The following is a 228,322-nucleotide window of genomic DNA, read 5'->3' as shown; positions in this document are numbered from 1 at the left end:
TATGTGTATGTTCATCTGTGTTCAATTGTTATGCATGACTCCTCCAAGTGGTTCGGTGTGACTTTTGGAGAAGAAGGGAGCTCTATCAGTGTTGAGTTTCGCACTCCGTCGCCTTTCTCTCTCTCTCTCTCTCTCTCTCGATAGATGTTGTAGCCTTATTGTGAACATGTTTTCAATTCAGCTACGTGTTAGCTGTGCAGACCTGGGTCGATTATCTCTGGAAATTCATTCATTTACGTTAAGTGTTTGATTAAGTCGGGCAAGGATTGCAACTGTTGTTAGCAGCTTTGGGATCAGGCCGATTGTGCCCCACACTGAATAAATCAATCCTAAATAGTAACTGAATGCTTTTCAAAGAGTAAAAAGATTCATGTCTGTAGCTGTGACTGGTGATTTCTTGTTTCACCTCTGTGTAGATCTTTCAACAGTATTGTAATTTGTTGATTATTCTCATGAAAAGACATTGAGACAGTAGTGCAATAACACCTCGACATGACTGTTGAGCGCTGTCACCCTATTATAGATATAAATATGACCGTACATACAGGACCTGTGTATCTGTTAAATACCTAACTCTTACATTCCCTTTAAGATTTCTTTCAGTCGCAACTTTCCAGGTTGCTTTCTGCTGCAGTCAGACGCTGGGCTCCAGATTAATATGCCATTTTAAACTGTTGGTTTCTGTGATTGATCCTGTTTGTGTTGTGGGACTGAATTTAAGGCAACCTGGAATGAACCCAGTACCTTGGCTGGTGATTTTCAGTTGAGCTGCTGCATTTCAAGTTCATACGTGTAAGAAAAAGAAATAAAAATCTCAACACCGCATCAAGCTGTCTGCTTATACATTTCCAGTACTATGTTGCAAGTAAACTATAACATATTGTATTTTGTATTTATGTAATTGTCATCTCAGGAGTTTATTTTTTGTAATATATTGATTGATTTTTTTTTTTTGTTGTTGACGCTCCATATTTATGGTAGCCTACAGTATATATTGTTTGTTTTGCATTGTGTTTTTATTTGTAGCTCAATACTGCTTTGCATGATCTGGTGACTGATGATGGTTTTTTTCTGTCCAGATAAATAATAAAGATGTGGTTCCATCATTCCACTTATTCACGAAGTAAGATTCATGCTGATGCCTGCACCTTTTGTTTCAGGGACAAAGAGCCACATAGATTTCACACATTAACATCAGTTGATCCGTCATGTTACAAACTGGGAGCATGGAAAGATACTACTACTTACCAACCAGGGAGGGTATAAGGAAAAGATCCTATTAAGTTGCATTGTGGGAAATGTAGGATTCAGTGTTTCTGGAGCTTGATCCATTCCAGAAACAAAAAGTCAGGATATGTCGGACTCTACTGCTTCAGTTTTGATTATTTTTTACTGAATCTTTCCTTCACAAGTCCCTTTAACTTAAACTTAATGGACTAAATCACTTGAGTACCCAATGAATTTATATAGCAAATACGTGGAGCTGCTTTTAATGCTAAAAACTGTATGTTGAGACTGTAATGAGACATTTAGCGATAAGAGACCTCTTACAAGTCTAAAAAAGTAAGTCACAGAAAAAGCATAATTCAACTATGTGTCTGCTAAGCTGTTGGTTAGAGGTGAGGACTACAGCTGCCTCTCCATGTCAGTCTTATATACATCTTTAGGTGTCATGATTGGATAAGTAGGATACAGTACATAAAGTATCTCAGAAGTAAGAATTTCGGTGAGGCTTAAAGACCGTTTGTATTATAAACTGAGGGTTTTTGCTCAGACGTTTAGAGTGTCTTTTTTCATTTTCAGACATTCTGTGATGAATATCAGTGTGTTGACAGAATCAATATAAATATGCCATTATTGACCCAACTGCAGTATGGCTTTTAAAGTACAGGCCATACAGTATATTTAAGATCTAAGGTCACTGATTTACTGAGGTTGTACTGACACCAGGTAGGTCTATACGCGTAATGTCTGTGTGCATGTGTGAGGCTGTTTCTGCTTGTTGTAGCTGCTTGTCAAGCTCTCTGTGACAAACTCGTGATTTCGGGCCATACAAAATTGATTTCCTCCCAATGACGTCATCAGATCTCTTATTTGACAGCAACACTGGTGTATTGTAATGCTTTATTGAGCCAAATGGCGAGTTCACAGTGTAAGGTTAGTGACAGCTCTGTTTGCTCTGTGTTCTTGCTCAAGGACACATCAGCAGGGCAGGTGGAGGATGCCTTGAACCGGTTTCCTCCCGCTTAGAAATATTCTGTGCAACTACAAAGGCAACAATGACTTTGTAGTCACAGAACAAACTTGAAGTTTAGTACAAAAATCAGTGATTGTTGCTACTTTCTCGCCATTTAGCTGCAATGTCACAGTTTTGACTAACTCACCAGGTACTTCATTGATATTATAGAGGGGGGAAAGGGAACATCGTACTTTAAGTCTTACAAAGTCTAACACCACCATAAAATCTTTCAAAAGTAACCTTTTATTACAGATATTGTTTGACTGATCTGTTGCTGTTGTGGCAATTCACCTCGGAGCTGACTTCATATATTTAAATGATGGGATGTTGGCTCATCAAGATCCGAGCAGAATATAGCAGCATATTGTGAAAGGCCTGTGGTGTCAACAAGCCATTTTCAAGGAGTTGTGAATATTTGTTCAACTTTCAGAACCTACAGTCTCATGCTCCTTAATAGAGTGAGTGATGGGGTGAACTACCTGCACTTAGCCAGCAGATGGCACTATATACATGTGGAAATGTTCTTTATTGGCACGTCAAGCCATGCCGTGTTTGCTCTCCCTCAGGTTCGTGTAATTGGGGCCCTCCACTCGGGCTGACTGTGAGCACCTAGGCCCAATGCTCCCAGTCACCATAAAAGCTGCCATCTTAGACCTCTCAGGGAGACTGCCATCCACATCTAATTAGCTCTTTTTTCGCAATTTAATTGGTATATTCTTTGGGAATAAATCAGTTAATTTAAGTGCATTATTGTTGTCTCTGCCTTTAATTAACATGGCCCTTTGTCATGAGAATAATGCAGCTCTATGCACATTAAATCAGTTTTCTCCGGATACTTGTGTGTTTTATTTGCTTACCTTTTTATTAAGTTCTTCTTTTCAAATGATTTCATGTCCAACCTTTGATGTCACACTTTTATAATAAAGCTAAAGGAACGGAGCACTTTCAATATGTGCCACTAACAACATTACATCTGTAACACAAACCACACGACATATACACGTGAAACACGACTATGTTGCTACAACAGGCGAAAAGCATAAACTGATGATGAGAAACATATTCCCTGATCCTCTCACACAAACTCTTTATACGCATCGACGTTCAACAAAGACAGAGGAAACACGCTTTGCTCTCAGTTCTTGGTCCTTGGGACGACCAGTCAGCAGAGATCTGTGGGAACATCTCACTGCTCGGAGGGACATGGACGTGGGCGGCTAACGCACCGAAGCAAGCCTATACGGGCCAGACCCTGTTTGTCTTGGTGCTCATCCCAACCAACTGGGGCCACTGAGAGCAAGAGAGTATGAACGTTGGGAGGAAGGACCAATCAGTGCACTTAATTTAACACTATGAGATCCAGATTCAGTTCTTATATTATCCAATATATATATATATATATATATATATGAGGATGGGATGGAAATCCTGGTGTTACGCACCAGTGCTGAAGGGTTTGATTTTTGTCACCACAGCTTGTTCCCCTCCTCGGCCTGAAAACAAGTCAATTCAACGTTAACGTAACTCCAGTGTCATGACAGTTGTAGGAGAGTCTTGTAAAGATACACAAGCACTTAGATGATGAACATGTTCAGATACCAGGGCTCCAGTCCCCTGGGACTCAACCGTATAAACAACCAGAAGTTATTACTTATTATTGCTCGCTGGTTGTTTTTTTTGTGACAGTAAAAATCTCAGGGGTGTCATTTTTTTCTAGTTCAGCACAAATAAATTCTGTGTGGGCAGGACTGTTATGTGAGAAAGAGCAAGAGTATGTGTGTGTGTGTGTGTGTGTGTGTGTGTGTGTGTGTGTGTGTGTGTGTGTGTGTAGGTCTGTAAGGAAAGTGTGCCAGCTGTCTGACTTCACAGTACAGAGTTATGACAGATCAAAGGCAGCTGAAGTCAAGCTGACTGTTAAGCAGAGTGAAAGTAGCATAAATGAACTACACGTCGATTTTGCTGCTTTTGAAAAAAGTGATCACACAAGAGCGGGGTTTCATATCTTTAGTGTTTTAATGCTTTAGGTTGAAAAGACAAAACTTAAACTTCACCTCGATTTTTGACAAGCATCACTTGTCATGCATCTGTTCACACACTTTATTTTTATTTGTTTTACACTGAATTCTGCTACACAATCAGAGTCATTTGTTTTCATTTGTGTGCCTGGATTGTCAGTGTGAATTTTTCAAAGATTCAGACTGAATTAAAATGATCATTGACATGCCGAGCCACCATGCAGTCACTGGAGCAGACAGATGGTCAGAGGCTGGTCAAGTGACACTGACAAAAACAGGAACATTGAGTTTCTTCACTGGCTGAACTTTTTGGTTGTGGAAACTGTTTTTCACCAGGCTGCTCTGCATTCTACCGTAAGTTTCAAACCAAATCTGACCAGAATCTGTCAGCCTATCAGGTGAATATTTAGCCAGCAGGACTCATGTGATGCCACATCCTTTGCAGTTTCATGTTTAAATGAGCCTCGAGTGACACCAGCAGGTTTAATGCCAAACATTTTAATTTGTGATCTAACCTCATGTGAATGATATTATTACATTAAAACATACAATACACTGAGATAACAAGATGTGACTTCAAGATAAGTGGGTTTAAAAATGTGAAAAACTGTGTCTGCAAAAAAGTAGCCTGTAGATGTCACTGCATGGTTTCAGTGTTAAAAATAGAGTGAGGTTTAGGTTGGGGTTAGTCTAAGGTCCTCAAACCAACAGAGTCTGTAGAGATGCAGCATGATTAGAAGAACGAACAGTCTGTCCTGCACTAAGCAAACTGTTAGTCAATGACCACTCAAAGGGTTTCCTGCACCGCTGACTTTGGGCTGATTTAAATGCAGAATTCGTCACATTGTCTCTCTCCACTATTGCTGTTTTTCAGATGCTAGACATGCGACTGTAATGTCATCATTAGTCCACTAAACCTTATACAGTCAGTCAGTCATTCATACACAGGTAACGACGTTCTGTTTTGGGGAATAAGCTATATATTTCTAGACGAGAATTAGCCAAGTGAGATGGTTCTATGTGAATATGAAGCTAGCTTAGCACAAAGCCTGAAAACTGGGGTCATGTAAAAATCTAGCTAAGTTAGTTAACTTTAAGACTTTAAGAGGTGGGGGGTCTCTGTTGGTTAATGGCTAATACCCTTTAAACTGACGTTTTTCGACTTTTGTATATTTCATTCCGGTTAAAACAAACAAGATACAACGTGTTGATTTGTCATCTTTTGTGTGAGAGACAGACTTTGTGGTTTCACCCTCTTTCCAGTGATTTGTGCTAAGCTAAGTTAGCCGGCTGCTGATTCCAGCTGTTTTTATTTCATCCTAATCTTGGTTTGGAGTTTGAAATGTCGAAATAAATAAGTAGTCATTTCATTAATTGGGCTTGAAATCAAAATGCAGTTTTAAAACATAAGAGTTCCACAGTAGTATACATCATAGTTATGAGCTAAACGGTAATCTGATGCCTCTGCGTGCGTCCTCAGGATACCGGGCGAGTCGTGTTTGAGAGGCGGGAGATGAGAGCGAGAGAGAGAGAGAGAGGGAGAGAGAGAGAGAGAGAGACAGAGAGACAGAGAGAGAGAGCGACACACACCAGCAGCATGACCAGAAACCTCCACAGCACACGGACCTGACCGCTTCGACACTGCGCTCCCGTGGAAGCGACGAGACGACGCCACGGTCCGCAAAGGCTGACACGAGGACCGAGGAAGACGATCCAACTCCGGACACTTCAGGTGGGCTCGTGTCTGCTCTGCGCTTCAAAAAAGACGGATCAGGTCAGTCAGTCACCTTCCGCTGTGTGAGTGTTTGCGAGGCTGCTGGTTGGACGTTAACACACTGCACACCACCTTTAAAACAAGTCATTTTAAACCGTCAACGTTGAGGTCTAAAGTCTGCTTTAAAATAAATACGAGGCATTATTCAGCTTGTTTTCTGAAAGAAAGAAAAAAAAATCATTATTTGAGCTAAAAGATGCTGAAACAAAGACATTCAAACATGAAAACTCTTGATTTATCCATCCCATTCAAATTGTCTTATGTTGTTATGGTGGACCCTTCTGTTTTTTTGCAGTGGCATACAGATGGGTGGTGGTGGGTGTGTGTTTGGAGGGGCGGGGGGTCACAGGACTGACAACTGGCACACAGTCAGGTGTTCGTCCACAGTGTCTGCGGGGCCACAGTGTGAGTTTGAGTTTGACATGCAAACACCAGGCAGAGAGTTTTACCAGAGTGGTCACAGCTTCTCAGGTGAGTGGGTAACAGTCAGTGTCTCACTGCCTCTCGGGTCGTTTGTAAGAGTTTATCATGCTGAGCAATTTTCATTGGTAACTTTTTAAATATTCTGTATATTCTTCTCTCGTGTCTCTATTCTCCGCGTCATGTGAGGGATTTGTAGATATTGCACAACACTCGTTCTGTGTTTTTGAATTGGTCGTGACTCAGCAGCAATGTGGACACAAGCTCAGGGGCCAACACTGATTTCTCTCTGAGGTTTGCCGTGCGGCTCCGTGGTAGCCGATGTGAACCGGCCTAATGTTGTTTTATTGTGATATGATAATGGGACGTGGAACGAGAGCTCATCAGCGTGTCGTACGGGACTCAGACTGTCAGTGCCAGCAGTGACAGTTGTTCACTGCCGAGGAAGTCTTTCTTCATCACTTTGTATGATCTTTGTGTCAATAATCTGACAACAGTGAGCAAGCAGAGAAAGTGTACAGATACTTCTTTAGTTTATACATATTAAATCAATTTAAGCATGTTTTGGCTCTTGGTGTGCTCAGGCCTAATGGGATAACTCAGACAATTGTAATCATGCAGTTTTTAGCTTGTGTTTGGTCAACTTATTCAACATTACTGCAGACCATAGCCGACATTCCAGGCAGCCATTCGTTTTCAATAGTTTTATTATATTATTCAAAACATATTTTGCAGGGATGATGAATTTGCTTGAGATATATATCCCTCACCATCACGTCTGCTTTTATTTTTAGTATATTTGGTACTACAATATCACACTATAATGAATCCATATGTAAAGTTCACTGTGATCTGCAAAGTCTCTGCAAGTTCATTGTAATGTGTTGGCAGCACTTAAAACCAATGGCTGCCTGGGAGATAAAAAAAATCAATCTATAGCAGCTTTGTAAAAACAGTATAAAGAAGAGGTCCATAAATAACATGCTGTTGGTAAATAAATGAGCTAAAACACGGCAAAGATTCTGTGTGCTCTTTGAGAGTCCTGCTGTTATGTAGAAAATGTGAATTATCTAATATATATTAAAAAAGAAAACAAAAAAACATTGACAAAACATCAGATAAACAATGGACAAGTAGGTGTCCAGATATAAGATGCTCTCTCGCTTAAAGGACAGAAAAAGAGAGAAAGTCATACTTCCTGAAAAAAAGAGTCACAGGGTTTTACAGACAGTCCCGTAATGATTAAGTAACAAGGACACTATACCCATCAAACTGACGCTATAAACTCTTAGATGTGTATCAGAATGATAAAATGGGTTTTAAGTTTATTAAATGTCACCAGTGATGTAACTTGGCTATTTTAGAGTAGAGGAACATTATGTTCAATTTGTGGTTGAGAAGCAACTTCTATTTTGGAGAAGTTATAAAAGGTCATTTCTCTGATTAACAATGCTCACCCGGATTCGTGTCATCATTTATCGTGTAATTTGCTTAACTTTCATGTTGATGAGGAAACCGATGTGGCATTGGACATAACAGCTTGGTCTGCGCTATCTCCGTGTCTCAAGCGTGAGGTTCGGATCCTTCATGTGCCGACCGTAGAAGGTTCAGTCTAACCTGTGCGTGAGTTGGTTGAACTCTGAGTGTTGATGCCAGTAAAATCATTGCTTCTGGAGTTATATAATTCCTAAAGAGAGGTGTGTGTAGCATGTGAATGGCTCCACAGATATGGACTTTGCTCTGTTGTCGTAAATGAAAGGAGTGTCACGAGATACCACGCTATGTTTATATTGACCCTCACACGGCATGCACGCCTCTGCAGACAACATGCTTCCACTCTGTTTGAGTTAGTGCAAAGACCAAATTCAGGATTTTAAGATTCATCTTAGTTTCTTTGTAATTTTAATTTTTTAATTTGTGTTAATTTAAAATACCGGAAGCAACAGTTTGTCAATCTTCTAAGCAGTTGTCTGCAGTGGCTTTAAATGTTTCACATAAAACCTCCGTGAGAGCTAAACATAATCACTGCATGAAAGGAAGGAAGATGTTCAACTGCACGTTTGTGTCTGTATAAATAAGCTGATAAAGAGAGAGTTACACGCTCCGCTTTCTGCCCACAGATAGTTAACCACTTTTGCCTGGAGCCACACCGCCTACATCCTGGTCTGTGAACTATAATTCAAGCTTTTATTATTGTTTTCGTGAATGTTTTTTCGAAAAGCTCACCTTTGATTCAATTTGATCACATTACATTGAGATCGTGTTGACTTAGTTTAGCCCTTAAGTTCATCGATTTGTATTTAATTAGGTGTAATTCTTAACTTCAAGTCTAATTATTTCCCTATTTACTGTCTACTTACATTCGCTGTCTACTTAGCATCATGTTTTTGCTGCTGAATTGGATTTATTTTGACACCAACACAGTTTGCTGATGAAACATTCAGCTCTATTAGTGAATCTTGCATGTCTCCGTCGTATTCTGTCTAACCACAATGTCCTCTCTTCTTTATAGTACAATCTCTGTCTTTCTATTTCTATCTACTGATTTTACTGTAATTAATGAGGATCAGGATTTATCTTAGCAGCAGGATCTTTTACATGTAAGTATTTGTTGCAGTATTGTAGTAAGATCTCACATGAGTTGAGCAAACTGACCGAATTCTGTCTTCACTACTTAGCAAAACTGTTCTGGGCAAACATGTTTCAATTAGTTTGATTCAGAAGTTGAGTATGTTGCATGAGTTTAGATTTTTTTTTTTCCCTTATTTATTTTAATTAACTGCTAACAGAGTCTACATAACATTCTCTCTCAACACCTGCTGTCTAAAAGGTGGCTCGTGCTGTTTACACCTTGTAGTTAGTAAATGCAGTCAAAGTTTGCATGAGAGAGGAACGCATGACAATGTATAAGGTGTGGCTGTTTGGCCAAATCAACAAAAATTGTCTCCATCCACACTGTTGTTTTTTTAGGTGCCAATTTTCAGTTGCTCTCTTTATTAGTAAAAAAAAGTCACAGCAACAAATGTAAGATGTCGTTTCCGTTCTGTTGGCCCTTTCCTCAGCAAATAAAACATGTACGACGTGTTTAGTAAAACCCTACCTCCCTGAATCCTCTTCTACTAGTAGCATGCTTTGGATTGTGAACATTATACATTTTGTCGGATCTCAGTCTGTTAGGACGGCAACTAGCAATTAGTTTAATTATTGAGTCAGAAGTCAACCGTAGGTTTTCTGCAACTGCGTCATAGTCAAGGATACAGAATGTCAGTTGGGCCTGATTAGACAAGAAGCTATAGTTATACTGGAGGTAAAACAGCAGAAGGATAGCTAAGGTTTATTACAAATGAGATAAGGGTTTTGTATATCATATTGTAATATTTTACTCACCAAGATCACTCCTGTAATCTGGAAACATCACTAAAAATGAAGTCAGGTGAGATAAGAAACTATAGCAATCAGACACTTATCTGGTAATGAGGTGATTGTAAAAACTGTCCAGAGTAAAAACATCCAAGTTACACACTAATTGTCATGTTGGAAAAACAAATCTAATTGATAGTGAGAGTAGAGAGAGACAGGAAATGTGCGCTTGCTTTTCAGCTCATATGCATCAATGTGGTATTCTAATCTCTCGGCTATCAGGCCACCCTTTAGGTTTAATATAAAGTGGTGAAGGCAAACTGGCTAAACGTTTTTACAACCTGTGTGATGGTCTGATCGGTCGTGTTTGTTGTCAGACTTTGTTGTAACAATGTCACCTTATTTCCAGATCTTAGCAATTACTTAAGCAAGTACAATTATATCTCACCAATAAGAAATAAAGGCGAAAACCGCATCACCACACAAATATACACTCATACACGAATAAGAAGAGTTCTCCTTGCCATGCACTTTAACATAGATATTAGTCAACGGACAGTAGGGACATCTAGCAACCTCTGTCCTAATTTCGCTTTTAGAAAGATGTGGGGGGCAAACAGCAGCTTCTCTGGTCTCTATTGGGAACTTAAGACTGACTCAGACCCTATGTGCCCAGCGTTCTACGTGGGTTCACTGGAAGTTGCCCTGTTTGAGACATCAGTTCAGGTTTTGCTCGGGAGGATGTACGTAATCCGCCCCCTCAATTTAATATTGGCTAATAATGTTTAAATGCCATCTTGGAAATGAAACAGGAAGAAAGACCGTTAATAGCTTTCCTTCTTATTAAATTCATTCATTTCAATCTTATCATTTACTATATTCGGATCATTTAGAACATATTTCAACGATTTTCAGTATTGTGTAGTACTTTGCGTAGTTGCGGTTGATTGGACAGTCAATGGGAGGGGGTTAAGCGTCACTTTTGCTTATTTTGAACCTTTATTGAGCCTTCCTTTTTCACAGACAATTCTAAATCCGTTTCTTTTGTGCTCACGTGTTGACAGTACACTCTGTGAATGAGACTCACGTCATGGGTTGTTTTGTTATTGTCCGTCTGAACAGCAGCGGTAGGCAGCACACTCCCGTCTTTTCCTCTCCACTTCGGGGAACAGGGTATGACCCTTCCCACATTGCACCTCTCCCTCTTCCTACCACGCTGCCCTCCTCTCACTCCTCTTGTCAAAACACATCTTCACCGCTGCGATTTCACACACTACTCCCACAGCCGAGATCACGCTCACATAAAGTGATCGCTAACCTTATGTGACGTCATCATAAATGACAACTGTATGGGTCGAATCAGTTGTTTATCTCCATGTCCGTCTTTCTGTCATCCTACTTGTCTTCCTGACACTCGTGCCCGTTTTCTATGCAGCTCCCCTCAGGCTCAGAGGTGTGTGTGTGTGTGTGTGTGTGTGTGTGTGTGTGTGTATGTGTGTGTGTGTGTGTGTGTGTGTGTGTGCGTGTGAGACAGATAGATAGCTTTTGACTTTGTTCACTTGTCATAAATGGAAGGAGTGCCCCGAACTATGCTTTGTTTATGCTGTGCACATTTGTCCTCATACACATTTGTCTGTCAGTGTGACAGCATGGCACATACATTGTATTTGTGTGTGTATGTGTGTGTGTATGAGGCCTTGACAGCATGCAGCACTCCTTCTCCTTATCCACTGAGGAAGCTCTTGAGGCTCAAGAGACTCATCAACCATTAACTCGTAACTATTTAAAGGAATTGGGGGAAAGTTCATGTCCTCAGATTATTGTTATTATTGCAGATTCCCAGAGAGCAACATATGGAACACACACACACACACACACACACACACACAGACAGATGTATACTACTGTAATGGGTGCTCTCTCTCTCTCTCTCTCTCTCTCTCTCTCTCTCTCTCTTTCCATGCGTGTACCTGCTCATGTGTGTTGCACATATCCGAGTTTAAACAATAAGTGTTTAAATCTCAGCATGCTCACATATGCCCTTGTATCTGCAGATACACGCAGCACATGTGTGTTTGTCCTTACATGTTTTTTGCATGAAAGGGTTTGATATGTTTCCCCAGAGTGCTGCTCATTGGAGTTCAGTCACCCTATTGTCTGATAACACAAGGCCCAGCGCATAGCCCACTCACATTAGGATTCTGACAGCAATGTAGAACATATCCTGAACATCATTGTGTGTGTGTGTGTGTGTGTGCGTGTGTGTGTGTGTGTGTGTGTGTGTGTGTGTGTGTGTGTGTGTGTGTGTGTGTGTGTAAATCTGACAAGCCCAGCCTTCCCATCCCAATGAATGATCCAATTATGTGACAATGATCAAAAGCTGACTTAGGGAAGAGACATGCGTTACGGTTGTTGGGCTGATTATAGTAATTTAGGTGTGACGACTGTTTAGAACAAGTCCAACCGAGTCTGCTCAAACCCGGGTCAGTTGGTGTTCACAGTCCGGAGATAAAATCCAACAGTCCGTGGTGTTTAATGAATAGAATTATTTGTCTGCTGATTCATAACCCACGTCATCAGCGTTTAGTAGAGAGCTCAGTTTAACAACATTTCGGGTGAAATGCTTATTTGTTTTCTTGGCAAGAGTCCGATGAGAAGAACTCATGTCTGTGCACTCTTGAGCTGGAGCCCTAATTCCCTATAGAACCACACCATACATTATGTTCTGTACATATATTTAAAGTTTCTGTTTGTATTTAATATAAACAAATGAGATACAGCATTGTAATGGATGTGCTTAAGAGCTGCTGGCAGGTGTTCTTTATATATTTTGAATTTGGGAGATGGCCAGGCTGACTGTTTCCCCTTGTTTCTATTTCTTTTGCTAAGCTAAGCTAATTGCCTCCTAGCGATAGTGCCATAGTGCACAGACACCATAGTCGTTTAGATCCTCTCATCTCACTCTCAGCATAAACAAAAGTGAAAAAGCATGTTTCCTGAAATGTTGAACTACTCCTTTAAGCCTACATATCGCTAAAAGTGTTATCTCTATATTAGGTTGTAAGTAGTGCGTTTATTTCTGTCAAGACTAGAAAAGCGCACATTGGTGAAAACAGTCGTCATGTGTGTTTGATGCCGACTTCAGTGCTTTAGTTCCACATTTCCACTAGCTCACCAAAAGACATGATGCAGCCCCTCGGGACAAGCACGGTGCCTGCAGTGCTCACATCACATTCCTTTTGTTGTTGTGTTTTAATCTTTCAAAGAACGGATGACTTTCCATCTTGGAAAATGTGCAGTTCAACATTCTTTCTCCTCGTCTCTGCATTGAGGAATGGATTGTTGTCCCAGTTCACACTTGCGGTACGAGAGTAGTGGAAGCTACTGTCGAGCTAATGTGAAACCACGTATCCCTACCTGTCCAGCCTTGACCCTTTCGGTTTACATAACACAGTTGTGAGTGAATGATTGATGGTTGCAGTCCAGCTGAGAGTTTCTGCCTCTGAGTTGTTCAGTCAGTCCGTCTCGTTTCCTTTTAAAAGTGTTCACGTTTTTTGGTTTGGTCATTTTCTGTGCATCCCTGTTTAGTCACGTAATTTATGGACAAATTTAAATGAAGGAAGAAATGTCCCAGTGTCCTAACCATTAAGAAGAAACCACTTCTCTCTTGTTTGGTCTGGGAACGTGTGCGAGCCTTTTATTTCATTTGAACACATTTACAGTAAGAGACAAATTATTCTACCGAATGCCGTGTGTGTAAGTTTATTTCTTTCTTGATATATTGAAAGGACAATGAATTGATTGACATCACTGTAAACATGCACGTGTTGTCTCATGTTCTGGCTAGAACATAATATCTGGACTTAATTAAATCAGAGAACTTGCAGGCTCCGTTGTGTCGGTATTGCACGAGGAGGCAGAAGTGAGTGCGTCACCGCTGTCGCATCGACACTGAGTGACTGAGCAGAGGGAGAGAAGTGCAACCAGGGAGGCATGATGAGGTCGCCTGTCAGAGTGAAGCAACAGGAAATCATCTGCATCTGATGTCTACCACTTTACACACACACACACACACACACACACGCAAAAATCACTTACACAGGAGAGCACACACATACAAGAAAACACTTTTATGCACATGGGCACACATACACAAGTATATTCTGTATGATTACGCTGAGACGTGCACACATAAATAAAAAAAATAAAAAAAGAGGAATGGAAGACACACACACACGCTTAGGCCACATGATGCTGAGCCAAGACTCTGACAGAGAGAAAAAAATGTGTGTGTGTAGTTCCCTTTCTACCGGTCATCACTTCCTGAGGAAAAGCATGACCATACACACACACACACACCAGTTTCTTCTGTCACTGTCACTTGGTTGCTGGTCAATGAGCTGCCGCTGAACACTCTCTGAACTGAAACAGGGGAGAAACTGGGTGAGTGGACTGTCCTGTGCTCTGTGCGTGTGTGTCACTGTCGTTCAGTTCATGATGCATGAGCTGTGGATACCTACAATGAATGCAACAAAAAAACGGTGTACTGCTACATCTGATAAAGGCTTTGGGCTGTCAGATAGCTGCACTGAATACATTGGAGCCTCTATAGCGTGGTGTGTGTGGTGAGTCGATTTCCACTTTTACTCTCTTGGGAGCATCGGTGCTTATCAGTGAGATACTGTAGGTCAACCGGTTGTCTTTTGATACGGAGTATGTTTTCTCTCGGAGAGTTATTTGCCTCGTAAGCTTGCTTGGGTTTGTGTGCAAGAGTTTCGTGACATTTGGTGGCCCCGCTGAGCTCTAAAACCTGCATTTCATTGATATTCTTTCGCTTTTCCCAAATGAGCAAAATATCTGCGTTTTTGGTCATATGAGGCGGCTCCATATTCTCCATATTCTTCAGATAGTCTTCTGTCTTTTACCTTGTGTTCTTGTGTATGTTTTTGTGTAAATGCAGGAACCAGGTGCTCTTTTGAAACACAGAGGTTTCCATAAGAATTAGACATGAAGTACTGGTTATAATTTAGGATTAAAGAATCTCCTCAGCTGCATAATAATTCAAACCTGTGTGGGCATAAAATATGCAGCTATGCTTTTTAAAAGGCAGAAAAGCACAGTTTCTTCAGTTTGTGCCCATTTTGTAAGAAGTGTTGCCTCCCCCTCAAACTGACCTCGGGTTGACCTGATTCGTATCAGTGCTACACTTTCCTAGCTTTGGAAGTTGAAACACAAAAAAATTTGACAAAAAAAGTCAATTAGCAGTCAGAGTGTGGGCGCTGTTTCACTCAGATCTGTGCCAAGCAGACAGAGATTATGCTTTCTCACCTGTAACTGTGCCAAGCTTTGAAGTCTCATGCAGTGAATTCAGTACCGACCGTGCAAGTGGGTTTTTTCAGACGCGAGGAGACTCTCGCTTTGGTCGAGAGGGTAGTCCAGACCTCTGGTTGACACTTTGTGTGCACTTGCTTTTCCAGTACTCTCCTGTTTGATCATGTAGATGCAGAAGGGGAAGGCCCTTGCACGTAACTCTGCCCATAGTGACTTCACAGCACCAGAGCAAAAAAAAAGAAGAAAAAAAAAGTCAATTTCCTGAAGAGTGCAGGCAGGCAGCTTTTTATACCCAGTATGCACACCAAGCTGCTGCTGTATTTGGTGAAATCAGTTACTGACAAATAAAGCACAGCATTATCACAACACGTGGTCATTGCACTGTATCCCCACAGTTTGCTTATGCAGGACAAATTAGGCAAATATCAAGCCCACTTTGTCCTTTTCAGAGAAACTGCGAGGCAGACGTGCAGGCAGGCGTAGCTTCGTTTTAGTCACTGACACTGAACCACATGCTGTTTTACATGAAGAGGTCAGGAAGTCACAGAGCTCTGTGCACTAGCTCCCTGTCTCTGTGTGTCACACACACACACACACACACACACACACACAGGACAAATGTTATGACACGAATGGCTTCATGTGCAGGGAAAGAAATCAAAAAGGGGAAATACTCGTGCAACATGTCCTTTTGGATGCACATAGTTAACACCATCATAAACATGTATTCATTTGTATATATTGTATCCAACTTTAGAGTTCTCACGTATAGCGACCCAAGTAACTTCTAACTAAGTACGTTTCCCAACAGTGGTCTGCTGTGACATCAGTGGTGTAGTTCTCACCCAAAGAGAGGGAGCTCAGTTTTTATTCAAACACAGAAGATAAGCTGTTAATGCCTCTGAATGCAGCTGGGCAGGTTTTTTGCCTTTTGTTTTATGACCAGACCGGCTTGTGTGCTGACTTCTCCTGTGTCCTAAACTCCTCACCTTGTACATTTTCTTTGTTTGACTGTTGAGTGACTTACTGTGTAGGAGGAGGATATTATGATGATGCTGGATATTTTCTGTCTGCAGGGCTTTTGTTTTTTTATTTCTTTAGTCTTTTTGTTAAGTTTTTGTTAAACTCTAGTTTTCCTTCTTTGGGCTTTTTTGTATTTTATCAATAATTTAAAAAAAATCGAATTCATTAAATTCCATAACAGTCCATTATCAAAGGTACAAAAAGGACTTTCGACACCGTCTGTGCACTAATCTGATCCCCAGATTGTGCTCCAGTCTGTTTTGGACCGACCCGTTGCTGTTGTGAAGAAATTTGAAAGTTAAAAAACATTTCATTCATTTTGCAACTTTGTCCCTGAAGGAGAGATTTCACATCTCTCCGTTTGACCTCCTGGTTTCATCTCTTTCTTTCTTTTTCCTGAACTGCAGCTTTCAGACTGAGAGAACTGCATCATTCCCTCTCCTGAAGTTGACATTACGGCGTTATAATGTTGTTTAAGGATCCAGCTGTTGTGGGTCAGTCCTTTGCTTTTGTTCATTCACTCCGCCTTAATCAATGTCGTTACATATCCTTAGAAAGTTGACGATGTACGTGTTGGCTCACACATAAAGTTCCAATCCAGTACAGTAGCTTGCCAGTTTGCCGTTGGCCTTTTGTTATTATGTCATGTCTGAGGCAATAGCTGATAATAAGCACTCCTACACGCTGTACTCGTACCTGGAGGACAGGTTCTGACATGTGGAAATCAGAGAACTGGCAGGAAACACCGCCATGATTGTCACGCACGTGCTCACACACACACACACACACACACAGCTTTGCAAACAGAATATACACCCCCTAAATCATACTAATCATCTGTCACCCTTTATAATGTCTGACATGGTGTTTGTTTGCCCACACAGCGCTCACAGATACCAACATGTTGAATGCAGTGGATTTTCTCGTGCAGTGTTTCCACAAACACTGGAGTACAAACTTGTTTTTACCTTCAGTAACGACATGATTTATGCCCCTTAACTGCTTGGCTGCAGTCGCCTTCCTTTTTTACTTTCTCGGTTGTGTTCGTCATGTTGAGTACAGAGCATGCATTTCCTAACAGAAGGGGCTTTTCTTGAAGCCTCTCGGGTGCCGTTTGACTTCTTCAAGTGGTCTGAGGACTCGCTCTCTGTCCCCCCCCTTTCACTTTATCTCTCTCACTCTCATCTCTCTCACTCTTTCTCCAACTATTCCTGTATCCATATGCTAACTTGATGCCAACCAGGACACAAGTCACTCCAATGCTCCATCTATTTTAGGTTTGGATTGGCTGGCAACTGGCCAACAATTATCTGGCCAAATATCCAGGTTTCTCTGGTTATTAATAGTCAGCATTTTCCCCCGCAGCAGCTTCCAAAGACAGTGGAGCTACAGCCTGCGGACACACACACACACACACACACTTTCTTTCCTTCTCTCGCTCTGAAACAATGTCACAGTCCATGTGAATTTTAAGTGGATCACCTGCTGATTTTTGCTGCCACAGTCCAAACAAGTAAAAAGGAAACAATAAGTGATTGAGAGAAGAGGATGTTTGCTGCACGGGGATGTTTTGCCAAGTAATTCAAGCCATTTCTATACCTGGTGCTGCTGTGCCATCCGAGTATTGCTATTTTAGTGTTGCACTGTTGCATAATACATCGCATTCTTTGTTACCTTCTTTTTTCCTAAATCAGAGGCTCAAGGTTGATTAGAGGAGGTTTATTTTAAAACTTACAAAAGGTTGTTTGGCAGGCCAGGTGGTTTAGTGCACAGACCCTTTACTCTACTGATTATTTATATACTGTTGCTAGTTTGTCTTTTCCTTTTCAGAGTTTCTTTAGTTTACATCAAGGTCAGAATTCAAGCATGGCTTCCTCCTTCTCAAAGAAAAGAAGAAAGGAAAGCACGGGAACATGTAATAGTTTACAGTATTGATATTCAGATTTAGTGATCCAATCAAATGCAATGGATTTAATTTAAACCCCTCTTGTAACTGCTCAGATCTCAAATATTTCGTTTCACTCTGGAATAGTGCTACCACTAAAAATAGTATATTTTGTGTCTGGCCTGCGTATCTTATAAATATATTTTACGTTTTTTCTTGTCATAGAAGACCAATTCAAACAATTACTTATAGCTGTGATGCCTGTAGTTTAGAACAGCCACTTTAATGATTACATACATCACATAAACAAGATATTCTACAAAGGTACGCTTCATCAAACAAGCCTCTACAAACGTGACTATAAAGCCGTGTATGTGGTCTGCTTACGTGTGGACTGTAGTAACCTCTGTGGTCTGGACTTTGACCATCATGGCTCTGACCCTCTGAGGTAGATACTGTATTAGAATGACTGAAGAGCCGTCGTTAATTTGTATCAACAAACATTTGTGTTTGTATTTGAGTGTCGATTAAGCGTTTGTTTTTATACATTGTACAGGTCAATTTATTCATATTTCATAAGTAGCAGAGTTTATTTAAGTATACTGCTGGTATACATAATATACTCTATTCTTCTTATTGTCAAAAATAATCCTTGAATCCCGTACACTGGCTACATGATGTTAGCTGACACGTTGGGCACTTTATTTATTGAGAGTCACTCACACATACACCAACCTGCTGCTGTTCATATCTGCTAATGCACCAAATCCACAGCTTAAAACAATCAACATTATTATATATATAAATTAGTGCTGGGCAACGATTAAAATATTTAATTGCGATTAATCGCATTGTTATGGCAAAGTTCAATAATGAATTCAAAAGTAAAAAGTAGTGTATTGTGCACTTTTATTTTAAAAGTACTGCTATGAGCAAACGGTCAATAATATTTGGTTCACGAGATGCAGGTAGCATGTTTTATACTTAATGTGAATATAATTCATACTTTGTTGGCATCTTATTCTGAAAACCGGATGTTGTCTCACGTTAATCTTTCCGCTAACTTTCAAAGTCCTTCGCTCGCTCCCGATCTGTGCCGTTTAAATGCGTTTACCGTGAATTTCAGCATATAGGTGCACTAACATGTAAGTGTCTGCTGAGTTGACCAAGGAGATCTGAGTGTCTGCTGACTTTACCGCAGCGATGTCCAGTAGTCTCCAGGGAGAGCAACAGCTGGTGCAGCTTCTCTCTTTATTTCTGCCCCCCTCGACCAGAAGCGGAAGTCGCCTTTTCTCTACGGCAACCCTGAAGGGACATCATATCTCCAATACAAAACGATAACCATGAGACAGTCTGTTACAATAATAATAAATTAAAAATACTTACCTGTTTTTTTTGTTTTTTTGTTGTTGTTTTTTAATTATTATTATTATTTTTTTTTTTTTTCCCATCTCAAAAGGCTCAAGGACATACACACACACACACACACACACACACACACACACACACACACACACACACACATACAAAACTGACTATAGGATGTTTGCTGGCTTTTATCCCACTGTTCTTGTCATCCTCTTGTTGTTATGTATATGTATTGTATCTTGTCTTTCAATAAAAAAAAAATATTTAAACAAATTATAATAAATTTAAAAAATGCGTTAAGACGCGATAAAATAATTGTCGCGTTAATTAATGAATGCGTTAACGCGATAATAACGCGTTAACTTGCCCAGCACTAATATATATATATATATATATATTATAATAATTTTTGCCTTTTTCAAGACAAACTATAAATTTGTGATCTCTTTTTAACGATTTACAAACAAGATAAAAAAGTCCTGGAAGTTGAAACAAGCTCTGATGTTGGAGCATTATCCTTGCCACCACAGTTCTTACTTACTCCACACTCAGAAGGTGCAGTCCGTGCCACATCCTTGGTCCCAGACAGACGGAGGCTCAAACAGTCCTTCTCTCCGTGTCCTTTGGTTGGGCAATCACACAGCGAGCCACCCAAACAGCAACAGAGGAAGACAGTGTTTTGAGCCGAAGAGACGCTCCTCAGTGCCAGAGTTCGTCTTGTTCTCACTGTGACACAATCTGCCTCCCTGTTTACCAGATAACAGACAGACTGCAGGGACGAGCTGGAGGGCCGGGGGTACTCATGGAGTGTGTGTGTGTGTGTCTATGCGTTGTTATGTTTGGGCTTTTCTGAAAGGACGTATTTAATCATTAACACTATGCGCAACACAGCATGTATATTTTCATTGTCATCTTTCTTTCCACTGTTTTCTGTTTATGTTTTATCTCATCCTCTCTCTCTCTCTCTCCGACTTTTCCTCTTCCTCTCCTCTCTCCGGTTCTTCTGGTGTTTTCTTTCAACAAGGCCACGTAAAGTCAACAAAGGATGTTGCGTCAGCTGTTGTGTCACTGCTTCATCTCTCTCCCCAGTAGACATGGTGGACACCCAGCAGCTCCTAGCCTGGCCTGTCGGGTTCAGTCTGAACGCCGTGGAGCTGTCGGAGCTGGACGACAGCTCCCACTCCCTCGACATGAAGCATTTGTCCACGTTGGACTACGCCTCCATCTCCTCCTCCTCCATCCCGTCCTCCCTATCTCCCCCGCTTGTATCCTCCATGTCCTCTGCCGGTATGGCCTATGACCCCAGTCCGCCGCAGAACGAAGAACAACTGACCAACATGGACTACACAAACATGCACAGCTACAGAACGGAGCCAGACATGCACAGTAAGTCCGGTCTATGTAATGGGAAAACTGGCCCTAAAGCCTGTTTAGTTTTTTAATGCTGATTTCAGCTTGGCAGCAAAATTCAACCACAGGAAGTAGAAATTAATTTCAATCATTTGCTCAAGCCCTGGTTTAAGAAAGCTTTAGTGTGAAAATACATCAAAGGTGCCACATTTAGAAGAGAGTCGGTCAAGATATTGATTTGCACTTGTGCTTCAAACATGAGAATAGTGATTATAGCCTGTTAGAGTTACAGGATGAACATAGGACAAAACCCAGATAAAAAAAACAACTGAGTATTAAACCTGTGGATAAAAGAGGTGAAGTAGGAAAGCTTTAGTTTTCTATCTGTCTGCCTACTTGGTGTCCTACTGTTCCTGCCTGATGATGTTTTTGCTGTCAGATTTGATCAAGCTGGAGCCGGAGTCGCCTCCACAGTACTCTGACAATCCCGTGTTCTCCAAGCTCCAGGACGATGCGTCGCCAGCAGCGCTAAACATCGAGTGCCGTGTGTGCGGAGACAAAGCTTCAGGGTTTCACTATGGCGTCCATGCCTGTGAGGGCTGTAAGGTAGGACTGAAAGATCATCACGAGTAAAGCTGAAAATAAGATGGATAGACAAACTAGGGAAGTATAACCAGTGTTTAAAATTTTAGATTATATCATTAAATAATCTGCAGATTAATGAAACCAACATTTCAAAACACAAAGATGTGCAATTTGTCATCCCAAAAGATGAAAAAGCAGCAAATCCTCTCAATAATAATAATGGAACTAACTTATGTCTGCAATTTTCACTTGAAAAAAAATACTTTAATTATGATTCAGTCAGTTATCAAAATAGTTGCAGATTAATTAGATGTTGATTTCATCTCTACGTTGCACAACATCTGCTTTGTGGGGCTTCAGACATCTCAAGCTTGAAAGTTTATGATATTTTAGGGGTAACTCTGTCTTGGTTGGCAAGAGGCTCTGCTGTCATATTGTTGTTTTCAAGAGGAATTTTTAGAAATTCTGGCCACCAATTACTTTGAGAGATGCATATTATTAAATTGCAGCGCACAGCAGCGGAGTATAAAATGATTGCTGCTCTCAAAAAGTCGAGAAAAAAACCCGACAGTCATACCACCCGAGAGTCATGTCAGGAAATGGTAACGCTAACTTCTACTGCGAATTGTCGAGTTTTGTTTCTCTGCCAGTCTCTCTTTTTCTGTCACCATGTGTCACTTGCAGGTGAAACATGTTTGTGGAATAAATATTTCTACAATGCATTTTTTTCATCTTTTTGATGTCTGTCACTTTAACCACAAGCCCCATACCTTTTCCACTCAGCCAGGGCTCAACAAAGACTTGTGATTCAACAGTCTCGCACCCAGCCCCTTAAAGTCTGTCTGTTTTTCAGTCAGTATAGAGTATAAATAACTAATAGAGTGAGGGGGAGTTTCACACATATTTTTTCGTTTTCTTTGAAACACTGAGACATTATAAGAAGAGGAGCTTTAAATTGTGACATTGTCCTTCAAAGGCAGGATTTTCAGTAACAGCCGCAGTACTTTTTTTGATTTTTTTTCTGTTTGGTTCCAAGAAGATTTGACAGGTCTGAAATGATTCCAGAGAAATTGGTATAAAAAAATACTTAAAATGTGTTGTGTGTCTATCGTCCTTTCTGAAGTGTAAGAAAAGCTCACCCTAACCCGAAGACTTTTAATAGAATATGATATATTTTGTCCTATTAGATGACTTTATATTAGAGAGTAATCAACCTTTTGAAAACACAGATAAAACATAGGCTTATGTCTTCAATGTAGTCGACATTACAGGAATAGAAACCTTCGCTGTGATACTGCCAAAGAAAAAAGAAACCTTGACATCAACTGAATGACCATGAAAATAGAAACCACCTGTATGATGTAACTCAATGCAATACAATAGACTACATTTGTTAAAGGTGATATTCTCTTTATTTTTCCTCATCGTCAACAAATACCATGAAAAGACCAAAATCAACAACGTATTGATCTTACTAACAAGTACTGCCTATGTAGCTAGCTTGGTATTTCTTATTCCTCCAAAAAATGTTAAAAACACATCAGTGAGCCACACGGTTACACCTCGGGCATGTTTCTTTATTACCATGAACATGGGCACTGTGGTTTATTTGAACTCTTATCTCACAAGCACCAACCAACCAGCTGACATAAATACAATACTTGCCAGCCAAAGAAACCCACAGTTTCGGGTTGATTATTGTGTATATATATATATCAACAATATATATATGTATATATAAGGGTGATAGATACACAGCACATTTTAAGTAGTTTTTCATACCAATTTATCTGGAATAATTATAGACCTGTGAAATCTTCTACATATATATATATATATATATATATATATACGTATATCACACTGTACCTTCAGAGGCTGAGTGATGGTAAGGCAGAGCAGTCATTGTTCTGCTCAAGTCTCAGGGGAGACTCACCAGAAGAGGGGGTCAGCCAAGCAGGCAAACACCTAATTGTTTCCAAGCAGAAAACATTCTTTATTGAGGTGGAGCCTTGACCCCCTTTAACTTCCTCCTTCTTTAAATAACCTACGATTAAAAAAAAGGAACATCTGTGGGTGAAAGAATGCAGATGCCAAACACACCAGCCTTCACGTAGTACAAGTCCACATGTGGATTTGTATGCTTACAAAACCAGTCAATACAATTCTCCTCGTAACACTTGCAGCCTTCAGGTTTTTCTTTTTGCGTCTTTTCAATTCATCTTTCCGTTAGCTTTCTTCGTCAGCTTAGACAAACACCACAAGCCATCAACAAACCTGTGGCTGCATGTAGGAGTGTGTGTTGGCAGTTTGACCGCCGCTCCGTACTTACTAGCTGAGATAAGCAAACGTCTTGTTGCTCCTTTGGTCCTAAGGTTGAAAATATCAAAGCATAAATCCACCCTGAAATGCAATCTGCTTTTAATCAGTCGTGGGCAGTATAATTGACTTCCTCCGATTAGAAAGAACCAGGTATCTAATCTGCATCAGTGAATAGATGCTCTGTGGACCTACTCCACCAACAACAAACTTTAATCAGACGATGAATTATGAAGTAAAGTGGATCTCTTCAAATCACAATTAATTGTTCGACTTTCTCCTTTCACGTCTCAACTAGAATACTGATTTAAGTTTTTTTCTGTTTTATACGGCACATACAATACTAGGAACATATTTGTTTCTTTACTAAATGGCCTTTCATACTTATATTGTCTTATTTGGCAACACGATTAGTCTCTCAGTCCTTTTCCTTTTCTCAAAGAAAATAGTTACATTTAAATAAGTAAATGAGTAACTGTCTTAATTATTCAAAAAAGGAGCAGATTTAGTAATGTACAAAATGTAAAAAAGGGGGATATTTTAGCCTCATCTGACCTTACTGTCTCTGTTTCTCTCTCCTAGGGTTTCTTCAGACGCACAATCCGGTTAAAGTTGGTGTATGATCACTGTGATCTTCACTGTCGCATTCACAAGAAGTCCCGCAACAAATGTCAGTACTGTCGCTTCCAGAAGTGCCTCAATGTCGGCATGTCACACAATGGTAAGATTGGCGATACTGTCTCACACACCTTTTAGAACGATGAGTGTAGAATCGCAGGATGTATGACGTGCTTGAACATTTTTATTTAGAAGATAAAACTTGCATATAATGCTTTATAAGCACACAGTAAAGAAATAATACAGAACATCATTATGATACATTGTCAGCTTACAATATACAAGCAATTGCTATTATAGTTATTTTGGTGATTACACAACACCCATTGTGCACACACACACACACACACACACACACACACACACACTGTTAATATAACATTAGATTACAACACAATCACATTAAATCAAATGAAATCAGCAAATCCACATGTACACGCCTTGCTCAGCCGCGGTACGCCCACATATGTTTTTACCTACACACGCAAGATCAGGGTAGAGATGCACCAAATCCTGCAAGGTCGCAAGAAGCGGCTGACACCTCCCACGCTCAGCGGCCCGTGGGCCGATCAATTAGGCTGTCAATGCAAATCCAGTTTACTGCTGCTGCTTCTGCTGCTGCTTGTAGCCGGTTAGATTCACAAGCTGCGTCTCGTTTGAGGTTTTTGTTAGTTTACATTTATAGACAAGAAACTTACTTGATATTTACGATACATTTTTTGGTAAAAGCTACCAGACGGCCGCACGTCATAAGCTCACGAGTGCGATATCTGGAGAACTCGTGTACTTAATAAGACAATCTTCCTTGCCCTCACCCGTGACTGTTTAGCTGTAGAAAAGTTTGTTTTGTTAGCCTTCGTTGGTCACGACTGGCACAGCTGTAGTCCGTTTTTTATATAAATGCTGACTCCGCCCTCCCAGGTGAGTTTCAGCATGGACCTGCACCACTGTGTGGGCGAGCACAGGTTGTGCTTGATTGACATCTTCCTGATTCTCCTGTTAGTTTTGTTGCACCTCTTAGGGTGGGACAACTTACAGCATTCACTCTTTGATAAATGAACTTTAGCGATCCGTGGATATTCTCAGCATAGTTTCACACAACGTCATTGTCTTTTGTCAAAATTGTCATTTTCACATCTATAAAAAAGCATTCCATATCTCTCTCTCTCTCTCTCTCTCTCTCTCTCTCTCTCTCTCTCTCTCTCTCTCACACTAATAAATAAAACTGACCTGATCCTGCAGGAAGTCGTGTACATGCCATGGACACTACTTTTTTGTGTTCCATTGTGGGAATTTTTGAGGGCACGGCAAAAATGGGGCTTCATCCGCGCAATGTCTGTCCAGTTATAGACGTCCATTCAGGTTAGAATGCATGTTGGTTGATTATAGATACTATAACTTCTGGCCTTAACCAAGACGCTTGCCTGGCATTGCAATTTAAATCGGTTGAGGGACTTTAAGTCTTTCACCTGAAAGTGAGCGTACATTTTATTTTCTTTGACGCCTTTTCTAGTTTTTAAATAAAGATATGTTTCTAGTTTGTAAATATATATATATACACTATAAAAAATATACTTTTTTTTTTTTTCTTTTTTTTTTAATGGAGTCAGTCAAGTATTGAAGCTCAGTAACAAAGCGGCTTTGTATTTACAGAGTGAAACTAGCATCTACTATAATTAGTTTATACAAAGCCATATTAGTTTGTTTCACCTCTCTTTATCTCCCTGTCCTCCTCCTTCCCTTATTTCATGAGCTACAGTTGGTTCTTATTGAAAAATTGCTCTGTCTGTGTTTTTAATTCATCAATGATTGACATCTCAGAGTACATAAACCACAACTGATTTCTCCAAACTGCTGTGTCACTGCTGCAGGCTCGTTGCCAGTCGGTGGGAGGGCAGCTTTAGATGGTATTGATTTGCTTAAGGTGTGCTTTCATCACACAGTCAGCATTACACAACCACATACACTGCTATACACTCAGCACTCAATGCTCAGTAAATGCTGTGCAGAGCCCTGAATGGATGACAGTTATTGGCTTTCACCAACATAAAAAAAGAGGGTTTAACCAATTTAGCTGTTAGATTATTATAAGGATTATTTTCACCACATTCACCATAAAATCTAGAGTACCTTTGTTAAGTGTAATGTAACTTATTCTATAGTGATATAATGATTTATAACTTGAGTAATGGAAAATCTGTTATAGTAGTTATTGTTTTTCATCAAAAGACATATAACCATTTTGGATTTGTATTTGTACAATCCATACGGAAGCTAAATAGAAAAAGTAAAACATAAAAAAACATAAAACATAAAAAAAAGTGACATTTCTGTAACACAATGTGAAGTTATGAATACAGTTAAATTCAAAACAGCGTCAGGAAATCTGGCAAACCATCACCTGAGATTCTTCTGAAATGTTAAAAAATGTGTAAATGTATCAAGCATATGAGAAATATGACATTAAAAGCATAAAATAGATTCTAAATGACATTAACCCCATCCTTTTAAAAAGGGAAACTAGGCCCGTCTTCTTTGTTGGGTATTTGTAATTGCACAATGTAAAATAAACTGCAGCAACAAGTGGAGAAGTGAGGAGAAAAGAGACTTGTGTCAATGCATGAGACCGTTTTTCAGGTTTGGCAATGAGCTGTGAAAACACCATTACCAACTAAAAAAACATAAAGGTATTATTAAAGAGAAGTACCTTTTGTAAGTGCTTGATGAGACACGCCTCGTAAAATTACAGGAGAGAAATTTGCTGTGTGTTGATTTTCCTGTTCCTTCAGCTCTGACTCGCTTGTAGAAGTTGTCTGAGCAGTGATTTGCATGTCTCCTAAAATCTTTCATTTCTTTTGTTTTGCTTCTGTATTTAGTAATAAAGTGTTTGCTGTAGATAGCAGCTCATTTTGTGGACATTAGCTGGTCGATCTGCTTCATTGATAACTGTCCAAATGTTAGAGATATGATAGAAATTAAACAACCATGGCAGAAGTCAACCGAAGCTCACTCCCCAACGTCAGATTAGTAATAAACTATATAAAGTAAAGTAATATAATTTCAACCAGGAGAAACTTTATTAGAATTTAACAATAATTTATTACACATGCATAAAAATGGAATAGTGCGAAGTCTTTGGCGATTGGACTCCATCCTGAAGTAGGATAATGGAGGAGTAGTGATGTCCAGACACTGGTGGTGGTGAAGGGAGTCGCTCCAATCCGATGATGAACGGTTCCAGGTGCGGAACCTGGTTGGTTGAATTTAAAGTGAACGCCCACAATCAGCTGATAAGAGTAATCACAGGGAGAGAGAGAGACTATGAATGTAAAGAGAGTCTTCCTGACTCAACTTCATTTGTAATATCTGCAATATAATTATTTGGCAGCAAGAGGTCACAATACAAACAAATAAACAATACTAGGGTTTTATTTCTTATCGTGAAAATCATTTATGTATATATGCATTAATTTCTACATATCGTTAGCATAAACAATTTTGTGTTGCAGGAGTTTCATTCTGGTCGTATAAAATGGCTTTGAGATGGTACATTTTGTCAGCGGTTTGATAAAATGGGACTTTTTTTGAATGTAAAATGTACAGTGATGTCAGTCGTCACTTTGTTTTGGATAACTTGACAGGAGGAAGTTACACTGAGGGTTTGTTGTTTACCTCGAATTGTAAACACGACGTGTTCATGCCATGTACACGTATAAATGTGTGTTTATCTCTATGATTATTCCTGCGTACCGTTTCTCTCACATACTCTATCTGCCCGTGTGCCAACCTGTGTCTTATTTGTGCGCCAATGTGAGTTTGTGTCTGTCTTGTTTTCTTTCCCAGCCATTCGATTTGGCCGAATGCCCCAGGCGGAGAAGGAGAAACTGCTGGCTGAGTTCTCATCGGACGTGGTGCACATGCACCCGGAGGCAGCAGATCTGAGGGCTCTGGCCCGGCATCTGTACGAGGCCTATCTGAAATACTTCCCCCTCACCAAGGTCAAGGCCAGGGCCATCCTCTCTGGGAAGACCGGAGACAACGTGGTAAGCAGCACTGCATAGTTCTACTTTACCTCTATGTAGTTGTATTTATAATGGTGGGGGAGTGCTCTATATTACTTGCATGTGCAAAAGACCTATTATTAAATTGTCTCCTGGATATCACAGTACAGTGAAAGACGTTTTCAGTCAGTATATTATACACCTATTGTTAAAAATAGGTCAGTAGTTTGTAGTTTGAGTTACACATGCATCATAATCACATAATTACCACTATTTCTCCCATGTGCAGCCTTGAGTTTTAAATGAAACAATCAGTTTATCTGGAAAATAATGGTAAACAATACAAGCTTGAAGTGACAGAGTTTAGTTTAGCAGCTTTAAACTTAATGTAGTGCAAACTTTCCAACTCACTGCATGTGTTTTTTGCCACGCTCGGCATAGTTCAGATGAGGTCTTTTCAGGCTATTATTTCTGCTCGAACAGGAAAAGTGGATTTTCTGTTTTTTACGTGTCTTGGCTGTTAGAAAAGACCTCAGATTACACAGCTCAAGCTATGAAACAGGATATATCAAGTAAAGGCTTCAACATTCCTACTCAACAAGTCAAACTAATGTATTAAGACATTTGGTCATTTATAGCCTACAAGTGGACTGTCGGGAAATATGTTGGCCAAAAGCATGAAAATGTGAGATATCATCTATTTTTGTGTTTTTGTATGTAAGTTTTGAGATATTGAATCTCAGTATTCAAAAGAGACCTAATCAGGAAATCCACATCCACTGAATTACAAGTTGGCAGACAAAAGAAAACGGTGGTAAATATTGAATAACGATAAACAGTGTGTTTGTGGTGTTTACGTCAGTCTCATGTTTGATCTCCAAATAACTGGTATGATACTTTTATAAAAGGTCGATAAGGCCAACAAATACAAAATCAAAGTATCATCTTCCTTTGCAATTATCAATATGTTTTCATAACTCTTTGTTAAAGCAACTGTGATCAAGTAATCATCAGTTAAACCTTATCAAAGGTGTGGTGGGAATAAATCTTTTTTAATATTACTGAATAACAGCTTAATCTGAGCGACTAAACCAATTAATTAAACAAGTAAATTGTCATTAATTGAATTAAATGGCCAGTAGCTTTTGATCGATTTTGACAGTTACACCCAAACACGTGGATCAAGCACTTCAAATATATTTAAATTTAATTGGTGTGAATAGTGTACAGTGAATTATAAGAATTAAGTTGCAAATGTTCCAAAATGCACCAGTTAAAGCTAAGTACTACTTATAATGAGTACTACTGTGGTTGTTGTTATTATTGGCTCTACAACTGTGGACCAACTGTACGAGCCTTTTACTTCCCTTTTCTGTTGCCTCTCTCTCTGCAAAGTCAGATAACTTCAAGGCTGCTCTGCCCTCCTTTCTTCTGATTGTTATGACTGTTCATCACAGCGATAGCAGCCAAATGGCACTGCATTATCTGATGGTTGGAGGAAGTCTTGGGTTATTTAATAAACCACAGCGAACCTCCTGAAACAAATTGGGAGTCAATGAATTTATCTTTTGTAGAATATTTACGTTGTTTAACACGTGGCGGCCTTGATATGAGTTGATGTAATCAAAAGTTTTACTCCACCAGCACTCCAAACGCACCATCAGAGGTGAAGGAAGATACATTTTTTACTAAATTAGTTTGACGGAGAACACTTAGTTCTTTGCTAAAGTTAGCTTTAGCTAATGGTTTGCTAACATTAGACAACTGTTATACGTATATAAGAGTATATACATCTATTTCATTCACTCACATAAGAGATGATTATTCATTTCATAGCGTTTTGTGAGTATTGTTGGCTGTACTTCTTTGTAGGTTGTCTTATTATTCATTCCACTGCTATGGAAAAGGAAGATTTAAGTATATGAATGGCACCATTCATCATTCAGGCCGGTGCATGTCGTTGCCAGTGTTTTACCAGTAAGTGCGACTTTAACTTAGTTATGCTTCATTTACCTGTTAATGTTGTTTTTATCTGCCGCAGCCAGCAGCGAAGATTTATTTACTTTGTCCATCAGACATATGAGATGTGCAGTGTTTGCATTTGCAGGTCTGATGAATGAGTCATGACCAAAGTGCATACGCAGGATAAATGATTACATCTGTAGCTCCTCAGAAGACCTACGAAGAGCTAACTCTTTCTTTTTCTTTCTCTTCCCCTTTTCTTCTTTTCTTCCTACAAATCTCTCTTCTTCCATTTCTTTCTTCTCAACCTGCAGCCTTTTGTCATCCATGACATGAAGTCTCTAATGGAAGGAGAGCAGTTTATTAATTGTAAGCAGATACCCATCCAGGAGCAACAGCAGCACTCATCCGCCCTAACAGCAGGGTTTGGAGGTTAGAGATACAAAATTATCTTTGTCATGATGTGGAGATGTTTGTTATTGTATCTTCTTCCTTCCTATCTTTGTGTATTTATCAATCAATATGACCCGATAATGAAATTGTCATCACCTTCCTTGTTGAATTGGCTTTAAAACTCTGGCTGCTCTTTGCACTGAAGACGTAAAACACTGGTCTAGTTTTTCTTGTAATCCTGCAACTGAACCGCCTCATCAGGGACTTCCATTCTTTCTGTGCACATCTCATCCGATTTCAGGAATCATAGGAGCTCACCAGGGGTCCGAGTATGGCTTTTTGGAAATGGGAATGAGCATCAGCGGACAGGCTCCATCGGACGCTTTGGAGCTGCGTTTCTTCCACAGCTGTCAATCACGTTCGGCCGAAGCAGTGAGAGAAGTGACAGAGTTCGCCAAGAGTATCCCAGGATTCGTCGATCTGGACCTCAATGATCAGGTGAGAGGCGGAGGCAGTGAGTATGCATCACTGTAGTAAAAGCATCACGTATTAGCTGTCCTTCCTGAAGATCTAATCGGCATCGGCTCTACATGTCGATTCTTTTACCAGGTGACTTTGCTGAAGTACGGTGTGATCGAGGTCCTAATCATCATGATGGCGCCTCTGATGAACAAAGACGGGACCCTGATCTCCTACGGACAGATCTTCATGACGCGGGAGTTCCTCAAGAGCCTCAGGAAACCTTTCAGTCAAATGATGGAACCAAAGTTTGAGTTCTCAGTCAAATTCAACACGCTGGAGCTGGACGACATCGACATGGCACTGTTTCTGGCTGTCATTATCCTCAGCGGGGGTGAGTGTTTTTTATTTATTTATTTTTTCCACAGGATATGTAGATCATAGCAGCCATAGTCTAGCCATAGGTTAATATGAAGCTGCAGCCAGGAGAGAGCTAGTTTAGGTTACATATTAGCTTTAGAGTCTTTGAACAGACACATGTGGTATCAACCTTCTCCTGATGAGAGCAAACAGTATTTCACAAAATGACTGACATTTCTTTTCAAAGTCCCTACCAGCCGGCGTCTTTCTACAACTGTTCCCATTGAGGAGATAACCTATGAGACTGCCTAAAGAAAAAACTCAGCCTTACAGTGCAGAGTATGTATAATTATTTGAAACAAGTAACTGTAAGCAATAATGTAAATTTACAACCACAAATCATTTCTGGCAGACAATGTGGCATCAGGACAATTTAGTTCTCTCTGAATGTGAAGTGTCTGCTGTTTCCAATCTGAGTTAAGAACCCACTGCATTATACTCACTATCTATGGCCAGCCTTGAACCATTTATCGGTTTGCAGGGAGGCTTCACGTGGGAGCAAGAAACAGCACGGTTTTTACTCTGCTTGTTCACGTTTTTAGTCATAGTCATTTTTTAGGAACCAATCGTTTAAACTCGTAACTCTTCATGCCTGTGTAACAGCAAACCAAACCAACCTCACTCAGAAACCCAGATTATGTGGTCTAATATTGCTGGTTAGCGTGTGACCACTTGATAAAATTCTGGCCTTGAACCTTTATGAAGATGAAACATCAGGCATTTAAGTCAATTATTAACCCAAACAACTAAGATTATAGCTTGAAATAAAGATAAGAAGGCTTTTGTCAATAATGATACAGCTTTGTCGGGTAATCACGGACAGCTAAATTAAGAGCTTTTCAGCCAACAGATATGATGACCTAACAGATACTTAATGTGTCCCCAGAAATGTCACTGATTTATCCTCCCTGTCTCTGTCCCCCGTCCAGACCGCCCAGGCCTGCTGAACGTGAAGCCCATCGAGCAGCTTCAGGAGACGGTGCTCCATTCGCTTGAGCTGCAGCTTAAGCTAAACCACCCAGACTGTCTGCAGCTGTTCGCCAAGCTGCTCCAGAAAATGACCGACCTGCGTCAGATCGTTACCGACCACGTCCACCTCATCCAGCTGCTGAAGAAGACGGAGGTGGACATGTGCTTACACCCACTGCTGCAGGAGATCATGAAGGACTTGTATTAGAATTCAGTAGGATAAAGGACAAGTAGAGAACGTGGAATGAAAGAGAGAATAAAGAGATTGTATTATTAAAACCATGACTTGTGAAATCTTAATGATAAAGTACTTTGCGCTGCTGGTGTGTTGAAATAAAGGGAGGTAGCTAGACAGGCTGACTGAAATTGAGAAAGAGATGAGGAAGAACAGGAAAAGAGAAATCGAGGACAGAAAGGCAGAATCTGAGTGTTCGATCTTGTCTAGACAGCAGCATGTGAATTACTTGCAGCACAGTCATTTAGCCACTGCTGATCCTGGACACTTTGTGAATAAGTGGGCTGCCAACTTCAATACGAAACTACCACCAATCAGGACGAGCGTCTGTGACTAACTGAAAGAGTCTGGACTTTCTTTTTTTAAATGGCGAGTGCTCAACACAGCCTGCTTCAAGTGCCTTCAGGAGAAACCACTGTGAATATTTTTACACCATGTGTTACACAGTAGCGTATGCGTTGTTCATGTGCAGCTTATCTAAATGTTGCGTTACAACCGTCATAGGCAGCAGCAGTGTGTACGTGCGTCAATACCTCTGTGAACGCAAAACAAATGCATGAATGCTCACCCGCGCCCACACAAAACCATGTGCATGTCATGTTCTGTTTTGGCATCAGGGTGAAGGTGCTATCTCTTTTCAATCAGCTTTATCCAAAGACAGAAATCTGATTATTGCCTGTAACGTAATGGCCACATGCAGAAACTGTGAGAAAGTGTGAAGCCAACATAAAGCACATTACCATGACGGTGAAACCGTATACGCCATATTGTGCCTGTTTGACTTATGACTTATTGGATTGCTGTTTGACTCATTTTTTTCTGTGGAATAAATGCCATCTAAAAAAAGATACATTACACATGTATAATGTATAATATATATTCATATGTCATATTTTTGTATGGATGAAACTCTCTGCCAAACACACTTTTCAGCCTTGTTTTATTTTAAATTTAAAAAAAATGGTTGAGTTGTAATTTTTGCTATAAAATTATTTTGCATCCATGCAAAGTGTCTACTATGTCTGATCAGTCAGATTTAGTTATTTGTTGGGGGGGGGGGGGGGGGGGGGGGGGGGGGTGTCTACAGACAAAGAGGTTGGGTTAATACCAGAGGGGGTTGTTGTAAATAAAATATTTTCTAACTTTTTATTTGAAATCTGTGTCTTGCTTCAAGTCATTCGAGCGGACTTGCTATGTACCATCAAAAATAATTTCCTAATAATGTCTTTCTTGAAAGCATTCCAGCCACCCAGACTCTATAAATCTGTTTTGCAGTCATTACATCAGCTGTCCTTAGTGTCTCTTACCAAACACACACACACACACACACCCTGATGGAGCGATTGCAACATCTGACCTCCGCTGAACCGTGCCAGAAAACCAAAGTTTACGGATAGACGTTTGATTAGCAAGCGGGGAGGTGGTTTTGTTTTTTAAGACTTTAATGTTTGTTTGTTTTCCAATTAGGACCAGTTTTTTTATTCCTTTTTTTTTTTTAAACAGATCAATTTACAGTTAACCCTGAAAAGAAATAGGATATAGAGGAGAAAGCAAACAAGTCAGAGTCAAATACAGGACATCACAATGTAGCTCACTGAGACATCAGGTCACCAAAACACAGGTTCATTGACACAAAGCCTTCCTGATATCTGGCTGTTTGTCAAGTTACAAGTCTTTTGAGTACACAAACTCACAGTAGATGCTTGCCTTAATATAAGAAATATACGCTCTATAAAGTCCACCATTACAATCAAGCTCTAAAAATGTTATTATCAATGTAAATTAGATCATAAGTAGAACTTTCAAGACACATTGAAAACACCTTGATAATATGTGCTTAAATATGTGCATAAACTGTATATGATTCACTAAACCTGATTAAAAAGGGGTTAGTAAGATTGTGATGTTCTGAATATGTGTCAATCAAAGAAATATCAGATCTGTAGAACTGTTGCAACGTATGGTCCCTTGTTTGTTTGTTTCTTTATGTTCAAATATATCTTATGGACCTTCATTTTGTGGTTTCTCGTTCTATGTTAAGCTTCAAGAAAGCTTCTGCTTTTAGTCCTGAAACAGAAATGAGCCTCACATTTTCTGCCCTCTGCCTTTGTCTAAGAAATGCAAACCTTAGTTTAAGAAAGGACCAAGCTTGTTGGTTTATTAATGTTGGCTCTAAACAACACATACAGAACTTATATATATGACTATACTGTATATTAAATATGTCTTTAAACTTGCCATAGCTGATTATGCAATAAAAGCGGCTGCCTGTTGTTGATGAAAACGACACAATAAGAGCAGTGACAGTGAACCAACCCAGTTGAAGTTGGGGCCACAAAACAACAAGCTGATAGACACTAAAGCGCTCCACATAGGAGAACTGAAGAGTCAGCTGGAGCTTTTCACAGTACATGTCGTCATTTGTCACATTGTTAAAACAAGCAATATTGATTATAGCCACTTTAAATCATCAGTGTTCCTTCTATATTAAATCATACGTACATCAGGTCGTCCATTTGTGGCCAAAGGACTATATTTAGTATGATGAGGAAAAATGTGTCAACATTTGTTCTGAATTGGTCTAAAGTCTTAAAATCCAGTGCGGACATACTTTGAGCGAGCATTGAACCACACAAATTTTAAAATCGCATGAAGAAAATCACACTTTTGTCAATAACAATCCCCAATGAAAATTCCTACATTTCTATTTCTTATTTTAGGCCATTTTCTACTATTAAAAAAGCAGTAGTCCCATGTACCCAAAGACAGACAAGATACATTATGATAAAATAAAACTTCAGCCTGTTCAACGCTTGGACCGATTTTGAACATTTCTTCAGATTTGTGCGACTTACAGGGGACTTACTTTTGATCCTCATTCGATTAATGTGAAACATGTGATCTGATATCTGTCTTGAAATGGGAGCGTGTAAGAGTCGTCTCAAGGCAGCAAGGAGGTGTAATGGGACTCCTTGTCTTTCTCTCTTTTCATGTATCTGATGGGGTCTATTTCTCAGGTTGTAAGGACAAACAAAAAGAATGGTAACTATAAGATCTGATGAGGAATAACAGGAATATGTGTGAGCTGTAAGAAAAGAGAAATGGTGAGACACGGAGGGAGCCAGGCCGTGAGACTGAAGCAGATTAAGGAGAAGATGGCCCCTAAAAATAAGTCTTTGAGTTGGCAGATGATGGGGGGGGGGATTTCTGGCTCTGACCCGGATGGTCCCCTTGGATGGTTGATGATGATGGTAATTAAATGTGTTCTTTATGTCGAGTCAGCATATCCTCACTTTGTTACGGCCGGTCTCTGCAGACCAAGCCCTGCCAAGATTCCTGAGCTAATCTGCCAAGTAATTTTCATAAAGTATATTTCTGCAGTTGTCCGTCCGCACAGAGCCAAGTCCAAAGATAGCGACTGTGATTTACACAAGGAAGTTATGTTTTTGTTTGAGCTCCTTAAGAAACAGCAGCTTCGATTTTTTAGGCTCTTTTGTTTTAGTATCAGAAAGGAATCTTACTCCCACCAGGGTGTGATACCTGATACGTGTGTGTGTGTGTGGGTCCTTGAACAAGCCTTGTTTCTGAAGTGATACACCTGCCGCTGTAAGACGAATATAGCTCTCAGGAAATAGTTGTGTTTAATCGGGTGTTTATATAGAAAACACCTCAAGAATTTACACCATGGCACTTTATGTTCTTGTGAAGTCTAGAAGGAAACATTTTAGACTCATTCTGGGATTCTTGTTAAGTTTGTAAAACTATAAAGCAGAAATTCCAAGGAGTGAGTGTGGCTTGATGCACCAGATTTTCAGCATTTCAATGAGGTGAAAGAGTCTTCTTTCTTTCTCTAACCCTACAATAATAATAATGCCTTTGGTATAAAGTACATTTTCATAAATACGTAGGATACAGGAAGTGTGAATTTTACAATTTCAACACGTAAGTAGAGCTCTATGCAAAGCTTGCATCAATTCACCACATTTTACACACCTCCTCTTTAAGTATTCAATCAAAACTACATTTTAAATATTTGTACTTTTAATCAAGATTATATAACAATGCCAATTCACTGGAATGGATTCATGGGTGATTCAATCGAACGCAACATATCTGAGTTGGCGTAAAAATGACAAACATTTTCCTCTGTACACTGTAGGAATAATATTGTTACGTCTTGTGACATCACCGCGTTTTTTCCGCCCACCAACATTTTTCAGACATTGTGTGTATTTGGCAGGAGCTCACGATGGGTCACGTTATCTTTGTCAGGTGGATTTTTTCCAAGTGATTCACTCGTTCAGTTGCATCATTAATTGACACTTGAATGGAAAAGTTTGTGACACGTGTTGCAGTGCGACCGTGTGAGTTCAAGCTCTTCTGTTGTATGACTCAAATGAGGCCATTGCTGGTGAACGTGCTGCACATCATTCCTGATTTGCTCTGTCAAGTGAAAGCCTTTTTTAATTTTTAGTCTCTCAGTAACTCTTCATGTGAACAGACGCGCCTGCTGAGACTACAACATTTGAACACATTTTAAATCATTATGTCTGTAACAATCAGGTGATAGTAAAGGAGGGTTAAAAGAGATGACATGTAATGCCATTGTGTATGACACAAGTGCAGTAAAATCTGGTTTCACTGTGGCTCCTGCAGGGAGGGTGTCATGTAGCTTGTTTTATGGGTGAGAATTACAGTTCTGCAAATATTGAAAAGATCATTAAAAGACCCCGAACAAACGGTTTCTAATTGAAAACGTGCAACTGTATATCAGTCATTTCATAAGGTAACAAAACCCACCTACAACCTTTGGTTTTTGTTAACATATCAAACAGATGAAACATGTTACTTAGTGAGCTTTAACAGATGCAGATTTTCGCTTTGGGACACAACAAAGTTAGCTGTTTCTCCCTGTTTCCAGTCTTTATGCTAAGCTAACCGTCTACTGTCTCCAGACTCATATTATAAGACAAATGTGAGAGTTGCATCAATCTTCAGATCTAACTCTTGAAAAGAAAATGAAAAATGCTGCCTGCACAAGATTATATCTATCTCTGTTCATCAAAGTGTCATGCATTTTTTCCGACAAACTCAGCTCTAACTGGTATAGCCTATTTTTGTGCTCGGATTAATTCCTGTCTGTCACTCTCTGGAGGAGTCTTACACCCTTTCTGTTCTTATGTACTTTCCAAAACATGCAGAAATTGAATGGACTCAAAGTTTAAATCTGGGAAGAATGGCTAAAATGTGTTTCTTCAGGAAGAGTGTGGCAGTAGCTGACAAGACGGGTAAACGTTGACTAAAGATTCACTAGTTCACTCTCAAGATCTAGAGTAAAGAGGGACAGAGCATAATCTATTTTGTTTATTTTTCTTTTAGTTTGTCTAGTTATCGTCAGTAGCAATCACTGCTCTAAATGGCTATAATGAAACTGAAGCCTTCCAGTGGTTCAGAGTGAACCGGGTCTCTTTAGCCTGGTTTCACCAAAGCAGCACATCGAAAGGGAGGATCACAACGTGCCAGATACAAGGCTGAAAACACACTGCAACTGGAGTCTTGATCTGACTCCAAAAGCATCAGTTATGAAGTCTGTTTCCAAATGCTCATTCTGCAAACAGACACACTTGACTGCACACTGTTTATCAGGTCAGATTACAATTCACTTTATTTGGGATAGAGTAAAAGAATCGATCCCTTATTCTGGACTCAGTAATACTTTGTTTGATAGACAGCCCTGGTGGTTTGTAAAGTGGTATAACATCTCCCTCTACAGGAGGGACACAACTACAGAACCTCACAGCAGGGACATTTTCCTCTGCCTGAGCCAAACCAAACCACACTGTGTTACGCTGTGGTGACCTTGTCTCACATCCTCTGTCAGAGATGAACTGATATGAAACACAGTCCTGAGGTGTGATGACGGTTGAGGAGTTGATTGTTTAAAGGCAGAGGTTCAGGTTGAGGATGGATCACAATCAGCTTGCAGGAGTGAATATTTACACATCAATATTTACAGATTGTCCACAAACATACATTGGCTTGGAGGAGTTGCAGCACCTTGGTGGCTGTTGTATTGTTTCAGCTGGTTGAGTCGAAGAGAGAGAGGAACAACAGAGGCCAATAACAATAATGTAGCTGTCAGGACTGTGAGGGAGGCAAGGTCGGTGAAGTGATACAGTACACAGGCCAGCCCAATTCCTTCCTTTGTTCCTGAGCGGAACGAAAAATAAGTTAAACCTGGACTCTGGGTTCCTCAAAGTGAGTAATTGTGTTAGGAAATGTTGATTCGCTTTTGGCCTTTCAGAGAGATTTGGATAAACGCCGGATCAAATCAGAATTATCCATGAAAAAACTAAAAAATGTAAAGGTGCTAAATTTGAAGCCTCCACACGGCTCTCAACATGGTGGCGGTATCCCAGCTGCAGCTGCATTATGAGTGCAGGAGCAGCAGCGGTGAGCTAATCCGCGGGGCACATTTAAGTGCACTAACATGCATTAAAAGGCACTTGCCGGTCCAGCTATGTTAACAAAGCACAGACAAGCTCTGATAAAAAAACACTGAGGGAGAGAGACTTCATTCTCTGCCTAGGTAGGTATTACTCCACTATATCTTTACATAGATAATAGTTGTTTGCTGCTATATTGATGCTCTGAATATCATATTGAGAACCCTTAGGCAGATACCAAAACAACCACAAAACCAAACAAAAAGTTTTTTATTTTTATTTTTTGAACAGAAAATATTTACAACACCGTGCCTTTATAGTTCCTTTAAAACAAAGTAGTATCAAGGAAACGTAACAATATTCACTTATTCACGTTGTTTTTTCTTTGTTTTCTGCATGTGAATACTTTGTGCAACAAAATTTGGAGACAAAATGGAGTTATTGCTTTCCAGTCTTTGAGAATCAGTGTTTTGGTTAACCATGCCCATCAATCAGTGTTGCTTGTGTATGAGAAAGCTTCAGAACATCCAAAAACAACACAGAATATGTGTGCGTGTCACTTTTTTGTTGATTAGGACATCAGGTCTAATTTTCTCTGACCGCATGGTTTTCATAGTGAGGTGCTGAAATCAGCGCAGCAGTCATCCATCATGTCTTCCACACACAGCTGCCTCAGGGGGACAATCAACTGAACAGGAATAATATCTCCCATTGGACTGTCAGTGTTTATGTGTTTGATTCTGGAGACATCATTTTTCTCTCCTGAAGGAAGCTCCCAGCTCAGTTGGGTTGTTGGCAGTCCACTGATCTCTGAACATAACATCACTCTGACTTTGTGTGGTCCTGACCCTGTACAGCAACTCAACTTTTAGCTTACATTATAGTGAAGTTACACATTGTGTTCTGAATAGGAAAACAAATTCTAATATTTTCAGACCAGTTTTAAGCCACATTTTAGCAATTAATTTGACAAATACTTTTCCAAAAGAGGAAGGCCATCCAATATTATCACACATAACACACATCTATTTAAAAGTCCAAGACTTTGATATATGGAAAGTTCTGCAGCCCAGAGGAGGTATAGCAATTTAGAGGAAAAGCCAGTTTCAGCATTTCAGATCAATCATTCAAAGCTATACGCCGTTCTCACAGAAGATATTTTGATATGTTACAGAAGAAAAAGCACAAGTGAAAAAAATAAAATCAATGTTAGCTGAATTCATGGTATTGTGCATGCTGGCTCATTGTGAAGGCTTACTGGGGCAATAAAATAGAACATGGCCACCATTAATGTTAATATAGTATTAGTCCTATACTATGACAAGTCAAAATGTCAGCAGTGAAAAGGGCCCTTTTGCACCATATTAGAGCCTAAACTTTGATTTAAAATGATTACTTTATATATATTTTTTAAACTCTGGTTCCTCTCCTCCCTTTCGGGAGGGTATGTGCACGTTTTCTGTTCAGGAATTCTGAAAACTAACCCTTTCACCCTAACTTTCTATTCAGTTAGTGCTCTAGAGCTATTGCAGGGTCCCTGTGAAGTGCTGTATCCATATCTTTACCAGACAGACTTAAACAAATAGGGTAAAAATGGCTTCACAGAAATATCAAATATGTCTAAGTTTGAAAAGCAACGGGATAATAAAGGAAACTGTGCCTCTGCATCTAGTAATGTAGTAATTGTTGAGGAATGCATTGTATGTTTTTAATAGAATTGGTAGATTGTGGATACAAACAGTGGGGGCGTTAATGCGACACTAACTGCGTGCACTCCACCGGCGAAGAAGAAAACCCGGAAGTAGACTGTGTATATTTGTCGCGGCGGGAACTCGCGGGCGAGACCACTGAGAACGTAAACAAACCAACGCGATTATTTGTACATCCTTGAACTCTACATGGTGAGTTTAAAGTTAAATATCTACTGTAAGCAGTGGTTAAGTTGTATGCAACGTTAATCACATAATGGCATAATTAGGCTGCAACTCTCTCCAAACTTAAACGGGCTACGTTAATGCTAATCTTGCTAACCGGACTTAGCCACAGTAATCAACGGAAGCCTTTCCTCAATAGGAGAGTTGTCCAGGAAAACGTAGCGTTAGCTGGAGACGACAGTTGGCTATTTTCAACGTCTAATTATGTCATTTTAAATCGGGTTATTATATATGTGTGGCTCTCGATCGTGTTGACAATGTTCACCAATACGTTTTCGGTTTATTAGTGATCGTTAGCACAATTGTGTATCATGTAATGACATTCAAAAGCACAAACTTCATCCTCTAAAATGGCCAGTTTAAAACTGACCTTCATAGCCTTCATGGGTGCAGTGCTGTTGCATTAGACTGCATTACGTTTAGCTGTAAATTTAGCCATATAGCCTACAGAATAAAACAGCTCTTGTCAGAACTAGAACTACAGCATGGGATGTTATATTTTATGCCACATGCAAGGTTCCTTTTGCTTGATTTACAGGTTCTGATGGTACTTAAATGTTTGTGCTCATAACGTTAGTTACATTATAACATAACAGCACCTTTAATATTTGATGAGGTCTTCTCTATAATTCCCTCTCTTCCACCAGGTGAGACACGTTGAAACATGACGTCCAAACAGCAGGATGTGGTCAAACCTGACATCTCCCCGGTTCTGTTCATGACCGTGGACGGTGAACCCATGTCTTTCTTCCTGCGACCGGGTCCTGTCAAAAGCAAGCTCCAGCCGCTCATCACAGCTGGGGCGGGGGTGTTGTGCAATGTGCAGAAGCCGGGGGCAATCCTGCTGATGGAACCAGAGGAAAGAGGCTGTATTCCTGAAACTAGTGCTCACTGGTAATTACTGGACCGGGGAAATGCTGTCTAGCCTATTCAAATGAAACCATGCAAAACTTCCGTGTTGCTTTCGTGGTTCTATTCAGCCAATGTATCCGTCATATTTTGACATTTAGTCTGCTCAACACATTCACATAAACAACTCAATTATTACATATAATGGCGGTAAATAAGTCACACCGTAGCGTTGCACAGTCTGTCTCATACAGTAGCTGCTGCCTGTCCTCTATGGCTCATTAGAATAACGCCTACCTGTATTAGACAGTTAAACAGCATTTTGCTCTGTTAGGGGGAGCTTTAATTACATGTCATGTATATTAACATGTTTTACTATATTACGTTTTCCCCTCCGGTTTAATGATGAAGCATTTTTAAGTTGTTGGCATAGTGAGCTGAAACATTGCCGTGTAGATTGTATGTGATCAGCTAGATAATTCAATTGAGCAAAATGAAGAATATTCAGAGCACGGTAATGAATCGGCTGTTTTCTCAGGTTTGTGTCCACCCAGTACATTCTTGACTCTATTGAGAAGGATGAACAGCTGAATTTAGAGGACTACAGGTTAAATCCTGAAGTGGTACCGAAACTCAAGAATAACACAGAGATCTCAACTGGACTCTTAGGAGGTATGATGCAAAGACCTACCTTTAATTAATCATAAATTAGCTGTACAATGTATTATTAAATTGGGAATCAATGTCCCTCTGTTTAAATCTACTGATGTCTATACTTTCTTTCATTGTGATTAGGCAGGGTTGCCTACACCGCTGAAGATGATGCTGCCATTTTGACTTATGTCAGCGAGCACAAGAAACGGGTTGGGGGAAACCGTCTTTGGCAAGAGATGGAGAAGCAGCGTGTGACCAGTCACAGCTGGCAGTCGATGAAATACCGCTACAGAGTGCAACTGGCAGAGAGACAGTCGGAGGTTGTGGAGGTGGCAACAACAGAGGAAGACACCGAGGCATCAGAGGGTGAGACCAAGGTAACTTACTTTGTCATATATTTCTCTGTTGAAAGGCACAGGTTATAGTGAGACTGTACAACAATCTCCTTCAACTAATTGACCAGGTCATCATTGAAAATGAGAATTGGTTCTCAATTGATTTTACCTGGTTAAATAAAGGTTAAATAAATAAAATTCCAAACTACAATCCTGCAATAATCCAACATTTGTGAAGTTTATGATAGTCAGGTTTTTGTTGGCAGGAGAGGTGTTTATTTATTTATTTATTTAACATATTTATTTTATTATATTATGTCCCCGTGATGTTTGTAAATGCCTGTTTACAAAATATGAGACACCTTTTTTAGTGCAAGTTCTCACAGGTAACCAACGATCAGTATGTCCAAGTAATACAAGGGAAACAATGGCGTTATTAGCAGTGACTTTATGTAACTTAGCGTTCACTAGGCACGCCACCTTATGCAGGTTATCCAGGTTGTGTTTCAGATGTTTGCTGTCGCGATATTAAAAAATCTATACAGTAAAAAGTAAATCAAGATAATATTAGTATTGCAATATCATGTCAATCGAGTTTATGTTTTGATACTGCCACTGGGTGGCACCAAACAAAATAAATTAATTTGTTGTTTTCATTTTCCTACATAAGATGATAATCATGTTAACACATACAGTATAATCCAACAGACTTCATTCACATACCTTCTATTGAAATACAAATTCATCTTTAGAATACTTCCAGACTACTCATCGTTGCATCTTCTAAAGACATGAAGCCTGAAGCTTCTCCTCTGTCTGCTCCTAGGTAGAAGGAAACCAAGAGCCAGATGTTCAAACAACCTCCAGTGCAGAAGATTCTGCTTCTCCTCAGACACACTCGACGGAAACAGACCTCACACAGGTAGCAACCAGAACTCACTGCCTGCAACAATCACCACTGTGAAAGTAACTGTAAGTTTGCATGTGATTTAATAATCTATTCAAAGGAGCAGAACTGAACACGACAGAGTTGGTGTCTCCACAGATAGGTGTCCAGTCCATACCACCCGAAAGCACAGAAACAGAAATTGTAGACGCTCAAACACCCATCCCTCCCCAAGAGGAAGTGCAACACGTGGACCCACAGACAGATAAACAACCAGCTGAAAGCACACAGGTCGAGACTGTAGAAGCTGAAACATCTTACTCCCCCCAACCCGAGGGACCTTGTTTGGACCCACAGACAGATGCCCAACCCGTTTCAGCTGAGAGTGCAGAACCAGAAACGGAAGAACCACAAACAATCATTTTAAGTGTGCCAGAGGATTCTCCTCCTCCAGCTGAGCCTGAGTCCCTGCCTGACACCTCATCTCAGAAAAAGGCCAAAGAGAAGCAGAAAGACTCCCCCAAGCTGGAACAACCACAGCGTCGAGTAACGCGGAGGCAGCTTGTGGTCGAGATGTCTTCATTGCCTGAACCGTATGGCAAAAAACTCAGATCATCAACAACTTCTCCACCATCATCATCTCCTCAGCCCGCAAAGAAAACTACATCAGACGCTAAGTCCGCTCTTCAAAGGGACACAACAGTAGACCAGCCGCCTGCTAAGAGAACCAGAGGAGAGAGTGTGGCAGAAAGTCAACAGCAGGAGACGGAACAAGCTGCCGTCCCTGAAACAGCACAAGCAGGTTTGCTCTACCGACATCAGAGCGGGGCACAAAACACATTAATATGTTTAAGAGCTTTAATGCATCAGACTTGAGTTAAATGTTAAACCATCTCTCTTCTCCTCTTTCTACCTCCATCACTGTTTTGCAGGTCCTGAGTCTAATTCAGAGCCACAGAAAGGAGAGAAGAAGAAAGAAAAGAGAAAGTTGGGGATTCTAGAGATGGCTTCAAAGGAGTTTGAAGATGGAAGTGAGGTGAGACAACAGAGAATATGTTAAATGAATATATAATAGCTTGTCAAAAGGTTTCAGATGCATCAACAAATGATTTCAGCTCTAGTAGCTATTATCTTTTGCTTCATCACTTAAAAAAAAAAGTTATTTTAATTATTTCAACTTTTACGTTCCCATCTCTAAGTCTGATGAAGATGGAGGTCCAGATCTCCCAACGGCCACGATACAACCCACATCAACAGAGCCTCCACTCCCAACTTCAGACACAGCTGCAGATGTTGTTTCCACGCCGTCCAACCCTGAACATGGACCCAGCCTCCAGGAGGACACGCAAGAGGCCGAGGCCTCCACCAGCAGCCGCCCACCAAAGACAGGCTGCCCTGAACCTGCGGCCTCCACGGTCCACCTGTTCATATTTGACCATGAATCTCAGGAGGACTCTGAGTCCATCATTGGTGATAATCCAGCAGCTCCGTCCAAACCACAGCCAACAGTGAACAACGGCGCCGCACTGTCACTGACCCAGGTCCAGTTGGAAGAGGACAAGCAGCGAATCAAAGAGCTGATGAACCAGACTAACCAGGTGAGGACTGTGGTGCAGCAGATGCACCCGAGAGATGCTCTTTATTCTTGGTTGTATTCTGTTTGGTGTGTCTAATCTCCCCCGAACTATCTTTGTTTCAGGACTTAGTCAGTGTGACCAAAGCCCTGCTGAAGACCAGCGGAGACTTCTCTGCTGCTCTCCATCGTCTGTTGAATCCCTCGTCCATTTCAGAACCAGTTTGGAATCGCTGCGACGATGGTCTTCTGCTGTCAGCTGACCCCGTGGTCCGACAGCAGCTGCAGGAGAAATACAGAGAGGAGGACGTGGCCAAAAGAATCGTGTTCCTCGAGGTAGAGGGATGAAAATGAAAGAGAGGAAGGAGGACATTAGGGGCAAACATCAATTGTACTGCCTAACTCGTGTGAGGTGTGAGCTGGTTAGCTCATATTGGATTCTTTCAGCATGAAATAATATTGTGTCCCTTTCCTTTATTGCTGCTCCTCCTGACTCACTTTGAAGAGATGAAATCAGAAACATTAAACCAGAGGGTTTAACTCTTAATCGTTTGTGCCATTCTCTATACATCTCTGTTTGGGAACAGAATCTTTTAATGTGTTCAGAATGAAAATATGTGGTTTTTAATTAGTTTTGTTTACTTTCTTTAAATTGCATAAAATGTTTGTGTCTCATTTAAAAACTTGCTTTACATTATGAAATAAATATCCTGTTTTTTTTTTATGTATTGTGTTTCATTGCATATTTGAACAAATTGCTTTTGAATGGTTAAAAGAAAAATGACACTTGAGCCTTGTATGAAATCTGTGAGAGGAGGATCTCTAGATGTCGCAGATGAATTAAAACCTGCGTCAAAATATACTAAATAAGCCTTTTTCTCAGCAGACATATGTACTTGTCATAGTAAGAAAAACACCGGTGTAAATAATAAAATAGATGATGGCTCGATTCCATTCAGCTTCTTTGATTTCAGTGTTCTTGTACTTGTTGGCTCACTGTCGCTCACTGGGACACTTGAATAGATCAGAGCCTTCGATCCTGTTTGTAACACGTGCATCTTCTCCAGTTAAAATGTCGGCTGGGAGAAAAGCAAAGTTTTTGCTCTAAGAGTAACAAAACGTGCATCTACTCTAAATATCATAAATATTACTGCAACCAAGTTGTTGCATTTTTCACAATCTATCAAAATCTTCTTGATTTCCAAGTGAAAGTAAAAAGGTCAGATTTAGGTGTGAAAGCAGGTGATTTTTTTTGAGTTTTTATTGAGTGGAAAAAAAGAAACAAATTAGTGTTGGTTTCTATCTAATCCACCATTTTATTGAAGTTCCCCCCCAATATCATTCGAGTACATTCATAATTTTGAAACAATCTTCCCCAGACCCACGTAAATACATTGTATCAATAGTTCAAAAATAATAACATCTAAGAGAAAAGTAATTCAATAAAAGCAGACACTTAAAATGAACCCAACAGGACGCTTCCTGTGATGCAAAGGAAACTCAAACACCAGAATCCAATACAGTGGATTTCACCGAAATATGGCCACAAGTATTGCTGCACCGTTTATCCCCGTCATGTTCAAGAAATAATGACAACAGCAAAGAGGTATGTCTATGAACACCTAAAACTGTATGTTGACACAACAGTTAAGACAACCGTTTAATCCCGTTGCCACACTGATAAAAAACAATCCTATAAAACCCCTTTTTAGTATGAAACATTCACATCCACCTGGACCTAATTTACATACATCTAGGTCACACATACTGTAAGTTGGTCACGTAAGAACCCGTTTATTAAAGCAAAAATATACCAAGGTCTCCAATAACAGCACACCATATATCCCTGGATTTAAACAGCTACATTTCTTTGCTCATCTTTTATCTGTAAGCTCTTTGGAGGATGCCTCCAATCGAACTACATTCATTAGAGACGGCTGCTACAGTTTAACCAACTTTGAATTTCACCCGCTCCAACATACACTTCATGTAATGTCTCGTAGTTTGCAAGAATTTTGAAAAATCCGGTAAATGTCTGCAAACTAAACGCGTATTGGTGGTGGTGGTGGGCATGCACTAACACTACCAGAGTTAGTAGAATTCATAGCTTGATGTCCATCTTTGTCGTGTTACTGTACACTTTGCTTTGGTTGGCTGGTTAGTGTGACGGTGGTGTGGTGTGTAGGCTACAGGGAGCACACTGTGTTTTTAGGCTTGTGGACGTTACAACCGTTCAATTAATAAATAAAGCGTTGGATGTCGATACAAAGCACAGTACCAATAAAAGAATGTCTCTTTGTTACTTATCAGGCTGGTTTTACATCAACTCAAACATAAAATGATATGGAGGATGTCTGTAAGTAAAAAGGCTCCTCATCCTTATTTTTATTATACGTGATCTGATATGGTCTGCAAGTGACCATAACGTCTGGAACAAGTTTAATAGTCCTGCAAAAAATTAATAAAAGCAGAATATGGCGACATAGAATGATTACAAAACAGTGGAAAATACATTTTATGCCACAAACACAATTAATTAATGATTAGGAGCGACTCAGTCTGCATTGCAGCTATTTAGTTAAAAAAAATAATGTCATAAAAGAAAGAAGGATAGCTACTTTCTCCACACAAACATGCTGAAATAACAAAAGGCCTGATTTTAACATTCTGCTTCTATAAAACGTCCAAGATAGAAGTAGCACTTAATTCATCGTTGATCCAGCAAACCGTACATACATTATAATACAAAGAGGTGATAAAAAGATCACCTCTGCCCCCATGCGTCGGTCACTTTCCACGCTAATCCAGTGAGAGCACGGAAAAGCGAAATTGTGAGACATCTCAATCAGTTGCAAAGAGACTTAACGTGAACTAAAAGGCCTCTGGGGTATACGATCACATGCCTACAGCCCTCTGTGTACAGTCTGACACTTCAAGCCCCCATTCAGAAGAGACAAAGCAGGATGTGCAACCGTGTGCGACCCATCTGGAACAGAGTCCCTTGCAGGACAGCAGGTGACAGCTCATAATAACCACACATTAAAATAAAAAGATGTCGTCCATGAAGATGTGAAAGGAAAACTTTTCAAAATGCGTCCTTTGGTTTTTCTTAAGACGTTGGAGGGCATTGTTTGGCTTTGATAACTTTACTTTGATTTCTTTCAGAAAAATACTGGATTTTAGCTTCTTTTTTTTTTTTTAAATCACATGTCATAGATGTGCACACAATAATCTGCACAAGACGAGAACGATGTTTCCTCAGTAAAGTACATCAGACTCAGAACAACGCACTGCCTGTTTCAGTAGCAAGTAGCATCAGGCAGACGCTGACTACTAAAGTAATAAATGAAGATATACGTCCCTTGTTGAGGGGGCACTGTTCCAGTTTCTACTGTTGATGTCCATGAAAGAAAAAACCGTCCCATACTAAGATTATTTCACGCTCAAACACACACACAAGAGTTCTCAAAATGATACATAGAAAACACCTGCTTTGCTGAAAAGGCTAATCGTATTGATTTGAAGAAACAAGGAAGGGTGAAAGCCAGTCCAAAAATAAGGCCAGCTAAATTGCATAGAACTTCAGTCGTGCACTGATGCATCAAAAGGCTGTGCTCCGTTCCTCTGTCGACTTTGGCAACTCTGCAGAGTTCCCTCAGAAACCACTAGAACTCCAACACCATTTGTCTTCACTCCTTGTTTTGTCTCCTTGGCAGAAGACACTTAAACCCCCAACTGTTTAATTTGGACTGCAAACGAAAACAAAATAGTGTTCCAATTTAGGTGCACATACGTTTTTTCCAAAATTAAATATAAAAAGTATATGTAAAGATGGATGATTTTTTTTAACTGAAGTCTATGTGGAGGAGCACAATATGTACTATTTTAAATTCCTTTAGAATAAAAGGACATTAATAGGGTAAGAATTTGTTCCAAAATACTTCTGAGCCAGTGTAAAATATAAGAGATTTGTTTTCTCTGCCCTACAATGAAGCTCTGGACAAGGATCCAGCGAGGCAGCAGTGAGGAAGAGAGCACAGCTCGGACTCTATTTGCACCCATGCTCTTTGTGAAGCAAAGACCCCCCCCCCCCCCACCACCACCACCACCACCACTTCCTAACAAAATAAATAGTATTAAAGCACCAGTTCAGGTCCTGCAACAGTGAGCATGACCATCAGAACTTTAACAGGTCAAACAGGCCCAGAGTTAGGTTGCTCCACCTCTCTAACAGGGTGGAGCTCTGTACACATTTGACCCCTGTGGTGACGAGGGGTGTTTAGGAAGAGATGGGACAACGGCCGGCTGTGCAGCCATCAACTAACGGGGACTTGAGCCTCTGCGTCCTTGTCCGAGATCTCGTCCTGGATCTCGTCTGTGTTCCCTGAGTCGCTGCTGGCCACAGAGCTGGCAGAGGGAGAGTTCCGGCCGCCTTTAATCATCCGCCGACAGGTCTCCATCTGCACGTCCAGGCCTCGTTTCATGCTGCACATCTCCATGTACTCGTGCAGATGTCGGTTCATGTCACTCTTTGCCGTGGCCAATTCCATCTAGGAGTCGGAAATGGATTAAACAGAGTGAGGATGTGAGAGACTGGGGTGGTGAGGGGGACTGACTGAAGCTAGGCCGTCAGTAGCTTTATTAACATTTTAAATGCACTCTCCCCTGAAACACCCTAATATCTCAAAATAATACAATATATTACAGTATAACATGTTTCAGAAAAATAGATCAAAATATGGAGTATGTCCTTGACTCAGCAGCTTTGTCCCAAATCCACACTACTGTACATACTAATTCTATACAGTATGTATATTAAACATTATAATATACTGTTTTGGCAGTTAATATACAAAAATATCAACATACTTTACCAATTGAAACTAACAGGAAATGATACAATATGTTGGTTGTAAATCAAACTGCAACGTTGGACATCACTGCCAATTCAACTTCACAAATAGTCATCAAAATGTTTTCCAATATTTCTTTGCATTGTCCACGGCTAATGTTTCTTGTTGTTTGTGTTTTTGGTTCGCTGGCTTTGTGCTTGCAAGTCTACATCGTCTACCTCGATCTCGCCGATGCTCTCCTGGTACTCCTGCTCTCTGGTCTTAAATAGAGACTCTGTTTCATCAATGAGGCTGCCAAGACTTCCATCCTGGGAGTCCTTAGAGAGCACAGACAGAAGTCTCATTCATCATGCATGAGTAAATGTCTGACACAGCACCCGCCTTGCATGAGTTTAAAAACCATATGCTTTGCAAAAGGACCGTAAATGCAGACAGGACTCACCGGATAAGCGGCTGCACCGTTACCATTGGAGGCGCAGGCGGTCGCGCCGGCCGTTCCGGCCGTTCCGGCCGTTCCGGTGATGCTGCCCGGTAAGTTGTAGTTTGCGAAGTCCTCCCACAGCAACAGAGTCTCCTCGTTCTCCTCCCATGTCAGACTATCGCAGTCGTCGTCAATTTCAAACGTCTCGCGCCTGGCAACAAAGGAGTTATCTGAGCAATGTCTGCGTAGGGACAAGGAGGACAGGGAACGGAAAGAACAGGAGAGACAAGGGGAGAGGAGAGGAAGAACAAGTATAACAGATACAGCAAAGGTCACAAGCAAAGAGGAAGATGCGCTTATGAGGAAGACAAACAGGTTGAAGGAAGAGTTTATGGAAAACAAGAGCAGTCACTGAAAACTATTTCATGGGTAAGTTATTAGTAAATAGGCTATTCCAAAATGACCAATAACTGTGAGAGTAAAAACCAAAAAGAACTACTGTGACTTTAACAAAGCAAGTTAATGTCATGAGTATTTATATCTGCTTAGCTTTGCTGAATGGGCAGTTGCAACACTTCATATAAACAGTAGAGGGAGATGAAGAAATACAAAGTGCGATTCCATCAAAACAACATCTGTACTGATACAGTATACCTGCAGATACTATTTTGGCTTGTTTAAAGCAGAGAGGACCTTATTCTGATGTGTGTGTGTGTGTGTGTGTGTGTGTGTGTGTGTGTGTGTGTGTGTGTGTGTGTGTCTCAGAGCCGCTTACAGCTGGTTGAGCATGCGTTTCATTTCGTCCGTGATGTTGACCGAACCGGGGACGTCCTCCTCTGAAAGGCTGGGCTCGGCATCCATCTCTGAACTCTCCTCATCAGACACGGCTTTGCGCTCTTTTCTCCTGCAAGCCATGGCACCCTGTGAAACACACGTATACACAAAAGAACACAAACCTGTGGCTTGAGGATCCAGGGAAAACCTTGATGAGCCAAACATGCATTTAATTGTTTAGTTGCACGTAGTCTCTCGAACGAATATATGCTGAGGAAGAAAACCGCTGTTTGATCATCATCATCAGCAAGTACTTTTCTGAATGCAAGGTGCAATTCTACTTTCTGCCTGCTTCTTAAATTAGCCGACAGATGAGATACTTTTTGTCACCTTCATAAATACTGTACTTTGTGTGTGGGTTTGCGAAGATGCAGGCACCTTTTAGAAGGGTCACTGAGTACATGATCAGCTGGTGAAACAGAAACAGTCCCCACACACAATCAGCCCCTGGCAGCTCTGATTTCACTTCGAGAGTGCTGACTGTTTCTTTCACAGAAGAACTCATGTTTTTTCTTCGATTACTGTCAAACAGTGAAACAGCAGATGGGTACCCACCTTCTCTGGGAGCGACCGTGCCGGACTGATGCTGAACATCTTTGACATGTCTTCTGAGTTGCGTTGCTGAGCCACATCGCACAGTTTGGCCGTGATGTCGATCCGCCGGCAGATGTCCATGTCCACCCGCCTGGCTTTCTCCTGGATCTGTGTGTCCAGGTCCGACATCTGCTGCTTGAATAAGAATAGTTTTTAGAAGGTATGTGTAGTCCAAACTCCTTCTCACACTGTGACACACACAGTATGTGACGTTCTACTAAGTCATACTTCAGTAAGTTAACTTCGTCACCAGGAATTAACAAAGTCACTGTTGGTAAAATCATCTCCATACCAGGTGGGCTTTTGCTCTTTTAATGGTGGATTTGACTTCCATGAATTGGTGTCATATACTGTATGTAGTATTTAAATATGGACTGTTCGTATCATATATTACCGAATGGTTTTTGGCAGCTCTTTTAAGATTCATGTTACTGTTTATGATGCAATTTTGTTAAATAATTCAAATAATTCAAAACTTTTTGGCCTTTTGGTTTAATTCTGATCGTGTGAGATATATTGTGTAGTGTGTAATTCACTGTCACCGTTGCCTATCTTGGCCAGGACACCAGTGACAATATTTATATATATATATATAGATATATATATATATCTATATATATATTTATATTTGTCTATTTATATATATTTGTCTCTAAAGAGTATTAAAAAATTAAAAGTTTGCATCATCATTTTGTCAATTCAATAATTATGCAATGATATTCTCTTTGGATAAGACTTGGTAGGTCATACATGGATCACATAAACAGGTCACAGATATTTTGGTTGTTCCTGCTACGGTGAAAGTTTTGACAATAGGAGCAATGAGAAGAGGGTCACAACATCTAGAGCACATAACACAAAATGTCAAACCACTAAGTCTAACCTAACAGAGCCACTACTTCAACGTCACTTACCCGCCTCTGGATTCACACATGAGGGAACAAGTCAAGCACAGAACATAATATGAAAAATCTACAATGTACAGATGCCAAAAGATAACAGAAGCATGATAAACAACAAAGCTTTCCAAAAAAAACAAAAAACAACATCCGACTTTATTTATCCCTGAGCAAGCACTAGCAGTGACTGGGCCCACTGCAGTATATTATATCTGTATTATATCACTCCTGAGCAGACCTGCCAGAGAACAATACACCGCTATACAGAACAGGAAGTGCTCCTGATCTACAGCTCAATGAATGCTTGTCTTGGAGGCTTTCTGGGATTATCTATTCTTCCCAAATAAGGAAGGAAGGAAGGGTGTGTTTTTACTTTTATTATCTAGACCTGTATGAATAGCCTTTCTCAGAATGACGCTTAGTCATGACGCTTAGTCATGTGCAGGAAAACAATTGTACGTCCTTCAAACACTGCTGTCGTGACGCTTAACATGATTGCTTTGAGTGTGGGAGTCAACAAAGCAGATATGGTGTGAAAGTTTTGTCAGACATGTCACTCTGGCACTGAACAAATACTTACATCACTCATCAGACTCTTAAAGACCACTAGTTCAGCCTTCAGTCTGTCCACCTTCTCGCTCAGCTCATCCTGGACCTCGGTCGACTCCTGGGCGCTCTGAGAGGACGCCACAGGGAAGGAATTAAAACAAGACACATAACAACACAGATACTATGCTAGACCACAATGAACTTGTGCAATAAAGTTCAATAACTCAATGAATCTTTATATAAAACATTTATAACTGTCATTTGGGTAGATAAAAGACTTGCATTCAGATAAAGCCCTTCCAATCAAATAAAGCCTTTATACTGTTACATTTTCATATTGGTTACTGTTTAGCTTTTTATCATCAGTACCCAGAGTTCATAGTTTACCTACCTTTGTATGTTTACATAACTGAGATAATGCAAATTTGCAAACTCATTTGGTGATACTGAAAGTGTTTCGGTATGTAAGAGAAGGTAACCATGTAGAATCCTGGCATTGTGTGTGTTAACTGAACATAAGAAGGTTTTGGTGAATAAGGGACAAGAGAATACTACTGAATAGTTCAACATTTGGGGAAATAATAATAGTATTCTCTAATTTGTGGAGAGTTAGCATTAGATGTGATGACCGATACCATATTCACGCCTCAGGTAAACATGGAACCACAGCCGGCAGCCTGCTTAGTTTAGCATAACGCTAAAGGAGGAGGCAGCTTGCATGGCTCTGTCCAAACTCTGAAGATGACAAAAATATGTCTACCAGCGCCTCTAAAGCTCACCGATTGACACATTATTTCTTGTTGGTTTAATTCATACAAAAAAAGCAAACAAATTGGAAAAAAGTCATGTTGGATTTTTACAGGCAGATGTGTGCTAGACTATTTGTTAGACAGGCGCTGGTAGGTGGATATCACTTCCAATTGACAGAGGCAAGCTGGCTGTTGCTTCCAGTCTTTATGCTAAGCAAGCTAATCGGCTGCTAGCTGCAACTCCATATTTACCGTACGGGCGTGAGAGTGGAATCGATCTTCTGATCAAACTCTCGGCAAGAAAGCGAATAGCCATGTTTATCCAAGATGTCAACATTTTCTTTTAAGCTTAAAATCCTGTCTTTCAAAACATCTGGACTCTACTTATCTACTACATTCACAAAACTTTAAGACTTAAAGCAATCAACTGGTGCCACTACCACCTGCTTTATCACATTCATGGTCCGGCTTCACTTCTGGTCTCATAAATATTACCATAAACCTACTTATCAAGTCATCTGAGTTTTCTTTAGGGAGCTTGGAAAATAAACTCCTGTATTCACATAATTTCCCACCAAATATATGGCTATCCAATTTAACATGTAAACATGTGCTTAACAGTTGACTGACTTTTACAAAGACTGAAAGGATGACGAACTCTATTGGCTTCATTGCGTCATTAAAGGAGTGCCACTTTTTGTCAGCACACGGTAACAGTCTTACGGCTCTGAGCCCTTAACAATAAATGGCTGTTTGCACTGAATTTTCTATCTCTGAACAGATTTCCAGCCCTCCCATGCACACTGCCTGTGCACTCTGAAAGGTTAAAGCCCCCATGGCACTCCACCTCTCTATCTGGGGTTGTGCTGACCCAGAATCCAAGATAAACACGCATGCTGTCACTGATTAATTTGCACAAAAACAGACGGAAAGATGCCGACCAGATGAGGTACTCACACCAGCTGGGATGGTGTATGTTTTGTGATACAGACTCAAGGTGTAACACTCTAAATTGATTTTGCCTCAACATCTATTCCCTCTGCCTGCTATGAACAGGAACATAATGGTAGACTGCTGGTGATATTTTACGTTTATATCTATATCTCGGCCAACAGACTGATGGGTTTGTAATATAGTTTTTCTAATCTGACACATATCCTCCTGCTGCTTCTAGTCAAGATCTGCTGAGTACACACAGAATACAACACCAAGAAGAACAGAGCTATATATAAATGCTTATGCTTGTGCTGCAGTTTTGAAAATGTATGTATGCATACGCTTTATCCTTTGATCGTATTTGTGCTCCTCGTCTGCATGTGGTAAATGGCCTTTGGCAAGACTTCAAACAGATGTGCATGTCAGTGGATTGTATTCTATTCTTCATGTTTCCCAACCTGCTGCATGGATTCCACCGTGGACTCCAGCTGCTCTCGCTTGCACAGCTCCTCCTCCCACCTGCAACACAGAGCACAGAGGTGGGTCAGTTACTGTTGGGATCGGTCTCCTGAGGGCCAGTAGACTGGTTAATGGCACTTTTGTGGGGATAATACTCCCATCTCTGATTACAAAATGTCCTTGACAGTGTGGGTTCACACCCACTTTCCCCCCTATTTTCAATCTTTTGTCTACTTCCTTCTTTGTGCAGTCATCTTTGCAATCCCACTGCCTCAATAAAAACGAGTTCCGTCCTTCTCCAAACACAACATTGCTCATGAGAATGTGATAATGACAATATGACTGTAGAGGTTTAACACACCCAAAAAAAGGGTGGAGTATCTCTGCTGCAGCCTGAATACCTTCATGGTAACTGCTTCGTTCCCAATGAAGTCTCAGGAGTGAGTTATAGGATGACAATTCAAAGCAAATGATGAAATTAATTTTGAGATATTGAGATAAAACCTTCACAGATAGAGAGTTTACGTGCTACCGAAAGTCATTCGAAGTAATTCCAATAGATTGAATTGTGAAGCACATCATAGTTGCCAGTCAGGCAGATAAGTCACATTAAAATAAGCAGCTCATATAATTGGTTTAGTCAATTGGTAAGCAATAAGACGACCCAAGAGTCTACAGCCATACTTGCCGCTCTGTGAGGCTGTACTTTGGCACAGCAGTGCTTTGAGCTAAAAGCTAATGTCACAATTCTCTGGAGCAGGGGTCACCAACCTTTTTTAAACTGAGAGCTACTTCAAGGGTACCGAGTAGTACGAAGGGCTACTTATTTGATACAAACTTCCTGAATAACAAAGTTGCACAGATCACCTTTTAATAATAATAATAATATATGTGAAGAGACTGTTTGATCACATGTCAGTTAATTATTCCTCACAATAATTATTAAGAATGATTTCCACAACTATGATGGTATAGCTACACATACATATTTAAACATGCAACTTTTATTTCTGTTAATCTGTTTCAACATTTGAAAGTCAGAGGTATCACATCTCTGATATTTTTGTATCATCACATGATTAAAGACGGTTACTGTTGCACATAGCGCCTGCTGGTGAATGATCCAGTCTACCTTTTTCTCCACGAAGAAACTAGTAAAAAGTCTCGTCTATAGCGGAGCGGGGGATCCAACCCTCCGAGGCGCGCGAGCGTCTTCGGGCGTCCGCGTTCAAACCTCTAGTCTGGGCCTTTTCGGTCGTATTGCGTTGCCTCGCCTCTACCCCCGCCACCCCTGAGTTGTTGCCCCGCGGCCTGTTCCGAGGATTTACAGACCTGACGACGGGGTGTGCTCGCGGCGCGCGTCTGGCGCCAACGGGAAGCGCCCGCCATTCGGAACCTGAAAACCTAGTGCGGCGGCCTCGTCCTGGCTGTCCGCCGTGCGCCTCCGGGTACCCAACTCTCTTATGACAAGAAATATTGTCATTTTAAAATCTCACGTGGTCCCTGCGGGCGACAGGGTGCCCGCGGGCACCGTGTTGGCTACCTCTGCTCTGGAGGTTAAATGTTTACTATGTTGACCATCTTGGTTTAATGTTTTAGCATGCGTAGCATGAATGTCACAAATGTGAATGTGTGACCTTTGGTTTACACATTCATATAGGGGGACACAAATGTGTGAACCAGATGTCATGGCAATCAATCCAACAGTTGTTGAGATATTTCAGTCTGGATAAAAGTGGTGAACCGACTGACCGGCACCCAACAAACCACCCCCACAGCCGTACAGCTAGCATGCCAAAAAATATAGTGCCAGACCCCCCCCCCCCCCCCCCCCCCCCCACACACACACACACACACAATAGTCTGCAGGCTATTATTAGCAACACAGTTCTCTTTCCCTTCTGTCCTGACAGTTCATATCACTCACTATGCCATGGCAGCTATGTAAAAAGATATTAGGAGCCGCTTTATTTGCTTTGCAGTATGTACTGCACGCAAGGCACTGCACGCTCTGCATCAGTCAGTTCAGCGTGCTCCTCCTAACACACACACATCTTGTTCATTTGGATGTGAGACATGAGGCATGCTGAGTCGCAGACGCTTCCCAAAAGAGAGTTTGAGGTTCAGAATGGAACTCATTCAGTAATATGAAGGAACCGCACAATGTCAGACACCCGTGGGAGGATGAGCCACTGTGGGCCACATGAACGACGACAGCCGAGGACAAAATGAGAGGGGTGCTCTGTGTGCGTGTGTGGGGGACGTTTTGTACCGTACTGTAATTAGCGCATATCTGACCATATATGTTTACTGTAAGGGAGAAAGCTGAAATCTGATGACCACTACTGCATTCTGGGACATCACTGTAGTCTTTACCATGGAGGGTCACAAACACAGCCTTAAGTATCACAGCATGCGTCACTAGATATTCCCTTTCTCAACAGCACACAGCCTTGTTTCCATTCAGGACCCGCTGACTGTCTAACTTCGGAGAAATATTCCTTGGCAGGGCGTGCCAGCTCACACTGGGATTAAAGCCTTGTTCTGAAAAGGCTGGCAGAGCTGCTTTACGGTGTCCACAACACGCCGCCTGTCTGCTGCAGGACTCTGGCTAAGGCTGTTGGGGTTCACTACTGCATCACATCCTCTGCGTCACTTGTGTTGTCACTTCCTGAAGAAACCGCCACGTCCTTTCCTTCAATCCAGCAAGGCGATAACTGGACAACATGATTAAATCGACCTGTGTCAACAATGTGTCAAGGCCGTTTATGTCATCTATCAAAGGTAATGGATTCATTGACAGAAATAAGCAGCAAGTGCTTCCACATTACTTGGAGCAGCTATAATTCAGCAGTCCATAAAAGTCTAATGGAAAACCACCGACTGTTTTCAAGCATCCAGATAAAAACATGGCTGATCCCAACAGAGATGACACGGCCGCATAGCAAAACTATTTGATCTGGCCTGTCTGCCATGACTGTGGTTCTGGTTTTCTTGCACCTTTAGCGTGACTCAGTCAAACGAACACACCTGGAGTCTCCTTACAAGGGCAAAGACAGCAGGAGGGTTGGAGCCTGTGTCAACTCATAGACTTCTGTTTGTGTATCTGGATCTCGCCTCCCAGAGATACAAACAATGTGCGTTCATTTGAGAATTATCCTGGGAGTGTTGCCACAGACTCCCAGTTTGTAATACTGCAAATGTAAGGGTTTTCATCAGAGGCTAAAGTATAATTGTTCTAATTAAATTAATGAAGAAGTAAAAAAAACAGAACAATTCCCATTTCAACTCCAAATTCCGGGATTCATGAAAAATGGCGATTTAAGAGGATACCTGTGGTGCAGGACAAAGATGGAAGTGTCTCACATCAAACATTTTCTCATATGATTTTTGTCTATTGAACAAAAGCATTCCTGCAGCGCCTGCCAACTAACACTCCCTGCCTTGTGTGGTATGTCTGAGAAAATTGGCACGCAAGCTGCCTCGATGTGTTCTCATCACTGTGCGGGAGGACACCGCATGCACGCATCCAAATCTGTTACTCTAAAGTTCCTGCGCTTGACTCTCGTAAATGACAGTGCGTGATGATCTTTTTGTGGCATCCATAATGATTTAGTCTGGAAGGCTGACTTATCTCTGCCAGACTTGAAAATGAAGAAAATATATGTCTTGGCGGTAACTATCAAATGATTAATTATTTCAATAATCAAATGTTTAACTGATTCTACATTCCAGAGACCTGTTATGCAACAGGCGATAAATACCAAAAGGAGCACGGGGAAAACATTGAGGTGTGGTTACGTATCATTCCACAAAGCCCCTGTTGCTCATTCGCACATGGAAGTTTAAGTCAGACAACACCCTGTTTAAACTATGCGATGTACTTGAGAGTGATTCTCACTCAGAGGACAATACAAGCTCAACATCTGATCCCATGTATTAGAGTAGATTAGACCTTAAAGATGTATCTTGAGAGACCTTATTACACCCCTTCTAATTAAATATGGTCAAATTTCGAATTTTGGAGTTTATTATTGTACTAATATTGTAAGAGGTTAAAAAGTAATGTCTTTTTAATCTATAAATAAATCAGTGTTTTATAAGTCTAGGTATATAAGGGTATATGGGAATGCTTGGCCAGTAAATATGAATTACTGGAGGTAACTAACTAATTATCACATACAGTCTATGTTAGCAATACTAAATACTATAATCATTTTATCAAATCACAACAATATTGAGTACTCCTTAAACTAATGCTAGCGCTCACTCTACTTACACCTCATGTGTTTTTATTTTTATTTTTTAGTTGGCAATCGTAATGTGCCTTTTCAGAAGCAAGCTCTTTAAAATAGAATCTAAGTCGAAACACTATGAAGAGATAATAGGGCCATTACAATTCATTCTCATGAGGGCAGGCAATAGTGAAACAGGAAGTGTTATACGATTACAGATTAAAGGATCAATACATCTGGCTACATGCAGGACAAACACCCATTCAGCTCAGCTGCTCGTATGAAATGATGCCTCTGACAGCTTTGACAAATCACATCTGAGAGTCCAGAGGCATGTGATTCCTCCCATGGATCCCTATAGGTGCCTATATAATGTCTTCACCATGACACCAGCATCCCCCACCATATACGTATTTGCAATTATAGAGCGGACAAGCCAGGGCCGTATTTTACTCTCAGGACAGATTCTTCCTATAGTCTTGGGCGGATAGGAGGAGCATGATGGGAAGAAGCATTTGTGGCACAGAGATGTGAAATAGTAAGGCGCTCCCGAGAGAGAGAAAAGGGGGGAGGTATGACTACAGCAGGTCATCGATTGAATGTCATGATGCTCCGTAAACTAAAGCCTACCCAGACAGAGACACATGTGTGGCATAGTAATGATGCAGCATTGTGAAATGGATCGGGCCGGCCGGTAAAGCAGCTCAGGAGCCCACCCGTCCGGCTGCTCGAGGGCCTCTGCTGACGAGGCAACGCACCAATGTTAAAGCTCATTTCATTGCTCTGCTCAAGCTCCCTCCCTGACCTCAATCCATATCGACAACACAACCACAATCACACACTCACACACACACACACACACACACACACACATTTGTACTCTATCACCCCATTTTCTCAAGCCATCTTGTGTCCAAGGAAACCGTGACCTCGGAAGTCAATGCAGATTAATTCCTGGCTCGCTAAATCATGTAAACTGTGCACAGAGATGTCGGCCAGGATCATCGCTCACTGACGGTTGGTTCCCTCTGCTTTATGTTCTACAGGCTTGGCCAGACTTATATATAGCCCTGCTAACCCAGACAGGATACAGACACCACCAGGCCGAATGGGAGGAATGTCGGTGTTGCTAAGTGACCGTAGTCATTTTCCCAAGCCACCATTATCACTAGCCCTTTGGGAGCGAGTAAATTGTGCTAGTAGTTAATATAGGGGACAGTATTTGTCATTGTTCAATTGATTCGTCCAAATATTGGTGTTATTCTACTCCTGAAAGAAGTAGCCTAGGAATGGAATCAAAATGTCTTACGTCTTTCCCAATAAACCAGGCTGGGCGAAGATTAACTTCAGACCTTCTGGTTGTGAAACGTGAGTACAGTGAGAACTATATAACTGGTCATTCCCTCCCATCTCTCTTTATCGTCTGCAAATCTCGCCTTTATCTAAAGGCGTTGAAAGTTGTTAGAGACATCTCTCACAGAGTATCTTACCTTTATGAGATTCAAGGAGGAAATACACAGCTTTGATTAACATCTGGGAAGAACCTTCCTCGAGGTCATTCAACTTGTGAATGGCAAAACTGCTGGCACATATAAATTCATACATAGTTTCTAACATCATTTTGTAATTTTAGTAACTTTTTTTTGTGTATGATGTGTTTAATTTTGTCCTGTTTGTCTTGTGTGCACAATGACCTCAGCAAAGTAATGTCCTTTTTGCTTTAACAGCAATAAAATCAACTCAACAATGCAGTAAGTTTAATCACATTAGAGCGTCTGGTGTTTAAATACAAGGTTATCTATGTTAATGAAGACGTTCAACAAAACTGTACTGAAGCTGCGTGTGTGTGTCCACGGAGTGGATCGAGTTTGTTCAAAGGGAAAAGCAATGTAACAACGGCTAGATATGCTCTTAGATATGTTATGTGAAATGCAATGCAATGAATGTGCTCTAAATGAGATATATGTCATATGTGCATATAATAATACATATCCAGTGTATAGGTATGTGTGCATGTATTTATACTATTTGCATTGATGTAATCATTTTTCTCTTTTCTTTCTTTGGTTGCCTTCTGCTTTGCAAATGTGCACGCAGAGTCACAGTATTACATTAACTTGCATTATTACATAAACTGGTAATTATTACTACACAGCACTTGTAAGTTGTTTTCATCTAAGGACGTTAGTTGACAAATAATGAAATTATCTTTAGACAAAAATAACTTGTGTTATAACAATTTTATTATATTATCTTGCAATTATTTTAATAGGTTTAATGTGTTTAGGCCAACTAAGTGCAGCATTTCATTACTTTTGGACAAGCTGGTACATTTTCCAGCAGCACTATCAGTTGGTACGCACTCAAATACTTGGATGTAACGCATGTCTGGAACAGATTGGATGAAATAGCATTAACACCGAGGATGAGAGGTTGTATGCACTGGTGAAATGTAATCTGCAAGTTTGATGAATGTTATCTGTCTGAAACCAGACTTCTGTCTCTCAATTAAAGTTCTTGCAACAGCAGTGTGTTTGTGTGCACTTTGGGATGAAAGTTTACATATGCTTCATTTGTGTCAGGGTATCTTCATGCATCATTAACAGTAAATGCATCGTTACTGTAAATCCTCGCTAGACAGAACGTTTCAACACTGCAGGAGCTCTGAGAAGCAAGTTCAGACAGAATAAACTCTTTTACAATGTCAACTAGTTGCAACACAACAACACAACATCAAAAAAGAAAATACGGCCCAGACACAAATCATGTTCCTGACGTACTTTTGGAACAAGGTGAGACTGTAACGAACTCTTTTTTACACTGATCAAAGCATAGATCTGAATAGAGGGTTTGGTGCAACATCAGTGGATACTCCCTTAAAACTGATGGATTGACAGATAATTGGAAGCCAATGTAGTGGCATGTCTAATCCTCTGTCCTTACCCGGCCCCACAACATTGCTACACTGACTTTTTCCAGCAACATGGGTGTGAGCTTGACTTGTTTTCCCTGTGCATCTGCATTATCTAATTGCTGAACTCACAAAGCCTGTCCTAGCCCTCTTTTCTCTGGCCTGAGGGATGTTGATCTAAGGTTAACTGTAAATCCTTTAGATGAGAGACAAACACATTGGTGCTGTTCACGTGTAATTACCACCAGATTCAGACTAATAGGTATAACCTAAATTCAATCTGAAAAAAAAAAAAGGATAATTGCTTTCCAAGGAAAATCTTTGCATGGACATGCAAAGGTGTCGCCTGTCTGTGAAATCAAGAAAAACGTAATGGTTTGTTAAGGTTTATAATAAATGACAGTTAAATGTCTTTGCTGGTAGAACAAGTCAAAAGATTTTCTGTCAAAAAGGGTTTCTTACCAACTAAGAATGACTCACACCAGGAAAGTGAGATTTCATAATAATTTTGTGACTCATTAAATGTATTATTGATAATATTGCTTTGTTTTCTCGCAAGGAAAAACTGCATTTTCACCCATTGTTTATTAATGTCGTCTGCAGCGGTGGAGGCTGGGGTGGTGAGAAAGCGTTGTGACAGAGAATCAGTTTTCCCTGCAGTCCTCTCTGCAAACCGACCCCACCCCACATCCTACAAAACACACAACTGCGCTGTTGAATAGTTATTTTCCCACTGATTTCATTTATTGCATTCCATATTTTAGTGCCATCATCATAATAGCGCTGAGCCCCTGGCTGTTGACTCAACATACGGTACAAGTATAAGACATTTAACTGCACATAAACAATAAAGACATAACACGTCACCAACGAGTTCTTAACAAACCTACGCTGCAGGGGCTTTGAGTCGGTTGTTCTCGTTGACAAATAATGACGCGGATTTGTGAGATTCCTTGTAAGTGCACAAGACAAACAGCGCAAACAACGGCCGGCATGCCCGGGCCGTGTCAGGGTGGAGCCGCACTGGGAGTCACATTAAAGAATAAAAGGAGGATGAAGATGTTCACTTCTGGCACAAATCCTCACCAGTCAGGGTGTGGTCAGCCAAATTATGTGAGACATAATGGAGCTATGAGACATCACAAGCTAGTCAAATGTCTTTTGTACCTCTGGGTACACACACCTGGATGAACCCCGGCAGTCACTATAAAACTACAACTGCTCTATTCAGACCTGACCACAATTATGTTTCAATTCATCTTGTACAGCGAACCGAAGCTACCGGCCTGGAGGCCAAACCCAGTTTCATAACATCCCCCGCATGCTTAGACTGAATTTGTTTTTGGTAAATAGACTGTAGTGCCTTTATCCCAGGTGCTTTACAATGTGGCTCTCATCCACCATTCATACACACTCACAACACTGAGCAGTGAGCTACCATGCAAGACACTGTCCTTCAGGGTTCAGGGAACCAACCCTGCGATTCACGGATTGGACCCACTGTTCCTCCTCAATCACAGCCAATTCCATATATTTGAGATTTGTTTTTTTTATATCCATACAGATTTAATCAAGACAATGATAGACTGTTGCAGTCTAAATAAAAGTTGACTTTCTATTTAACGCGAAAGCAAGCTTAACTGCACAACTTGGCGATACAAACACCTTCAGACCAACAGGTAATCTACCACCTCTCACCAAAATGTCGGTTAAGGTGGACAATTGATTATGTTTTTCATGTTGACTTTAACTGCAAACGGTCAGCTGTGAGGACGATGCTGTTCTCGAGGATTACAGTGTCGTGACATTACTGGAGCAGTAACTGGGTACTTAAGAGAGGAGAGGGAATGATACGTAAATGTTTACCTATATCAATTATATATGTAGGTTACTCTTTGACATATAGATGAAATATAGGCATTCCGTGTGTTGTTAGTGAGATAAACAAACCTCTCAGTATCAGAAAACATTTAAAACCTGTTAGCGTGTGTTTAAAAAGACTTGTTAATCATTTTGGTAGTGTTGGCTACCGGTAAGCTACAATCCTTTGTTTATATATAGATTTACAGATTGTCCTTAACATAAAAACATGTTTTGCTTCTGTAAGAGCCGTAATGAAAACGCTGCCACGGGAGGTTAAAGCACTTTCACTACATTAAGACTTCCAAGGAGCTCTGAGGAGAGACACATCTGGTCTACCCTGAGGTCGAGTACACAAGAGGTAGATTTAAGACCACGCCAAGACACTCGCACATAATCTCTCAATCTGGCACATGTACGACATTATATATTGCTCAGTGATGTATGTGTGTGTGTGTGTGTGTGTGTGTGTGTTTTTAAGGTGCCTGGCAAAACAGCACTTCCTCTGGAATAAGCTTTTGAAATACAACGGTTCTGAAGTCAGGATGCTGTGCCAGCACATCCAGGCCTCAAGAAAATGTGCAAACGCTATTCAAACTGAGCAGGTCTGAACAGAATGGTTAAAATATGTTTGTGTAAACAAGGATTACGTCTGCCGATTATGGACTTAGCAGTGAAATGGACTTTGACCTATCCAACTGTACGTCTCCTGCTTTGCCTCAGGCCATAACTGCAGCAAGGCGTAGCAGCGCTATTCCAAAACAATCCACCAACCAAACCTACAGTACAGCACACTCTCCCCTACGCAGTCAGTGCTTACAAAAGACAGGTGCATTCCTGCACTTTTAAATATGGCAGCGCGCCACTGCTCTCAGCTGTATCGATACCCATGAATAATCAACAACGGCTGCACAGCACAGCAGACACAAGTACATAGAGAACAAAGGTGCAACGAAGCAGATGGGGAAACACACGACCAGCATGGTATCACCCAGATGTTCTGTAAAATGTAAACCCTTAGAAATCATGTCATTAATGTATATATTTTAACAATAATTTACTAAAGCAGCAGGGCACTGTAGTTTTTAGCAGCCGTGGATTAATACACATTTGGTGCTCTGGTGCATTTGTCCTCAACCTTTTTGACTTGTAGTGTTTTATTGCCAAAAAACACCCACACATCCATTTACTATTTCACAAGAAGAAAAAAGACAAATATTTCCGTAAAGCCAGAAATAATTTGTGCATTTTGTGTTGCAGAAATGTGATTTCGTTTTTTCTTTGCTCCTAAACTCATTAACCACCTCAGGGACCCTCTGGTTTATCTTGCCACCCCTTGACCCTTCCTGACCCCCACGATGGTAACCACTGCTCCTTACAGCAGCAGGACAGTTAATGTGGGATTGACTTAAAATAAACTACGGTGGCCATGTTCACCGTCATGAAAAAAAACGGTGCAACAGTGTGGCTCCTTGACGTTCTTGGACAACAGTGGAGGTATATGGCACAGAGCAATAAGATATATCCTTAAATGTTTCCACTTGCAACAATCCAGGTTTGTAACGATGATGCTATCTACAAAATGAATACTTTGTCTAAACAAGAAAGATGACATACAATACTAGAGACTGCAAAGGCATGTTGTGAGCTTAAGCAAACACAGACAGGAAGAGGGAGTAAGAGAGAAACAATATAGGCTCTAATCCTGAGCTCAATGGCCTTTAGTGAACTGAGCTCTCTCTCTCTCTCTGTCTCTGCGTCTCTCTCTCTCTCTCTCTCTCTCTCTCTCTGTATCTTAGCAGCAGGGAGTCTCCCACTTCGAGAGGCCCAGTTCAGTGACGCGGCTGCGTGCCAGGATATGGTGCAGGGCTGGCTGAAGTTTGGAGCCTCTGTGCTAGGTGACGGCTTAGAGAAAATCCCTCTCCTGAATAGACGGCCCGGATTATTGGCAGAGCAGGTCAGCACCGTACAGACAGAGACAGGCTGAAGAGCTCATCAGCGCGGCACTCTTTGTGGAGAAATATGATATATTTGAAACACAATGCAGCCTTCAGCTTCGGAATCAAAGTCTACCTCGCCCTGTAATTAGTCGCTTCTTTAATACCAACAACCCTGAATCCTACGTTCAAAAGAGATGCTCAGCTCTGCCTTTCACTGCTCTTAATCACAGGAAGAAAGATCAAAGCCTCGGGAAAAGCGTCTTCGCTGAATCCTCATTGTATTGATCCACACAGCTAAATTCAGCTGTATGTGAATTATTCATGCCCAGAGACGTTTCTCTATACGTCCTGTATCGCCCACATTGTGATCTAGCAGGACAGTTGTCTGGCCTCCATTCACTGACGGAATAAACAACCAATTAGGAGAGGCCACAGCACTGGTCTCTGGTTCAAGTGTCAAATGAGGCAGAGCTTGTATAGCTGATGTGTCCTATAGCACTACAGTATGTCTAAAACACTGCATTGCACCTTAAAAATTGTATAATAATATGAATCACTCTGCTGTCTGAGTCTCTTTCCTTTTGCCTGTGCAATCATCATCTCCATCATAGCTGCCTCTCACAGCACCTCTATTCCCCAGAAATGCATGTAAACTAGTCAATAGTATATCCTATGATCTGTGTTCTTTGGAATAAGCAAATAACTACCCGTATCTTTATTCATACAGTATAACTTTAGTCTGTGCAGTCATCTGCATAATAGATAAAGCTGCAATATCTCTGCACCAACAGCATAACATGTAAATACTAAACAAATGTGCACTTTGCCTTTTTGGCGACAGAAAGGTAGCTGTCACAGGCAGAACACAGTTTCTATTTTACTGTCAAATATGTTCGTCAGTGTCCCGTCCTGTTTTCACAGCATCTTGAGCACAATCGCATGCTAGTGGCAATTACTGGTAGAGACTCAGTAACCCCCAAGTGATACATTTCACAGTGATGCAAAACAAAGAGATAAAAACAGTGTTGATGAGGGCACTGGCATCGACCTTATACCCGTTTTCCTTTGCTCGGTCGTTTGTCAGTGTGTGAAGTATGTGACCCCAAAGTCCAGACACTGTGGCCAGAGTGGAAACTCATATAAGCTGGCTGTCTGATTTATGCGGTCCATGCTTGGACAAATGTATGTGTACGTGTGAGAGACAGAGAGAGGGACTATGTATGTGTGTGTGTGTGTGTGTGTGTGTGTGTGTGTGTGTGTGTGTGTGTGTGTGTGTGTGTGTGTGTGTGTGTGTGTGTGTGATCCAGCACACGTTCGCATTTGATGGAAAAAAAATCAGATAAATGAGTTAAGATGGTGGACTAAATTGTTGAAAGAGCTTTTCAAGGTCCCACAAATACATCCAGTAGCTGTGAAAGAACTGTTCTCTTACCAGAAGGATGTTGTATAATGAGAGTATCTGATATGAAAATACTATGAGGGTCAATAAAGGTTTTTGGGGAGATAAACTTTTCTGCTCAGAGAAACTGCTATTACCTGAAGATAGATGAGGAAATATACGAGTGGAAATCAACAGCATGCTCAAACCTTTGAACTATTTTGTGACAATATAATTAAATCCGAATCCGCATATTTCTCGATAAGACAAAAAGTGCACATTTTCCAATTTTAAGACGAATCGAAAAGTTACAAAAAAAAACAACGTAACCAAATAAAAGTAAATCTGTAAAACGTAATCAAACAGGATTTTGTAACTTTTGTCTGAGATTAGAATTTAATAAAAGTTGATCCACAGAATAGTTCTGAAGTACTTTCTTAAATGACACTTGTTTATATTGAAGGTTATTTCCTTTAATGCTATTCATGTCATGAGTTTCATCTTAAGAACACCTTTGTCATCCTGGCTCCTGTTCTTTCACATTTATAGTCCATATTGTGCCTCTTAATTGTCCTTTTTCTGTTATATTTTATCCTTTTAAGCAGCCTTTAAACTTCATAGGTGAATACGTACAAAAGACAAGGAATGACCAACCACACCGTTTTTCCTCAGGCTCAGTGTCTTGATCAGAAAGAGTACATTCTACATTGTGGTATGAATACAAATGACCAAATCAGATATGGACCAGCTGGACATCCATCTCCTTGTGTGTGTCTACGCTCGTAAAGCTTTTATAAATCACTGGGGCAGTGTGGGAGCACGGGGAAGGGAGGGGGGGGGGGGGGGGGGGGGGCTCCGTCGGGATCAAGGATGCCTTACAAAGCAGTCTGTACGATACAGGGAGGAGAGGAAGGGTGGAGGGGCTGTAGAGGGGTGGAGTGAAGGGCGAAGGAATGCCCGAACACAAAGAGCACAGAACAGAAAAAGCACGGCGGGACGGGGCTCGGGGATTGAATGCTGAAGCGTGACGTAGTAAAGAGGATTCAGACTGGGAGACGGAGAGAAAAAAACTGGGAGGTGAGCTCAGCAGTGATGTAATGATTAAGCTCAGAGCAGAGAAGACACATGAGAGGAAAAGGAAAGGAAAGAGATTGCTTAGCATGATTACTGATAAAAAGAGGCTATCGATGTGTCTTGTTCCTCACTTCTCAGGACGTAAAGTGAATACAAAGAACATGTTTGACACTTAAGTACTTGTGAGTGTCATTATAGATAAATGTAAACACACATATCACCCAAAATACCTATGCCAATGAATAAAACGTGTAGAAAACCAGTCTACCAACAACTCAACTGCCACTATTTTGAGGCATAATATAGGTTTCATGAGTGAATGTGTGCAAAGTGCTGTAGCTTTTTGTATTTTGCTAAAACCCAAATTAAAAAGCAACTGAGACGGCTGTTTCAATGACTTATAAAGTCAGCAGCTCCCATTTTTTGCCAAAGAAGATCCAAAATGTTTGACTTGGGCTGCAGCAGTTTTTAATTTGGCCGGCGTCCCAGACGCTGCCGTCCATCTTCTCAAGCAGAAATGCACTAAAAAGGATATGCTAGTGTTACAGAGAATGACTGGACAGGATATCCAGTTCAGAGTGGGAGAGCACACACATTCTGTGTCACTGAGTCAGTGCACTCACAGGGAAGTCGGCCTTCGTCATTGCCGACCTCACCGGACAGACAGAGGCCTGTTAAAATGCCTCTCGGCTTGAATCATGGCAGCAAACAGAGGCAGGTGGTTGCATGACATGTCTCCCCCCCCAGTAGCCAAGCCAAGCACGCTGCAGTCAGTCCTCAAGGAAACACAATTAATGTGACTAAAGAAGAACAATTGGTGGAGACTGAGCCAAGCAAAGGAATTTCCTCACAAGACTGTGAGAAACAGGATCAGTTCAATTCACGATAAACATCTTTGTTAAAATGCTGAGCTCAGCTCTGACATCCTTCATGTGAAATACTACCTCAAGTGCAACTCCATCACTGTGATGTCTGTCATCATGCTCACTTTACTGTCAGATGAGTGTCTGGTGACACCGGAGAACCACACCCACATGGGAAGAAAAAGGTCACACTACGAAGTAAGAAGTCACATCGTGATTGGTAGATGAGAGCAGCTTAAATCTCTCAACCTACTCACATATCTTTCTGAGAGTTGATCGAAATGTCATAATCTGTGAAAAATGCCCATCACGGCTTCCCTGCAGCCCAAGGAGACGTCTTCACATGTCCCCCATGGTGTTTGTCCAAACCAACAGTCCATCAACCCAAAGAGGAACCAGTGAAAAGCAGGGAATCATCACATTGGAGAAAAAAAAATGTTGATTATCAGAATAGTTGCTGATTAATTCAGTCGACTTGTCTTTTCAGCTCTAATGTGAACAATTTAATGTGCAAAAAAAAAAAAACGAGCCTATGGTAGAGAGCAATATTGATTATATGTCTTGATTTAATGTACCAGGTTAGAGCAACGTCTCAGCTTATAAACGGTCACATCTTCAATTAGTCAACCCACTTCTGGCAGTTGAGTGACTGCAGTGCTATGATGTAGGCTTGACGAGAAATTACATGAATATTCCTGTTGTAGAACTCCCACAGGCTTAACGTGATAGTCTATATTTTACACTGATTTTCACTTTCATTCTTATTTTTGTGAAGCTCCTATGACGATAAGGGCGTGATGATAAGGGCCCACAGCAACATTCTTTCAGGACCTTTAATTCCTTACTCCCCTGCAAACGATCATATATAGTCAAGTAAATGAGGATGAATCCAGGCATAAAGGCTGACATAAATTGCCAGCTTTGTAGAGAAAGTATCAACACATGCACACTAGTTTCACATCAGCCTTTACTCACTTCCTCCTATACTCGTCCCTCTCCCGCTTGACTTTGGCCAACACGTTATACAGAGCCCTCAGCTCTGGGGTGATGGTGTCTATTTGGACCCCAACTCCGTCCGGATGCGACCACGACACCCCGGGCCTGCGCAGGGTCTCAAAGCGCTCCCCTTGCCTCCGGACGTGGGTGAAACTCCAGATGGTTCCCGGCAATCGCGAATCGGGACCGTCCGTCTGCACGGCAACTTCCCGGGAGTATAGGTGTCGGTACTGCGTTTTCAGCTGAGCTTGCTGCAGCTGGCTCTCCAGCAGTTTGTTCCTCCTCTCCAGCTCGTGGACTTTGGCAAGGAAGCAGCGGAACCGCAGGTTGAGGGCTTTCAGCACATGGATGTTGGAGCCCAGGTCGTTTCGCAGGGCGCTGGTCACCGCGCCCGACCCGGTCGGATTGCAGACCGCTCCGGGCGGAGAGTCGGAGAAAAACAGAGAGTTCATGTTGGCAAACAACAACAACAACACCAGTTAATCCAATTATGGCTCTGTCTGGGTTTTTAACGCAACGACAAGAACATATGTTGTTTTTATCTGTGCATATTGCTTCACAAGCCCACTCCCACAGGACGAGTGTCTCCTCACAATGCAGATACTGAGAGTGACTGAGAGGCTGCTGACGGGGTGACCATCACTGTCCCTGCTGGATGTTTACCCCGAGGTGCTGACATGGACCACTGCAGCAGGTCAAAAATAAACCCGGAAAGTCCTTTAAGAGGCACCGAGGGCATTATCTTCTGAGGGAGCGAGAGGTTTGACGCAGACCGCAATAAGCACCGCCGGCAGGACTTCCCGTCACCCTCATCTCTGACTTTGCCTTTTGCTTTGTCAGTCGCTGCTGATGCTGAGCGGGTTCATATAGCGGGCCGTCGGATGTAGATGGTCCACCTTCTTTCTTTGTCATTGCCCGATGGCTCTATCCAGTCTCTCCATGTAGTGCGGTGGGATGGCAGGACGCAGGACCGCAGAGTCCGGCCTCTCCGTGGTGTGCGCGGATCATGTTGCAAAGTGCTAAACTCGGCACTCTCACCAACCCCAGCCCCTCCCATCTCCCTCCCCCTTTTTCTCTCGCGCGTTTCTCTCGCGCACTGACAGCGACGAGAGGACCACGTCCTGGCTGAGGGTATAAACATAAGCCTATATAGTTAATAGCATAAAGTAGCCCGGAGGAACAAGAGTGCATTTGAAATTCATATAGTTGGACATACATTATTCATGCATTTTGGTTTCTAACTTGTTATGAGCCCACAGTTAACAGCTGAATCATTTCTCAAAATATAAAGCATCAATAACACATACAAAATGTACGTAGGGACTCACTATATAATAGCAATAGCCTGTTTTTAAGTGTATTCTATAATCTATTTGATAACTGTATGTTTTAGGGAATACTATATTCATATGTGTGTATTGGTCCACTCCTGTGTGCTGTTTTTACTTCGAAGACACATTTCAATTGCCTTGTAATGAACAATATTTCAGATGTTATGTTTATATATTGCACATGATAGGCTATATTTTATATACTTAAATATAAATAAACTGTGTATATACATGTCATACACTGTATACATACACACATTTCACTTTTCTCAGAAATATAAGGAAGCTGCAGTACAACTTTTTGCAGTTGCATTAATTTGCATTAATAAAGCACATCAAGTACATTGATGTAGCTGGCCTTGGTATTATACTGTGGGCCTATATAGTTTTTTTGATGCTCATGATGCTCTTCGTGCAATCCTTAGGCTGTACTCACAGGGCAAGAGGGGCACATGTCTTGAGACTCCTGACTGCCAAGTGAATCTGCGACATATTTCTAATACTAATACAAAATATCTTGGTAGAATGAAAATGGAAAAGGGGACATAGAGACAGACCCATAATACACCTGACATCACTTTACAAGGATCTCTTAGACAGTTTTATTTTTGAGAGTGATGTAATGCTCCCTTCGCATGTCATTGCGTTGACTCAGTTTAAAAATAAAGAAATAAGGAACATAAATGAAGCTAACATGACCTAGACATGACTCGTATGCTATTTTGTGGGAGCAGTAGTTAATTTATGCATACCAGCATACATTTTGACTTCTTCTTTTATTTTTGTAGTCAGGCACCACATGGTCGCCTTCACCACACCGAAACATTTGGGGTCCTTCTCCTTCACGTGTGCGTCTGCTGCTCAAGCATCGTGAGAGGAAACCATGCCGAAGTCAAAGAGAGACAAGAAAAGTAAGTAACAGTAAAATTACAATATGGACAAACTCGTTAAGCGGCTGAGCTTTTTAACTGGTTGATTGTATGTAACATGTGTGCTCGACAACTGAAAAGTAACGTAAGTTAGTGAACAAGCTAACATTAGCTTCTCCTCCTGGGGGAAACGGCAACATGCTGCGTTGTAACAGCTACCTGCTTGCTGATATTAATCAAACTCATTGCTAATTGACTGCTTTTCACCTCATCTTCTCCTCAGTTTCGTTAACGAAAACAGCCAAGAAGGGGCTGGAGTCAAAACAGAAATTAATCGAGGAGGTGAGTGTCCTGCCACCGCTGTGTGCTATGCTAACCAGGGTTAGCTGAAGCTGCTGACATGTTTCGCTCTAAACTCTTCACCTGTTTGTGTTTTTAGTTTCGGAAATGTGTGGACACGTACAGACACTTGTTCGTATTCTCTGTAGCCAATATGAGGAATAACAAACTGAAAGACATCCGGACAGCATGGAAACACAGCAGGTAACCTGTGTGCTCATTTATTAATTTGTTTCATATGCATTTAACACGTGTCTTAGTAAAGATGCTTAACTCTCATCTTTCACAGATTCTTCTTCGGCAAAAACAAAGTAATGGGGGTTGCCCTGGGTAAAGGAGAAACAGACGAATACAAAGATAATTTGCACAAGGTATGTGCGATCTTAAGTGTGGTGATCAGCCAGAAAATGTAATATTTTATTGCAAAGACTGATTTTTTTTTTTTGATAATGTGCAGGTCAGCAAGTATCTACGAGGGGAAGTGGGAGTGCTATTCACTAATAAAACAAAGGATGAGGTGCAAGAGTAAGTTGTGCTTCACTCAATGCACTACAATTTCAGTTATTCTCCAAATATTGTTAAATAGTTAACTGAGTGGTGTTCTCTATCCACAGGTATTTTGATCACTTCAAAGAGATGGATTATGCACGGTCAGGCAACCTTGCACAGATGAACACAACTCTGGACGAGGGACCCCTTGAGCAGTTTCCTCACTCAATGGAGCCCCAGTTGAGAAAACTAGGACTTCCTACTGCTCTCAAGAAAGGTAAAATAACAGGTTATGACTGGCATTATTGTATATCTCTTTTGTCAACAAATCCCCCTTAAAGACCAAAACCAACAATGTAAAAGTCAATTTCTTTGTGTTCTGACTTCCCCACTGCAACAGTGTGGCTCACTGATGTTTTTAATAGTTTTGGACAACAATGGAAATCTATAGCACAGGAATTTGCTTTATCGGGCATTGGCTAGTATTAGCCTCATCCTTTAAACATGTTTGAGTGCAACCCCTTTCTTCTCTGAACAATAACCATTGGCACTCTTAACAGGAATAATTTTGTCCGTATCAGTTAGTTGGATATGTGATAATCCCATTTTGTATCATGTGTTATTAAAGGCGTGGTGACACTGCTGAAGGAGCATGAAGTCTGTAAGGAGGGAGACGTGCTCACTCCTGAGCAGGCTCGTATTCTGGTGAGTTCTGGACTGTTTGACTACAAAACATTTTGCCCGTGACATCCAGAACTGTGTTGCATTTGTCTGACTGATCTTCTCAAATTGGCTCCGTAGAAACTCTTTGGCGTCGAGATGGCAGAATTCAAGGTGCAGATCAAATGTATGTGGAACTCAGAAACAGGCGGGTTTGAGAAGATTGATGGTGAGGTAGAGCCCATGCAGGATGATGATGAAGAGGAAGACGACAAAGAAGATGCAGAATGAAAACATCTGCAAAGGCAGAAGTAGTTTTTGCCGGCCTTCAACAGCAGAGGGACATTGATGTGGAAACCATTCGCCCTGACTGCCGGCGCTGACTCTGGAGTCTGTCATCTCTCTTCTCTGTACCATTTCTCTCCCAAAACATGAACTTCTGTCCTTCACCATGAATATAGCTTTGGACTGAGTCGTTCAGTAATCACGTGGATGCCACTTGTTTTGGTAAAATAATGTATACCAATACTAATGTTGGTATTGCATGCAAGTATTTTGCCATTAACCCAAAACAAACCAATTTTAAGTGGAAAAAAAAACGTTTCTGAGAAAATTTGTTAAATTTTTATTGTAACAGTAATTAAGGCAGTAAAGTTTGTTTTATTCCTGAAAAAGATATCTTCAAAGTTTTCATTTTTACATTTGTACATTAACAATGAATTGCTTTTGACATAATTTACTGGTCTCCAATTGATTCATTCATACAAAATAAAACCTAGTGTGATTTTAGAAAAGGACGTAAGTGGAAATATCTTAGATTTCTTTTCTATTATCTTGGATGAAATTTGATTGAACCGGCAGATTTTGGCTCTTTAACGGATGTAGCTTGGACACTTGTGTGCTACGAGATTCCAGGCCTCGTTGAAGGAGGCGACCGCTCTCTCATCTAGAGGACCCTCCTCTGCAGCAGCCAGGTTTTGCTGAAGTTGCTCTATACTTGACATGCCAATGATGACTCCATCACCAAGATCCCCCTGTAACAGAAGACATTTGTTGTTGTCAAAGAGAAAAATTACAAGTTTAATTTCAAACTGTTGGATGGTATAACATTTTCCAGCTACTGTAAGCACCAAATACAGCCATGACTGTAGTGTTGAGGCTCACTCTAAACCATATTGGCTTTACATAACCCAAAACACACCAATTCACATGTGGAAGCACATTGGTGGGTGTCACATATACAACAACTAACCGGGCACTATCGGATGAAAAAGCCAGGATTTTGATATTAACAAATGGTTAATATTCACAAATCATGACTCCTTATAATTCTACAATTAGCCAGTAAGTTGGTTGAATACTCATAATGTGGGCTTTGTGCAGTTGGAACACAAAACGCTTAGTTTATTTAACTACTGATTATTAATACAGAACTGACAAGTGTTTAAATTATGTAGACTAAATGCTGCTGCATGACTAAACATTTTAGTCATAATTAGTCGAATTCCTTTAAGTAAAAAAAAATATTGTGCAAAGTAAGATATCTACATTTAACCCTACAGATAAAATTCCTAATCTCATGTAAATGAACTTGTACTTTTATAGCACTTTCCTAGTCTTCCGAGCACTCAAAGCGCTTTAACAGTACATGTCATCATTCACCCATTCATACACTGATGGCAGGGGGCTACCATGCAAGGTAGCATGCCCATCAGGACTATCTAATCATTCATACACTGCAGGGACAGCCTACGGGAGCAGTTTGGGGTTAAGTGTCTTGCCCAAGGATACACCGACATGGACTAGCGGAGCCGGGGATCGAACAGCCGATCCTCTGATTGAAGGATGACACTGCTCTACCACTGAGCAACAGTCGCCCTTGTGGGAAAATGATGCCAAAACATGATCTCATGCCACTGCAGTGATCAATTCACAATAACTACCTTAAGTTGGGAGTGGTGGTACATCCAGCGCATGGCAGCAGAAGTTATCGAGGGTTTCTCTGAGCCGTACACTGTCTCCAAGGCCTTCAGTACCAAGTCTATTGCCTCAAAGTGACTCTGCTTCCAGTATCTGAAGAGGAGAGGACAGGCACAATTCCTTTCAGTGCTTCATCAGTTGACAATGTGCAAGAGCGCAGACATGCAGAAATCCCTTACATGCAACAACTTCAAACAACCGAGTGGTTGGAAAAAAAATCTCAAAAGCAAACGGCTGGTGGTTCACCTGTCCCTGTATGCTGAAGCCAAGTTGTTACCAAAGAATCGTCCTGCAGGCTGGGAACCATCTTTGTCTTGGTAATCATACTTTCCTGTCAGAAGGCCAGCTGCAGAGGAGTAATGTCAGAATTCAAGTTAAAATGATCTAGGATTCTACTAGTTATGCACTCGATAAAGAAGACTGTGAGGCACAGTGACGCTACAGTAAACGCTAATGTCAGTATGGGAACATGTTGCTGGATGAAAAGTTAAAGGATCACCAAAGTGATCACTATTAATCCTCAACATGGATGTCTGTACCAAATCGTATTGCAATCCAATAGTAAGTATAGTTGTTGAGACATTTCCCTCAAACCACTATTGTCAACCTCATGGTGGAGCCAGAGTCAAACTCAGGGGATCGCCAAAATCACAAGGATTCATCTTTTCACCATTTATCCTCCACTATAAGTATCTACTTTTCAAGTAGCGACTGCAAGGACGGAAGAAATGCACCTGCTAGAGGATTGTACGCGTAGAACCTCATTCCATAGTATCTCAGACATGGCAGCAACTCGGTCTCTACCTGTCTTGTAATGGCATTGTACATCCCCTGTGAAAGGTTTCAAGAGTCTAAGTTAGGGTACAGAAAATAGTCAAATAAGTTAAATTCAGGGGAAAGAAACATAACATGGGGGATTAAATTGAGATGGGAAATACCTGATACACAGAGGGAACAATCCAGTTGTTGTGTCTACAGATGCTGGCAATTTCAGACACTTGCCACGATGCATAGTTTGAAAGACCAAACTCCTTGAATTTTCCCTGAGGGCGATAGTTTCACAATGAATTAGAAATGTCATGAAACATTATCAAGTGTGTTTGAAATGATAAGTCATAGAGAGCGAGGTATCTGGTCTCTTTGCCTCTTTGTGGAGCTCATTGCAGGCCCTAAGGGTATCCTGGATTGGGTTCTGGTGGTCCGGGGCATGGAGGTAGAAAAGGTCCACACAATCAGTTTGCAGCCTCTGAAGGGAGGTTTCCAGCTGAGAGCGCACACACTCCGGCTTCAGCGTCTTCCCATCCCAGGGGTTGGCCTTGGTCGCCATGCTTACTGTTACACAGAAACAATTAATTAAACGCAAAATGTCATTTATTTACGGGATGTGTGTGGAAGTGTTTTTTTATTGTGGAAAGTGACTGCAGATGAAAACTAGCTTATCTTACTCAATGTGATGTTTCAGCTGATAAAGGTACTTTATATACTTTAACTGCTGGGTACATCGTGGATCTCACTCCAGGAATCAGTAAAGATGCATCTTAACCTATAATATTACATCATTGATTTACTTGTTGATTGTATTTTCTATTAATAATCTAAATCGGCAAAGTAATTCGAATTATTAGATAAATGCAGTGAAGTGAAAAATGCAATATAAAAGTAGTGGGAAATGGAAATACAAGTACCTCAAAATTGTACTTAAGGACAGTAACATTACTTGAGTAAATGTACTTAGTTACTTTTCACCACTGCTCTAGTAAATAAAATGATAACATGCGTCTTAAATATTGTACATGGTCCCTTATAAATGCAATAAGCTCAAATTAAAACGTTTTATCCGTGAAAAAGTCATAAAACATTGCCCAGTGCTCGTTAACGTTAGTCGCTGGTAAAAGGGGAGCCTGGGCCAGTTTTGGTACCCATGATTGCAGGACTGCGGTCAAGTCAGCAGACACTCAGATCTCCGTGGTCAACTCAGCAGACACTTAAATTGTAGTGCACCTATACGCTGAAACTTACGGTAAACGCAACCAAACGGCACAGGACAGGAGCGAGCGAAAGATTTTGCAAAGTTAGCGGAAAGATTAACGTGAAAACTTCCGGTTTTCTACAGACGAACATCCGGTTTTCAAAATAAGATGCCAACAAAGTATACATATTGCATAATGAAATTAGATTAAATGAATTATATTCACATTAAGTATAAAACATGCTACCTGCATCTCCTGAGTTAAAGGGAAAATACACCTAAATTGTGCGTAAAGTGTCTTTATTCTTTGATTTGAGGGTTGCTGGAAGTTAATGATACCTGACTGACGGTCAATTAAGATATTTTACGAAGCAAAAACTCTGAACTGAATTTGTATCTTCAAATGGCACATTTTTTAAATGTTTAAGGTGCTATAAAAATGTTTTTCTCAATAATTCCACACAACGACTAATGCATATATGTTCAGGACAAAAATGGGTAATATCACAATATTTAAGGTGCTACAAAAATATTTTTCTCAATAATTCCAGACAATGACTGACATGTATGTGTTGAGGACATCGTTGACTCCACCCATACTGAATATTAGACATTTTTACTGTACCAATTAAGAGATATTTCAAATTAAAACTCATACATTTGAATCGAGAAAATATCTAATAAATGGATATTTGAAGTGTAATAAAAACAGTTTTCTCAATAAGTCCAGACAATGACTGATATACATGTGTTGAGGACGTCGTTGACTCCACCCATACTGAATATTAGACATTTTTACTGTCCTAATTAGGAGATATTTCAAATTAAAACTCATACATTTGAACCGAGAAAACGTATAATAACTGAATATTTGAGGTGCTATAAAAACTATTGACTTGACCGCAGTGATTCCAAGCTGGTGCCAACCGGGCGATGGGGAACCAACAGTCACATAATCAGTAACACCTTGGTTAGTCCACTTTTGCAGAGCGGTTAATGTTAGCGCAGAGTCGTTGCGGATATGGGAGCTTCTGATATACCTGTTTTAGGAAGATTCATGCCCCCTATGATCGTCTCCGACTTTCCATCCATATACATGAAGGCTGTGTCCACCCGGTTGTGTCCCCTGTCCAGGAACGTCTTCACCATGTCCAGGCTCTGCTCGGCGTCGGCTCGTCCACCGAACGCCATAGTTCCCAGTAAGGAAACCGGCCGTTTAGTTTGACACGACGACATGTTTCGACGAGACACAAACCTCGGCATCTGAGTGAGCACGTCTCTGATAATGTGACTCTGTCCAAGTGTGCACAGCCTCCCCGTCATTACCCACTGCATGCTACAATGCAGCGACTAGCTTGCGTTGGAAGCGTCTTAAAATTACTCAACCGGTTTAAAACGCAACATGTGCCGACTGAATAACGTCGCATATTTGCCTTATTTGCTTGGCTGTAGTTCAGGCAGTGCAAAGTGCGTGTTCTGTGCCCAATTCCTGTTGTTCTGGACATGTAAGTTAATATTTGTTCAAGTTTCTTCGTTGCATCATTTGTGCAGCGGTTGTCACTCTAGCTAGATGTAGCATGTAGTTCTTAACTTTAACCACAAGGTGTCAGTAAATTACCACACATTTCTACAAACTGTGCTCATGGGTTTCTCCTGCATCCATCAATGTGCAGACTGCATACATGATAAACTGATATTGTAACGTAAACATTAAAATGTATAGTTTTTCCAGTGCATCCCGGATAAAGAACCGTTCATATGAAGCCTTTGTAAACTCCCAGAGTCTAAGAAACCAAGTGTTTCTACACTAGAATAAAACCCAAGGTTTGCTGTAACTTCAATACAGCAAATGAAACACATTTGAAACAAATGAAACACAAATGAAACACATTTGTTTAAGAATGTCCACCATGTAACCATAAAGATATTGAAGGTGTTATAATCTATGAAATCTGGAGAAAATATAAATTGTCTGGATATATATTATATATGTGTAAAATGTGGCTTTCTCTTTAATCTTATTATATCTTTTATATATATATATATATATATATATATATATATATATATATATATATATATATATATATATATTATACAGAATGCATATGGTAATAGCTGAGCTCTTTTCCAATCAGAACCTTTAAGAATGTTCTCCCAAAAAAGCTTTTCCTCTGGGAGTCATTTTCCTTCTTTCTTTGAATATATATGTTTATTTAGCATTCATGATGTCAATAGATTTGGTGTAACATGTCAATACATGTTACACCAAATCTCAGATGAGTTCTGATATGTCTAAGAGCATCCGATCTAATTCAAACAACATGCTGTGGAGCTGGTAGTACAAGCGGTGACCCAGGACTCTTTAGGGTCATGAACACACATGCGCGCAATGAAGCCTTTGTTTGGAGAGCAGCAGTAGTCGGTCTTGGCGGCTGACCCTGTGACCGCACCATCAGCGGTTTGCCCCGCAGAGTGACCACGAGCTGCTTCAGACTCAACCCCAAACATCCTCTGTTGCTCCGCGCGTGATAGTATATCGCTCCGTTTTTCTAGATCCCTTTGCGCACATATTGCTCTCCATGTGCGCTCATTTCTCAGCTCCGCGAGCTTTGTTTTCATCAATACGCGCACATTGAACTAGATCAATGCAATATTGTTGAAAGGATTGAATATCTGCATGCAAAAAGTAAATGTATAGTGTAAGTATAAATATTACAGTTAGGCTAAAGTTGTTATCGGCGTTGCGTTGGTCCGTTTTTAAAACACTTTAAATGACTGTAGTAAAGGATGCAGGAGTGAGAGAAGAGCACTAAAAATCACTGTTAAGAGGAACGTTTGATGCGACGTCCAAAACAAAATCTGGACCCAAAGAAACCTCCGATGTCCCCGCGTGTGAGTGCCCTTTGTAGACTCCAGGGTGTCTAGTGTGCGTGTTTCAGAAGCTGCTGAAGCTCTGAATAATAAATGACATCCTTTCCATCCTCCCCCTCCCAAACCCCTGCCATCATTACCAAGTCAATGGAGGGAGGCAGAAAGCGCTCAGCCTCCACGACTTCGTGCCCGCCAGTCCAACATGTGCAGTGAAGGAGCGTCGGTGAGCTGCAGGTTTCCGTCAGTGTCACACACACCGGCTGAAAGCGACAAAACGCACCGCATGTGATGGCTATAGGTCATTTTTTGGAACGCGCTGATCATTTCCACGCGGAAGATACTTTATGCGCTTTTCAAGTTTCTCCCAGTTAAGCGCTCGGATTTTTTTATTTGGTTATTTATTAGGTTACGTTTTTTAATGGTTAAACCGGTTAGAGATACTCACCTGAGTAATACTCATGAATGAGTTAACGAGATATTTATTCAATTTTTAAAACTGATCCAAGAAGAAGAATCATGGATACTAGTGTTATTTTTTCCTTTTTCCTAATATTTATTATAGAGGCTCATGCATTGCGTTATGGCATCACCAACAATCTCCAACCTTATATGTGAGTTACCTTTTTTCCCCCCTATGTGTTGTTGCTTATCGGCTGTTTAACTTACTTCTATTTTATTAGTACACTGTTTCTTTAGGGATGATGTTTACTCTTCATCTTGCCTACGATATTTTTACAGACTCACATTCCCTTTGGAGTTTGAGAAAACTGCTTCACCTGCACATTCAAAAACGTGTGTCTTAAGACTCAACCAGAGGCAGAAAACTGAGTCTTGTGAAGTTTTTTTTTTGTTTGTTTTGTTATGGCTAGAGGTGGGTGGACTATTTTGTAGATGCTGGATGATTCATTTAACTGTTGTGCACTCTCATCATGGGCTTTATTGGCTTCCATGCCATATCACTGTAATTAACATGATTATACATTAGCTCCATGTGGATGGTCTGTACTGCATTCCTGTTAGTTTGAAGCCCCTCAAAGCGAAGAGCCAGTATTTTAAACATATATGAAGGAGCTTGAATTATGTGAGAGAATATTCTCTGCAGTTGCCGGTCTCTTACAATAAGGTCTTTCAGTTTTGTGATGTGACCGTGATTACTATCGTTTATGAGAAGAGCAGCTCGATGTTGTCTTAAGATTCCTGCTGATCTCCGTATGCAGAGCCTGTCTGTCTGTCTGTCCTTGGAGTGTTACCAGCGGAGTAAATGTTTCAAAGATCACGATGAGCTTTTTTTGACGAGGCTCCTCTGTACGCTGCAGCAAGTGATGTGAAAGACGTCAGTGGCAGGTTTGCCTGTTAACCCAGGCAAAACATCACAATTAGAAAGGCTTGTCGTGTTTCACCTGGGGGCGAAAAATGTCTCCTGTTTCTGCTGACATTCAGTCTCGTACGTACAAGTGAAAACATGCACGTTCTACCGTATGTCCAGTGAAAACACTACAAATGTCTTGTGTGAATTGTCTGGAAAATTGTGGCATGTTTTTGTGTTATTTTGAAAATATTGTGCAGTGAAGTGGTTACTGTTTACAGACATTGTACATCATATGTTTTTGTTTCCTAGAAAACCAGTGGCTCACATCTAAAACATTTTAACTTTAGTAACTTGAAATGTAGTTTCTCTTTACATTTGGAGTAGAAGATATAAAATAACAGGAAATCCTTGCCACTTTCATGCCAATGCCACCCTCTAAAAGACTTTCAGGAAACAATTTCAGATGAGTACTGAGTTTAGGTTAAACTGCAGGTAGCATCTTGTGCGGCTTAGAGTTCTGAAAGATAATGTATGAGGAATTCCCCTTAAGTCTTAAAAAATACCATCATAAGCAGCCTTACACCTCAGCACAGGTAATGCATTCACAGGCATTACTAGAAAATGCCTTGTAAGCTTTGTCCATCTGTCTTTACTGCAACGTTTCTCACAGCATTCATAAATTGCCCCGCTGCCATCTGGACGTCTGTAAAAACATTTTGACACCTTAAGTGTTTTCATCACTGCTTTCGTTTCAGGCCCAATGTGTGTGTGGAGAGGGAGGTGACGCTGGTCGCCCAGAGGCAGCCGTGTGTGCAGGCCTTCACACGCATGGTTAAAGTGTGGAAGCAAGGCTGTGTGGGACAGTCATGGTGCATGGGATACGAGAGGAGGTGAGTAATACCTCTCATTTGTTGTCTGTCGACACAAAAACACTCCCATCTTCACCCGCAGTGGATGTAGTGCTTTGCTGATTAATCTCTGGCTAGAGCAAAGCATTAATTATGTCTTCATGAGTCATGCAAGAATCTATCAGAGCGGGTGTGATCCTTCATTTGACTCCACCTCCAAACAGAATCAAACGATGAGCTCCTTGACTTCCTCTTTCCTCTCAGTCTCTCTCGCTCTTGTTCTGTAATCGCAGCTTTGAACCTCTCACACAGTTAAGTGGAAGGTGCGGCCCCACTTCATCGGGGTTACCAGCTATTTAACACCCAGGCGTCTTTGCAGCCAGCATTCCTGTGATGGAGCGTCCCGATGCTAACATTTTAGCCTAACATTTTCTCACTTTGCTGCTCACGCTCGCTTTCACGGCGTTATTTACCGTGTTACAAAGTCAAAGGCTGCTTTGAAGGCAGCCAAAGCCACAATTACTCGCTTTTAAAAAAAAAACGTGTTTCCACAATGCGTAATGACCGTGGAGCAATGAGAGGGGTCCCAAAGTACAGGGATAGGCTCCGGTCTCTGAAGTTGACTCTGCCAGTCTCACTTTAAAATGGCGCTTTAAAAGTCTGGGAAAATGTTTGCTGAACATCATACTGTGTGCCACTTAAAAGGCTGTGAGTCGTTTGATCAGATTACATGTTTGTTTTTCCTAATCTCATGGTATTCAACCACATGAAACATTAAAAATGACATGTGATATGTCAGATAATGTCAGATAAACCCTTTGTAAATACCGTACACACGTTCACTCACACACTACTGTTTTACAGTGGAATACAACAAGAAACCCTGCATTTTGTCAGTTCTTGTTCTATTTGTTTTATAACTTCAACAGGTTCAATTGGAAGTTTTTAACCTGATGTTTGTCATGTTAACAGGACAGCGTACTACACTGCATACAGACAAGTCTACAGACAGGATTATCAGACTGTGTACAAGTGTTGCCCTGGATGGTCTCAACTTAATGGAGAAGCAGGCTGTCTGTATCGTAAGTATCCTCAACTATCCAGATTTTACTACTTTCTACCTCTTCAATTGGAAAAATCTAATTTATCAGGTTTGCGGTTAGGTATATTTACTGAAAGGCAATATGTCTTTTCCTGACTCAGCAGGAGGAAGGGTGCTTCAAACATCACCTCACCCTTGGCACAGACCTCCGAATGAAAGGTTTTCAGAAAAAGGTCAAAAGGGTCAAGAGATGCTTTGCCCATCCAGACGCCTAAGCAGATGTTATCAGTCAGTGCCATGTCCTAACTACTTGTGTTATTACAACAGTCCCACAAGGTTTAGATGTGGACGGTGGGAAAAAAAATCTCAAGTGTTGAAAGACTTTAAGTGTTGACATTTGCTCTCAAAAGAGGTTTGCGTTGTAGTTTCTTGTTCTACTCTCAGCAAAAAACAATTACGATTCAGGTGAGGTCATGGCTCGGTAGTGCTCCTTTAGTTTTAAACAGATAGTTTGTCTGGCAGACAGCTTCTACTCGGCGGGATATTTACTTTAATACATTGAAACTCCAAACGGACCCCATTGCCCCTCTAGCTGTGGTCCCATGTTTAAATTTTGGCTCTCCACCATATAGTCATGCCACTCTTCTCATTCAGACGTGTGACATGGCAGTGCAGGTCAGAGGATTGCATTATGGATACGAAAACAGCCCATCCAGTGTTTACCCCAACCAACCACAGTCAAGGCCCCCAAAACAATACCCATCAAGTCATGGTGGGGAGACCACCTGCTGATATGCACAAAAAAACAAAGGAAAACAAATATGAATCTCCCCTCTGTAAATTCCAATCCACGGGTCCATGTATGGAAGAGTAGTTCTGTTGGTCACACTGGGGCTGCCAGCAGCTCATCTCCTTGTGGATAAGCTTAGCTTCACACCGCTGAGACCAAGAAGCCTCCTTTGATGGGATTTCACAGCCAGTGATCCAGAGCACATAGCCTGCATACCATAGACAGACCCTTGGCAAAGCCTTCCTGTAAATAGTTTGTCCCCTGTCCGGTTGACGGACACGAAAGTTCCCACTTCCTTACTCTCATTGCTCTACCTGGAACTGACCCGCGTGCTCAATGGCCAGCGCTGACACCAGTAGTACAGGCCCATTACATGTCCGGGAAAGCCCTCAGATGGGAAGTGGCTGGGATGTGGAGCGAGAGAAGATCTCCTGGATGTGCCTGTCATCGGTGTCTTATTATGGCATTTATGTTCTCTTCAAAGGGCTCTTTGTTTCCACAGAGAAGGTTATGGTATTAAATTATACAGTACAAAGAAGCATCACGCTGTCTGCTCTGCAATGAGTTTGGTTTGTTTTAAAACTCCCATAAAGACATTTCTTATAAATGCATTCCTCAGGACTGTCCAGTGTTTCCCCTCACTTAAGTAGACAGGAGGTTTTGTTTCTCTTTTTTCCACGTGACAATGGCTGCCCTCTTCGACGTGAGGCAGGGCTTTTATCTCTGTAACCAAAGGCGTAGCAGCACTTTGAGATGGGACAAACTAATCACCCTTTTCTCTGAGCCATTGAACCAGGATAAAGGGAAGCTCACACCACAATCCCCCTCTCCCACTCCTGTGCAATTTGCTATGCACTATCTCTATACTGTACCTCAGTCAGCACAATGCAATCTGTGGGGCTGTTTTCAACAGCGCCTCCAACATCCAAAAAGAAGAATCTGCTCTGCAGAATGTACAGCTTTAGCAAATCCCCCCAAAAAACCCCAGAAGAAAGGGAGATTGGGAAGATGGGAATGCTTTGTGTTTGAGATAGTGATTTAGTGTCTGGCACTCCTGAGTTTTCCCTCCGTCTTGTGTTGTCCCTCTTCCTCTTTCTCTGTGTGTGTGTTCCCTAATAAAATGTCAGTGTAAGGTAATTAGGCGAATGACTTCTGGCTATTGTGAGGTAGTTGAGCAGACTTGGGGCTCTAATCATGTTGTCCACACAGTGGCTTGGAAGTGGCTACAAGTCGAGTAGTTTGTCCTTCCTATAGTTCACCTGTGATTCTCTTCTGCCTCTATATCCACCCATTGTACAGATGTTGACATCCTGTCACAGTCTTGCAGTGAATGGCCTCAGTTGTTGTGCTCTCCAGCAGTCTTTGCTCATTATTATCAGTCACATGTTTGGAGAGAGAATATAGCACAGCACAGCAAACGTCTGTTTATTTTTTGCTATTTTGGCCCCGTCCTTGTTTACCATATCTTTTTGTTTCAGGCTACCATCATCTAATTATGACGGTTTATGAGTTTTCCATTTAGACAATAGCATTGATTTGTGGTTTTTGTGTCCAAGTTCAGATGTTTTCCAGCATTATTTTGCAAAGACAATATAGAAATGCAGCAAATCCTTACCTTGGAGAAGCTGCAACCAGAGAATGGTTGACATTTTTGCTTAAGAAATTCCTTAAATGATTAACTTATCAAAATAGTTGCAGATTGATTTTCTGTTATATTAGAGAGCCACATCTATTCAATGTTTTTACAATACATCTAATGACTTCTAGTCGAAAGAAATTCAGCCAGGTGACTTGTGGAGGCAGAAGGCCTTTTAAAAAAAAAAAGAAAACAGCGGTGACTTTTGTGTGTTTTGTAAAGACTCCAATTGGCTCAAGACTATCTTGCTCTCCGGAAGGTGAAGAACTCTTGACTTTGTGATGGCGACTTCCTCCAATTAAACATTTGGAGGACCACTCAATCAGTGAGTTAAACCTTTTACCTCAGCAAGGAGCCACGGGCTGAGTGAGGATGGACGGGGTTAGGCGGGAGTGGAAACGAGCAGTTATGTTGATTGACGGCAACAATAAGCTTTGTGACAGGGGCTGAGGGGCAGCGACAATGTCTCCTCCAGTTTGTCGTCCTCGTTAACTCCTGAAGAGGAACTGGCCCCCTTTTGTGGTTGAAGCAGGCAGGCGAAGGTAGCTACATGTGAAATAGGCACAGTAGCCAGAGAAGAGGAAATGGTCGTGTGTGTGTGTGTGTGTGTGTGTGTGTGTGTGTGTGTGTGTGTGTGTGTGTGTGTGTGTGTGGGTGTGTGGGTGGAGACGGTATCGTGCATAGCTGATCACAATAAGATCCAGACTCATACAGAGAAAAAGACAGAAATCAACCTTAGACATAACATTATGCATAAAACAGCGGTGGTTTAGTTTCTATCAAAACACGGCCTCTGGTTACACTGACATGCATGTTTTTCTTTTTAATCTAATGAGTAATGTGCAGCGGAGGTTGTAAAGTCAGCATAATAAAAACAAATTGAAGCTGCCACATTTTTTGGGACTACTGTTCCCAAATTTATTAGTTTACTCTCGACATCCTGAGGTCTGTTTGCTAGATGGAAGAACTTGTAATAGGAACAAATTGTAGAATCACTTTTATTCTAGTATGATTCTGGCGAGCAAACATGACTGTCAAAGACAGGAAGTAGACACAAGGAGCTAAAGCAATCACATGACTTCCTGTCCAGATGCAGATGTGTTTTTTTTTGTGGAACGGTGAATTTAGTCACGTGAGCCAGTAGCTTATACAAGGTATGAACAAGCTGCTTGTTTTTAACATTTGTGTTATTTGATTCCTATTTGGTCTGTGTGACATGCATGCCATTATCATGTTTAATCCACATCTCTGTTGCATTAGAGCGAGTAAAAGAGCGGAAACGTACGAGGCAAATGATGACCACGACAGGTGTTTTTTATTCGTGCATACTCTTTGTGATGTGACTAAATGTCAATATTCTCATCCACATAGTTGGAAATAAGGATGAAAATGTATTTCCCTCGCAGGAGTCTGTGTCATTTACACATGAATAATGTAGGGGTGCCCCAGATATTCTAATTGCAAGGTTGTGCATGCTCAGACATTTCTTTGCAAAGCGTTACTGTGCCTGCTTTGTCAAACCGACCTAGCGTGTGGTTCAAATGGTATTTAGAGTCTTTCAAAGAAAACTGTCAGAGATCATCTAACATAGCTGGCCCTGGTTTTCACGCAAACTCTTTGAAATGACACATTCCTTTGCACAGCAAAACATGATTTGTTGCCTCAAAATACAGTGCTCGGCTCAATGCGTACCAATTGTGGCACCAAACGGAGCCCCGAGCGCTGGCCTTTGTGTCTGTGAATTGCCCTAAATGTGGTCACCCTCTGGGTCGCACTCCAGGGGTTAAACAGATCTGACGGAGCCTAAACAAACACTGGGCTGTCTCTGCGCTGATGTGGTCGGGCCCCCTCACAAGCTGTAAGGGTGACACCTGCTCGTTGTTTTTCAGTTTCTCGGCACGAGTCGCTGACCCCTGCGTCTTCTGTCTCTTTTTTTTGGTGGGAGCTGCTAATCCTCTCGAAGACGGTGTCTTTGTAATAGAGCGGAGACATTCCCAGCGACAGATGAGAGTGAGTTTTATGCCGCGCTGCATGCCACATTAAGAAATGATTTCAGGGAAGATTAAGCAGCGTAAGGAGCTCAGGATGGGGGCGGCCCAAAAATGCCCCGGTTAGCTGCCAACAATCCTGTGTGTCTCACATCTCAGAAGGGGGAATGTACATTCCCCTGGTTGTCACTTAGCCATGCTACCCTGAATTGACTCTGAGAGACATCTGACCTTTTACTTTGTAGCTGGTAATTAAGTTAATTTAAGATTTCTTTTACCACAATTTAGTAATGTCTTAATAATCTCTCACAGCTGGTGGTAACATAATTGTACTGAAGAATTTGGATCTTTTTGCAATTAAACCTGACCACTGAATTATGTTTTTCTTCTGCTCGTCTGTCATCTGTAGCTTTCACCACACCATCATTCCCTCACATTAGATAATCACAGAAGTGGGGGTAGTTATGTATGTTGAACTAATACAGTGAATTATAGCTTCTGTAGCCACACAGTCTTGAGGTACTGGAAGTCATCATGGACAGATTAGCAGCGGTGAGATGGTCTTCCTGTTGGAGTAGGATTTCAGCGGCTTCACAAACAGGGAAAGACTTTGGTCTTATAGGTATGCAGAACAAGAACATGGATGCATTTGATAATCTGCATCAGTTTGGGGAACCGCTGATGTTTGCTGGGGTGTTTTATTTTAGAGTCAACAAGTGACAAATAGCCTTGATGTCTGTTTTAGGTTGTGTGTGCGTGTAGACTCCCTGGATGGTCCAACTGTCGAGCAGGTGTCTGAGGATGAAACCAGATGACAGGCGGATGTTTAGTCTGAGTGCCGGTCTCCAAGGAGCCCTGTGAATCTACCGGATGAAATTACTCCAGGCTCATCTGTGATTAGAGAGCACTTCGTCATAGAAATAATATGTTATTCCCCTCTGCTTACACGATACGGTTGAAGCCAGACTGTAGATATTCTTTAATATGTTTTTATTTTCACAGCCTGAAGCGTCTTTTTGTTTCTTAGCTGATATGTTGTACCTTTAATTGTATCTCAGTTTAAAGTATCTGGGGTGGATAGTTGTATAGGGCTGCAGCTAATGTTTTCTTTCTAATGTAGTCCATAAAATGTCTGAAATTACTTTAAAATGTCCGTCACAATTTCCCAGACCTCAAGATCTATTCAATTCTATTTATTTTGTCTCATCCACATAGAATAGAAAAAAGCAGCAAATCTTAACATATGTGAAGCGACAAAAAGGGGCAACATAATGCCATAAATACAGACAACTATTGAATAAGCCAAAAGCTGAATTGAAAACATTACATTTGCTGCACTCCACATGCAGACACAATGAAGGGTTCAAGTGATACTGAAAAGGGCAAAGGGTTATTTTAAATTCACACTAGCCGTGTTTCCATTCACTTATTTCTATGCTCATTTTGAAGTATTGCATCAGAAAAGCTGAACACGTAAAAATTCAATAAAACTTTTTAAAAAGCACAGCGAACATTTAACTCGCATTACTGATCAGCTGTTTCCACTGTCGGCGTCTTCTCGGATATTAGCTTAATGCACGAATGCTCGTCTTCGTCTCCAGACGAAACATGAAACATGGCCAATAGTAGTCCAACAATTAAGACGTTCCCAATTGATACAAATTCCTTAAGATCTCTCTCCATTTTTCTCTTGTAGATGAGTTAGCCAAGCCGATTACAGACTTGCTTGCCTATAGCTCCAACTTCTGACCAAACTACACTGTAGCCTAGTTTAATCGCTCCAAAGCAGTTGATGGAAACGCGTAAAATTACCTTGACAGTTGAAGGGAAACCTGGCTCATTTCTGTGTGAGCTGTCCTGCGCACATTGATTAGAGGGATTGGCATCAGAACTGGTAGGGCCTGGTGTGATGGGTGACCATGCCACCTCTTGTTGCATTAGATCTGCAGAAAAATACATATCTGGCCGAAGACGCACAGTTAAACTGGCATTCAGAGGCTTTCTTCACTCAATCTCAGTGTCCTCATGTTGCCAGTCAGGAAAAGCAATGATAGACATCAATCCTCTGGATCTGTCGGCACTAAACACTGTACTCTGCTCAGGAGAGTGCAAACAACAGGCCTGGCTTAAACAGCTGTGTCTTACTTAGGAATATTAGCCTCGACGCACGTCAGATAAGAACACAGGCAGCGAGACTTCAGCACACACACATTTTTAAGTGAAGGGCTGTCATGATTTATGTGAGTCTTGTTAGCGTAGGGAATGCGATGGTTCACCTCTGAGGTGGATCCACATGTTTAAAGCTACCTAGTTTATATGTCCTGGATTCTTTGAATGTACCGTCTTAACTAGCATGAGCAGTACAGGGATTTATAGAGACAGGGCCGCAGGCTTCAAGAGATGGATGAGCCACGCTCACCCTGTTGATTAATCAATCAGGTCATTCTCAGGTAACTACCGTGCAGTAAAGAGGCCACCTTTCCTTTTAAAAGTCATGCAAGCTGTTGCCGCCACTCATTTTAAACTCTCTGATTCTGTAAAAATGGAGTTTAAAAATGGAGTGTAGAAATGTCTTTCACTTGGCCAAAAGCCTGCGCCTCAGCTCCAAGAGAGCCAAGTGGTGGATTCCTCTTACATTGGTTAGTGTGAATGGAGGAGAATCAAGGTTCCTCTTTAGTCAGGAGCGAACATGCCGACGATAAGGCTTTGATAGAAAGAGGTCATCGTTTGAAACTGAAGATGTTGACATCTCATGATAACAGCCAGGTGTCTCTGCTTCACTTACTATTTTTTTATGTCCTTCTCTTTTTCTACCATCCTGTCTGTCCACATCCACACGTGCAGCTGTGTGTAGCTACGGTGTGTGCTTCAATGGGGGCCAGTGTCGGGTCGGATCTACTCAGCTTTGTGACTGTCCTGCAGGGTTCAACGGACCCAGCTGCCAGTATGGTGAGTAGAAACATCCTGACTGTGTTTCATATTCAGAATCTCTTTTCATTTGTTTGATCTCTATTTCTTTCTTTGACCCTTCTTTGTACTTTTATTTTTTTATCTGCCATTCTAGCTATTTTTTGGTATTAGAGTGTAAGAATAAACGTCCCAAAGAGAATCATGTAAAAAATACTGTCACACACTGCACAATTATACAAAGCTTTTACACACGTCCATTTTCCATTACCGTCAGTGGATACAGTATGTAGTTACAATAAAAGCCTTCACAGACGCATTGAAACATCTTTTTTGGCCCTTTGCTGGATCCTACAATTCTGCTCTATTTCAGTCTCCAAGCCTCCCCACTGAACCTTGTTTGAGTGATGGCCTTCCTCTACAAGTGAATGAAAATCTCCTCACATCAGCAGTTGGCTCCTTTGCCAGCAGCCCAAGCATTTTATCAGCATCTCCATTGTTGAATTTGAGCTGTTGAAGTAAAACAGCGGAGGACTCTGTTGTTTTTCTGATAACACCACACGACAGGAAATTCCTCTGGTGTCAACGTTTTTTTTTACCAGAATCATCCATCGGTCCACAAAATTAGGCCCTCCTAGACACTCTGTTGCATAAGTCAAGTTCAAACTGCGGTGACAATTGAAAATGATGCTCTCCTTTTGTCCCGGTGGTCTGTCCTAACTTAATGCTCTCTGTCCAGCATCCAGGAGCTCCAAATTCATCTCTAACTAACCTACTTTTTATGTCCGCACGTATTTTTCTCAGAAAGAGTTTTTTGGTGCAACAGCTGTAGCTTCATAACACCTTTAGCTATACCTTCACCTCCTGTTGAAGGACTTATGATCAAGCTTTGGGACTTGCAGCACTGACAGCCCGTCTATATGATCAGAGCTTTCTGTGGTAGCTAGGCTGACCAGACTTACTTCTGATTACTTCATGCTTGAATAAAAGACTTAATTCTAAGGACGGTGGACCCAACACACATGCCCATTTAGGTGTTGCTTAAGACTATTGGTTGCTATTTTTGACCAGCAACATTCTAAGGTCTCTTGACGAGAGCAATTACACTTAAATTGCAATTGGTGCAATCGATTCCTCTATTATGGTAATAAGGAGTCTTTCAAACTCCTCCGACCATCAGCAGTAAATGAAAGAGTATTGAAATAGACAGGCGTGTGCAATTATGTGTCTGCTAACTGATCCATGACAGATACAAGAAGAAATGACAAAGCTGTTGGTATGGATGCTCCGTATATCAGTGTAGCTTCTGTGTTCCTAATATCTGATGAGATACGGAAGATGAGTTCTTGTGTCTGACTTCAAAACCATTGCTAACATTTACACATCAAATACATTTATTGGAAGAAAAAAATCAGTTGCTACATATATAATTTAATTTAATCAAATGAAAACACTTTTCACTTTTGGCTTTACAAAATATACAGTGCTGTCAAAACTCGTACAGTTTTACTCATCCCGTTGACACGTTTTAATGCTTTTGTTTATCTTCTCATTTTTAAATGATCAAATAAAACATAAATCCTGGATGATACAATATTTGTCTGACACTTGAGTATATTCTGTTGTGTTTCTAACACCAGAGGTGCTAGAGAAGAAGCTAAATAAGACAACATTTGGTGAAAACAACGCTAGTAAAGCCAATTCTAGTTCAAGGTATGTTGACTCCACCATCTTTCCAATCACTATATAGGTTCCCATCCTTTCAGTTTTGCAGCCAGGCATCCCCTGAGCTTCACTGTTTGATATCAGCTCATACATCCCCCCCCCCCCCCCCCCCCCTCCCTTTTCCACCCACTGAGATCCGCCACATTGTTCTGCATTGTGAATAATAGCTGTCATCAATGGGTACCTAGGGGCCCTTGCTGGTGGAGGGCTATGCAGCAGACCCCCACGCCTTGACCCTCCCTCTATTGGAGGCTATCAGTCCGTAAACTATCTGGCAGTTATATTGCCTTGTGATTGGCATAGAATGGGCTGCTGGATGAAGGGCGCGGGGCTGTCACTGATGTAACATTTGGGGTTATAGGTGTCGGACGCAGGCAGGATTACACTCACAGCTGTCCCTCTTCTGAGGTCCTGCATGCGCCAAATGCAGGTCACTTCAGTGTCATGAGTCCTGAGGGCAAAGAGAATAAACTGCAGGCTGAGTACAAAGTGACTCATCAGAGAAAGAGCCATAACATCACTTCTAATGAATGACTCTTTTAACTGAGTGACGGCTCTGATATATAGTTCAACTGAAGAACGCTCTGTGGTGGTCAGGCTAATACCACTTTGTTGTAACTGTCACATTCTTGCGCCACAGATAAATAACCTTTTTGTGTAGACGAGAGCGCGCTCCTCACACGAGCCGCCGTTCTAATTGAGTTACTGCTGCGGTCCTCATGCTGCACACAACTGTCAGTCGCAGCTCGTTGTCTCGTCGTGTTTACGTAAAAGCTGAAGCCACAGTGGCGGATGTTGCTGAGGATGAATGCGTGGAACCGCACTCATCATTTAATTACTTTAGATGTCAACGTTGGCATTCCTCTGTAGTCGCATGTGGTGATCGCTCCTTGAAGAGCTTTTCATGTGGTTCGTGGGTATTTGTTTACAGCAATTAGTGTGTTTATGTTGTTCAGAGGGGCCAATTACTGCCTTGTGCTCAATAGTTGTCTGGAGCTGTCATCTGTTTTGCTTTTTTAGTGGCATTCTGTCTCAGCGATGTGTAAAACAACAATTACTGTCTCATTTATTTGAATGGCTCACCGGCCTCAGCTTCATACTTCCCGAACCATACCATCATACTGTAGGATAGATCATTTCAAGGTTGTTTCATTTGAAGTGACTGATTGAGACTTCTAAAGATATTGACTTTGTATTTGTGTAAATTACTTTCCAGACAGCATCATTTTTAACTAAGTGTTGTAACATTTGATGGCACTTAAGATAAGATAGAACTTTATTTACCTCGAGGTAATTGTTGCAGTACAAAGTAAGGAGTACAAGTATATAGAGTGCAAATAAAAAATATAAAAAGCCTACGCAAACTTAATTATTCAACATGAAGTATTTAATTAAAGGCTCTGAAAGCTATTTTATTAGCTAACTTCTTCTGAGCGAAGGAGTCCCACATGAACACATTTTCTGCCAGAGGTTGTGTAGCATGTATTTTGTGTTTTTTCCTCTATGCTCTTCTCATTTGTTGAAGTCGATTGTTTGAAAAAGGGGAAGTCATGTTCTTCTGTGTACCAATCAGGATTTAACAACATTTGAATCAATTGGTAATAACAGGCGCAGGCTTGTTGCTTGGCCACTGTCAATCAAAGCTGATGTAGTGGGATATTTATTTCTGAACGTTTTGTTGCTTATTTTGTCTGAGAAAAACCTCTGCTTCTTTTGCTTCACATATATAATTTATAATGATTAATTACCAATGGATGAATTTTGTGTTGCCGGGTACCTGTCGTGTGTGTGTGTGTGTGGTTTTGTCTCGGTTTTTGCGCTGAAGTCCTTTTTTAAAGCTCTTTGTCTTGTTTATATCCAGCGGGGCTTCGTCACTCAGTGCCTGATGTATTCAGTATCCAGCATGTCATCAGTAGCCAAGTGGTATCCTCTGGGATCAAGAGCTTCCAGGGCTTTTAGTCCTCTGGCAGGGCAGATGTCTTCATGCCAGCTGACATCTGGGCTCAGCCACAGACAAACAGACAGACAGACGAACAGAAAAGTAGTCGGGACTCTTTTTGTGACATGACACTTTACAAGCGTCTTAGTCTAAGAATCTTGAGATATCTTTTAAAGCTATACCTCTTGTGTCCTGTCCTAAGCTGACAGGTAAAATTTATCTCACATACATAAAACTGATGGATTGTGTAATAACTTTCTAAGAGTTATTTGAAACAAATATGAGGAGGAGGAATAAGGAGTCGTGATATCAAAATGAAATCCTTGATAACAGAGGGAAACATTTTTCCAAATAGATGTAACCCAATATGAGAAAATACTGTTTGTTCCGTTCCCACAGGTTAAATATGTTTATTTGGCTTTTGTTTGTTGATCCCAAACTGTGAAAAGTTTTGCTGAAAGAGCTCTTTCTCTGTAACAGTAATTGCGACTCATTTATTTGCTCTTTGAATGATTTCTAAACTGTAAGCTCATATCTTGACTGGGTTTGGGGTCATTGTAATGCCAGGAGGACCAGCTTAGACATCACTCACGACAGACCCTCTGCTGATGGCTATCATCGTGATCTTTATTCTGTAATGTTCGCTTCAAAGTAGGCTCCCAGGCTCAGCCACAGCAACGTCGGCTTTGAAGCCCTTAGTCAGTGCAAATGTTAGTATATCAGAATCAGAATCAGAATCGGAACCGTTTATTGCCAATGTATGTTTCACATACAAGGAATGTGGCATGGCGGGTGGTGCATAACATTAGACAATAACATTAAACAATCAACAACAATCAACACAGTGCAAGAAATAGAAACATATTCAAATTTACAATAGAATATAAAAGAATATAAAATAAAGTGCACAGACAAACAGATAACAGTACTTTAAACAAGTGTAATGTAAAAGTGTCAAGTGTATTTAAATATGAAGGGATGTGCAGGGGAGTGACCAGTAGGAAATCTTCCTGGGGATGACAGAGTCAGTCAGTGGGGGTCCCGGGCTTTGTTAATGAGCCCGACTGCCGACGGGACGAAACTGTTCGTGTGGCGTGAGGTCTTGGTCCTGATGGACCGCAGCCTCCTGCCAGATGGAAGGGGCTCGAACAGTTCATGTCCAGGGTGAGAGGGGTCGGCTACAATCCTTCTTGCTCGCTTCAGGGTCCTTGAAGCGAACAAGTCCTGGAGGGACGGCAGATTGCAGCCAATCTCTCTCTCGGCAGAGCGAATGATGCGCTGCAGACTGCCCTTGTCCTTGGCAGTGGCTGCAGCGTACCAGACCGTGATGGAGGAGCAGAGGATGGACTCAATGATGACTGTGTAGAAGTGCACCATCATTGTCTTTGGCAGGTTGAATCTCTTCAGCTGCCTCAGGAAGTACATCCTCTGCTGAGCCTTCTTGGTCATGGAGCTGATGTTCAGCTCCCACTTGAGTTATGTTGGAGCCCAGGAAGCGGAAGGACTCCACAGCGTCGTAGGGGGAGTCACACAGGGTGATAGGGGCAGGTGGGGCTACGTTCTTCCTGAAATCCACAACCATCTCCACTGTCTATCATACCAGTATGTATGTCACTTGTATTCATTCACCAAGATTATGGTTAAATGAAGCGTCTTTGTCTGATTTATAATCAATCAGATATTTTATTGGAAAGGTTAAGCTGTTGATGCACAGATGCATTTGACTAAAACAAAAAATACCTTTTGTTTATTAGAAACATCAGAAAACATCATTCAAATTTATATTTGTATTAAGTTGCTCCTCCATTCTTACCAGTAACAGAGTTTCTTCTTATAGTCCAGAAGGATTATACACCAGTTGGGATTAACACCCAGCTGGTGAATATGATGTATTCAGAGTTTTTTTACTTAGGCTTATAAACGGCCGACTGAAGCTCTTAATAAATGAGCTCGGTTATTTCTAAGGAGACTCGTGGTGCATGACATGAGTCCTCCACAGTCTAGTGAACGAGGTGCTGAGAAATGGCACAGGACGAACACACCCTGTGCACCCTGAACACCCTGTGAAAGATTCAGAGATGATAACATGTCTGAGAGTGTTTCTCATATATTTTCAAAACCCTTAATTAAGATGTTTAATGAGGTCAGATCACACAAGACACATTTACACAATGACAGTGGTGGAAAGTAACTTTAAATACATCTGTGAGTAAATGACTGTACTTAAGTAGAGGTGTCTCCTCTTTCAGTATTACCAGTTCATGCTACTTCATGCTACTTCTACCCTTTTTAATTTCAGAGCAAATATGGAACTTTTTACTCCCTTAAATTTATTTGACAAAGATTTCACTTACAAAACATATGAACAATTTATAAAAAAGAAAGCATTGCTCACTTCCCAAAGAAGTAGTTATTTTTACCGTGGCCAACTACAACATTAAAATGCTGCTTACATGTTAAAGTTTCAATAATAGTACAATAATATGACAATTTAACATCATAAGTGGCTGATATAACTTTGTTAATACGTATATTTCGAGTGCAAGACATATTTGTCACATAGCATTTTTGCACTGTGGTATTTCTACATTTCTATGAATAACATTTTGAACTATGCAACTAACCTTATAGAATTGGTCCTATAGTTTTCTATGTTGTAGAAGTTTTTCAGTGTTCTGATCATTGTGGTTTTATCTTGGAGCTGCATTGTGAAGCTGCATGCTTGTTAGCATTGTTGCAAGGTCAGGACAGCAACCCTGGAGCTATTGTGGGGATTCATTGGCTCGTTAAAGGACACTTGTTGAGTTGCACAAAACCTTTTGAAGTGCACAGACTTGAACCAGGGTCGTCTGGTCAAGAACTCTGTTTAAGAGAGACGGATAGCTGAAGAAAAATGTAACTGGCCATCGCACAAGACCCCTCACATCTGACTTTCTGCTTCTGTCCGTCTCTTAATTAATGTCTGTCTTCTTTGAGTTGAACAGCTTTCCAGAATGTCTGGAAATATTTTCTTAAATTTTTCTAAAGACTGGGATGAGTTTGCGTGTACAGCTGCATTCAGCGAGGGTGATTTCAGATGTTGCTCTTTGCAGAGCCTCCTCTAATAGCTGTCCTATTCTGCAACTACCTAAAGTTCAATCGTGGTCTTTCCTGAGACTAACTGTCCAGTAGCTTGTTGTAACCTGCCTTTTGACACCTCTGCTGTCACCTCACACACATATCGACGTAGTAAATTCCCTTAAATCAGGCCATGGGGGGAGTTCTCTAACTGGTCTGTGTTTGTTGAACTTTGGTAAATGTGCATGCATGCAAGGTTTATTCCTTCTTAGTCACGGTAATCACTGAAGCACATTGAGGCCAAATGTGACCAAAAATATGTGTGGTTCATGCCTCCCAGATGTTAAATCCAAGTTAACACATTAGTGGCATGTTGGTCGGAAGTATTGCTTAAGTGATATGTTATTGCTGAACTTTGCCACATTGTCACTGACTGTGATTTTATACTTGAATGCAACATCCAATGATGGAGTGTTTGCTCTTTTTGTTTTGTCTAATCACCAGCGATTATAGTACTATTAATATCACTTTGCGCTTAGTTAAGCTGATTAACGTGACAGAGGTGACTTTTGCCGTCTCCTCATGCGCTTGACATTGCAGGGGAGTAGAGAGGTCAAAGGTCAGGCCAGCAAGTGGACTTAATGTGTGGCATTTTAGAGTGGCCTCGACCTCCCATGGCTGCACTCGTCTCTGGTAATGAACAGCAGGAAGGCTACGCAACATCTAACCCTTTTTTGAAAATGTGGGGTGACTTTTATCATCGCTGCTGCTCGTCAAGCCACTTAAAGACTGACAGTGACAGGAATGAGCAGCAGTGACACAGATGGTATCCGTCATGTTTAAAGGATGAGTGGTCTGCATGGGGCCATGTTGTAAAAGAGAACATCTCTTTCATTTATGGTTAAACCATTTCACACATGCTCCTCACTCTGGTAAGTTTGGCTGTCAGTTGTTAGCGAGTCTTTGATTTGTCTTTGGCTAAATATATAGTGTATCTGCTCCCTTCATGTTCGGGACCACTGAGGAATGTGACGAGAGAGGGGCTTTCAGCATGTCAGCCTTGGGACCTTCCCTATTGTAAAAATAAATCCCTGAACTCTGAGTCCCATTGAATGGTTTTTTTGTCGGGATTAAGGAAAACATTTGGAAAACTTCCATGCATGCACTTTGGTGAGTAAGTACCCCAAATGAAACACACGTGCATGCCTTGGTCCTTATGGCTGGAGTTGTAGGATAGACAACAACCTAACGTTACATTTATGTGAAGATGAGATACATGTGACAGAGTCTGGAATAAGGTGATTAGTGGCCCTACACGGCTCCCGCGCCTTGAACCAATTGTAGTTTTTCAGTTTGCTCCACTGCACACATTGTGACCCTTTATTTTGCTTGTTTAAATAATTTCCCTGCTTTGTCTGACTGTGTTGAATTCTGTTGGACATTGACAAAATCTTCTGGTCCACCTTTTTGTTTCAAACCATTAACAACTGATTGATGCCCTCCCTACCATCCCTCCCCCAAATACTAATGAGGGCCTGGGCATCTTTGTTTGACCAACAAGCATTCTCTGTTGGTCCTCTTTTTAAAGTAGTGGTTCTCCTGATTGATGCTGATTCAGCAGTAAAACAGGTGTTATGTTTGTGTTTGTTGTGGACCTCTTTTGTTTTGATGTGACGACACATCTGTTTGGCCAATCATGCCAGCAACCCATGAAAGTGGGAACTTGAGCAATTTTTTTATTGGGAGAGAGAAAGTTGTAAAAGTCACATGGCTGATAATGGGATAGTAAATGTCTCAAAAGATCACAAACAGTCTAAATCATCCTCAGGGTTTCTCTCTGATGAGTTTAGCAGGCTACAGCTGAAATAGTTGTGAACAGGTTGATGTCTGCTTTTTGACTTTACTTGGGAAGAATTACGACGTCTTAGGTTCTAACTTCAAAAACACAGAATGTGAAAAATGTTGTAAAGAGAGCGGTTTAGAAACGTTAAACACGGTCAAGTGGTGACATAATCGTCCTCTTCATAACTTTGTTTGGATAATGCTTAGAATTTTTACAACACAATTTTACGCATCAGTCATAAATTGGACTTTAAATTGACCATTTCACAGAGTCACTGACATGTTTTCTACTTTTTGCTATTTGAAGGTTTGATTAACTTGAATAATCCTGTCTATAAAATGTCAGAAAATAGTAATATGCCAATCACAATTTCTCATATCCTCCGTATAGTTTTCTTTGTTGTTGTTTCACAGTTGCAATTGCAAAGACATTCTTTTCACAGTATTATAAAATAGCAAAAAGTAGCAAATCCTCAACGCTAAATGCTCATCAAATATCTGTCAAAAATACACCGAAGAAAAATCTTTGTGGCCCAAAAAAATGCACAGATGATAAAACTAGCAATGACATTGACAATTAAGAAAAGTTATATTTTTGGTTTTGCAGGAAATTCATACACATTTAGGTTTAATCATGAGAGAGAGAGAGAGAGAGAGAGAGAGAGAGAGAGAGAGAGAGAGAAAAAAAAGAAAGAAAGAAAGAGCAGCCCTGTTCCTGTGAGGACAATAAACGCACCTCTAATGAGAGGGAGTGTGTTGCAGTCCAAGGGTGGGGTACATCCTTACCCACCTACCTGCCTTTGCGTCCTGCAAAGCACCCTAATCTCCCGTAATTGTGCAGAGTCTGGGCTTCCACCCAGTCTCATTAGGCTCTTTACAGCATTACTGATGAAAGGTCACTGCTGGTCACGCTGGAGGCGAGGGCATCAAGTTTGTGTAAATTAGCAGTGACACGAGTTTGCAAAATACAATTAGAGGAATAATCAGCGTGGGCTGATCCCTTCATCTGCCAGTGGCGATTCTCCTCATCTCTCCTACATTTTTACGCCACTGAAACTTCCTTTCCTTTATCTTGACTAAATCTGCCTCTGCTGCCTTTGTTCAGCTCCATGTGGACTCGACTGAGCCAAACACTTCACTTCTAATCTCTGTTTTCCGTACACCTGCAACATTATCTCCTCTGTTGTGTGTGTGTGTGATCTCCATATGGAAGCCACTTAGTCTTGGGGAATGTTCACCCAAGAGTGCGCTCTCTTTCAATGCACAGCCAGCCAGACTTACTGATGTCTTGTGAGGTGTAAAACGCAAATGATAATCTGAAAGAAATGTAATGAGACAGGGTCATTTGCCTTTCACATGTCAAGGCTGTTTAAAAAAAGAAAAAAGTAGTTTTAGTCCCATTACTGCCATATGACTCTGTTTCATCCTGTTACGTCAGTAGAAACTGCTTTACTGGCATTCTTGCAATAGTTATATACCTTTAATAGTTATATACCTTTTAATCCTAAAGATTAGTAAACACAAATTTGAACATGGAATCTTAGTTAAAACAGCAAAGGAGGGGGTTGGGGTTGTGGAGGAAGCTCTCCGAGTCCTTTAACATTAAATATGCAGATACAGAGAAATACAAAGCTGGCAAAGATATGCATCAATGATTAAATGTGTATCTGGAACATTTAGATAACAAGTGGAGCCTTCTAAATATGACGCGCATTAGTTTTACGAGCGATCCAAAAGGCAAAGGTCCTCGTTCAAAAGTAGGAAATTGGTCATCATAAATTATTGATGTGTCGTAATTGAAAGTTTAACGATGCGACACCTGACGTTGACATGAAATGATCTGCTGGAGAGAAGACGTATCTCTCTGTTGGAGTTATTGGAGCTTCAGAAACACTCTGAGGGATTGTAAAACCATCAACATTATTTTCATTTCTTTAGTGGTATTTATCTTTTTCCTTTTCTTTTTTTTTATAAATAGTGAATAGTTTTACCTCTTCAAGCCTTTTGATTGTTCAAACTAAACTATCTGATCTGTAAAAAATACTCCTTACCTTAAGCTGGGCTGGTAGAAATATGTAACCTTTGATGACAGATTGTGAGTTGACTTTTTACTGTTTTAAATCCAAAAGGTTGGGAACCACTGAATGCATCCTCTGGTTTGGAGAGTGCGCTCTGGTCGAATCACCTAATGATCAACTATGCTGCATTGCAAACAGACCAAGTCTTTGTATGATATGTGACTGTATGCTGCCTCGTCTTTGTCAGGCTGCTGTCTTATTGCAGCTGTCCTCCTACTTTAGTGCCACGCTGAATATGAAAACACCAAGTCTGACACGGACTAATTGTTTTAATGTCAGGAAAATACCACCGCCTCATAGCACCGCTGATTCTTGCACTGCCATGAAAACTGAGCCCATAGCCTCGGAATTAGATGTAGCTGGTGGGTGGTGTTTGAACAACTGTGAAACTATGTAGTGTCACACTTGAACATGTGAAGCAATAGTCAGATCTTGTTGTTTATTCTCCCCTGTACACCTTGAGCATGACAGTCTGTCATGTATCTGCCACATTTTGCCCCGCAGGTAAAAGGCTCTGAGCAACTTTCCATCCGCTTAGGCCCCACACATACCACAGCAGCATTATCTCACACATGGGACGGGTGAGGGAGACAGGCTTGAAAACACAAGTCATTTTTGGATTCCTGCTGGTCTACATGTGTCCCAGGCGCTCAAAACTCTTGGGTCAAAGTTGGAAAACACAGGTCCTAACAGTTAGAGTACAGATAGAGTGCACGCAAAGGGTCAGAGGGCAATCCCCCGAGGTCCGCCAGGTATTTGTTCCTCCTGTTCGTCTGTGGAGATCATAAAGAGTTGTTTTGGAGACATGCATAGGTTGATGCAGCCGGTCTACTTTTGTTCTGTGTTGCCTGTAACTTTTACTGACAGTAAAAATGAGTGACAGAAGTCAGAAACCTTTGGCTGTTCACAGGTTGTTTAAAGGGACAAACCTCTTCCAAGATGTATTGCTTTGTCAGCTACCTTCCATCAAATGATTACAGTCATGTGAAAGATCTCAGAACACTCAGATTATCAGCCTGAGGTATATGACTGCTGGTGGCACATCGCTGTGACTCTTACTGAGGTTTTTTTTTAGCTCCCTGTGTCTGGGAGTGAAGGAGTTGCTGTAGTCACAGTCAGCTGTAGTGAAGACGAGGGAACAAATTAAAGCTTAAGAAGCAGCTGGCTCTTAAGAACGGGGTATCCCATAACACATAAACACACGTGAGTGCCTGCACTCAAATATGTGCACATGAAACAGATGCACAAACCTACCTTGCAGTGCAGTACAGATTAGAGGAGTTTAGGACGCAGTGGAGCAGAATGTTCACTAAACAAACTCAAATACTAGAATTTGGTGTCTTTGATGTCGCTCATGAATCCCTTGTGGTCTGACATGCACGACTAATACAAGTTAACGCTCAGTGGGGTGGTTAATAAGCTGTACAGAGACTACAGAGTCGCTTGATTGATATTTTTACCCAAGAAGCGGACAGAGCTTCTCTCAGCACAACAGTCCGCTACTTGTCTGTGGCTTCTCGTCAACACATGCCTTTGGAAGAAGAAGTGTACAAAAACAAAATACAATTGTTTAAATACACAGATAAGCAAAGAATTTAGATTGTGCTCATCTGGATTTTCACATGAGAATCGTTCAATTGAAGGAAAGCGATCACTGCAGCTGACTCACAAACCTGTAAACAAAGCAAAAACACCGTAAGACATTTCAGTGTTTTTTGTTGTTGACTTCAGTACAGTTTGAGTCTATTTAGAGTCATTAGAGGTACAGCAGCTTAAAGCGCTTCAGTGTTTCCCATGTGGCGGCCCACCAAAGTCTATTTTTTCCCGACACAGTTTCACAATGAACCAAAAAAAAAGTCACACTGCTCAACGGTAATGCAGTATTGTTTTGGAGAGTGAAAGTGGGTTGCAGCTCCGGCCGTGTCACAGGCTAGCTAACGGCCACGGCTCTCCACGGCTCTCATATGACGGTTAACGCTTGATAACGCCGTCCAAAACAACAGATCTGACCTTCACCCACCATAGTCTCAAATGTATGTGTTTCCCCTCTGGTTTATATATAAAACAATAAAAAAAACATGGAAGTGCATTTTAATACCCTTTAATTCCACGGTAAGACTTTAATACTCTAAACTTAAGACAGATCGTTAATGACTTCATGGAAACATTAGAGGTTTGTGAGAGGAGGTGCAGGCGTCAAACATCATAGAGGTCTGTGTGTGGTTGGTCCTTTGTCATTGAGGGAACATTTTTTAACCGGGTTTCAGGAAAGCCACACCACGTCCGAATGATAGTGCCACTTAACAACAACTTAGCTGCCACACTGGCCACAATTACAGGGCTTTAGGAAGAAACTCCTACCCAAAACTGGCACAAAGAATGCATCAAGTTGGACTAGGGGTTGAAATTGTTGGATGCTCACAGCATACGTAGTTCTGTGGTGCAAGTCCGTGCGATGAACCAGAGTAAAAGATGTTCTGCAAGCACTTTGACAAGTAAAGTGTGGTTCTCTTTGTCTTTGAATTATTATACTGTGGCAGCTGTGTTTTAGTTACATGATGAATGAGAGCAGAGCAGAATTGCATAGTGTTAACTTGACAAACATCCAGCAGCACATCTGGGCTATTATTGATGTAGCAGGAGATTAACAGCAGGGGGCAATGTTGAATTTGAGCTGATGCCTTGCAAAAGAGAAGGATGGAAAGAAATGCGTCCTACCTTTGTCTATTATTTACATAAAATCACAGTCTATCCTCTAGTGTCCTCTAGTTTTAAATGTATTTAATGTCTCGTCTGAGAATCGACTAACCGCAATTAATTTCAGTCATCAGCCCTCAACCCGCTAAAGCTTTGCACACTGACATACGCTGTCATACCTTCTATATTCTATGTAATTCATGTAGACTTCTAAATCCTGAATCCTCAGAATGTCATTGTTTTCCTCATCTGATTACACTTCACTTGTAAAGTAAGCAGACTTCTTGATCTCCGCTCTTGTTTGCCTGCAGTCTACATGTAAATGTTACAGCACAGAGACAGTAGTCTGGCAGAAAAGCATTACAAGGAAACCCGAGAGCTGAAGTACTGACACAATAATGTAGACACAATGACCCAAACCGCAGCGGTAATGCTTGGATAAAACATTTTAAGTATATCTTTGGGATTTTTATGTTACCTGACTCCATGAAGAATAGCCACGTAAAATCCATGAGGAGTTATAGCGTCCATAAAATAAGTTTTATAATAACGTTTGTGAGCTAGGGGGAACATATTTCGCCAGTTCATCAGTGTCATTTGAGCTTCTGCCAGGCAGCCTTGTGGGGCTGCCCGGGGGACGGATAAAGGAGATGTGTCCTCTACAAAAGGCAAAGCAGGTTTATTTTTATATAGCACCTTTCAACAATGAGGCAACTCAAAGTGCTGTACATGAAACAAAAAGGCATTAGGACAAGATATAAAAGGAACAGTAGGCAATATAAAAAAGAAGCACATATATGTGATTTAAATGACTAAAATAACAAAGAATGTAAAAATAAGCTAAAAAAAGAATCTGATTAAATACAAGGTATAAAATAAGAGTGCAGCAACAGTACAGTGCAAGATAAGAATAAATGGTCTCAGTCTTATAACCGACTACCAGGATAACTGACCCTTGAAAAGACCCGTGAAAAAGCATTTTACGGGTCAGCTATCCTTGAGGTCAAAGGTGAGGATTTTCCTGTCAAAGAGTGTGAAGTAAATTGTCAGTTCCTGTTCATAGACGGTTGGTTTGTTAGTCAGACGAGATGTTGTCGTGAACCGTCCTGCTGCTGCATGTGCAGGTCAGCCGCAGAGAAATCCTCGCCAGAATGAAACCTTTAGCCAATCCTCGTCTTTATAGCACCCGGTAAATGAAAGCAGCTGTGAGGACAGCAGGGAATGCAACCAGGAATGAACACTATAGCAAATCACATTATTACACCAGCAGGCGTTTAGATCAGGACCCTAAAAGGAAACCGGTTAGATTATCCTTGGTCCCCCCCCCCTCCCCCGATGAATACTGCAATTTTACGGCCCATGACCCTTCCTGAGATAATATCAGGGGTCTGGTGGTTTTTGTTGGCCCCTCGTGGTCTACGGAGACATTGGCCCCCGTCGTCCTGGGAGCAGTGGCTATCGTCCTTATCGCAGGAAGTCACACAATACAGCAGAGGAATGTAAACCCAGAGCTTTGCTGCAGCTGAACTTGCAGAAACACAATCAAGAGATTTAGTTTTCAAATCAGCTTTTTTTTTTGTGTTTTTAATTCTTTACCTGATTGCTTTGGAACACTGCAGGGAAATACACGTCAGACACGTTTGTTTTGTATTTCACTCACAAGAAGACATAACAGCGCTGAGCAGTCTGGCACACCATTTCTAATCCAATTGGAACAATGCACAGAAACTCAACCTTCATACAGATATGATGAATAACAGAATATTCCAGGGTTTCCGTTATGACATTTTTCAGATGAGGTGGGAAGCCGCAGATCGTGACTTTTTGTGATCAATTTAGCGAGCAGATGCCTAAACAATAGTCACACCCAGTGAACTATGGCACTTGCTGTGTGAAATCACGTCTCTGCTTTTCCCGAATGTTGATGTTTTGTGTCCGAAAATGTTTTTTTTGTTCGAAATGATGTGAGCAGTCTTTCAAACAAAGTGGCCCACCTCTCTTCTAAAACACCACAGGAAACCCTTCATGCACTGCAATACAATACACTATCCCTATCCCTTTATTCGTTCATTAAAAATAGTTATTGACAGATTACGGTAATTAATAATGAAAATAATCATAAGTTGCATTCCCTTTACGTTTCACAAAGATTAATATTTAGACAGGAAGCATGCATCAGACTGTACAGATGTTTGTCGTAAACTGCACACTCTGGACAATGTTTCATTGATAACATTTCATCAAGGAATCCTCACGTTTGTTTACCACTTGCTAAAGTAACTCTTATATTATATATCTGAACATCCACCACATGATGAAACGATGCGATTCTCCCTGCGTGGGTTTGCCCCTGAGTTTTGGCCTTTGACCCTGACCTGGTGCATAAATTGGGCAACCGACACACTACAATGGTTCAGGCATCTGATGTCTTTTTTTGGAAAACGTGCACGCCAAAGCCCCGGGAACTCAGGTCAGAGAGGAGAAACCTTGGTGATCTGATGTTCAGGGGAAGGGGGTTGATCTTAAAACACGCTTATTTTTTCTAAAGGAGGCTACAGCTCTTATTTCGCTCCTTTAGATGTGTCTGATCACTCTGCTGGAGGTTCAGCTTGGTGACGGGTTGATGGATGAGTGAGGATAACACAAATTGAAATGCCCCCTGGAGTCAGGTGCAGCCTCTGCTACAACCCTCAGACACACTCATCTCTTCAGAGGTCATTGAGTTTAACATTCATGTCTGGGAATGTTTCTGTTTTGACAATAGCTTATATTTACTGTTACTGTATAGCAAAGAGCTATAGTGGTAATCTTTTCATGCTGCAACCACAACATTCTGGTTCATCTCTCTTTTTTGTTTTTTGGCAGAAGTTTGGAACTATTTATTGATTTCCAATGTGGTTATTGTAAAAGAAAAACACAACAATAGTAATGCAATAACAGCATCCTAAAAGCACAAAACAAAGGTTCATTATTAAAAACATAAAGCCTGTGTCTGGTTCTCCTCTAATGAGTTACTTCTGACCTTTGAACATGACAGAAAAAGACAAAAACCCTGTCCTTACTAAAACAATGCTACTTTATTGATCCACTGTAGTTTCCAGTGTTGTTTTGTATTCTGACCTGTAGCGGTTCAACATTCCTGTCTGCTTATTGGGCAGGACTGATAAACATGACACTGAGCCTGGGCAGTGTGTGGCCTCAGGGAGGACGAGGGGTAGATGGACGTCGTCTCTCTCTCACACAAACACAAACACACACTCAACGCAACACAAACACGCTCGTACTGCAGATCTCCCCACAGGAGCCCTCCTTTAATCTTGCCTGTGACTTCAGGTCACTATCACTTGTCTGCTCTAGTCTGCTAATTACTGCATCATTTTCTTCAAACCTGCGGTTATCATGGTACTTATTTAGCGGATTAAATGAATGGTACTAGAAGGCAAAAACTTTCTCTCACCCCAGGACCCAGACTCATTAAATCAAGATCTTGTGGTGTAGTGTCCACATAAAGCTCGGTGAGGATCCCAAAGTGGATCTTTAGCTGCATTTCATCTAGTCTTGCTAAGGAGGACTGGAGTAATACATTTATCAGGAATTATGTTTTGTAGTATAGAAAAATTGTATTCTTGATGTTAAAGGTAACATTTCATTACATATTGTGTGTCATTTATGTTTTATTAGAGTTTTTAAACACTTGGCAATAGAAAGAGTGCAGTGTTTTTGGTGTGAACATTTCCAGATGCTGTAAACTGAGAGGGAAATCGTTTAATTAGCTGCTTAAACGCTGACATTGCACCAACATTTTCTTGAGGGGGGAAAATGTTCTTTGAAGCAATTTTCTTTGCATTCGGACTCTTCCTCTTTACAGTTACTCTCCTCTTTTATGCACATGGAGAACGTTTACAAGCTGCTCGGTGCCAAGTGAAAGCTCCCTCCTATTTTTTTTTCTCCACGGCTTTCAGTTTTCAATCCAAGATTCCTTCTGCAAATGAAACAGACCAATGAAATCAAGTTTAAAACTCCGCTGTGAGTGCATTATCCCCCCCCTGACAAACCCCCATGTGAACAAAATGTAACATTAATGCATTGCAATTTGGAGAAGCAACCCAAAACACTCTTTTCAGTTTTTAATATCTCCACATTACGCAGACGCTCTGCAGCTCAAATTATGGTATTTGGTGAACTGTCAGCACCTGTATCTGAAATGAGTCATTATGTGTAGTTTGGAAACTGGAGGAAAAGATTTTATCTAACTTAGTTGATGACAGCTTTGGCCGGATATTTAGCTGATGGAAATGAGTTGGAGAAACTGTGTGATCTTGTGGAAGTGTTTTGGAGGTGACGAGGGCAGCGTGCAAATGCTGCATATTTCCTTTTGTGCCTCTCAATTTATTACTAATTTTGAATCTGTTTTGGAGATATTGGATGTGTTTTTTCTTTTCCTTGGAGTTGGTACTAAGGAGACAAGTCAAAGGATGGAAACGGAGCACAACGTTTCCCACAGTCATGAGCACTTTCCACATTTTCCACATTTTCAAAAGCTCGATCCAAATTCATTCACGGACAACATTTAAGACTTAATCAGACTGACACGAAAAGGAAGATGTTGCTCAAAGAACAAGCTCAATGCTGTTTTTACTAAAACACTAATATAATTAAACATGTTTGATTGTTTTACCGCAACAGTTCTTTGCTCTTTTAATTTCTGCTTATGGTTGTGGTTTCTATAAGATGCAGGATTTAACTTTGTCCTCGTTTCTTCCTGTCAGACGTTAATGAATGTGAGGAGACCAATGGAGCCTGTGAGGCTCTCTGCTGTAACACCATTGGAAGTTACTACTGCAGGTGCCCTCCTGGACAAAAACTCAATGAAGATGGGAAAACCTGTCAAGGTGAGTCCTCTACTATATTGGTTTGGTTGTGGAGCTGGGTTGTATATACATGTAATATCAATATAAGTAATATGATACCAGTAATTGGGGTTCTGGTTATCACACATTATAGCTACAACGATCTCTGATAAAGCCTCTCTGATCTAGCTGATAATCTGCTCGATTATCGGTTCCACATAACTACACTTTACAATGTTCTTTAGTAAAAACATCTTTTGGAAGCATAAGTTGTCATCTCCAAAAAAAAAGGTATAGTATTGAAATATTCTGTGGAAAAATCAAACATTACATTGGATTGTTTCAGCATTGCTCATCCTGAGATGACACCATGTAATTTGACCTCTAAACCTGAAAAAACCTTTAATCCGGCTTTGTGTCCTCACTCCACTCAACCCTCACTATACTATTACATGTTTTTATTCATGCTCGCGGTGTGGCTCTGGGGATGGCAATGTCGATCACTTTAGTCCAGACCAACACATCTTAACAGTTCGTGGGTCATTCTTGCTTCATGGAGGATGAATTCTAAAGTGTGTGAAATGTCACGACAACTGTTGGATGGATTGCTATGAACATTTGTTCAGACATTTATGTCTCCCTCAAGTTCAAGCATTGCAACAACTTTGGTGATCCTAAAACTTTCCTTCTAGCGCCACCATAAATATTTAAATGTGTCCGATACTTTGGTTTATGACCAAATACCTGCAAAACTAGTGTTTTTCCCGTCAGCCTCAGCTGTACTAATGGTTCACCTTGCAAATAATTAGGATCAATGTCTACTTCAGACAGGATCCAAATGTTTTTGGTCCTTTTATTTTGTATTTTTTTTTTGCACGTGTTGATGTTGACATTTTACGTTTTATTTTACATTTTTATTCAGTGAATATAGATTCTGCAACCAGTTCAACATCAAAACCATATCATTTCAACCCAAGTGAACCACAGGGCCATATCTTTTTTTAACTTGTACACTGTAGATAATAAAATAATGTTTTATGTCTCAAAATGTCTGCCCAGCATCTCTGAACCACAGCTCACCAAAACTGAGCTTCTTCCCAAACATTTTCGCGTGAGATTCCCATTTTGCTCCATCGTGATTTGATGTTTCTGATTAGGAACTATGTAAGAGTGGTTGGTTCAATCAGAATAATGATTCCTCTGTGCAGCAGCCAAGCCTAGAGGAGAGACGTTGGAGTGCTCTGCAGTATGGCTGTCTGCTGGAGGAACCAGGGAAAGATCTGATCCAGGTCACGGTTATTAGGAGAGTCTATGGGAACGTTGTCACAGCTGGCTTTCATAGCTCTCTGCCCTCCGCCACTGGTGTATATTGGAAGAAAACAGCTACCCGCAGCATTAATGTCCTAATTGTCTGTAATTGGCAGTAGTATTAACAGAGGTAAAAGAAGCTGGATGAATGCAGTGGATGTTTAAGTAAGCGCTGCATGTGTGGCACTGGGTCTGCAGAAAGTGATCAGGTTTCCTTCTGCATGACGGCCTGACGCTGGGAGGGCTGCAGAGTCAAAGCCTGCACGAGTCCAGATGAGAGACAAGCTCCATTCATTTAGCTCTTAAAAATAAATGGTTGTAGGGAGTTGGATCGTACACAACCGCACTACTACTTTGGGGGAATCCTGTCCTTGGCAACGTGCTATGTCTTTAATAAAAGACATCTGTTGTGGGATGTTAATATGTGAATAGAGCTGACATAGACAAAAACGAACAAATGCATCTTTTGTTCAGTGCAAAAATAAATAAAAGGAAAGGAAAATAAAATACTGAATTACAATTTAATCCTTTGTGGACGGTTTGCTGGATTTCACCTCCTGGATGAATTCCATTTTATTAATGCCTTTATTTTGAATAAGCAGCATTGATACAAATGGCACTGATCAAAGTGGAAGAGGCCAACAGTAACCGCTGCCGTGCTGAGTGCAGAGGCAGCAGTGTCAACACTTTAGCTATCATGCAGAATGAACTCGATTGCTCAGACCAATAAGAGCGTGAAGTCGGAACGCTTTGGTCTGCCGTTGTTTGGCACCTGTCTCAATAGTGAGCTCTAGGAGTGTGTGAGTTACGTCTTCCAAAATCCACAGGTATGAGATGCCCTTGTTAAATCTGAGAACAGAACAGTTCCGGTAAAGATGTTTAATCTGTTGCTAGGTTCTCTCTGGGATTTTTCTTGTATCGTATTCAGATTTCTTTACTCAGGCTTGGAGCCGTAGCTGTAAGATACATTGCCAATCATTTGTCACCTGGCTGGCATTATTATCCACATGATTCTGATGTCTGCACAAATAGGCATTTGATGTGCGATGATGTGTCCAGACGGGTTGTGAATATGTTTGCGTGCGGTGTGACAAAAACAATCTGTATCAGTTTCTGCTGGTCTGTCTGAGCTTGAGTTCCTCTCAGATGCTTGTGGCCTGATGTAATGACTGCACAGGTGTGCGTTACAGAAGCTTTATGTTTGCATTATTACGAAGGCAGGTCATAAGAAGGGAAGCTTACAGTCTTTGTATCCCGCAGAGGTCTCTTAAGGACCATTTCTCTTCAAATCAGGGAAGTGATGCTGACCATGAGCATGCTCGGCTCTTTATAGGCTCTATAACGTGCCGTCATGGTCCTGCCTCTGTGTTTGTGTATGTGTTGGCAACAGATGAGAGTGCGCAGTGCTTAGCTCCTGAATAGTCAATTTCACTGCAAGGCTCATTCATTTCTCAGATGTTTGGATTATAAATACTGGATTTGACGTCTGGCACTTATCTCATTTGGCTTTCCAAAAAATGTTTTTATACATGTCAAAAGAAAAATATAGACGGTACATCCTTAAGTCTGTTCGCATTCTTTATTCTCCAAAAACGGAGTGATGCACACCTTGCTTTTTATCACATCAAATTCTTTGAAAAATACAGGGGCCCGTAAGTAAAATTCATCACTGAGGACAAGACATCGATCAATGTTGGCTCGTAAAATGCAGAATTATGTATTTGTATTTCATGCAAATAGACTGGATATTGTGATAGAGAGTTTAGGCTGGGGGTGAGAGGGAAATCTCGGGAGAAGGGGGGGAGAGAGGAGGACCTTTAATGTGATGGACATTTAGTTTTAGTAGATGGGAGGGTGAAAGAGAGAGGGGGATGGAGGGAGGGAGAGGAAAATCAGGAGGCAGAGTGAATAAAAAGTAGTTACACTGTTACATCAAACCAGGATTCAGCACAGAACTGGTCATTCATTCTAACTTTTCACAGTTATTGTACTGAACAAAAATTAGGTTTAATTTTTTTACAGTACATCTTTTAACTTTAGTTTCAGGTCTCTGTGAGGCGTTACGTTTCACTTTGGACCATGACTTTGTCATCGGGATGGTGGATTTACTTTTTGGTTTTAGTTGAAGTGATGGCATGTCTGACATCTGCTGCAAACTATCCTCAGAATTACTACAGGAGGATTTGCTATAGGCCACACTGTTACCATGGATACCATGGCTACAACCAGGGCCACCCTGCAGCCGGTGAGTGTTCGTTTCACAGTCAACGTGCAGATGAAGCCTTCGGCAGCAGTGTTTGATGCTTCCACTCTGGTGTCTGCTCTCCAGAGGAATAGTTTGTGAAATGTAATTAATGTTAATCACTGAAGTGTGAACGCTTCAATTTTATTTTGTAATTAATTAATTTGACTCTTTTAAAAAAAAGGGGAGGAAGTTAATTTCCACAAAGGATCATAAATAGATTTTTGGTCACAAAAAAGGTTTAATACATAAGTAGGGAGTTATTTACAGTAGTCAGAGTATTTGTTTCGTAGCTTAGCCAGACTGGCTTATCAGCCCCTCTGATTATGTGTCTGCTGTATGCGCTGTCTGGCACTGCAATCCTCCCCTCTCTGATCAGAGTAGGGGAGGATTGCTTTACCAACAAAGATTAGAGCACATGAAAACATGAACTATGAATCATGAGAGACGCTTTTTAACGCTAACACAAACAGGGTTAGATACCAGATACACCCTCGACAGATTATGTCAATATTATTTTGAGTGAATATTTCTTTTCATGTTTGGTGGGACTACAGCGCTCTGGGATATATATGCACAAGATGAAACCTGTTTAACATTTATTATTACCATATTGCTGATAATCCCCCTGATCTGCTGTGTTACTTAGATGTCAGTCTTGGACTTAAATCAAGGCTGTTCAAAAATAATGTATCTTCTGCACACAATAAACAAATCACCTTTCGGAAATGGACCAAAATAGTTTTCCATGAAGCTGACACTGTGCTGTTGATGGCTGCGGGCAGAGAATTAATGTGCATTCTGTAAAAGCCAACGTCTGCGGAGGCTTTGGCTCTCAGCTCGGGGTGGATCATGTTCTCGAAGTGGAAACCAGGCTGGAGGGGCTTCACTGACGCTGTGCGCTGCAGTCAACAGAAGAACAGCATGCGCCACAATGCTGGACCTATTTCATGAAAAACCAAACCAAAGGACGGCATGCAGCATGGATGGAAAAACCAAAGGACGGCTCCTGCCAGCTTTGCTGGACGAAGTGGAGCTGAAGTTTGGCAGCAGAGAGACGAAGAAGAGGAAAGTTTAGAAGCTCATTTCCGCCCCAAACGCTATGTTTGAAGATGTCGTTGGATATTATGAGTAGATGAGTTCAGAAGAAGGATATTCCTTTAATTTGTTTAAGCTGTCTTGGGTGGGTTTTACTGGAACAATTAAGCAAGTAGATTTGAATCCCTTTATGTTCATACACTGCATTTTCGCTCTTATTCTAACCCAATCCTTGTTTTTATTATGAAGAGAAGAATCTGTGTTTTATGAATCACATTAACCACCAAGATTTTGTAATTTGCAACACTGTGCTTCCTTCATCAGGTCCTATAACATCGGAGTGATATGTTATGGGCTTTATCATTGGTCAAATACAGCTTGTGTGAACTGCGGGAACATGGAGACAATGATGTGTTGGTCTGTAATGTGCATGAGGCTCAGATGCAGATTATCCCACTGCCATGCTGCCTCCATCCCACACAGCGTGACACGAGCACTACGGAGGCTAAATTCACTCCTTATGTTACAGAGATTTATATTCGTTTCACCACCGGCCACAAGAAATACATCCGTAAAGGGATAGTTCGGATTTTTTGAAGTAGGGTTGTATGAAGTACTTATCCATAGTCAGTGTGTTACAGTTACAGTGTTACAGTGTGTAGATGACGGTTGACACAACCCAAGTTGGGAGAAGCAGGCAGGAGTACCAGCGTGAAAGCTAAGCAATCTACTGTACTGCCCGGCAGCAGCTATACCTAAAAACAGACCCACCTATAAAATCAATATCAGTTTAAGTTTAAGATATAGTTTTTAATATGGATTTGGTAAATCCAAACTAAAACACCAAATTCACACGCAAACACTAACACAAACAAAGTAATCGATTGATGCAGTGATACACCAGCAACACCTGTGTTCTGTGAGGTAAAATTACTGTTTTTGTCAAAGAGGGCATAGATGGATATAATGACTTGAGTTCCCCGTTGGAAATGACCGTCTGACAGCGAAGTTAAAGCGATGAAAATATTCTAAATATAGCGTACATATGATATTGATTTTCAAACCATTGTTTTGGTTTTCTGGCCCCGCAACTTTACTGTTTTGTTTCACTTTCATCAACCTCGTTTCCAGCAGCAGCAGCAGGCCACTGTGCGCTACCTGCCCAGCACCAAACGGCACACAGACACAGTTGGCAACTAGCTGTTGAACACAGTGGAACATTTATGAGCTTAAGAGCCAGATATTTCCCTCACAGGCTGGTGGAGATCAAATACAGAGCTAAGAGGAGAGTGAACATTGGACTTACAGTCACCAGGTGGCCCAAAACACAACGCCAAATATGTGCTAATGTTGCTCCGTACCTGCTGAAAGTTTTAGGTTTGCATGTATCCATTCATTATCTATACCTGTTTATTATCTACAGGGTTGCTGCCCCGGCTCACATTGTGTGAGAGGCAGAGCTCACCGTATCTGTCCATCACAAGGCTGACACACGTAGAGAGACAACATATCACTCTCATGTTCACATCTATAGGCAATGTACAACTGGCTTGTCTTTGGACCGTGGGAGAAAAGATATGAAGGCGACTGCATATATGTATTTATTTGCAAATAATTCTTCCCACAAAGGGTACAAGACTGTCTATTTATTTTTTGGGGGGAAGGGATTGGCAGTGTGATGAATGTTGAGAAATTAGTTGTTTTTTTACGCTGAACTGTTTGATGCATTTTACAACACAGTGCCTGAAGACAGATGTATGGTCAGTAGTGAGACAAAACAACACAAAAAGTATAAAGGCAAGAGACAATTAAAAAAGAATAATATTCACCCGTAGTATATTATTAACAAGTTTATAAAACTAGCTCTTTTTCGCTGGAATTCCTCTGAATTCTTGAAATAGTTTCTGGCTGAAAATAGCGGCCTGGAGCCAGAACTGCACCGAACAAAACATTTCTCAATCGGACACCTTACTTGGCACTGACTGATGTGTTGGCTGTTTTTAAACACAGTGCATTCACACTCACCTTTTTAATGTGTCACATCACTTTATCAGCCAGCAACATTTCCAGTAACTTGTCACTGGCCTGGAGGTGAGGTGGGTTCAACTTCATGTCCTGTTTTTCACGATAATTATGGCAGCAGATTGGGCTGTTAGCAGAAGTCCAAACATATCAGGACTTCATAAATCAGCTCTGATCTCACAGGGGGGTCTGCTGTGGAACTGAGAAAACAATGTATTAGTCTTTGACCCCTAAAATAAGAAATGTTTAGGAACACGGCTTGTTTCATTTGAATCTTCTCACACGGCGAGGCAGTCATGTTTTCCTCGCCATCACTTTCCCAGACACTTTATTTGTTTATAATCTCAAGGCACGGCTGAGAGGAATGTGTATGTTTTGCATCCTCTGATTTAAGCTTCCATATGTTTGCTGCACCCAAGGGACTTTGACAAGAAGCAAAGGAATTTAAATTTGGGGTTTAAATGTTCAGTAGTTGTTCCCACATGGGGGAATTTGTTTGTTTGAGCTGCAATGCACTTGTAGAATACTTTCCCTTCTCATCCATCATCTCCTTTCCTCTCGGAGAACATCCTTACCCTAAAACCTGCATTAAATTCCTCCCTCAGCTTGGCAGCTCATCTGGTCTTTATTCTTGCAACCAATTGTTTCTCATAATAAGAGGATTTAGTCAAATTGCACTAATTTCGCTCCATTCTTTCTCCTTCTGTCTGCTTCCGTCTTTTTCTTTTTTCCCCTCCTTCCGTACAGATATCGATGAGTGCCAGGTCCATAATGGAGGCTGCCAGCACAGATGTGTGAACACCAGGGGCTCCTACCACTGTGAATGCAACCCAGGCTCTCGCTTGCACGTGGACGCCCGCACCTGCCTGCGTAAGGACCATTCACTGTGTGGCAGTGCTCACATTGTACTAGCTGGAAAGACTATCAAGTCTGCCCACTGAAATAATACTTTGGCCCTTTTAGGTCTTAGTTAGCATACTGTGATGTGATGTTACAATCACAGCTTGATTTGAGGTTTCATCTTTCCTTTATCCTATTAGAAACAGAGTATGACGGCCTGCAAAGTTTCCCCTTTGTAACGTGGCCACACTTGTTCAAAACTCACATAAACAATGAATCACTGGTTCAGAGGAACTAGTCCTCTGGAAGTCTTTACTGTGAGTGTTGTTTTTTTGGTCATTATATCATTAAAGTTTTGCCACAAATGCTTTTTGAGATGGGCACTTAATCATGTAAACCACATTCATGATGTTGCACAAGAAGACCCCTTTGATTCTGACAAAAAGCCCCATTATGAGATGATTAAAATAAAGTTTGCTGGCAAAACCGCACTGAGTTACAGTCAGTGCAGTTTTTATTCCCCTCAGTGGATATCTTGCAGAAAGATGTTTTCCTGTGACTGAATCAACTGGAGCACATTTGTATAAGGCTCCAGCTAACTGCTGTTTTCATGATTGACTAATCTGCTGATGAGTCTATCGATTATTGGTTGGCGGATAGAATGTGAGGAAATTGTGAAAAATGTCCAACACACAATTTCCTTGAGTGCAAGGTGTTGTCATTAAATTGCTTATTATGTTTAACCATCAATCCAAAACCCAGAGATCTTCAGTTTATAATCACACAGGACAAAGTAAAGCAGCAACTTCTCACATCTGAGAAACCGGAACCAATGATTTGTTTCTTGACAGATTTCTTACACAACTAATTGATTATCAAAAATAGTTGCCGACCTCGTTGCCCCAGTCTCTCGTCCCTGTTTCATCTCTCCACTGTCTACTCTTAATAAAGGAACAAAATACTATCCTACTAGTCATCTGACTACTAATTTAAGCTCTAGATTGTCTATACATAGAATAATGCTCTGTCTTTACTTCTCCTTTTCAATATATTAACAAGCGCAAATGCATTTTTATATATACATTTTTCTGTGACCCTGTTCTCTAGGTTTAAAAAATGTCCATGGGCAATTTGTTTGAACTTGTCCAATGATGTCTTGATCCCCTCCACTGCTCAATCTTTCTTTACAAATATACAAAGCCACCTATACATTGTATAAGTACTTGCAATTAAAACAAAGTACCAGAATTATTAAGAGAGAATGTAGAAAACTGTGAGTTGATTTATCAGTTTAGTTGGCCGTGGTTTCCGTACCTTCGTTTACTTGTAATTACAACCTTTCCCTCCATTAAATTCTGCTTGAGTGTTATTCCAAGGCTCACATGAGCTTCACATAAACCTGCTTGTTATCCCGTTACTCCTGACCTCCGCTGAGTTTATGCAGCACCTGTATGTTATTTTTGTCATGCCAGATACATTAGAATTGGATTTTTCAGAAATAGCTGATGGAGAAAAAGAGTATAAACCTGGCACCACTTTCAGCAGTCAGGAATGTATACACACAGTGTCCTGACATTTAGAGTGGAACTCATGTGTTTCTTGGCTTCGTAATGCAAAGTTGTTTCATTGTCTTACGGAAGAGACACTGTAGCTGGGACCCAACTGTCCCTACCGTGCCCTTTTGTGACAGCTGTTGCATGAAGAAATGACTGATTGCACCAATAATAGTGCACATCTGGACTGACTCCCAGGTGAAACTTGTCTGTGAGGCTGCATACCCCTCTGCTCATTGTCGTGTTCAGATTGTGCAGAGGCAAGCTGCAAAGTGTGTGCATGTTCACAAATAGACCAACTACTAAAGTCAACTCTGAAATCTCACTGTCTCATAAAAAGTGAATGAAAGTTTTTCTTTTTGCACTGTGCACAACATGGCCACTTGCATACTGGACAAAGGAAAGCACATAGCAGCACAGAGTGATGGGTAGAAACAGAAGAGCAGATGTCCTCAAATCAATTCAGTCTCAGCTCTGCTTGTCTTATCCAGCTGCTGATCTGCCAGCACAGGTCAGATGTATCCCACACACCTAGCGTGTGGCTGAATAATATTTGAGCTGGAAAGCTCCCTGCAGTTTGACGTGTACTTGTGATGGATGGATCTTGACTCTTGCCTTTTTTGAGTATGAAAAACACCGGCTTTGAGGACGCCCGGCTGTTCTGCCTCTCTATACCTGCTGTTTTCGTTAAAGGGGTCGAGTCCAGGCCGACTACCGGGGTTTCATCTGTTGCTGTACGAAAAAGAGAGATGCCGACGGAGGGAAGATGATTGAGCTGGCTCTGCCTTCAATCTCATCAGTAATTGAGCGTTGTCCACCACAGAGGTCCTGTCTCTGTGATTGTTGGCTCTTCCTTGGAGATGGATCTTTTGTGGCTCAGAGCAAAGCAATTCTCTGAGGTATTCGCTGATTGTAGGAATGTCAGTACAGCGGTCATGACCTCTGAGAAATATCAAATCAGTCAAATCAGAAGTCAGAAAGAGTTATATAAAACTGCAATTTGGATTTATAGGCATCGATTTGTTTTCTGCAAAGATGGTTGATTTTCTCATGTCTCTCTCTCTCTCTGTTCCTTCATTTAAGTTTTTCTACCCTTTTGTCACGTCTTATTTGTCCTTTTTATCCTCTGCTCAGCTGTTCGTTCGTGTGCCATCAGCAACGGAGGATGTGAACACTACTGTATGCAGCAGTCTGCCGCTCATTTCCGCTGTCGCTGCAAGGCAAACTACGTACTGGCAGAGGATGGCAAGCATTGTAAATGTGAGTGAAACTGTGGCGTAAGGGAAGACTTGACACACATCAACACTTGACACAGGACAGAAAAGAGAAACAATAAATGGATCGGTGACTAAGGAAAGAGTGCCAATAAATCTGAGCACTTTGGAAGACTATGTGGGTGGGATTCTGAGGAGATGATCATAACATTAAAAACCCATTTTCTGTATCTGCTGCCATTTGTAATTATCTGACAGCATGTTTGTGCTGGAGCAGGATTAACTGTCGTCCATGGAATGAGACATTGGAGTGAATCACAGCAGTCTGCCTCGTTGTTTTTTTTCCTGAAATTAATATTTTAATGTCCTTTCTTCTTTTAATGTTTCTGATCTCTGGGGCCTAGTTGAGTACAGTTCTCTGCAGGTGGGAAATTATACATATATGGATTTTAAATGACTGTCTCTCAGATACTTTCACCTTGTAATTGTTGGCTGAGAACAGCTTCCTCTAATGTTTGCAGAGCTGAAGGTTTCTCAACCCAGGTGCTGGACAGGCTTACACTTGTCAAACACACATAACTATGCAGAGAGGACAACATAGAGATGAGGTTGAGGTGCAAGGTGGCAGAGTGAATTTAAAGCTCTCCACCTGCTCTGCTTTAAGTTGTCAGTTTTTACGGTTTCTCCACCAGTGCGCCAGAAGTGATCCCCACTTGACTGTCACCATTGGATTTATATTTATGAGTGTGTGCTTTTTGTGTTGCAGTGCAGAATCCCTGTGCAGATCAAAACGGAGGCTGTATGCATGGCTGTCGGGTTGATGGTGGGAAAGCTCTCTGTGGCTGTAAAGCTGGTTACATCCTGGCTGAAGACGGGAAAACCTGTGAAGGTAAATTCACCAGTAACAAACATTATGACATTATAATGATTATTATTGTAGCTCAGAGTTAATCAAGTGACGGAAATATCAGAAGATAAACATAGAAAATGGTTTACAAAATAGTATTGCCACATTTAGTAGCTGCTCTGGAGCTTTTGATCATCGCACACTAATGTTCCTTAGCAGATGAAGTTTACCCAGTTGACATGGAGTTAAAGCTGTAGAGAGGTTTAAATTTATTTTTTCGTAGCGCTTTAACATTTTATTTTCCACTTTGGCTCAAAAGTTTGATGATTGAAAACAGCAGAGAAATAGAAATTGGAAAAACTACATTTCCATGTAAACTGGGCAAACTCGGTCTGCTGCAGAAGCAGAGTGGGGGTTTCTGGCACAACTTCTCCAACTTTCAAGATGCATGGAGAAAGGAAAAAGTCTGGAGAGGTTAAAACTCCAGCAACACTTAGCTGAAACTTGTTGGTCCCACCATAAAGCTGGACACTCTGTCTGCTGACAAAGACTGTTTCATACAGTTGAAAACTTCAGAAAAGCAAATTTGAAAGCCCATGTTTACTATTGAGTTAAAAGTTTGTGCAAACATGGATTTAGTTTGATGTAAATGAACCTGTGCACATCAGATGTATTCCTCCATTGTATTCAGTATTTTTTTTAAACATATTTTTGTCACAGATATCGACGAATGTGAAATAGAACAGGCCGCCTGTGCTCACGGCTGCCACAACACACTGGGCTCTTACGCCTGTGTGTGTCACACTGCCTATGAGCTGGGATCTGATGGAAAACAGTGTTACAGTAGGATTGAACTCCATTAATTAACACGATCACATGCATAAAAAAACGATATATTTAGTTATTACAAGGTATTTGAGTTCTTTAATTAACAGACATTATCTCGCTTTGAACTCGTTAAAGGAATCGAGATGGAGATCGTGAACAGCTGCGAGAACCACAACGGAGGCTGCTCGCACCGCTGCCAACATTCAACCAGCGGGCCTGTTTGCTCCTGTAACCAAGGTTACAGGCTAGACGACGACCTCAAAACCTGTGCTGGTAAGAAGCTGTGATGTACCGGTACTTGCATTGACTGGAAAAAAAATGCTTATAACAAATTATAAGGCACACTTAAAAAATACATCAGCACTCATCCACGGCAGAGGAAAGTAAAGTAAAACGGGGATCTAGTCTACACAGCCTCTGACATGTTTTATGCAAGTTAAAGAAAAGATAAATCATCTTTTGGGACTTTGGGGGATATGTAGGACTCTCAGTTTTTAGCGCTAAACCTGTACAAGTTGCATGATTCTGCATGATTTCTGTCAGTGAGCAGGGAAGCGTATCACTACAGGCAGCTCCAAATTTGAGTCTCCCTGCTTGTTGTGTTTGGCAGACGTCGATGAGTGTGGAGAGCAGAGCTCCTGCTGTGAGCAGGACTGCACCAACTATCCCGGGGGTTATGAATGTTACTGCTCAGCAGGATACAGACTCAACTCAGACGGATGTAGCTGTGATGGTATGTGTATGGCACTCACACTTGAGTGCTATACAATGAGACTGAATATTTCCCCGTGTTGAATTTGGGAGAGTTCTAGTTTGACTCCGAAGGCGTCGACGCAAACATGCACAATGTTGTCTTTGTTTAAGTTTAACGTGTAAAGCGAGTACTGCTCAGTTGAATTGCTTTGGCTTCTCTCTTGATGTAGCAAAAGTGTTTGAGTCTGTTTGTTGCGTCTGTGTGGTTTAGATGTAGACGAGTGTCTGGCATCGAATGGCGGTTGTGATCACACGTGCCAGAACAGCGCGGGTTCCTTTCAGTGTTTCTGCCGCCGGGGTTTCCGCCTCGACGAGGACCGGCAATCCTGCATCCGTAAGTATCAACATTTAATAAAGAGAGTGGCCAAGTGTGAATCACACCAGAAACATGCCAACGGAAAATCTGCCAAACTGTTGTTATCGTACTGCAAAAAACATCCTGTGTACAGAGTTGTTCACTTGGGATGGATATCGCAGTGATGAAACATAGAGCGTATACTCTTTTCTTAATTCTTTTTTTGTGTGTTTATTGGTTTTCAGTTTGTGTTTTACAAACAAAAGAGAGAAAAGGACAAGACATTAATAAATGAATGACAGAGGACTTAAGATAAACAAAAACACATGTTGCTCATGTTGCTTAATAATTCAGCATGGAATATTCGTTGCTGTTGTGTGTCCAAAAATAAGGACACGGGTAATGTAGCTCGTCTAAGAGGACGATCGTCTCCGGTTACGCTGTATATGGTAATCAAAGGATCAAGTACTAAGTTCCCAAAAAACATCTGATAGTTTGGAAAATAGATTTCTATTAGTTGGTCATTTAAGGGCACGGGATAAGTTTTACTTTGGAATAATGAAGACGACGTACCTTAAACTATATTAGTTCATGCCTGATACATATTGATGCTATATGTACATTTATCGGCATCTTACAACTGGTCCTTCATTATATCCGATCCCAAATCAATCTCCCAAGCAGATGTCAGAATAACTGAGGAAGTGTTTTGCAAACTAGATAAATAATCAAAAGCTATTGTTGCCTTAGCTAAGAGATCAAAAGAACAATGATTCCATGGATGCATTGTTGGGCAGTCTAGGAGAGGAAGATGTGTTGGATTTAATAAAATTGCGGATTTGCAGAAATCTGAAGAATTGTGGAAGAATAAATTGAATGTGCAACTGTTCAAATGAGGGCAATATTCCATCAATGTAAAGAGATTTCATAGTTTCAACACCGACATGTTTCCACAACTCAAATGACGTGTCAGTTATGGAGGGAGGAAAAAATGTGTTTGAGGGACGGAGGAGCAAGAGGAGAATTAATTTACAATCCAAACTGTTGCTTTTTTTAAGGGACTGTGTAACAATTGGGTTATCTTTTGTATAATTTAAAGGCAAAGGTAGTGAAGAGAAAATAAGTGGAGATAAGGCGGTAGGGTAATATGACGCCTGCTCAAATCTGCAGTCAGGCTGGATCATTATCAGGCTTGGATGGTTGGACCCAGAAGAAGAGGGCGTGCATGTTACATGCCCAATAATCTAACTGAAAGTGAGGGAGTCCCATACCCCACTAGGTTTAACTTTTTCTTTCTTTCATTCTTTTCTAATTCTGTATTTTTTATGTTCCAAATAAAATGAGTTATTGTCTAGGTCTGTAAAAAAATACTTTTTAATAAGGGCCGGAATGCAATTAATTAAAAAGATTTTTTTTTTTGTAGTGTATTCATTTTAACAACATTGATTCTTCCTGCTAATGAAATGGGGGCGATGGGACAACTGGAAAAAACAGGATAGGCGTCAGGTTTAGTAATATTAACAGCCAATCACAGCTCCCTTATTTTTTACTTTTTTACTTCGCCCTCTCTTGACGTACTATCAAATTGTAAAAAAAATTGTATCTCATTAAAATGGTGTATTTTTGTTCACTTGTTTTGAAACAGAGATTTATTCAAAGACAACATAAATGAAATGGCATTCACTGTATATTGTAGTGTGTGTACCTAACTTCCTTCTTGTCTGTCTCCCCACAGCACTAGAAGATACAGTTGAGGCCCTGTCCAGCAGAGCTGCCATCGAGTTGCCCCTCATTCAACCCCTGCTCACCTTGATGCAGGACTACAACCAACCCCTAGAGCGCTATGACGACTATGAAGACGACGAGGGGGAGCTGAGGGCCGAGAGTAACCTGGCAGAGAAATTCGGTGAGTTTTCCCCCTCAAAACCATTAGCCGCTCATTATCATTAAGAGCAACCTGTATCTGATTACCTGACTCGCGGGAGGTGAAGGTGTCTGACAGACTCATTTACTGCAGGCAGGAACACACCACATGGTGGGCCTTAATTACTGTGCTGCATGCTCCCAGACTGTCTGTACACACTGTAACACCACAGCTTCTTTGGCAGGAATGCTGAGGCTTATATGTCCTGGCAACCCGTAACAGGAAGTCCAAGGCTCTGTTGAGTGTCGCCCAAAGTTGGACTCTTTTGACAACATTTAATGTGCAACGCTACTTCACTGAAAGTTGACAAAAACAAATTTAAATATATACATTTTTTTGACCTGAGTGTGTATAGATAACTTCGCACCTCATAACTTTTCTGAAACTTCATAACCTTGAACATATTTATAACCTCTGAAATCAAATGAGAAAGTGTTCTGAGGCAGTTACTGAACTTTATTTATGAGCATCAGATGTCATGATTAGAGTTTAGATATGATTAAAATAGATAAATTCATCCTTTACTGTGAACTGTTATGACTCAGATGGGTGTCGGTGTAAAAGAGTAGCGTGAACTTCATTCATTACTCTCACTATTGTTGATTTCAGTGTGTTTGGATGACACTTTCGGCAATGACTGCAGTTTGACATGTGACGACTGTTCTAATGGAGGAAAATGCAATCCATGGAAAAATGGCTGCGAGTGTCCTGACGGATGGATAGGCGTCGTCTGCAACCAGAGTGAGGATTGGCTCAAACATATACAGACGCTGAAAAACATATGCATGTGTATCAAATTAGTCCGTATGACAGATTAGCAGTAATGGACCCGTTTATGTTTCAATTTCACAGCTTGTCCCGAGGGACATTTTGGTAAAAACTGCTCCTTCCCCTGTAAGTGTAAAAATGGTGCCACCTGTGATCCGGCCACTGGGAGCTGCCGCTGTCCTCCTGGGGTCAGTGGAGACGTGTGTCAGGATGGTGAGTCATCCCAATTTGTCCAAGCCAACATTTTTTGGGTCTTCAGTGAAAACATTTCTCTCCCACCGTGGGAGCTAGTTAAGTTTACTATGAGTTGTGTTCCTGTGTGCAGGCTGTCCTAAGGGCTTCTATGGGAAGCAGTGCAATAAGAAGTGTAATTGTGCCAATAACGGGCGCTGCCACCGAACCTACGGAGCCTGTCTGTGTGATCCTGGACTCTACGGACGCTTCTGCCACCTCCGTAAGTCTCATTGTCCTAACATTAACAGACTCACACCCTTGAAATCCCATTTAACATTATAACCCGGGATTATAAAAGTATTGTTTGTCAGACTCTCTGAAATTTACTAGCATTCAATTTCAAGTATCCAAATGAAATAAAAAAGGCTTACAAATTCTCCTATTGTGGCTATAACTTTAACATCACATCATATTTTGCTTTGTGCAACATCCTGTTATGACGCCATCTCCTCCTTGTTTATTGTCCTTCAGCTTGTCCGAAGTGGACCTTTGGTCCCGGCTGCTCAGAGGAGTGTCAGTGTGTCCAGCAGAACACTCTGGAGTGTCACCGCCGCCACGGCACCTGTGTCTGTAAATCGGGTTACCAGGGCAACACCTGCAAGGAAGGTGAGCACGCTATCGCAGTGATCATCAACGACTCATCAACACACCGTACTTACATTTACCGTAGGCTGTTTTCTGTTCTGAGGTGTTATTACTGTACAAATACAGCATGGATTACAGATGACGGATGTTGTTTTAACAAAACGTATGAAGAAAAAACGCAAAAAGGAAGCAAAACTCAAGTCCAAACCCCCACCATTGATACACCTGTCGACATACAGTCGACATGCAGTCAAGTCCATTTGCTTTCTGATATAATCAGTAAAGGGGGCCAAAACTGTAACAAATGTACAGTATGAGTCAGTGGAGGAGAACCAAATCCCCTCTAAACAAAGGCAGAAAAGCATTGAGGAGATCATTGAGCCACTTATTACTAAGCAGGAGGATGATTTCCATTCTCTCATATAACAGTTGTCATAACAAGGTAATTGAGTGCTCTGTCCCGTTCTTCTAGAATGCAACCCAGGTACGTACGGAGCCGGTTGTCAGAAAAAGTGCTCCTGTCCACCGGGAGTGTCATGTGATCATGTGACTGGAGTGTGCCAACGAAAATGCCCTCCCGGTCTTCATGGAGAGAACTGTGATCAGGGTAGGTGGCCCTACAGAGAACGCGTTTTCCTCACGCTAAGTGTTTGTCCTCCCGTGTTGAGACAAGGCTCTTCTATGTGTCCCGTGTCAGACTGTCCAGCGGGAATGTTTGGAGCAGGCTGCGTCCATCCTTGTAACTGCACAGGCGCCCCGTGTGATAAAGTGTCGGGACGATGCAAGTGTCCGGCGGGGACGTCGGGAAAGCACTGTGAGAACTGTGAGTGCAAATATATTTTGAGTGTAAATAACCACGCATATTTTACATGATAAAATTGATAAAAATGTGTATCTTTTTCACAGTGTGTCCCGAGGGTTTTTGGGGACCAGGCTGCACAGAAACCTGCCCTGTTTGTGAGAATGGCGGCGTGTGTGACAAACACAACGGGTCATGTAACTGTCCTCCAGGGTTAATGGGCAGATTCTGCCAGAACTGTGAGTATCAGCGGTTTGCATTTTTTGGTTTCCACAGCAAAATGCATTTGACAGTCAACCAGCTGAGGAGGGATGGCAGCAGCACGGTGGAATATGGAAAGTTCTCAGTGGTGCAGCTTGGACAAGAAATAGAACAAGATGTCAGAAGACAGAGGAGCAGTTTTTCTCCGAGGACGTTAGCTAAAATTCTTCAGCTGCCGGAAAACCACCTCAGATATACTTCACTGGGAAGAACAAATATAATTCCATTTCAAAAAACCACTGGCTCTTAAAGCCTCATTTGACGGCTGAATCACAGAAACAAAGCTGTGATGGGAACTTGCTGTGCTTTCATGCTATCCGGTGAAGTTTGTTCTGGTAGAATAGTCTTGCTGATTTTCAATTTTTTTATTTTTCCTTGTGCAGCGTGCCCGAGTGGAGGTTTTGGTCAAGCTTGCCAAATGAAGTGTGTGTGTGAGAACAACGCTCGCTGTGATCCGGTGAGCGGGCGGTGTACATGCGCTCCTGGCTGGACTGGACACAACTGCAGGAAAGGTAACGGCGCTGGAAGGCATTTGTTAACACTCATTGTTATTGTCTGACACTCAAATGGGATTCTTCTGTTGCAGGCTGTGATGGAGGCCACTGGGGGGAAGACTGCGCAGAAACATGCGACTGTAGAAACGGAGACGGCAGCTGTGACGCCGTGACGGGCCAGTGCAACTGTGAGGCTGGTTACACTGGAACACGCTGCCACCAGAGTATGTAGTTAGTTATGTGTTGAAACATTTAAAGACCACAGTGTTCTATCTGTAATGATTCTAACTTAATATGTGTCCTGTTTTTATTATGATAGAATGATTCAGGCTTTTGTTAGGATAAAAAATACTACAACGTTTTTGCACACCAGAAAGTCTTGTTGACATGCACGTCTCATGACATGAAGGAAACTAAAACTCCTGCTCACTGTCGATCACTTTATTAATGTTTCAGTCTGAGATGAAGGTTTGAGGATTGAAATGTCTTTAATAAAATGAGCGTGAGTGTGAGTGGTGTCTTGGCTTTCTCAGTTTGTAGAAAAATGAAACAAATATCTGTTGGGAGTATGTGTTGCTGTCAGCCAATTCATTCATTGGCAGTTTGCGCTATCACTCTCGGTGCTACCACCAGATAGTGCCAAAGCAATCATTTCTAATCCTAAATAAATACAAAAAGGTTTCTCTGTGAGGTACTTATTTTGTATTGTAGAATTGTGTCATTCTAAAACCAGCCTTTATAAAACATGACATTGGACAGGAAATGTTCAACATGATTTAAAGCCACATAGCACTAGTCTGTACGTCTAAAGTGTGTGTGCGTGTGTGTGTGTGTGTGTGTGTGTGTGTGTGTGATATTCCCTCAGAGTGCCCATCAGGTATGTTTGGTCTTGGTTGTCGCCATCGGTGTCAGTGTGACAACAAGGCCTTGTGCGACCATGAGAGCGGAGCTTGTACCTGCCAGGTGGGATGGACTGGAACCTTCTGTGAAAAGCGTAAGAGACGCTCCTTCACATCACAAAGGCAAATTCACCTACTAAATGTGTATACAGTATATGCCAGTAACAGGTAGCCTTACCTGTGTGTGTGTGTGTGTGTGTTTCAGCGTGTCCTCAGGGTTTCTACGGACTAGACTGCCAGGAGAAATGTTTGTGTCTAAATGGCGGGAGCTGTGACCACGTCAGCGGAGTTTGTTCCTGTCCTGCTGGCTGGATCGGTCCATTCTGCAACCTGAGTGAGTGGCGGGTGCACAACAAATAGTTATGAAGTTAACGGGGGCTGGCGTCACTCCAGTGTTATGAAAGATGGTATCAGGTCATTTGTATAGCTGCATCGAAGCACTGAGAACATCTTTGTAACGCGAGTAATTTGGGGAAACCCAGTTCAGTCGCACATGAGAAAGCACCGACTTGATGTTCCCCATGCTATGGCCTGTATCGCTTACCAGACACTGGAATTTCCACTTTTGATCAGCAAAGTTCACCAGGAGGTAATGATATTGTTTGTCCCTCTCCTGGCAGCGTGCCCAACCGGTTTCTATGGAGAAGGATGTAACCAAACCTGTAGCTGCCGTAACGATGGCATCTGCCACCCGGCCGGTGGGCAGTGTGTGTGCACACCTGGCTGGACCGGACCCAACTGCACAGAAGGTGAGTGAACGCAACACAGAGCTAAGTAATCATCTGTATGACGGGTAAATACGGGTGTCACAATATGGTTTTGTCCGTGCGTTATTTTCCCAGAATGCCCTCCAGGGTTTTATGGAGCAGACTGTCAGCAGCGCTGCCTGTGTCAGAATGGGGCCGCCTGCAACAAGAGCAATGGAAAATGTTCATGTGCCAGTGGCTGGATGGGCACAGCCTGTGAACTCGGTAAGACTCCGAAATGATGTAAGAGTCTCCGTGTATGTGACCACAAAACCACCTGCAGATGAATCATGTTCAGGAAAATTGTCTATATTACAACTCGGGTCTAATTTTTGTACATTTGGCTGCCATTTATAATAACATACTCAGATCTGGGAACATTTTTTTGGCAAAGGCTGACGGGGCAAAAGATGATCAGACAGGTTGTGAACAGGCCAAACACTGTTTGCAAGTCCTGTAGGTCACAGTTGAACCAGCCAATGTCTGTTTCTAAAATAGCCCTTATTTTGACTTCCAAATAAGTCTGGCTAACGAGGAAAACTGTTTAAAACATGTATGACTTCTGGCGTGTCTTGCCTTGTCAGACTTGTTTTGAGCAACTTTGCCATATTCCCAGTACAGTACAGTGCAACTGGTCCAAAATCTGAATTTCCCTTTAACTTTGTACTACTTTCTTTTGCCCTCTGATACGCTGCCTAAAGTTTTCTCCAGAAAATGCCTTTTCTTTTCCTTTTCCTCATCAAGGGTCTAAGAATAGAGGTAACGCAGTGGTAGAGCGGGTCATCCTTCAATCAGAAGATCACTTAACCCCAATAACTGTCAGAAGCTACCACAACATCTGAACAGAACATCTAACATCCAACCAATCAGCCGGCAGACCAGCATCTTTAACTGATTATACTGGAACTAAACAGGACAGACATGTTGGAATTGAGCCAAAATGAGAAATGAAATACACGCACTGATTTATAAACATTTATTGTTATCGATGATAATCTGATAATTTATCTCGATATACACTTTAGGCTGTTTGGCCCAGCTCTACAAACTTGGATAATTCAGCCTGGTCTTGTAAAGCCATAATGATTTCTGTTAGTCTGTACAGCAATGCAGAAGAATAACATTACCTGAACCCTAAACATGTATGGCCTGTGGTTGTTTTACTGTGCTCAGGAAATACGTGAGTCTGAGTTCAATCTGCTGCCTTAGCTCATTTGTTTTTGCAGAGTTTGTTTCTGAACCACGAATGGGTCTTTTCCGTAAAAGTCTCTGCCGACCCGGCGAAAGCGTTCCAGCTTGTTCTCCCTTTGAGCTCCATATCACACACTATCCTCCCTCTGTGCCTGTTACAACCTTTCCCTGTCCAGCCATGCCAGGCCCAGCCCCCTCGTCATGCTCAGGAAACTTCTAATCCTGTGGCTGGAATGCCTTGATTTCCAGCTTTATACTCAAAATAATTGGGAAAAAAAACATGTTGCAGCCCTTCAGCAGAAATATGACAACACACGATAGTTCACACCATGATATCTCTGTTTTGGTTCTCTTTCTTGTCTCACGTGGGCTTCTACTCGTGCACGCTGCTGTATGTTTGTACAGAGTGTGCGGTGGGCCGGTTCGGGACGGACTGCCAGCAGCAGTGCGAATGTGAGAACGGCGGCCAGTGTGACGGACTGACTGGACGGTGCAGCTGCAGCAGCGGCTGGATCGGAGAGCGCTGTGAGAAAGGTGAGCCAGCGAGTCTCTGCTGCACAACTGAAGCAACTAACTAATGAACCAACAGAAACGTTGACCTTATGGGAACTGCTGCGCAGTGGAAACTGTTGGACTGGCAATATTGTGTAATTTTTGTTCATTTTAACCTCTAATTTGCACCTTCTTCACTCAGCATGTGAACCAGGCCTGTTTGGTGCCGGCTGTGAGGAGAGATGTCAGTGTGTGCACGGGGATTCATGTCACCACGTCACTGGAGCGTGTCAGTGTCCACCAGGCTGGAGAGGAACACTCTGTGATAAAGGTGCAAGCTTGCGGTTAAAGACACTGGTGCTCTTGCAGCCCCTGCTGGACGGAGTTTGTCCTGAAGTTTTGATAATTTTCCAACATCTACATGCAGGGATACAACTTGTTTCTCATATGTTCTGCTCTATTTACTTGATATATATGTATCACTCTGGTTCTTCAAGTTTTATTTCTGCTTCTTTCTACTGGTGTAATGTATGCAACCTAGGTTTCTTCTCTATTATCCTAATTTAGGGTCTAAGGATAATATCACTTTAAAGCCCTCTGTGGTGAATTAATAATGTTGGGGCTATATTAATAAAATTGACTTGACCAAACAAAGCAACAAAGAACAAACTAAATATACTAACTCATTATATATTTTTTAAAAATGACAGACTGGTTAACATCTACAAGTAGAGTATGGATAAAGGTGACTATGCAGAATATAATGTCTCCCCAAATTATGGCTACAAACATCTTATATTGTTTTGACTTTGTTTACTTTCAGCTTGTTTGCCGGGTGTGTATGGAAAGGGTTGCATGCAGCACTGTGGCTGTGCACAGGGCACATCCTGCCACCATGTCTCTGGAGACTGCGGCTGTCCTCCTGGATTGACGGGAAACGGCTGTGAGCAGAGTAAGTGCTGCAGGACCAACTTCTGCCTCCAGTCCATTTAGAAGGGTTGCGTTGCAGGTTTTATTAACTCATCCTTGCATTAATAAAACCCATTTAAGATGCATCAGAAAGCAAGAACATCTCTATCAAACTGTAGACTTAAACCTCTCCCTCTCTCAGCTTGTCTACCAGGAACATTTGGACAGAACTGCAATCAGGTCTGCCAGTGCTCAGAGACGAACCAGCTCTGCCACCCGGTGTCTGGATCATGTTACTGCGCTCCAGGTTTCCATGGCCCCAGATGTGACCAAAGTACATCAAATAGGATAATTATACCTTCCAGACATATCACATTACACTGAAGCAGAGGCCTTCTAAAAGTACTAATTCTCTGCTGTTTCAATTTCGTTTTCAGTTTGTGGAAAGGGTCGTTATGGTCCAAACTGTGAAAGCGAGTGCCAGTGTGAAAATGGAGGGAGGTGCATTCCTTCTACTGGAGCCTGTGATTGTCCAGCAGGTTTTATAGGAGCACGCTGCAACATCAGTGAGTCCATCTAAAACTGTGCTAGTGATGGTGGCTGAATTAGTAATACACGTTAGCATGGGATGACAAGTATCTGGTGTGTGTGTGTCTCGTGGTGACAGCGTGTCCAGCTGGGCGTTACGGAGTCGACTGTGCTCGGGTGGCGCTGTGCGGAGACGGAGCCCAGAATGACCCGGCCACCGGTCGTTGTATGTGCATCCCTGGTCGAAGAGGAAAGGACTGTGGACACGGTCAGTTCTCAGTACTGTTGATACAGTTTGATGTGCCATTTACTGGCGCTGCAATAACCTGCACCTGAATATTCTACATTACACACAAAACCACCTGCTCCACCGTCAAAGTGTGAGGCCAAAAAGCTTAGTGGTGAAAGCTTTTGCCTCCCAAACAGCGGATCACTGGTTTGATTCCTCTTCTGTGACCAGTGCTGATTTTTCAAATTTAGGGAATATAAATGTTCAATAATTGGAATAGAAAGTTTACAAAAATCAACTAAGGATATGACATCCAAAATAATTGTAAAGAGAAAACACAACCGAGTCAGACCAGTTAAGACATCATTTTATTCTTACATGTTTGTCTGTGTGTAATATTTCTGTCACATATTTTGTCCTCATAAAATAGTGGAAGATTAGGGTTCATGTGAGACAGTGAAAGCCCTTATGTGCACACTTAATGTGATTGGACGGATATAATTAATATGCGTATTGTATCAGGTTTATTACAGTAATTGTGCTCACTGTTTTCAACAACACCGCCACTACATCATCATCATCAGTCATATATTATTTGCGGATTCAAGGAACACCTTGAATGTCACAGTGAACTAACCTTAAATGCATCGCTGTCATATGTAACATAAGTACTTGATTGCCATCTCTGGTTTATCTCTGACCTATTGCCTTCAATGAGTCTGTGAACAACCTCATATTTTTGAAAAGATGTAATCTGATTATTTCAAGTCTAGACTCCTTAATCAGATTAGGAATTTCATTTGGACTATGTGCTCACTGTGATGGATTATAAACGTTGGACAATTTCTGTGTCTGTATGAGTTGTTTTGCACCAAATGTCTCCTTCTAAAGGGGAGAAAACAACTCCTAATAGCTGCAAATAGTCTGCAGTTTACAGGCAACAGTCGGGCGTATTTTAAAGAAGAAAAACAACATTTTTGTCATCTCTTATTTTGTTCTGTTTTGATAATGACATACAATGATTTCTGCAGTTCAATTTCAAGAGTGCATTTTCCAACTTAGGTTGCCTTCCAGGCTGGTTTGGGGCGAACTGTGCTGAACGCTGTAACTGCAGTAATGGTGGAGTGTGTGACTCTGTGACTGGAAACTGTACGTGCAGTCTGGGTTGGACTGGTTCACACTGCGATAAAGGTGACACACCCTTTTATAAATCTTGTTTCTTAATGCAGTCAAGCTGATTATGACATGTATGATCTGGCAAACATAGACACTAGTGTTAACTCATGAGGTTGGTTTTTCTTCTTTTTTTTTTGACTGTGTCCTCCTGTTTCATTCGATTGTCTCTCAGAATGTCCTGCGGGCAGATTTGGTGCCAACTGTCAGCTGAAATGTAACTGTCAAAATAACAGCACTTGTGACAGAGTGACAGGGACGTGTCGGTGTGGTCCAGGCTACTATGGACATCTGTGTGAACATGGTGAGAACTGAACACATAAACACACACAACGAGAGACATAAGAGCCGTAAAATATAAATCAGGTAGCCTAAAAAAAGGAAACTATATTTATGTGACCCTTTTTTTTTTAGAAATTCACATTTTCAGTTGGAAGCATAGGCTCGGGGATAAGGGCAATACATGGTTGGTTTTGATCTTTTCACAGAATTGGTTGAAAAGTAAAAATATAGATTATTGCTCAGAATTATCCCTTAAAGTATTTAATATTATTGTGGGACACAAAAAGCACAAGGCCAAAACCAGTAATGATCTGCTAGTGTGACTATAATAGGGTTGGGTATCATTTTGAATTTTTCAAGACAAGTGCCTGTACCATCTGAAGTAACACAAAATAGAAATACTAGATCACTAATACTAAAGTAACAGTACCTCAAAATGAAGTACAGTACTTAGTGCTCTTACTTCCACCTCCCTTGGATACCCAGCCCTTGTTTATCATTGTTGAGGACAAACGCAAGACTAAAGCATATATTTAACTAAAGCTTTTACTCTTGAGGTGTCAAAGTTCCACTCTGGGGTTCATACTCAATCATTAATCCAGTGGGGACATTTTAAATCATGGAGGTCGGCTTTAAATCGTGTGGCATGTGTCCCTCGTCTTCAGCCTGTCCTCCTGGTCTTCACGGCCCGCTGTGCCAGCTGCAGTGCGACTGTATGAACGGAGCCTCCTGTCACCCAGCGTCGGGCCACTGCATTTGTCCTCCAGGATACCACGGAGCTCGCTGTCACAGAGGTCAGTCAAATCACTGCTGATTACCACGATGTAATGACAGGATTACTGGCATTTCTAAGCCTAATTGATCCTTTTTTGAAAATGTTGTCTCGTCCCCGACTCCTCTCTCAGGGTGTGAACGGGGTACCTTCGGTCATGGTTGTGCCAAGGTGTGTGACTGTGAGGAAGAATCTCCATGTGATCCTGTGAGAGGAAGATGCCTCTGCTCCTCGGGGAAGACTGGACTCAAATGTGACATTGGTAATCTTCTAGCCTGTTTCTGACTTTGAGAATGCGCACACAGCAAAGTCATAGTATAGCATGTCGAAAAAGGTCATGAAAAATTCCTAGTATAGTATGTAAATTAAAGACAGTACAGTATGTTATAAAAAAACTAATGGAAAAGTCTTATTATCATATGTAGTAAAAAAAGCTCGCCCAAATGCTGTTTGCAGGGCTTATATTACAAAACATATCGTATCTCCTGAACGCTTTGTGCTATTGGAACCACATTTGGTGGAGCTATGTCGCTATGATTCTGAGTTACTGAAACTAAATTAAGTGGCGCTGTTACATCTTCATCTTGCTATAAATCAAGGAATCTCTTATCTGAGAACACTTTACCCGTTCTACTTCACATTTGGCGGGTGGATTGCCGGGGACCCGAAGTGTTGGAAGTTGGTACAATTTGGACAGGCGGCACTTTCAATATTAACAACTAAGCTGTGGAATAAGTTGAGCGTGTTCTTGGCAGCGGGCTTTTACAGGCCAGCCAACGAACGAGGAGCGTCTCTCAGCACCTCCGTGGGCCAACGATTGCTTTAGAATTACACGGACCTCTGTGTAGTTTTGTTAAACTGTGTGTATTTGCGTCTTGTGTCAGACTGCAGAGCGAATCGTTACGGGCCAGACTGCGCAGAGACCTGCGAGTGCGCCAACGGGTCGCAGTGCGACAGACGCAACGGCCGCTGCAGCTGCCTGCACAGCTGGATCGGACTCTCCTGTCAAGAAGGTACACAGAAATGACAAATCATGGCGACTGACACGCATGCATCCCGAGTGTCTCATCGGTTATCTCACTGCATCATTACATCCATGTAATCAGCAGGCGACGATCTTTGCCAACTCGTGAATCATCGGAACAGAACATTTTAGCCGACTTTGTGAAATGAGAGTAAATAACTAGTTCTAGTGCCGACGGCGTTCAGTTCCGGCAGAGCCTGCACTTTCTCCTTGGTGTCGTGTTTGTTCTGATCAAATATGAATGCGTGTGTGTGTGTGTGTACGTGCTGAGTTGCACTCACGGCTCATTATGTGTGTCCCCAGGTGGACCTCCACGCATCCCCTACAGCAGAAGAGGAGACTCGCAGCATGAGAACTCGTTATAGCACCGCCATCTAGCTGGAAGACTCCAACTGGGACAGATCAGCCACATTTTACTGAAGTGGCTCAACAGAGGGAAAGATTGTGACAGGAAGTTGTAGCAGGCAGCTGGAAGACCTACATGGAAATAGACTTTCTGATGAGAACTGCCGTTTCATGTTTGGACCAGAGCTGGATGATTTTTTTTTTTTTGCGTGCCAAAGTGTCCTTTGAACTGTCAGCCTGACCTGCCACAGCGGTACTTTGTGAGTTTCTTGCGGTCATGGTGGATCAGCGAACCTTTTAGTCTTCAGGATTAAAATCGCTCCTCAACTACTGCATCCGCAGAGTGCAGTGTCAGGAGATTGTGGTTGCGTTTACTGCACTTTCGGTATTTTGCGTTTAATATTTTGTCCTTGAAATACCTTTTTGCAGGTACTGTGCATAAAATAATCTCTAATTTTGTAAAGGAAAATTGCTGGAGATGATGCAACCTCAGTTTCTGAAAGCGTATTTGCCAGTAGTATGAATTTTGTTTTTTTAAAATCTATTTGTTATGAAGTCCTACCCTCAGTCAAATGGTGCTTTACTGTACAATGCAACAAAGACTTTAATGATGTTCACACATTCCTGTTGATTTAATGCCTCAATTGACAGCTGGAATTTTACAGTTCATTGTGTCACTAAACTACACATTTATTTGCACCTTCTTTAAGGTTAAGCGTCTAAATATTTTTCTTTGAATTGATTGTGTGTATAAATTGCTTCATATTTATATTTCTCACAGTTGTATACAGTTGAATATACCACAGGTTTGAAATGCGTTCTTTATTTTCTGCTGGATAAAAGGGACGTTTCAGCTCTCAAATAAACCCCGACTGATATTTCACACATGAAACCAACAAAGACAGACGCATGAAAGGTTAGTTTCCCATTATTTTATCATTGAAGATCGAAGCTGTACATCCTGTCTAAATGCAGATTCAAGCACAGTGCAGATAGCAACGCCTGCAAAAGAAAACTAAAAAAGAAAAGGCAGAGGTGAACACAACCAAAAATATATACAAAGGTCAAACTATGTACAGGAGATACCAGACTCTATCGACGTCATCTTCAGAATGAATTCAGTCCACCGTTGCATTCACTTCACAGCATTCCTCATCAATGCATACACAACACAAAGACATGACTTGTTTTTGTCCGTCTTAAAATCGATACGACACTGAAAGGAAAAATGCAGCATGATGAAAAAAATAAAAACTGTTCTTTTGATTCTGTCGACTGCATTAAAAGGCTAAAACGTAAAAATATATTCTCTGTATAACCTAGAGTAAAATAAGCTCTATCCACCGCTGGGTCCGTTTTCATCTCTGAACTAGTCATTACAATGTTAGAACAGCAAATATGAAGAAACTGACCTCTTAGAGCATGACTTACTACACTTCAGCCTTAAAACATTGAGTTATTTCTACAATGTGCAGAAACGTTTGAACACCATCAGAGCTTTGTTGGGCGGGTCAGCACGGTGTGAAACAACACTGGTGGTCAAACTAAACGCACAGCGATACCATTTAAAGGGAAAGTTTGACATTTTGGGCGATGCGCTTAATCGCTTTCTTTGCTGAGAGTTCGATGAAAAGATTGATAACACACGTCTGTACGTTAAATACAAAGCCACCGCCAGCAGCCTAACTTAGCTTAGCATAAAGACTGACAACCGCTATCATGACGCCATACAAAGGTAATACAGTCTGCCTACCAGCAGGTCCAAAGCTCTCTACTTATGTGTCATTTGTTTCTTCTGCACCAAAAACCTAAATTTGCTGTTTTATTGGGGGAAATGAACAGGTCTTGTGTCAAAGTGTATTTGACACAAGACAGTTTGTAAATGAAACAAACGAGATAAAACATGGTCATTTATGAGCGTCAGAGGAGCAGGTAGGTAGTCGGACTAGCGGTTTCCCTGTTTCCAGTCTTTATGCTAAGCTAACTTCTCCTGCTGCTGGCAGTAACATATCAGACAGAACCTTTTAGAATTTTTACTTTCAGTGAGAAAGCGAAAAAGTCCCAAAATGCCGAACAAAGTCTCAGACGTGCTCCCCGCTCCCTGCAGATGGAAATATTAAGACGCAGGAACCCCCCAGACTAACTGAACTAAATGTTCTTTGCTCTTCTCTTCTTCTGAGAAAACACTCAGACACAGCAAATCACACGTATACAGGGATCAACTAATACAACAGGCTAAAGCAAGGGATTAACACCAACACACACAGGTTCAATAGACATGAAATCACTTTGTTGCTGTTAAAAATCACCTAAGAGGAGTAACGAAGCAGACCTCATCCACACTTTGACTATCCCCTCCACTTCAACGTCTCATTCACACTAACAGGACAGTTTTCTTAATGTGTTCATTTTCTGCTAAGAATCAATATTGTATCAGCCGTTAGTAAAGATTTGAGTTGCCTACACATGTTAGTAAGCAGGGTAGCGTCACATCACTTGTCCCTCAGCTACTGTAGGCTGGGTGAAAGAGGATGTATCACATGCTATCCACTTGTGCTTTAATCACAGTAAGAGACCACCCAAAGGAGAAAGAATGATGGAGGGCTGCGTCAAATTCTGCAGTAACATTTCTGACATGTCTCAGGTTGCACGTCGCCTGAAACAAACCTTACCGATCCTAAAGCAAGTAGCTGTACTTATGCATTTTGTATATGAAGGGCATATCTGTTAACTAGTATAACAGTGTGGTCAAGTAAAGATATATGTATAGATATATGGAGTAAAGTCCATATCATAGATAGATAAGCTGGATAGCACATGCGCCAAGGTGAGTTCTATAATCTTGCAGGAAGTGAGAGTGGAACACTTGGGTGTGTCTTCAAAGAGAGATGAAGAAGATCTTTGGCTCAAGCCACGCTAAAGTGTCACTGGTCCTGCCCGGTGTCCACGCATGAAAGAAAGACAGACGAGTAAAAACAACCTCCTGACCATGTGCACGCCAACACACGGATAAAACCACCTGCTCTGTTCCCTGAGCTGCTGCTACCCACTGATTAACTGGACACACTCGCAACTGATGCCACTTCCACCAGTCAGCGTTCCAGCTCTCACAGGGGACACGGGACCAAGTCGGCCAAAAGAGACAGCGGTCGAGCTGCTCGTCTACGCCAAAAGCCTACAGCACTGTCTGATAAGGCAAAAATACTTGAGCAAGGAGAAGCTTCCATGAGATGTGGAGCCAGCACTGATACGACCACTTTCCTGCACAGTGAACCCTCAGCCTGAAAACAGAGATCAGAGGCTGGGCGACACAGTGATGTACGACACTGCATTTGATCCGACTGCAGTTCCTACCGTTAGGGACCAATAAAATGGCTACTGTCTTCAGTGGCAGACGTGTTGTCCTGACGCATCATCCCACAGGTCAGGACAGAGGAGGCGCCTCAAGACACAAAGCGAGGATGAGGAGGAGAGGGAATCATCAGGAGATATGATTCTATAGTGCAATGGCTATGAGATTAGATTATTTTAAGACCCATCCTCTCACCTCTTTAGAACTACCGTCCGACACCACACCGACAATACTAAAGTGCTGATTGTTAAAGCCCACGACGAGGCTCACACACCGACGATGTCCACAACATAAACAAAAGGTTTTACAGAGAAAGCTCGACAGACTCTTACAGTACACGGGTGTTTTGTCAACAGAACATCCAAGGAACAAATGCATGGCTATGGTACATGTGCAACTGAGTAGTTATCATATATATTCATACAGTATGAACTTAATCTTCCTTTTAGTTGCATTCAATTTTTAGAAAAACAAAGAAACAAAAAATAAAAAAGAAGAGAAATCTGGCTGCCAAGCAAGCGTGTGCTTATTTTTTTAAAGGTATTTTTCTCTACGGTTTTAAAATACGTTCAGCTGAATTGAATGTATCACTGATTTAAGTATGAGCGCATATCCCTAACCTCCCTTCCACTTTTGTCTTTCTTTCCTTCCCTTTCTGCGGAGGTGACTGTATTCCCCCCCCCCCCCTTTCCTTATCTTATCCCCGTAACTCTAAATGAGGTGCCCTGGGTGACCTCGGTGTGGCCAGACTCATGCGCCAGGGTCTCACTCAGTAAAAGCTCAAGCAAACAGAGGATCAGGCAAAGGTGGGGCGCTGCGGCTGCAGCCCGGGTGCAGCCCTGCCGGGCGGGGCCGCGCTGTGCGTTAGGAGCGGTAGTCCTTTTTACTGTACGGCTTGTTCCCCAGGATGCTGTCCACCTCGTGTGTGATGGACGTTGACAACTTTGGAAGGACCTGCGTCAGGAGAGAGAGAGATGGTGAATATGTTCTCCTCACTTATATAGTGCCGTCAGTGGTTGTGGTCGTTGTTGGTCACAGAGAACATCAGCAGAAATTGTCTGCAGTTGCACATCACAGCCTCTAGAGGGCGCTGAGCGGTGACTTGAGTTCTTCTCTAGTTGTAACCGACATTGTGCCGTCCTGTCTGCTACTTCCAGCTCATTACTTCAAATAAAGCAACCAAAAAAAGGGAGGAAATTATAAGATGGTTTTATAGCAGATCTGCAGCTTACTTAATTTGTATATGAATCTTTTTTTCACATTCTTTTCCACACATCCAGCTGCAGTAAATTATTTCATATTATACAGCGACTGGAAAAATATACATTCTACTTGTTCCACAGTAGAATGCTCCCTGTTGGTGTTATATAATTATTAGTTTTTACTGTTTTACAGAAAACTGTTTAAAATATACACATAGTTGAGCTACTCCCATGTAGAAAATATAAAATAATTTGTTCTCTTTCCTCAGTACAGAAATTAAATAAATACTAAACAGAAAGAAAATGTACTTTTACATGGACTTTACTTTTTAGGGTGAAGGAGTGTGTACCCCAGTAAGTTTCAAGTAAAAGGAAAACAGCTCAGCCCTAAAGATATGTGAGCATTTCAAAACTGAAATATCAAATGTGCTCAGGGAGAGGAGACATGTGGTGTGTGCACACATATGGTACACACACACGGGAGGATACACAAAGCATCAGAAAAGAAAAGCGTATGCTCTTTACTGCAGGACAGGACGTAAACCCCCACCGGTCTGAAAACCCCATTCAAAGAGTGCATCTTCTCAGGACAGGAAGCTCGTCTCCGGTCCCCCTGGCAAACGATACTCCGCTGACCTTATTAACTCGGTACAGTAAAGCACCCAAGCGTGCAGCAGCAAACTGCCCAAGAGGCCGAGCCGTACCCACGGGAGGAAGCTGCCGTTACAGATTGTGAGGCACGAATATGGACTTTATGAAACGGGTCAGGTCACATTTTCACAAATTGAGCAAGTAATTTGCTCTGCAGATAAAACAAACAGAAGTACAAACACACTCGTTTTGAGGCCTCACCTGTATCGCTCCTATGTTCTCCATCAACTGCTCGGTGTTGGACGCCCCTAAGAGGACTGAGCTCACCCCCTCGTTCCGTAGGCACCACGCTGCAGGAAACCAGCAAACAGCAATGACACCCCCAACCACGACTATGGACATACACACACACACACACTCATACACACACACACACTCGCAAAGAATCACACACATTTCCACAACTATACTTCACGAACACACGCCAGTTATTGCAAATAAAATTACAAACATACAAATAAAATAAAATCGAGCCACAACTTCACATCACACAAACACGCACGAAGTGGTGGAAGAAGAAGTACACAGACTCTTTACTTATCACAATATAAAAATACACTACAAGCAGAACTCCTGCATTTATGAGTCACATTTAGAATGCAGACGTATCATCAGCAAAACACTTGAGTGTTTACTTGCATTATCACACATTGTTTTATTATTATGGACTTAAGGATAAACGTGTACGCAGCAGCATTTTAATGGTTTAGATGGTTAAGAGGAAATGACTTTTAACTACATTATAACTCAGCTCAGGGTATCCTGCCAATACGGACTACTGATCAGATATCTGTTCTCTTTTTCCTAAATTTAAAATCTGTTTGCATCAAGGATTTCTATGTAGGTAACTTGAGACTTAAAACAACTGAGTCAGCAGCCTGCCAAGACAGAATAAATGTGACTGATGGCAGCAAGGACAAAAGAAATCTGTAATGTTGTGGCTGAATTCTGATCCGTTTAATGAGGTCAGTATACGCACCGATGCCAATCCGACACATCAGCGCATCCATATGTGAAATAAATGCTGTGGAGTGGAAACTACATTATTTCCCTCTGAAATGTAGTGGAGTAGAAGTGCAAAGAACAAGTATCTTAAAATTGCCCCTTAATAAATGTGCCTAAATTCAAATATTGCACTCTGCTCGTAATGTGTAGGAAACTATTTTTTTTGATCTCTCTGAGAAATCTGACAAAAAAACAAAACTCCTCTCTGTCTTATGCAATACAAATTCATGCTTTTGGAAAATAAGCTTGTAAGCAGATTACTGCATAAAGGGATGGAGAATTTAGCTGTAAAAATAGTGGGATTATAATTTTACACAAATCTTCTAACAACGTGAGAATATGGCCTAAAAACACAACGGCTGAAGATCTTCCAATGGATTGACGCAGGTGCAGAACTTCCCTCAGGCCACCGGGAAACCCACCGCATCAATTCACTCTATTCTCACAACCTCCACCTGAATGTACCACCTGCTCCAGCAGCACCAGGCCTCACTATCAAGCCAGAGGCAGCAAGGAGTCCATCATTGTTGTATAGTTATTATTCAATACTGGAGTGCCACAGTGATGTAGAGGACTACATGACGGACATAAATCTCCTCTGCTGCCTTCAGGAGCGCTGGAAGGATTTATGGTAATTGGGAGAGATGAGCGCGTCCACTAATGGGCCGTGAAACCTGATCTATGACACTGCATTACTGCGAGGGTGAAAGATCTGTCGTGATCTGCGCTGACATAGGAGAGGGAGTCCCAGATTTACTCGCCTGCGTCGCTAACGTCTGACACTTTAACAGCCCTCGCAAGAGCGTACGTCTTTAGGGTTTGCACACTCTCACCTTCCTGCCCAGCAGCGAATCGATATCAGTCTCCTGCTGGATTTATGTCTGGGATGCTATTTTAATGCTGACACTGGAAACTGTTTAATACACGTTTACACCACGGGCTTGCGTATAAAAAGATATCCTGTAAACATGTTTGCATTCTTGTGTTGATATTTACATTACTGTCTTAATGTAGGATGTAATGTAGATCCTTGTTTAGACGCAAATACTGTATATTCTTCTTTGTCCCTGAGGGACAATGAGATAATTTATAGAGTCTAAGTCCCTACAGTACTTACTTTTTATTTCCTCACTATTGTCTTGTTACCTGCTCTCTTTCTCCTTGACCACTTTTTAAAACTGACAGTAGCTACAACACACACACACACACACACACACACAGACGTGACAACACAACAATTCAACAGTCAAACCAGACAGCTGCTGGAGTGATGTTGACCTCGGCCCGTCCGAGGCAGAGGGACGGACAGACAGACAGAAAGAGAGAGAGCGGCAGAGTGTATCTGCGTACCGATGGCGAGTTGGGGCAGAGTGCAGCCCAGCCGCTCCGCGATTGCCTGCAGCTCTTTCAACTTCGCCTGCTGACGCCGGCCCTCCTCACTCAGGATCTTGTCCTTCAACCACTGGTAACCCTGTCGAAAACACAGCACACCTGCTCAAAAACACAGCCCTGCTCACACACTGCTGCGCCGCAGCTCCGGTGTCACCAGGGCCTGTTTTTAAACACGCGACTCTGTCTCCTGCTGTCTACACCTCAGCCAGGGAAACATGCCACAGCTACACTTACTGAAATACAAAACTTTGTGTTCATTATTATCATAAAAGGTCAAAACATTACTGTAATTTACTTTAAGTACATCCGTTTATGCTCAGCTGAGGAAAAACAGTAACGTTTACAAGTATCGTGTACATTATAATGCTATTAGTCACAAATTAGAAACCAGTAAGAATAATCAAAGAGCCGAAAGATCACAAACATCCACAGACAACACTGAACCAAACAGGAAGCAGCACATTCCACACAAGTCACCAAAGGTACTGCACAACACCAAGATGGAGAACTACTTTCTTCTGTAGTCGACAGTCACTGACACACGATCCACAGATACACAACATGCCACTCCACTACGCACATCAACGGCACAGTGTTGCATTCAGTCAGGTGTTAGCTTCTGTGTAGCGCAGAGGTGAAGACCCGTTTGTGTGTCAAAAATAACATACATAATTTAGTTGAAGTTTAAATAGTGTTGGTATCCATATTGTCCAATTACATAAAAAAAACATTTCAATAAGTTAGGTCACATGCGGTGCTGCTATTGCTCTGTGTGTACGTTTGTATCGCGTGTGTGCTCATGTGCGTGCTCTAAATTGCGTCACACCGACACCAGCTGGCAAACGGTGTGGAACAACAAAGCTTGGGAAGAGGTGCACAGTGCATGGCGTCAACCATGGCACGAAAACACACAGATAAGCGAGGTGTGCACAGAGTTACAGAACCTGAAAGACATAATACACACAATCAACAAACAAACAAACCAGCAACCAGTAGGGAGACACAGAGTGGTGACAACAGCACAGATGAGCAGATAAAGAAACCAGCAAGCAAGGTTTGACTACCTTCAGAGAGGCCCGAGAGTAGGGAGGCACCCTGCCGTCGTATTTCCCTGAGATGATACCACAGGCCAGTGGTGACCACGTCATGGCCCCCACACCTGAGAGCAAAGGACGTAATCATCATGACGCCCTCACTTCCTTATAAGGTTGGAGCCCTTACTTTGTCTTTGGAAAATGAGGTTTTTGCTGTACAAGTTGAAATCTTGGCTCTCTAAAATACTATAATAATAATTTCAATTTAAAACTCTGCATTGTTTGTACAGAATTTGTGTTTTACACACATGTTACAGTCACCTGGCACCTGCAGCCTATAGAGGTTGAGGTTGAGTAGACCTCAATCAAAGACACAACTCCATTGCTGCTCACCTATCTTATGGAAGAGCTCCGGTAGCTGCACCTCCACCTTCTCTCGCTGGAACATGTGGTACTCAGCCTGCTCGCAGATGGGAGGAATCTGGTTGAACTGTCGCGCCACAGAGTACGCTTCCTGCAGGAAATGCAAGGACATGGAAGAAATAAAAACTAGGCTCATATACAGTAGTGTGGCATGAAAGTCACAGTATAGTATGTCATAAAAGGTCATATGTCATAAAAAAAAATGCAACACAAAGTCATATTTTAGTATGTCATAAAAACTTCATAAATAGTGAAATATATCATAAACATGTCAGACTATATAAGTAGGATATATATATAGTATGAGGACAATCAATGAAGATCAGGAACAGGAGCATGTAGGATACAGCCGGTCAGGAATAAATTCAAATCTTTGTGATGTGAAGAAAAAAAGTCCTTCGGCTATGTTGGAAATGAATATTTGCTCTGATTATTTTGGCTTGTTGTCTCACCATTATCTCCATCGGGCTCCAGCGGGATGTTCCCCAGTACATGGCCATGCCTTGGTTTATCACATGGGTCATTGCTCGAACCGTTTCTGCAAGTAAAAACATACAAAAATGTTAAAAGAAACCACTACCAATGCTGGAGCGGCACTGTTGTGTTTACAGAATTTTATATTCTCTGCTGTTTTACATTCTCTATAAAGCATCAGTCTACTATATGTGTATCTGAGCTGTTCTGTATTATTATAAGAGACGTATTTTACATAATTTGCAATCCAAATGGACTGAATGATTCAGGAGAGAAGTGGGAAAGATGATTATTTAAAATCAGAATGGGGAGTGATTCATACGGATGAGATGTAAAAATTGATGTAAAAATCCAGCAAGATTCTTTGTGATCTGCAACATGCTACAGGGGAAGACAAGAGCAGCAGAGCGAAATGAATAAGAGATGACAGGCATCTTCACAACGTTGGCCAGCTGGACTACAGCGTATGTGTTTTAAGCAGAGAGGGTTAAGAAACACGACAAATATAAAGCCATTAGATAGGAGTTTCATTGTACAGACGTATCGGTGTGATGGCGAATGAAAACCTACATTACCCAACTTTAATTTCCGTATTTTCACTGATCAAAGTGGAAAGACACTAAGCATGTTTCATAACGATCGGGGGTGTCCCAGACAAGATCAGGAGCACCAGAGCGCAATAAAACAGGAGCGTGTCGACCCTCAATCATCCTCCATCCCTCCGTCTATTCACCTTGCTGATGTGTCGTTTGTGAAAAGTCTCTCTTGACAACCGAATCAGCCTTCCTATCATCTAGTGGGCGCTTGGCTTAAGAGGGTTTCTCTGTAAACTGACAGAACATCAGGTCACCACTTCTTCATTCTGCACTCTGCCCTTCAGCTACAGCCGGAATAAAACACACCAGATGGTCCAACTCCTGTTTTGAAGACATAAACTCAAAGCCGTCCAATGTGAACTGCGTGCAATCTTTAAAGGGCAGATGAGCAAGAGAATTGCCTCGACGTCTACATCAAACAACACCAGCTACTTCAGCCTAACAAGACACTAAAGTATTGTGAAAGAGCCGAAGCACTGAAGCATCAAGCTGAAGGCAGGAAGGTGACCTCTGACCGAACTCCGTAAACCCAAAGGGGAACTCCGACACTGGAGCAGATGCATCCAGTGTGACCAGCTGAGCCCACACACAGTTAGCGCTCTGCCATTTAAAGGTCTCCAGCATCAGTGTGTATCCTCATTCTGACTGTGGAGGTGGAAGCACCACGACAACATGCAGCATGTAAAAATAGATATTTCAGTTACAAGAGGTTTGTTTATCGGCGTCTTGGCATTGCAGTAGTCATAGAGACAGAAAAGAGGTGATTTTGTGATGTGCAATATGATAAAACATGTGTGTGAGAGGGGGAAAAATGGTGATAATTCAAAACCGATAAAGTAGAGACAATAGTAGAATTACCTTCCATAGGTGTATTAGGGTCCGGTCTGTTCGCAAAAACCACATCCACGTAGTCTAACTGCAGTCGTTCTAGAGAAGCTTTTAAACCTAGAAATAAGAACCACAGTTAGTGTCGTAATAGTGAATCTTTGTTGTGCTACATTATTATTTTCTCCATAAAACTATCTATAAACTGCAGAAAAAAAACGTTTTATTCTACCAAAAGTTTCCTTGCAACGCCAAGAGTGTGTCAATTATAAAAATAAAAAAGCATTGATTCCCTTAAAAGCCAAAGCATCTAATTAGGAAGCATTTTGTTGCTGCAGGTTCAGCATTTAATGCAATAACCCGCGGCGCTGCCACTTACCTTCTATAATGTGTTTTCGGGATAAACCTCTTTCAGTCTCTGCTCTAAAAAAAAAAAAAAAACACGTTATAAACAGAATAACAGAATAATGATGCGACCTGGCCCCTACGATAAATGATAAATCTGACAAATGTTTTTTTGAAAGTACCCGACAACAAATCAGTTCGGATGACACATGATCCCATTACTAGGAGCATCAAACTAAAGATAATATACAGGAGGGTCGTTTCTCAGAGTCAGAGAAGCTTACTTTCCACCCCAGAAGATCTTTGTTGTTATCACCAGAGTTGAACGTCTGAAAAATGAAAACACATCTGTTACAACATCTGCCAAACACTGAGAATTATAGCAAAAAAAAAAAAAACCCTCACGAGTAGGAGCTGGTGAGATCTAAAGTCTACACAAACCATATATTATACGTCGTAACAGCAGGATGAAAAGCCCCGACACCCCCTTTGGGCAATCATGCGTTTCTACATCATTCTTTCAGTGTCACACGCAACCACATCCCACAATATGCAATATGTGTGACCGCGCCAGAACTCGACAGGCGGCAATGAACGAGTGTCCGTAGGTGTATAATCTGACAGTGCTATACCAATGTCAATCCAGGACCGACAAAGTAGACGACAAGGACTAGAAGTTCATCCGTTATTTAGCATCTTTGAGGAGGGACACAGGAGTGTGGTCATGGCACGGCTGCCCGCATTCATCTTTCATCTTCCTACCTTACTGTTCCAGCTCACAACACACAGCCTCCCAATATGTGCAGGGAAGGAGATGATACAAGATTAGGGATGCTGGCTAGGGCGGAAATTAACACCCCCCGACCAAACTCAATTCAAGTGTGCCTCATACCTCCATCCTTTCTTCTTTATGATGTTTCCGAGCACCACCTCTGCCCTGTGAAGCAGACGGAGAGAAGGTTAAATACAGATAGTTTTGGAATGATAGGAGCGTTGACACCTGACTGAGGAATGATTTTACATGAAAGAAAGCAGTCCAACTCTTCACACATACTGGATGATGCATAAAGGAGCTTTCAGTGGGAAGAGCACCTGTTTAGGACTGGTGTGTGTGGGAATTAGCTGCCAGGTCAGAGCCAGCAGAGCCTTGGACCAGCTGTGCTGTGGAGCCACCACTATGTCACTCATTAGCAGCCACAGGGGTGCTAATGAGTGACATTATGATCAACATGGGGCTCATTAGGGCTGGGCAGAGAACTGTCAGCAGGATCTCTCTGCAGTCCTCTTACTCTGTAGTTAAGTCTCACATGAAATGTATTTGGACGCTCCTCAGAGAAAAGAAACAATGCAACTACAGACATTTCTTTTGGATTCATTTTGGGTGCACTGATGAATAAAGCCAGCTGCTCTCATCGATGCAGTTTTAAAATAAACGTGTTTTATTTATTTTATTGTGTCAGAAGTGCTGTTGGAATCTACAAGGACCATCATGTGTCTCACTTATGACAGCGCATTAGTGTTGCTGCTATCCTCAGAGTGTCTGTGTCGAGACAGTCGGACTTGTGGTTATGGTAATCAGAATTCTTTAAGCTAAGCTTCAAAACAATCACTAGTTTCAGCTTTTTAGGTGAGAAAATCATCTGCAGATTAATGGAATTAAACTAAATGAACCACTGGTTGCTGGCGGGAAAGTTACCGCGGAGCGAGATGCCCAGACAGCGAGCGAATAACTTCTGTTTTTACTTTAGGGACCGAGTGTTTAAATTATATAAAATAGATTCCTGAAATTCTACAATGGATGTCACTTTCTTAATGTATTATTACTGAGAAACAAACTGTCACTCATTTTGATAAATAGAATATTTACTTAATTAATGAGGGTGTGAAATCTTTACTTAATAAACATTTAACAATTAAACATTTCACAACCTCATGTCCCTCCAATTTCATCCTGTATATATATATATATATATATATATATATATATATATATATATATATATATATATATATATATATATATATATATATATATATATATATGTATCTTTCTTCTCCCCGACAGGACGAGTTATTGAGGGTTAATAACTACATTATATTTTTTATGTGATTCTACACATTTTTCAGTTAATGGAATTGCATTCACATGTTTCTACTCTTCTAACCACTCAGAGCACTTTACACAACATGTGTACATTCCCACCCACATTCATACACTGATGGCAGGTGCTGACATGCAAGGCGCCGACCTGCCAATCAGGATCTAACCATTCAGACACACTACATCGTGCCCAAGGACACACACAAATATATATATATATATTTATTGTGTCTCTTGTTTATCACGTATTAAAAAATACCGGTATGATTTGCTGATCCAAAAAGCAGCACAAGTACTACCACTAGCCATATTAGACCCTGCCAGCTGGACTCACAGCTTTTTAAACAATGAGCACTCAAGCACCACCCTGAGAGCAATAATGCCTGTTTGTGTGCATAATAGTGTGTGTGTGTACACACACACTATTATGCACGCACACACACACACACACACACACACGCACACACACGCACACACACACAGTGTGTTGCCCTTCTGAAACGTGAGTACTCTGGGAGCTCAAACATAAGATACAGTGTGCCTTGAGCAGGTTGACTTTCTTCATTCATTCATTAATTGGGTCTTTGTTCCAGCGCCGAGTTGATGTGATGACTTGTGACAGAAACCAACAACATAATGTTGCATTATTCATGCATTTACAATATTTCATTACTTTTAGATTTCTCTGTAATTATGCTTCCAATTTGTCACTGGTTTCAGACAATATCATGCAATTACTCTGCATCGAGAGCGAAATGCCTAAGCCTGAAATAAATGACTTGCATACTTTTAAATGCTTCGCTGCCATATGTGTTTGCTGATAACAGCAGCTCCACGGGACACACAGAGCATGTTTATTTGAGCAATTTACACATTTGTATTTATATTTCTGAGACACAGAAGCCTGCATATTGCAAAGGATACGCTGGTTAAGAATCACAATCAATATCTAAATATCTGTATGTGCTGAATGTTTGTTTGATGACCACAACAAGCAAACAGCCGACTGCCATGTGTTGTGCACGAGCAGAACGAGGAGTGTGAGCGCAGCTTACAAACCTCCAGGCTCGCAACACAGAGTCGACATTACAGCAGCCGACTGTACAGCCACCAGCACCACTTTACGTACTATAAGTCTGAGTGATGAAGCAATCGCAGTAAGCCAGTACCAAGGACTTCACATGAAAGCTTCTTTTCCCCCCCCATTCTGATGAGCAAAGTGTGTGATTTGTTCTACTCTCGTGTACGTGTGTAATATAAGCTCCTCTTCGCTGCTTTGCAGTGGACGTTATCTGGATTAACACCTGTGCAACACATACTGAGCTGTGTGACACGCCGTCACAAACATTTGCACGTGTCTAAACAGATTTGTCCTTTCTCGCAAACAAAGTCGTTGTTGGTAAAACTTCTGTTTCAAAGATCAATTTTTTCTGGCCCTCCATCCGAAAACAACAGTGCAAACAGCTTGTTAAAAGCCCCCCCGGAATACTGAAGCATGTAGTGATGACGTTCAGCAGACAACAGCTGCTGAGGGAAACCACAGAGATGCTGCATGTTTCTAGTCTTTTTGTTTTGATTTTCCTTTCTGAGACACTCTGACGCATCTCCCCAAACATAATGGCAAAACTAGGCTATTCTTGGGAGGATAAAAAAAAAAAAAAAAAAAAAAAAAAAAAAGGAGTTGTTCTGTTAATCAGAGATACTGTTTGCAAAGGATAATCCCCTAGATTATTTCAAAGCACCCAAATTACTACAAAGCCAGATTAATCCATGCTGGTATTTGAAGCATCACTACAAACAGCAATAAGGCAGCACTAGGCTGCTTTCTGAAGTTAAAAATATCAACATTGGCTGTCCTGTAAATTTAGACCACGACTATGAATATCTGAACCCTCATGAATGCAACAATGGTGGTGATGAAAAGGACAAGCTTCATTTCAGGTCGAAGATCAAGGGTGGAGACATAAATCTGTTGCGTCCACTGTCTGCAAACTATTTAGTCTGATGGAAAACTTTTGACAGTGATCATATGGATTGTGCAGTACAAAGGACTTTATTTTAAAAGTAATTTCTCACAACTTGACTAGCTCAAACAAAGTCCTATTGTACAAGAATGATGTAAAAGCTTCTGCACGTCACACTGAAACTATTTGCGTGGGTTCACACCTGGTACTCAAGCAAGAGGAGTCGGCCTTCTATATAATCTCTACCTGGTGCTTTTATGGTTTTGGTAATATGTGGTGTTGGTGCTCACTGCTCTGTGACCTGTGGCTCAGGATATACTCACTTCCCAGCAGCGTAGACTTCCGCTGTGTCAAACAGATTGATGCCATTTTCATAGGCCAGAGTCATCAGCTGCTCTGCCATCTGTTGAGAGATCAGGGGAGAAGGAACAGAGAGGGGGAAGGATGGGGTGAGGGGCCGCTGATGTGAGGTGGTAAGACTTCAATTATTAAACTTATTTCACAAGACTAAAAAAGGCTTCCGTGGCTTTGCCTTCCTATAACATGTGTTTATTCTCTGACTGTGGACTCCCTCCGGCAATATGTGTTCACTATAAATATAAATAGGCTTCTGGAGCAACCCAGGATGTGCCAGATCATGTGGAGGGTTTCCATTCCCCAGCTTTGACTGATGGAGGATGACAAAATCCATCTGCTCTCACCTCATCCGTTATCTGTCCACCGAACGTCACCCATGTTCCTACAGAGGTCGACAGGGAGGTGGGGTCAGAGTGCAAGTATATAAACATACACGTGCACACAGATGAGCAAGTGAACAGTGATATATGGACCGACATTGTATAAACAAGAAACGATCTAGCTTAAATTTTTTTTAAAAAGGCAGTTTGGATCGTATATTTGAGCCGTTTTTACTGCTGGAACTTCCCACAGAACTACACTCTGTGTAAAAACACTCTTCTCTTCCTATTTGAAGATGAAGGACCATGGGGTTATGAATTCCCCTCACAAATCTGCTCGACAAATTCTTTGGCTGTGCAGCAAATGTCTCAGTGTGTCTCATGATCAAAATGTCTCTTACCTAATCCAAGGCAGGACACCCGCAGACCTGACTTCCCAAGGTTTCTGTCAAAACAGAGAGAATCACATTAGCATTGGTGCAGCACTAAGGTGGCAGTGATTTGTGGTATTTTGCACTCCGGCGACGGCTATGACCATTAGAGTAGGACTTTAAGCCTCATTTGTAAATTGATTTGAGTGATTGATAAATACATAAACAACCCCATCACTCCTTTGTAATGCGAGGAAAGCCTGTTACTGCAATGGAAGCTTAAAGTTATGGAAGCTGACAAGAACAGGGGTTTTGTACGGATGTCAGTGCTGACACATCTATGTTGGACAGTAACACGTGTGCTGACAATGAGTGTGTGTGTGTGTGTGTGCAGTGAAATGTCAGAGAGGAATTGGGTCTTAAGCAGCCCCACCATGACATCCACTGAAATGTCTCACAGCACACCAGGATCCCTCAGCCGCCATCTGACTAAAATCCCCCCACAGCAATACGGAAGCTTGACTACTGACAACAACTTGCTCCTAAAGCTGGTGGCTCTGAGCCTATCACAGCGCAGACAGACCCCTCTGCTGACAATCACAGCATTGGGTGTGAGAACTTTTAAAATTGTTCCATGACAGCCATGGCTCCTAGTTAAAAGGCAACACAGAAATAACGGATTTGGTTGAATTTGCAGATTGTATTCTTTTTCAGGAGGAAGTTGCAGTTTATCTTCAGACTATAATAGTTTCATTTTATCGCTGATCTGGGAAATGATTAAACATACACATGAAGTGTGCTACCTCTGGTCAACCTATTTCAAGAAATAAGCTGGCAGTGTAAAGAGATAAAGGAAATGTGGCATCAGAGATGATGTAACATGTGCAGGAGTCAAAGTGAGCGTGTGGGAGGATATACAATATATTTTTATAAGACCGCCTATATAGAAATACAGTACAAAAAGAGCAGAGGGGGACAGAGGATAGGTGTGCTGTGTGTGCAGATGTGTGTGTTATAGGACTGCGCTTGTGACTGCATGTTTTTGTGTGTGTGTGTGTGTGTGTGTGGGTGTTTTGTGAAGCCATGATAAGATTACTGAATTGCTGCGCTGACTAACAAAACACTTCAATGTAGTCTGAACACAGAGTCCCCCCAAAAAATGACTAAACCGTTTAAAATAAATATGGAAATCTCAACAGTATCACATATCCTCTAAGTAGGCTAAGTGGGCTACATTTGTGCTGAATTGAAACAACTAAAGGCTCTTAAAATGCTTTAAGTTTCTTTTTGATGCATCTCCATACACTTTCCATTTTGGAAGAGTTAATCCGGTTAAATGTTCACTTTATCATTCAACCTCATTAGTTCCACTCTTTCTTCACTAAACCACCAGTCTCTCCTTTCATTTCTACTCTTAGTTTTCTGACTCAAGATCTATTCAAATCACAACAAAAGTCAACCTTCAGCCATCAGAGGTCTCAGTGAGATCGAGTGATATCGAAAAAAAAATAATGAAATCATATCCAGTTTGTGTGTTTGCAAAGTGAAGCATTTGGGTCAAAAATATTCACAACAAAGAGCCTCATTAAAACGATACGACTTGGTCAGTGAGGTCTGTAATCGTGTTATAGTTTGAATCCGAGAGCACGATGATGTCATGTATAGGAGACGGCTGACTTATAAGCAAACACCGTCAGTCATGAGGGAGACGAGAGAAGGATAAGGGAGTCCAGTGGGACCACACGTGCCCCTACGGAGCAACAGTGTAACAAGGTTAACACACGTCCCCTCTGGCAAACCACTAGAGCCAATCTGCAATGAACTGCTTCTTAATTACATGAGTAAAATGCCCCCCCCCCCCCCCCCCCCCGGGGGGCCCGCTGCTCAACGTCAGAAACCAAGATAACCAAAAGCAGCTTACTGACCAAAAGTGTTAATGGAGCATATTTGCCAGTGTTTTTAATGATGAATGAAGACACTTGCCTGGGTGTAAAATAGCTTCTTCACTCAAAATTCATCTTGACTGAACCCTTTAGGAGAGTTTGTCTCTAAACACTGTCGAGTGCTACTGCGCCGAGTCTGTTTCCAGCCTCGCACTCGTCCAGATTTTAACACCTAATGTGATTAAATGAATTAGTGTTGCTTAATGTGTTCATACATGGTGCACAAGCATGTTCAGAAAAAAAGATGCACAGTAAACCTGTCAGATGAGATACTTCAAACTGGGAGCAACTGGATACGCGAGCTTCCTGATTTTCACCATTTTCATCAGCATGTTGGGCTTATCACAAAGCGAAGCTCACTGTGCAAGTGCTGCACAAGCATGCTTTTAAACAATAATACTGCACATACAGTACCAGTGCATTTAAGCAAAAACAAGTAACCAGGATATCAGACTACACAGCTCTGCCCTTGCAATTGTTGTTGTTGTAAGGCTGTCCCTTTGTCAGCAAATTGTTGTGTTCAATATTTCACTAGACTGGCCTTGAATACTGCATCGTGCGTTGCTGCAATGACCCTGTAAGCAGGCAGGTGTCAGGTTGCTGCTGAGCCTCAGCAGACATGAGCCACAACAGTGAAGTCATCTCTCACACCCTCCTCCGTAATGAAGGAGACAGGCACAGCACAGAACCGGACCGCAGCAGCACTGCAGCCGCAGGGCCAACACCTGATGAGACACACAGTGACCGTAGCACATGTCCAGTCCGGTTGTTTACTTTGAAATACTAGGAAACCTTTCTCGGAGTTAACATTAGCCTTCTGATCCCAATAGCCTGAAGCTCAAGTGGACAAGGCAATGTTTTCATTTTGGTATGTTGGTTTATTTGATTACGGGTGGAATGGAGATCTATTTGGGGCTCGTTTACACACAGGTTCCATTTCACTTTAGCGCGACACAATGAATCCTGCTCGTCTATGTCAACCTTTCAGCTCTGCGGACGACTTTGGCTGCCATTGATGGAAGCTGACTTGTGGGAAATAGTGGAGGTCATTTTCCTTCAAGGTCAACGGGGACGGGGCATATCAGAGCTCACATGACCTTTCAGTCAGGTATTACTGATCCATTGGTTCTTATTGGGTTGTTGTCTCTGGTAGAAAAATATGAAATAGGTAAAAAAAGAAAGAAATATTCTATTTATTCTTGCCAATAGTTAGTGATATTTAAGCAGTTAACGGCATGATTCATGAGTCAATATGGAATCCATATATTATCCCATATATTCCCAATAAGCAATAAAGAAAAACAGGAGTAAATGTCGATGTAGCCAAATCTTTTCTATCTATCAAAGTCTTAAACGTGTCGTTTCCCATGTCCTCGCTTGGGCCAATTAACCTTTAAAAAAAACATTGTAGCGACACTTCTCAGACCGATTAAGACAAAAAAATAAAATAAAATGAAAGACGCAATGACAAGCATCATTCCCCTTGAGATTAAAACTAAGAGTAACAGAGAGGGTGGAGCTAAATACAACCAAATTATCTCTTGATCTTACTGTCAAACTATCAGATCTTGGCCACCTGAAATTGTATGCATTGCAAACCAGTGGGTCTCACATCGATATTGTTAGCTTCAATTTACTAGCCAGTGACCAAAACAACAACATTATTATGCCTTTTGTCATCTAAATCCAGTCAAAACTGTTAAAACCAACTAGCCAGAAGATATTTTCCTGTTTATTTCAGCAAGACAGAAAACAGCAACCTGGTAAAGAAACATCTGCTGCAAAAACAACAAATTCTCGGGATGCGAGTCGGTGATGAGTTCAGACTACTGTTGCACCCTTTAAATCATGACTTATACAGAGCATCAGCTAAAGGCCCATTATGTCAAATCTGCTCGAATGGTAGAGGGATTTATACTACCGTAGGAGCAGATCTACATCACTTCTTTGCCGATTAAAAGCTCTATACCCATAACGCTCTGGGGGCGTGTGGAGAGAAAACGATACCAAACGTCGGCACAGTCATGTTTCAGTACAGTGTGAAAGTACAGCATCGGGAAAGTATGGAGGCATGGAGTCGGCAGACTGAGTGGGAGAGAGGACTTGAAGTCAATGTCAGCGGACAGGACAGGGTGATGAATGAGGAAACAAGGTCACAGAGCTGTAAAAAGGAACGTGTTGAGAGATATGTTCACCAAGCAGAACTATTAATACTACCGCCATCGTGGCTTCCACTTCAGAAAACAAACACGGACCGAATGCCACTAGCTCGTGTTGGCTGCAGGTGGTTTTCCTCCTCCATTCGCGTTTACGTAACATCCATTCCACTTTCAGGAAAGAGCGACGGCTGAGAATATTGGATTAGAAATGTGCTGACTAGGCAATAAGAGGAGGAAAAATGTGAGCCACTTTGCTCTGAAAATGCTGCTTGTACACATTAACTCGGATTTTAAAAGGAACATTTGACCATTATCAGCTGAACCGTAACAAGCATACCGTTCGCGAGCACTATTTATCCAATCCTCTTGCACTCACCTCGCTGGCATGAAGCATGAATGGTTGTGCACTTCATTCTGCAGCATTCTGCCACGAGGCTCTATTTACTTGCTGCCAGCTGGATAACCTTTTTATGAAACTCAAAACAGAAAAAACTCACTTCTTGTTTCAGATCAAGCCCAAGATGGATCTGCGGGGGTGCAAGTTGTGACTGGAGGATAAAGACTTTTCCCTGAGAAAATGTAAAATGTTTTAAAATGAATAGTTTTGACATTTTGGGAAACACACCCATCAGTTTTCTTTTAAAAGATTAAGTTCGAAAATCGCTAAAGAAGGAAACAATTCACTTAGCTCAGCATAAAGACTGGAAGCAGGAGGAAACAGCTAGTCTAGCTCTGTCCAAACTAAATTTAATATAATCCGTCTACCAAACCTCACAGTGACAACAGTGTTTTAAAACAGACACTTAATGTATGTGTGCACGCCAATGCACAAGAAGACATAAAAAGATCTGAACGAAGCTACGGCTGCAAAAATAGTTCATGCTGGTACATTATGAAGAGCAAAAAGTATGCAAATCTTAACACAATCTTATACAAGCATACCGAGGACAATTCTTTTTTTTGCTGTCAGTGTGAGCCATGATTCTCTTTGAGTGTGGTCCGGTTAAGACGGCATTATAGCCCTGTCAGAACTAACCTGTGTTCTTTGGCCAAATACAAGCACCACATTGAGCCTGGACTGTTTCAATGACTTCAGGTTGGTGAGCACAATGGTTTCACAGCAAAGCAACCTATATGCAAGTTGTCAGTAACAACAATTTAATGCGATTACTTCCGGGCTACGTGTCATCAATCAAACAATCCCTCTTGTGAGGGTTCAGCGCTCAGCTGTTCCGTTGTACTGGGGAACACTCAGAACAGAAGCTGCAGACACTCTTTCATTTCGCTGGGACTTTAAAGAAAGTTGTCAATGGCAGTTTATTTCTCTTTAACTTGGGCATAAACAGATTGTCGGCTCAGAGGGTTTTTCCTGAGGCTGAATTTGTTTTTCTTCTTACTCGGGTGTTTTCAAAGGCTCTAGTCTGGGGATGAATCTGGCAGTGCCCACAGGGATGGAAAATCTTCTGCTATACGGTCGAGAGGAACGAGGGAGGAACTTACTAGAACCTGGGGGTTCCTCGTCCTGTTTCTAGTACAGTATCTGTAATGTCACACTGAGCTGTGCTCCAACATCCTGATATGCTTTTAAATTGACTGTCGTAGCCAAAAGATACCGCGAGAACATATTCACTGACAATGCCCAAAAAAAATCAAGAACAAAATGTGTAAATGTCGAAAAGAAACAAAATTAACTTAATGCATTGAAAGAAGGCACCAAACTAAATTACAGAAAGCTGCAACAATTAGTCAATTCATTGATAAGTGTATTGACAGAAAATCAATCAGCACTTATTTGATAATCGATTCATTGTTTTGAGTCACTGTTTGAGTTAAAATGGCTACATTCTCTGGTATCAGCCTCTTTAATGTCAGTAGTTTGTGGATTACTTAGTCAGATATGGATTTTGGACAGTTAAAGCCACTTCAATATGTCACCTTTGGGGAATTGTGATGGACATTGAATATTACATAACATGCAGCTCAAGCGCTTCTCATGCAGAAAGAAAAGCTAAACACAAATGTTGCTGTCAAAACCCGTCTGTTGATTTGGTGCTCATGTGTAAATCTAAACCCTGTGACAGATCATTAAAACATATAACTGTGGGCATATGTACTGAACTTTGGACTAAATCATTATTAAGTTAAATAGAAATCCTGCCCACATATATTATTACAACAGTATAAACTGGCTGACTACGATTCAGACTCGTCTCTGCAATCCACAACAGAAATAATACATCTAGGCTATTTCTAGAGCATTTAAGAAAATACCATGCAGAGAGAAATGAGTGGTACGCGCACACACACACACACACACACACACACACACACACACACACACACACACACACACACACACACACACACACACACACACACACACACACACACACACACACACACACACACACACACACACACACACACACACACACACACACACACACACACACTAATTAAAGTCTAATCAGTGAGGCAAAGAAGGAACAGCTGTCTTCATTTTCTCCTTCAACATAACGCAAGTGTGTCCGTCACATGCTTATAGACACGGAAGCTAAATATTCCACAACAACCCCTCCCATCTCACTCGCTTTCTTACGCACCAACACAGACAATGCATATACAGTGAAACACAAGCCTGCGTCAATAAATGAACCAGCCCACCGTTTGGCACCGTTTCTCTCCACACGCCCAGAGCAAACAGATGGTGTACGTTCTGTGCACATTTAGGATGGTACCTAAGTGGCTACTGTGGGCCTGAATTCTGTGCTGTGGATGAGTCTTGGTATCACCATCAGAGCGGCTCCTGTAGGTGGGTTCTGTTCAACTAACGCACTGTATGCATGATTCATTTTTGAAGGGGGAGTGCAGGCTGTAGAAAGCTGGTTCCCTGATGAAGAGCCCTCAGAATGCAGGAAAACGTCCCAGCATGCACCCACACTCATGACGCCCAAAATCTCACACCCACAGCTTTTGTCACGCAAAGCCTGAGCGATGCATGCTTTTGCATTTGTGTCACAAAATACTGAAAAAAATTCCCTGACAAGGACAAAAACATTCCTATATTTCAGTACCACCAACTTGATTTCCTTTCTGCAATAACAGCTAATAATACAATCAGGAAACGTCAGACATGTATACTAATCATTGATGAGCAGATGCTTCATTGGTAAATCTTTGACAGTCTGCTTCCATTTCTGTTACATGAAGATACTTCAAGGTGCACGAGATGAAACAGAACTGGTGGGATGGGCTTCTTTAAGGTCTCATCTCTGTGATTTATAATGATACATCACAGCTTCACACAACACAGTGGTGGGATTTAAATGTCATCCGCTTACATAACACCGCCAGTAACTATTTACTGTTGCTGTGATTCACCGTCAACTTTACAACCACAAGTGGACCTTAAGAGATGTGAGGAATCCTACTGACAGTCTGGGCTGAGGCGAGTTACTTGTGGATTTACACCAGGAGAGGAGGTGAGTCAGCTCTGATTTAACATGGCCACAGCAGTCAACGATACGGAGTGCAATACAGCAGAACTGTGGAGCTGATACAAAAATGTGACAAAGAACAATACCATGCATTGACAAAAAAAAAAACAATCCTGCTAAAGCACAAATGTTATCCAGAGCAGTTTAAAAAAAGCACAAAAATAGCAGTAAAACGAAAAAGGTGATGTCATCAAAGGTATTCACTTACTTTTCAGCTGATTATTTGCAGCACCTAGGCAAATAAAAGTGTCCCTTTATAAGTTTACTCATTCCCTCTAGACCCTTCCTGGGTTTGGTTTTTTGGGGAGAAGAGCTGATAACCGGAATGTGAAAAGCAGGGGCTTTATGGGATTGACTGACTCCCCACCTGCACTGCCTTCCCAATCTCACAGATACTCTTCCATTCCCTGAGCAAGCCTACTTTACATAATCATAAGCCATTTTGTGTGCACCATTAATTCTGTCCCGACTGAAGCCCTTTAATCATTCCTTGGAGGAGGTGCGGGTTTCTCAGTCAAGCTTGATGATTTGAACCAGTCACATGATGCAGGCCCTGTGTCACGTTACAGAAATGCCCCGTCTGTGGTGAGGCAGCCTACAACGGAAAGATCTTCACGTGATGGTTTCGTCCACTTTGTGGGGGGGAGGTCACTTCCAACCTAACCCGACTCCTTGTCCGTGGATGAAGACCGACAGACTTGATTCAAGCTCAAAGGCTGCCATTCAAGGGAAACGGAGGGGACTGTATGCAAATGAGGCTTGATCTGAATTTGCCACCGCTATTCTGCAGTGTGGATAATCGTGGAAAGTTTTGCCGGGTGGATAAGCTTTAACTGTATTCTTCTGGGGAACAGTTATGAAACCGCGAACCTCCTCAACTGTCAAAATGAAAAACTCCAAAAAACCTCCTTGTGCTCAAGGATGAAAAGATAAATGTTAGCCTTGTTAGATATCCCGCAACTCCGAGAGGCATGCTTGAAAGATGCACAGTGACATGAGCACATATCACTCCAGCCTACTGTACTTCCTCTTGGGCATAGTGCCTACACCAGCATTAACCTTAGCACTCTCCCTTTCTTTCCTTCTTTCACTCTCTCCTTCCTTCCCTTTTATTCGCATCTCTTGAAAACCACGAAACACAATGCGGTCGCCTCGGTGCATGCATGTCTGAGCCTCATGCTGCATTTAGGCCTACATTACCTTCAGATTACATCAGATGCAAGCCTGCTTCACAAACACAGAGCCCGTTATGTACTTCGGACTTCACTGCGGAAGCGAAGAACACAAACAGCCGCTGGCACCGCACGCTGAGAATGACTTAACTCATTCAATATCATTAGCCTCAATGATGACAGTGGGCCAACATGGCGAGGCTGCCGCTAGCGAATCAGATGCAAAGGACTGTTATGTCACATCTGACAACAGTACTGAGGACGGCTAATGCGTCTCCTCAAATCAACGCCCAATCTTAATTTCGCAGTCAACGGAGCACTCGTTTCCCCCCCACAAAGCTGATTCTGCTTTAAAGGCATAACATCACCTTTCAGTTTTTTATTTTTGGGGGTTTTGGGACTTGAAAAACACAATTTGAAAAGATAATCATTTGATTTCAATATTAATAGTTCTATCAGAAATCAAGTCATCTACCACTTGAATGACAATCCTATAAAGAGTACATCCTTCATCCTCTACCTGCTCCCCCTTGGTGACATCATACGCCACCATGGTCTCCAGTACCACTGCTATGCTGACGACACCCAGCTCTACATCTCCACCAAATCCATCACCCCCACCATCCACTCCACCATCACCAACTGCCTCACAGATATAAAAACCTGGATGCAAGCAAACTTCCTCAAACTCAACACCGACAAATCTGAAGTCCTCATCATCGGCCCCAAATCATTAAACAATTCCCACCACGACTTCTCCCTCTGCATCGATGGCATCACTGTTCCTGCCTCCACACATGTCCGTAACCTCGGGGTCATCTTCGATCAAACTCTCTCATATGAACGCCACGTCAATCACATCACAAAAACCGCCTTCTTTCATCTCAAAAACATCGCCCGTCTCCGTCCCTCCCTCTCCTCCGCAGCCGCTGAAACACTCATCCACGCCTTCATCACCTCTCGACTGGACTACTGCAACAGCATCCTGTACGGCTCACCCACCAAAATCATCAATAAACTACAATACATCCAGAACTCAGCTGCCCGTCTGCTCACCCACTCCCGCACCAGAGACCACATCACCCCAGTCCTTCAAAACCTCCACTGGCTCCCCATACAGCAAAGAATCCAGTTCAAGCTCCTCCTCATCACCTACAAAGCCCTCCACAACCTTGCCCCTTCATACCTTTCGGACCTCCTGTACCATCACATTCCCAACCGCAACCTCAGATCTGCTGACGCCAACCTCCTTACCCCCCCTACTCTGTCCAAGCATCGGACCTGGGGGGACAGGGCCTTCTCCGTTGCTGCCCCCTCCCTCTGGAACTCCCTGCCCCAACACCTCAGACATTCTTCGTCACTTGCCACTTTCAAAACTGCACTTAAAACTCACCTATTCAAATCTGCTTTTAACCTCTAAAGTCAGTCATGTATGTTTTCTTTCTTTCTTTTCATGTTTATTTTTTCTTTTTTTCTTACTGTTATGTCGTATATTTTGTTCTTATTATAAATGCTTCTATTGTTTCTGTTTTTAACATGTAAAGTGTCTTTGAGTGCCTTTTAAAGCGCTATATAAATAAAATGTATTATTATTATTATTATTACAAATATACAACAAAAATGCTCCTGTAGAACATTTATGCAATAAATAGGTTAAAAACAAGAAACAGCTCATGAGCTTCCGAGTATGAATGGAAACATACTGGAAATAAGTATATTCAGGGGTTAAAGTCGGATTTGCTATGTGGCGTCCATTGTTTGTGATAAACAAGCTCTATGTTGATGCTTTTTGATGCACTCTGGTTCCTTATTTACATTCAAAGTACGCGTAGTTATCCTAAATCTGCTCGCGCTCTCTCTTGCTGCTTTCTGTCCGTCTCTCCCTCCACAGAGTTCTCACCTTCAGTAAAAGGAGACGTTTATCGGTTCAGTTCGTCTTGGCGTTACACCGTAACACAAGGTAAGCCTAATGTTATGCCAAGTGAGTTTTGTAAAATGTATTTTCCCGATAGCAAAATAACTACGGATGGGTATCTCGCATAAATAGGCAGCTGGCTGCAGATCATAACGTACTGTACCTGAGCACGCTGAAAGGTAATGTGAACTCACCAAAGCTGACTAACTACAGATTGTGTGTCCGCGGTTCAATTGTCATTCACTCTCAGTACTTCAATGTGAATTTAAAGATTTTCCACTTCATAATCTGCTCCTTTTTTCAGTCATTGTGCACCAATTGGAGTAATTCACCACACAAATAAAAGACATTTGCATTTTGTCATAAATGTTTTTCTGTGTGTATAACTTTGCCTAATGTTAAATATATGGGGTATGGTAGAAACAGCCATTAGTCTCTATGTCCCTTTGGGTTTCTACACACAAAGAGGCTCAATCATTTTCATTCAATCAAATATCAAACCTTTTGTCAGAGTGAATGCTACAGAAGTGTAAATACTACAACAGAGCAGTAATTCGTAATCAAGTGATTAAAGGGGTGCGATAAATATTCACTGCAGCATCATTTCAACACACAACGCTGTGAGCAAAAGCTATCGTGAGGCAAAGTGTTTGTTTTCACAGCAAGTCTTTAATATGACAGCAAGGGTTACTTCAATAGTAACAACTGACTCAATGTAGCTTTTGAGCAAATAATTGAAAAAATAAGTGATTAATGATTAATACTTCTGCTATAAGTTCAACAAAAGGATCTGCAGTGATGATAATCCATATTAACCCACACTATAATAAATTCAAAACAAAGGGATTATCAGTGTAAGGTTTTTATGATAATAGTAGCCTTGCACTTAAGAGACTAATCTGGGAAAATACTAATCAGTTTCCCCTTTAAAGCTTAACGAATGCAGCTTCCTGTACTTTGTTTACACTGCTTGTTTGTCACTGCTCGCCCAGAGCAGATTAGACATCAATGGCCAAAAGCTAAATTACACACATGCCAACGAGTTGTATCGCTTAAGAACAAAGATCAGATAAAAAAATATAAATAGCAAATCTTTTCCATCTGAGATCGTTTTTGAGGAGCAAGCGGGCAGGTTCATTTATTAGTTACTGTCATAATAATCAATATTTAACAGGTGGGGTTTGGCAGTTCTGACAGGAAGGAAGGAGAAAGGAAGAAAAACTGGTTTACAATAGCAAATTGGACAAATGGGCAGTCCTCCCTGTGATGAATTGTAGCCTGAGCAAAGAATAATTTGATGATTCAAAATATACTTTAGCAGGCGGAGCATTTTAGATAAGTCTCAAGGTTTTATGGCTAAATTGACAGCAACCTGTCAAGAGTTCAGACATGCCCTACCTATACTTCATGCCAGTCCTTATGCTTTGCTCGCTGGAGGAAGGCACACTCTGAACAGAGAGTTGTCCAAGACTGCGAGCCACCATCGCCACCGCTCTGAACTTGCTGCGGGTGCCTGTGTTGGGGCTGTTGGCGTTCTGACGGTTTAGCCGGTCTTCCGTGGTGCGGCTCACCCCCCCACGGTGGTCCGTGCACACTAGGGACACCTGCATCCTGGCTTGTGGCCGGCCGTCCCAATAGAAGAGAGTCTAATTAAACTCTCTGCTTGTTAAGTCAGGTAGGACAAACTCCCAGAGCTGTAACGTTTGAGGACCCTGAAGAGCGTGAGAAAGATCAGTGCCAACTACTCCGAATCAAGCCTCACGCGCCGTGCCTCCGTTAGAAATCACTGCCCAGTCGCTTAAGTGACTAAGCTCACAATGTTCAGGAGAAGAAAAGAGGGGCAGGAGGGTGGGGGGGGCAGATCAGAGTGGATTCAAACAGTGAAGGACCGCTGATCGGGTGAAAACAAAATCCTCTCAAAGGAAGTCCAAATCCAAGCACAACGATACAGCATCTCCGTCTCAGCTGGTGTGAGAATCAAATATGCAATCACTGCAGAGTTCAGATACATAAAACGCAGGTCAAGGACAAAGATTTAAATCTTTTTAAAAAAACAGAGTCCCAAAAATCAAAATCAGAGCTTGTGTAAATTTCCCTCTGCAAGTTTTTCCTCGATTCCTCCGGGTGTCCTCCTCTCGCTTCATCTGTTAATCAGAGGCTCATCAGAGGCTGACAGGCAGATTTAGAGTCTTGCAATTTCCTTTTAAAGCTGAGCTCAGTGCTCAAGATAACACCTCTCGCTGCCAAGCTTTAAGAGTAGAAACGCATAGATCCACACAAAGGGATGGAGAGAATAAAACACGAACACACAGTTCCAGGAGGTGTTCATCTCGCCTTCTGAGTTCGCCTTGACTGCTGGATACTCTACTGAATACTACTGCATGTTAGCAAAAGGGCAACCTCATATTCACTTGCCAGCGCTGGCCGTTGCCCTGCTGAAACTTACATCTGTATGCCTAGTGCTCAGCGTAAAGCTGCACGGTGCACGCAGGCAAGAGATGGGAGGAGAGAGAGAGGGAGGGAATGTGGTGGGAGGGATATGAAGAGAAGCTATGAGGAGGAATATTCAGAGAGCCACAGCAGCGTGAGAGAGCAAGGCATTGAAATCTGCTGTGTTTACAGCAGCATTCTTAAGAAAAAGGTAGTGCATTTTTTTCCCCTCTTCTTTGTCCGCCTCATGCCCTGCAGTGCCAATCTAGTTTATTCTGTCAGAAAAAAAAAGGGGGAAGCTGAATACTCACTGGTCAGGACTTTGCAATAGCCTATGGCTCCGGGAAAGGGGGCTCTCACGTGGGTGTGTTCAACTGCCCATGAAATATTCATTATGCAACTTTATCTGTGTTATTACATGTTAAAGGCAGGGCTGTCTGAGACTGAACTTGCACGCTTGTGTTCGTCTTCACTGCTTAATTTATTGTGATTCAAAAAATGTTTAAATCTACATTCTTCAACTTAGAAAATAATGAATGTTGCAGGATAAAACGCCTGAATACATTCCCATATAACATCTGTTATTAATGGTTATTTGATCCTCACCTAATGAACAATGAGAGCATTCTCAGACGAGGTGAGTGGTAACAAAATGATATAGGTTGGAGGTTGAAAGTAAACACCACAGTAATTGGAGTAAATGCAACAGTGGATGCAGATTGAAGAGATAGTAGATTAGACACACGCTCCCAGTAATATAATAGTGAAGCTTATCCGAGTGGACCAGCTAGTGTGCTAGGAGCTAATTAAACGAGATGCCATCAGGAGCAGACATGTATTGTGAAGCAGTGGAGGAAGCAACCTCCATCACGGGAATCTAGCAAACAGGCGGTTGCTAACTGACAGCTTTATTCTTGGAGCTATGACCTTAGGTCTCCGAGACTTAAATAGAGCCCTGAGGGGAGAAGTGGTTTAATTCAACTAAAATCTGATTTAAATTTCACACTGTGTGAAGAGAGCAGAGAAGCCAGCCTCAAAAATGCCTTGCGAATGCTCCTTCCTATAACAAAGTGTGCGAGAGATTGAAAAGGAAGCCCCTGAGCCAGCATGAATGCGACTGCATAGCAATCTCTACAGTGGCGGCCGAGGCAGCACATGGGCAAGATAGATGGGGAACACGTTTGAGGCCGATGCCATTCGCTCTGTACTGATTTCGACAAAGCAGTTGAGCATAAGAGCGGTCTGACATGGCGTCCACAGGGTACGGTGCATGCACTCACTGCCAGTGCTGTGGAAAACGTGACGCCGCCATCCACTCGGCTGTGCTCCAGGGCCCCCAGGAGTCGTGACACGGGGGAAGGTGCTGAGAAGTGGGCGGGGCTTGGGACAGGAGATTCACGTAAACCCACAAAATGAGCTCGACAAAAATCCGGCCCCAGCTAGATACGGGAACACTTGCACAACATCGTACGTACATCGTACGATATTCAAGCAATAGGGTGAAATAGAATATACTCATTCACAATCTTTATCCTACAGTATATTGTTTAGCCTTTAATACCCTGCCACAGCTTTTCATGGCTACTGAAACCATGTGACCACTGATTTATTGTCTTTACTAAACCATATGAATCCTTTGTTTGCACCTTGATTTATCTGCATCTGAAAGTGCCTGTATCGTGATCAATACAAGCGTGCATCATCCGTCAGGCTAGTGATCCATCACCTAAATGAATCAATGGAACAAACATTTTTCACTTCTTGCTCCTTATGCCATTTTGTCCAGCTTACTCATCACCAGATGCAAACCATATTGCATCGGTTTGTATTTATAATCTTTACTGTAAAATATCTTCAATAAAAATGACATGATGCACCGACGCCTTGTAATTACCAGGAGCTATAAAACCGCTGCAAAATTATGCCAACAGAATGAGCTACAAATATGCTCAATCCAATACACCATGCCTGTCACACTTACTATGATTTAATAATTCACAACAGGCACATCTGCCAACTCTCTTTAGATTGACAGCATGCGTTTTATTTGCTTTTACTATATCTGGAAAACAAAAAAGGACCAAAAGACCAGATAAAGAGAAGAGGCGACCATTAAAGATGACTGACACTTTTTAGCAGGTGTTGCTGTGAGCATGCCTGACAGACATTTTAATGGTCTCCACCTACTGCTGTCAAGTCAAGAGGTGATTGGTGAAACATTTTATATCTCCTTTGTTAGAAACCTGCGACCTTGTTCCACATGTGCCCACTTATCAACACTCATACAGTGCAGTCATTGCTGAAGGGGAGGTCTTTCATCTGCGTGACATTCAAGCTCCATAAACTACCTCCGTGTTCATTTCATTACTGAAGTTGCGTGACACATCGGCCTGCACTGCAGAGGACACATCGCCTCCTGGCCTGCTGGTGATCTCAGAGTCAAAGTCAATCCGAACAAATGCTTACACGTTTATCATCTCATTCAGCCTTTTCATGCACACTTTAATTAGGATTCTTTTCTTAATGCTAGTATTGAGCAATTACTGGCCTGAACTATTAGCTGCTTTGTGTTCATTCATCAGAGTCTGCAGAAGCAAACTCGGAATGAACCTCTATTCAAGATAAATCAGTCATAAAGGATGCTGAACTAAATATAAGAAAGTCTGATCTTTACATAATGCCTTAAAGTGCCGCTGTTAAATTGTTAATTAGCGACATTGTGTTCATGGTGCGCAAAGTAAGGGGACTCAACCCAATGCACGACTGTTCTTTTACGATAAAAAGTAATTTATGCATCAATGCAAAGGGACGCAATTGAACAATACCTGAGAAACAAATCCCATCAGTTACCATTGTTAGCGCTGGACTCAGCTGGTTGTTAGACAGCCCTGCTGAGCAAATCTCAGTGTAAAGAAAAGAAATCCATCTCCTCCCACTCCACATATTATCACAATGTCCTCCCTCGAGTCGTGGCCTTCGTCTCCTTGCCTTGATTAAGTGCCCGATTTAGTGGTTATCCCAAAATCTAGTGAGCTGCTAAAAACCCCCTCAGACACTCAATGAGTGTGTGTGAATGCAGAGCACTGATAGGGCCCGGCCCAGCGCTTCATTCAGTGTGCGGGGGAGGAAGAGGAGAGAATACAGCTTAACGTGTGCGTTTATGCGATCACGACTACAGCAGAGTAAAATTCACCAACAACAGCTTTTTTTTAGTGCGGCCGGAGAAGGAAAACAAAAGAGTACCTTATTAAGAACACAAGAAAGGAAAGCTACAGAAACACGCACACTTAAAATGATTGGTTTTGTTCTGATAATCCTTTCAGCCCTGATCGAGAGGAAGGGTTGGAGATCATAGCATAATGAAGCGCCGGTAGTCCGCCCCGGCTGTACGGGAGGTTTTGCTCGGACAGCTTACAGCCCGCATACTGCAGCTGAGCAACATCAGCGGCAGAGAGGGAAAGACAACTACTGTGTTTTCATCGACAGAAAATTTGAAACGGACCACGGAGGTACAGTGGGCCACCGTCATAAGCATAGATCCTTCACCGCAGCATTAGCTCTAAAAATAGTCACTTGCTCTCTGAATCAATTCTACACAGTGAGACTAGACAATACACAAAGAACGCCCTTAGCCGCTGAAAGGGGAAAAGGATTCCCAAATTTGATATTCGCGAGTGTCTCATGCGGTTGTTCACTAATTTGGTCTCAGGGGCAGTCTGGGTACCTCCAGCGATTTGGGATTGGCACATGAACTGGGGATCCAGAGTTGCTGCAGGGCGCTAGGCCTGAACTGTCCCAGCTAGTTGGGCAAGCACTGGCTTTCTGTATTACTGCAGAGATCCTCTACAATTAAAAAGGGAAATTACATCTCAAGGTAAAGACTCCTTCAAGCTAAACAGAATAACCTATTCTCAACGGCTTCATCTCCTTCTAGCTGTGCCTTCTTCTCTGTACATCTCATACCGTTAACTTAAGAAAGCGTGTCCACAGGCACCAGGCCAGGAAAATGCAGTTTGTGACATCAGGCAGTGATTGTTAGAGCACCGTTCACCAAGCTGAGGATGACCACAGTTGTATCATGTGTAAGTGTTGGCCAGCTGTCTAATGGAGGTTAAAGTTCCACTTACTGAGGGTTTAATTCAACAACATTAGTGAGGGTTTGAGTAACAAAGTGTAAAGGATAGCATCCCTGAGATAGGAGTGGTGAAGCAGAGTAGTGAGTGTGTGTGTGTGTGTGTGTGTGTGTGTGTGTGTGTGTGTGAAAGAAAGGGCTTAAGAGAGGTAATGGAAAGTGATGTGAGGTCAGACAGATTGACAGTGGTGATCGACAGATGCTGTCATGCTTTTCTAGCAGCTTAAAGCCTCCTGAGGCTGGGTCAGAACATTACTTATGGTTGACCCTTTCATCGCTGCAATGACAATGTAATTAACTGATGCAGAAAAAAAAAATATATATATATATATAGTATTCTATATTAGGTTATCTTAGTATCAATCTTTTGTGTAATTTTTCTGTACTTTTCATTTTGTTGAAGCTAAATATTATATTATATTATTATTGGGATTTCCTGAGAGAGCAGTGCGGAGAGAAGCCGGTCACAGCTGTGTGCAGCGAGTGCAGCAATTCTTAATTCTCCAGTGAACATGACAGACTCCCCGCAGACAGCCGGGCTCAGAAGGAGTTGTCGTTTCAGGTGTTCCCATTGACAGATCTAACGGAGCGAGAGAGCCGGCACGATCATACAAAACAACAGAAGAGAGGGAACCCCTGTCATCATAATAAAGTCATTACCATGACTTTTGGCTTTAGCTGTTCTCAGAGATTATATGTCATTAAAAATATGGGGAGAATAAGCACAACATATTTGTAAATTGTTGTATTTTCAATGAGTTACTATAGCCAGATATTGATCCAAGAAAGACAACATATTTCTGATACAGTATGCAACAGAGTAAAAACACAGAAAATATGTTGACCACTACAAAACAGCAGGGAGCCCGCAGCAATGTAGGGAATTCAGATGTGCTTAAACCAAACGGGGCTGAGTCACACAGTCCGAGGGAGCGTGCTCACTAATCTGGAGAAAGCACAGTGATCTGTCCTGTTCATCGGAAGATCCTCCAGCCTGTCTGTGTGCATTTGTCATACCAAAGGTTCACACAGAGGAGCGTTGCTAGGCAGAAATGCTTTATATTGCACGCATTTCAGCGGGAAGATGTGGCTGCTTGTCCTCTTGGCATCCTAAGTCCAGATTGTTTGGAGAAAGTTGAGTTCAACTCCTGATGAAGGGACCTGGGGTCCTCATTACAGAAAAATACCCTAACCCATCTTTAAATGGGCACTTGTACCGTCATGTCATGCCTGTATCTTTGTACCGCAACATCCACGACACTCACTGGCTAGCTAGCTCGCCATGATGGACAGGCGTAGAATTTTAGCACCGAGAAGCCAGAGGCACTGATCATGTCGGTGGAGGAGAGGATACCTCACCTTTTCTTACCAACTATCTCAATGAACCCTCTTCAGAGCCAGATGTAGCCATCCATCAAATAGCAATCAATATACACCCATTAGTACAACTTTTGGGACATTTTAGGTGCCAAAATATAGTTCAGCCTTTCAATCATTATATTTCAGTGCTCATGTTGTTTGCCATTGTCATACAGACCTAAAAAGGTGCTGATGAAAAAAAAAAAAAAAAAAGATTTCAGACTTCAGAAATTTGCCATTTAATCATATTTAAATAACACTAACTGTCAACAACTGCTAACTTTAGTAGATAATTCAAATGATTGACTTAAATTGCCAAGACATTGTTTCATAAAAGAAGAAGCATCATTTATATGATAGAAACATCTAGTGGAGGATGTATCTGGTTGTGTTATTTAAACAGGTATTCCGGATCACATTGACAGACAACACTGAACATCTCCAATCAGCCAGAAGTAGAATGAAGTCAGCTATTCTAAATATCAACGTGTATTCATTCATATTTGAGATACTCTCAATTCTCATAAAATAACTGGTTTGTCTGCATTTGTTCTGTTTAATAATGCTAACGTAATAAAGTGAATATTTGCATTCTGCAAGAAAGAACACTTTTATGAGAACCTGCTGGTATTGTGATGCCCTTGACCGTTCACAGCTGTGACGGCCAACACAGATCTATTACAGCGTGTGACCCATCGCTTTCTAGCTGATGCCGTTTGATGGTCCTGTCACACAAGTTATGCTTATGAAACAGATGGCTCCTATTTATTTCTCAGCTACTGATGCCGTCACCCTGAATGGCCTCCAGCAGTATAAATATAGAAACAAGGCAGCGGGTCTATAATGTGGTCAGACTGCTGTTTGTATATCCTTGACATGTTGAGAGGTCAGACCAGCTCAAACCTTTTGTCTGGTGGTCCTGCCCGAGGTCTCGGCCTACTACACCAACACTATCACGCCTTACAAGGAAAAGACAAAAGGAGCTTTCTGAAAGTAAACACCAGGCAGAGTAGTTCACAATAAAAACAAATGGTAGACAGTACCAGCAGAATCCAAGAAGGACATTGAGAGACAGAAAACTACAGAAGAAAAGTGTAAGTATGTTTGTACAATAATACAGTAGGTCAAAACTGTAGTTTTGAAGAAGTGGGTTCAGCCTGAGTGGATATAGTGTATTCTCAATGATACATCTAAATGGGGACCACAGGAGAATACACAGCAAAAAATAAAGAAAGCTATATGTTGTTACTAAGGTGCCATGAGCAATGTGGGGGGAAAAGAGAGAGAGAGTTTCCTATCAAATACACAACAAAGCAATGAAAGGAAATATGAAGTAGGTTCCATCAAAGAGAAATTCAGTTGACAGAAAAATATATACCTGCAACCCGAACGCAGGACCTGGTTTTGCTGACTTTCTGATGAATCAGTCAACCGCGACATATAAAATGTCCCTGTGCATTAAATTTGCCAGAGTGACCAAAAAAATCACAGAAATAATCTAAAAGCTTCGGTGGACTTTCCCTCTGTGCCTCAGACTTGACCTTTTAAGAAACGACTCTTACCGCATTTACTTATATCCATCACAATTTCTGTTGCCTAAAGACTTTATTGTAATTTGCAATGGAAATGTCATAAGAGACATACAAAAATAAATCATGGCAGGATTCCCAACAAATTCAATTTGTTGAATTCAAATGAGACGTTCAAGAGAGCAATAGACATGGCCCGAGGAAAACAAACACAACATCACATTTTATTCAGGGATGCTACTCAACAGTTTAGGAAATGTGTACTGAACGTTGTTTAGTATGAAACTTCCAAAGCGACAACAGCACAACTCCAGAGCCCGAGTGTCTAAAGGGGTGAGGGACGCCTCCTACCGCCCGTCACTACTGGGTATTCATAAAGTACAGAGCAGCCTCCCTGCAGCCTCCAGTGACACACACACACACACACACACACACACACACACACACACACACACACACACACACACACACACACACACACACACACACACACACACACACACACACACACACACACACACACACACACACACACACACACACACACACACACACACACACACACACACACACACACACACACACACACACACACACACACACACACACACACACACACAGGCATGAAAGTACATGTGGAGACTTGGGGGAGCAAATGTGTGTCTATTTTTGTTGCATCCACACTTCTCTTTTTTTATTTTTATTTTTTATTATAATTTTTTTTTTTTTTTTTACATCCCGTATACCTAGTGCACGCTGCACGCCGTCTCACTGCAAAGAGGGGCGGGGCCCGCTGCACGACTGCCCCAAGTCACACAAAATCCTGTGACACACACTGTAACATATTGTGCAATATAAACTGTGCTTCATAGTGAAAGAGCAGCTTTATTGGTCTTGATTAAAGGCTCTATATTGCAGGAAATGACACTTTCAGGCGTTAATTAAATGTAAAATTTCCCGCCATAATGCCCCTTGTCTGTCACTAATCTTGCACCCACAATTTTAACTATAACTAGTAGCCAAGGCAATGTTAACATAGATGTTGACATGGCAGGCTTTATTGAAAACAACACGTCCACGTTCAGCAGTGTGATGAAGGACAGTACAGCTATAAAGGTGCTTTTACCATCTATTTGAACAACAGCGACTACTTGTGTGGCAAAGCTACGCCCTCTGTGACGTCCATGGCTGTGCTTCTTAAAACTATGATGTTATACAAACCACATATAAAGGCTTATGAATCAGATGTTACAACTTCGTTGTATATAAACACAATGTACTAACCCTTAAACTGTGATCATGAAGACATCTTGTTGAGCTGCCATGTATAAAGAGACTTAAATTGAAATACAACAAACACCAAGACGAAATAGAATTGTGTAATCCCTGGCACTCCCACCTCTTGTGCCCACACAACATTCCTGACTAGAACACTTTGACAGGCTGTCAGACTCGGCCAGACACAGATAGCTCAAAGAGGAACCGGAGAGGTCACCAAATCTTTATCTAATACCTTAACATCGTGACAAAGATGAAGCACAAAACACACGACACAGCGGCTTTCATCATTGTAGCAAGACTCCGAGGCAGTGGGCTTGAGGTAGAGTAGTGGATTAACAGGTTAGGCTGCATCCCGTTCAGCTGTATCCAGTGGCAGCTGTGGACACAAGTCTGTTGCTAAATTTAGCTCTGGAGTCGGGGATCGCCTGAAGAAAAACGTCACAGTCTGACACACATGCTGCCGTGCTGCTGAGACTAAGAAAAAATTGTTTACAGTTTAGAGTGGCTCAGTGTAGATTTATGTCCGCACCAAAAGGTTTGTGTGTGTGTGTGTGTGTGTGTGTGTGTGTGTGTGTGTGTCAGAGTATGAATGTATGAGAATGATGCTTTAAAGTAGGGCTGGGAGATGTGGAGGAATTTAAATCACGATATCTTTGACCGAATACCTCAATATCTACATTGCCATGATATTATAGGGACTATTGATGCTTTCACAATAAGGTTGTTTTGATAAATAATCATCAGATAATGACTATGGACATAAACCTGGAAAAAGACACAAACACTTACGATCTATGCCATATTACGATATTGAAAATCTAAGACTCTCATCTAGTCTCATAACACGATATTGACATAATATCGATATATTGCCCAGGGCTACTTGAAGCAAAGGCAATAAACATTCCTCCATGTTTCAACACCTGGCTAAACTGATAAAAATCAAAACTAGTTGTCCAGCATGTTCAGCAGTGTGTGAGTGATGCACTCGCTGTGCTCAGTAAATGCATTATGGAGGTGAGTGGGAGGCATTTGAAAAGTGTATGAAGTGTTAAAGTGAAGCATTGCCACCATCTAGTGGAGAACAGCGGTTAGTGACAGAACTACTCAAAGGGGGTGTCACTTATTATAGCCCGACTCAGTGGGTGTAATATACAGAACATTCTGAAAGTTGTAAATATGTTCATCAGCTCGTTAACGGACATGCTCTCAACTATGTATTTTCTATGTTTAGTTTGTATTTCTATTGTTGAGGAAAAACTGGAGAGACCGATATACATTTTAAAGTATTTCTATTTCTGTCCATGTTTGCTTAAACTTGCGTTAGATCTGAAACGATTTGCTGCTTCTCTAAATTCTATCTCATTGAAAATGTATATATTTTGGATTCAGACCGTTATTCGGCAAAACAAAACATTAAAAGACATCTCCTCCGGCTCTGATATATTATACTGAACGATCGATAATGAAAATAACAATTAGTTACAGACCTAACCATCTTTTTTTTTCAAAATAACAATAAATCAAATGACTGTATTATAACTGTGTGCTGAGTCTCAGCTGGTCTAATCATCCGGAGCACAGAACGCTCTGTTAAACCCACTGTGCACTACCTGACCAACACCAAAAGACAGACAGACAAAGAGGCTGCTGGACATAATTGAGCATCTCACAGTTAAAAACATTTTTCTCAGAATACGAGAGATTCATCAGGTGCTAACGTTCCTCCATGTTTGCTGCATATATAAATAACCTGTCAATGAGCCTGTAATGAGGTGCTGACTGTACTTGTGTCTGCTTGTCTTTCTGCTCCCTAGTGGCCAAACCTTGACTAATTCTTCTTCAATAAAACTACTAAAAGAAAGCACCAATGAGCTGCCGAACCAATAGCATCAAAATAGTCATTTAAACGTTTAGGTGCATTTCATTACATACAGGTGAAAAACGTTTTTTCTTCTCCAAAGGATCCAAGATATAATGTAGGCGTGCTGTACATTGAGGAACAGTTGTGGTCAGACAAAGCTTTGTATGTCTGAACTTGTAAATGGAGGTCATTAGCATGTCCATTAGTGTTAAGTCACTCCAGGAATCAATACTTCTCCAGTCTACCTCCATACAGCTCAAATAGGAGACACAGGGCTTCCTGTCTCGCCTCACTGAACTCAAGCTGGCTCCTTTACCCGCTGCCTGCCTCGTTCATGGGACGACATGGACACTTGGGACTGTTTTCCAAATGGGCCTGCTGAGTGAGAGTATTTAGTTTCAAGGACAGAATATCAGAAATAGAGTCTTAATTTTCCTTGATTTGAATTACACAATATTTATAACCTTGAAACCACATGATAAGGAATATTTCTAAGACAGCTAGTACTCACACTATCTAGTAAATGAGTATCAGATACACTATTAATCATATATTTTTGAAGTAATCCTGATTATACTCCATCTAGAGCAGGAAAAAGGAATTGCATGCTTTTCTACATGTAGTGGTGTAAAAAATATCTCCCATTTTGAAAGGTCGGCCAAACAAGAAAAAGAAGGTGTGCATGTACATGCAGAGTAGTGAGCAACCTGGAGAGTTCAACAGAAGAGAGAGAGAGAGAGAGAGAGAGAGAGAGAGAGAGAGAGAGAGAGAGAGAGAGAGAGAGAGAGAGAGAGAGTAACCCTAATATAACCTTTTTGCTTGTGTTTGTTGGAAAATGTGTTGGCGGTGTTAACGATGGTTAAATGCAGCTTGGTAGCAATGCCGGCCGGCCTTCCTGACCACACAGCTGAAATAATGATGAGTTTGAGTCAGAGGCCGCATGTACTTGACCCGATTGCAGAACCAATTACAGAATTGCAAGCGCTCACGATACAAGTAACAGCAGATCCTGGCAGGACGTCGCACTCCTGTGGTAAACCGAGACCAACGGTTAAACACAACACCACAAAGGAATAACATAAATCACTATTAGATTTGTTACAAGATCCATTAGACTGAACAGAAAAAGGTTGATCAAACAACAGCTGTGTGTTACCGATATGTCATTTTGAAGGTTACTGTAGTAGGCTCTCTGAGGTTTGTAAATAAAGAACCACACATGCTTTTTGCAATATTAAAACTAATTTTCTACAAAGCTGCACCCACCGATGGGCCAGTGACTGAGCTTTACACAACAGGGCCGAGGAAACACGCCAGCGCGGTGCTGACACACAACACTGCCTGCAGACGGCAGTAAAACTCGTTCATCCCAGACGTGGTGACAGCAGCCAACCACGCCTGGGTTCTAGTCACTGGTCTCGGTGAAAAACAACAGCAGCCATGCCTGTGTGTGAGGAAAGCTATCCATGTCCATGTCCATGACAACATCAGCTTATCAGGCTGTATTAGCCAGCACGACAGCCGCTCAGCCCGCTGCACGGACTTAATCCTTTGAACAGCAACAGTCCATAAAATGGGCTGTTTGGTTCGCCGTCATTGTGTAGACGAAACAGACAAAGTGAGCAAATGGTTCAAATTGCATCTTTTGTTCTGCCTTGAGGGTGCATTTTATACTTGTTAGTGAATCTATAAGTGATCTTTGGAGGTATAAAATATATGCATATAAAGTAAACTTAAATCTTGGACTTTTTTACTCAAGTTTGGCGTACTTTACAAACTCAAATGAATATTTTTGACACTCTGCCGTGATACGGCATCAATGATAATATTTTGCGTATGATTGTGTATCTCCAAAAAATATATACTTTTTATAAGCCAAGAAAAACAGACTTTTTTGTGACAATACATTTTCAGATAAAAGAATGGGAATGTAAATGTTCATTTACATTAAAGAATTGGCTGAATCTTCTCAACCAATTAAACAATACTTAATCCTTTAGTTTATCTGAAAAATTAGAAATCAACAAATTTGGAAATACACTTTCACTGCACTCACTTGCCAAGAAGGCATGCGGTGTTGATCAGCCCTTCGATCACAGAATTCAAATAAGATCAGAAAACACTACAATGGAGACCAAGCCAATAACTTATATTACAATATTATGACAGCCAATATCATACACAATATCTAATCTAATATTATTATAGACAGGTATTGATGTTTCCCAGTTGTTCTGTTTGTCTTTGTGGGGGCAGAATTCTCTGTACCGTAATCACTTTGAGATCAAGGGGTCTGAGAGAGATTTTAAGGGGCCAGGTAACTCCTTAAGGAGCAGTCTGTCCTTCCCATGTAGTTGGGTAAATATGCCACCGACCTAGATGATTAAAATAAAAGCTGAGCTTCAGTATCTTTGCATGAGTGCAATCTGACCAGAGGACAGAGCAAGACTGTACTGATATTAAGAGACAGGTAACACGTCCCTGACTGCGCATGCTTCCGATGGCAGAAATGATTTAAATCAAATCAACAGCAATGGTGCAAAATAGTGAATGTTGAGGCTGACATCAACAAAAACACGATCTGACCTATCTGACCTCCCTGGACCACAACGCTGCTCTCACCTGCTGGTTGTCAGCCCCACCACTGTCCAGGTCTCTGGGGTATCAAAGTCCCTGTCGAGCTCTGCCCCTCTCTTACCTGTACTTCATGCCTGTCTGATTGGACACACACTCTTCCATCGCCAGGCCATTCATCTTTAGGAAGTCTTCCATGTTCTTAATCTGAGCGGCGACCCTCTGTTCCCGGAGTTTCTGGAGCTCGGCCGGGTCGGGGGGCTTGGCCGGTGGCAGATTCAACCCCTGGTCCGAGTGGTAGCGGTTGATCCCGCTCCGGATGCTCTCGCTGTATGTCATAGACAGCATCTTGCCGCTGCCACTGCTGCTGCTCTTTCGAACACCGCTGCTTGGCGCTGCCGGTTTGGGGATCTGCAGGTTTTCAGGAGGACAGTAACTGGACTTGCGCCTGCCGGGACCCCCCCGGGAGCCACTGGCGTACCCTCCCGCAAACATGCCCCCTCCCTCCCTCTCCTTCTCCTCCTCCTTGCGATGCCGAGACGACCCGTGCAGTAAAGATTAAAGTAGGGACATGGATGGAGCGAGGAGCCAGCAGAGCACAGCCACCTCCTTAAATAGCACCTGCTCCCATAAGAAAACAGCTCTCCTGCTTGGGGCAGCACACGGCCATGCATCCTGTAATCAGAGTCGCACAACGTAGCCCCGCACCACCCTCCCCTGACAGGCACACAATGGCAGGGTTACACTGATAGGGAGCATTCAGGTGACTTGCTGGTGATTAAGGAGCAAGACCAAAGAGGGCGCATGCTGTCTGCGAACGGGAGGCATTCAAACATGCACCGAGCAAGAGGGGACGACCTGGTCTCGGTTCTGATTGTGACTGGACTAAGAGGAAGAGCCAAGAGACAAACTGAGAGGAGTCCACGATATAATTTGAGTGCCTCCCAAAAAAAAAAAGGCAGGACAAGCCCACCTGGACTAGAAAAAGAGTCATGGGTACGAGCGCTTAAAGAATCCCCAGACGACACAATATGCACTTGAGTTGGGCTTTATTTCAGGTTCAGGAATCCAGGAAGCTTAAAGCAACGGAGTTTTCCACAAAAGTATTTCTTTTAACCATTTAGTCTCCATTCCTGTAAAAACAACACTCCTCTAAGAGTCAGGTCTACTGAGTGTTGTGCTGAATTAAGACAATAGAGGGCAGCACTGCGACAGGTCCACCATCACTACAAGAATGCAGCTTAATGCTGAATGCACCACTGAGTAACGGCAACAAAGCCACTTTCTTGATAAACGCAATGTACCATATGATAGTGAGACTGCAATTTTAGTTATAAGAGAAACGTGTAAAAAGAATTATACATAAAAAATTTGACAATTGTGTACATTTACATAAAAAAAAATGTCTGGAAAAAACCCATTAAAAACACTTGCTGAAACTACATTACAATCTCCTTCTTAGTTCTCATTATAGCAAACTCCATATCCATGTTTACGATTTTGAGATACTTAAATACTCAAATTATCCATTAAATATGATATGACATGAACACTTTCTAATGAATATAACGGATCAATCCAAAATGACGTAGGGTGAGATTTACGCTAGCATTTTAACAATGGCAATTAAAATAATTATGTCTTATAATCTGTACCCTCAACAAGAATTACTCGTTGATCAGTTTCCTTCTTTATAACCAGCGGAGAATAAGGAAACTATATTTTTTACGGCTGGTTTGAAACATACTATAATCTTGCACTGATCTTTTAAAAGTCTACAGACAAATACAACACTTGAACAGCACCTCTCTGTACAAAACACCACAGTTACCGTAACACTGACATGAAAACTCCATTTAAAACTAAGGCTTTAAGTGGTAATAAACCAATATGAAATGGAATATACTAAAAAACAGACTTTAAAAACCTCCAACAGTATCCGTTTGCAACTCTAACATGGAAGAAAAATATTAGTCAAACCGTTGATAGCGTCATGACGTGACTTGGATCTCTCCCACAAATTCTCAATTTATTTCCCCAAACAGCTGGATTCCTCGCTTAGAGACAGAAGACATAAATAAAAGGAGACTTCAGGCTAGGCAGCATGCATCCACACAACCACACACACACACTCCTCATCACTCTGCCAACCCCTTACACAAAACATACACACAAACAAACACTCCTCATGTGGTCATGAGTGCAAATCTTTCCTCAAACTCACCCGATTTCTTTGGGGTCGGCTCATGAGCGAGGTTGCGGGGTGCCACTCTGCTCTTATAAACACACACTGCAGACAGCGATGAAGCAGGTCCACCCAAACTGGGAGTGTCTTACTAGGAAACGTCTAAACCAATTAGTGAATAAGAGAGTGCATCCTTCCCTCCCCTCACCACTTGGACCATACTCTATTACCACAAGCAAACACCTCTCCTCCTCCCCTCCCTGTGAGCTCTCGTGGAAGAAATCCATTTATGCCGTTTAGTGGCCCGTCCTGTTTCTGCCAACCGCAGCAAATAATATCAGCCCTGAATTATTCACCAAAGCTTTTGCACTAAAAGCATCTGATTGTTGTTCCACAGGAAAGAATACTAAGAGCTGGACAATAATGAGGGCCTGAGTGTAGTGTGCACATGATCCACACAAACAAGCGTGCAGAGTATAACGCAAAGATGTACTGTACATACACACAAAGACGGGGAAAAAACAAACCACCAAGCATGTTCACGTACTCTCCAAACAAGGGATTTTAAAAACCACAGCGGTTAAGCACGCCGTGCTGCATCTCTTGTTCGGGTCAAGGGTCAGAATCAGAGTGGGTCACATGATAATGACTCCGAACACAGAACTGTCCGGCAAGTCCAGCTGCTCACAACCGGCCTCACTAGTTACACAGAGGAAAGCACCCAATACACTTCAATTAAAATTAAAATTAATTTTCATTCATCTCTGTCAATTACTAAAACACTAACGGACACCTCGGTGAATCTGTAGAATTCATATAAGTATAATTATATTAACATCCACTGACTTTTGGCAGTACATAGTAATCCATATCACCAGCTCAACAACATACATTAAAAGCACACAATCTGCATATTTTTGGTGCAGCGTAAACATTGCCGCTCAATGGTTTCTGCAGAGTAAGTCAAACCAAGTAAACGAAAAACTACACAATGAAAACACCCCATAAAATGTAATTTAAACCCAGTTTGATGGTAAACCAGTATGGAAGATATGGCCTCAAATGATGTATTAATGTAATCACATATTTTTCCATACTTCCCAGCACTATATAATATTTATTAAGACTTACTAATTAACCAAGCTGGTACAACCTAGTTCACTTCTCTACAAGTTGTGGCTCTTATAGTTGACATTTTATTACTTATAAGAATGCTTAATTGTACATACAGCTGCGATACCTGGGATGGACTAAATCCCTAACACATACACACGGGACATACAGAGGTCAGACGTCAATGAGCTTCATCAACGGAACGCACTCCATCCCCCGAAAACTGTAAAAAGGTTTAACGATAGCCAGAGCCGGATATATTTCACTAAAAGCATTCTTAGCACAGAATCATAAAGACAAACATAAAATGTCTCTGGATGCATCATCAGACACACAGAATAGTACAGATCTACAACTCATGCTGGAGAACAAACCAATACAGAAATAAATAAAATGCATCATAAAGACAAGGGGGGTTAAGACAAATCAGAGCCAAATCTAAGTATCGTCAACGTGATTGTAGACTCCTTTCTGACTTCATTTGCATAGTGAGTAGTAGTAAATGTACTAAACACTATACACACTGTGTGCTACAATGTTGGGATGACTGAAAAGAATAAAACTTCCCATACCAGCGTCAGCCCGTAAGGCTGTCAGAGTGATAGACAGACAGAGATAAGGGTCTTAATCGATCCCCCGAACATGGGCCAGGAGAGCAGCTCGCGGGGCGGTTTGCACTTTTAAAAAAAAGGACAGAAATGTGCAAGGCGCCGAGATAAGAATCCGGTAGAGAGCTCATTATAAGCACACCCACATAGTCAGGGTTTTTTACAACTGGATCAGCAGAATAAGGCTTGATATCAGACCATAAAGCATGACTCTAATCTAAAGCAGCAGAAAGACCGACTACTGGAGGAGCGAGTACCAGCAGCCCCAAGAGAACATCGTCTCATCCCCAACACTGAACTCCCATGAGGTCAAAAAGGTTTTATATAGAAGTGATGAATAAAGGAAATGACTATCTGCTTTATCATACCAAGGACAAAACAAAAAAGCGTTAAGATATCAGGTCTGTAATGAGCTTCTTCGTCACATGTTGAAGTTTGACAAGAAACGCGGGCGTCTCAAGTGTCAAAAAAAATGCAGACAAAACATAAAAACTCAAGACATTTATTGTGGATTCAAAGGTTTTGTGAGCAACCTTGCAACAACATCCATCATCACCCCTATCAGGTTTAAGCTAGATAGTGCATTGCCAGCTAAATAGAGGATGATAAGTGTTATCTATGCCGCAGAGGTTTACTAATGGATGGATGGTTTTAAATAACAGAACAGCAAGTCTCTACAGCAAGGTTATTATCGTAGAATAGAAGAAGAACAAAACACAGATGTTATGAATGCATACCACACATATATAGAAAAATACATACGTTACACACATACACACACACACACACACACACATACATACAGTTGTGTGAAAAAGTGTTTGCCCCCTTCCTGATTTCTTATTTTTTTGCATGTTTGTCACACTTAAATGTTTCAGATCATCAAACAAATTTAAATATTAGACAAAGATAACACAAGTAAACACAAAATGCAGTTTTTAAATGAAGGTTTTTATTATTAATGAAAAAAAAAAATCCAAACCTACATGGCCCTGTGTGAAAAAGTGATTGCCCCCTAAACCTAATAACTGGTTGGGCCACCCTTAGCAGCAACAACTGCAATCAAGCGTTTGCGATAACTGGCAATGAGTCTTTTACAGCGCTGTAGAGGAATTTTGGCCCACTCATCTTTGCAGAATTGTTGTAATTCAGCCACATTGGAGGGTTTTCGAGCATGAACCGCCTTTTTAAGGTCATGCCACAGCATCTCAATCAGATTCAGGTTGGGACTTTGACTAGGCCACTCCAAAGTCTTCATTTTGTTTTTCTTAAGCCATTCAGAGGTGGACTTGCTGGTGTGTTTTGGATCATTGTCCTGCTGCAGAACCCAAGTGCGCTTCCGCTTGAGGTCACGAACAGATGGCCGGACATTCTCCTACAGGATTTTTTGGTAGACAGCAGAATTCATGGTTCCATTTACCACAGCAAGTCTTCCAGGTCCTGAAGCAGCAAAACAGCCCCAGACCATCACACTACCACCACCATATTTTACTGTTGGTGTGATGTTCCTTTTCTGAAATGCCGTGTTACTTTTACGCCAGATGTAATGAGACATACACCTTCCAAAAAGTTCAACTTTTGTCTCGTCAGTCCACAGAGTATTTTCCCAAAAGTCTTAGGGATCATCAAGATGTTTTCTGGCAAAACTGAGACGAGCCTTTATGTTCTTTTTGCTCAGCAGTGGTTTTCGTCTTGGAACTCTGCCATGCAGGCCATTTTTGCCCAGTCGCTTTCTTATGGTGGAGTCATGAACACTGACCTTAATTGAGGCAAGTGAGGCCTGCAGTTCTTTGGATGTTGTTCTGGGGTCTTTTGTGACCTCTTGGATGAGTCGTCGCTGCGCTCTTGGGGTAATTTTGGTCGGCCGGCCACTCCTGGGAAGGTTCACCACTGTTCCATGTTTTCGCCATTTGTGGATAATGGCTCTCACTGTGGTTCGCTGGAGTCCCAAAGCTTTAGAAATGGCTTTGTAACCTTTTCCAGACTGATAGATCTCAATTACTTTGTTTCTCATTTGTTCCTGAATTTCTTTGGATCGCAGCATGATGTCTAGCTTTTGAGGATCTTTTGGTCTACCTCACTTTGTCAGGCAGGTCCTATTTAAGTGATTTCTTGATTGAGAACAGGTGTGGCAGTAATCAGGCCTGGGTGTGGCTAGAGAAATTGAACTCAGCTTTCCAAAGATGTGATAAACCACAGTTAATTTATGTTTTAACAGGGGGGGGCAATCACTTTTTCACACAGGGCCATGTAGGTTTGGATTTTTTTCCCCCCTTAATAATAAAAACCTTCATTTAAAAACTGCATTTTGTGTTTACTTGTGTTATCTTTGTCTAATATTTAAATTTGTTTGATGATCTGAAACATTTAAGTGTGACAAACATGCAAAAAAATAAGAAATCAGGAAGGGGGCAAACACTTTTTCACACAACTGTACATACACACACACACACATACATACAAAGAAACGGAAAGAAAAGGCTTCACATAGAAAAGACTGCTTTGCGACACCAAACAGTGATTTGCAGATACAGAGACAGACAGGTACCTGTAGAACTGCAGCTGTCGTTTGGGGCTCCCATAACGAGCGCTGAAGACAACAGGGAAAGGAGGAAACAGGAAAGCTTTGATTAATGTAAGCTGGAAAAGGAAGAAGTTGGTAGTCGGAGAAACGTGAGACAGAGAATAAGGTGACGTAAGATACTGACTGACAAAAATGTGGAAGTGTACAGTAGGCAACACGGCGTTAGAAAATACATGTACATGGTGTTTTTAATAAAAGAGTCAGAATGCCTTGCTTGTTTAAAATGTGGCAGGATGCAAAAAAAAGATTTTAGTAATCCACGTAGCTAAAAAGATGCAGGTTTCTCTTATATATTCTTTTGCTTTCTCCTCGTGTGAAGGGAGCTACGTGCCATCTGGTTGTGAATTCTGTCTCGAAGGACAGCACAAAAGTTCACTTGTGAGGGCAACGCCGGGCTTGAATCTACTTTCAAGCCCACTGCACAGTTACTAGATATAACAAAAGGTTGCAAGTGTAATGAGGTTATCTATAAATTACTGTAGTTGGCAAACCAGTAGTTTCTTCCACCAATATTATATAATACAACATAGCTTTCAATGTTCGACAGGACGTCCATGCCCTTAGTGTTACCCAGGCATCACAGCTTACTTAGGTGTGTTTAACAACTACAAGTCCACCATCAAAAGGCAGCAACACTCCAAACCAATGTGATGTTTGAGCAAAACATTTTACACTCTCATATTAATAGCAAAGCTACGCAGAGACTTACAGGAAACGTGTGGAAAGGTAGTGGATATGAACAAGTAGAGTGAACATTATGAATGATATTGATGTGCTGGTAACAGGCTGCTTCACCGTGTCCCACGTCTTTCCAGTGAAGGCAAATCCAAATGCAATGTCAAAATATCATCCACTTTAATTGTTATGATATTCAAGTCTATACAAGATCAATAGATGTTCAAAAGCTTTAATAAAGTATCACAAAACCTAGAGCTGACAGCCAATGCACCCCATCTGGTCATAAAGGTCAGGAAATGCGAAACACAGCCAAAAAAGGCTGCTTGACAAGAAGAGTGGAATAGATGCTTCTGAAGCTGATGGGTCACTGGCACCACATGCTGGTTAATCATCAGAGTGCAGGACAATCTGTACAAACAAGGGTGTCCGTACTGCTGTTTCCACCGAGTAAACGCAACGTGCAAATGAAATATGCGGTGACATGCCTGCATCGGAGTGTAAGTGGCCTACGTCGCAATTTCGGGGGACCCGTTTCAGACTTTACCCGCTGGGGAGAGCCAACTTGCGCATTTGTTGTCCCTAATGCATCCCCACTGTCAGTGGGTTGTGTCTGAATTAGGCTTAAGTAAAGGTTAGGTAAAGGTTAGGGTAAGTGTAGTATGGAAACCGCTTACTCAGATTTAAAAAACCAACACAGGTCAAAGGTTACGTTCACCAAGCAATCAGCTTAGTCTGTTAATTGACACATCCTCAATACCTGGAATATGGGCTCAACTTACCTGTAGATCATGCCTGGTGAGCCAGTCTGTCGGAGGGAGAGGCGCGCAGGGGAGTCGGCGGTTGATTCAGGATACATTTAGGTAGGAGGGAGGGGGCGTGGCCAGCCTGCCGGGGGTGGTGTTCTATCACCACAGGTTACAGTTTATCACCAATCAGGGCCTCTGGAGAGAAGAGAGAGCAGGCTTGTGTCAGTCCGTGGTGCGGGTTTTATTTTCACAACAATGTAATCTCACTGTTCCCCGAAACTCAGGCTATAGTTGGCCAGCACAAATACTGTATTTTTCATGTTTATTTACCATTTATTTATTAAACATCATGACAACAAAAACATCATACTATACAGATCTCCACAGACTGCTCTGTGCAGCCCTATTTCACACCTGTGGGAAACAATGCACCTCCAGTGAGGTCAGAAGAATGAATAATCCCACCCACACAGTTAAATATCATCCTCAGATGTCATGCTGTTCGACACAGATAAAAGCTGTTGAACCATGTTAACGAATAACAATCACGTGTTTAGGATATTCAAGTGTTTTTGGCGCTTTTCATCAGGGAAGCCACTCAGAACGTTTATCCAGTCAGAATATATGAAATGTGTTACTGGCTATACTGCTGAGAGGATCTCACTGGCAAGAATCGAGTCAAAAACATCATCATTTTCACCCATTCATTCTCTTCAGTAAGATTATAATAATCAAAGAGATGGATTGTGTAGACTGAAGATGACACATGACACAAAAAGTGAGGCCACAACATGTTATGCAAGGAGACGTCTCACTGTAACTGACCAATTTCCACCGTACTTGGCTACAATAACCAGTTAGGCATTTTCGACCACTAACACTAAAAGACTGCCAATTAAAATATCCTACATATTTGACAATGATCAACAGGTCCCAGACAATGTCAGGAGCATGAAAGGGTAAATATACAATGGCGCACCAAACCCTCTCACAGCAACGGGGAGACAGGACTCCACAATGACCCTGCCTGGAATAAAAAACAATCAGCCATCCAGTTGATCAGTGGGCACTTTGTCTTAAGCAAGGTGCCTCTTCCAAGCAACATGTAGTGTAGGATGTAGGGGTGGTCAATTCCTGCTAAGACGGCAAAGACCATTAGCTAACTTCACAGGACTGCTTAAACAAAACAAAAAAAAGAGGGGGGGGTAAGTGACGTTATTTGACATTGTATCACCTTTTTAATAGATTGCTACACGCTTTCACCACTAGATGGAGTCATGCCCTCACTGCGGACATGAGCTGAATAAATAAATCAGACCAATGTAACCTTTGTAGTCTCACAGTTACAGAGGTAGAGAGTTTAACATCTTCAGAGTAAAGGATTTGTATACCAGTCTCGAATAACCTGAACAACAGAAAGAAGCATCTCTGGTCCTGTGGTAAAATGCAGTAAAAAGCAAGGCAGAGATAATTAATATAGAGGAAGATCTTGGTCCTACTTTATCTCCCTATATTGTACATATGCGTGTGCACAACAGCAAACCGTAGCTGATCCAGTGCAGCGACTTGATTCTATGAATAATTCAAGGTGTCTGCAGAAGAAGCAGGCCACTGCTGCAGAAGACTATATAGCAAGAGAGCTGGGCATCAATGAGGGCTGGATTGGTGGGTAGGTATACACACACATCATTAACACACATGTCAAATACCTCATCCAGACATTTCAAGTCAATAACGTGGCTTTAAATGGAGCGGAGCAGCACTGCTGATGTCTTAGCTCAGTTTACTGTAGTGAGTCAAATGAAGAGAGTCACAGAGAGAGCGGCATCCATGTCACCCTGACGAAGCCGTGAACGGAGGAGTGCATGCTACCCTATTTCACCAGCGGCTGCACTCACGTGAGTCATGGCTCGTAACCGACGTCGTAATGATGAACATGAAGGTGACTTTCTCTTCACATCAATTTTTCCTCCAGCTGTAAATAAGGTGTCCCGTATTCCCAAGGACTCGTTTAATGGCTGCCTCATCATTTCAATCATGACATGCTGGGCGACCGGTCAGACCTGCTATCAGGTGACGATGATGGCATGACCCCGATGGGTAAAAGTAGATCTACGACACAGCAGAGTGCTCCCGGATTGTCTGTCATTGATGCAGATCAGAGGGCGTCGGTTACTGCCAATAAATGTTCAGATTGCGCCCACTGGCCGTTGGCTTAAAAGGCCTCGCCATCTCAAAGTGACTGAGTGATTTTCAGTCCCAGGTCGTCCCTTTCCCCAATAGAATCAGTGTCAACACAATTTGTCTTTTGTCGCCCATCTGTAGGCTATAATGTTGCATTTGATACCAACGAGCAAGTATGAAACCATCATTATACTGTAGGAATGAGCAAGGACAGGTGTAAAATACCTGTCCTGTCAGCTATTAACTGTGCAATGTGCACCGATTTCCAGAACAACGCTTGATAAGTCCCAAAAAAAAAAAAAAAAAGAGAGCTCAAACTACTAATCACAAACACATACAAACAACCATTGCTAGCAGCACCGAAATATAAAAAGAAAACAGTCCAGGGAAGTTACAGAAGCAATCATGTTTAACACCGCAAGGTCATGATGCTGATCCAAATAGAAGACACCAATGACACAATCAAATAATACGAAAACAATATCCAGGTAAACTACATCATATCAGGTGAACAGTGATTGGTCAACACCCAAAACATAAGGCATTACCAGCCCCAATACGTCAGAAAACAAAAATCCCACAGTGAACAGTAGAGTGGGACCTGACCTGTCCAATTAGTGCATGTTTGCATAAATTAGGAAAACAACCACATGGGGCCTCAAGGCTCCAGTGGCTATTTTTGCCCTCTCTGCAGTTCAGTGTAGTAGGTTCTCAGCTGTTTGAGCCTAATTAGATACTGTACAAAACATCGTGTTTACACCCGATCACTAAGTGTGGCACATTTTGGAGCAATGCACCAGTCCTTCAGAGATGCTTGTAGTGAGCTGCAGTCGGAGAGGATGCTGCTGCTGACTGCAGCAATGCGGTACACTACAGGCTCGTCCTGGCTCAAGTTAGAGGGCTCAGATTTACTGCACTCATGCCCTGTTTCCTGTCTATTCATTTAGACAAAGTTAAATAAGTTCAACATTAAAAAGTATCACTGTGCCCGCTGTTCAGAAACGACAACACTGTCATCTGCTCCTCAACATTTCTTCTTTATTACGTTAAGACAAGTATAATGTTTCAAGCCCAAATTGTCTCTCTGTCAGGTAGAGAAGAATCAATCATCTGATGAGCCATCAGAAAGGACTTCCTGTATTGTATCTTCTCACCGGTCCCTTGTAGGAAGCAGCAACCCGCACACACCTGTGCAGCTACTTGTGTTTTTGATTGTGATGTAGCATTATTGTTGATCTGAACGTGGCCTGAAGCATCAATAGTTACGTGTTATCAAAGTGTCTTGCTTACAGTACATGTCATTTCTAATTGTTTTACTGCAATACAGCGCACAGGAATGAGCACCGTTTATTTTATTTGCCAAAACTAAAAGAATGTTAAAATAATATCAGCACTGTTCCTTAATTCCTACCACTGAGGCACTTTATAATTCACATTAAAGAGAACCTATAACTTTCAGGCTTCAGATTTATGCCAGCATTCTTCTCAGGATTATCTTCTGATCGGGATCGTTAGGCTATCATCATTAGTGAGCTGTGTCCCTGAAGTGCTCCAGTACACTATTGCACTTCTCAGTACTTAGCAGGCAATTCTATTAATCACAGGGATGGTTTGTGCAGACTTGGACAGAGATGTCTCTGCAACAGCAATAACTCAACTGTGCTTTATTACACACAGAATATGTAAACAACTCGTCTGTCATCTGGTTTTAGATGTTTCTCAAAACACTATCACCATGGGACCTTTAGGTGTTCACACATTCAAACTCAGCAGAAGAAGCGTTCTGGTTTATCAATTATTTTTAACTTTACTGATCACTTGAATTGGAAGCGCATGATACTTGGGCATTCAGGGAAACTAAGAACCTAGTACCTCAATATGAATATACTCATTGGTTACCATTATAAACCACAAAAATGGATTTTTGGCAGATGATTGAAATCTTGTATGAATTTACTGCAGATTTTAGTAAATTTCACAATAATATTGGCCGATATCATCAAATGCCCTGCTAACTTAAATGAATCTAATCCAAATCTGGTTTCGTGGTCCTGGTATTCCAAAACTGGTTTCGTGCACAGGGTAATCCGTTTCGTGTCTTATGTTTGTTTACGTCACAGATTTTAGGATATGATTAATGTCAAATATTAATATCTGATTCAAAAATCCAATCAGGCTATAACATATCCTACATATGTATTACATTACAGCAGGAGAGGGGTGGGGGGTGGGGGTAATCAAAGAAGACAGGCTGAATGAAGAGGGGAAGATGGAGCCACGTCATACCCGACGAGCTGAACCCATAAAAGACATGCAGCTCTCTAAAGCTTGTCTCACGCGCCTCAATCTCTTCCAAACAAAATGCTAAGTTGAGTCACAAAAGGCTGCTCTTCGTGCCTTCCATCCATGAATCCACCTACGCCCAGCCTGAGTGAACTCCCTCTTGAGACAGGGCTTATGTGAGCAAGGAAAGCAAGCAGGCGGTGCTGGCCTGGAAAGCGCAGCACGGCACGGTGTTGTGTAGTATGTCGGCAGCTGCGGAAAAAAAAAACCACACAGACCCAAGCAGATGGCTGCGGAAGAGGGAGACAGGCTAACAGACGAGAACTGCCGGGGATATCCTACATGTGAGATCAGTCAGGCAGAGAGAAGTCAACCCAGCCTCGCTCTGCGTCAGACTAAAACCCGTATTCAGACGGAATCTCCTCTTCTTCACTGACATTTATCTCAGGATGAAAGTCAAACCCATACAAAGATGTGAATCCATGTAACGTATCATCTATATTCTCATCAGACAGTTTGTGACTTCACTCTGTTAAGCTGTGGAGGGCTCTTGATTACAGAAACAGAGAAAAAAAGCTAGCAGCAATTTGCATAAATGACCTATTTATACAGCAAACGTCTGATACAAATCCTCCTCCCCCCAGTTAAAAGAAGTTAAAAGCACAACGGAGAGCTCTGCTGTCAGGAATCATTAAATTCTAGGACAGCTGCAGCTGTTTTACACACAGAGGTTTATCACACATTATTGTCAAACTTTAAGCCGTGCCCATCAGCTGGTGGGACTGGCACTACAGAGATTACAGTTCAGCTGCAAAGGTCTAAAGTAGGGCAAGATACATTGAAGTTGTAATCCTCAAGACATCATTTATATCAAATATTTTTCATATTATTTTTGGTCTGGGTGTTTTTTTAATCAGCACTAGAGCCATTCAGCAAAACAGTCTGGCCGGTTCTGCGTTTGTACATTTTAAAACTTTAAGAAAAATTGTCAGATGACTCTATATTTCAAATTGTCCAGAAATCGACCCAAAAAATTGAAATGACAGAGCCTTTTTCTTTTCTTAAAGTACATAAATAAGCCATGACTTTTCCCCATGAAGTGCAGTGGATATTTCCCACTACCTGGTTATGATGCAGTATGAGACGTATGGTCCCAGGTTGCCTGTATCATTGACGGCATGAAGATGAATCAGCAAACTGTTAGTCCTTGCTCAACATTTCCTTTATGCTCTTGTGCTGACTTACAGTCGATCCCTAACATTAAAACACGGTGCTACAGAAGCTCCTAAAGAAACGCTGTCCTACAAAACACAAGTCAGGTTTTACAGACCACCTGGAAATAGGAAAAGAATAAGTAGAAAATCACAAGCGAGTGCACAGCTAGTTTGGGCCTATGCAGCTGAAATAAAGCCTTTGCTAGCACTGCAGGGAGAGAACATGCTGCAGTGAACCAGGAGCACCAAGCACTGCAGTAGAAATATGAAACCATCTTTCTCTTGTTCTTGGTCCATCCCAGCTCTAAAGTCAATGAAAATCAGGGCTGGAGAAACAAGTGTGATTTTAGGAAGTCTTTCTGTCTCGTGCCAGCTTCACACACCTGCACTTGGCTGATAGAATTTGAACTGAAAGTGTTCAAATAGACGAGACAAAAGACTAAGGAGCTTAAGGTTGGATCAGGGTGTTCGACTGACCTTTTATACCGTGTTCTCAGACCTGGTAACCAGGATAATAGTGCTTACAGACTCCTCCCCACAGCTTCTTTAACTTCTGTTACACTTTCAAACCTCTGATGGCTCATTCTGCACTCGGGGGGTCTTTCCGAAAAACAATCCAATCAATGAGACACACCGGTCGTACAGATTTCCAAGACAATGTAATGTCGCTGAGGTGTAATACATTCCTGTAATACAAATCAGCATTTCGGGATGTATTGTTGGTGCAGCCAACTACACAGCAACTCTTAGGGTTAGTAATTTAAACTGGTTTGTTTAAAAGTAGAAGTTTAAAGTCATGTTTCAACTTCCTTTGTTTACGCTGTTAAAGTCTACGCAAGACGCGAGATAGTTGTCCCTGATTAGTGCTTACTCTGGATTATTTACTGACCGTCTGATGTTTACGACAATATGTACATTAATGAAACAATAACAAGTTTAACCATTATTATTATTATTATTAATATTATTATTATAAGACATATTTCTGGTGCTCACTAGCAAGGTAGCAGCGTTTAATCAACTAGTCGACTAATCGCGCACATCCCTAATCAGAGCGTACCGATATCAATATCAAAGAATGTGGATTGGTGTTTGGAAAAATTGTTAAAAGGAAACAACAGAATGGGGTCACTGTAGACATGCGCAAAAAGGTCTTGGCAGACACAGGCCATTGGACTATGGGCCAGGTGAAAAGTCCATCTGGTCGCTGTGTGTGCCTTTGAAATGGCAGTAAAACCCTAAAGATGTGTGGAGCACAGACAATCTGCCTGTCTAACAGAGAACGTGTGATTCACACAGGCCTTAAATGCCAGCTGAGGGAGGCTACGGTCTTTAATGTGGATATCAGCTGTGAGACGGTAACGGTCTGCAGCATTACGTCCTCTTGTAGCCATCACTGTGACCCCAGAATCATACGCAGAGTACAGAGAAAACCCTCTGGTATATTTGCATAAATTGCACATACATATGTGCAAATATGACTCACTCATGGGTGACTTGGCAGGGTCACTTTTCCCACACACGTACCTCCTCGGGACACTTATGCATCTGCTCTTTTATAACAAAACACTGCTCCTTAGAGTGGCTTCAGAGAGGAAACATCATTCGCTAATCTTTGGGACTCTAGCATGTGTACTCCAGAGGGCATGGCAACTAATTGCTTAGTAAATTTACTCTGTGTAGCATCACTGAATAGGCCAATTGTAAACACAAAACTCCTGTATCTCAAACAGCTGGTTACTGGCTTGTTTTTATGTGTGTTGTGTAAGTGGAGAATTGCCTTCAAACTGAATCTGAGTACCAACACGGGAGCTGGAGTGCAGCAAGCATATATATATATATAATACACTGAGCCTTCCTTTGAAAAGTAGGACAAACGTAATGGCTACATGGAGGAATCCACACAATAACTAGTGTATGGATCCATCTGAGCATGCTTTAACATAGAAGCTACTAGCAAATTGAGTTTCTATAGGAGGACAGCAGGATGATTGACACCAATAGTCCATCTCCCTCTTTTCTTTTTCTGCACAAACACACTCGCATCACATCAGACTACCTACACAAACCCATAGTTGTTCCGCAGTCGAGCATGAGAATAGCACCAGGTCTCCGGAGGCTAAAAGGATCATGCTGTTTAATTCATGGCCGCTGGCCTGGCCGTAGTCTGTGTCACAGACAATCATTGTGGAAGTTCAAAGTGTTTGTTTACCAACCGACTTTTGCGTGCCCGAGGCAGCAGCAGCTACGCTCCGAGACGAGCGGGCTTCCGTGTGTATCAAGGTAATAGCGCTTGTTTTGATCCTGTGTGTCAGTGCAATGTGTCCGGGTGCCATCTGTACTGTACCTTTAACCTTGGCCAACCAGGAGGCTGACAGCGGGCAACGTGTAGAACTGTGAAATACTGCTCACAGCGATGCGGTAACATCCAATGTGTGTATCAGCCGGAGGTCAGTTGTTGCCATTCTATTATTGTAACATCTTCTCAGTCACGCGAGTCTTTCTATGTCTTCTGGGAAAACTTACATGTTGCATTTTTCCGTAACAAAGTGTTTGGCGCCGAGTTCGTAGCCAATCAATTCGTGAATCATTAGAAAGTTAACTGAGTTTATCAATTCATTTTTTAAATATAAGATTGTATGAGTTACTCTTAGAAGTTTGATGCCTGTATATTAGCAAAGAGTAAGGCTCACCTTTATTTCTTTCAGTTTTGAAAAAAATAACTCTGAAGGGGAGAAGTCCCGTCTCTTTCCATCATTATCCATCTCTTTTCAAGTTTCTCCCAGCGGGTATCAATAAAGTATTCTGATTCTTGTCTCTCTGCTTCTGTATCTCCAGTAGCAGTCTCTCTGCCTCCGACAGGATTGTCCATCTGTCTCTCAACCTGTTTTCAGTAGCTCTTTGCTGTAAATACATCTACCTCTGCCAAATCACTGAAGAATGTGCCTTTTGGTATACATTATAGTACATTATTTGTACAATTAGTCTCAGAACACATCCCCTTCATTCCTCTTATCAGTAAACATTCAAATGTATTGTAGCTTACACAAACACATAAGCATTCCCCCGCTAGTGATATAGAAAATTGTTTTCCAATGTTGTACTTCTTGCAAGAGAATCTATACAAGAGAAGTATAAATGCAGACTTTGTGAGCACATCGCTAAGGCACATACTACTATTTATACAAACAGCACTATTCAAGTTGAATTATTAAATACAAGTGTGATGAATGGAACAAAACCCTGCTCGTTTGTGCAACACATAAAATAATAATCTATTCTTTTGTTATTGCAATTCCAACAATGTCCAAAAATAATCTGGATAAGAGTTCTTTTTTTAACCCTTTTTAAACACTTAAGAATGAAGGGTAAATGTAGTGAACCCAGTTTAACCACATCTGTGTGAAAGGTGACAGGATTGAATTGGGAGAGTAAAACTAAAGATATAAATCTGCTGTACACCAGTGATTTACTACAGAGGAAAATGGCAACAATTTACAAGACAAAGACTATTTGTACAAAAATACACAAACATCTTGCCTTACTGTTTGTACTAGCAACAGTCTCCACACAGCACTTGTCTCAGGCCTTTTGGAAACCACTTCTTAGCAGGAGGCCAAAGGAGTTTTTCCACTGACAATATTGACAAATTCTTTCACAGCCCACACATGCGAGACGCACCACAACATTGCACGGCAATATATTTGATATAAAGCTTGAAAACAAAACCATATAAGGGAAGCTCAAGCTCAAGGAGAAAATGGTTTGTTGGTATCAAGCGAGAGAATACCAAAAGCTTATTCAAGCTAATAAGCAATTCAAAATTATGCAAGTCACACTGCTCAGTAGAACAGACTGCATCAAACCCTGATGCTGGTGGGCTTCAGTGGTAGATGATCATGGTGGGTACACTCCTGTCAGCTAAGAAGAAGACATCATCATCTTCACCAAAGCCTGGATGACCAAAGAGTGGAATAACCTCAACCTGTCCAACCGTTTCCAGGTTGTGTGACATGTTGAGGACAGGGGACACAAGTTGGTACCAACATCATGTATCCATTCTGCCCAGTGTCATTAGCCTAGATCGCTACAGTATTGGGGGGGGGGGGGGGTATGGATATACATTCTTGACAAGCAGGAGGTCCCTTAGTATCAAATGAGGTTAGGTGCTATGTCAAGGCTACAAAAGCTGTAGAAATGGTGACGCATTCAAGCCAGACGGGCACTAAATAATGTTTCGAGCACCTTAATGAATGCATGCCTCAATAAATCTGTTCTGGAGGCTGAAGTGGAACTTTTCTTTACTGCACGCAAGGTGTATCAAATAAAATATATAATACTATTGTATACTATTAAGGCTGAAAGGAAATCAAATCCTCTGCCAGAGAGATTTGTGTCAGTGGCTGTGTTTCCATTCACTTATTTTATATGTGCGTTTTGAAACACATTCCTTAAGATCTCTCCATTTTTCTCTCGTAGAAGAGTTAGCCAGGCCGACTTGTTTTGTTTCCGTTTTCCTTTACTTTATATACTCTGATTACTGGCGGATTACAGCCTTGCGCAGCCTACCGTATAGCGCCAACTTCTGAGCAAACTATGCTGGAGCAGAATGGAATACACTCCAAAGCAGTTGATGGAAACAGGCCCAGCACATTACTTTTTTTCAAAAGTTTGCTTAAAATTCCCTTAACAATCGAATGGAAACATGTCTAATGTGAAACTAACACAGCGCATGAGTGTGCGGACTTAAATCACGGTCACACAAAGAGCCGATAGTTTTGATAGCATTTCCGTTTGAAAATGGCGTCTGACCTTCACTTTCCATCAATCTATTTTCAGCCTCTCCCACGTCTTTGTCTGAGAGCTATATGCCAGGTCAGCCGGCCCTCACTGCAGCACAGACGTCACACAAGGACCGACAATCCTCCAACAGAGGGAGGTGATGTCACTTATTTGTGTATAATAACGAAAGGAACTTAGTTAACGTGTGCCTGGAGTTACTACTAAAGATTTGGGCCTACTCATGTCTTCCTGGTCAAGTGTGAGCAGAATTAAACTGGCTTAAATTTCAGTCTCAACCCATTTTCTTGAACCATTTACTCCTCACTAAGAAGACAGGCCAGCTGGTTCAGCCCACATGTGCTGAGGCCAACTGGAGAACCCGGGAGGAGGGGAAAAAAAACCACTAAGCCTGGTTCTGTTTAAGGGGTGTACCTATGGAGAAAATGAGCGGGCAGTGACAACATCAAGACACGCGTGATCTTAAAAGGGACAGTGTGTAGGATCTCGTGGCATTTAGTTGTGTGGTTGAGGATTACAAACAATTGAATACCCCTCCACTCTCTCCTCCCTTTCCAAAACCATGGTAACGCTGTTTGCCTTGATCAGAGGCCATCAATACCATAGTAATACCACTTTAGGAGCAATTGAAGTCCGCTTACGGCTGGCAGTACCACAGTTTTGTATTGTGCAGCTCACATAACAACAAAAAAAGGCTCTCACTACAGTGAGAGTTTGGTTTGTCCGTTCTGGGCTACTGTAGAAACATGTGTTTAAAGGCCTGTTATAATTGAAACGCAGCTCCTACAATTAGAAAAGTTTTTTTGCAAAGTTGAGCTCTTATCAAGACTGACATACCCAGAATCTTCTCCATTTTCTGAAGCAAAAAATAGAAACTAATATATGGGAACTAAGGAGGAGGATAACACACCTGCTAAACAAATGTGTGATCAATTCACTCAGTTCTTGTGTGTGTGTGTGTGTGTGTGTGTGTGTGTGTGTGTGTGTGTGTGTGTGTGTATAGGCCTATGTCTGTGCGTCTTTCCGTGTGAGTGTGATGCCTCTTGGGATTGCCAAAACAGAGCTAATGAAGCCAGGCCGGCTGCTAAATCTCAACTGCAGGATGATTACTGAGCTCAGTTTAGGAAATAGCTCCACTGGTGCATCGAGCTGTAACAACTACAGAGGGTCAGAGCCGACATTGTGACAGGGCTGAGGGAAACGTCACATGCCAAACAGATACACGCCCACTTTAACCAGCTGAGCTGTCTGTAGACTTTCTCATTGCCATTCTAGTTTACTCATTGTACATGTTGCATCGGCAAATACTGCAATATGAAATCCAGAGGGGCCCATTTTGAATGTTTATGTTGTTAAGTTTGAAAAGGTCTTTCCTGTCTGCGTAACAACATGCAACTCAATACCTGAGAAACTCACCTAAAGTGACTTCTTATGTTTTACACCAACAACAATTAGTCAATTAACTAAGAAGTTTTCTTTGAGAGAAATACAAGACATTGTAGTTTAAGAAGCAGTTGGCCACACAATACTAACATACAACAACTGGGCCAGAAAAGAACAAGATCAATATGATAATAATAAAAGAAAAAAAGCAGACATGTCTACTTGAACATCATAACTATCACCCAGAACACTGTAGACAGGCGGTGCGTGTCATGTAGTGTGTGCAACTTATTGTGAGATGAATAATATGCTGCCCCCTTCATCAAGGCTATAAACTACAGCATCTCTTTGTTACAACAAGGTTTTATGCTAAAGATGTTGGTTTCCCAGAAACATGCAAACCTCACAGTACAAAAGATTTGTCTTTCATTTTTAAATCTCCAGATCCAGCATGATTGCGACATCATCAAAGAAGTAGTGTCTCCTTTGTTTTCGAGCATCGGGCATGACACTTAACCAAAGCACTTCTTCAAATCCCAGAGGAATCTGCCTTTCCAGGTGTCATCTGTTGTCACAGAGCATTTCTTTGAATACATGTTGTTTGAAGTATTGTTAGTTGTATTGTTTGTTGGGCCTCATCAAAGCCTTTACCGAAAAAACACAAGACAACAAATACAGAATGAAAAACCTCATTACTGTTCTAGCTTTGTCACACTGACACGTTTCTGATCATAAGCTTGTTTGTTGTAAAGTAATATTACATTTAAAGTATGAACTACAGCAGCAATCTAACTTTGCTAAGAGTTTGGCTTCTCAAGGACAAAAGACTTGCAGACATATTCAGAAAAGCCATGCTTCCTGCAATATCGATGTACCAGCCCACTGAAAGAACACACCAGCACATGAATCGGCCTTTTCCTGCTCGTTACAGAGCATTCAACAGCTTACTGCACCAAACTCAACCCCTGCAGCCTGCCTCTCCTCTTGGACCAGAGCCCAAAGGAAGGCTCGCGACGCGCACGCACGCACACACACACACACACACCTGCAACAATCAGATTCAGCAACACACACACACAAGTAAATGACACGCTAACACGTTCAGGCAGGCACAGATGACTGTCACAACCTCTCAGCAACACACATCTCACACAACCACACCACAGCTAAAGCCTGGCTGCAGGGTGCCGCTGGCTGTGGCAACAGCAACAGATGGAACAGCAGCAGCAGAAGCAGCAGCAGAAGCAGCAGCAGCAGCGGGGCAGGTGAGGTGAAAAGGAATCGAACCTCCTGTGGTAATGCGCATATGTATGTCTCTGTGCAAGCCCGGACAAGTCTCTCCCCCCCGACTATTTTAAGGTGGGTCTGTATAAATCCTACAGCATGGTCAAGTCTCTGGCAGGAATTCAAAAGGACAGAGCATGCATAAAACATGACAGACAGGGGAGAGTAATGGAGTATAGGCAAAACAGAGAGAGAGCAAAATACATGCCAGTGTAATAATGTATGCAAAGACTGTTTCCAATGCAGTAGCGGCAGCAGTACAATCAACCGTTCTGACAGCTCTGAGACAGAGGGATCTGGAAAGGTAGGTATGTGAAACTCACTGGCATAGTGTGCGACAATGTTAAATTCTGCTGCACGCAGATAGTACGGCATTTGCTCCCCTGTAGGAACAGACAAGTACGATCATCCCGACTCACTGATGGAGCGATGTGAAAAGAAGGCAGGAGGAGAAAGCGGTGAGCGAGGAAGAGAGAGAGAGATACTAAAGCAATGTAGCCTCAGATCTAGCAATGATGCTCTTCAAAACACCCACCTCAGTCTGCTGCTGATTCCTGACGCAGTGAGCACAACACCGGGGAGTAAATGCAGAATACAGTAGCTATGATGGAGGACCGGGAGCCAAAATCCGAGAGACTGAGCAGTGAGCGAACGGGTGATACAAGACTGGTGAATGTGAGATCCTGTGTGACTAAAATGATGTGTCGGAGTGAGATGAGCATGTATGTCTGACATGAGAAAGATAGAAATACAAAAAAAGATGGGGGGGGGGGGGGGAGTGACACAAGACAGAGAACAGGGAACAGGCTGAAAGAAGGAAAGACAGGAGAGAAGAGAAGGAATAAATGTGTGAGCGTGGAGAGTCACTGAAAAGAGCAGATGCATTAAAGGAAATGCCCCTCCCTCTTTCCTCTGCACGCACACACACACATACATACATACACACACACACTTCCCTTCGCTCTGTCAGCATTCGAGTAAGCATGCATTCAGTGACTCGAAGTGAGCTGTAAATGGTGAAAGAGAAGTAAGAGTGGGCCAGAGGAACGCAAGCAATAAGCAAGTGTGGTCATTTTAAATTCAATGACACTCCTTTCTCGCACTACAAGATTTCAGGGTTTCTATTGAAAGTGGCTCAAAGTTGATTGACTGCGTAACACGTGAACACGGCTCAGCAGCAAACTGACTACAGCTCGGAGAGGAAGGGGGTGCAATATGTTGCAGGCTCTATACAAACACCTGAATATTATATTCCCTATTATGCCAAAAGGTAAAATGAATATGCCCAGTATGTAATACACTGCACCCAAAGAATGGTGTCAGGACCTGGGTCAGGCTCTTGACAAGTAGGTCCTTACGTACTTTAGTGTCTTTGTACAGGGCTTCAAACAGAGCCTGTGATCGGTGATCAGCTGATACTGCGTCAAACGATCACTGATCAGCCCCAAAAATGCTGAGCACCCTTAATGAAGATGGATTTACATGTCACGCTTTTTGGTATTCGTTTCATTGTTGTTACTAGCAACCCATAGCTGCACAGATTGATAGTGGTGGGTGCAGGGAATTCAAGATTTGTTCAAATTGGGTTTCCAGTGCAGATTGCTTTGAGGAAACTGAACAGATGGCTGAGCAGGTAGTTGGGCTCAGAGACGACGCCTTGGAGTGGAAAACAATCCAAGATGCATCACGTGTCTCTGACTAGGAAATATTTAGCAGTATGGTGTCAATGTACAGATGAGTTGGTGCTCAGGCTGGAGAACTGAAAGACACTTGGAGCACAGCCAGTCTGAACTTCCATTATTAAACAGTCAGAAAAAAGCAATTTATCACAAATCATAGATCAGTTTAATGAATTTGCCTCACCCCGTGTGTGTGTGTGTGTGTGTGTGTGTGTGTGTGTGTGTGTGTGTGTGTGTGTGTGTTGCCCAAAGCCTAAGGGGACAGCTACAGCTTCACTGTTGCGCACCATTGTCCCCGGCCTTTCCTTTGTGAGCTCGAGCTCATTCAAAACATCTTCAACGTCTGCTTCCGGCCAGACTATGGCTCCAAAGCTCGCTGCTCTAAAATCATGACACCAAGCACGGCGGGGCGTCATGCCAGACAGTCTGATGGGGCCACAGCAAGAGATCTTCACCCACCATCATAACTACACTTCCCAAAGAGTTTCAGAGAGTTGAAGGCAAATCACACACGGTCAATTCAGTCCTTTAAAACAAAACTACATTTAATCTTGCTGGGTGACTGATTGTGCACCATCTGCAACAGGTTGCCTTCAAAAATGTCCTAGCTATGACCCCATGTTTGTACTGCCTCTGTTGTACGCATGGCTAATGCCGTGTTCACACCAAACGCGGCGTGAATCATTTGCGCCGCGTTTGGTGTGAACACGGGAATGGTGATCCTTCTGTGGTCATCCCTGGTGCTCGAGTGTTTGCCCTCCTCAATACCAGCCGGGAGGTTTAAGACCAGGACATTAGTTTTATCCCACACCCTCCTGGTGACATTCCAAGGTATAGGTTGAAGGCCAAAAACATACCGGAATATAATTACACAACACTGCATGGCAACCTTCGTCCCTGATTCCCTATCCTCACCGTCCTTCATGGCTGTACAAGGTCATGGTGTAGAAAGATGATACACACCGATGGAAGTGGTCAAAGCCAACATGCACTAAGGATGCAGGATGTTTATCATGGGGAGATTAAGCTGTCAGCTATAACTATAGATCCTTATCCATTTCAGATACTTTGTTAGTTGTAGCCCACCAGCACTTCAATCAATAATATCTACACTGACCGCAAGCATCAGAGAGCCACAGCGAGAGATGAAAACCCAGCCTTAAAAACAACAACTGTGTCTTTGCCTTCTACTCTATTTTGCTATCATCCCTCAGGTTTAACTCATCACTAAAACTTTGTCGTTTGTGTTGCTGAACTGCATTTAAACTCCGTTATTTTGTGAATGCAGGGGATGAAGAGAAGCTATTCCAATCCTGTACAGATCTCTCTCCCTTATCCATCTCATGGATCAGCAAAAGCTACGGGACACTACAAGCCATAAACAACCTAGCTATTAAAATAGGACATTTTAAAATGGTAAATTGTGAGGCGGGCTATATTTTCTTAATACTTTCTACTCACTGTCAAAACCCTCAACATTTTAATGTCAGATTACATTAGTTAGTGTAGGTGTCCACTAGGGCTGCACCTAACAATGTTTTTTTAATCAATTAATCTAACGATTGTTTTTTATCAGTCGATTACTCTAACGACCTATGTATTGATTATTCTAAAGATTTTTCTGTAGACCCAACAATACATTTATTCCAAATTAAATATCTTTTAAATCATATTTCAATATTCTATTCAAGCTATTGTTGTCTTACATGATCCTATTGTTTAACCAGAAATAGATAAAACAGAACTAATCACACTGAAGGGGTTACATGCAGTTGGTTTCACTTTGAGCTCGATATCGAGTTGACTCTGAGGTCCTCTGGGTATTGCTGAGGAGAAGCCATTAGGCTTTTAGGACTACAGTTTCACTGGGATTACCCCAGAGGACAGGCCAAGTGACGGGCATTAAGTAAACAAAATTACAGGCTCTGAGGAATTAGTCAGTAACTTCTGTTAAAACATAAAAAGCCACATGATCCTGGCTCAGCATCAGACTGGTACATGTAAGCGTATAGATGCAGTATTGACAGATTGTCTCAAGACTGACAACAGAAGAGGTGATCGTGTCATGCTGCTGATACAGTTTTGGACTCCAACACAGTCAGATAATCTAAAGAAATGGAAGAGAAGCATAAAATAGTCTGACATCTCGATTCTGGAGGAAAGTAGTTGTGCCATAGAAATAAAAAATGATCTAAATTGTTTTATTTTAACCAGTGCTATGCAAAAGTCCCACTAGACTGCAGACATATAATATAAAGTCAGCAGGATAGGAAATAGCAAATATTGGCTTCAGCTAAAAAAAACAACAACCTTTGAGTGGATCCGAAGCTGATCTTTTTTTGCTGACAATGTATGAATGATTACCAATCATCCCAGGACTGTGGGAACTTCTGAAAACAGTTGATGCTGCACAGCTAGCAGGTCACCATGGGATTGTGCAGCATCTGCACTGGTTTGTGTATTAGCTCACCTTTAATAACATACAGCAGACAGGCGAACAGTTATTCCATATAAGAAAAAATCTTTCGGTAATACTCTTCCTGCTGTACCTCAGAACAGACCAGTTTATTATTACTCTTATCTGCCAACTGTGCCTGACCTAAAGACAAACTGAATAAAATACAGAAATCAGTGACTGCTTAATGTGTATTGGTCTCGTCCTGTCGATAACTTTACTAAAGTTAATGCAAATATTGATACAGTTTAAGCCAAAACATTAAATCACACAATTGTATCAGATTTAAAGCTTGTCCCCACATAAAGCCCTGAAGCATCTTTGGCAAACAAAGTCCCCCAGTTATTAGTTATTAATTGGGGTCAAAAAGTTTCTAAAAACAAATCCTTAAATACCTTAAGCAGCAATACCAAAATAGTAAGGCATCATGTCACAAAGTCACAGTTTTCCATTTCAGTTTTATAACAATGATGGCGTGATTCTGTTTCATTATGCTAATGTGCGCAACGACACAAGTGAATATGTTGAAAGAGTTAATCATGCACACTTTAAAGCCCAATTTGGCATAAAAAGTAAATTTCTTTCCAAAGTCAAGCATAAGAATCACTGACCTATAGTGGCTGCAAATTGTACCATCACCCAGAGCTATAAATCAGAAGCCACATCGAGTGTAGTGCCAGAGTTCGACAAATCCATCCATTCATTGCTGATGACACAAAAAAAAAAAATTGCTTGCAAATTGTCTATTACCTTTTTTTAAATGTATCTGCCAAAGCACTCGGGCCAGCAAGTTCATTCTTCATTGACTGCAGGCCAACGCGAGTAGGGATCTAATCAGGAGATGCAAAGTGCAGCTCTCTAATTGCATCATTAGCTAAACCAATGACTCAGTCACAGTGACTTCAGCCCCCCCCCCCCCCCACCACCACCACCACCACTCAACCCTCTGCCCCATCCAGAAATAGGGAGTCAGGCCTGAAGCTCTTTACTGTACAGCTGCTCAAGCAGAATAATTCTAACATGTTATGTGCAACAGCGCAAAATGTTAGCGTTCCAGAAATATCCAACTGAAAAACATAGTATTAATGAGACATGTCATCAAGACACTATTTAGGCCCTGGTGTCTTTCAGGGAACGGGCATCTATCGGATCTTAATTTTTAAACAGAAATAAAAACATATGAGCCACAATGCAGTGATGCTGCCTCAAAATGTTGAGGACTGTCAAACAACAAGCCTAAACCTTTTTGAAGAGTACCCAGAGGTAACAGTCACACACAGGCACACGTGATTTTGAAGGTTTGGATGTGATGCAATGCGATGTTTAACAGTAAACAATGCTCTCTGGATGCACTGTAAGGGGAACAGAGCATCACAGTCTTTTTTTGGCTCACTTGAGTTGCCCTCTCTTTTGGAGGACCCCTGACTAGCTGTGGTTTTGCATGCGGTGCTACGAATGACTAAGAGGCGGTTTCCCAGCAAACGAAAAAATACTGTGTATCAGAAATGAACTTGCAATGTGTTTCCTGTCTCTGTAAAGTGAAAGAGATGACTGGTAACACCTCTGGTACTTCCTGTTTTAAGTGCTCAAACGCGTAATCTTGACGGGCTTCCTGTCAATGAAAATCTCCATGACGAAACAAAACGCCCTGCTCTGCTTGGATTAATGAGAAACACGACAAGCCCACGTCTTGATACGTCATTCAAACAACGATAGCTATACTAACGTGACCTTAACTTCAACATTCTGACACTTCAAGATGTAGTGTGTTTTCAGTACAATGCATGCACAAACAAACCGCTTTCTGTCTTTATTAATTAGTTAGTTGCACGTGTTTTGTCACGGTGATGTGTTGACTGATAGAGGAGACAACCTGTCCTCTGCCGCACTGTTACAGCCACACTCAGCGTCTGCAGCAGTGCGACTGCGGCTGCTGAGGAGAGCGAGCGAGCGAGAGCGAGAGCTTCTGGATCTGACGTCTCCGTGTCGGGTCACATCCAGTGATGTCGTCAACATACGGTGTTGATCTGATGTCATTAGTGTTTTAAACTAACTGGTCCTGAACACGTCTTTACATTGTAAACATGTGACGTTAGTGTCAAACCATTACGGCACGGACTGCAGCGAACTTGATGCTCGCCACTCTGCACACTTTGCAAGCTAATCACGGCTGAGACAAAATATTACTAATTACAAACACACGCTGTTTTAACGATACAAATAGTGTTGCTGTTGTGTTATAAGCTAAAGGCAACGTTAAAATGTCCATTTCGACACAGTTAGTATAACGTGAGCTAGTTACCGTGATTAACGTTGCGTAAACTGCTGTGCCAACGTTAATTAGGAGCAATTACCGTGGTTAAAACCTATTTCGGAAGAATATCGTCGTTGATAAAAGTGTAGCTAACCCACACGACTCTTCCAGTCACTGGAGAAAAGCACAAACGTCCTTACCTCTGCCGAAATCCTTCTGGACTGTGTGAAGACCCTCTTGGATTGTGTTGCTTGCTCTGACAACTACCACGCGCTGCAGGAGAGCCCCGCCCAGCTGGCTGCGGGCGAGCTGCCATTGGTCAGTTGGAATACAACTGCAGCCAGACTGAGGCTTCTTATTGGCCAGACCCAGCTGCCAATCTATTCGGATTCTTCTTCCCGCGTTCTAGGCAGCGCTCACAATACATTACATGGTGCAGCCTATATTTAGGTGTCAACAACTGCAGATGTGTGAAAACAAGTACACAGTGACCTTCAGTATTAAAATAACGTAGAGTAAGACAAATGTCAGCAAATTGATGTTTTAATGTCAAAGGAAACAATTCAAGCTGTCACAGTAATGAGCAATTTGTGGAAAAACTACAATGTAACAACATCAATTTAATCCAATTTGGAAAGCCTGTGAATCGACATTGTATTTTTATTTGCAAAAAAACCAATGGGTGTTTCTCATTGGCAACCAAAAAAGATAAAGGAAGACAATAACATGAACAGAAACATCCTCGTGTCCCCTAGGGAGAATGATTAGTCACTAGTGACTTTGACTCTTAGTGCCAGCTATGTTGGATTAGCTGTCTCAGTAGTGCAAGACGTCTACAGCGGGCAGTGCTGCTCGCAGGATGCCGGTGAACACGGCTACAGTCAATCTTTCATAACAAGAGGAGCCTTGACTTGAGCTGCAACCTCAGCCCCCAGAAGTTCCTCTACAATCGTCAGGGCAAACTCAAAGCTGGTTCCTGGCCCACGGCTGGTGATGTAATGTCCATCCTTCTGTACTCGAGCCTCTGAATATTTATAGTGGTCTAAAAAAAGACAGAGCAAAACCATGAGGATAATCACAACATGAGAGGTTCAAGATAAAGACTGAAAGCCACACAACACACTGTAATATATATTCTTACATATAGATCATCCAGCACCAGTTTAACTGACCCAGTTCTAGTATGTTCATCTGCTGTCATCTGAGTGGTGTGCTCTCTACACTACTGCATAGAGACATGACTTTCAATAGGCGAGAAAAAAAGCTAGTACAGCACCATCTGCTGCCCTTTGGAAATAATTACAATTCCTCATGTTTTGGGTTAAAGCTGGAAATGTTAGTCACTAGCTGTACTTTTCAGCAATACTTCCACCCTTTTTACCAGCCGCGACGACGACCCTGGACTTAGTAGTTGGAATTACCACAGAGGCAGTTTTGAGTTGCCAGGTGTTCATATTTCTGTTCGTCTATGGTCAGATTGCACTGCAATAGCGTCGCAACTGTGCAATATGCAGTCACGAAACTTCGAAAGGAGTGTAGCTGTGATGAAAATGAAGGTTGACGTAGTAGATTGGCGTGGTCCCAGCAAGGGGGCGAAGGGGACATTGCAGTCGCGGCTGGTGTGATCCCTTCAAAAGATGGTCTCTAGTGTTTGCAAGTGTTGTTGTTGTTGTTGTTGTTGTTTTTACCTCCAGCCATCATCTTCTCCTTCATAGCAGGATGTGTAGTGACTGTGCTGCCATACCCGATGCCATGTGCTAGAAGAGCAGTGGGACCTGCAGAAGAGCAAAGCATTTAACTGCTTCCTGTGATAAGGTGACACTTGTTCTGCTGCTTGTGTCGGTCCAGTTTATACAGAGTCGTGGGTAAAACACTATATCCTCAAAATCACTTCCCTCAAGCTCGACACTAAATCAAAATACAATGCTGCATTGAACAGTAGGAACTGCAGTTAGTACACAACAGTATTTATAAAAAGGTGTCGTCAGCTGTGCCATTGTTTCTAAGAATACTCGTACAATATAGAGTTTCACCCTCTCTCCAAAGACTCTGCAGCACATTGAAAGGAGAGGAGAAGAAAAAAAAGGAGAGGCTGAAGACATTGACTGCTGCTGCATTAACTTTGGCAACGTCCTACCACTGCAGTGAGCTCATCCAAAAACTGTTAATAAATAGAAAGTTATTGATTATGCTACTTGGCTGCCTTCCCATGCAGTCTAAAGATTACACTTTCCCGTGGCAGAACAGAAGACTGACAGTTAAAGCCGAGCTACTCCTGTTACAGAAAGTCCCCACCCAGAGGACACCCGCCTGGGAGAGAGAGACCTGAGAACCAGAGGCAGACATGGAAATAAAGGGTTATGATGACCAACTCTCTATTTGTGTCTATGTTTTGTGGACTTGCATGTAACAAATATTAGCTCAAAAAGAGAAATAGACAATAAAAGGCTCATCCTGCTAGTTGTTTTTTTTTTTTTACACTCATTGTTTTGGTTTTTAATAAAGTGCTTTTTGAACTGACTTTTTTTTTTACATCACGATAATAATTTGCATTATAGGGCAGAATAATATGTCTTGCAACTGGCCCTCTTCCTGGCAGGTTCATTAAACTGTATATTCCTGTGAGGGTTTCAGCAATTTTCTAGGACATCCTTCAATCCACTTTGCCGCATTGGTCCCCGTCCCTATTCAAAATGTCCTTCCAATGTCCTTCCTCTGCATATGGAGGCTTTCAAAAATAAATGTCAGTGCTTGTGGGTTCACTCAGGGACAAGTCATTAATCAAACCCTCACTCTTTCATTCCAAATGCCAAAAGGGAGGGTCACACTTGATCGTATATTAATCTGCTAACTGTATATTTTTTTAAATGTTGTTAGGATATATGATAAACTCTTTCTAGGGCACATCCAGTTACTAAAATACCAGACATCCACTGCCATGAGCATACAACAACTGACTAATCCAATTTACTGGCACAATATTAGCTTGATACATTTAAAACCACAGTATCAAACAGTTTGTGTTGTTTCTAGCCAAAATGTTCACAGGTCTCATGATAGCATAGTGCAGTGTTTATTAATTTGTGTCAAACTGGTTTGATTTGATATGGAAAATTAGTACATTTAGTGCTCCATTACTGAAAGCCTCTGAATTAAGTGCACTGTGAGGAATTTACATCCATTTGTTCAAAGCAACAACACGATGCTACTGTATAATTATGACTTTGGTGTGTTTTCACAGACTGTACCTGCACAGATGGCTGCAATCAGGCCTTTTCTGGCATCTTGATCCTTCAGCAGCTGCTTCACTGCAGCAGACTGCAAGAGAGCATGCGAAGCAGATGCACACAGAGTCAGGAAGTCACTTGCAGGCCGTGTGATTGCACAGTGGATATGCCGACTGTATAATCATTGGAAATAACTGGCAATGTGTGTGAACACATCAAAAATAAACCATCACTGTTTCAATACAACCACAGATTTATTAAAACAAAAGCAGCATCTCAACTAAACACGGATTTTGCCGGATCTCATTTGTCAGATGCACTTGATTAAAATACTGACTTTAGTATCCGTTCTACTTCCTGAGAGCATCGTAAGAGTGAGCATTCACTGCTGTATGCACGGAGGCAGAGATAATGAGAGAATACATCAAAATCTTCTTGTAATCTCAATTCTGAAGCCCCAGAATATATGTTTAAAGGGTGCATGTACAACCAATGATGATGGAAAGAAATACATTAAAATGAACTCAATTCTTTATACTTATCAACTCAGTGCTGCGTGTTTTATAACACGACTATCGCCCCAGTAAAAGACATTTTCTAAGTTCATTTACTAAACCACATATACGGAGTCAGCCTCCATCTGGTGAAACCACATCGATTCATGAGAGAGTGAATCACTGAAACTCTAAATTATGAGCAGCTCATAGTGGCATCTGAGAAAAACTAAAAAGAAATCACAGATTAAGGAAAAGCATTGGAGAAATGAGCCAGAGGGAGTTTCGTATAGAGCTGAGCGATTGAGGAGGAAAAGCAAACTTACAAATCGACAAATCATTTATTTTCAAATCCATATATGTGTACGAAACAAAGCGTTACCCTGTGAAAGGCATATTCCTCTAAGATTATCAATGAAAGTGGGAAAAACAACAATTTAATTCTCAACCATCGATCGCCTATTGCATCCTTCCCAGCTTCGTGACCAAATATACCTCACAGTCAAAATGTGAGGAGCTTGGGTTAGGTTAGATAGTATTGCACATTCTGTCCATAATCAATAAAAATCTGACCGTTAGAGTCTCTTCGAGAAATTAGAATTCTGGTCAAATGAGTGAAGGAGGGACTCCGTATAATCAGCATGCAGTTGAGGTCTTCCACTGGATGCTTATATGCAATTTCCACTATTTTCTTTTCTTTTTTTGGACAGTTTTACTTGTGATGTATTAGATATTGTTGATTGCTTTCTAGAGACCGATGCACTTTAAACAGCTCTGGTCAAGCCTCTACTCCAAAAACAATATTCTGGATTCTTCTGTTTTGAGCAACTTTAGGCCTATTTCCAACCTGCCGTTTTTTTTTTTAAACACGATATTGGGAAAGGCAGTATTTAAACTGTTAGATGCATTCTTACAACAAGATCGATGAGACATTTCAGTCCGCTTTCAGAAGGGGACGCAGTGCCGAGACGGAGCTTGTAAAAGTAATAAATGATCTTAGAGTCCAGATAATAAAAATGTCTCCATTCTTGAACTTCTTGATCCAAGCGTTGTATTTGATACAGTCACGAGATACTTCTAAAACAACTTGACAATTGTGTTGGTCTCCCAGAAACAAACTCCCATCACAAATAAGACAAGCAGCCTCTGATGATTGATTGAAGAAAAAGCTCAAAACTTATTTTACAATCTCGGTTTTAATTTCACTCCATTTGACCATCAAATGATGCAGGTTGTGTACCAGACTTGTCACGTGCTCTTTTGAAGTCTCTGTTTACTTCCTGAATGTTTGCCCAATCCCCTCAAATCCCAGAAACAAAACACAGCTGTGAGATTCACACTCCTAAACACATCTTCGACAGATCTGGCAACCACATGTTGTGAAGTGAACGCCCGGGGAGGGAGAGTGCGACATCTAGTGGCTGAACGTTATCATTGTTATCAATAGCACCTTTAATTAAGGCACGGTCACACATGCGCAAATGCAGGCCACTAACCGAGATGAGATTCATCCTTCAATTTCACCAAAGTTGAACCCCACGTGAATGCTAAAATTCTAATTTCCTTTGCTAACAGAAGCAAATATTGTTTCACCCCTTTGCTCACCCACAGTTGAAGTAAACGGTGAGCGAATATTCATTTTGCGCACGTGTGACCAGGCCTTAAACTCTTAACAAATTAAGCACAAGGATGTTTTTTCCCCCAAAACTTTAACTTTGATTGCTTTTTATTTAGTCACAACTATTATAGATTATAGTTCTATAGAGGAATATTTGAAACCAAGTTTTCCAGCAAATTTAGGCAATGTATGTTCCTGATATTGTTATTCAACTTGGCTTGCTTTGCTACTAATTTTCACATTATTAATTGTAAGAATATATATTTTTTTCACATGGGATTGACAATGGCATGACATTTCTTCTTCCAAAAGGGGATATAATGAGAGATACAGTTTAAGAACCACTGGGCTACTCTACTGTAACCCGGGCTCTTAAAAAAGAAAAAACTATATGTGATCGGTACTCTAACTTAAAAAGACCATAAAAAAACACTTACAGGAAGGAGATCTGAGTGTTTCTCACCTCTGCTAGATTCTGGGCCCCTGGCATTCCTCCTGGCAGAAGCACCACATCGTACGGGCCCTGGGAGACAAACCATGATTGATAAAGAGAAACTGTGAGGTTTGATATTGTAGGTAACTATTCAGAAACAGAATCATTGGAGGATTTCACGATTAGAAACAGGGTTATTGCCTAGAAAGTTTTCACATATAAGAAATTAGTCTTGGTGTTTAGTGCATAACAATAAACATACAGAAAAATGTAGAGAAAATAAAAGATAAAAGCAAGTACTAAGTAAAAGATATTGTGCAATATATACATTTTAAAAATGAAGAGCTGAATTGTTTTGTGCAGGAATGTGCAAAATACTGTCTGAGAAATACGCAAAAGTTCACAAAGTTTTATTCAACATGGTTTGATTAATGGAACGGATTAAACTGAAATCCATACATTACAAAATATGAAATATAGCAACTGTTTTAAGGTTTAATGAGAGAATTGTAGACGGATGCTGAGCCCACCTGTGTGCTGGCCTCTTCCAGGCTCGCATCAGGACAAATGACGACGTTTCTGCTGCACTGGACTGGCTCTTTGCCCGTCAGCCCTGCAACCGTCACTGCAATCTACAGGTGTGGGTAGGTCATATAACAAGAACATTAGCATAAAGGCATGACATGGCATCCTGTCTGTATATATGGCTGATGGAGACTTTTATTTTGAAGGCCATCAAATGGGGGAGAATGACGCTGGACTTTGACATTTAAGTTGGCCTCTTTCTGCACTCGCTTTAAAGGTTATGAGTGCGTCAACAGTCATCCAGATACCGTATTATACATCAGTATAGCATTACAATTCTAACATCAAAACTGTGACCGGTCAAGTAACGTTAATACAACGATATTGCTTCCGTTAGTTATTTAATAATAACGTTAAGTTTTACAAATTATTTCAATCATGATCACAGTGACTGCATGTCTAAATGAGGCTGTGGTGTTGTGGACTGACTACAGGAGGTGGCTAACGTCAATATACAACTCATGCGAGCTGGCTAAACGATGCTGCTCAATGGTAGTATTAGCTAGCTAGCTAAGTGACTGCTAGCATACAACAAGTCACAAACCCCGGCTCTACGCATGATGTCCACGGGGATGACCGTTTCCATCTCCTCTGCACCTTTAGACAGGATCACCAACGCCCTCTTGCCTGCCATGGTTAGCTTGTAGGTATGCTACTGGCAAATGCAAAGACGCTAACTTCAGTGTGCAACTGGTTCGCTCTGCGATGAGGTTTTGACAGGAGGAGGGTTGCCAGGCTGCGTCCCTCTATCCCCCTTTCAAAGACAGCGCTCCATGAACCCCTGCCTACACCGATAAAACACACATGTCAAGTATGACTCATTACCTACGAAATTAGTTTCACGGCTTCAACCAAAGTATGAATCAAAGGGATATGAACTGTGGAATTAATATGAATAACTGCAACAACCTGCAACAAATAAGGAATGTAAGATGCTTGTGTCCTCTGCAGGGGTAGTTTTGGAAGCTCAACCAGATTTTAGCAGCTTTACATTTAAATTGTGATAGTACCATATTGTACGTGTGTAAAAAGTTTGAGGACAAATGTTTGGCCATCAGATTAAGCATGGTCACAAATACTGGACTCACACTAGAGATTAATTATTTAAACGTAAGTCATTGATAAGAATAACAATGATAATATTATTTGTCGTGAAAACACGTCTGGTCGATTTCAGTGTTTGTTTTAATAAACCGTAAGCATGAGCATTAAAATGATTATTCAGTTTAATTTGTGCACGTATACAAGAAACACCACTATTGCATTCTGAAGGCGATCCAGCTTTTGTTTCCATAAAAACTACCCTCATAAGATGATGAATGTATAATTACTGTATGGTACACCACTAGAAACAAAACATTCCTAGTCAGGGATACTTTATCTACAGGCAGCCACATCAAAGCATGGAGCATAAAATGGCCTTGAACAGTCACTACGTACTTTCTGCCAGTAGGTGGAGGCATTAACCAAAGATTCCTGAGGGGACGTCAAGGTAAGCTTGAGAATGAAGTTTACATTAAACAGTAACCTTCACTGTCTTGAATTTAAGGAGAGTGAACCTCGGAGACAACTCCACAAATGCTATTTTTAAAAACATGAATCCACGTATCAGTTAATGCCAGTTAATCACAGGTTTATGATCAGCTGTAAATTACTATGCAGAGAGCTAATTCAGGAGCATAATTAATGTGGTTTTGAAAACAACACCAGGCAGCAGGACACCGGGTTCACCAAGTTCTTCAAGATCTGTCTGAGAACGTCTGCACCAAACTCTTAAAACAGTGAGGGAATCATATTCCAGTGTAAATCCTAGACTTAATGTCTGGGGATTTGGCGTGCAGGCACCCATCCCCGTTAATGTGCCTCTGTGCATTCTGCTGCTGAGATCCACTTTCATATTTGTGCGACAAACTAGAGCCCAGTGAAACAGCAGATTAGACAAAAGCGTAGGGGTTGCTGGCAGCAGGTTGTTCATTGCGTGCCTGTGAGTGAATCCAAGAGGCAGCGGTGATTACCAACATATGCAGCTGGGGATCAACTGAACCAGACCCGCGGTGACACTCGAGCTAATTTCCATACATTAATTCACTTATGTACATTTACTAATTCCTTTCAGTATGTAGTCATAAAGTGCAGGATTACACTGAGGGAATATTTCAAAGTGACAGATAGTCAGGGGGACACGTAATGTCTGAGACACTGAAAACAAAGGGTTTGACCAACAACTGACGAATTGCAACTATTTGCACAGGGCTTCAACGTCTCCTCTCAAGCAGGTTCAACTCTTAAAATAAAGCAATCCCTGGAAAATAATGAAAACACATTAAAGAATAAGTCTGGCGATTTGTATTTTCATCATTGACAAAAAAAAAGCCCATTAAAAAGACCAAAACTATCAATAAATGGATCTGACAAGTATTGTCTCTGTAGCCAAAGCTGAGCTTATTCCTTTGTGCCATAGATGACTACAGTTATCTTCAAACTTTTAAAAACATTTATTTGAGCCACATTGTTGCCCTGGATTTCTTTATTACGATAAACACTGTAGTTTATTCAGCCAGTCAGTCCCACATACACCGCCCTGTTGTCACGAATGAGTATAGCACTTATTATTCCATGACAAAAGTTCAGTAGGAAACAACATTTGGTTTTGGTCTTTTAAATATAATACAATGCTAAACATATCCTTTAAAAAGGCAAAAACACTGCAACATGCTTTGGAAAATGGCATATAGTTTGCATATGAACCAAATATACAAAATGTTATGAGCCAATAGTCGCATGGTAGAAAATGGTGATTAACTGTGTATATGGTACATGCGGTACAGAACAGTTTGTATGTTCTTCTTGGGATATTTGAGATTGGCCTGTTGAGTAAAAGGGTGCACATCAGTGGATTCCTTTGCGTATTATTATTTCTCTCTTGCTCCCTCATGCCTGCTCCACGAGGCCTTGCTCTGCTTTATCTGGCCCTTCGCAGAGGTCTCCTCGAAAACCTGAAGGGCTTCTGGAATCAAACCTCCGGGGAGTCGAGAATACAGAAACATCTTTTTTATAAGACGGGGACAGAGGAAAAAGAAAATCCTCAAACTGAAATGAGGGAATTCCACAAATTACCATTTGTCACAAAGTAATCCTGTTACTATTGCAAAGAATATGAAACGGTGTAAACATGAAAATAAACTGCTAATATGGATGTAGCTTACAAGCAGAGGCTCTGTTTAGTTGAGATACAGCTGCACAAACCTGTTTCAGATCCCCAGTAAGGAAGAGTGCCACAAAATTCAAAAGTGGTTCGAGAATATTTGCTTCTATGGGGATAGATTGAAATTTTCCGATGTTTTTCTTCATTTATTCTTTGCATTGCTACATTTCAACTCATTGTGGTCCAACCCTTCGCTAACTCTGACTCTTTCAGTGATCTAATGGCAGCATTAAGGGCTTACATTGCTGCAGTGAGAAAACTGATGAATATTTAGGAGCATTTTATCTTCCCATCTGTGCACAGGCTTTATCTTGTGTCTGTTTCACACATTGTAAGCCACTGAGCGCATGGAATGAGTGACAAGCATGTAATCTTGATTGCATCTTGACGCTATTACCTTATGCCGCCAAGTGCTCAGGTGACAGCTGGGGGACAGTGAGGAGATCTGGGGGAAAAGGTGACATTGAATTTATTGCACCTGTGTCGACAGTCAGCAGCCCCATGCAGACACAAGATGGCGCCAGTTGAGTAGACTAGTTCAAAAAGCAAGGCCAAGCGTGTGAGAATATTTTCAACAATAATCTCTGCAAATTACATAAAGAAAATAATACGAAAGGAAAGTTGACTTTGTAAAGGTACAACAAAGACAATTCGTTCTCCTCTATGTCAAATCATCAAAAGTTTTCAGATGTTCAGTATATTTTACCAACTAAAGATGAACTGAACAAAGATGTGTTTGGATGTTTGTCTCAACATCAGTTTCACAATTTGTTTTAAATGCTTTGGAATTATTCAAAATGAAATTCCCATAACGCATGAAAAATTGTTTTCAGCTACAGAGGCAGTATTACAAATTAAGGCGACACATTAATGTGTTGTTTAGATTATTAGGTATATTTGACAACATGAACCACAATTGCCTCACAGTCATTTCTAGTTTAAATAATCTGCCTTTCCTCAAATTATGCCCTAATCCGTGCGTTACGAGGGGGGCAAAAGTGACTCTCCTTTTTCTTTATTCTCCCTCTCTGTCTCAGTGAGTATCAGTCTGTTTTTCTCTCAGCTTGCCTCTATTAGATGCCTTAATGCTGTACAGCGTGGCCTATCTTCAAACAGGAATGCTGATGATCGCCCTGCAGCGGTGCTTCCCCCCCCCCAGCCCCAGCCCCGGCCCCGGCCCCGGCCTGCTCCTCTACACAGAGGGCAATAAAGACACAAGGAGGATTAGTGTTGTGTGCCTAACAAAGTGGTTGCCAGAGAGTGAGAGGGCCATGCCCATGGGCTCAACCGCAACCCTGCTCAGCTCCACTCGGCTCTGTCGAGGTCCCCCCCTGCTTGGGCTTCCCTAAGGTCCGCTCCCTCTCAGGGAGCTCTGTGGATGTGTGATAGACTCTGAGTGGGTGAATTTATGTTGATGCTAAAGAGGCAGAGGACGCAGACAGATAATCCACAGCTTAAGCAGTGCTGTAGTAACTTTCCCCCTTAAACAAGGGAACATATGTGCAAACAGTTAAATTTAATTCAATCACATACTCAGGCTGTGCATATTTTTCGCTAAAGACTTTCCCACAGTGAACTTAGACAAAAAAAGTTCCAACTCTTTGACTAGTAGGCACTTAAAAATTAGCATGAATAAACACATGATGATTTAGTTTAGCCTACACAGGAACCTGTGTCTTTCTGTGTTGGTTTATCCCACTCACCATCCAGTGGGAAAAAAACATGGTTTGTGATAGAGCACGGGTAGGTTAAAGACCTTGCAGTATGTTTATGGATATCTCTCCCACTATAACCAGTGTGCTTGTATAAATTGAACACCATATAATTGTACAAGTCTGATGAACAGAGGCGCCGTGGTGTTGTAAATGTCGTCACATTAGATAGGAGTGTTACATCTGAGATTACTATGGAGGAACATGTCTGTGGGTGCAGGCCTGTGAGGACAGTAGCCTCTGGTTTGATGGAGAGCCGTGTACAAGACAGGACAGGTGAGCCAAACAGCTGTTACCCCCGTTTTTCCTTAAAAACCCCAGCGTGACAGATCAGGCCGTGGCTCTCACACATTACGGCCCGCTTTTCACACGGTAGCTGTCTCAGGCCACGTTACACACGTCTTTTAGATGGTCCACTTTGTGCGTTAGGTAATGAAATTTACTACGGAGACCCCCGAATATGCAGACATATGGTGGCTATTAATGCTCCTTTCTCCCCTTTCAGCTGCAGCCCTCTGCCAAACAGTAAGGTCTGTTCCCGCCTGTCTGTTTTGGGTCCTCTTCACTCTTCAAGCTGTTTGCCTTTTACCTCTGTCACGCCAACCAGGATTCACACAGCAGCATGAACTGCTGCGTGCAGAAGACAGGCCAAGTTCTGTTAATACTTGGCTAAGTTTACATGTTCATTCACACTTGATTATGGGGGAAGCCCTGTGTTCTGAATGGTTTCAGTATGTCAGAGAGGCACAATATGGAAGGGGTTATCCCTTTAACTGTAGATACACAATGGAAATCCAATACTCAACAAAAATATTGTTATATTATTTCCAAAATAAATTTAGAAAAAAGTGCATAGAAAAAAGAAAGAAAAGCAAGCGTTGTCCACTTGGGGTTTCACCTTGCTATATTTGCGTTTTTCCCCCCCGACGCAGTGTCTGCCATTTTCATAGCTTCCTCTTGGAAACAAGCTTACGATCTGACACCTGGTCAGTACGTTTCTACAGAGGATGACGCCCAGAAATGTCCCCCACTACAACACACTTCTAGTGATAAATGATTGAGAGGATTATTTTTGTATAAGTCTGCACAGTGCTGTGATGTAGTCAAGACCACCTAAACTGGTTGCAAGTCATGTCCAAGACCAGAATGTATTGAGATTGTGACAAGACGAAACTTTGGGGGGTTGAGAGTCCCACACTGCATGACACGTGTACAATACAATCGGGAACATACAAACCACTGAGGCACTTCCAAAGTTGATCTGAAAGATCTACATTTCCTTAAAACCAAACACAGAAAACAATTGAAGATTCACCTCTTTTATTGCCGTATGTGTGTTTGTGTGTAAGTGTACCATGATATGTCTTGATAAAAGGCATTTCAGAGGTGAATTTTACATGAATTTTCTTTTTTTTATGAGCAATCACAGTAAAGATATTAACAATAAATCAGACAATGCACAATTAGGTGATATCCCCACAGTTGTGGTCTTGAAATGAAATCCAGAGTCTTCTTTGTCTGAGTCCAAGACGAGGCAGAGTAAAAATGTGTTTGATCCCGAGACCAGTCTCGAGAACTACACCACTGATAAATTGTTTTTTAGGAAAGTACTCGTTGTGCCTTTAAATACCTTGATCAGAGGAGTTTTATTTCTATGTGGTATTACTTCATACGTTTGCAACTCAAATTTAGCAAAAAATTCTGATTCTGTTCAGGTTTTTTCCCGTTCAGGCTTCCGGATTGATGGCAGCAATACATTTCATTCTTTGAACAATGTACCGGAGCCACTCCGAAAACTGATGTTGAAATATCCTTTTTCCATTCCTTGGTAATGGAAATGGATGCTGAATAGTCTCCCTCTGCAACATATTATGGAGGTAAAAAGGCATGCAGGTGTAGTCTATTTTTACCTGCATAAGCCTTTATAGATTAACACAGTTTACCAGTCCCTGCTCAGCTTTCCGTACACTATCCCAACTCTGAAATTAACCGGATTCTACTCACTTAATCTCCTACTTTTTATATAAATGCATACTGCATTATCTGACTTAATGTGTGAGACGTTTCCAAACAATTTTCCTTTAAAACTTCTGCAAAATCGGTATGAAAACATTCCCACGAAAATGATGACTTCTTTATTGTTGTCGAATGGGGTATTTGCAGCTTGGAGTGTAATTTTCGGGGTTATGGGGGAGACACACTGCCTATAAAAAAATCCTATGCAATCTCAATTAAGTCTTTTTTTCTCCCGCTCTCTATTCCCACACTTTTGATTTCCACTTTAAAAGCAGAGTGATGTATCCCAATGATTGGAAATGTTCAATGCACTTCTGGAAGTGGGTGTACTGTCCTGTATAGATAAGGTTGCAAATGCAAGATCTGTCTCTCTGAAATAGAAGCCTGATAAACAGTGCTGTCTCTCCCAGACACAGTGGGAGAGAAGTGTGCTCGGATGGAAGCCTTTGAGACCAGCCTTTTTAATATCGGCGCCGCTGTAACATCAGTAAGGTGACATTTCGGCAGCACCATCAAGATCCAACAGTGGCCATGCTGCTTCGACAATCAATTATCCATGCATAACATCCCAGCAGTGTGTGCGACATGAATCAGTCCTGGACCAGGCTTCTCCTCTGCCTTGATTCTCAAGAAAAGGGAGACCTTTCATTCGACCCTTAAGAAAGAGAGAAATGCTCTGTGTGCTGATAAGGGAGCAAAGAGAGGAAAGTCATGGGGAAAAAAAGACAGGTAAATCAGCGCTGATATTTATTTGCATTATCTTGAAAGGAGCTCAAATTGGTTTTATCCCAGAGAACACAATGACCATCTCCTAGCAGTGACCAACGCTCTGATTGAAAGGGGCGGAATACATTCTTTGTATAGCTTGGTGGACTACAGGGAAGAATGCATGTTATCTTTAGCCCAAGGAGAAGGAAATACATTTCACAGCACACATTGCTCATATCCGTTTTTGAGATCAGTTTAGTTGTTATATGATTGCTATCAATGTAGTAGCCTTATGTAATTTACTTCGACAAATATCTGACACGAATGACATCCCTTCAGCAGACTGTGAGTTCTCACCGTACTTGCGTTCCTCTTCCTCGGCTCAGAACAGGTTGTTCATAATAGAAGGAGATAATAAATTCCTGGGCATCCATCAGCAGGCCCTTTAGGCCAAAAACCACTGCCACATTGGGCTTTGTTGTAGCTTATAATAAAGTGCCACACATCTGTATGTATTAAATGGTAGCAATTGAAATGTCTTGCAACAAGCTTCTGGTAAAAAGTGGGATTTCCTCTGTCACTTTGATGGCTCTACAACATATCTTGTGGGAATCAGACCACAGTGAGTTCTAAGTTCAGTCTACATACAACCTGTGTGATAAATGTGTTCGATTTTGGGTCCTGAAACCTCACAGTAAGTGAAATCAGAGTCAGAGGACCCAGTTTGGTGCAGCAGCCTATACTCCCTGAACCCAGAAGCTTTCTCCAGTGTTTGAGAAAACAGCACCATTCCCCCGCTCGCCCTCATTTCCATCTGTATGCTATCACTTGGCTGTCAGCGGCCGGATTGGCCTGTAGTTCGCAGGATGAAAGGGAGAGAGATCCTGTTGAGTGAATAATCTTGCCAGTTTACAGAAGAGAGTGGATGTCAACTTGACAGACTGTGAGTAGCACACAGATTTGGGATTCATGGGCAATCCCATAGTCCCTTTAAGTCTGGACGTGTGAATGTGAAATCAATAGTACATCCATACAACAGTTTGTTTGCTGGACTCTGGAACGCTTTGTTATGAAAATAAGAGTCATGGATCTTTTCCCTACGGATTGAGGACACAGAAAAGGGCACCGTAAACATGGTACCGCAGCATGAAAATCCTGATCTTTCTCTCTTTTCTTTTTTTTAAAGAAAAGCATGCACTATTAAAATATATGTATTCACCAACATAATGTATTTCAAAAACATGAAAGCAGTGCGAATGATCAGGAACCGTGTTAGTGTTAATATGAAACCTCTCTTGTGTAAAATAGCTAATTATATTCTCTGTGAATGGGTTAGTTTTAATTACCATATTCACCTGCGCTGCTTCAAATGAAACTTGTCACCCTGAAGGTAAAGCTCACCATTTGAAACATCTCCTCAGGACTCTATACATCTACACACAAACCACCTCAACCTCAGCCACAATGTCACAACGATCTGTATCATAGGAGGCATTCAATAGACTTCTATGGCACCTTCACAGACATCCGCACATGCTTCACCGTTTACATATAACATAGCTGTCTGGGTTGGCACCGCCATCATGCCCTGCTGTTTATTTGATATGCAAAGGAGTGCTGTGGAGCAGCTCCACGGTCTCTGCTAAAGTACTTTACTCCTCACATAACCCAAAGTGGCAGCAGCAGCATCAGGATGAGCTCCAAGAGCGAGGTGGCTCCCTCTCAGTAATTTATAATGCACTTAACTCCTCTACCCTGTTGATTGTATGCATAACCAAGAATCAAACACGAGGCAAAACAAATAAAAAAATGCCACTTTTTATTCCGGTTTAACACCTTGGAAAGCACAAGTCTTTCATTATGTTCCCGCTCATTCACATCAGGGCCTGTGTGGAACAGAAACAGGGATTACGGTGGCAAAGGAAAACCACTTCAAACTGCTTCCATGAACACCGTCAAAGAAAAGCCTGGGTGAAAAAGAGCGAGGAAGGGAGAAATAAACACAAACGTGTCAGTTCAAGTGTGGTTCAATTTCAGTAGTTTGGAAAAATGTCAAAAATATCAATATTTAAAACAGTACAGCGATGTTAAATTTGTGAAACAGACACTGTAGGGTCTCGAACCACGCCTTTCACCCCAGTACGACAAGCCTGAAAGCCTTCCCAGAATACTGTGCTGCTGCCTCCAGCCGAGAGTCATATGGACTGCCCATCTCTCGGGGTGGAGACCATTATTAAATGTGCTCTGTGGAGGGCCTGCAGGTAGCTCCCAGGATCAGACACAGGGAGAGCAAGAGGGGGTTGTTTGGCTTAAGCGTTTTTTATTAGGATAGATGGAGACCTAAGCTCCATAACAGAGCTTCAGCCCTTTCTCCCAGACAGGGGCCCACTTTCCCTTCTCACTCTGCACAGGCACATATCAAAACACCAGCGCCTCACAGACACGCCGCTCAAAAATGGCATGTTCTCTTTTTTCACTTGGCTCAGCTTTCTCCCTGTCAAAATACAAATGCTCCATGATGGAATTCTGCAATTTCCTTTATCATCTTGCAACGAGCCCATTTCTCGACTTTTGAAACCCATAATTATTGTCACTGAAAACAAAAGTGCACAGGGAGGATTGACATCGAGACGATGTGTGTCCTTGTGTGTGTATGCAGTGTCAAATTAATGGCTTACTTTTTGAGAGCTTGTGAAACTCTGCTAGAGATTGTATTGTGTGTCTGCGCTCCAAAAACAAAGCTAACGAATACAGTGGGCAACTCAGCCAGATTGGAGTTTTGGCTCCACCCTGCAGTATTTGCTTTCTATTTTTTTTTCCACACAATGCTGCAGCACATATTAGAGCCAGCTGGCCAGATGACATACTTCCTCCTCTAGTACGATATGGTGACATGTGTAAGCCTGTTTTTACACTGCCCATCACTGACACCAGAACACTCTGAACATCTGCTCTGAACAAGGACAGTAAGTCGGGGAAGAAGACTGCCCGCAAACACCTCCATCCCATAATTTGATGACCAGGACCAGTTGTTAAAAATCTCTTTGATGGAAGAACTTCATGTGAACTTTACAGACCGCAAATGTTACAGCAGTTTTATATGTGGTAACCATCTTTGTGTGGCACAGGATTTCTCTGTCTGTCTTTAAAGTGTAATCGAAAGTATGGGCAAATATTTTACAGAAGACTTTACCGTGTCTTGACCCTGCTTGTTATCGTCAGAAGAATGCTGTGAACCCTGAAAAAAATGTTCCCATCTGGCTTGCCATCACTCCAACTGCTGCTGTTATACTTGTGGGAACTACAGTGGTCTCGCACTGGGCACAGAGGAAGAAAAAGAAGGAGGAATAGTAGGAGAGAGGGATGGATTCACTTGAAAGATCCAGCTGTTAGGCTTTCCGAACCCTGGGAAAGTCTGATACTGGTTTTAATGTATGGGTGAGCACCTCGCCAGCACATCAGCCTGACTTATAAAGCCTCCTTAAAAATGTAGGGAACAGGTGGACGGGGAAGTTTGGCAAAGGGTGAAAAAGGCTGAATGCCAGGTCAGTTCTCACTGCCAACATTAAGTGTTGCTTTGAAACTCCCCCGCCCCCCTCCCCCGCTATTTTTTTTACTTTCTGCAGTGCAGTAAATCACTTTTTTATTCCTCCACATTAACATCTATTAAAGTACAGTTCTTTACATTGATCTCTCTCCCTTTAATGCATGAGTTATCCACATGTTATCACATGCGCTGTATGTTGTACGCAGTAGTTTGTGTCAGTATAGGCACAAGGATGTGAATAACTCACTCCAAAGCTTTAATGTGGTGCAATGCGGGTGAGGTTTGTACAGCAGTGTTTATATTGACTTCTCTGTTTCTGTAATGTTTCAGTGAATAAAACAAACAGCCAGCCCCTCAATCCAGTTTTATCCATAACCTCTGAAATGAGACTTTATGTTTCATACAAACGCCATCTCGGTTACATCAATAATCCTGCAAATGAAATCGATTTCCCCTCCCGCTCTTCCAATTCTGATCACAGCTGGGTTCCCCATATGGAGTATTAATGGGGTGGAGCACCCCGAGCCTGATCTAAAGCTGGAGAATTCTGGGCACACCACAACATCAAATCCCACCGTAATTACCTTCATGCAAACACAGGGGCCCTCTCCAACACAATATGGGTTGAAGATTGGGATTTGTGTGCATTGTTTTTGACGCTGGAATTGATCTTGAAAATGATTTGGTGCAATTTACCAAGATGCTTAAGAAAATTGAAGAGCACTGACTGTGCGGCATACAAATGCCTTGTTGTGATGAGCACAATATACAAGCTCTAGGTGGCTCATCTACATTTTTGACAGCTATGACTTTCTGGTACAATACAACAATAGCTAATCATTGTGTTTTCCATAAATTCACATTACAGAGATCATGGATCTTGACAATCGTCACTCATCTTTTTACTTAACAAGAAATTCTCCAAATCGAAGACGAAACCAATTTAACCCATGCAGATGGCTAAGCAGCTGCTCCTTCTCAATTAGCTTACACATGTATTTGAGCCCAATTTTGGCATAGCAAATAAAATGCCATTTTGTCACTAGATTATGCTATCTGACATGAGGCTATTGTCTTAATTCCCCTAGGCTGTGGTGGAGAAAAATCACTAAACATACAGAGGGCCAGGCTATATCCTGTCTTACAGACGTCCCTATCCCATCATGCACACCCCAGCCTTCTCTCTCCAGCAGGTGGGGGTGGTCATGCACCACGCAACACGGTTATGGGTTTAAGTCTGAAATCTACATACTGAAATGACTTCAGCTCCCTTGCACAATGCCAAACTTGCTGGAAGTCTGATGAGTTTATTTCATCAATTCCAGAAATGCTGCAGAGAGAGAGAGAGAGAGAGAGAGAGAGAGAGAGAGAGAGAGAGTCTATTTCTACATACAATAGTCTGTGTCCATCATCTGAGTGTGTGTGTGTGTGTGTGTGTGTGTGTGTGTGTGTGTGTGTGTGTGTGTGTGTGTGTGTGTGTGTGTGTGTGTGTGTGTGTGTGTGCAGGCCCTTACATCCCCGCTGCATACATAGATGTGTGGAAGTAAGTTTGATGTGAATCCTCTCTGCCCTCTGAGTAGCACAGTGACTGCTGTCCATCTGCTCCAGGGTCTCAGGTGTGTGTTATCTTTTCCTGTGCCCCTGGGAACTTTCAACAGATATGCCAGTCAGCCCGGGCTGAACTGCTCTTGTAAATTACTCACTAAACAGCCCTGCCCTGGATTCTGCATTTGGGGGAAAATCAATTATTTGACCCCCCCTTACATTTCACAGTCCATTTTCAGCATGCTGGGGCCAATTACACCCAGCAGAAAGACTACTCTTTATGTCATTCCCACGATGACCTCCATCTTGCAGCTCCACACGGAGCACTGTTAATGCACCAACTACAAGCACTTGTGCCACGAAGGAGCGTGCTAATGCACTGGTTACCCACACTTTAGCCACACCAAGCACACAAATACAGCAGCTGAGAGGCAGTACCACAGCCGCACACAGCCAGCTGTAGTGTCTCTCAACTGGGAGGTGATCATCCCGTGTCCAGTGCACTGAGCGAACGCCACTGACGGTTTGACAGCCCTAATGAAAGCTGATTACCAGGAGGCATCTATTAATTTGTCCTTAATCATGACAAAGAGAGTCTGTGGCTAACAGCTGTGAAATGGCAGCCGCCGCGCGGAAATGAGGCTCAGGGAAAGGCCGGGGACAAGGGGTTAGGCCCTGCGCTGTCATTAACTGCCTGCCATTGTGTGTGCTCGCTCAGAGCTTAGCTACAGGTAACTCAATAAGATAACACGGACTGCACTCTGCTCTGGTCTTTGTGAAAAGCTATTGCTGTGAATCCTGGGTGGCTGGGCGAAGAATGGGAGGATATTGGTTTGCATGCTCCGAGCAGGAGCTCTTATGATCCAGGTGAGAAGCTGACAGTAACAGGTTTAAGCTCTGTTTCATTCATCTGCTGGAGGGGCGCTGAGGGAAAAGTCAATCACCGACTGAACAGGTTGCTGAATAAGGAACCGAGCTGGCTTTTCAAACAGACACAGTGCAGCAAATGTATGCTCAATCAAGCCCTAAATTTAGATGTTTTTAATAATATGCAGACATGAAGGACAGATCTACGTTTTGTTTGAAATGGATCGAAAACAAATAATCTCCACCTATTCCATGCAGGGAGGGCAGATGATAATGAAATCATCATATTGGAATATTTCCAACTGTGTCAAATCCTGGATGTAGCTGCTTTGGTGGACTGGGATAGTGATGCTCAGAGGAGGAGGCCCCCCATATGAGTCCAAATGATCTGCCTGACTAGAGTTGCTAATGTGCTTTATACGACCCTGAGGTCACTTATAGGTTCCACTTGGGAAACATTGGGAGGGTGGGGGGGGGATAATTATAGTGGCTGTCACAAGGTCTGTGATCTAACAACACCGGAATATTAACTCACACAATGATTTATCACGAGACTAATGATTTTTGAATTTGTGTTTAGTTGGCACAATAACAAACACATGTTTTTGAGTGTAAAACACCACCGATGAAAGGCCTGAGCTACAAGTAAAACGTAAAATGATACCTGCTATAGTTGCGAAAGCACCTGAAACATTTTTTTGGCGATATTACCTGAATGGGAACAATTCTGCACATTGTCACTTTCTCATGAGAAACTGTGTCCAGTCCAGAAAAGGTCCAACAGAAATACGTTGTTCATGTCGGATCCAAACACCCACTGGGATTAGACTCTCCACCAGTCGGTTCTTAGTTCATCATAGTCGTGGCAAAAACCCAGTTTAATCCTGGTTAAAGGGCCTTATTTAAAATCATTTCCATCTTCTGTATGTTGTTGACCACTTTGGACACTTAGCTTGACCAAATATCCATGCATCACTAATGTTAAATGATCTGAATAACTCATTTAATAAGTGTACTACAACACTGGCAGATTTGTGCAGTGACGCTGAATCTGTTCTGCTTCGGAAGATGTCGGGTATTAAATCGTTGCTGTTCTTGATTATTGTTGCCTTTCTTTTGCGTCATGTATAATAACGTGAGTTGTGCCTTGTGAAATTCCCCCTGGTGTTTTTCTACTTCCTTTTAACATGAATGGCAGTGAGTGGGATTTAGTAGAAACCGTAAGGATTGTGTGAAATGATGCATTTCTAATCACGTAATTAATTTTTAATGTACATCTTGACACACAGTGTGTTATGCTGCTGCTTCTGGAAACCTGCAAACCTTTTTAAATATATTACTCTGTCGAGGTTTGATATTCAAGTGTAGGTAAAGAGAAATTATAGACGTGATATAATGATGTTATAGTTATTAGTTCATCATTAAAAACATATATTTATCACCTAGCAAATGTACTTGCATTCAGAATATATTTATTGAATTATATTATTCTTTAAAGGGTTTTTGTTCTGGTCTGAAAACCTTCGTTCTGCTTGGGGGGGGGAAAGACCGCAGGGCTCGGATGTAACATGACAAACAAGGCAGAACATTTCGTTTAGCTTCGTATGAATTAATCAGTGGAAATGGGCAGACATGTTGAGCAAACAGTCATTTAAGACTCTGCTGAGACACTGATGGGACCCGTGATTCAATTAGATACTGAGCTCTTAAAGATGCAACAAGTCTTTTAGCTCTGGAACAATCACAGCCGGCTTCTATACAGAAACACACAACTGGCTGACTTTCACACATCTGTAAACCTCATGAGGACTGGATACATTATTTGACAGATAAGAAGTGCTAAGGGCTGCAAAATAATCTAGTAATATTGGGAAACATTG

The 228,322-nt window shown here is 41.6% G+C and overlaps 8 protein-coding genes across 20 annotated transcripts; 4 read left to right on the top strand and 4 right to left on the bottom strand.

Annotated features, from left to right (window-relative positions):
* Positions 1 to 20,506: 20,506 nt before the first annotated feature.
* On the top strand, positions 20,507 to 33,719 carry pparg (peroxisome proliferator-activated receptor gamma). 6 transcript variants are annotated; one of them, XM_076110872.1, is made up of 9 exons: positions 20,510 to 20,801; positions 21,205 to 21,371; positions 24,252 to 24,390; positions 28,131 to 28,330; positions 30,565 to 30,682; positions 30,945 to 30,972; positions 31,006 to 31,141; positions 31,253 to 31,496; positions 32,452 to 33,719. In XM_076110872.1, exons 1-9 carry the CDS (start codon positions 20,510 to 20,512, stop codon positions 32,697 to 32,699), a joined length of 1,572 nt encoding a protein of 523 aa, XP_075966987.1. In that variant the 3' UTR covers positions 32,700 to 33,719. The 6 variants fall into 6 exon arrangements, with proteins under 6 accessions (XP_075966990.1, XP_075966987.1, XP_075966989.1 ...); XM_076110875.1 differs by having other exon boundaries at positions 20,507 to 20,801; positions 30,945 to 31,141; XM_076110874.1 differs by lacking the exon at positions 30,945 to 30,972 and having other exon boundaries at positions 20,510 to 20,720; positions 30,565 to 30,660; positions 31,034 to 31,141.
* A 7,241-nt stretch (positions 33,720 to 40,960) lies between these two features.
* Positions 40,961 to 46,127, top strand: terf2ip (telomeric repeat binding factor 2, interacting protein). 4 transcript variants are annotated; one of them, XM_076110743.1, is made up of 9 exons: positions 40,961 to 41,073; positions 41,754 to 42,000; positions 42,494 to 42,627; positions 42,751 to 42,975; positions 43,775 to 43,866; positions 43,990 to 44,632; positions 44,763 to 44,866; positions 45,030 to 45,428; positions 45,530 to 46,127. In XM_076110743.1, the coding sequence occupies exons 2-9, from the start codon at positions 41,771 to 41,773 to the stop codon at positions 45,749 to 45,751; spliced, it is 2,049 nt and encodes a 682-aa protein (XP_075966858.1). In that variant the 5' UTR covers positions 40,961 to 41,073; positions 41,754 to 41,770; the 3' UTR covers positions 45,752 to 46,127. The 4 variants fall into 4 exon arrangements, with proteins under 4 accessions (XP_075966858.1, XP_075966855.1, XP_075966857.1 ...); XM_076110740.1 differs by having other exon boundaries at positions 43,771 to 43,916; XM_076110742.1 differs by having other exon boundaries at positions 42,751 to 42,986; positions 43,771 to 43,866.
* A 3,393-nt stretch (positions 46,128 to 49,520) lies between these two features.
* iffo2b (intermediate filament family orphan 2b) lies at positions 49,521 to 71,979 on the bottom strand. 3 transcript variants are annotated; one of them, XM_076110969.1, is made up of 8 exons: positions 70,934 to 71,979; positions 55,697 to 55,757; positions 53,585 to 53,680; positions 52,067 to 52,240; positions 51,453 to 51,598; positions 50,699 to 50,888; positions 50,475 to 50,573; positions 49,521 to 49,953 (listed from the first exon to the last, which is right to left on the bottom strand). In XM_076110969.1, the coding sequence occupies exons 1-8, from the start codon at positions 71,404 to 71,406 to the stop codon at positions 49,720 to 49,722; spliced, it is 1,473 nt and encodes a 490-aa protein (XP_075967084.1). In that variant the 5' UTR covers positions 71,407 to 71,979; the 3' UTR covers positions 49,521 to 49,719. The 3 variants fall into 3 exon arrangements, with proteins under 3 accessions (XP_075967084.1, XP_075967085.1, XP_075967086.1); XM_076110970.1 differs by having other exon boundaries at positions 52,067 to 52,237; XM_076110971.1 differs by having other exon boundaries at positions 52,067 to 52,234.
* A 1,117-nt stretch (positions 71,980 to 73,096) lies between these two features.
* mrto4 (MRT4 homolog, ribosome maturation factor) lies at positions 73,097 to 75,377 on the top strand. The gene is made up of 8 exons (XM_076110801.1): positions 73,097 to 73,196; positions 73,438 to 73,496; positions 73,594 to 73,697; positions 73,783 to 73,864; positions 73,951 to 74,018; positions 74,108 to 74,259; positions 74,611 to 74,687; positions 74,784 to 75,377. The coding sequence occupies exons 1-8, from the start codon at positions 73,169 to 73,171 to the stop codon at positions 74,931 to 74,933; spliced, it is 720 nt and encodes a 239-aa protein (XP_075966916.1). The 5' UTR covers positions 73,097 to 73,168; the 3' UTR covers positions 74,934 to 75,377.
* On the bottom strand, positions 75,253 to 80,105 carry akr7a3 (aldo-keto reductase family 7, member A3 (aflatoxin aldehyde reductase)). Its single transcript, XM_076110800.1, has 7 exons — positions 79,632 to 80,105; positions 77,767 to 77,954; positions 77,561 to 77,665; positions 77,357 to 77,453; positions 76,869 to 76,968; positions 76,586 to 76,715; positions 75,253 to 75,676 (listed from the first exon to the last, which is right to left on the bottom strand). The coding sequence occupies exons 1-7, from the start codon at positions 79,924 to 79,926 to the stop codon at positions 75,515 to 75,517; spliced, it is 1,077 nt and encodes a 358-aa protein (XP_075966915.1). The 5' UTR covers positions 79,927 to 80,105; the 3' UTR covers positions 75,253 to 75,514.
* Positions 80,106 to 81,604: 1,499 nt separating this feature from the next.
* Positions 81,605 to 137,472, top strand: megf6b (multiple EGF-like-domains 6b). Of its 2 annotated transcripts, XM_076110449.1 has the most exons (38): positions 81,606 to 82,076; positions 83,530 to 83,664; positions 84,595 to 84,704; positions 91,923 to 92,027; positions 110,093 to 110,215; positions 117,531 to 117,653; positions 120,311 to 120,436; positions 121,157 to 121,279; positions 121,958 to 122,080; positions 122,201 to 122,338; positions 122,676 to 122,798; positions 123,030 to 123,152; positions 124,849 to 125,019; positions 125,647 to 125,778; positions 125,890 to 126,018; positions 126,131 to 126,259; positions 126,511 to 126,645; positions 127,097 to 127,231; positions 127,322 to 127,447; positions 127,531 to 127,662; positions 128,068 to 128,196; positions 128,271 to 128,402; positions 129,044 to 129,172; positions 129,283 to 129,411; positions 129,698 to 129,826; positions 129,920 to 130,048; positions 131,420 to 131,548; positions 131,709 to 131,837; positions 132,330 to 132,458; positions 132,618 to 132,749; positions 132,853 to 132,981; positions 133,083 to 133,211; positions 134,235 to 134,363; positions 134,521 to 134,649; positions 135,293 to 135,421; positions 135,533 to 135,661; positions 136,284 to 136,412; positions 136,727 to 137,472. In XM_076110449.1, the coding sequence occupies exons 1-38, from the start codon at positions 81,982 to 81,984 to the stop codon at positions 136,786 to 136,788; spliced, it is 4,797 nt and encodes a 1,598-aa protein (XP_075966564.1). In that variant the 5' UTR covers positions 81,606 to 81,981; the 3' UTR covers positions 136,789 to 137,472. The 2 variants fall into 2 exon arrangements, with proteins under 2 accessions (XP_075966563.1, XP_075966564.1); XM_076110448.1 differs by having other exon boundaries at positions 81,605 to 82,076; positions 127,097 to 127,447.
* A 213-nt stretch (positions 137,473 to 137,685) lies between these two features.
* kcnab2a (potassium voltage-gated channel subfamily A regulatory beta subunit 2a) lies at positions 137,686 to 206,753 on the bottom strand. Of its 2 annotated transcripts, XM_076110451.1 has the most exons (15): positions 206,686 to 206,753; positions 186,983 to 187,144; positions 153,211 to 153,254; positions 152,834 to 152,871; positions 152,456 to 152,535; positions 148,960 to 149,004; positions 148,352 to 148,396; positions 148,102 to 148,145; positions 147,756 to 147,842; positions 146,280 to 146,365; positions 145,798 to 145,918; positions 145,435 to 145,529; positions 144,329 to 144,449; positions 142,175 to 142,263; positions 137,686 to 141,074 (listed from the first exon to the last, which is right to left on the bottom strand). In XM_076110451.1, exons 2-15 carry the CDS (start codon positions 187,057 to 187,059, stop codon positions 140,985 to 140,987), a joined length of 1,062 nt encoding a protein of 353 aa, XP_075966566.1. In that variant the 5' UTR covers positions 187,060 to 187,144; positions 206,686 to 206,753; the 3' UTR covers positions 137,686 to 140,984. The 2 variants fall into 2 exon arrangements, with proteins under 2 accessions (XP_075966566.1, XP_075966565.1); XM_076110450.1 differs by lacking the exons at positions 186,983 to 187,144; positions 206,686 to 206,753 and adding an exon at positions 179,160 to 179,530.
* Positions 206,754 to 207,010: 257 nt separating this feature from the next.
* Positions 207,011 to 213,570, bottom strand: park7 (parkinson protein 7). Its single transcript, XM_076110453.1, has 6 exons — positions 213,387 to 213,570; positions 212,788 to 212,889; positions 212,288 to 212,347; positions 209,734 to 209,803; positions 208,174 to 208,260; positions 207,011 to 207,527 (listed from the first exon to the last, which is right to left on the bottom strand). Exons 1-6 carry the CDS (start codon positions 213,474 to 213,476, stop codon positions 207,367 to 207,369), a joined length of 570 nt encoding a protein of 189 aa, XP_075966568.1. The 5' UTR covers positions 213,477 to 213,570; the 3' UTR covers positions 207,011 to 207,366.
* Positions 213,571 to 228,322: the final 14,752 nt, after the last annotated feature.

The sequence above is a fragment of the Anarhichas minor genome, unplaced genomic scaffold (genome assembly GCF_050575085.1).
Source record: "Anarhichas minor isolate MPS153535 unplaced genomic scaffold, ASM5057508v1 ptg000043l, whole genome shotgun sequence".
NCBI lineage: Eukaryota > Metazoa > Chordata > Actinopteri > Perciformes > Anarhichadidae > Anarhichas > Anarhichas minor.
The sequence above is the reverse complement of the archived record's forward strand: the minus strand, read 5'-3'. Positions and strand labels throughout refer to the sequence as shown.

Bases quoted from the DNA above. Each gene is read 5' to 3' on its own strand.
- park7 (XM_076110453.1), bottom strand. From the start codon at position 213,476: ATGGCAGGCAAGAGGGCGTTGGTGATCCTGTCTAAAGGTGCAGAGGAG. The intron at 212,348-212,787 runs GTGGGCTCAGCA...TTTGTCTCCCAG, and splicing joins TGGAAGAGGCCAGCACACAG to GGCCCGTACGATGTGGTGCT. The intron at 207,528-208,173 runs GTAAAAACAACA...GTCTTTTTTTAG, and splicing joins GGAGAAGATGATGGCTGGAG to ACCACTATAAATATTCAGAG.
- kcnab2a (XM_076110450.1), bottom strand. From the start codon at position 179,530: ATGTTTGCGGGAGGGTACGCCAGTGGCTCCCGGGGGGGTCCCGGCAGG. The intron at 152,872-153,210 runs GTAAGAGACATT...CGACCTCTGTAG, and splicing joins GGTGTCCTGCCTTGGATTAG to GAACATGGGTGACGTTCGGT. The intron at 142,264-144,328 runs GTACGCAGATAC...GGTTTCCTGCAG, and splicing joins TCTGCCCCAACTCGCCATCG to CGTGGTGCCTACGGAACGAG.
- terf2ip (XM_076110740.1), top strand. From the start codon at position 41,771: ATGACGTCCAAACAGCAGGATGTGGTCAAACCTGACATCTCCCCGGTT. The intron at 42,976-43,770 runs GTGAGACCAAGG...GTCTGCTCCTAG, and splicing joins AGACACCGAGGCATCAGAGG to GTAGAAGGAAACCAAGAGCC. The intron at 44,633-44,762 runs GTTTGCTCTACC...ACTGTTTTGCAG, and splicing joins CCCTGAAACAGCACAAGCAG to GTCCTGAGTCTAATTCAGAG.
- akr7a3 (XM_076110800.1), bottom strand. From the start codon at position 79,926: ATGCAGTGGGTAATGACGGGGAGGCTGTGCACACTTGGACAGAGTCAC. The intron at 77,955-79,631 runs GTATATCAGAAG...TCTGTGTAACAG, and splicing joins CATGAATCTTCCTAAAACAG to TAAGCATGGCGACCAAGGCC. The intron at 76,716-76,868 runs GTGAACCACCAG...TCTCCTCTTCAG, and splicing joins GCTTCAGCATACAGGGACAG to ATACTGGAAGCAGAGTCACT.
- mrto4 (XM_076110801.1), top strand. From the start codon at position 73,169: ATGCCGAAGTCAAAGAGAGACAAGAAAA. The intron at 74,019-74,107 runs GTAAGTTGTGCT...CTCTATCCACAG, and splicing joins ACAAAGGATGAGGTGCAAGA to GTATTTTGATCACTTCAAAG. The intron at 74,688-74,783 runs GTGAGTTCTGGA...TTGGCTCCGTAG, and splicing joins CTGAGCAGGCTCGTATTCTG to AAACTCTTTGGCGTCGAGAT.
- megf6b (XM_076110448.1), top strand. From the start codon at position 81,982: ATGGATACTAGTGTTATTTTTTCCTTTTTCCTAATATTTATTATAGAG. The intron at 92,028-110,092 runs GTGAGTAGAAAC...TCTTCCTGTCAG, and splicing joins CGGACCCAGCTGCCAGTATG to ACGTTAATGAATGTGAGGAG. The intron at 132,982-133,082 runs GTGAGTCCATCT...TCGTGGTGACAG, and splicing joins AGGAGCACGCTGCAACATCA to CGTGTCCAGCTGGGCGTTAC.
- iffo2b (XM_076110969.1), bottom strand. From the start codon at position 71,406: ATGAACTCTCTGTTTTTCTCCGACTCTCCGCCCGGAGCGGTCTGCAAT. The intron at 50,574-50,698 runs GTGAGTCCTGTC...GTGCTCTCTAAG, and splicing joins ACGGTGCAGCCGCTTATCCG to GACTCCCAGGATGGAAGTCT. The intron at 49,954-50,474 runs GTAGACGATGTA...TCCGACTCCTAG, and splicing joins AGAGCATCGGCGAGATCGAG to ATGGAATTGGCCACGGCAAA.
- pparg (XM_076110869.1), top strand. From the start codon at position 20,510: ATGGTGGACACCCAGCAGCTCCTAGCCTGGCCTGTCGGGTTCAGTCTG. The intron at 28,331-30,564 runs GTAAGCAGCACT...CTCAACCTGCAG, and splicing joins GGAAGACCGGAGACAACGTG to CCTTTTGTCATCCATGACAT. The intron at 31,497-32,451 runs GTGAGTGTTTTT...TCCCCCGTCCAG, and splicing joins TGTCATTATCCTCAGCGGGG to ACCGCCCAGGCCTGCTGAAC.